Source organism: Vidua chalybeata, chromosome 1 (genome assembly GCF_026979565.1).
Source record: "Vidua chalybeata isolate OUT-0048 chromosome 1, bVidCha1 merged haplotype, whole genome shotgun sequence".
Taxonomy (NCBI): Eukaryota; Metazoa; Chordata; class Aves; order Passeriformes; family Viduidae; genus Vidua; species Vidua chalybeata.
Window position 1 is genome coordinate 141,616,995 of NC_071530.1, and position 288,358 is coordinate 141,905,352.

Below are 288,358 nucleotides of genomic sequence, written 5' to 3' on the forward strand. Positions count from 1 at the left end.
GATAATGCTCAGTGGTTGCATGGAGATAAACTTGGCCCACAAGAGAATCACAGAATACCTCGGGCTGGAAGGGACCCACAAGAGCAATTTCATGCCAAGCCCTGCAAGCTACTGAAGGTTTAAACTGCATTTCTCACATGTGTTCCAAGAAACTCATTCCAGGGAGATCAGACCCTGCAGCTGTTATACTTCCAGCTTTCTCAAAGCCAACCAACTTAGAAAACCAACACCTTTGGGAATAAACACACAAAAAAGGAGGTGAGCAAAAAATCAGATGCATTTAAAAAGCAATAGAGATCCTGGTCCTATTTACTGTTGGCAGGGAGGCACAGAAGCAGACAAGCTCTTCTAGAGTTCCCCCCAGCTGTGGTACATCACCCACCCTGTGCATGATACACTACTTGCAGGAGCTCCTCCTGCTAGGAAATTCAAAATCACTTTTTCCAAGCCAGGCTTCTACCACCAAAACGCTCTTAGTGTAATTCAAGACAAGTGCCCTTCATTCTCTTCCAAGGCCAGGCTGGATGAGGTCCTGAGCAACCTAACTTAGTAGGAGGCATCTTCTGCCATGGTGGAATTAGAGGATTTCTAACATTCCTTCCAACCCAAACCATTCTATGATTCTGTCAAGAACTGACAATCCTGTAAAAGGTAAAACATGGACTTGAACACAGCAATGTTTTCGAGTTTTAACTACCAATGAACTTTTAGCTACACAGTGCTTTTCACTCCTATTTTTTCTGAAACCATCTGAACAATTGCAGTTTCATTCCAGTGAAGATTTTTGTTTTCACATTATAACAAAAAGATATCCTACCCACAGAATCACATCATGACTGGGGTGGGAAGAAACCTCTACAGATGACTTAGTCCAGCTTCCTTCTCAAAACAGGGTCACCTACAGCATGTTGCTCAGTGCTATGTCCAGTCGGGTTTGCAGTATCTTCAAGGATGGAGACTCCACAATCTCTCTGGACAACCCAATCCAGTGTTCCATCAGTCTCACAATAAAATGTTGGGTGTTTTGTTATGCTTAAATAGAATTTCGTGTCCTAACACTGAGAACTAGATCTCTCTTTTTCACTCTCCCCCCGCAATCAAGTACTCACACATGGGTAAGGTCCCCTTGAACCTTCCCTTCTCCAGATTAAATAATTTCAGCTCTCTGAAGTCTTCTCATATGACATTTGCTCCATTCCTTAACATCTTTGTGGCCCTTTACTGGATTTGCTCCAGTATGTCCAAGTCTCTTCTGTAACAAGGAGCCCACTTATTGGCACAGGTCCCAGATGTGGGTGGTCACCTCTGCCTCAAGGGCAATTGATGAATTATGGTCATCTTGGGGTCCAGCAGGACCCCAAGGGCCTTTCTGGGGTCAGCCCCAGCCTGTAGCAGTGCATGGGGCTGCTCCTGCCCAGGGCCAGCACTTGCCATATCCCTTGACTGGGCATCATGAGGATCCTGTCACATTCCTCCACCCTGTCCAGGTCCCTCTGGATGGCAGCACAACTCTGGTGCAACAGCCACTCCTCCCAGTTTCACGTCATCTGCAAATGTGCTGACACAGCAGCACAATCAACCAGGTTCATTAACAATGAGGTTAAACAGCTCTGGCCCCAGTATCAACCCCTGGGCCACCAGTAGTGACTGTCCACTGGCTGGACATGGCTCTGTGCCCAGACATTCAGGCAGTTTTCAGTCCACCTCACTGTCCATGCGCTAAAGGCAGGATAAACAACATCCACCACTCTCTGCTTGACCACTCTGCCCATCATCCCTGTAGAAAGGTACCCAAATTCAGTTAGAACTAGAGAGAAGTGACACACAGGACACATTACATTTTTTAAAGTTTAAATAATGATGATCCTTGAACTGTGATTCAGTTTTATGCTTATTTAGAACAACACACATTCCTGCTTTGTTTAAAAATAACCAGTTTATAACATCAGAGTGAGGTTTGTATTACAGTCAGTCAGGTAAGGAGCTATTTCTTCCCATATATCCCCTGGAAAAGCACAGTTGCTAGAGCTCCAGCAGAGATGCCATCAAGATAAATGTGTTCTTGAGTGAAAAGAATATGCCACAGCCATTCATATGCTGACTTGTTCTTGCTGCCTCTTGACTTAAATTTATGATCTATATTAAGGTTAAGGATAAAGACTAAGTATGTGCTCTGAAATATATATGCTAATGAAGATGGCTTCCTTTGAAGCCAGTTGAGAGGGAAATATCTTGACTTCTACCTACTATTGAGTTACACAATTACCCCCCCCACCCCCACCAAATTTACTCAATTTCCATTTTGAAATGCAAAAAACTTTACATCTCTGCCGAATTGAAACAAAATGCCAAACGTTTCTAAAACAACCCCAAGATCACAGGGAAAACCACGCAGAGGCCAAACTTTTCAAGGAGATTAGTCAGAGCAACAAAATGCAGTCCCTCAAGCTCTTCAACCAAAGCATTTCTGATTTTCAACACCCACTATCTGAGCCCAAAGAATACCGGCAAGGTGTATTCCAGCTGCCTGCCTTAATTCCCTAACAGTCCACACATCCCCATGAGGTTTTAATATGTTGGTTAATCTGATAACATTTTGAAGCATTTTTTTCTAACAATTTCTTAGAAGTGAATTCTCATCCCTCTTTCTCTTATCTGTCCTCTGTCCTACTGACTCATCATTTCCCCCCGCCGTCAGCCCAGTTTTTAACACCCAAACACTGTTTTCTCTCACACCTCCCTATTTGACCCATCCATTCTATGCACTCTAAGTACAGCTCCACAGCAGCAGCAGGCATCCCTCACATATGTCACATCCCTGTTTGAAAAAGCTTACATCCCATTTTAACTACCATGACTCCAGTGCTACTTTTCCTCTTTTCCTCCTATCTCTCCTTCCTCACTGACTCCACATTGTTTTTTTCCCAGTTGTGAGCTTCTAACAATCTTTTAGGCCTCTCTTCCACAGCACCAAGTATTCAGTATGAGCAGCTGGACTTCGCACTGTGCTGCTACGACAGTTGGGTTTTGTGTCCAGTGCCAAATTGTCATTTAAATGCATTAACATCTCCCTGTTGCTGGTACAAACCCAATCTCTCCTGGTGCCAGACTTGGCTAGAACCCTTTGCTGTCACTGATGCTGTCTGCCAGCAGTTCCTCAATGAATGAGTTTCTTTAGCAGATTTCTTCACTCACATGAGTAGAGGCCAAACATCAGGTCAGCAAGGAGGCTGAAGCTATGACAGGATGAGTGAGTGTCTCAGGCAGAGGACACACTGAGGCAACAGGGATGGAAAACCTGTCTCAATGTCATGACAAAATCTGCCACACTTGTGACAAAAAAATCCTCATTTTTCCACATTCTAAAGAAAAACCTTTACTATCACCTGGTCAAAATAATTCTGTGCCCAGTTAGTCCTCATCTTCTAGACTGAAGGGACATTCACACCTTTCTCGCTATTGGTGCTGTACCTCAGACCCTTTTACCCAGAACAGTCTGCAGGGAGACATTGAACTGTAACTTTCCACACCTGAGTGACTCCAGCTTCACCAGACTGGATCCTTAGTGGTTACATATGTACTTTGGTGTTAAAAACCAAAGTAAATTGACAAATAATACACCAACAGCATTGCAGAGGGCAGGAATGCACCATATCTATGGTTAGATACACTGTACCTATGTACCTCTCTACCTGGACATTCCAGGCCCAACTAAACTTTAGTTAAACGGCTCATCACAAGAAGGAAACTGGACTGGCCTCAGCACGAGTTTACCCCCAGTCTTGTGCACACAACGGGTGCTCATCCTGTGGCAGCTGCTCAAATTTAACTGGAGCTCTTGGAAAAGGAGCTTCCCCAATTTCCCAGACACCTATCATGCACCTCATACAAACAAACAATGCCCACGGTGATCTGTGCATCTCACCCGGTGGAGAATCAGACCAGCAGCCACGGGACAGAGGCCCTGCTGTCTGTTCACTGAATTTCACAGAAGTCTTTGCACATTTTCCATTTACTATTGTGTTCTGGATACAGCCCGGTCAAATCTGCTTCAAACTGTCTAGAAGACCTGGTATACCATTGCCAGAATCTGCTCTGCCAAGTTTCCAGAGCTGAATAGGGAACTAGAGGCTGTGAATGCAGTTTAGCAAAGAATCTGAGCTGCTTTTCCAAAAGTCACTTAAGACATTAAGGCAAGTCTCCAATAGGGATGAGGCACTATTATTTCTTTCAGGCCAAGAACGTAACAACCTCCCTCTTTATCCAGTGAAGGACAGCAGCCCTTTTATTTTCTGCCAACAGAAATGCCACTCTGCCAATCCCACACCACAAACAAAACCAGTGTCTTTATTTTTAATTTAGTAGTGTTTAGTCCTGAAGGAGAAAGACTTTATTGTAGCTTTGTATTTACTCCAAGTCTGGAGTACAGTCATGTTAAAATGAATTCTCATCCACCACTATTATTCTTCTCTACACTTACACTGATTGCAAAAGTCACTCATCTTCTAGACTCTACAAGCCATGTATCAAAATCATCATACAGCCAAGAGTCCCAGGAGTCAGGGAAATTAATGTGGGACAGCCCCAGGAGGTATCCATCACATCTGCAAATGCTCATTTCACTGGCTGGGTGACCCCTGTGATTCAGATGCAAAAGACTTTGCTGGCTCATCTTCTCCCAGGATTCAGACTGGGCAGCAAATCTTCAAACTCAGCCCCACCGTCTGATATGCTGTGAGCAGAGGACTTGGTCCTGAGGAGCCAGAAACTGCACACAGCTCAAAAGCCACAAAGTGCTAACACTGGGTTTACCTCAGCTTACCCACAAGTCTAAAGTTTGGGACATAATTAAGAGTTAGTCAGCTATTCTTCCTCTCTGGAAGCAGGGGGATGCAACATTCTCCAAAGGTGCCTCTCTGACTCCCTGCATGGCTCAGAGGGATGTACAACTTCTAGACAGCCAGAGTTAAGTGAGACAAATACTACCCCCTGCAAACAGAATGACAAGCTGACATACTGTAGATTCCTCCAGCAGTACTATTAAATTACAAAACTGCCAGTTTCTATAAATTGATTCACTAAGATCAGCAAAACCAGAGTCTGCTCCTGTGGGTTGAACATTTAATAATTCTTCAAAATTATGGTGGGAAAAAAAAAAAGAGAGACACAGATTGTGGAGAAAACCAGAAAAAAAAATTGGTTTTGCATGGGTGGTATGTAATGCTGAGAATAAGCACAGTTTGACATAACTGGCATTTAGAAGACAGGAAGCAAAATATTAATGTTAATATATAACTAAATACACTTTCCCCTTAATTACTGCTTGCACTCTGCCAGTGGCAGGATGCTGTCAGAAGGATTCAAAGAGTTTGGGAGAAAATTCAAACATTTTAAATACAAAATAAAATCTAATTGCACAGGCAGAAATTGGGAATGACCAGTGTGTGTTTGGAGGCATCAGGGTTGGAAAGCCAAAGGCGAGTGAAAATGAGGACCTTTCTCTGTGCAGTCATAAAGGCTGACACGGTTTTGACTGCACAGACAAGAGTATCAGGAAGAATGGAAAGTAACTCAGAATTTCCTATTTGTTATAGCTATCTTGTGACAGTCTCTGAAGTACTTAATGCTGTGTTTTAAAGCACTAAAAAACGGAGGTTATTTACTTGCAGAAATAACAGTGCTACAGGGGATTAATGAGATATACAGAAAAGAGTGGTTATGTTCCAACGGTGACTAAGTGTAGTTAAAAGAATGGACATATTTTCAATGAATATTTTTCAATATGCATATACACTTACCATGGGGAGGAATTACTCAGTATGAAACACTGAGGAGTACTAATTCAAAGCAGCAACTGAGAACAGTTAAAAATGAAGGTTAGGAAGTTTCTTCCACACAATTGAAAGCAAAATATATCAAAGCTGTAGACCACAGTTTGTAAAAAAGCTACAGCATCACCATGCCTGCAACATCTGACACAACACTGCCAGGTGCAAGCAGAACAGTCATTTATGGATGGCAACAGCTATGGATGCTTATTTTTTTTCTAACATTCACACATCTCCAGAGCATCCATGCAAAGAAAAAAGTATATTTAGGAAATAGAGAAACCCCCTCACCTTTTATTCTAACCATCTGTGGCACTACCACTCCTTCTGCACTTTCTTACAACATGGAGTATATAAAAGAAATCACCACATCACCAACTAAAGGACACTACCTGCAAACTTTACCCAGAATAAGATTAGATGAGGATGTGAGAGAAAATCTGCAAAAACCACAGTTTATCAGAGGACAACCCTGGTATGTTAGAAGACACCTATGACTTGTCCTGCAGCAGACTGTTTCTTTCTTAAACAGGTGCTTCTGGCAGCAGGAGCTTTCCAGCCTCTAAGTTGCTGTCCTTGCCCTCTGGTCTCTGTGTGGGCACTGCCTCATGTATGCTTTAAGTTCCTTTTTTTTTTTGATTATCTGTTTAATTTAGCAGACTGCCTTTTTCATGCAAAGTAATCTACAACAGAGATCCCCACTGCTATGCAACACAGAACATTGGCATCACTTGTCACAGAAGCTAAAATGAAAACCAAAACAAAAAAAACATTGTAATTTGCTGCTGTCACGGAGTGTCAGAAAGAACAACCAGCAAGAAAGGAGCAGCTCTTCCCTGCTGGAAAGTTTTAAGGAAGTAATTTGTTTCCCTGTCACCCGCTTGCTACCAAACTGCTCCACTCACAAGGTCGGCTTGCTTTACAATAGTCAGCAGTTTCCATCCAATGAACCAGTTATTTCATGGGGAAATAAACTCTTCTGTTTCATGGAACAAGCTGTCTTGCAAAATTCATAGTTTCATTGACCAAAAGCAACATGGCACACGGCAGGTCAATCAAAACCTGTACAAACTCTGGACAAAAGGCAGGGCTGAAACTCCATTACACTCCAAATATTCACCATGGCTTAAAGAATATTAGAAGACTGTAGGAATTAACATCAGCATTGTATTTTTGCTGCAGAGGCTGTAAGCCAGTACCCTCCTGCCTGCAGCATGTGAGAAATTCCACCCTACATCAGACAAAATACACTCTGCAGGACTGGTTCTGCCATACACAAAGGGGTCATGAGATACGTAACACACATGGAGTAGCCCAGTTTTAGCATGGAAAACCTACATTTAGGTGGGGAATTCCCATCTTAAGAATTCTCCCAACATATGAAAACTGAGCCTTGAAGCCTGAAGGATATCCATATATGACTGAGTTCACAAGTACCCAAACCCCTCACAGGTCATCTTGATGACCTACAGAAAAATGACATGCAACAGCCTTTTGGTTTTCCTAGGACTTTATAATCTGCCAAATCATACAGCCAGGCCATTCATCTACTGCAGAGATTAGGAGAGGACTATCCTCTGTGATATTAAGGTTTCCAGTGGGGGTGAGAAGAAACCTCTTCTTTTTTTAATAGTCATATGAAGGACTGCCCTGCTCCTCAGCATGTCAGCACAATAACCCTTGCCACAAATTAATACAATCCAAGAAAAACATTTCTTTTCCCAGAGAAACTATCCCCGTGTCTGCTTCCCTTTACAATGCAAATGAGGAATACAAATGAAGATGAGACCACCTATCACAGCATGGGCTGTGATAGGGATGGGATGTTTTCCTATAAACACTGGCTCTGATTGAAGACTGACATTCCTTAGAACATTGTGGAGCTCTCAGGGAGCACAGTGTATAGAAGGAAAATGATACCCTCCAGTGTTCCTACATAAAAAGGGGCAAATAACTAATAGCAGAAACCATGCAGAAAAAGAAAAGTCACAGATCTTCATGAAAGCCTACCTGAAACTTCATCAAAAGAGGTTGTTCCCCTTTTAATATTCAACTGGCTTTTGGTGTGTTCTTTGGTAGCTTGCCACTTGTATTGGAAAGGTCAATCACCTGTAAACATTCTTCTCTTCCTGTGCAAGGACTCCTGTCCTTTTTTATCCCTTTTCCTTTCATGGTTTCTTCTATGATTCAATAGCTGAGATGAGCAGAGAAGCCAGTCTGGGGGAGGGAAACCTCACCAGCCCTTTGGAATCTTCCAATGTTCCGGCATGTCAAAAGCGCTCTCAAGGCACAGAGAACAGCAGGAATGTACCATGAATGAAAATCATTTCCCCCCCCCCTGTTTTAATAAGACCCCTATGCATTCCCATGTAGGGAAAATGACTGAGAAGAATCTCATTCTCCTCACTTTCCTTGTTATTAGCTGGAAGTAACAGACAAGTCATTTTTGCAGAACTATAAAGAAACACCACAGTGCAAACAGACCACCCTGCCAAACCCAAGCAGCACAGCTGTGCAAAGACAAGGTAGCACTCCCTGTTATTGTTCTACCAATCCATGGTATTGCTCAGTGGAAACATCTTCTCAACAGGAATGGCAGCAGTAGGTCCCACATGGCAAATCTCACCCTTTGGATCCAAGTTTTCTAAACAGTGAATGGTCCCACTCAGGACCCTTCATATTCCATAACAAGATACTCTATTTTCTAACAGATAAATCAATACTCACATGTTTGGAAGTACTTAAGCTCTTCAGGCAAAACCTTAAGGTCCTTTTCATATCAACAAGACACTCTGATAAGCACAGTATCAAGAACAGAACACAAAATGCCTTAATTTAAGGTCTCAAATACTTTTGGTATTTTACAGCAACTTAATCTTTGCACACATACACAGAAGGAGTAACTCATGACTGTGAAGCAGCATTTAGTTCTTCAAGCCATTGGCTCACATAGTGTCCACTTCTAAGTTGAAGACTGTTAAGTCAGAACTGTTTCCTGCCCAGAAAAGGCCTTACCTTGGCATCATCTACTTACAGAAGTACATCAGCACTCTAACACACACAGCTGTCTTCCAACACAAAATAAAAAAATTCCTTCTGCATTTATCTTGCCTGGCTTCAGAATCTCAAGTTTGCCCAAACCGTCAGCCCACAGCCCCCGCCCTGCCCCAACGTTATTTTGAAGCAACACTGGATGCCAAGGGTCCTGAACAATGAGACAAGGGAAAAGCTTTAACAAACATCTAACAAAGACTTTTAAATGGGACCTTGAGTTTGGGTTATTAAGACTGGCTATTTTCTTAATATTTTGGATTGAAAAATTCCAGAGGCATAAGACTCTTAGAGAAGGGTGATAATTCCTCCATACTCTATTAAGGCCTTCAGTTTATATACTGCTGCTCTGTCAGCTTGTCATAAGACCCTGTAAAACATCAGACCAAGAAGAGGGAAATGTAGAAGTGTAACAGACTCTCTGAACAGCAGGAATGAAGTTCAACTACACAACACAACCACAATGGAGTAAAACAACAGCCAGCCTGTACGGGTTCCCAAAATTAAATGAGAGCATCCTTACAGTACAGATGTTTTACTCACAGCACTTCTTGCACAAACATCCACAAAAAGGACTGACCAATAAGTAAAAAAAAAAAACTTGAGGAGCTCCGAAGTCCAGGAAAGTTCAAAAAGGTTTAGTTTACATACAAAAAAACCTCAGTTAATTCCAAAAGTTCAAGTGCAAGTGAACTTCTGATTAATATTAATCACAAACACCACAGTTTACCATGCAAATATTTTAATTATCTAAATTGCTCTCTTCTGAGCATGAAGAGACAGAAGTACCACTCCATACTGGTATTTCCTATGACAGCGAAAAAGGACCGTTTGCTTATAACTTAAATATAATAAATTCCTGTTTTGTATAACTGAGGCTGAATACCCACAGGATATTAGTAATATTTCCCCTCCAGCAATTGGTCTAATAAAGAAACACAGAACAGCTTTGCTGTAGTACAAAAGTTTACAGAAAGTTCAACAATTTAATTAAAGACAATACAAAATATGTTGTCTGAATTCAAATAATTTATGTAAAAGTACACGCATGAGAAAATACTGGCAAGAAGATTTGGGTAACCCTATTATCAGATGCATGTTCTTTGTTCCTAGAGATAACATACAGTCAAAAATACATTTATAATTTAAATTACAACAGAAGACAGTATTTCAAACGTAATTTTGGGTCTACCAGCCCTTCAAGGCAAAAGAAATCCCTGTTAACACAGGACAAACTGATAGAATTAAAAAAATAGAGCAATACTGAAGTCACTTAACAACCCTGCAGTGTTTTCTTTTTCCTTTTATCAAGGAGGGAGAAGATACCAGAAAATAAAGGGGACTTTGTCTTCTCAGTTAGGCTTTTAGTAAGTGTGATAAGAGCATCAGCAATTACTTTCATCCATATACCCCAGAAAAACCTAATGGAGAGACAGGGCACAGATCAGGCACAGATCTTCCCTTCCACACAAAGCAGTGCCATGTCCACACAAGTGTGGATCCTGCAGCCAAAGGAAACTACCTGGTTCTCAGGGGGGCAGCTTGGCCCCAACAAACACCTTCTCTGAGCCTCCAACAGCACCACTAATCCTCTCACATCACAAGTTCTTCTTCACCTTTATCAAATACTGAAACCCCAGAAGTCACCTTCTTCATTATGGTATCAGACTGAAATACCCAATATTTCTTACCATGTGTCACTTGCCCTCCACATTTTTGTGGTCAACTAAACAGTTTAACAAGACGACACATGATTAACTTCTTTCAAGATACTTTAGTTCATTGATTCTCAATAAAAGCACTGGTTGCAGTACAATAGTTTGACATACAGCAACAAAAGGTACTCAATTTACATGCACAAGCTATTTAACAATAGTACACAGTCTTTCCTATTGCCATTATTAAACAAATACTACTGTGTCAGCTGGCACAACCTTCCAATTGTTCTCATGAGCTGTAATAGAGTGATGAAAACAGTGTTCCAATGGTACAATGCCAAAAAACAGAGATTTGGCCACTGCTGGAAGATTCCAATCAAGATGCCAGTATCATAATGGGAAACAGTGCTGAAGTAATTGTAAAAACAGCAACAAAAGAAGCTATACAAAATTGCTTTGACTTGTACTTCAGTTTAAGAAAAACGTGAAAAATACATACAGCTTTGTATAGAAACAGAAGTGCATGCAGAGGCAGAAAAGTTAAAAGTTCAAGACAAGTTCAAGTTAAAAGACAAATGTGTGGATGAGTACAAAAACCTCTGAACACTGAAGTACTGTAAACCAGCAGCAATCTGTTGGTGAAGGAGTGCATAATTGCCTTTCTGGATTGTTTTTGTGGGTTGAGGTTTTAAATTTTTTTTTTGTTAGAGTTGTGGGGGTTATTGTTATTTGTTTTTTTATTTAATTTTATTTTAACAAAGCTTCCACCTTTGAAGCACAAGCCGAAACGCCTCTGCATAAGTGTCTGAAGCTTGGCTGAGCTTTCGCTCAATTTCAGTTCAGCTTGGTCCAGATTTTCATGGCTTAATGTGCAAAGTACAGCACATACTATTAGGACCGCTCACTCCAAGCTTTCAACATTTGCTTTTTAAGAAACAGATACAAGTGTCACCTTCATTAAAGTCAGTTTCAGTATTGCAGTTAAAGGGTTTCTAGAAATCAGAACAGAGAAGTCAGATTTGTAACAATGAGAAAAGCAATGAGCTTTGTAAAACACAAATGTTACAATAAGACTTTTCCTATAGCAAATAAAATTCATCAGGGGACTTGATTGTTTTTTTAACATTTCTTTCGAAGTTTCAGAAGTGCTCACAATTTCAGCAATAAAACTTTCAAAGTGCCTTGGCTGTGCCACTTTTTAGTGGCTTTTCCAAATGGTATTCAAACAAGTAAGAAACCTTCTCCTCTAAGGGACAATTAGCAGTTTAGCATTATGCTATTGGCAAGTAAGATCCTGAAATATTATGAATGTTCAACAGTTGTCATAATTTTATTCATAACCATATAAAAAAGCACAGTTACATGATACTGCACCATCAAGTCTATCATATGCCAAGTAAGACTACAAAAATAAAAGTAAAAAAAAGTAAAAAGGCCTCAATTCTCCTATTTTTGTTGTTTGGTTTTTTAAACTAATTGTCTCAGGGGAAAAAAAGTAGGAAAGGCTTAATCTTAAAAACAAAGGTATTATCATCAAATCAGGTCCTCTAATCCAGACTGATGGTATACTTTTCATTTAAACTGAACCACTCATTACAAACTTGCAATGTCAGCATTCATTCATACCCTGAACTGTTCCCTGGCCTCATCTACCCAATCAACTATTCACACCTTATATTCAGCAGAACAATACAAAAAGTTGTTTGTGGTTTTGAAACAGTTGGTCTGAATTCTTTAATACCACACTCAAACCAGAGGAAGACAATTTTAAGGATATTTCAACTCAATTCACAAAACACTGTTTAGAAAGGGAAAAAAAGAGACATGAATATGGAAGTACAGAAGGTATTAAAACACCACTTTAAAAATGGACTTGGTAGAGAGCCTACACTGGAAACACTTACCTTGTCAAAGCATCAACATGATCGTCTCAGAAGACAATTCAGAGACACTTAAGTCAGAATTGTGAAAAAAATGAAACTATACTGTCAAAGATCAATGAAATATGTAATCTAAGGCAGTGCAAAATGATGGCTGGTGAGGGGCAACCAGTCTCCTTGCAAAGTGAGGGACTTCAAATTACTCATCACTGACCTTCTTAATAATCTGCATTGAAGGACCTGATGAACACCAGAGATATTTCTGTCATGCAATTACAACTGTTAAGCAACCAATATGCAGCTCAAGAGTGATACTGTCATCCATGGTAGATTATTGACGTAATAATCCATTAAAGAGTAAGTTCAAAGGGGAAAGTGGTAAACATCTTGCCATAAGTGAGAACACTTCAAAAATTTACAATTAAATAAAAAGTTAGATGATATCTTATAAAAAGAAGTACTGAACACAACAAGGCCACAATAAATTAGTGTTTCCATAAAATGACATGCTGAAGGTTTTGATCCCAAGTCTATACATTTTTTACTGTCTGTTAATTCCTAAATATTGACGGCATAATTGAATAATTGAGGTACAGTAGTTTACATTTGTATGTGTCTTGTAAAAAGATTATTATTTTTCTTCCAGTTTTTCTTCCTCCTCGCCAAAGAACAACAAAGGAAACATTCCTAAAATGCAGCCAATGGTCACTCCAATAGCTTTACCCTAAAGAAAGAGGGGGAAAAAAATTAAGTTTTTCACTGATCAGTTATTACTCATTTCCCATGTACCACCACAACCAGGGACACAGAACCCTTGTTCTAGTTTTCAGCTGGGAATCACATTTTTCTTAGCATGCAGACTAGAAACCACAGTCTATGAGAGAGAGACAGATATGACAAGGTTAGAAACAGTGTTTGCTGTGATAAAAGACAACTCTGAAGAAGGAGGTGGGCAATGATCATGAAGAGCTGCACATGTGGTAAGGGAGGAAACAGACATTCAAAGGATTAGCAGAATGGCCAAGAAGATAGAAAAGAAAAGAAAAAAAAAAAAAAAAAAAAAAAAAAAAAAACAAAAACAAACCCAAAAAAACCAAACAAAGAAACAAAAAAAAAAAAACCAACAAAACACCAAACAACACCTACACACATTTTAGGTGCAATTATAAATACATCTGCTTATATCTGGTACTGCAAATCATCAAAGGAATGAGTGGCTCCTTGCAAACACAATGGCTTTCAAAGGCACAAGGCAAAACCAACAAAAAACTGGAAAACATTTCAGTTGACCTGAATGTGTAAGTCAAGAGGAGAGTAAATGAAGTAAGACAAGCACCCTCCAAACCACATCGATAGCAGCAGGTGGACAGTGTTGAAAAACTTGAGACACCAGGTAAAAAAGACAAAATGCTACCAATACAGAAAAAGGTGCAGAGAAGTATTTTCACAGAAAAGGAATATGAACAAACTGAGTGCAATGACAGGGTTTTGCCACAGGCTCAGCTTTTACTGAGAAGACTCTTAGACTATGGAGCAGCCCCCTGACAACCTGCCAGCTCTTCACTGCTCTGTGCTTTGATCTATCACTGCTAAAACCTGACTTTTTCTCCCCTAACTTTTCATCAGTAAGTGCTATTTCTTTTCCCTTGAATCTGCTAAAGTTTTTTTCCCAATGAAGGCTCATTCTGGCAAAGTGAAGTATCTGTTTCTTTACTCAGTTTCTGATAATCTGTTTCTTGAATCATTGCTCTCAATGCTGAAGTGGGACCACTTCAAATATTTAAATGTTAAGTAAGTAATCACCCTGAAAATGCATCTGCAAGGTGAGTGTCCTGTAACTGTAAACACAGGCAGTGACTATTACTCAAGTGCTAAAAGTTTGGCCAGAGAAAAGCTGCTTCTTATCCGAGCTAATTATAGAATATTTGAAATTAGTACAAACCAGCACAGGTACATGAATAGCAAGCACTTGGCAAAATGTATAGGAGTAAACTACTAAGTGGTCATAACTTCCAAGTAAATTATCTTATCACCATAGCCAGAGTTCAACCCAGGTATCTGCACAGCATACACAAAGTCATTGCAGAGACTATCCACAACACTTGGGGCTGGCTGCATACAAAAAACCCACTCAAGCTCAAAAAAATCCAATCTCTTGATTGTCCCTGACATGGGCTCAAGACTAAACCCTCTAGGGAACATGCACTAAGTTGGTGGTCATTAAGGAATAAATTGAAAAAGTGACATAAAAGCATTTATCAGCTAGTTTAAACACAAAAAGCTCCACACCAGCAGTGCTGCCCACAGGATACTCACCAAGTGTGCACTGAGACGGGTCTGCCACATGTCAGCTTGTTTGGGTGTCAGGTCAGGAATTGACAGACCCAGCCGGGAAGCCAAAGCTTCCACATAACCTGCAAGACTGGAAGAACAAGAAAACAAGAACAAACAGTTTTGAATCTCACAGTATCTTCTAGTGAGGGTTTTGAAATACATGAACTTAAAAACCCAGAGCTTTTCCTTCAGCATACCAATAAAGTGATTGAGAGAAAACTATGGGACAGAGTTCAGACTTCTAAAGGTCACATTTTTCAATGTAATTTAATTATCTCACTGATTTAATATACAGTATTTCCAAAAAACCTTATGCAGTACAACACATCTGGTGTGACTGTTAATGCATTTTTGCAGAGCTTTTTAAATAACCTTTACTGGAGGAAAGGTCACACACAGACTAGTTAGTGGCAAGTCTTGTAATTTGCAGAAAACAAAACAGAGGGAAAGTGGAAAAAATGGCATAACAAACAGCTTTACTTTCAGCAGTTATGTGAGAATTTCCTGTAAAAACTAAAATAAGCTGTATGTGTTTTTATCAGAAATAGGTATGCCTAGAGCTGAAGACATTGCAGAGCTATTGTTTTAGCTGCAGAGAAGGAAATCTCTTCAGATCATGTTGGGGATAACAACCTGAGAAGGTATATTAGGCAGAGCTATATTATATTACAAAAAATTATTTTTCCACTTTGCAATGAATGCACTTAATATTATTAACACAAGTTCATACATACCCCAGTCCAGCTAAATCTGAAACAAGGTTTCCCAGAGCTGCAGCTGGAGCAAGGAAGAGGGAAAAGAAAAAGGTATTATTTTAGCTACAAACAAAACCAACCAGCTCCCACCCTCCAGTGACCCTCACTTACTCTCAATTTATATAGAACTAAAGACTAGACCTAAGTTCCTTGTATTTTAGTGTTTTTATTCTGACCTTATTACAGTTTAATAAGAGCAGCAGACTAGAATTACTAAGAGGTGCGACTATTTTGCTCAATTTATATGGAGAAAACTTGACAAATACAAAAAGACAACACTAACACCTGGAAATCAACATAACTTTTGAGATCAGAGTTAAGAACAGCTGTGCATTACTGTCAGCTCCATGCAGCTAATGCTGGACACCAAACAAGGCCTTCCAGCGCCTGAAGAGGCACAGGAGCACTGGAAATAGAAGGAGCTGTCACTCAAGTATGCAGCTTTGATAAACATGTCAATATATCCATGAACTGTGTCAATTTAGGAAGAAATACTGTACACAAGTGAACAAAGCTACACACAAAATACAAGATTTCACAGCAGACCTTAGTAAGATAAGCTTCCCTGTGACTGTCTTACATTGAACCAAGGCCTGCAAATGTCCAAATCTTTAACTCACTCTGCTGTAACATTTTCAGTTAAGCTCTCCCTTCTTGTGCTTTTGAGCAATGCTGCACCTGCAGCTGGTGGATCCATGAGCACCCCCTGACACTGCAGAGGCACCAAAGCTGTTGAGCAAAGCTTATCAGTCTTGGCCCAGTGCAGGAGCAGGGTGGCTGCTTGGCCTTCCTGTGGTATCTCACTAAGGCAGAGGAGCCACCAAGAAGTGCAGTAAAAAGACACCAACACTGATCTCCCCTTAGCACTGCAAGCAAACAGCAAGGTACAAATACATATATCCACATACATTGACACTGGGCCCTGGGAACTTAGGGCAGCTCCATTACAGAAACATAAATACACTTTCCCAACTGACCCAGGATTTGAATTACTAGGTTGAAATCAACAACAAGCATTTCAAAAGCTATTTGAACTGAAATTCCATTTCTACAAATGGAATATGTCCTAGCTTTACCCAGAGATTGTTTCTTTATTAGGAAAGGCAGCTGAAAGACTGAGGAAGAGCCATTTCCAGCCCTGTGCACTACTTTCAGCCTAAAATATAGGAATGTGCCATATCAGTCTAAATGTGCTGCAATTTTAATACTTGCCTGCCATAGTTGAAATTCCTAAGACAACTCCAATTGACAATTCTATCTGGGTTCCCTGAAAAATAAACAGTTTTCTCATTATTTGAGGGATTTGGAGTTAAAATAAATTATATTGATACAACTGCCAAAAGTATTGTTTATTGCTTGTCTACGCTAAAAGTGAAAGGATAAATGGACATTTCTTCTATCAGATCATGGAGATCTTATCTTCCTGGCATATATTCCCCTGCTAAGGCAAGGGCCTACTTCTGAAAGTCTTTCAATATTTCATACTCTTGTACCAGGCAGCTGGTGGACAAACCTGCAACCCCTATCCCTGCATAGCATCTTCCCCACTGCAATTCTTAGCTGAATGTAGAGCTCTGACTGAAACTTCTACAAATACCAAGCAAACAAATAAAACACAGTATCACAGCTCCTTATGTTTTCAGCTGAAGAAACAAAGCCACATGGTCTACATTATGAAACACCAATACATGGTGGAAAGATGAGAGACAATGTGCATGAACTAAAACAAGATGTGTTCCAGTTGGATACAGCAAATCATTTTCCATCCTGAGGACAGCTGAGCATTGGAACAGGTTGCTCAGACAGGCTGCCCTTGGATTTCTCAAGTCCCTCAGGACAAAAACATGAACAACTTGATTTCATCTTACAGCTGGCTCTGCTTTGAGCAGGTTAGACTAGAGACCTTGAGAAGGTCCTGAGCAGGGGGACTTTCTAGATAGACCTCACAGGCCATTCTGTTCTGCTCTCCTGAAAAATATGAATCTTACAAACTTGTTCAAGGAATTAAATAGTGAACTTACCGCAGCAATCATAATTGCGTTATCCAAAAATCCAAACCCTACAAAAGGTAATGCATTGTGGAAGAACACTACAAGAAATAAATAACAAAGAAAAAATAAATATTTATAAGAGCATTCACTAGTGCACAGGAACAACTGAAATGTCTAATATTGGTTTTAAGAGAAACAAAGCCAAAATACACAAAATTCCTTTCCTACCGGCCACCTTTTTCTTGCTGGCAGGTGTGGTAAAACCCTTTGCTACACAGAAATGCTACTAATGGCTTGTGAAGAACCAGCTAAACAACCTACGTTAAAAATACTTTTACAGTTTCAGGTGGAAGCCATTTATACCTACTAGTGCATAAGAGAAATACTTAAAACTACACAAACTCTGGTATTATTTACAGACCTTACAGCGATGTTGCAGTTTCACTGAAGATCAAACTGTCTTACCAGACTTCTTGAAATAAAGGCACTTTCTCTGCAAGTCCCTTGCTATTTCTGTGCAAGAGCTCCATCTTCACACATTTCTAAAATTCCGTATTTTAAAAGCATTGTTTTGAGCTAAACAATTCTTGTCAAAACTCCTTCAGCCAAATCTGCAAATGCTAAGGTGGGTTTCACTAGGGTGTAATATAATGTTAATTATATCACAATTTAAATTGTGAATTGTAACTTGCTTTTGTTTGTGCACTATCTTCAGTGCAAGTCAGACTCGTTGCTGCTTCTTAATACATTGCTTAAGAAACCAAGCTCCATCTTTTGTTTCACATATTTTCTTCTTTTTTACTTCTAAAACCCATTAAACCCTTTCTGAAAATATTTTCTGTTGCAGAAGCTTGGAACATGCTGGTCTGAGTAATTTCTAAGAATGAGCACAGTGCTACTGTATCATTCCTTTTAGTCCTGCTTAATTTTTTCTCTCAGGTTTTTGCCTGTAAGCTTTTGAAGGGGTGGGATTGAATTTGCACAGTGTTATCTCCAGCTGAGTTTCAAGGTGCTCACTTCATAATACTAAATACAGCATGAGGACAGACTACATGACAATAATACAGCTGAAAGTTGAAATTTTTCATTTTTTTTAACATTTAAAATGCAGCATTCAGTTTGGATTTGGTTGGAGTTTTGGGGTATTTTTTTCACTTCATGCTGGACTATAACTTCTACATTTTATAAACTTAAAGAGATGCAAACCTAGGAAGAGGGACAAAAGAAGAGTGCATGAACCTCACAGTCATGTGAAAAGAAACTGGTACCCAGTACCTTTTGGGATTCCTTTCTGCAGGCAGTATGAATCCATGACCATACAAAAAATCCAAAGCTACATTCAAGATCTTTCATCATTAGGTACTAGAACATGAATGGTCATCTGTAACTATTTTGTGAGAATACACCTATTTTCTAAACTGCACAGGTGAAAGACTGCAGCACAAAACCTATGAAACTTTCAATTATTTTTAAACTATCACAGGGCAAACCCACCAAAACATAAATAACAAAACAAGCACACAGATATGCCCAGTATTTTCAAAATGTGTGTACTGGAGCTAAACTGACACCTCAAATTCTTGTTGAAATGCATGGAATTTTGGAATTCATGGAGCAAAACAGAACTCCAGTGACAAGGGGGGGAACAAATTAGAAAAAAAAGTAGATATTTAGAAAAGGAAAATATTTGCCTAAATAAATTTGCTCACTGCAGAGTACAAAACCACAAAAACACACTAATTTGGAAACTAAATGAGAATTTGAATCATGATATTATAAATGCATAATCTCTTTCCAATTTCTCTGCAATTCTGTATCACTTCTCAGTCCTTTTAAAACACAAAACCTCCACAAGGCACTGCAGCACCAACACTGCTTGGCTTAGAAAAACAATGTTTGCTGCTGGCTTTGAACAGTGTGCTCTCATTTGGGCTTTCTGTCCTACTTTCTCTAAGCGCTGCACATTCTCCAGCCGAGGTGTTATGAAACAAAGGCAGCAGGGTGAGTGTTGGTGCTTGCTTTGCTTTTTCTCTTACTCCATACAACAGGGATGAGGACAGACCAGCACTTGTGGAACAAAGATAAAGCCAATTCAAAGAGAGACTGCACAAATACTGAACCACATTCAACAAGCATTCTTCTTTTACCATGTCTCAGTTGTCCTGGAGATGGTGGTGCAACCTCCAACTTCTCTAGAGAAGTCAAAATGAAATGAGAAAGTTAGCTGCTTCATCACTAATTCAGTTTATTATCAAGTCTTTACAAAATTTCTAGCAGGCAAAAAAGCAGTTATGTTACTTTACAGCTTTCAAATGGGAAAGAAAAATATTTACACCTACATTTTTTTTTTTACAAAAGCTAACATGGTATTAAAATATTACGAGCTTACACTAGTATTGGTGATTATGCAAAGTAACAGCATACTTCAGAACCAGTCCAACAGCCATCTTAATTTGAAAATTACAAAGCCACACTAAAATTAGAAAAATCAAATCTTCTACAGACAACTGTATGTCATTTTTTTTAGAGGTCCTCTAAACATGCAGCAGAGAACCTTCTTTCCCCCAGAGAGTCTGCAAAACAAATTCTACCATTTATATTCTCACAAAAGGTACTTTTCACAGCAATATAAGAAGGAAAAATAGAGACCACTGATTTTGGTAACAGCAAAATAAGTTTGGTCATTGGAGCATGTTTCAGGTATCCTGGACTCAAATCAGTAAGAGTTTGCAAGGACCAGGACATCATTCCTGAAGCTGACAGAGTACTTTCTCTACAGGAAACCAACACAGTTGTGATCAGAGATGCTGGGCAGAATGCAGCAGCAAGTTACTCATTTAACAGCGGCGAGGGAAAAAAACCTAGCTACTTCTTTAGGTTTCTCTTGAGCATTTCTTAATGTAGATATTGAGCATAAAACCTCCTTTTTAAAACAGAAAAAAATAATTCCCCAAATATTTTCCAATATTATGAACCCTGAGATTAGTTGCTTCCATACTTCTGCTGAGGTAACTTCTACAGATAAAGGTTAAAAATGACAAAACATGGAACCTACAACACTCGAGTATTCAAACTGTACTTGGGAAGACAAGTACATGGAAAGACAGTGCTGCAAACACAGAGTGTGATTAATTTGAGCCTATGTGTCAGCACTGCAGACCAGAGTGAGAATTCTTGCATCCAAGTCTCTCTTATATTCAAAGCTATTTTAAGGAAGAAACAAAAATATTCACTTAAAGTACCTTTGAGGAAAAAACGTTAGATCATAATACCAGTATTCAGCCAACCAGGACACTGACTTCCAAAACAATTTCACTAATTGAAGGACTTTAACACTTCCAAGCTCTAGCAGTTACTGAAGAGGTGCTTCCTCCCTCTGCCCAATATAAACACTACCTAAGCTCTACAAACACCAGATGTACTTACCATGCAAATGGGACAAGTATAGCCCAAATACTACAGAAATAAAGATTACTTTGCTCTCCTCTAGAAAATGCCAAGGAATCCACAGATTCAAAGCTCAGGCTGGAAGAGGAACATGGTAAAGAGAAGGGGCCCCTGTGAGAGTCAATCTTCTGAAGCCTTGAGTATTGACAGCAAGAAAACTTCAGACCAAAATTTTCAGTGTGTTCAGGGTGAATGGGACTGGGGACGGGACCGACTTTCATATGGTCTCCTGTTCTCACAGCTTAAGCAGATCTTTTACAGAAGAGCGGACAGAGAAAGAACTATCTGTACACACCAGTACTGCCCTTTGGGCAGTCTCTTCTCAGAGACAGTAAATTTCCACAACACTGGGGAAAACCGGAGCCACCATGAAACAAAGAGATTAGCTGAGGCCAGTGTTTCCAAAAGCTCCAGATGCCCTGAGGGTGGCCAGGCAACCTGAGTCAACACTGCCACATTCCTGATGAAGCTTCCCTAAACTCATTTGCTCCATCCTGCTGAATGCCAGGGAGAGAATAAAAACCCCAAACCGAACACAAGCACAGGAGGTCACAGAGTGCTGCCCTCCATGGCTTTCTGCTCTGATAGGAAGCCCTCACACCAACCACTGTGGTTCCTGGGCTTCCTGTGGCACTGCCACTGAAACCACCCTTGCTGCAGTGCCCATCTAGTTTCTAGATCTAGGTCTCCATATAAAGGATTTTGTGATAAGAAACTGTAACAATATAAACACATTTCCAGGAAACACTCTACCTCTGAGAAAGACATCTTTTCATAGTTTTCCCTGATTATGACAGCCAGTTAGATTAGATAATTTCAATCTATTTTGGGTATCAATACAGAATACAAAAGACTATTCAGCTTGTCACAAAATATTACAAAGCTCTAGAACATCAGCTCCCTGGATTTAACTACAACTGAGTTTGATAGCACCTGTCAGTCTACACAATTACACTCTACTCAGTCTAGCTAGACTGCTATTAAAAAAAGCTAAAAACCCCAGTGAATATTTGATTTTCAGAAACTTAGCACCAAAAGGAAGAATTAAGGGTGTTTGGTAGAAGGAAAAAGAAATAAAAATGTCTTGCGTCTAGGCATAACGAGAGTTCCACGTTACAATAACTAGAAAGAACATCAGCTCCTCCTTCTAAACATACACCAAGGACTACCTTGGGATGTTTCTAAAAGAAGGGAGGCTGGGGGATGCTACTTCAAGGTTAGAGGAAAGACAAGTCAGTGAAAGATAGAGGGAAATACCAGGGGATCAAATATAAACAAAAATTACTTAATCATTGACATAATCTGTTTCAGTAGCATGGGATTCCTGCTAAATAGGCATTTTATCAAGCAGTCCTTCAACACTATCAGGACAGAAGTTGCAAGAGAGTCACTGGGGACAGCATGGTGGCACCATGCTCTGGAGACCAGACTGCTCCTGATCAGCCATAGGGAGCTCATGCCAGTAATGGCATCTTCCTACTGCACATGCAAGAACTTTATTTTATAAAAGAGAGTCTTGTAAACTCATGTGGAAGCATGTCTGGTTTACAGCTTCCCTCATCATCAAGATAAAAATTGATCTGTGAAAACAATCTGTGATTACACATATATTAATGAGACAGGGAGAAGTCAGCCAGATGAAGTGCTGGTGAGCCCTGCGCATGGTCTGGACAGGGCAGCTCCCTCTCTGCCTGAGCCAGGACAGAGCCTGAGAGAGCATCTCATTCCCCCAGTACAGAGCAGGGCCAAGTCAGACCAGGGGGCTCAGGAGCTTCTCACATGGTACCTGCAGGACCAGGCTCATGGGAAAAGCTGTCCCCTCTGGAGCACCAAAACAAAGCTTTAAAGAACAAAGGCAACTTCTCTGACAACTGATGCTCTGCCTCTGCCAGGTACAGAGCACTGCCCACTGCAGGAAAGCTCAGCTCTACTTGCAGAGGCCAAAGATTGGTCTAAAGCTGGGACATGAGAAAGGAAAAAAAAATTAAAGCAGAAAAAAACGCCCAACCACTGTGGCATGAAAGCCAAAAACCTTTTTACAGAATCACTTCCACTATCACCTTTTTAAAGCATAACATACGTTAAAATTCTGCAAGATATGAAAGCACTGAGAGCCAAAAAATTTCTTAAAACAAATTTTTTAAAACTCTAGATAGCAAAATGTATTTCAGCATAGGGTATCCATAGGAAGTTGTTCTGACTATTTGAATTTTTGAGACTCAGCAAAAAATGAGAATAAAAATATTCAGAGAGTACAGCAAAGGAAAAACAAAAATCTAAATTGCAAAACCCTCTTTAAAGAGCTCAATTCAGTCAAAATCAAATGATTCAGAGTTTAAATGTCTGGAGAAAAAAGAAACCAACTCTAAAGTACTCCAGAATTGCATTTCACAATGGCCATTCACCAGCTCATCCTGCATCACAGCACTCAGTAAAGACACAGAATTCATCTTATTGCAGAAGGAATAAAATGAAATGGTGCAGTGAGGAATTGCTACTTTCTAACTGACATTCATTACCATAAATGAGGTTATAAACCAAGGTTCAAGTGCAATACATGTCACGAGCCCTGAATTAGCAAAGTCTGGGAAGCAGAAAAACATTTACTGCTTCTTAAATCTGTTCTTGATATTTTTAAAATTTATACTACCATCTTTTTCTCAATTTAAAAAAAAAATTAGGTAAAACAATAAAAAATTTAAAAATTGTAATTTTAATATAAAATATTAAAAAAAATATTTTTAAAAATAGTTAGAAACCGGGGGGTGGGGAGAGCATGGGGGTGAAGAAGTAAAATATAAAACCCTCAACATAAATAATACCAACATCCACAACTTGGTCCAAAACCAGCAAGTTAAAGCCACTCTGCCAATTGTAGCCAAGTACTTGCAATTTAGTTTTAGAATTATTATTCTTAGCTGACAAACTCACCACAACTGACTAACAGGTAATGGGAGTGCATTTATTAAAAAAAAAAATAATCAAAACCCAGCAAGTTGTCATCACCAGTTTCTGAATAATCAATTTTTTAAGAACTGGCATTCTTTAGGCAAGCCTAAAGGCATGTATTATGTTTGATCTGAATTACAGCTAACACCACTATAAAATTTTATAGCTAAATCTGCTACTGTCACCCAGGGGCAGGAAACACTAACACTGAATGCAGGTACTACTGCCAGAGCTACCCTAGGAAAATACTTGCTTCGGCTGAGTATTGCCATATCTGAGAGAAAAATATGAGAAGTGTTTTATAGATTTTTAAATAGTGACTGAATTGCTTAAATTAATTATTAAACAATGAGTATCAAGAAGAGGAATACAATAAATATTAATAATCTAGATCTATTATAACATCATTTTAGGCTCCAAATGCATGCAATCTAGAAGTTACAGAGAGTTTTGTCTTGAATTCATCAATCTGTTTCCTCCAAAAAGCCTGTCCAGATCATTTCAGCTAATCCTTCAGACACATCACTGAAACTGCAAAAACATTACTTACACAGAACAAGAAATCAGAACAATTGTTGTGTCTACCAAAAAGATGTACTTTGCACATGAGTTCATGAGAGGATCTATACAACCAAAATTCTGGACTGGAGCCTAAAAATGAGCTGTGTTATTACTTTGTTCAGAGATGGATCCTCAAAAGCAATTTCTGACTCTGATGTATGAGCTCATTAATAGAATAAGCTCATAAGGCACCTCCTCATTATCCTTTTTTCTTCCTCTGCTCTTCCTCAATGTTTTCACCAAAACTGCAATCTAGCAAAATCGAAAAATCTTGTCCCATTGATCTTCGGTTGGGTTCCCTTAGTATTCCAGACGGGGAAACAATTCACGAGTTGACATGAAAAGAAAAATTCTGCATCATTTGTTATAACTTACAAGTGGTTTCCTGTTACTACAGCAATTAAGGCATGAAAGGAGGCTGACTTGTGCAGTGCTAAATATAAACCTGGCTGTCAGCCTCTTCAGTCACATGCCCAGCAGAGGGAAAGCTGGGCAAAGCTCTGGTACAAATAGACAGAGAGGGTGACAGAAAATTTCTCTACTACACTGGAGAATGTAACTGTGCAGAATATTTGTTTGGACATAAATAGAAATAGGACAGTTTTTTTTAATATTCCCTGTAACGAGAATTACACAGCAATCATGTTGCATCACCCTCCCTGAAAAACCTTGAAGTAGCAGGAGAGTATCACCTTTATTTGAAACTTTTGTTAGATCCACTGAACAAAGGGCTTGAACAAGCTTAGCAGGAATGCAGTGTGCTCCCTGGCCAATCAATTCCATTCAGAACAAACCCCAGTAGTGACTTCAGGCTTAGTTCACTCCTGTGATCCTCTATAGTGAGTATACAATACACTTATCCTATTATCCTTTCCAAAAATGAGGCTCAGCATTCATATCCTTTTAAAGATGCTTGACAAAACAGAGAGACCTAAGGTGGAAACCCCATCTGGAAATGTAGGAGAAAACATGAAATGCAAACAGGTACCCAGAGGCTCAAATCACTGTTCTCATCATTAAGAGGGTTTTATCCTTGATCTAATCCCCATCTCCATCAGTGCCTTATAAATTTGAAGGTCAGCATTTCCACTCAAGTAGGTTCATGACAAAATAGTATTTGCAGTGGTTTGCTTAAAAAAGGTCTCAAACCACAGCTGGAAAAAAAAAGTTAGACTTAAGATGATTGCCTCGAAATTCAAGGGGGTTAATCAGCTAAAGTGATGACAACACAGAAAGGACTTGCAGCTTGTAACAGAGATGCAGCATAAGGACAGAAATAGAGTTTGAGCTGTCTCCTTTAGAGAGAAATAGAAAATATCAGAAAAACAGCTGAAGTGTTTGCATAAAAGTGCCAGGAATGTAGTCAAACTGATAGGAGAGCAAACAGGAACAATAATGAGATCGGTGTTCCAGAAGTAAATGGTTATATTATAATAAAAAAAAAAAAAAAAAAAAAAAAAAAAAAAAAAAAAAAAGGTGGTACTTGAGAGCTGCCAATTCTCTGCCTCAAAAAATGAAATACTCATCCTGCCAAGAGGAGGCTGGCTCTGCCTTGCCTCCTCACCCTCTCTATTTCAATGCTTGAGGACTGCAAGGAGTTCTTGGGAGTCAAAGGACAGACATCTCCCAGTGGCATAGCATTTTGGATCAATGAGTCTTTGCCTGGGATTATTAACAACCTCTCCACTAGATTTGGAAAAAGACCAGATGAGTCCTTCTGACTAACCGAGTGGAATTAGTGTCATCCAAATATATTCATTTTACTGTTTCAGAAGGTGAGGTTTTGGCATTTCTCTGTCAGTAAGTTTTTTTCTTGGGCCCCTCTCATTCAAGGCAGGGATTTAGCCATCATTTCATGGGTCTGCAGTTGAGCAGAGCACCAGCACAGCAAGAGTGCTGAACTGGAAACAAGACCATGGTATCTGTGCATGGTTATCACAGTGCAATACATTCCTGTAAAAGGACAAGCAAAGCAATTCTATGGGACACCACATAAGATTTGTTAACAAAAATTATCAGCACTCTGTGCACAATCAGAGATCTGATCTACTAGAGAACTTTCATCACCTTTAAATAGAGTTGTGTTAGGCAGCATTGATGTCTAAACATGAGAGCTCATGAAATATCTAGGGAGTTATATGTACAATATCCTTTATTCATTTATGTTCCCCCCAGGCCCTGCTTTAACAAGAAATCTGAAAAGCTGGCAAGAGACAAGCTTGTTTATTCCTGCTCCTCCTCTCCCTTGTGCCCTTTCCCATCCTGCACAAAGCTGTATTCCTTTCCCCAGGAAAGAAAGCCAGTGGGAAAGCGGTTTTAAGAACAGGGAGCAGCTTTGGCTTTCAAGGCCAGGTCTGATACCTGCAGCCAGCAGCAGAACACCTTACAGGAGACAGCTCAGTGACAACAGCTTGTGCAGAACACAGGGGAACCAGAACACTCCCTCTTCTGCTGCCCTGGCACAAAACTGAGAGAGTGTAATAACACAAAGGGCTTGTGCCTCAGCCACAGCTGTGCTTCCCACAGCCCCTGGCACCAGCAGTACCTGCACTCAGACAGCAACAACCCTTCCCACAGCCACCACCACCTCAGGCAGCTGCAGCAGCACAGCAGCATCAGGCAGGGGGGTGTGCTGGCTCGTAGAATATGTTTGGTGGGATTAATCTTTTCCTTTGAGAAAACTCGACTACAATCTTTACAGAGAGTTGAAGACAAACTGCTATTAAATCACATACCACTCAGTACCAGCCCTCTTGTAAGCAGAAAGTTCCGTTCCCTGCCTGAGCGCGACCTTGGAAGCAAATACAACTGCAGACATAAGCTTCTGTCTGAAATAACTTTAAATGCATGTGGAGTTTATTGCTTTTCATCTGTCTCAGATTTAATAAAGCAACCCAAAATAAGAGAGAGAGGACTGATAAACTTAATGATTGTCAAACATTTTGTTACAGATTCATACTAAGTGTAATGACATTCCTCCTAATTTTTCATTGCATAGGGGCATTAAAGACAAAACTATGAGCTGCCTTGAAGTCCTTAAGAATCTAATCATTCCTGTCAGCAAAAGGAACACCATAGGAAACCACTGACAATTTAAGTTCCAGCCATAAATTACACTCAAGTAATTTGTGCCTCTCTATATATAAATGCCTAATGAATACAGAATGCAGTAGGAATTAAGTTATTCTGAACTCTTCACCTGCTGCTAGAGGTAGTGCAGTAAATTCATCACTTTGATACCCTCTTCCCTTCCCCATATAACTTAGCAAAACTTCATTTGAGAAAATAGTCTGACTCCCCCATCTGACTCCCTGCATAGTCAAAATCAAGCTGCAATGACTGCTGTCTCTGGCAAATAGCTGAAGGAATGATTATAATATAAAAACAGATCAAATCACATGAAACTTCACCTTAAAATATTTTCTTTTAGCTTTTATTTTATAAGATTATGAAATATCTACTGGGTTGTTATGCAGCTGCATTATGTAATAATTTATTCTGCACGTGAATTTTAAGTTCTAATAAAAAACTCACTTTGTTCACAAAAATTATCTGAAATATTTTGAAAGTTTTGCAAATAAAGTTACAGAAGGAAGAAGCAGAAGACAAAGGCTACTGTGTTCTACTCTTCCTAGAAGTGAACAGTTCTGATGAAGCTCACTTTTTATTCTTTCAATCAATTGCCTTTATTCTGCAAAACAAAAAAAGGAACAGCCTTCTCCTGGTCAGTGTTTCTCCAGCCTCTGGCAAGCATGAGGCCTCTCTCAGGAGGATTCAATCGCAAGTGCTTCAGCTGCAGAGCCAATGCAAGCTTCAGTTCCTGTCACACCCCTGCAAGTGCCAGCTGTGCACACACTCCCTCGAAAGCTGCTTCAGGACCTCTGCTCTATGAAGAGCTACACATCTGGTCCATCTATTTAATCCCAATGCTTCTTCACCTTCCCAGAACGTACCCAATGCCAGTTTATGAAACACACAGTTTTGTTACTTAGGACAGTTTTTATTTTTCAACAAAAAACAAAACATATTTCCCCTTTTCTGCTGACAGGTTTTTTTAACCTGTTCTTTCGTCACAACTTCACTGTAAGCAGGCAGCAGAATCCTGAGTGTTGAAATTACACCCTTCACCTCCAGTTCTCCTAATCAGCTTGAGAATTAGTGAAGTACAAATACAAATCCTCAGCTCAGAGTTTTCTGCATACAGAAGCCTGTTTTGTTTTCCACAGGAAAGGAAATATGGAATCTAATGTATTTAACACTTCTCCCCATAGCAATGGAAAGCATGCTGTGGCACTGCCCACCTCAGTGACATACTGCAATGCCACTGTTTACTGGAGATTTTAATGAAATATGCAACCCTGTAGCTTTTCACGCTGTGCAATGGAGACTGATCACAGTATGCCTCCAGCATCCTTCCCTCCCTCATTCTCTTCTCCCTCTGCTTCTCCAAAATATGTGCAATGTTTACACAGCCCCTTTTCCAGCAGCAAAGAAGGGGATGGATTCAGGCTGAGGTTGCTTTTTGCAGTGCTGAAGCAAAGTACTGTGTGATGTGGGGGGCAGCCACTCAGACTACCATGACTAATCCTGAATAGACAGCCAGAGGAAGGGAGAGGAGAGACAGCTCCCTTCCTAGGCACGAGACAAATGTTACAAAAATATAATTGCAAGTAGTTGCCAAAACTGCAAAGATAACCTGGGAGATGAAACCAGTATTGCTCACTAGTGCAAGTCATGCGTGCTGTTAGCGACACAGAGATCCCAGAACAGACTCCTGCCTGAGGCACAAAAACCCTCCTGGCCCTTCCCATGAGAAAACAGAAAGGCAGAACCTTAGGTCAAATACAAAACTGCACCCTGAACTGATCTGAAGTCACGTTGTTACTGCAAGGGTGATTTGATACTTTTCCTCCTGTTTCTAAATTCCCTCCTGATCACATATTTGGGACTTCTCCTTTATTCTGGCACTTGTTCTCAGTCAGGTACACAGCCAGGCCCAGAGAAGACCTCCAGAGGGACCATGGGAAGCAGAATTGAGACTTTCATACCCAGAGGTTTTTTGGGACAGGGAAAGAACACTCTTTACAACAACACAGGTGAAGCCAGCAGTAAATCCACACCCATATGGCCAAGTCACATCTACTACACATCACCTCATCCACAGCTCATCCAGGCCTGCTCTTACCCACTGTGGGAAACCCAGAGAATGCTTTTTCTCTATGGCTGGGAAAAGTAATTAAAGTGAGCTTTTTTTTTAAACTGAGCTTTTAACACAGGATCAGACATAAATCACAGTAAAATTCAGCCATAGTAATATGCAACTGCAAAAACTGATGTAAGCATGGAAAAGAGGTAGACACAATAGGTTCCTGAGATGTAATCCAACAGTGAAAACTTTACAAATCCAGACTTTTTTTTTTCTTTTTGTAAACCAGATCCAATAAAAAAGTAAAAAACTTATAAAAGGTCACATATAATTCCCAGTAAGAACAGTCTTTTTCAGCCTGGGCCATTTGTGATTTATCAGAACTCAACTGCACATTGGCTTATTTCTTCTGTTCAGGGAAAGGGACACTGAATCAGAAGAAGTCTGTTGAATATTTGCAAGAGGAAAAGGTCACCAGGCTGATTATTTGTAACAGGACTGTCACTTTTGCCGCTACCTATTTACTTGATTTACTTTACTCCATAAAATAATATAAATAGATAATGAAATTGTGGAAGGAGTGGTGGATTTCAAGCTGTTCTCCCATCTCTTCTTTATGGTGAAAACCTTTATCAGACAATATGGCTGGAAATTGTTAAATCTCATTAGTGAGCAAAACAGTTAATTTTACATTTGTAACATCAAAGCTTTACTTGCACTTTGTGAAAATCAGCCTGTTACCAGAACTGAAGCAAAGAAACAACTGGATCAAGAGGTTATCTGTAATCTGAAAATACAAGCTGATGGTATTTGAAAGGGCAGCTGGCTAAAGAAATTGGTTTGTTCCATGCACATTTTTCTCCAGTCTTCCACAAAATTAAATAAAGCAAAAAACCACAGTTTCTCCCAATTCAGATTATTATGAAAGATGGAATAATATCCTCATGGAGACTGATGATTCATACCCTTAGTGTAAGATAAGTTACAGCAAACTGGCCAGCACTAAGGGATAGATCACTGCACAAAATCAAACGCTATCAAGTGCAAATAATTTAAAAAGTTACAAATAACCAGTACAATAACCAGAAACTGATAATGTCTAAAAGAAAAATGTAGCAGGTCAAAGTGCAGCAATTGTTGGCTCCCAGTAAGCATTTGGACCTGAGCTTTGTGGCAATACAAGTTTACATACGACAACACAACCCAAAGCAGAGACAGCTGTCCATGGCACAGACAAGAATCACACACCAGGGACCTTCTCCTAACCCTCCCCCAAGGCTTCTAAGAATGTTTTGGGAAGCCCAGACAACAGCTCCCACACTATCTCCAAGAAGTGAGCTTCAGGAACCTAAGGCCAGGCCACTCTGGACACTGTATTTGGCTCCTCTCAGTTTAAGTTGGTCTCACTGTAGAAATCTTTTCATCTCAAACTTTTCCATTTTTCCTGAAATTAGAAACATTTTTCAAAGCTGTGCCCTTCCCCCAGGTCATGCAGGAGCCTTTCACCAGGATCACTGCCAAACAGTAAGGCATGTTTTAATTCTGGAAATGCCTAAAAGCCATGAAGTATTTTAACAGCATTAAGGAAAGGTTTTATCCCTACACACAAGCAGTAGGAGATAATAAAACAAACCACCTTCTTCTTATGGCTGCTTTAAGGACAGTTAATAGAGATAGGAGAGTTAATACAGAATATGATCCATCTCAAAATACAGGGTCTTAAATATGTTGCTATTTCCCTTTTCTATTATCTAAAGAAAATAATGTGATTTTAAAAAAATTACCTGTTAATATTTGCCAAAAGTATCTCAGTCTAAATAAAATTGAATAAGAACTCAAAAGATACCCAAAAATGAATGAATATTATGAGCCCACACATACAAAATGAAACTGGCAACTGATGCAGGAGAGAAGTATAGCAAGTATCACTATGTATTATGGCTGCTAGGGAAGGTATTTTATTAACAATTAGCATATAAATAGCTAAGAATCCTAAGTAAATGAACACTGGAAAAAAAACAGCTATGGTTTTATATTCCATAGTTTTGAATGAAACATGCACTCTGCTGGGTTGAAAAAAGTATTTTGTGGGCTTTGCCTTAAAATACTCCCCATGTTTCAGAGGAACCATGTGTTCAGGCATGAGTTAGTCACATCCCAAAAATTCTATGTTCATTCACTGTTAAAGGAAGTTCTCACACACAGCAACAAAACAGAAACAAAAAGGCATGCTTTCAGAATATCCGAAATATCACTGTGCTAATTTAAGGATAAAGTAGAAGGGAGGCACAAGGCAGCTCACGTATTCATGTCCAACTTTCCCCAAAATGAGACATTTTTGTAAAAAAATCTCAACAACAGCACAGGCACCCAAGACAGCTTCTTTAAGTACTCTGCTTGCATGATATATTTATTTTTCCATTTACTTGTTGTTTTTAGAAAGGATTTTTTTCTGGAGACAACAGATGCCTCTGTAGTTTCATATTTGGATTGATTAAATAATAAATGAGGCTGACTAAAGCTAAGAGCTTTCAGTTGAATGAGTCAGCTTTAAATAATTTCTTTCTTAGAGAAACGGCAGACTTCCTTTTCTTTTAATTGAGGTTACACACTAGAACCTCTGTGTTCACAGAATAAACATTATCTATTTCATTCGTGCCTGTTCTAGGGAGATCTAAATGTTTTGAATCTATCACTCTCAAGGGTTTAAGTTGCACTCTAAGTAAAAGCTGTATTTCAAGTGATCTTCGTAAAAAGCCCTGAATCAAAAGCAGCTTTTGTACTGGACAGGAGAGTTATTGGGAGACAGAGATTCCTTTTAGCTCTAAAATGTACTGTTTTACAAAAGACACAGCTGAAGAACAATGGCTTAAGAATCAGATTTTTTTTCTGATTCATTATATAAAAGATATTTGTGCATGATACATATTTTGTATTTATCAGGGGCTGAAACATATGCAAAAGAAAAAACAAATTTTAATTGGAGCAATCTTTTATTTTAATTGAAGCAATCTTATTTTACCTTTGGCAGGAAAGGGCAAAGGCAGCTAACTAAATAAATTTTTTTAGTAATCGTATCATTCCTGCATTATATTTGGACCTCATAATTTAATGCACATCACTTTCCAAGAAAAAAGCATAAGGTAGCTGATACTGACCTGCTTCAAAAAAATGAAGCTGCTGCATCATCTGAAATCTCTGGTCAAGTATTAACTTGACCAAGTATTAACTGCTGCACTATACTAGAGTATAGTGCAGCAGTTTCAAAAGACCTGTGCTTGCAACATCTTGGTCAAATTAAGCGTAAGTACCTGAAGATGAGAATTGCTGAAATTCTTGAGACTGAAGGCTTTATATGAACACGAACAAAAACTGTGTACTTCTATTTCTTGCAGCAATACATGCCAAATGCATCAAAACAAGCATGCAGGAAGTCTGTCAAACTAGCAGCCTGCTGGCCTTATGCAATGCACATGTCAGCAAACACACTTTTCCATTTAGGTTTTTTCTACTGTACCAAATTCACTGGTCGTCTCTGGTGACTCTACCTCCTCTGCTGGCTTCTCCAGTGGTACCAGTGGTTTAGGATACCTTAATGCTACAACGAGTTTTCAAAAGCAAAACAGCAATCAGTCATTATTTAAAATCTTCCAATCAATACTGGAGCATCCACCAGCAAGAAAAGATCCTTTAGAAATATTAAGACTGGATTTCTGTGGGTTTTACACCAATTCCACTTGATTGTTTGCAGGGTTTTCTCTGCAAAAAAAGTAAGAGAATGTTTCTGCATTTAAGCAGACTAGAACCTGCTTTAAGTTATGAGCAAGTAAAATTTCAGAATATGGAAGAAAACCAAACTACAACAGAAAAATCATGAACTTCAGAAAACATTACCTTGCTGCAGGTAGTTAAAAGGTAGACAGTTACAGTTGACATTTTCAGAGAGCAGTTTCAGAATAGTTTTACCATGAGCGACCATGCACCAATTTTCTTGTTTATGACATTAAAACTTCAGCCCCTAAATTACCTAACAGTCTGGGTTTGAAGGGATTTAATGATCATCTAGTTCCAACCCCATGGGACACCTTCCACTAGACCCAGTTGCTTCAAGCCCCATCTAACCTGCACTTGTAGGAAAGGGGCACTCACAGCTTCTTTGGACAGCTTATGCCAGTGTCTCACCACCCCCACAGTAAAGAATTTCTTCCTAACTGGAGAAAAGCTCTCCAGGCTGAACAGCCCAAACTTACTCAGCCCAGAGAAGCAGAGGGGCAGACACTGATCTCTTGTCTGTGGCAGACTCAAGGGAAAGGCCTGAAGTTGTGTCAGCAAAGGTTGAAGTTGGGTATTAGGAAAAAGTTTCACACCCAGAGGGTGGTTGGGCACTGGAACAGACTCTCTGGGGAAGTGGTCACAGCATCAATCCTCAAGAGCTCAAGAAGAGTTTGGGCAATGCTCTCAGGCACATGGTATGATCCTCGGGGGTGTGCTGTGCAAGACCAGGACCTGGACTTGATGAATCTTATGGGTTCCTTTAAACTCAGGATAGTCTATGATTCTGTGATTCATGAGGTTCAGATGTTAATGAAAATGATCAATAGAGCCTCAGTAGCACTTTTCCTTCTGCACTCTGCCTTCATGAGAGAGCGCCAAGACTCTGGGCAGGAGGTGGGGGGTATATTAAAAAAAAAAGTTTCAAAAGCAAAATGTAGCTCATCCTTCCATCTGAAACACAGTGTTTCTTTCACCACCTGGTATTTTTGACACAGCAGTGAGATTGGTAATAGTTCTGGCATAGACTGCAATGGTCCGAGAGCATAAAGGAACTCACAAAGGCAGGCTGGTAAGGGTTTGTCATTTTACCACCTTGACAGGGCACTTCAAACTTGTGAATTAGACACTCACCAGCAGTCTGCCAGAAGACCTTTTCCTAGAATAGCAATCAAACACTAGAGTTAAAAAAATGTATTGACCTAGGTCACAGCAAGGGAGAGAGAAGTAGATGACACTGCTCCACACACAGCATGGCATTCACCTGCATGTGCTGGGTCTGTGAAGGAGAGAGGAAGAGAGAACTGTCCCCACCAGGTGCCACGGTGCCTGTCAAAGCTCAACAGCATGAACAGTTCCTGTTCTCCCAGTTCAGGAGGCTGAGGGCAGTGCTTACCACAAACCTCACACCTGCACTGTGAAATCACTCTTCAAACAAGACAAGTACTTCCAGAAGGATGGAATTATGCTTTGTTGTGTTAGCAGAGATTCAGTTCTAACAAAAAGAGGTGCTAAAATCCAAGCAGTCCTAAACCACCATGGCAGTGGTGAACAAACCAAACCAGTTTGCTCATATCAGCAAGAAGCATCTGACTCATTAAACAAAAGGGAATCTTTTTCACAGACTTGTTTAGAGTGTCTAAAAACCTCAGTGAAATCCACTCATCTGATGACACTGCATCTTTTGAATTAACTTTTCTTTGTAAAGCTGTGGAACTAGAGGCACATAGGCTCAAACACTCCCTAAGCTATTCTAGTAAACTGGGGAGCTCATAAATTTAACACCAGAACATAAGCCAGTGAGGTTTCTTCTGACACCAAATGAGATTTCACCCAACAATAGCTAAAGCCTTGTGAATTCCCTGAGATTCTGCACCAGCTGTCAGCCCAACTGAATGCAAGGAGGTGGAGCCCTTTACCTGCACACTACAGTTTTGGTTTTTTTAAAACAAAAACAAGATAAAGTCACTACTACATATGAACAGTTTTCTATCAGAATGCCCCGTTTGGGTCATATTATTTATGTATCTCAGATTATCATGAATGGTATGACATCCCAGTGCCTTCAAACAGAATCTAGCTAGAAACTGCATTCTCCAAAACTTGCAAATTAAATTACAAAGCCAGTCAAGACTCACTGCTATGGTGTTTTTGCATGTTTTCCAGGTAATACACAACCTCACCAGGCAGAGGGAGAAGAAAATCTACTTCAAAAGACCTTTCATTTAGTGATCATTTCACAAAAGTCTTCTTCCACTTAAAATATAAAATGCAGCTGGGTGCTTTAAAGGAATTGTGATCAATGTACACACATTATATACTAAAACCATCTATTTTACGTATCATATATGCACATACATATGTATTTTATGTGTATGCATAGAAAGATAGGAAAACAGGAATTGTTTTCCCATCTTTGCAACAAAAGATGGGAAAATAAAGGATTCTCTCACTGTCAAGACTGAGATTTCTTAGAGGCCCTAGATAATCACTATGTTAATAATATTAATGAAAAGTAGTTAGATCTGGGCTCAAGAATATTGCAAAGCAGCCCATAAAAGACCAACAGTACCCTAGGAAGCAATAAAGACACAGCAAAATTGCCAAGTTTAGTATTTCTTACTTAAAGTCAAACCCTTTAATATTTTCCCCCCTCATTACCAGGCTTGCTGCACTGCTTATAAGTGCATCTTTCATGAATCATCTCATATCATACACTGGAAACTAAAGGTAGAAACTCTAAATATAAGCTCCTTAAGAAAGAAGTTCCATCTTCTTCCTAGTGCCACTTTTGTCAATGGACTATTGCTATAGAAGGTCAGAAGCATTAAATCATTCTGCATATTTTCTGAAAGATTTTACACTTTCATCTCCATCATGCAAGAAAGAAACAAGAGAAATATGATTATCTGAAGCCTTGTTTACAGGGCACCACTTCTAGAAAAAGAAAGCAGGACTATTATATTTGAAATCAACCAGCCTACTTGCTACTTCAGCGCTCCTGTAACCATGAAAATAGAAATATACAAATTACTTGTATTCGATTCCACATGTATCGTCGCTATCTAGTGTGGCTGTGTGCGACTGACATGCTTACAAGAAACACAAGCTAAAATTTAAAAACTTTGTTTCAAAGCTCTTCCTGGGAAAATGGGACACTATTCATCTTTCCAAGGGAAAAAAAAAAAAAAATACTTAAAGACTTCAATGCAGAAGGAAAACTAAATCCAGATGAGAAAGGATTTGCAGCTGCCTTCAGGAAGAACAGCTCAGTGATGTTTTGACTAAATTTTAAGATAGTAAGATACAGATTATAGTCTAAATCAAGACAGTTTTCAAAATATTTTCTGAGAACTATTCTATCAAGATTCAGTTTCACAGTCTTCCCCCCAGCTTCTACTATGCAAAACGCATCTAAACTCAGGCTTTCAGCTCTCAGCCATCACATTCTCACAGACAGAGTTCTAGTCTTCTGAAGCACTACAACAAACAGCAGAATTTCAGTCAGTGTTTATTCATAAGCTAGGCTGCTTAACCGACCTCCTGTGCCCGGTATCTGGCTTATCCATGAACCTGCAGGTAATACAGGTGACAAGGTGATGGCCAGCAGGAACATACTCACAAACCTCTCCCCACCTACAGTTTTCGTGACTACAGCACAAACAGATGTTTTAAGTTTCAAAAATTCTTCAGAGACTCACCTAACTTACAGGTAACAGCTACAGCTCACCTACCTGAGGACCGTCCTTCAGCGTAGCAGCCGCAGCAAAGGATGGGTTTCCCCGCAGCCTCTGCCATTAGCGGAGGCCACAGACAGTGTGTCCTGTCATATTTCGTGCTAGGGCAATTAGCTGGTGGAACTGCATCCTTCTGGTGGTAGGCCTGGGAATGGGCTGAGGAACTTGCCCCATTTGGTTCTTGATGTGCCCAGGTCTCCCCATATTGCTGACAGCCTCCCCTAGCTGATATGGGGTCTGTTAGGGCACAGAAGAGGTAGTGAAGGAAGAAGGTCAAAACTTAACCCAATAAGGACTGTGTTAAGAGGGGTATGGACTAACACCTCCCTTTCCATAAAGAATTATGAAAAGATCACAGGTACAAAACAAGCTTAAGCACAGCAGCAAAACTGCACAGGCATTTTCATGATCAAGGAGAGACTGATTTTTCAGATTCAAACAGAACATGGAAATTTACACAAGCAGTAAAGAAGAGAATTTGAAGGCTGCGTTTGGATCACTTTCATTGGAAATCAACACAAAACTACAACCGGGGACCTCAGCTAAAGAATCAGCTGCTGGGAGCTACAGCATGCTGCCAGCGAATAAGAGGATTGATAAGAAACCCAACATCTCTAAAACAGTTTTGTCTTGACCGAACTCACGATTTGTATAGATCAAAAGTGACACAAGTCAATCGGAGAAAGTACCTGGAAAGCAAGGCACAAATAGCTCTCCCCTCATCTGCTACTCACAACCTGCGTACCTATTCAGGTCATTGCTACACAGTCACCATTTCAACAGCAGGAAAGAGCAACCACACAAAATATTTCTAAATATAATAAAGCATTTTAAATACAGAATACAAACATCTAGCTCAGAAAAGTCTCTCATTTTCTTTCAAGTGTAGCCCTTCTATCCACCTTGTCGTCTTCTGGCACTCCACAGTGTTAAGAGTGATGATACATATCCAACACCTCTCTGCCCTTCTTCACACAAAATCTGAATTCTTTCAATACCAATCCTCTACAGAAAACAGCTATGGGTAATAAATTCGAGATAGGGTTTTTCTCCAATTTCTATTTAACAGACTTACTAGAAGCCCTTTTCAGTTATGATTTTTCTTTTTTCATAACACATGAAGAAACAGAATTTCTTGTAGGTAAAAGCTGACAGCTGTTACCATGCTCCAGTCTGATAAAAACATCCCATGAATAGAGCTGGCTAATGGAAAGGGTTATCTACAAAAAAAAGTCTTATCAAGCTAGGTGGGCAGATCAAGAATCTGACTCCAAGGATGAGGTCCGATGGCACTACAACACTTTATGCAGCCCTTACCTATGAGGCTACTAAGCCCACAGCTGAGATTTTGCTGAAATAATCTCTCCAGCAAGATTAACGATTACAGTTTCAGGCACAAATGAATTGCAATTTCCACTAGTGGAATAAACTTAAAACCAACTAATAATCTCCCATGCAGTAAAATGTCTAAATGCAAACTTAATGTCTAAATGCTTTTGTTACTTTGCTTCTAAATCCTGAATCATCAGAAAGTCACAGCATTTTACACAACAGACTTTCACATTACAACTAACAGCATCTGAGCAACAAGATATTAAATACGACCATCTGTTGATTTATATCTGTATAAAAGTTGAGATGCTATACTGAAATTTTGAAGTCTTATTTTGATATCCACCACACAATCCTCCAGGTACACAGTTCCATTGTTTAACCTGAGCAATAACTGATGAAACTCACACAAAAACCTCATGGCAAGAACCCTTCAGATGCTGAGAAGGAATTATTTGGGAAGAGTATTAGTTGTTAGTATTCAAAAGTTACTGTCAACTTACAGTTCAAAGCATTCTACCCTCTGCGTTGTAAAACAAATAAAACTGATTCAACTGTCTGCAAAACAGAAGTGCTGCTGCTCCCAAAATGAGGTGTTTAAATGAACTACTCTCACTCTGACTAGAAACACTAGTGCTGCTCATATGCAAGTGTGCTACAAACAAAATCAAAGGGATACCTGAAAGGGTTCTGTCTCTTCACAAAAGCCTTTTACGGGTGACCCTCAGATCTGGTCTCTGCCACCCTATTTTTTTTTTCCAGACATCTACAGAGGAGCCACAAGACACAGAAATGCCCTTTCCAAGGGCACGCTACTATCAAAGTCACAGAGGCCTAGATCAAATGCACACTGATCTCTTAAGTACCCGCTATCATCTTCGCTGCAATAGGGATTGTAAATTACAACTGAGGATCAGAACTAGAAGTAAGGAGGCTGTAATTAAGAGGATTTGGTTTTGTCAGCTTTTGATTTGTTTAAGGAACAGCATGAAGTTGGCAAGAACAGTTGGATCAGACTAGAAGGGTCACTGTGAATTACTTTAATTGGCGTTGCATAGCTTTTTGTTCAGAGATACATCTGTAAACCTTCCCAGCACATACACATCTTCCCGAATGAGAACCGACACTTCCAAGAAGCAGCGCCGGCAGGGCTCCGTGCGGGGAAGTGTAACTCATGAATGAGCTCCCAGCGCAGCAGCAGCCCGGCGTCTCTTAAGAGGTCTGAAATCAATTTACTGCTGCCCTGGTGTCAGGCGGATTTTATGAGACACACTTTCCTACTCCCATTCCGAAAAATGGCCACCCGTGGCTCTCTGACACACCCGGCGAGATGACAGACCCACCGAGGATTTGCCACACTGGGCAAATTTAAGTTCCAAAGGTGCTGCGGATGCTTCTGGAAAGTAAATTTCAGGTCGTGTATCTCATTTATACCAATTAGGCAAACACACAGGGGCGAGCGCTTCTCCATGCCTCCTCCTGCTGGAGTTTCCTAATCGCCCGAAGGAGTCGCTTGGCCGAGGGCGGGAGGACCCCCAAACTTCAGAGGCTCAGCCCCCGCTCCGGCCCGGCCCTCCCACCCCCAGCCGGGCTCGGGGTGGGTCGCGGCTCACCTTGGGCGATGGCGATGGACTCGAAGCGGTGGAGCTCCCGCAGCAGGCAGCTCCGCTCGGTGGAGTGCAGGCTATAGATGAAGTCGCGGGCCCCCTGCGCTGTGTTCAGCGCCTCCATCGGCTCCTTCCTGGGGTGGGTGCCGAGCGCCCGCGACCCCCGCGGGAGGAGCAGCCCCTCGGCGCCGCCCCGCAGGCTGCCCGGGCGGCGGCGGCAGCAGCACCGCGGGCCCCGCAGCGAGCCCAGGCAGGACGAGGGGACGGCGGCGGGGCCCCCCGGCCGCCCCAGCAGCAGCGCCGCCCGGCCGAGCCACGCCGACATGGAGCCGGGGAAGGGCGCGGCGCTCGGGCCGCCAGAACCGCCCGCGGCCGAGTCGCCCGGGCCGCGCTCCCGCGGCTGCTCCGCCGGTGGGGCCGGGCGGTCCGCGCCAGGCACCGCCCCGCCGAGCTCCCGCCAGCAGCGGCAGCGGCAGCGGCGGCGGCGCCAGCGCCGCCCCGCCCCGGACCGGCCCCAGCCCCAGCCCCGCTCCGCTCCGCTCGGGGAGCCTCGGCCGCAGGGAGGGGCCCGAGGGGCGGCCCCGCGCAGGCGCCCGCCCGGCCGCTCTGAGGGGAGCGGGCCGGCAGCACCCGCCGACCTCCGGGCGCCGGCCCCGGGCAGCGCTCCTTCCCAAAGCCTTCCCTTACACCCTCCGCTGTGGTGCCTGAGAGCTCACGGGGCTGCTCGCAGCGCCTGGCTCCAGCAGCTTAGCAGGGCAACAGAAATGAGGTTTCGCTTGTCTTTCCGTTTTCCAGGCCCTTGCCTTAGAGTATTGTGGTGTTGCATCATCCAGTTTTAGGTTAAGTACACTTCACTTGCATATAGCGGTTGTTTTCTTTTAAATTAATTGGCAGGTAGTCTACCTGGCACACCCGGAACAGTTATTAAAAAAAAAAAAAAAAAAAAACCAAAACCAAAAAAAAAACAAACCAAACACATTAAGGACAGAATTTATATCTTGAGGAAATAGAGGTTGCTCTAAAATCAGGTTTGGTTTTGAACCTCTCTTAGCTTCGCTGCTACAAAAACCATCCATTGTACAAATATCACAAATACCACCACAGTTGTTCACTGCTTTGTTAAAACACTATATTCAAATTGTGTTAGATACTGTAATTAGACTGCAAAGAACCTACACAACTACAAGGAACTCACATATTTTATGCCTCGTTCATTTAATACAAAGGTGACTTCAGAAGGCACTCAGAATTTACTGCTATATCTCTAGCTCTTTAACACCAAAGGTAGCAGACCTATTTGATGTCCATCCAGGTGGTTTCCTCAGCCAGGGGGATCTGCTGCCTTCTTGGAAGAAGGCAAACAGAAAGTTTTAACTTTGCTGGACAAAGCATTTTCTTTCCATTTCTGTGGCTGCAGAGTTACCATTTGGTATAAAGACAAAGATCTCATGATAAACAGAGGTGCCTTACCTAGACTATGCATTCAAACCTATGGGTGTTTACATATACTACATGTTCAGTACAGAAGGAGCAGAAAGTGAGTGCAGAAATATAGAAAATAAGTTGTAAAGGCCTGGACATATAATATTTTAATTCTCACCCTGTTAGTGAAATAGTGGAGATAGATAAGTATAGGCTACTATTTTCGTTTAAGTGTATTTTCCCCATGCATCTAATAGAGCCTGCCTCTGAGAGGAAAATTTTTATTCAATTTAGCTCTCTGTACACCCCTGACCCAAAGCCACTAAGCCTTTGATGGTGTTCACAATTGTACTTATCTTCCCAATTGTTTCATTGAAAAAGTGGAATCTTCTGCTACTCTTTGGGCGACATATGGAAATCAGTAATAGTTTTCAATCCCAGAGAACTGTAACAACAATATTCATAAGTCTGTTCAAAAATGCTGTTAAAATTTTGGTAGCCATATCACTTTTACAGTAAAAATGCATGATTCCACATGGAAAGGCAGGACATGCAATGGGGCTACAAACACCTAAAAAAAAGCCACATGAAAAATAAGGAAAAAACCAAACTTTCCAGAGGCCAAGCCTTTGATACTTCAATTAGATGTATTTCAGATTGCATTATATATTATATATGATTTTACATTCACACAGCTGGATTGCACCAGACTACAGAGACAGTGCAAGGAAGGAACACTGGCCTCTGGTAAGAAAAGAGACTTTATCCCTTTCCCACCACTGCAGCCTGCATCACACTGTTCAGATATTACAAAAGGTGACTGCATCTGGATTATTCTTCAGGTGTTTTAACAAGACTCAAAACATTGCAGGTCTTTTCAGACACTGAAGGACAATGAGCAGTAAGTTTCTAGCATAGCCTTTAGGTATTTGCTGTATAGGAATATTCACTCTATAGAGAGGTGCAAGGACATTATTTAAGTAGATAATATACAATACTGTTTTGAAAATAAAAGTAATTACTTGTGTGTCAGGATTGAGATCAGGGATTAGCAGACAGTAAATTCTTCTGTGGCCATCAGTTGTGGTTTACACCTTTCCAAGCCTTTAAACTGCATTGAACAAATTGGAATAAAAATAGCATTGGAGAGACTATTCTGCAAGGACAGGAAATTGCCTAAATAACCTAATAGTTTTTTTCCATATTTTTTGTTGGAGCTTTTATTTTGTGAAAAAGGGAAATTGAAACCATTGGCTGAACTGACACTTCAATTAATCAGACTGTCTACTTAACTCTGTTCAGTTGGTAGTGTACAGTAACTTTCATTAGTCCCTGCCTCTCCAGCAGAGCTTGAGAACCTGCTGAAATCCATATTTCTCACAATGTTCTGAAAAATGCAGAAGTTTCCCTGTATTCTTTAGGGTTTTTCCTGACAGCCTAATTTTTTCCTAATATGATTTATATTATGAGGGCCCAAACTAATAGAGATGGCTTATACACCAACTGACAGAACTAGAAGGAAATTGTTAAAAATATTACACAGAAAGTTAGGTAAGTTCAGTCTTAAAAACTGGAAGGCAGTTTATGTAGAAAGCAGCAGAAAAATGCCAACCTTATTTAAGAGAATTCGCAGGGCTTTCTAGGGACTACAGAGCTGAGAGACAAGTCTTTTTGTGGATATTGGCAGGAAATACTTTGCAGCCCTCATCCTATATAAATAATGGGTGTACATTTAATAATTATATTCTTATGTGGTCAAGTAATAGAATATTAATGATGGAACTTTCTATTAAGGATGATTTCTCTGCCCATTTTAAAAGTGAATATTGTTAGCTAAGGTGAGACCAAGATTTAAAGGTTGATAATCAATAACATAAATTGCAACTATGTACAGTTTGTGTTTTACTAGTTAAGTACTATATTTTTATATAAAGTAATATATTTTTACCTATGCAGGTCAAAATTTCTGGGTAACTTGCAGATAAATAGCCCCAGAGAGTACAAGATACTTTTATTTTGCCTCACATTTTTGAAAAACAAGTGGCTCCTCTGGTCCTGCTAGCCCAGTTAGGGGCTGACCCTATAGTCCTTTGTGTGCTGACAGGTGGAAGAATCCACAGAGTATGAAACACAACTGCTCACTCAAAAAAGGAGCCCTGAAATATACTGACCATTTGCTAAAATTAAAAATTGTATCTACAGTCTAAAATATTAATGTAAGACAAGTTTAGGAGGTTAAATTACCATTATTTATTGCAATAGTGCAAAAAATGAGTAAGATCTTATCATTTAGGAATAAAAGAAGATTTTGCAGCAGTCTTAGAATAATAATCATAGAATCACAGAATATCTTGGCTTGATGGGACCTGAAAGACATCTCATTCCAACTCCCGTGTCATGGGCAGGGATGTCATTCACTAGACCATGCTGCTCAAGGCCCTATCCAACCTGGCATTTAAAACATCCAGGGATGGGGCATCCATAATTTCTCTGGGCAACCTGTTCCAGTGCCCCACCACCCTCTGAGTAAAGAGCTCTTTCCTGACATCTAATCTAAATCTTTCCTCTTTTAAAAGTTTAAAACCATTGCCCCTTTTCCTATCATGATCTGCCTCTGTAAAAAGTTGCTGTCCCAGCTTAAGAACTTAAAGAAGATCAAGTGCAGCCAGAGGATCTTTCTCACCATCACCAATTCCCTCCTTGTAGAGCTTTGTACAATCATATGCATTATAATGTTGATAAACACTTATAAATTATTTGAAGACAATTTTTGGCTTAGACTCTACTGGCTTTATCTGGGACAGAGTTAAAGTTCTTCACAGTAACTGGTATGGGGCTGTGTTTGGGATTTGTGCTGAAAACTGTTGAAAACACAGGGATGCTTCAGTTACTGCTGAACAGTGCTTACACAGTGTCAAGATCCTTTCTGCTCTTCATCTTTCTTTTGTAAATAATTTCATGTCTTTAACATTCAGGAAGTGGAAGGCACAATGTGAAGTTTGAACAAACCTGAAGATCATGGTAGACAATCACTGAAGTAAGCTCCCTCTGGAACACTGTGCCTTGAAAGGGATAGTGAGTTTATTTGAATTATATGCATGGGGTTATCAAATACAAGATGTGAAGTTACACATATTCTGTCTAGTCTGCCTTTTAGGGTAAATGCTTTCAGAATATTGTATTCAGCTACAGTGTCCTCAGTCTAGGATAAATTGCACAGTTAAAAAAATATTGGGAAAATTAGTAAAGGTTTAGAAAAATGCTGGTTAATAAGAGACTTCAAAGATCAATTTATTCACTTTATTAATTGGAACATTGTGAGTTTAACATAAACATAGTCTCTAAAATACTTGCTTTATAAAAGAACATTTTCAGCACACAATAAAATTATACAGTACAGTCACTGCCATCCATGTATATTGAAGTATGGCAAATCTTTAAGCCAAAACCAGTCAGAATTAGAGTTTTATTTTAGCAGTGAAAATACTTTCTGAAGGGTACTTTCCTACAGGATGGGATCTGCTTCATATAATAATTAAGTGAAGTCTTATCTTAGTCAAACTCTTAGTTCTACTTAGACAATCTCTTAGTTCTTCTTTTGACTTTGAAGAGCCAAATATAGGTATTTACTGTAATTCCTCCCACAATTATAATATATGGTTCACGACATTTCTTCAAATGAGGCCTGGAGCTTTTCACACTAAACATAATGGAAAATTTTGCCCTTTATTCTCCAGTATTTGTGTTCTACTTCGAAAAGATAAAGATCAGTACATCCTTTGAGATAAAATAAAAAGATTGTGTTTGTAAATGGGGTAAGGTGAGAGCACAGAACTGTTTCAGTTAGTAAACTGCATTAAAATGTGTCAGGGGGAATGTATCAAACAAGAGAAATATTCCAAAAGAGGGTCAAAAATGCCAGAGGAAAGCAAGATATATAGCTTACATTTACTGAGCCAAATTAGCTGTTTTCTATTTTATCTCTCCCAAAAAAAAAGGAGAGGTGGTCCAAAATTTGCTCTGGTAATTTCTGCTGTACAGCAGGTCTCCAGCATCAGTGTAAAGCTGTGACTGTCATCAGGGGGTACTTAGACATACTTCCAGGTGTAAGATTGATTTTTGGGTCTACAAAAATGCTGAGCAGGGCGTGGGGTGGTTGATGCACTGTGAGGAGCGAGCGGCTCCTGCCCAGCTCTGCAGCCAGCTGAACACGAGGGTGCCGTAGAGCGCCTTTGCCCAGCACCTGCATCCGGCTGCTAAGTTCTGGGGTGCTGTATCACACCAAGGACATTATACCATTGCCTTCCTTTGAAACATGAAAGAAAGATAAATGTCTCAAAGCCTTACAACAAGCTGGGTTAGGGCCTTGGAGACATCCACCAGCTATTACTTTGCAGGGTGAAATGGATGAGATGACCTATAGTGACCCCATCTTGATAATGTTTCGCTGTGTCTGAGGCTGCTGCTCCCTCATGCTTTATAGAACATCACTGTCACCATTATCCACATTGCCCCTTGATCCTGTTTACTTCCAATGAGCAAAGCTAATTAGTCACAGGAGATGAGAATTAAATACCACCGAAAGGGCAGCCCAAGCTGTTGTTCAGCCTGTTTACACATTCAATGAAAGAGGTCATGAACAAAAGCTTTGTTACATCCCCCCAGAGGTTTTCAGGCAGTTTGACATCACAGATTTCTCTGTTTTCCTTGTTTTTCCTTTACATCAGCCTCTCACTTTCTTTGTCTCTCTCACTTTCTACTCTAGAAGTCTTCTACCCACACTACCCTGTTAACATACTCAGCCTGGCTGTGCCTGATCCATTACTTTAGAAGGGTCCATGGCTGCTTTTTGGAGGCTTTCCCCAGTCCAGTTGCTACTTGCTGGTCCCCTCTTTTTCCAGAAGTAACCATGACAATTTGTGTTGAAGCCTTCAGTGCAATTTTCAATCTTCATTCACTAATTTCTTGACAATTAGGTTGCTGTTTGAAACTGCCTTGTTATACAAAAGCAAATATGATTATACACCATGATAATATGATGGCTCCTGTCAATAACTTTAAAATTTCATAGCCTAAACTCTTTTATGGAAATTCAATTTTAAAAATCACATGAGTTCTATGAATACAAGTTAGGATGCCAATTAATTAACTGATTATATCACCTAGATAGTATTAAAGAAGGAAATAAACAGGTATGAGGTGCCAAAAAATCCAATGTCTTACTGTAAAATTATTTGTATCCTCCCTGTCTGGAAGCTTGAGGGTCTAAACCAGTGAATTAACACTTTCCTGAACAATGTCACATGTTCATATCCCCTCAAATTAAAAAAATTACTAATACTCAGAATAGATTAGAATCCACATTTAGATGTTTCCTGTTGAATAGCTGCTGTGCAGATTTAATAGCTGGATTAATTCATTCTGAGAGTGGCAATGAATATTTAATTACTGTCTGTTTATATTTCAGATGATTTCCACTGTTTCAGTGAGATGATCAAAAGTTCTATTGCTAATAAGATTTATTTAATTGTTTGTAGAGGACATATAAATCTTTGTAAAATAAGGAGATCTATGATCACAGAAAGATGAGAAAATGAGCAGAAACAGGTGGTGTGTAAGATCATGATGATAGTTTGCACTAATATTTCATTCAGAAATGGGAAGAAAAAGGTATACGCAGTTCATAATAACCAGAGAGATATAATAATCTCCAAATGTGCAAGTGACTGTGAGATGCTAAATCCACCATTAAATCAAATGGCGTTTTTAACATGTTTTAATGTCATGGTGGTTTTGTTTTTAATTAACCACTTTATTTCTGTATGGATTAATAAAGATCAAAATTTTGAAAGTCTTGATTTCTCTTTCCTTTAGCAAAAAGAAAATAACCTCCTAAGGATAAGAGTTACAAAGTAGAGAACTTGTATTGTAACTGGCCGCTCACAGCAAAGAATTGGAATATTCATGTTATGCCTGCATGACTGACTCCTGCAGGTAAATAATGATGAGTTACTCCAGCCAACTGTTTCTAGTATTGTATTCAACCTAATATCAAATTGGATATGAGAGGAGGCAAATAATGTGTTCATAAAGAGAAACTTCTTCACCCCTAGAAAACCAGATGGAAATGTGAAATAGATCAGTAATGACCAAAAGCCACTGCTTTGCAGTGTCTCGGGCAGTACAACACCCTGAGCTCCTTCCTGAACAGCAACATTTTGTGTCAAACTGGAAACAATCTGAATTGTCAGGGCAGCTGGCTGGGACAAGGCACAGCCTGATGTGCTGCTTCACTGTCACTGAGGGTTCACTGCTGGCAGCCCCTGAGAGTGCTTGCTGTACCAGGGGGTGAACACAGCAGTAGCACATGGAAAGAAGTCTTGCCTTGGCACTAAATTCCAAATGACCCAGTGAAGCTGATACCCAGCTGTTACAGGTAAGGAATGACCATTGCATGTATGTTCTAATATTAGCATGTATTCTGCTAAAGTTAGTATCTGTGATGTTTTAATACTTTAGATGATAATTGTAATAAATTTTAGTATATTTTTAAAGCATACTAAAGAAAGAACCTGGTTTCCTTCCTAAATTTTGGATACACAGCCTTATCCAGGAGACCTGGACAAGCAGCTGACAGAAGGAATTCTCCCAGTCTCACAGGCAGGGGCAGAAAATTGTCAATATTCATTGCAACAAAGTATGAGGTTCTGGGCACTGTATCTTGGCTCCATTCCCTGTGTTCTCTTGATGTCCTCACCCCTTTTTTTTTCTGAGCTGTTGGTGGGAGAATTGTTATAAAACAAGATGCAGGGTATGAAATTTGTCCTGTGCAAGCCCTTAAGAAATTCCTCTGAAGCTAAAGCAGAGTCAGATCAAGATGAGATATTTAGCAGAATGGTTATCAAAATTAAATGTGAAAAGGTTGGAAAAGAGAATGAACATTATGAGTCAGGAGTGAAGCCAAACTCTAGTTATGAGCCACTTTCTATGGAAAGCAGGTTATTCCATACCTACCTGCTGTTGGTTTCTTGCATTCCTGCAAAGGTCAGGTAGCAATCACTGTTCAGAGGTGAGATTTGTGAACTAGAGGGACAATGGGCCGCGTGAACAACGTCAGAACCAATGCTTCCAGATTCTCTCACACCCTTAGCCATTTGTTTGGAAGATGTTAAGAGTGGATACACAAGCAAACAGTCCTGTTCACAAAGGAGAATGCTTGCTGCCACTGAATCTCACTTGTGAAATCCAGGGATTTACCTTGCTTTTAAACTGCTTATATTTAACTTGAATTTTTCAGTGCTTTCATAACCCAGGGAGGAATGTTGTGCTGAAATACATTGGCCCATGTTCTCTCAGACAGGGCAGTGCCAAATTGGGAGTGGCTGAATTGTTCATTGCTCTGATCTTTTTAAATAAAACAAAGGACAGATGAGTCTTGCATCCATTCATTACCAACACAGTAGGCTACTATTGTACTCTTGTTTTTCTCTTTTGCTCTCAATCTACAGCAAAGTGTCACAGTCTTTACATATAGGGGATGAATGTGTATGAAATTTGCATTTGGGCTTAAAAGGTGCTACAACAACCAAGAATATATTTATTGATTTATTGACCTGTTTTCCTCAGGTACTTTAATGCTATACAGGAATTCTTTTCAAAATGATTTTTCTTCTGAAAGAAATAACAGATGGGGAAGGAATAAATTGCCTTTATGGGGATTTGTGTATTATGTAGTTATTTGTATTTGATAAACAAACAGAGGATTTTAAGCGCAACACCAAACTTTTAGGTGCCTGGAGGTAAAGAGGATCAGTGGAGCTATGACACATCTATCACTCAGTGTAACGCTCCATAACCATTCTGTTTATAGTCTAGTTTTAACAGCAAAATGAACTGCAAGTTCATATTTCTATTTTTATTTGTTTATTTGCCTTATTCCACTGTCTTTTTATATGCCTGCACAATTACAAGAAATAAAGATCTTACGTTAAAAAAACTTTTCCCCCAGCAATGCTCGTCAGTACCTAAGACTGCTTGCCTATAGGAAGGACAGAGTCTGTCCTGCCTGGTTTCTTCACAGCTGTGTAATCCAAGAAGTTATTGATTTTATTTTATTACTCTGCTTCAGTACTGCCTCACCTCAGTGATCTCTGCCAGGCACCTGTCTCTTGCATTTCAGCTCTGTGCTGCCTCACCTCTTAGTCCCTGCACCCTACGTGATCTGGAGCAGCAACACAAATTTTTACAGTTTTGACCCCATGTCACGCTTGTATATTTTCTATCAGTCTCCTTAGTCTAGCTCATCAGCAGTTTTCCTTCTGGGCTTTACTGCCTGAACTTAGGTTTCCATGGACTATAAAGAGAGAGTAGAGCAACCAGCTCAGATTTACACACCTAGCTTTGCAGATATCCATGGTAGCATCTAAGTGCAGGTGTCTGTGCATAGGTGTCTGGCCTCCCAGTATTGGCAGGGAGGGATGCAGACAACCTGTGGAAGACAATTCACTCAATTTAGCTTAGAGGTTTGTCCAGTGAGGAGCTTAACCACCCTCTACAGGTGCCTGGATATCTGCACAGACTGCAAAGGGAACTGCGAGTGACTATGACTTAAATGCTTAACTTCCAGATGCATAAGCTTTAGCAGGTAGGCTTACTCAAAAACACCTTTAAAGCACAGATACTACTTATCCTCAGATGCTACTTTACTTTTATTGACTCTGTTTTTTCTACTGCTAACTCTGGATAGGATTTTAAACTTGCTTAGCAGAGTGCTTGCTCTTCAGGAAATAAACCCAAAGGACAAGAGGACATGAGCTCAATGCATGGACTTTCAGCTGGTTGGCTGATTTGTGCAGAACAAGGGAACCTGCATCTTCTACAAGATGTGTCAGAAGGTAAGTCCCACAGTCTGAAATAACTTCATCCATATTTATCTAATTCTTTTACACCCCCTACTCTCAAATTATTCTGGAATATAAACTGGTCTTGCCAGTACAAATTATTATCTGAACAACAACTGGTATTTTCTCAAAACTATGTATTTTGGAGACAAAAATAAACAAATAGTCTTTGCACATGAACTACATCTGAGAGAGAAGCAACCACTTTTCTAGAAGTTTCTAATCATGATGCACCAGAGGAGCAATTTGTTGATACCGAGCATTGCTATTTTCTGTTGCACTGCCACTCACAAATGTGATTTTTAAGTGGTTTCCAAAATTATTGCTGTGGAGGGCTCCAAAGCACACATGTTTGAGAAATATAGGTGGTAATTAGACACAGTGTTAAGGACTGGAGGCAAATGTTCATCTGTAGATATACTGGGGATATGGTGTCCTCCAGAGAAGCAGCCTCCAAACTGGAGATTGCAATGCTACTTAAAAGTACAAGTGGAATCATGACCAAAAGTTTGCTCTTGGCATTGCTACAAGCCAAGTAAATGATCAGCAGTGGTTACACCACTCACTGCAACACAAATGTTCCTGATTTCTGTCCCTCCCAATGCGAGATAATTGTGTGATTATATGAAGAAAGAACAAACTCTTAAAAATATATGACAAAAAATGCACTGTGTCTTCACTTGTGTTCTTTGTGTATATTACCTCTTCCTCTTTGCAGTTCTATGAGCTTACTGTACTCACTTTTAAGTAAATACTTCCCAAGGCACAGAAACAAATAAGCTTCTGATTTGAATCTTTGCAGTTTAACATTGCACATAACCCATAGAACCAGGATATGAGATGATTTTTTTAGAATATGCAATCTGAGATCTAGTAATAGAAAAGGTCGTTTTTCATTAAATTGACACTGTATATCAGACACCACAAAATGCATGTGAAGAGTTTCAGAACAGAAGAATGTCAGTTTCCCAACAGTGGAAATTGCCTTTGGTTTTCCACAGCACAAAAAGTTGACGTTGTTGCTTCCATGGTTGTGTATTTTCATTACCAAAGTGTGGCTGGCCAGAGAGATTTATAAACACAGATACTTGATTTTGGCAGTAGAATACAAGAAAAACATTTTTAAACACATCTATAAACTGGGAATTGCTTCAGAGAATTAGCATCAAAATTGTTCTGTGGTTTTTTATTCCAGTCCTGTCTCATTTTCCGCTTACCTATAGCTCTTGCTTACATTCACTAAATGGAAGACACTGATCACTTTAAAATGAGACTACAGACTGCACCTAAGTCAGAAGTTCCCTTACAAAGTTGTACTGCTGCATCTTTACAAAACACCATTTAGGTTATGCTCCCACTTTTATAATTCTTGGGGAGCTTGAGGCTTTTAAAGTACATTCTGTCAATGTTCTAAAGGTTTTTATGATAGTCACAATGACAAGAAATTTACATGAAGAAACAACAATAAAAAAGGAACTATTGTGTAAACTTTAAACTTGAGCTCTCAAAAGCCCCACTTGTTATCATGAGAATCATTAAAACTATTAATGATTGCCCAGATCAGAGTTTTACTCTATGGAAGGGTGATTGAAACTGCTTGCACATAGTTTTTAGGTTTGCTTACCTCATCAAATTAAATGACATTAGGGGGATCCTCAGCACATCAAAGATCAGACAGCGAGACACTGGAAATTTAGGGCTATGTGTACTCTAATTTGAAGGTCAGAGGTACTTAGAGAGTAGATTGTGCCATGTGCCAATTTTGACTTTACATCTGTATTTATAAATATTGTTTATAGTCAAATGAATAAATTAAGATTTTAGGAGTGTTTTGAACAAAGTGTGCCAGACTTCTAAACTGTCTATATAATGAAACTTTCCATGTTAATGGATTTCTGGGTATGTTTAATCTAAAATACAGATTTAAGACAGAGCTAATGAAATCTCCATGAACTCTTACAAGAGCTCTGTGCAACTGAAGCACAAGCAGGCAAGATTATATAGAAAATTGCATTTCTCATCTAGAATATGAAATTATGCCCAAAGTATGTTACAGAACGTGTTTCAAATTCTACTTGTGCATGCACTTTACCTCTGGGCGTGTTCTGTCTTGTTTTGGAAAATCTGACTGAAACTTCTCTTTTTCCATCATGTTCTCAGCAAATCATCAGGAAGGGAATTGCTCAATAGAAGACTTAACAATCAAAAAAAAAAAATTACAGCCTATGTAGGATTCCTTTATAATAATAAAATGAAAAAGGGAAAACTTGGCTCAGTATATAGAAAGATGTTCTGTAAGTTCCAGTTACACAGAAGTATAGAATTAATGCCAAATAGGTAAAATTCTGTAGGCTGAAGTATGGGAGAATATACACATATGCATGAATATTTAATACATAATCATCTGTGTGGATTAAATTACAAGCCATGGGTTTTTGTTTGTTTTACTAGTTCAAAGTCTCCACAGAGGTCTCCTTGCTACAGCTGCTGCAAATATTATGAGGAAATAAGAGAATAGTGCCCTGACTTGGAGAGCTTTGTGCCAAAGGAGTCTGGCACTGACCATCCTATCGATAACCTTGATACCAAACCATTATGAAATGGCAGTGACAAGAATACACAGCAATCAAGGAGTCAGTCACAAATTTTCCTCCTGCTATTCTGGCAACATGTTTGTATAGCACTTTATACTTCTGAAGGGGCAGATAAACACCAGTGGATTCATTCTCTCTGGAAGAAGGTACTTCCACTTTATTTTACTTCCCACTTTATTTTATTTTTATTTTACACATCACAGTGAATCAGTGATTTTAGACCTGCCCAATTGCATCCACTGCATGTGAGGCTTGACTCATTGGATTCCCTCTCATCATCCTCTGCTGTGGCAGTGCCGAGTCAGGAGCTTGCTGTGCAGCGCCATTGCTGGCTCCTGCTCTGCCTGCTGGGTGCTGTGGTCTGTTTGCCAGCGGCATCCTAGAGCCCTTTCCCAGCTGCAGCTGCTGGAGGGGCAGGTGAGCTGCTCTCTGCAGCGGGGGGCTGTGCCCAGCAGTGCCCAAGGCCATCCAGCCCTTCCAGCAGCCAGAGCCCGCAGCTGTAGATTTGCACTGTGATCTGTGATGCAGGCTTACCTTGTGTGATCTGACACAGGCATACAGCCCGCACTGGGACAAGTTAATCTTGCTTTCAAAGCCATTGAAGTCCCATTGTAGGTCATGTGCCAAGCAGTCTGAATTGGCTTTAAAGCCTTCTAAAAATGGCTGTCAAAAAGTCAATAAAAAGAGTCCAAGGCACTAAAGCTTTGTCCATCCAATAGCCCCAACTGAGTTTAAAATTGACAAAGCACCTCCCTAGTGTGCAATTAGTTTTAAAAGTTAATAGTAGCAATTATATCTACCCTGAAGCCTCAGCTTTGTTCCAGTCTTATACAGAGTTCACTAGAGACCATCATCTCTCTGTAATAGCAAATAAAGATGTTGAGCACAAACATACAGTATCTTGTTTTGGGTAGATTTCAAAGTATTTCCATTATTTAAGTGTGCTTGAAACTATGTATCAATATAAATTATGTAGGTTAGTAAGGAATATTACTACACTATGCACATCTTTTATCTTATTTATATATATAAATATATATTTTATGTATTTACCAATTAAACTCCTTCCTAAGACAATGATCAACTCACATAAAGTCCTTTTTACCACCCTTAAAGAGCGTCAAATTGTTCTGGTCATGCAGACATTCTCTGTGCATGCTGAGAGTGGTCTTGTTAGCAATGTGATCTCTACCTCTTTGCTGAAATCACCCATCTCACCTGGTTACTCAGAATCCTGTAGCAAATTTAGTTCTAAAGCCCATCCTCAGGCAGCCACCCAACTACAGCTCAGTGGGGTTTTCCTCAGAAGTGAAACAGGTTACAGCACAGCTCTTTCTGGAGGCCATAAAGGACAGCTCTCATGCAGAGCCTAGCAGGGGAAAGCAGAGTTCAGGGGAAACGGTGACAGAGAAGAATGTGTTTTAGTGATTTCATTCATTTTTGGAGTCCTTATGGTTTCCATTGCGGAGTACACAAAATTAATCCCATGCAAGACGAATACAGACAAAGGAGAAGCACCTTCTGTGTTTTTCAGCACACAAAATCTGTCAGCCCTGTCCAAAGAAAACACGTCCTCACAAACCAAAAGGGTGCAGCATGCCTAACAGTGACATGCACAGCCAGGCCTTTTGATGAGTTTGGAAAATCCCCTCTTCTCTTCCCTTCCCCATTTACTTTAAAAATCTTTTTTTTTTTATCTGTCATATGTTATGCCTGTGATATTAATGAGGGAGATTTTGGGACAACAAACATGTGTTCTTAACTCTTAAACTATTTTCCACTGGGTTATTATTCTGTAGTCATGTGATATTATTTGTAGACCATAAAGCTTGGAAGATCATATCCTCAACAAATGAGGGAGAAATCTGTATTATTTTACAAGGAGCAAATGTTTCTACATGCTGATACTGGCATTTCACTACAGCTAAAGAAGCACAAGCTCAAAACTGTTTGTCAAATTTTGTTTCCCAAGTAGCCTGTCTCTGTATTCCTCTTTAATTTCAAATTAAAGCAACATTTGGCCATTAAACATCTAGACCTTTATGCAATCATTCAAAATAGCAAACTTGAAAGTTTGCATTACTTGACAAACTTGCAAAATTAGAAGTAATTTCAATGAAAAATCAGTTACATTAATTAAAAAAATTTCTTCTAGATCCCAAGAGAATTGTCATACCAAATTAGTCTATACCAGCCAGATACTTGATTATCTTGTCCAGCAAAAATATATTGATATTATATGATATACTATAATTGCAGTGCAATGGAAATGAACAAATCCAAATGCAAGATTCTGCACCTAGGGTGGAATAACACCAGGCACAAGCATAGACTGGGAGATCAGCTCTGAAGAAAGGGATCCAGGGGTGCTGTTCAGCAGCAGCTCAAAAGGAGCCAGCAGTGTGCCCTGGCTGCCAAGAGGGCAATCCCCATCCTGTCACAAACACAGCACGACCAGCCAGGAAAAAGAGGTGATTATCCTGCTGTGTTCAGCCTTGGTGCAGCCTTGGTTCAGCCTTGGTGCAGCCTCAGTGGTCAGTCCCTCACTGTGTGCAGTGCTGGGACTCACCAGTGAAGAAATATGTGAAGGTCCTTGGATGTATCCGAAAGAGAGCAACAAAGTTGGTGGAAGGGCTGGAGGGCATGTCCTGTGATGAGCGGCTGAGGGCTCTGGGTTTGTCTGGTTTGGAGAAGTGGAGGCTGAGGGCCAACCTCATTGCTCCATGACAGCTTCCTGAGGAGGGGAAGGGGTGAGGGAGGTGCTGAGCTCCTCCCCCTGGGATCCAGTGGTAGGGTGCATGGGAGTGGTTCAAAGCTGCCTCACGGTAGGAATAGATTGGATGTTAGAAGCACTTCTATACCAAGAAAGTGGTCAAACACTGGAACAGGCTTTCTGGGGAGGTAGCCAATGCCCCAAACCTGTCAGCATGCCTTAACTCCTGGTCTGCCCTGAAGTGGTCAGGCAGCTGGACTAGATGAACACTGTAGGTCCCTTCCAACCAAAACTGCCTACCCTATTTTACTCTGCTCTATTCTACTCTATTCTTCAGTACAATATAATATAATATTTACTCATACTCCCTTTTCTTTGACCTTATCCCAGATTCATCTGTTCCTGCTATATAACTCCATCTTGCATGTGTAAGCAATAGGGAAACTTTTTTCCAAAACCTCTGAAGTTTATGAATGAAGACAGTTATCTCTCCTTGACATTCAAGAAGATCCTTTCACTGACTGGTTTTTACACAACTGCATAGTCACAGTGCGGTAGTGTTTGAACTCAGCATCTTTCTTAACATTCCTGTCCCCTCACTTATTTTATCTGTGACTAATGGTGTCACTGTTCTTCCTGCCACCCACACTTGCTAAACTGGGTGTCATTTGTTTCTTCCTTTTTGAGCACTTCCTTTTCACCATCAACTTCATTAATATAATGTTTCTCATTCTCAGCTTCACAACCTTGCAGGAAGCCCCATTAGCTTCCTTTCCCCCTTCTTCCTGCATTCATTGACTTTGCCAATTATTTTGTTTTTTGCCATTTTATTTATCTTTTCATTCTCACAATTCAAGCCTCAGTATTGAATCTTAATGAAGCAACTCCACCAGCACACCAGGGCCTTTCTCTGATGATTCCCTCCACTCACACTTCTGGCCAGCAGCAATAAGAGAAACAGCTGGATTTAGGAATATGCTTTGGCTTGCATTCACAGTCAGCCAGACACATGTGCGGGCACTAATATGTAAATTGATGGTTTATGTGGCTACAAATGTTTTAGGAACAGCAAATCACCTTTGAATTATTTTGATGTTGTGCTTGACATTTCATGTTATTTCTGCTGGTTCTGGAGGAGGGAAAATGATGAGGGGGAGTGAAACCTACTGTCAATATTTTTCCTGTGAAGATACATGGTATCTTTACCATTAACTGTCTTAAAAGATTCTTAATTTTAAAATTATCACTTTACTGTGTATGGTGGGCTGAAAGGAATCATATACCTTTACGCATATTTGATTAGTTATTATGAATCTCTGAAATTTTTGTACTTTGTGGTGGATTCACACTTGCTACTTTCTAAATTTTCTTGCCCTGGAATATATTCTACCCTTGGACTGACACTGCCGATTTTTTTTTGTGTATGTGTTCTCTCATCAGAGTCAGAAAGATCCCACTAAAATGCAGTTGTTCAGACTTAATTTTTGATGTTATGGAGGAATTAGTTAGCACCTCAGCTGAATTCAATCCCAGAAGAGGAATTTTGGTTATATAAAAAAACGAGACTATTCCTTTTTATCATAGTTCTGTTAGTTTTTAGGACACCCTTAGGGGGAAAGGAGAAAGCAGTTTTCTCAGCCTTTGCTGTAGACATTCAGTTTTACAAATTATAAATTGGTGGAATGTTCTCCTGCTTGTTTACTGACAGAAATATCCCATACTAAATTAGTCCACTAAGAATTTCTTTTCTATTATCAGCAATGAAGTTTGTGTCCAAATCATGTCCACATCATATTAGCAACTCAGATGGTTTAAAAGCAATCTGAAAACGTGGGATTTTATACAAATTTATTCTTACTGATAAAGTGGTTTGTTTCTGGGAAAGCAACAGAGGAACTGAAATACATTACATTAAAGAGGATAATATACACAAAGAGGCACAGGTGAAGCTGTCAGGTGATTTTCTCTAATAATTTTATCCTCGGTGTTAAGGTCAGCCATGTGTTAGAGGGGAGAAAGACCAACCTCCTTGTTCAGCCATCTCAGGAGGCTGAGGCTGTTGTGTACAATTACTTCAGTTCTGATCCTGGATGGGCACTGGAGAAACAGGAGCAAGGAGCATTCCAGCTGGAGGTCTTTTAGATCCCAGTCCAAGCCTGCAGCAGCTGAGTCAGAGAGGCTGGACAAGGTCTAAGAAGATGCAGAAGCTTGTGTGGGACATACCTAAAGGAGACCAGTGCAGGCAGGTGACTCTGCTCTTCAGAAGCCATCCAACAGGCCAGTGAGGACACAGCTCATGACACAACTCTCACCTGTGTTTTCTCCCCAGCCTCCAAAGCCCACACAGTTGGTGCAGCTGCAGAGAGCTGTCCCTATACCTGCACCCATTAGCAGCTGGAGACAGCACCTTGCAGCCTCAGTATCCCCACTTGGGAGCCACTGGACATGTTCCCATGCCTTTGTTTTACTTTAAAAGCAAGTAAAACCTCAGTAGGAGCTTGGTTTTCTCCCATGTTAACAATTCTCAGCCATCACAGTTTTTGCAACACCTGACAAGTTGACAATGGATGAGAGGCATTAGAATCATAGATTATCCTGAGTTGGAAAGAACCCACAAGGATCACTGTGTCCAGCTCCTGGCCCTGCATAGGACAACCTGAGGAGTCCCACAATGTGCCTGAGGATATTGTCCAAAGGCTTCTTGAACTCAGACAAGCTTGATATTGTGACCAAAGGAGCCTGTTCCAGTACCCAGCCACCCTCTGGGTGAAGAGCCTTCCTGATATCCAACCTAAACATCCCCTGACAGAGATCTGTGTGCAACCATTATTCTGTGGAGAAGAGGAGCAGGGCTCTGAAGGCTCACATGCATCAGTTGACATGGAACCACATTGCACCAGCAAGAGTCAGAGCTGCAGGAGAACACCTTTCCAGAAAATACATACCATCCTGGAACTGGCTCCAGCAGGCAAAACAAGTGGTAGGAATGGAGGCATTAACACAAGAACCTGCCCCAGTGAATTCAGTTGTAAAGTTCTCATTATTTTAAGAGACTAAGATGTCATACATTGCACTAGGGTATGGGACCATGTCTTCTTAAAGTTATTAGGAGAGGATCAGCATTTACTTTGAACAGTCCATTATGGGATAAATTAATCCTAAAAATCTGCTGGCTCCCATATCTTGCTGTAACTGCTTGCTTAAGCTTTACATTGAAGACATGGTACAAAGCAGCTAATAGGAAAGGAAGGAAGGCTTTCTTTCTCTTCCCAGTTACAGTTCAGCTTATTTCATTCCTTATTTGCCATCTCTATTGATGTCTAAGCACATATGGAAGTGGGGAACATTTAGAAAACAGCAAATTGGTCCTTGCTCTAACCACCTCTCTGTGTACACGGCAGCAGAGGTGATAATGTGTCCCAAAATGGGGACTTAATGGGCTTGTCTGGTGGAATATTACATTTTGGGAACAGAGAAGTGAGAACAAGAGGTTTCATGTAGTTAATTGCTTAAGTAATGTGAGAACTACAGTTTGAAAACAGCCTGAATGAGAAAATGTGCAGCCAATGAAAGTAAATTACTCACATTGCTGCTCTCACATCATAGTGAAAAGCTGCCAGGCATTTGGTGCTAGCAAAAGTAACAGTATATTAACCTTTGTCACAGTGGTTGATTAGCACGAAAACCAGGTCTGTGTAACCCAGCATTTCCTGCTGTATTCTGAATTCTTGCAAACAAAGTGTTTGGCTGAGTAGAGAACAAATTCATACTTATCTTGTATTTATCATATAAAGCAGATATCCTTCTGGGAAATTAAGGGTGAAGTATCTCTACACATAAATCACTGGGAATTTTTCTTTCAACTTCAGTGAAGAAATCCAAAGACATTAGGAGATGAAGAAAATTAGCATAATCAGCTCATGTTGTTTAATCCCCCTAGTCCAACCCAGGAATGTTCTCTATGTGCTACTGGTTAACACTTTTATCCCAGCCAGGTTTAGATGACCTGTAATTCCCCACTCTGTTGCCTTTTGTAACTGTCAGAGAGCTCACAATGTGCATCTTGGATCTCACAGAAAGACATGCTGCACACAATATATTTTAAAAGTGTAGTTATGTTAAGAATAATGAGAAAGAGCACAGGGAAATATGGGAGCTGCAAAAGAAAATGCTTTCAAATCTGAGTATATTATATGGTATAATACATGTATATTTTGGATTCCTTCCTTTAAAAGAGCTGTTAAGATTTGATAGTGTCTGGAATGACAAACGCAACAAAAGAAGGAGGGCTTGTAGTAGGAGATTTTTCAGAAAACAAAGAACTCTACTGAAAGCTGTGGAGTTTCCATTGGACAGCACAAGCATTGAGAGCTCAAAACTGCTACAGGTAAGAAAACCAGCTTCTGTTATGCACATATTTGTATCTTGCTTAAGTAATGCTTGTCACCTGTCTCTATAATGTTTATATTAGAAACATAAAGTCCTGTCAGGCTTCATTTCAAATAAAAGAGCTTCAAATTCTATCCCTCAGATCAGTCAATTTTCATCAGCTAAGGTGAAATCACCTCCAGGTACATTTAATCTGAAATGAACTTAAAATGCACTGATTGCAGAGCATGCAGTGCATGCCACAGTATTGCTGGAATTTATACAAATCACTGTTATTAATGCAATGCCTGCTGTTAGTAGAAGAAACGAGGTAAACAGCTGTAGTTCTAATAATTTTTTCTTGAGAGTTAAAGAAAAACATTTCAATTTAGACACTTCTGGTTGATTTTTGTGTCATTAAACAGAACTAATGCCAAAAGTTTCTGGAGAAACTTTCCCCATTTGTCATAGACTCAGCTGGTTTCCTTCATTCCACTGAGCTTAACAATCTGAGAATAGCTGACAATTTGTCCTTATGGCTAAATGTTATTCCATTATGTAAATCTTGGCTGTAATTCCAATACACAAAATCTAAAAGAAGAAAAGGTAAAACTAGTGTATTAGGCTGGTTGCTGAGATAAAAACCTTGACAGAAATGAAATATTGATTAAATCTAGCAACATAACTTGGTGGGAACAGGAATGGGTGGTTCAAAATGTCTCTAAGAATGTTTATCAAAGATGGAATGATATCAGCATTATAGGTTGTCCCTGTATAACAGACTTTGGGCAACAGACACAATTATTTTGTATTTTCTAGAGATTAATTTGGCTTTGAAAAATGCGAAGTTCATAAACACACATACCTATGCATCATTTCCCAGTGGCACATTTGTAATTTGTTGTCTTCCAACACAAGAAGAAAAGCATTCCAGTTATGACAGTTTCTATTTTTAAAATGGCTTAGGGGAAAAAAAAAAAAAAAAAAAAAAAAAAAGACCAAAGTGCTACAAAAATCTGCAGCAAGAGACAGAATAATAATGGGGTGGTCCACTCAGCCCTGGATAGTCAGGAGCATTACTCTGAGGTCTAATGTACTAAGCTCTTTCCATGGCTTTCTCCTCCCTCCCACAATTATCACAGGCCTGTTTGGTTAGGAGTTTGAGCCAGTCTGACCATATGACACTTATTTTTTCCTGTGAAGAGCCTCACCAAAGAGAGTTTTCAGGGTTGTTTGTTTTTTGGTTTTGTTTTTTTGTTTTGGTTTTTTGTTTGTTGGTTTAAACTTATTTTGATAGTTTCTTTTTCTAAAAGGCCAATTCTGACTCCCAAGAGATATTCTATCCAGTCAAGGAAAGATAATGCTACTAAAGCTCTTAGTTCCTATAGTTACAATCTTTACCATATGTGAACTGCAAGGTTTTGGGACACTGATAATGAAAAAGTACAAACAGGTTTTCAAAGGATGTTCACCCATATTCAGTGAGGTAGATCTGGCACAGGTGGATCTGTCCTTATCCCTGCTTTTTGTGTGTGATCCCATCTGCTTCCTCAGGCCGGAATTGCAATCGTGTGTTCATGGGATAATGCAAATCAGGGAACCAATCTGGGGCTGGGAAAAAAGGATGCTTAGTCCATAGTCTGGTTCATTGTGAAGCCACATAAAGCTCCCTGCTGGGATGAAGGGAGGACAAGGATTAAACCAGGGACCACCCATTTCACCAGTGACACAGAAGTCCATTGGTTCAAACAGATCAAGAAAGTTTAGCCAGATGGCCTGATCCAAATCCTGCTAAAGCCACTGTGAGCCCTCCACTTTATCTCCTCTTGGAAGGATTTCAGAGATGAGTGAGCAGAGAGACAGTGACTCATAGTAGCACTGTGGACACCCTGACCAAAACATCTGGGGATCATCCACTGCAACTTTGCAAAGGTTTCTCACATCTCTGAGCTGTTTAATAAGATCCTGTGTAGAGACTAAGAATTTGTCTCTCAGAAAGGAGAATACACCAGATTTTTTTTCTGACAGTGCAAATAAATCCCTTTGTAAGAATTGTCATGCCAGACAAAACTAAAGGTGCAATTCCAGGAACATTTCTTCAAAAGCAGTCCTGGCACATGGCTTGTATGGAAACACTGAGCTGGACAGAGGAACTGCCAAGCCAGCAGAAGAGAAGTATTTTTTTCCTTCCAGATTTTTTTTCCCAGCAGGAGGCCTTTTAAAGTTCAATGCCCCTTGAAGAGATGCTGTGCAGCTAAACAGAATAGAATAGAATAGAATAGAATAGAATAGAATAGAATAGAATAGAATAGAATAGAGCACATCACAGTGACACAATACAAACGTTAGAAACACTCCATCATTTACTAAATAGAAATTAATTATGAATGTTCTGTGAATCAATACAATGATAGGAGGCATAAAAATAAATATTCATCGCCATTTCCCTGCCCTCCTGTTATAAAAACCATCAATAGTAGAATTTCCACAGCTCACTAGGAAGTTCATCACTGTGCTGAGCTGCCTTTGGAGATGGAAAGCTTTCTGTAATACTTAATTGAATAATCTTTTGGTGCATATTATGCCATGCACTTTTTCCTACCCTCAGAAGAAATGCAGAGAATGTTATCACCACTGGTCATTTTGTCCTCAAAAAATCAACTGGTGTATAGATATGTTTTCATTTGAAGGCTGCAATGCTTTTAACTAGAAGAAATACATCTTATCTTAAATGAAAAAAATGGAGATGAGAGGGTAACTCCTTCTTCCTCAGCCTCATATATAACATCATCCTTGTCAGGAGTATTTGAAATTTCTGGCAAAGCTGCAGTGTTTTCAACAAGCAGAAGAAATCTATCCTTCCTGTATCATTTCCACACACACTTTTGACTACTGAAACATCTAAAATTTCTGCTTCATTCCTTGTTCATGACATTCCTAGCTGCTCAAAATGTGCATATGAAAATCAGCTTAGCAAAAGTCAACCATAATGGAAATGCATGGGGAAAAAAGTATTTCTCCTCTTTGTGGTATGTTCTGTTTTGTTTGCATCAGCCTTCTTTCCCAAAAAATCTTTTCCACTCGTTAGCTCCACTGCAAGCAGTCACAGAATCCTAGAATCGTAAAGGTTGGATCATTGAATCCATCTGCGTTCAAAGTCACTGGAGTGTTTGGACAGCATTAGTGTTTGAGCCCACCCTGTGCAATGACAGAAAATGGAACATTTTACAGAGGATCCATTTTCTCTCTGGTCCATGAATGGATGCAGCCCCTCAGGCCTGGTCTGAGGAATCCACTTCAAGCATTATCAATACTCAAAACCCACCCATCTGAGTCATCATGTTCAGCCACTTCTGTGGCTAAAACATTGTCTGAGGTCCCCAATAGCTCCCCTAAAACAGTCCACAGCAGTGAGAAACATTCTGTGCCTTTGAATTAGCTGGATCACAGCGATACAGCATGTCTGGTGTTGTATCCTAAAACCTTTGACCAATATCTATGTAATATTGCCCTATCTCTTCACAACCCAATCTTTTGGTCCCTATGACAGTTCATATTACAAAGTGTAATTAAGTTCAAGACCTCTGTCCTGACCCTTAGGGGAAGCAGTGACCTGTGCCCAGGATATCTGATAGATAGCTAAAGGCTACAAATGAAAATCAGTGTCAGCAATTCAGCTCTTTACTAGAGCAGAGTATCTTACAACTACACCAAAGCTCCTTGGTCTAGAAAGTCACACTTCTTGCAGTCCTGATCCAAAACTCTGACATGATTTCCAGTAAGTTCAGAGGCATTATGAGCATCATGACATTTTGCCCTAAGTGGTAAATGTATCCCTTCAATTTAGTCTTCCCTACAGAGACTATTTCCACAGTGGGGAATGCCAAGTCAGTGAATAGGAGCTTTGCAGAATCTGAATGTTCAGCCCCTACTGCAAAGCAGGTATTTTGCTTTCTCCAATCTGCATTTCCAGCCAACTCAAAAATGAGTTGATAAACAAAGAGCCTTATCCAGTTACCAGTGCCTGAAACACTAGACAGAATTATTCTACTTCTAAGGAAGTAAAAGGACTGCATACCATTCTGGAAAGGATTCAGGAACTGCAAGTCTTTGATAGCTGAGAGAGAAATGACAGGCTGTAAAGCAGTATCTAAATTCACTGCATGTCTGTCCTTGCCCCTCCCATGCCAAAGGTATGGAAGGAAGGAAAGAAATAGCAGAACAAAGCAAATAATTAACTGAAGATTGTAATTCACTGTCACTTCATAAGGCAAGGAAAGACATCTCCTGCCCATTGTGAGGGCAGATGCTGGGTCAGAAAGCCCAGAGCTGGGAGGAGATGCTGGGTACTATTCATGACTTGTGTGGGGTTCTTCCTTGCCTGTTTCAGAACTGCTCTTACAGAGACAGACACTAAATGTGGGGCAGCAGAGGTGCAAGGCTAGCACCTGCTGCATCTCTCAGGAGCACATCCCATGTCAGTGGGGTCAGAGGGATTTTTCTCCCCGAGCGCTTCCTCCCTCCCCCTGTGCGTATGCAGCTGTAAATCAGCGCAGCTTTTGTCTCTTTTCTTATCTCATAGTTCAAGCATTACAGGAATCACATAAATAATGTTAACATTTCTAGTCTTGACTGTGAATTGTTTGATTCTTACACCACCAGTACACCTGTGTGCCCAGCACAGTTCTCTTCTCCCACAAAACACGCTTGCCATCTTCTGGCCAGGCCACCAAGCATCACGGCTGGCTGGAAATGCACTCTCAAGTGTCTACACCACACAGGCTTTCCCAGCTGTTAGCACAACCAGCCAAGCATGCAGTTTGAAGTGAAATTTTGCTTTGGAAAGTTCCCCTATCAAGAAGAATTTAGCTTTCAAGCTCTGCAAAATTTGTCTTTCTTGATTCATAAGGATTTGCATTTGGCTTCTGTCTTCATACCTGCAAATATCCTGAGCTTCATTTATTCAAAGCCTAAAGAAAACATTTGGCCTAAAGTCTCTATTATTATGCTACTTTTACATTTAAACCACAAGTTTCAGTGGCTTTTATAGGAAACTAGTGTTGATCAAAACTGGAATTACAGTTTTCATTAATAGTTATAATAACTATTACAGTGTTTAATAGTTATTAAACACTAAGCTTGCAGTGGAAGGTGAGGCTGAACAAAAATTCATATGGTGTCAGGTTCCAACATAAATATTTGATGTGGCTGTAGTTAAAGCCAGTGCTAGGGTTTGATATTCACCTTGATATCCTCCTCAGCCAGGGAGGATCTTTCAGGAAGATCACATCTTCTGCCATGGTAGATCTAGTTTCCTGTATAATTCTGCATTCTTTCTACTTTTGTCTCTCCCATGTTGTCTATGAACAAATATCTCCCAGATCAACTCTTCTGAAGACTGAAATCATCCTGAGAGGTATATAATTTCAGACAAAAGTGTAAAAATTATTCTTTCCAGTATGTAATAACAATAACAACATGAATAGTTATTAGTATTACTATTACTATTACTATTATTTTAATGCTCCTATAGAGAGCAGCTGAGAGTCAATTGTTTGCACCTAGTTTTATATCAGCTAGCTGGTGTTATCTGGCTACAGGTGCTGGTGACCAGCAGTACAATCCAGTGTGTGAGCTGTTTTCAGCTATCAAGAACCAGCTAAATTTAGCAGCCCACAGATTAGCAAACAGTTCCTGTTTGGGACTGCGTAGGCAGAGGACAGGGGAACTAGGGGCAGGGTTGTCCTGTATGTGACTTCAGAAAGTAGAGCAGAGGTTTTCCACTGTGATTTCTTCTGCCAAGGCTCTGTACTGACAGTGGAGTTCAGTGAGACTGGGAATGGCAGCGTGAAGCTCAAGGCAGAGGCAAGCCTGGCAGGCAAGGCTCAGCTCAGGGGTGACAAGGAGTCTGGTGTTTCACAGATGACATTTCCTCTACAAGGCAGGGTTTTTCAGGAACACCACATTTTCTGCTGTGGCATGGCCAGTTCCCAGTGAAATTCTGCTTCTCTCCACTTCTGTCTTCCACAAAACAAGTAGCACAAATGATAAAATGAATGTCGAGCCCCAAACTAAAGGAACTTGCCTTGCCTTCTGTTATTTCACTTTGTAAATCAGGAGTTCTATACCTGCATTCCAGATGTTGCGAAATATCTGAGCAGATATTGAATTAGAATAAGCAGATCTTGCCTTTCAGGGATACAAACTCCCCACATACAGCCACATATCACCTTGTAAGGAGAAAAAATGTTGAGTGTAATGCATAATTAATTTCCTTAGCTACAAAAAAACAACATAAAGTGCAAAGTTCTATATGTACAGCTGTTACTTAATTTGTTGTTTCAAAGGGAAAATTTTCATTAATATGTTTAAAAATTAACACTAGATCTGCATTTTCTTTCTTACATTTACAGCTGCCTAACACAAAGCATGGCTGAGGTCAGAAAAACTGCTATGATGGCAGCATGTGATTTTCCATGTGCTCCACACAATATCACAATCATTTCCATTTCTCCCTCTCAGGCATACCATTTTTGAGCTGCTGTCTGGCAATTGAAAAAATATGCTGCACCAGCTGTCAGGGTGTTCCAGCTTCCTGCCTGTTTTAGCAGATACATTTTTCTTTGAACAAATAGATATTGAACTTCTGTTACAAGAAGTAATAGTCAGGAACAGCTACAAAACAGAAACTAATATTAAAATACAGAAATATTAGAAATATAATTAATATTAATTCCTAGGACAAATTTCTAGCATCTGGTCTGAGATACTTTTAAAATATTTTACTACTTGAACATTCTAGACCTGTTTTTACTGAGTATGCAACTTGTAGGAAAGCATGCTGTCTTTTCTCCTATGGATTAATAACAGGATTAGAGGGCTGGGAAAACCACTAAGAAAGGGGATGATACACAACAGGCAAGCTCATAATACTGCCTGTCTCAAGCAAGATGCACTCAAACACTCGAAAACAATGGCAGGAGACAAAGGAATACATGGCAAAAATGGAAAAAAAAAAAAAAAAAAAAAAAAAGGATCTTGATTCTTTTGGTTTCTGCTTGCTTAGTTATGTCTTCAAACCAGGCCTGGAATACAGAGTCAGCAGCTCTGGGAAAGAAAGCAAATATCTGCAGCAGAAGCTGCAATGCGTGTGTGGAGATTTAGGAAAGACAGACATTTCTCCGTGTAGTGCTTGGAACACAAAAGAACAACAAGAAGAAGGATCAGAAGGGATCTGGGAGGAGCGATCCTAAGTGGTGCATTTCCCAGAGGCCAGGCAGAGAGGGGATGTGGAGCCGAGGAGCACGGTGCCTCGGGCAGGAGCTGGGCAGGGCCCTGGCTGGCAGCCAGTGGAGCTGTCCACCAGTACATCCCTTCCGGAGCAGGAGACACGCAGCAAGGGGGCTGCAGTCCTGAGGCATATTCCTTGCCTCTCTCTTTCTTGTCTCCTTGCTAAGTATGCTGGTCAGAGTTAGGAACTGAGACAAATGCCAGTGCCAACAAGCAACTGTTAATATACTTCGTTCTCTTAGCCCTTTTTTTATTTTCACAGAAGGCAAAGGCCAAAGGCTTTTTATCTGCACGGTTTTGTTCAGTAGAAAATTGTAAAGCCATAACCAGCAAGGTCACCACATTTCTTAGCAATCATTTACTTTAAAGGGAATGAAAAACTTGTCATTAAAGGACTATGAGAAAATTACAGAATTAAGAGGTTCTCCTCATGCAGATGATGCCCTTGTAGGTTATTCTTGTCTCCTGCCAGCAATGACCCAAGGCTTGTCCATATGCTTTGACTCTCCAGCACCTGCCTTGCTTTGTCAAGCCAGAAAAATCTTTGGGTGCTTCAGACTTTCCAAGTGAGCATTCTCTTCAAATAATAATGCATAATAACACCAAGCTCCACTAAGGGGAACAGAGTCACAGAGTCATGGGATCATAGAATGGTCTGAGTTGGAAGGGACCTTTAAGCTCATGCAAGTTCCAAACCCCCTGCTGCAAGCAGGGGTACCTTTCACTAGACCACGTTGCTCAGATCCCCAACCAACTTGGCCTTAAACACTTCCAGGGATGAGGCATCCACAATTTCTCTGGGCAACTTGTGTCAGTGCCTCACCACCCACACAGCAGAGAACTTCTTCCTACTATCTGATCTAAACCTACCTTCTTTCAGATTGAAGCCATTCCTCTTTGTCCTGTCACTGGATGCCCTTTCAAGAAGTCCCTCTCCATCTTTCTGGAATTTCCTTAAAGTACTGGAAAGCCACAATCAGGCCACCCCAAAGCCTTCTCTTTTCCAGACTGAACAAAACCAACTCCCTCAAGCTTTCCTCATAGGAGAGGTGCTCCATTCCTTAGATCATCTTGGTGGCCTCCTCTGGACTTGTTCCACCAGGTCCATGTCATTCCTGTGTTGCAGACCCCAGAGCCTGATGCAGTGCTCATGTAACAGATATTGTCACATGATGCAGATGAGAAATCAAAATCAATCCTTCACACAAACAAGTTATTACAATTTGGTTTGCTACATGTTAACTATAAGTAAATCTCTTTCTGCTTTATCTTTTAAGACATGCTATCTAAGCCCATAGCATTTAGATGTAGAGAAAGAGTAAAGCCGAAACTTAATAACTAATCTTAACCACATGAATTTTTGTAGGGAAATTCTTAATATATTCACAAGATCATTACGTCAATAACTATATTTACAGGTTTTATCTTAGCTTTTAAAATATTACTTTGATTTGCTTTTTTCTCTTCAGAAGAAGACACAGATATGAACTACTCTTGGGTAAAGACTAGTGTTGTCAATAATAATAGTATTAAAAATACTCACATGAGTGTAAATCATTTCTATTGAACTTTAAGCAGCAATATGTGTGCTCATCTTTCAATATTTTGCCATTACTGCATTGGCAGTACCCCATATGCAAGGCTGTCTACACTGAACACAAGAGATGTAGGAGAGCTGTGCATCTTTGTGCCAGGGAGGGCACTTTGCTGTCCCAGCAGTGCTCACACCAACAGCACCAGGACGTTGCAGCAGCTGGCAGAGCTGGGGTACAGGCTGTTCTCTGCAGGAGGCACAGAGCTGCTTCACCAAGGCACAGCTGCAGCTCAGTCCACCAAAGCCCACATTAACAAAACATTGATATTTGGCTTTTTAAAAATGCAGAGCAGTCTATTTAATGCAAGAATATCATCCCAGGAGAAGAAAATCCACATTAGGTTCCTTTCATGAATCTTTGGTTTTTGTTTCAGTCCAAAATACAGATATCCTTAGTGATCGCAATGAAAAACTTACAACAAAAAGAAGGGTAGATTGTACAGAGCTTTATTCTTGTACGAGGATTGCAATCCGATATCAGAGAATCCACTGCAAAAGGTCTCTGGAAAGGAGAAATGAAATTTGGGGATAGTTAATGGATTGCTACATACATTGCAAACTAAAACACAGTTTTGACATGCGCATTTGCACTGTTTTTCTTAGGAGACAACTGTTTTCATTCTTACAAAGATTACTGTTACCGAATCAGGCTAAATTTACACAGGGTGTTTCAAGGCAAAGGTATCATGTGCATTTAGTTTTTCAGGATCTCGTCATTAGGAAAAAAAAAAGCTAATCTTCTTAAAACCTTCCCTGCATTTTTATTATTTTAATTATAAAAATGTGATTTTTGCAAGACCATGTGATTTTTCACTATCTGATGTAAGCATTTATCCCATAAAGCCTTTGGCTCAAAGCGATCATGAGAGCATTTAAGCAAATGGGGGAGTTTTAATAAATCTAAAGTAGTTTTCCTAAAAAGTGGGTTTAGATTTGGTGATAATATATAGGCACAGCCCCTAAGCATGGTCTTGGCAGACTAAAATAGAAAATAGGCTGTTCCACCATTCCAGAAGATAATAAAAATTCCCTTATGTCCAGTTAATTCAAGGCATGTGAATTATACAGCTGATAATTTGCATTTAGGCAGTTCCTCTTTTTCTAAAAATCTCAGATGAAAAAATGCTAACAGTTTTTGAAAAACAATCATATGAATTTTGATCACTCCAAACTATCAAAAATACCTCAACAATCATTTTTACATGACAGAGTAAAACCCAAGCTTCTCCCACATACCATAAAGAACATCAAAGAATTCCAGTGACTTGTTATTGAAATAGACTGATCGGCGTCTGTCTGACTCAGCCTCGTACATGAGGTGTATTAATTATTCCAGAAATATTTTTGAATCTTACGTTCTTATTTATTACGAAACAGCTCCCTAGGGCTTGTTCTTTTGTGCTGCCGTGTCCTGGGTGTGGGCCTGACACCTGACACCAACTCAGGGCAGGTACACCCAGTCCCAGTGATACTCCGGGGAACAACCTTCATCTGGAGCCAGGACTATTCCCCCTTAACAATTCATCTATACAGACAAATAAAGCAGCTTTCTTCTTAACTTGTATGTTTGTTAGGAATGAGGAATTGAAGAATTCCTCAACCAAAGAAATTTTTTTGGTGTATTTATAGAAATGTACTGGGAATAGTGTTTAACCCCCAAATATACAAAGAAGTTGAGACTGCATTTATCTCTCGAAATTATATGCCAAATTTTCCTGCATTTGTGTCTATGACTGAAGTGATTTCAGCAGATGTTTGTGTGTGTAACCACGCTGAATTTGAAGCTAGGTAGTGCAAATTGCAAAATGAAATATATCCAGTAGATGTCATCATCCTGCATCCCATATGCCTGATAATCCAGTTTTGGATTTACCTTTTTTTAATAGAACTGAAATCAAAAGTAGGAGTCCTAACAGAAATAAGTTTTCTGAAAAACGAATGTAAAACATACTCATTTGATGTGATACACCTTACTAATACTAGGATTTCTGTAATGTTTACAACCTGGAAGTGTTCATGCACAAAGTAATTTGCAGATATCCATGACTGCACTCACATGCCCAAATAACATCTGCAAAATATGCCAGTAAATGCATGTATTTAAACCTGAAAATCCATTTAATGGGTTCCATTTAACCCACATGTCCTTAAAGCAATATAAGTATGTACTACAGCATCACCTCTGATCCTGAAGCCTGTACTGCAAAAATACATTTAAGATCCTCTTTACAGATGAAAATATTAAATGAAGTTGAAAGGGCTTTGGGAGGTCGGGGAGTTCCATTTCCATAAATAGTGCTTTGAGTTGTTCATTTCTTGAAATTACACCTCATATAAATGAGTATCTTCATATATATTACTGGGATTTATCAAGTACTCTGATGTGCTTGATTTACATTGTTTTTCATTTCAAATCAAATACTGTTATTTACATTCAACAGTTTTATACTTAGTTGAGGAGTGAAATGATTCAGACAAGTCCAAGTTACTGTGATTCAGCCATCTTCAAATGTTTTCACATTTTAAACCCTGACCTCTATTATTTGCTGTGGGGAGACTTACTAGGTCAGAGTAACACCTCTCAGTATGTGATTAAAACATGCACTTTGTCCATGTCCATGGATTTTGTAATACAATCCTTTAGCAATCTGGCAACATTTCTGGCTTTGTTAGCTGAGGCATTGCTTAGGAAGATTCCTGTGCAATACTGTTGTGGTCTGATCCAAATCCCTTCAGAAACAATAGAAAGGCTTCCAGGGGCTTAAGCCATGGACAAATGAGGTTCCCGCAAAGGCTGAGCCCCAGCAGCCCCAGCAGGAGGCAGACACTGGTGGGAAATTGCAGCGTGGCAGATGCCAACAGGCTCACAAGCTCATCTCAGTTCTGTCCTGGAACATGCATTTAATTCCCACAAGGGATGGGGTGGGAAATGTCCCAGTTTCAGAGGGGCTAACATTGCTTTCAATTTAGTAATAATTTCTTTATTTAGTAAAAATGGTACAATCACAGAATGTTAAGGGGTTGGAATGGACCTTAAAGATCATCTAGTGCCAACCTGCCCTGCCAGGGGCAAAGACACCTTCCACTAGACCAGGTTCCTCAGAGCCCCATCCAACCTGGCTTTGAACACTGACAGGATTAGGGCAGCCACAACCTCCCTGGGGAACCTGTTCCAGTGTCTCACCACCCTCACAGTTGAAAATTTCTTCTTAATGTTTACCCTAAATTTTTCCTCTTTTAATTCGACCCATTACTCCTTGTCCTATCACTACAGCTCTGGATGAAAAATCAAGGCAGCTTGAGGTTTCCAATTGTCCTTGTATCTCTGGCTTCTATGAAAATGCATGAGGAAGGAGAAAGGATTTGAAAGGAAAAAGCCTTTTTTCCTCTGACCCTTCTCTATGCTTATGCATTAGCTAAGACAGGTCTTTCGCATCCCACTCACAAGAAATGGAAATTCTGATCAAAGCCCATTTAATCAGGCTGCACAGCTCCCTGACAGCCCTGGACGGTACCGAGCGCTCCAACATCCCCGGACAGTGCAGGGCAAAGCTGTGAGAAGCTGCGGGATGGGGGACAGGGGCTGACCCCTCCCAAGGGGCTGCAGCATGAATGCACCTCTGCACGGCTGGCAGAGGATTCCTGTCATGAGGTTGGGCTTTAGGGGCACTTTAGGGACACAAGGGGTCAAAAGCACTAATGGGACCAGGCCCGCTGCCATCCCGCCATTTGAGGCAGCGCATGCTCAGATGGGCAAGGAGGCCAATGGCATTCTGGATTGTATCAGGAACAGTGTGACCAGCAGGACCACGGCAGTGGCTGTCCTTCGGTAGTCCATGGTGTGGTCACAACCTCACCACTGTGTCCAGTGCTGTGTCCAGTTCTGGGCCCCTCAGTTTCAGAAGGGTATTGAGGGGCTGGAATGTGTCCAGAGAAGGGCAACAGAGCTGGGGAAGGGACTGGAGCACCAGGAGCGGCTGAGGTTGCTGGGGGTGTTCAGCCCCCAGGGAGATCCAAAGGGAATCTTATAGCTTTCTACAACTCTCTGAAAGTAGGTTGTAGCCACTTGAGGGTCGGTCTTTTCTCCCACGAAACCAGGGACAGGATGAGAGGAAATGGCCTTAAGCTGCGCAAGGGGAGGTTTAGGTTGGACATCAGGAAGTTTTTCAGAGAAAGGCTGATTGGATGCTGGAATGGGCTGCCCCGGGAAGCGGTGGGGTCACGGTCCCTGGAGGTGTTTGAGGAAAGCCCGGGCGCGACCCTCAGCGCCGCAGCCCTCAGGCCGCTCTGCGGTCACGACCCGGCGCAATCGAGCCGGCTGTCCCGGGGGCGGGGCTGCGCATGCGCCCCCTCGGCGCGGCCCCGCCCCCGAGCCGGCGGGCGGCGCTGCCGCGGGCGCGCGCAGGAACATGGAGGCGGCGGCGCGGGAGAGCCGGGAGCGCCGGGCGGCGGGCGCGGGGCGGTAGCGGCTCCCGGCCGCCCTCCCTCCCTCCCTCCCTTCCTTCAGCCCTCCCTTCCTTCGCTCCCGCCCCCTCCGCTCCTCCAGCGGCGGGAGAGGCGGCCCGCCTGCCCCCCCGCGCAGGGCATGGCGGCCCCGGGCCCTCCGCGGCTGCCCCAGCTGCGGCTGGGCCCGCGGCTGCGGGCCGGGCTGGAGGTCGCGCTGCGGGTGCCGAGCCTGTTCCTCATCGACGCCATCTTCAACTCGGCCCCGCTGCCGGGCGGCTCCGTGAGCGCCGCGCTGCTGGGCGCGCTGCTGCGGCTGCTGGGTGAGACACCTTCCCTTCCTCCCCCTCCCAAGGGACACGGACCGTGCCCCGCCGGCCCCGCTCGCGGCCGCGGGCACGGCGCGGCCGCCGCTGCTCCCCGCCCCTCACCCGCCGCCTGGCTGCTGCTACTGCCGCGGCCCGTCTTTCCCCTTCCCCCGTCTCTGATTCCTGTCCCCACCGGCTCCTCTCTGCCACCGCCGAGCCCCTGCTTGGCCGCCCGGGCTGGATCATGACCTCGCCCCCTCGTGTTCCGCTCCGGGCCCGGTTCACCCCCCCACCCCGATCTATCTCCCCGGCTTCTTCCGCCTCCTCCTGCCCCCGAAGCCGTGCAAGGACCCGGCGAGGGCTCGGGGCTGTGACCCCCTCCTCCTACTGGGGGCTTCCAAGGGGGAAGACATGTGACTTAGTGGGTATAGGGTTTTCATGTGGTTTTTAAAAAACCCTTTGGATAGCGTGATGTCTTCCTGAAATACGCTGTTAAAGTCTTATTTTAGAAACAGCAGTTCAGAAGTGCCGGGAATTTGGTTCCCAGAGGAAAGAGAAGCCTTTTGAAACTTTCCAATGGTTATTTTCAAGCTTTTTTTTTCTTCCCATGATGGATGAAAATCAGTGGTATAACTAGGCGATACTGGTTCCAATATCGTTAACTTGGGTTCTTACATAGCGTCGGCTCGGTGGGAGTCCCGTCCAGTGAGTGAACTGCTGTACCGGTGATACTGTGCTGTGTATCACGTTTTGGAGCTGGTGATCCTAAGGCAGGGAGGAGAACACAAAACAAATCAAGTTGTTGTTTTGGTTTTATTTGGGTTTTTTTTTTTTGCAGGCCCGCGAGAGATGGATTTTATTTGACGTTTATAGTAGAGGAAAAACGGGAAGGAAATAGGCGGTACAGCTTTTGGGGCAGGAAGCAGAGAAGAGAGGATTAAAGGAAATGTGCATAGTGAAAAGTGTGTGACGGCATCAGACAAGTTGAGGAGCAGAGGGGGGAAAAGTGAAAAATAACCTAGAGCAAGACAGCAGGTGAGAGGAGAGCAAAGGGAGAAGGTAACAAAGTGCAGCAGGTGTTTTATTTTGATTTTTAACATTTATTATAATTTTTATGTTTATTATTATTACTTTGGTTAAAGGTTCCAGGGGAAGTCTGTGCTCACATGAGAAGTGATGCTGAGGAGGCCCAAAGTCGCCTCCTTTGCCTGCCGTGCCAGGGGTATGGGGTGCGCCAGGATGGGGAGCAGGGGTTCTTCCTCCTTGCTTCCCATTTTCATGACCTTTTGTTCAACACTTATGGAATTACTAAGAGTGATAATTCCTTTTTTAAAAAATTACATTGTAGTGCCTCACCAACTTAATTTTAGGAGTCTTTCATCATATGATCCAGATGCTGTCTAAATTAATCCCACCTTATAAATGAGTGGTGGATGTGTTGTTCAATGATGTCCCTTAAGTGTGTGGTACTGGGATTAACAGATTAAACCACTTTTGAGGTTTGCATTTATATGAACACTTTTCTGGAAGGGGTTGGGCAAAGAAGTGCCTTTTGCCTTCTGCAAAAAAGCTTTGGGAATGTTTTATTCCAAGAAACTTACCTTGAACATTTAGAAAAGGGGTTTGTGCTTCTTGGCTTTCCAAAATTGAAGATTAAAATGTACATACCTAAAGATGATCTTAAACACCTTCCATGTGGTTCAGACAATAGAGTGCTTTTGCATCTATTTTTTTCTCATCTGAATTTAAGGATTACAGGGTTGGGTTTTTGCTGCTGTTAGGAAAGTGATATCGTTATTTTGGATCATTTTGTATTTAAATAGCGGGCAAATATCCTTTTACTTACCATTTGCAGGCTTTGAAGTACTGATCCAAACTTTTCCTGTAGCACAATAGCACAGGATAAACGGACAATCTTTCCACCAGACACAAAGATCGAAGCTCTGGAGAGATTGATGATTTTTGGAGGTGATGTTAAACATTTCTGAAATATTCTGGGAGTACAGCTCTTCAGGAATGCTAATAGAGATCTGCGTGGGTGTTACAAAGTTTTACAGCAGGATTCCTTGGTCTGATTCTTCCATCACTTTCTATGCAAGTAAATAGAGTTATACATGGCACAGAACCAACTTCCACAGCTGGAGCACGTTTTCTTTCATGTTTTTGTTTAACCTTGCTTTGTCCCCAACACAATGTTTACCTTTCATATCTTTGCACTGGGTTTAAGTATCTCAATTCCAGCAGAACCACCACCCCCAGCAGTGTGTGACTGTCACCTCAGACAGCAGTCCCTCCTCAGTGAGGACACTGAGTTTTGAGAGGGGTACTATAAATACTTGAGTCTGCAGAAAGATGTGGAGCTAGAGAAAAAGAGTTTGGCAGTTCCACGTGAATGAAGTGCTGATGTGTAAAAGTTATTGTCCCCTGCACGTGACTGAAAGTCGAATCCTAAGTAGTGGGCTGCTATAAAGATACTTTGATAAAGACAAATTTCAGGATTTAAAGGAAAAAAAAATGAGACTGAGACATTCATTTTAACACAAGAAATTATTTTAAAAGTAAGTGCAGCGTAGTTTGGTTCAGTGCTGTGTTTGGAGGCCGTACTGGGACAGTTGGCAATGGGTGGCACAGGCAGAAACAGTAAAGATGAGTAGAGAGACAAACCTTATCAATGGACAAACTGCAGCATTTCCTAGTAGAGGCAAAATGGAAAAAGACTTGCTCTTTTTGAAGGGCAAACAGGGATGGGCACAGGGCAGGGCAAAGTCTACTTACGTTGAGATGGACTAAGTAACATAAATGGAGATGGGGGAAAGGAGTGCTCGCTGTCCCTTCTGAGATCTGTTAGCTCTTAGGGTCTTTTGAGTCTCCTTAAATGAGTCTTGATTTTCCTCATAGGTATTAACAGAGACATGCTGTACTTTTTGTTAGTGCCTCTTCAGAGGAACCAGTAGGACAAGCTCTATTGACTCACTGTGGTACTGTTTTTAGAGATGTGTCTTGCATGTGAAACGTCAGTGTTTTAAGATGACCTGCAGTATCTAAATACAGGTCTGTTACTGCCACTGCAAGGCACAAAAATAGGTTTTGTTAAGGCGTGTTTCAGAGCAGCCTGCTTACTGCAAAATCCATCTCCTTTGGCTCAAATGATCAGAATTACATAAATAATGACCTTGTACAGGCATGTGAGCCTCTTCTGTGACTTCTGAGAAAAGACAAAGGCTACAAACTTGTCAGCAGTATTGGCTTTTCTAAAGATGTTTGTGGTGGTTAAAATGACAAGGCAACTGTCAAGCTTATTTTGTATAAAGTGCTGCATGTAACCAATATTCAGCTTTTCCTGGAAGAACTGAGCTACAATGCAAGGGGCTTTCTGAAAACTGATAGAGGCTTTTCCTCAGTCCACTTCACAAGGTTACCACGTTAATGATTAATTAAAGAGAATGTGTTTATATCAGCCAGTGCTGCTGGCAAGGAATATTGTTCAGGCATATTCATAACTTTATTTGTAGTCTGCCTTTTGCAGTTGATTCATGTTGAGCCTCTCCCTTCTTCTCAATCCTCCAGGATCTGAAGGTAGTGGGGTTTTTTGGTTGGTTGGTTTTGGTTTTGTTTTTTTTTTTGGGTTTTTTTTTTTTTTTGTATATTTTTGTGTATTTGGTTGTTGTTGTTGTTTTTCTTTATACAAGCAGTGGTAGCACTGGAAGAATGAAATGCTATTTCAAAGATTTTATTCTTATGATCAAGAGGCTATGGCTTGATTTTGTTTTTAAACACTTGTTTATGGTGGATTTAGAACAGCCTAAACTACAATTGTCAGAAAAGACTGATGCTGTCCTCCAGCAGAAAGAGGATTACTCCTGATTTCATTGATTTTAGTACAGAGATTGAAGGCAACTTAGAATCAAATATCAATTGTAGAGATCGAAATCTCTCCAGACTGGTTTGGATGAGAAAGCAGTTGCATAGAATGGAACCTGATGTCCAAAAGAAAGGCAATGTGTTTCCTGAAAAAGAAACTGTTTAAGGAAATTAATCTAGTGCTAAGTGCCATTTAATTTAACACCTCTTAGGGCAGAGCCCTTACCTATGGAGTGCACAGTGATGGAATTAATAAATTACAGAAGTTTACTGCAGGGACATGTAACCCCGAACTCCCAATACTACAGTTGCTCTGATAGGATTTCTCACAGGAAGGTGCAGACTTCCAGGCATGGTCAAGATATGGTCATGGTCAATATGAGGGAGAGATTAACAAACAGGAATTTCAAGGCCTAAATCTGACTTCTAACAAGACATTCAGGTTTGCACTGGCATTGGCAAAGAGTCAATTGGTACAGTTCTGGATTCTGTGCACAAAAGCTGTATACTGTGGAAGTTCTTCCTCATGTGACCTTTGTCACCACTCTCACCAGAAATAAAAGCAAACTGAAGGGAAATAAAAGTGCCTTCCCCACAGCAAATAACAGCAATTTTTCACAATTTTCCCATTAAAGAGTTTAACTAAAGTGTTTTTGTTACTTCAGTACTCCAGCTTGGACAGCTGTAGTTGAGTGCCTTGCTCAAGTGAATTAGAGGACTTATTAAATCTTACTCATTTATTCTTTATTAGTTTTGCTTATAAAGGTGATGCTTTATCTGTTGAGGTTTTTTTTGTTTATTTTTAGAACTTGTCTACACTTGGATTTCAGGACTAAGGCTGAAAGGCTGGGAGTTGTCTCTATTCTAGTCTAAAACTGCAACAAACTTCATAGTAATTGTGATTTTAGGGCTTGCAGTGGTTTTGCATCACAGCTGTAGTGCACAGATGTTAAATACAGAGATTAACTTGTCCTCTTGCCTGTTCTCTGAAAAGGGCACCACTGGTTACAAGTGGTTAATGGGGAAGTGATACATTAAATAAATATAGCTCCAGAGCTAGTAAGTTAAAATCTGTTGTTGAACTTCTATTGAGAACTAAATGATTTCAATCTGGTTTTAGGTGTCTTTGTATCCAGCGTTGTTCTGGTCTTACAACAGCGAGCACTTTTCAAGTTCTACATGATCACATCAGCGTTTCTGCTGGCTGCAACTTCAGTGTTGGTGAATTACTATGCTGCTTTGCACATAAACTTCTACAGTGCCTACAACACAGCTGCATTTGGAATTCAGATTTTCCCACATAAAGGACCTTCGCTATGGATGGCACTTTCCATCCTTCAGCTTACCTTTGGAATTGGATATGTTACATTGCTAAACATGCAGTCCATATACTCTCAACTCATCATCCTGGATATACTGATTCCTGTAATTGGCTTGGTCGTTGAATTACCTTTAAATGTCCGGCAAGTACTTGTTTTTATTTCAGGCCTAGTTCTGACACTAAATACCACAGCCATTTTAGCTACAAAAATTAAGTGGTTCTATTATTCGGTACGATACGTTTATCTGCTGGTGAGGCACATGTATCGTATTTATGGATTACAGCTATTGATGGAAGATACGTGGAAAAGGATTCGGTTTCCAGCTGTACTGCGTGTCTTTTGGCTAACAAGACTTACAGCACAAGCTGTGGTATTAACTTATGTAGTAAAGATGGCTGAAAACAACACAGAAGAAAAATTCTTCTTGATATCTTGGGATAACTGTTGGGAACTGATTTGCAGCCTGATCATAAGTGGGTGTGACTCTACTTTAACTGTATTGGGCATGAGTGCCGTCATTTCCTCAATAGCGCATTATTTGGGACTTGGTATCCTGGCCTTCATTGGGTCAACTGATGAGGATGACAAAAAGCTTGGGTTTGTAGCACCCGTCTTGTTTTTCATTTTGGCTCTGCAGACTGGTTTAAGTGGACTGAAACCAGAGGAACGATTAGTTCGCCTGAGTCGAAACATGTGCCTTTTGTTGACCGCAGTCCTGCATTTTATCCATGGAATGACAGACCCTGTGCTGATGTCTCTCAGTGCCTCCCATGTGTCATCGTTCCGCAGACACTTTCCTGTACTGTTTGTCTCCGCTTGCCTTTTCATTCTTCCAGTTTTGCTCAGTTACATCCTCTGGCACCACTATGCACTAAATACTTGGCTTTTTGCAGTCACAGCGTTCTGTGTAGAGCTTTGCCTAAAAGTAATAGTTTCTATCACTGTTTATATATTGTTTATGATTGACGGCTACTATAATGTGCTATGGGAAAAACTTGATGATTATGTCTATTATGTTCGCTCAACTGGCAATATTATTGAGTTTATATTTGGAGTAGTCATGTTTGGAAATGGAGCTTACACAATGGTTTTTGAATCGGGAAGCAAGATTCGTGCTTGCATGATGTGTCTGCACGCGTACTTCAACATCTACCTGCAAGCCAAGAATGGCTGGAAGACTTTTATAAATCGCCGCACTGCTGTGAAGAAAATCAACTCGCTTCCAGAGGTAAAAGGAGCTCGGCTACGTGAAATTGATGATGTCTGTGCAATCTGCTACCACGAGTTCACCACCTCTGCACGCATTACTCCATGCAACCATTATTTCCATGCACTTTGTCTTCGGAAGTGGCTGTACATTCAGGACACATGCCCAATGTGCCATCAGAAAGTGTATATTGAGGACAAAGAAAATACCAGTATCTCTAACAACAACGGGTTTGTAGCACCAAATGAAAATCCTGTACGGGTTGCAGAAGAAGCTGCTGATGCTGAAAATGAATTAAATGATGATAATGACAGTTCTGATAGTGATGAGGAAGATGGCGACTGTGTGGCACAGCACTTGAATGAGACTCTTAATGTTGACTCTAACTCTCTTGGTGATTAGGATGTCCTTTACTAAGCCGTGAGGTATTTGTTCAAGATTGACTCCAACAGAATAAAAGTATCACTTTGTAGTTATTGTACTTAAGCACAACAGCAGTATCTCAATGTTGAGTCTGTGAATGGTGGTTGTTTACTGTGGTGTGTGCTACTGTAAATATACCTCTAATTTTTGCTGGTCTCTTTCATGACCACCTTAAAATTATGTACATTATTGTACATGGAATAAAATGTTTTCACGTTTTTAAGATGGTTGGAAAACACTCTTTAATTGATGTAGTGGTAATGCTGTGCCAAAGACTGTATACCAGTAATCCCCAATCAACGTCTTCTGGATGCAAATGAAAAATACTGGTGAAAATAGACTGTTCAGCCGGTCAACTCGGAAATGAAAGCCTGAGCCAAAGCAGCTTTACTTACAAATTCAGTATTAGCAGAGCTTTATTGCAAAAAACTAGTAGGTTGTGTTTTTTAAAAAATAACAAAAATGTAGGTTGGTAGACTTAATGCTATAGCATTTGCGTATGTGGAACAAAAGGCGACACTGCTCAGCTTTCTGGTGAAGCAGCAAAGTGCATGCCATGGATGTGTCCGACCCTCCTGAACTGCCAGCTGTAGCTTGAAGTGCTTTACATGTGAATGCAGCAGCCTGGTGCTCATCCTGTGCCTCCACTGCTAACTGGAGTGACAGGCATGGCCTGGCCTTGAAGTCGATCCTGAATCTTTAGGAAAGGGGAACAGGGCTGAGAAACTGCACAAAGGCAGACCACCTTTTCAAAAGCAGCTTTAATCTCGTACCATAAAAAACCCAAACCCACTACATATTGGCTTCAATTGATTAGAACTTGCAGGAATGATGATTTTTAAGCTTTTGCAATATATTTACTGAAGTTAAGTTGAATAAATGTAAGAAAAACAACTTTACATATTTGGAAAGAAGACTTTAATGGTGTTGTTATATAGAGTATTGGCCAACTCAAGTGGGTCATCTTCTCTTACTGCCGCCATTATTTCCAGTATTTGACTAAAAAAGAAAGATTTATATTAGAAGACTGAAACCCAGTACTTCAGAATGTACTTCAGATTGCTGCATGTGTATGTACAACTCACTAAGATTAAGCTGGAATAAAAACCTACACTAAGAGCAATAGGGCAGGGTGCTCAGATATGCAAATAGCTTCACTTTTAAGTTACTAACTGCCATTTCTTTTACACTGAACACTGGTTTGCTTACTGGTACAGATTCATCTTTGGTCTTTTGACTCTTGTTTGGAGGTAATTAAACAGCTTTCTGTTTTGAAGGAAGTGTCATTTTGTGGGTGTCTTTATCAATGATCTTCATTTTTCAAACAAAAATTCATTAGCCTGTCAAGGCTAAAGCTGTACCATGAATAGACTGGTCTATGGTAAATCTTAAATTCCAGATACAGCTTGATCAGAGCACAGTGCTGCCAAAGTAACTTACTCCTCCTTCCGCATTCTTTAGCTTAATTGTGATTAATGTGACCAGGTATTTGCAGTAAATATTAAATAAGCAATTACAAAAGGCTCAGGACCTTGATACAAGCCAAGAAGAGGAGGCAAAATAAATTGGATGAACATGCCAAAGCATAGCATTTGTGTAATGATCTTTAGAGCATTTGTGCACACTGCATCTATGCAGAATAGACTGTACATTTCGAGTTTGGGGGTTTCTGAAACATTTCTATAAACTACAACTAAGGCAGCAGACAAATATGTGTGGTTGTTTTTGACATACGAGCTGGTTGAAATAGTAACAGTAGAGGCCCTTCACTTGTGATCAGAAGAGTGTTTCCTATTGATCTCTTCCCCCACTCCAAAATTATGGACTGACCCTAGAAAATCTTACAATACTGAAGCAACCCTTCTGTGCTAATGTGTCCTCTTCACTTTTAAAATTAAAAAAAAAAAAAAATTCAACGAGTATTACTATTGACCTAATTACATTAAGTATATCTGAACACTAGGAGATGTCACCATGTAAGCTTAAACTGTGATTTTACATCATCAGCAGTTTTCCAAGTTCCTTCATGTCTCAAAAAGCATCAGAGTTCACTTCTCAAATTCTTGTTTAGACACCTTGCTGCATACCTGGATCTTTAGTACTATCCTGAGCAGTATTTCAAAATCTAGACACAGAATTCTGAAAATTCAGTATTTCATCTATTAATAGTATTTAATACAGATAACTAAACATTTTCACTAAACCAATTACACACTTTCCTGATTTTCACACTTCTGTGAGGAACTGTGTGGAAAGGAGGCAGAAAGCAGGGTCTGTGCTTATCAATTCTGTTCATAAGCCCCTGGAGTTTTCTTTTACTACTCTGTATCTTGGCTGCTGTCATTCATATCTAAATTTCACAGGATCAGATTCTTTGAAGCACAACAGCAGAAGGAAGAAACATCCCTGATAAAGTGCATGTTGTGGCAGTTCATGTCACAGGCCTGTGACAGCAGCAGCCTGTGCCTCAGCACTGTCCCACCTGTGGGACTGTCCCCTGATCCCCAGGGCTGGATCAGTTTTAAAAATTACCTGAACAACAAGTGAGTGAAATGAATATTCAAGTCAGGTTATTTCAGAGGGTTTAACCTCTTCTACAGTGCATCAAATGAAACAAAAACAGTACTGGTTTCACTTTTCAGGGAGCATTGTACATCCAGAATAGCTGAAGAAAGAAAATTAAGATTTCTAATTTTTTCCACAGCCTATAAAGCAAAACTTTGCACAAGGTTCAGTACATTTAGAATTAATTTCTATTTTCTACAGTACTAGTGAACTGGGATTTTTCTGGTTTTTTTCAAGTCAGAGTTAAGTATTTAGAACAAGAGTGCAGTGGTACACTTACATTATATGGCAGGGTTCATTTCTGTCCTTCAAGCAGTGCCCCTTTTCCCATTTCTTTTTTGTAGGAAATGTAGTTTTAATGTATTTTGATCCAGCATGAGTATTTTTCACTCCACACCAAGGTGCATCTAGTTTAATTTGAATAAAAGAATTAGGAGTGCAATTGTTTCAGAATAGCATGAGATAGTTTAATCAACTACTTCTACAGACAGAAGTTCCTGCAATCTCCTTCCAGCAACGACCTCCAGCTCTAAAGGAAATTTAAGACATCTGGGCAATTTAACATCTTGGATTTTTATACCATTATCTTCAAGATTTTACACTTGAAAAAATCAGCAGTAATAATACATAACGCTTATTTCCTCTGACATGAAAAAGAGAGCCAGATAGACTGCATGCATTCCACAGAAACTTCCTGCATAACAGGTCTGTACTTCATGTGCAAATATATTTAAGGATTTAGCAGTTTGCAATTTTCCTTTCTCAAGAGTCAGAAATTAAAATAAATACTGTATTTGTAACTGTCTGTTATTGATAACTGAATATGAAAAAAGAAATCATGACATCCCTAGTCAGTCCATTAAAATGACTGCTCAGTGGGCTAAGAGGGGAATTCAAGCATTCTTCCACTTATTCCATTTAAAGAGCAGTTGTTTCCAAATGCCATTACTGCTGCCAGTGGCTAACTCATAGCCATTGCCCTCTGCTTGGCACATCTCCAGCAAGCTACATTTTAAAAGATACTTAAGCAGGATTCTGGTACATTTGAAAATCCAAGTTGTCAATTTGTCCTTTTCATATTCCCCTGCAAAGTCAGGAACTGACACAGCAGCTTATTCCTTCCAGCAGAAGGCTGGAAAGGCGTAGTTCTATAAACTGCTTTCTGAAGTAAAGAAAACAGGCACTGTTCTGAATTCTTTAGGTCTTGATTCTGCTTTATGATTGCTACACCAGTATATCTCATTGCCCATTGTCACAAACTGACCAAGATATAAAATCTTACCAGTCTCTATCATTAATCGTTCACAAGGAATTGTTTTCAGTGTTTCCAAGTTGGCTTCTGTTTTCAGTGAACTAGAAAATTTAGAGTTTGGTTAAAAAAAAAAACCATAAAAAGCATATAAAAGTAATTACTGTGCCTATTAAAGTGTTTTGTAGCAAAGGCAGCTTCCTAAATAATTTTGTTCATGAATAAAATTTGCTTCCTTTTTAACAATACTGCCTGTAAATTAAAACTGCAGAAAACAGCAAATTTAAAGTTAGTGGGAGAAGCCATCTCACCTCAGTAAGCTGCAAAACCCCTTTGGCTGCCCTTGCTTGCCTGGTGACAGCCTCTACCTTACAAAGCGGTGCTGGCTGGCATTTGGCCAAGTGACTGCTGAGAATCCAAACTGCATAACCAGGAGATGAGGCACTCAGGTTACATTTGCATTACTCCAGCATTTGACAGGCAGCTTAAAGTCAGGCTGTTTTTTAAATGCTTCTCGGAATCTTTCCATGTTCAACAACCTCATTTAATTACAAACAAGGATTGTCCTGAGGGCAGTAGAGTGGACGTGGATTAGCTCACTGAGCTGCATGGCAAGAGCTTTGATGGCTAACAGACTAATGTGAGCAACTCTAAATCTGTCAGATGATTAAGGATCTAGTGAGCTTTGAAAACGTGACCTCACTGTTTAAAAGAAAGCAATGAGTTCACTGCAGCTGCCATTTTAAAGCAGTTGTATTTCTTGTAAAGAACTTACCAGCCATTTATTCCAATATAAAGATCCAAATCTATTAGAGCTGCTGCTTGTTCCTTTGTGCCATCAAAAGAATGTACCTGGAACACATATAAATATAGATACACAGACATATAAAAATACAAATGTACTTTTAGTAAAACTCCATTCCAAAGTATGTATTACCTTGTATTAGCATCAAATACGTTCAGTAGTATGCATTACACATCATTAAAAACATCAAGATAGGACATGGCTCAGTTGATTCTGAATTTGAGCAAAGTTCAGGCTGAAATCACCTGAATGCTGCACTAGAAGTGGTTACCACCTTCTAACAGTGATAAATGTGTATAAAGGCCTATCCAGCGATAGTCTTTTGGCCCTGGAACTCCCTGTAACTGGTAACTGGGAGATCATACTCAGGAAGTAATCTGTGCATGCTGAATTTTTAGATTCTTTCCTCAGTATTCCCTTCAGGGCACTGTCAGGGCCACCATAAGAGCAGCATTCTGTCCTCCACAGATGTTAGTCCACTGGAACTAGCAAGACAGTCCACTTGGCCATTCCAGGGACTTGGTCATTACAGTGTAATGCAGTTGGGAACTGCATCTTTTCAACCTGAGTGGAGTAAAGAGACTGTGTGCTCTGCTTCCCTGTGCTGTGATAGGGACAGGCAGCTGCAGAAGATGCCTGCTCATTTCTCCCCTCTTTCCTGGCTGTGCAGGAAAAAAGAAAGGGATAAAGGAAGGAGAGCCTTCATAGCATTACACAGGACATTACACATGCAAAGCACTGAGTGTGGAGAAGGGTTTTGTAGGAACAAAGGACAAACCTAGGGACTGCAATATTCTTGTAGGAGGTGTGGTCTTATGTTAGAATCATGAGCATCTATTACTTTTGAAAAATCCAGTCATAACAGAAACCTGAAAAAGCATTGCTGGACTTCCCGTTTCACCCAAAGCTTTTCCTGTTAGACTTCTGAATTAAAAAATGTGATCTGAATATCTAAAGACATAAAGTAATCAAAAGTTCCATCTGGATCCAATTTGAAAACGATGTCTAACGTCAGAAGCAAATGTCTGAGGTTATGGCTTCCACTGGGAACATGCATCTAAATTATCTGCGGTCTGAAAGCATTGCAGTTACAGACACTGAGGAATTGGGAAAAGGCCAACGTCAATTATGAGGTGCTTAAACTGTCCTGTGGCAGGCCAAGAAAAACTGTTCACATCAGCTGCAGAGCTTTTTCTCAGCCTATCTTCTTACCTTGCAAAAATCCTGTCAAATAAGCAATGAAATAAAAATAGTAAAAGGGACTGGAAAATTTATTAATTAGTAACAGCTTAAATGATGTAACAGGAAGCCTACGCAGATTCCATGACAAACAAAAAATTGCAAATTAAGCAACAATATTCACACACATGCATGCAAAAATGAATGCCACACTGAAGTCCATACTTACCACCCCTCCTACAACTCTATCTCTGTTTCTTCTCATTATGTCTAAGAAATGAAATAAAAATATAAAACAGCTTTATAACAGATGAATATAAAAGATTTTTATATTCACAATTTGCTCTAAATGTGAAATTCTCAAACAAAACCCACCTAAAAATTCAGCATGTGAGTTTCTACAGTGCAGAAACATGGGCAGTTGCATCTGTTCTGACAAGTCACATTGTTTTTCAAAATACCTGTAAAATAAAATTCACCTTTAAAGAGAAACTCAGTGTAAGAACAAATAAAGACAGTAAAAGATTTTTTACTGAAGCTTCTGTCCTCCAGAGCTAAAGACAGAATTAATGGATTTGCCAAGCAAAAGTTCTTATTTGTGCAAGGAAGCTACTTAGCACTGAACTAACCTGTGCTTGTCATTAGCAGCCAGCTCTGCAATTACCATTCCACATCTTTGCTGCCCCACTCCACCCAGGCAGGGAAATCACCCATGCTCAGGGAACACAGCAGAGGAACTTAAGCATGGCAGGAGGCCAGCAGGGCATGGTGACTCAGTGTCCTCACACCATTTTGGGTGAAGCAGGAGAACAACACTGCCCATCCCAGCAGACTGGGGCTCTATGCACGTACTGGATTTCTTGAGGTGTTGCTGTTAAAACACAGTCCAGGGCACTGGGAAATTCCCACCATCAGTTATCATACCCATTTCAGAGGGAATATGAGTCACTTATCAATCAGGGGAAAGTGGCAGCAAACCATTAGTTTGATTTACATTTTCCTAAAAAAACCAACCCAAAAAAAAACGACCCTAAACAAATATGCAACTGGTCATTTAATGTCATTTTCACTATTTTCTGTATATTACAAGTTGGTATTTCTCATATCAAAGTCACCTTCCCTGTTAATCAGTGCATATCTTTGAGATAAAACAGGTGAAACAAATCAGCTGTAACCTTGAAAACTGACATAAAAATTCAAGAGAATGCATTACACCTACTTTGAATCTTCTTTGTCTAGATATCGTGCTTAGTTAAGCTTGTTTGACTAAATATAAATTAATTGCAACTTATGATTGCTCTTGTGGTTAAATAGCTAAAATTGCTTGATTTTTCGTGTCAGCTTCTTTTAACAGAATACTTGTTTCATATGGGAAAGAGGTTTTAGAGACAGAACTGCAAGTAAGCTCCCTAAGTAACATACTGGCCAATTTCAATCTAATTTTGAGAAGGGTAGAGACCTTGAAAGTACAAAGTTTAGCACCCCTGCAAATGGAAATGTAACTCAAGCTTCTTCCATTCCTAGCAACAAAGCCCAACACATGTTGTTCCTTGGTCTGTCAAAGAGAAAGGGGAGGTGGATGGGGAGGTTATTGAAGAGACAAAAACGATAATTTAAAAAAAAATTTAATTTTAAAAATTAAAAAAAATTGAAAACCTCAAACCCTGGAAAAGTATGAAGAAACCAGACATACAGTGACTGTAATGATAAGAAAATAACTCAGTAGCAAATTAACCCTGATGAGTTCCAGTACTTAAGGAACAACCTGTTCCTTTGAGCAAGCTTAGTTTTGACCATCACGTTCAAATGCTACAGGATCAAGACACTAAAGGAGCTAAAGTAAACTGGCCTTGCTGAGGTACATCTCCAGACAAACAATTCTGAATTAATTTGAATAATGGTGCATATGATATTGTGATTATACAGACCCCTCCCAGAAGTACAGCAGATGTGAAACTTCTGTATCCTTACCAGGGCATTTATAATACAGCTTTCACTATAATATGAAGGTAATACCTTCATTTTACTACCATTCACATCACTGCTTCCTGTTGGAAAAGTTCTGAGAATGGGGAAGATTTTTGAAATAAAAAGTTCTTAGGAACACTACAGCAAAGAAATTTCATCTTTATTAGATTCTTATTAACTTTTAAACTGAAAAAAAAGCATAAAAAATAATGTACAGGTGAAAATTATCTAAAAGAAAACACAGCATAACTAACCAGAAAAATGTTGATTAAATACTAAAGGAAATAGAGGTCATGCTCTGATATTTGCTAGGAAACAAACATACAGCTCTTCTGTGGAGGAACTGTGCAGCTGTGTGCCAGCCCTCCTCGTGACTGCTGCACCTGAACTCCTGAGCAGCTGAAAACCAGTGAACTGTCTCCATGTATTTCACACTCTGTCTTCCTCTGCTTAGTTCACTGATCAGGCCTGTCATCTCTTTCCTTACAACTCAATTTCAGTGCACCCAATTAGAAGTCACTACAGCTCTTCAGTTGCAGTCCACTGGACAAGGAAATGAGATATATATATTTTCTCTCTCTAACATCAAGGCAGTTAAGGATCTTAAAATCTGATACTCCATCAGTATTTTAGTTTCCCACAGAAAAGAAACAGATTATGCTCCAAGGTGTGATTTACTGAACCTCATGTACACTGAATTCTACCAGGAAAAAAAGTCCTGTCACCTTTGCTGAGTATTTCATTGTAGGTCTGTAGCATTATTAAGAATCCTCCTACTGCTAACATGCAGCAATTAGAAAAAACACAACCAACCACTGCCCCCCAGTGACTAATTTACTCAAAACAGTAACATGGAAATGTAATTCATTAATCACTCATGTGAATTTATCACCTGTATCTTTCAATCAGTTCCCTCTGCAGAGAGAAGTTCTTAATAGAAGAATGCAAGCTGATTGTAGGGGCTGTGGTAGCTTCTTTCCATTCAGCATCTATGCTGCATGTGTTACTTCTCCACCTCCTGAGATCACCTTTGCCATCAGCTCTCCAATATCTTCTCCCAGCTAACACCTTCCTTAGTAAAAACTCTTTTTTACCCACTGCTGACTTATGTTTGATAGTTCTGCTCTTTTCCTCATGCCTTTCACTCAACAGCCCAATTCTTTCACGCACTACATTTATGGTTTTTTATTCCTGTAAGTCTCTTAGAGCTCTAACTATTAACAAGAATTAACATCTCTCACACCCATAAATTCACAATTTCTGGTCAGTTTTACAGAAAAAGACATGCTGACATAAAACATGTTGACATAAGTCAACACCAGGGAGGTAGCAAAATTTAGCACATTGCACTACTTGAATGTAGGCATATTTCTTTAAATTCCCATTTCTGCCAAAAAAACTCTGGGCCGAACCCTGCAAATTTAAGGGCTAGATATGACAGTATGTTATGTGGCAGAACACAAGATAGAAAACATTACTGTAAATTGCTACAAATTAATTCACAGTCATCAAAAGTTTCTTACTTGAGTTGGATGTCCTTTGGGCAAAATTCTAATCTATCGAAATCTACAAACAGAAAGAACAAAAACCTCATTTAGTATTTTAGGATTTTTTTTAGTATATGTCTAGAAAAAAATAAATATTGAAGTAGTAAGAGAACACTTACCTAAGCCACATTCTCCAACTGCTATTACCTTTGTCCTATTTTTTTCAATCAGGTTTTTTAATTCAGATAAATACTGTTCAGGGCTACTCTGCTCAAATTCTCCACAGCGAGTAGGATGACAGCCGACTGTACTGAAAAACATATCTAAAGCAAGAGAATATTAGGAGGTTTTAAGAAAAAAAAAAAAGAAAATTTATTTAAGGTATAGACAAGATCTGCCTCTGAAGGTTTTTTTTACTGGTCACAATTTTAAAAGAAAACTCCCTTTGACCATATTTATCTTAGTGATAATTTCATTAGACAGACATTTTCTGCCTTAGAAATGTCAGACAGTATCTCCAGTGGGGGCATGTGCACGTGTCTTCTTTTAGTACACATTATTTAGTGTATTCCAAAACTGCAGCTTAGAGCTGAACTGTTCTGGTGGAGAAGCCCCCAGTAAATCACACAACTGTTGAGGCTGGATGAGACCTCTTGAGATCATTCAGAAATACATCTTGTTCACAGTGCATCAGTTATCCCAGCTGTAAGAACTGCAGAGAGCATTTCCTTCATGTCCCCTGCATAAGCTGTTAGAGAATTTCAGAGCTCGCATCTGCCTGATTTACCCAAGTATCTGATCTAGATTACCATGCCAAAACCAACATTTCTGCTAAGTGTAAAAGCACTGGGGAAGGGAAAAAACAGGTAAGGCCCTGAGCAACTTGCCCTAATGTGCAAGCCAGCCCTGCCTGAGTGGGGAGGTGGAGTAGGTTGGACCAAATTATCTCCTCGAGTTCATTCAAACCAAAATTATTTTAGGTTTCTGTTAGTAAGCAGTACTTTATCATGTGTTTTAGTTAAAATAGATATTTAAGTAATTAGTGGAATGAAATCTTCCTTAAGAAAAAAGAAGAGCCATTCTCCTTGCACAAAAAGAAAGGAAAAACCAGAGGAATGATCAAAAGAAAGATACCTCTCTTGATCAAGCTGGTCATAACAGATTGGTAAATAAAAAACAAACAAAAAAACCAACAAACCCCATATATTTCACAACATGTAAGCATGTTACCTTATTTCTAGAACAGAAACTTGTATCAGTATTTTTATTCTAGAAATTTTCTATAATTTCTATTTTTATTTAGAAATAGAACATGCAGGAAAAGAGTGATTCCTTCCAACATCAGGGATCTAAAGAGCAACACACAACTTATACACAATGCATTCATCCCACTCTGAAATGTAATTTCTCATTTTAATTTGAGATTCTGTAAACACCTCAGAGGCAGGTCCTTTTCAACTCAGAATTCTGAGAGCAGAGAAGGTTGTATTTTTGTATGTTCTATTTTTATAATGTAAATTTAAAGTGAAAATACCGTTTGTCTGTGCCAGCTGCAATGCATCTTTACTATCTTCTAGACTCCCACCTGTAATCAAAAACTTGAAACAAGAAAAGTACTGTCAGTGTGCATGTTCTTTGAACATCAAACAGTATGTTTAAGAAAACAGTCAGATACAAGGAAGGATCTCAACAAAGAACATCAGAATACAATTATTAATATACATATAACAAGATTTCATAAATCAGCAATAAACCTCAATGGTCCTCAGGAGCTAGTAAATACAGTAGGCAGCAAAATATGATTTTTTTCCCTTAATCAAGTATCTTGTATGCTAAGCATTTAAATCACTAAAGGAATAAAATACTTCAATTTGCAACAGTATTAGCTTCCTCACACAATGCCTGAAGATTGTATCTGCACTCAAGAACTGATACTTAGAAATACTCTCCCTGTCTTACAGCTGGGGAAAGTATAGACTCCCAAAGACCCGAAACAAGACATGAGTAAGTAGTTAAACCAAAAAATTAGTCTGTATCAGAGCTGGGATTACAAATTTAAGAATTTCCATCTCTGATCTTTTATTTTTACCTTGAAGTTATCACATGAGAATTGTTGCCTACAGTGTATTTTCTTAACCCCCACTTGCAAAATATTTCACCCTAGGTTTTTAACAACCATGTCTACAGTGGTTTTGGACAACTCTTCTCCCTGCAGGTGTTATCCAGCAGGCTCTGTCAACACCAGCTCAGACATTCCCACATTCCCAGGGCACTCATGACAGACAGACACATCCCAACGACACCACCGACAAATGTTAAGCTGAAAATGGCTCAGTGCATATACAACACAGAGCAAAACTTCACAAAAAATTACCATAAAGCAGCAGCTATACAGAAAAATAAAGTACTTTCTAATAAGCAGATTAAGGTTCTAGGCAAGCAGGAAAAATCTGTGATTGAATAGGTTTCTGACACGGTACAGGCCTGTAGCAAGACTGAGAACAGCTAAGGGCAGGAACTCCTAAATAACATTTCTCAATCCACTGTGCATCTTGAGAAAGTTATGCAGCTAATCTATTTTTGATGATAATTTTTTTAAAATGACACTTATTTTCAGAGGGTGGTATAAAAATTAAATAGCACTTATACAGCACAAATAAATGTGACCTCACTCCTGTATTTGCTGCAGTGAGGTAAGTTCTCCATCACTAGTTTTCTTTTTTTGTCTCCCAGAGCATTTCTCAATCTTTTCAGATGAGAGTTTTCCAACAAACTCCCAAGATGCCTGTTCCTCTGCTATAGGAGTGTTTACTTCTTTATTTCTAATCTGGTAGCCTTAGTAGTGCAATAGAACAGTTTGTGATATTGTATTCTGTGGTAATTCATATTTTTGTCAAAAACTTGTTCAGTTTAGAGAGAAAGAGAGACGGGCTAAACTATGAAACGTGATGCACTGCTGGAAATAGCAATTTCAAGTTCAGAATTACAAATTCTCTCATAATGATGTTGTTTTAATACATGTAAGCCAGTATTTACCAGCAAACATGCAAACTAAGAGTTTGTGGGCACTCCCAGCTCTTCTGCAGTTACCAGTTTCCTTTACATATAGAAATATCTGAAAACCTCACAGGAGTTTGATCTTCAGCAGTAATTGTTGATTAAGAATCACAGAATCATTAAGGTTGGAAAAGACTTCCAAGATGACCGAGTTCAACCTCTTGACTGATCACTGCCAACTAAACCATAGCACCAAGTGCCACATCCAGTCGCTTCTTGAACACTTCTATGGGACGATGACCACCACTTCCCTGAGCAGCCTGTTCCAGCGCCTGACCACCCTTTCCATGAAGAAATTCTTTGTAGATGTCCAACCTGAACCTCCCCTGGCAGAGCCTGAGGTAATTTCCTCTTGTCCTGTCACTTCTTGCCTGGGAAAAGAGACTGACCTCCACCTGGCTACAGCCTCCTTTCACAAGTTTTAAGTGATAAGTCTCCTCTGAGCCTCCTTTTCTCCAGGTGAAACAACTCCCAGCTGCCATAGCTGCTCCTCATAGGATTTACTCTCTAAGAGCCACACAGGATACAAGAAAAAAGGAATGGCTGCCTATAATACAACATGGAAAATTATGTACCACTTCATTGCAGCAGGCCAGAGGAGAATATCTTTCTGTTGAAACTGTACAAAATAACTTCTACATCCACATCACCTACAATATCACTGAACTCCAATAATCAGCTTCAATAATGATCTGTGCAAACGGAAATGCTCTGCACAGAACACTTTTGTTTTGTGCTACTGAAGGAAGTTACTGCAATTTCCATTTGAGTCCCAGAAACATTGTTTTAGTGGGAGAGCACTAAAAAAACAAATATTAGAAAGCAGCTTAAAATTTTAACGCCATTTCATTATAAGAAATTACCTTTTTAATGCCAACTTTGACTGCTCTCTCTATTACATCCAGAAAGTCATCTGCAAAAGTTCATAAAAATATCATAAATTGAACTTGAGGTTTTACAGCATACCTTAAATACTTTTCAATTTTCATGCAGTCAAAATTCTTATCATTAAATCTTTAAGCCATACTTAATTAATCTTTATAAGACAATAACAAAGTGTAATAACTGGAGATCCAATTTAAATTCAACAAGTCAGTGGAAGTTTTTCCACATACTTTAGAAGGCTCTCCACTTTTACATCTGTATCTAAAAGCCACAAGAGCAAAAAGCCCCACATTATAATTAGTAACTGTGATTCAGCAATGCAATACTTTGACAGATCACTGTTCATAACTCTTGTATCAGTTTTTCAATGCAATCCTAAGTAGATTAGCAATTATCCATTTTGCTCCAGAAGAAGAGTTACCTGCATGTAAAAAGCAATTAAGACAATACATTTTGGTGAGGGCATCCAATTTACTTAGTCAGGCTTTCTTTTTTAAGCCCAAGTGCATAAGGAGGAGAAGAAAGAAACCCTAACATCATGTTCTGACATGCAAGAGGTTTCTAATTCAGCAAAAGGGATGCTATCTTCCAGCAGATACAAAGAAACATTTACCTTGATGTTTCTGTGTTCCCCTGTAGATTCCTCTGAACATAGGATCTGTTAGGTTAATACCAATATCTATGGAAAACCAAAGACAAAAATTAGAAGTTATAGTTGTTCTGTATTTTACTCTGAGCATTAATCAGCTGGGGAAGACAACAGAAACCTTATCTAAACTCTGAGCCAGCACATTGCTAAGTCATAAAATGTTTAAGCATAAGCTTACTTGCATAACTTGAAAACTAACTCCTTACTAGAAGTGACAGAAAAGTTAAACTTTTGCCTCCATGCAACTTCAGACTTTTTGTGAGTGTATTATGCGCACCCTCATAACCACCAAAGTGAATACACATATGCTTTGTACTGCAAACAAATCCCCTTCTCACATGAAAACACAAATTTATGCAAACAAGCATTAAGGAAGGGAAAATGTAGCATCTCCCATGCAGCCTTCCACGGGTGGGAGCAGCAGCAGCAGCAGAATGCTTCCTAAGAGCTGCCTGTTCTCCCTCCTAGTGCCATCCCTGGGCCATCCCAGCCACTCGGCAGCACTAACAGGGCACTGACAGGGCACTGACTGCAATGCAGGTACCGGCTGGAGCTGCCCTGCCCAGCCCAGCCCAGCCCAGCCCAGCCCGGCCCAGCCCAGCCCAGCCCGGCCCGCCCCGGCCCAGCCCAGCCCGGCCCGCCCCGGCCCAGCCCGCCTCGCTCGGCTCCCAGGGCTGCCCTGCGCTGCAGCCACGGCCGGAAGCACCGGCTCCAGGACCAGGCACCTCTGCAGCGCTTCCAGCGGGGGTTCTAGCGGGAAGGGAAATTTTCCAGGGAAATACTGAGCTGCTCTGCAACACGTAGGGCTTCCACATGAACCCGACCTTTTGAAGTAATTTACACGCTTTCCGTCGAATTTCCTAAAAATACTTATATTTTCACCCAAGCCAGTTCCATACAATCAGAAACAACCACGACTAATCTGCCAATGCAGGAACGAAAGGGGAACCGAGGAGCAGCAGCCCCAGTGCCCAGGCACAGCACAAACATTCCCAAACGCTTCCCAGGGGCTCCAAGGCCGCCGAACCTCGGGACACCGGGACACCGAGAGGAACCGCAGGAGGCGACAAGCAGGGTCTGGGGCGGGAAGGGACAAGCCTAAGAGATTGTAATAAGCCTGAGGGACTGGGACAAACCCTGGATAAGGCACTGGAGCAGGAGGCGACAAGCCCTGCCACAGCACAGCCCAAAGCCCCGTCCGCTGCGCACGGCCTCTCACGGAGTGGGGTAGCGGCGGCCGCCTCGGCCCGGCACCGGGCGAGGAGACGTGGGTCGAAGACACGGGGACAGAAGCCCCCCACCCTCCCCGCCGCCCCCTCACCGATGAACTTGGCGCGGCTCATGGCGGCTCCGGGCGCGCTCGGCGGCAGCGCGGGCGGGGCCGCGCCGCCCTCCCGGCATCCCCCGCGCGGAGGGGAGGGGCCGCGGAGCCCGGCGCCATGGCCGCGTACTTGACGCACCAGCAGAAGGTGCTGCGGCTGTACAAGAAGTCCCTGCGGCACCTCGAGTCCTGGTGCATCCATCGGTGAGGGCGAGGGGAGCCGGCAGCGGGCAGCGCTGGCCGCCCTCACATCGGGGCGCTCAGCCCCGCGCTTGGCTGGGCCCAGGGTGGGGGGGGTGGTTGTTTTCCTCCTCACTGTGCATGACCTCTGTCCGTAGAGACAAGTACCGCTACTTCGCCTGCCTCCTGAGGGACCGGTTCGATAAGAACAAGAATGTGAAGGATATGGTGAAAGCCACCGAGCTGCTGAAGGCCGGCGAGGAGGAGTTCTGGGCCAACCAGCACCCGCAGCCGTACGTGTTCGCCGACTCCCCCGGCGGCGTTGCCTACGAGAGATACGAAATGTACAAGGTAAGGTGCCGGCAGTGCTGCGGCTCCTGCGCTTGCTTTGTGTAACTTGACTTGGACAGGGCCGCAGCTTGGCCCAGCGGTGTCACTTCATTGCTCCCTGAACATCTTGCTGCTTGTGTGGGAGGAGCTGCTCTGGTCCTTGAAAATGGAGTCTCTTGATCAGTTTGAACACCGCTGCTTGTTCTTTTGGGATTTTTTCTCGGGGATAATCAACTGCTCCTTTGCCAAGCGCAGTCCGTCCCGTGGCGGGTCAGGCCGGCACAGGAAGGGGCTGGAGCTGAGCTGGGGGAGTGAGCAGCGCCGAGGGAGCTCTGCTGCCTCCCGAGCACCGCCTGGCTTCCTCTGGTGAGGTCAGGTGTCACCTTGGCTGTCGGGGACTTGCCTTCACTCAGTCATATGGTTCTTCCAGCATTTGAGTAATGGTACAAGTTACCATTTCCCTTCGTATGCTGCAGTGCCAGATGATGCAGTTTGTGTGCTACTGTGTGAGAGCAGCACTGGCTGGAAATAAAAGCCTTATGTTTAGGCTCTTTAAGGCACTTCTACAGGTATTGACCATCAAGATTGTTTTATTTAAGAGCAAAAGTTCTGTAGAAAAACACAGGGACTTTGCTTCATTGGCATCATCTTTTTAAATACATTAGAAGTTAATACTGACCTAGAGACTGCCTGCACCTGTTTCTTCATGAATTTGGAAAAAGTCCTGGCACAAGACTGGATCTGGTCAGATCATTTGCATATGAAGCCAGAGAAAAAGAAAAATATGACACAGATTTATCAGGGACAGAATAAAGAATATAAGAGTGAAAAGAGAAGGACTTGCTTAAATTTCTGCCAAGGTCAAGGGCCTGAGCAGTAGTAGAGATAATAGTGACAGAGAATCTGGAGAGATAATAAAAGGCAGCTGAGCAATAAATGGTCAATATTAGTCTTCATACAGAAACACAGACTGGGTTATGCTTTCTTTTCCCAGTTTGATGGGCTAAAACTGTCTTAACAAAATGACTGTCACAAGGTTTTGGTTGGTGTGCGTATCAGTGACTGTCTGTTGTGGATGCTGCTCCAAATTGTCATTTTTAGAACTCAGGCTGATTGAATGGAAATAGCACAGCTGCTGAAGTAAATATCCACACACCGAGAACTCCAATTAAAACCACCAATCAGCCTGAATAAAAGGTTTGTTCAGTGGTGAGAATCACAGCAGGAAAAGTGTGAATATCACTGAATCTATGATGGTACTGGAGCAACTTTTTTTTTTTTTCTCCAATTGGGAGTTTTGGTGGGATTTTGTATTATTTTCAATGTTCCTCTTTTTTAAAATGTAAACAATTAGTTTTTTTTAAATCACTGCAAAATTTAAAGTTTTGGGTTTTTTTCTCTTGTCAGAAGGTCTTAGAGGTCAGACCATTCTCAAGATCTTAAATGCCTAAGAAACTGCTTATTTCTTAGTAGTTGTAGATAAGCAGAAATGAGCTGTAATGTTCTGTCTTTATCAAGTAAAATAAATCAGTAGTTGGAGAGAAGGATTCCTCTAACCTGCTGCCTTCGAGAGAAGGAAGGGAAGAAATCAGATATTCTCCTCTACCAGATGGAATTATTTTGAGAAGTTTAGAGTAAACTGAGATGACCTGGGACTTGTTTTGGGATGCTGTGATTTAAACAAGTCACTGTGATGTCTTCCTGTGGGTCAGGATAATGTGTGAAAAGTTCTGACCTCTGCCACGTGCCTTGAGATAGTCAGGCAGCTCTTAAATGGTGTTTTTATGTAGTGCTTCAAAATGGAAAAAAAACCTAGGGAGTAAGACTGGCTTCAGCCTTTGTGTTTCATTCTTCTGCATGTGTGTACAAATGTGATTTCATAGATAAAAATAGTATTTTAAATCATATTTTTCTTCAACAGATTCCTGAATGGTCCTTGGATTTCTGGCACCCTTCTGAGAAGGCAATGTATCCCGATTACTTTGCCAAACGAGAGCAGTGGAAGAAACTGCAACGGGAGAGCTGGGAAAGAGAGGTCAGTGCTTGCTCTATGCAAAGGAAAGTCTCTTTAGCACACAAGTATCCTGTGGCACAGATGTGTTCTTGGAAAAATTACTGAATGTCTACTGCAGTCTCAGTTAGACTCTTCCCTTTTCAGTGTGAATCAACCTAAAATGCGTACACATTTGTTACAGCTTCTGGAGGGTTGTGAAGGGAATTTGAAGTTAAAGCTGAACCTGCAGTCTTGTGTCAGTTAGTAAGAGCTGCTATAGCAGTTTTGTGGGGGAAAAAAAATCCAAAGTGGGATGAAAGGAGACTAAAAACCAGAGAATTTCTCTGCTGCTGCTGTGGAGCTCTGACACTTTCTGGTTATACCTTTGAAAGTGATTTGCTGCAGTGGTCATCAGTTGGGCATTGAGACTAATTTCTGGCCATCCTAAACTGAGAGTTGGTTGGAAGTTCTTGTTCTTAGAACAGTTCTTGGATTCAGTTGGATTGTATGGAACATGGCACTTGTGCTGCTTCAAGAAATGGGTAGTGAAAGCATGCAAGGGGCTGCTGGTGACGTGCAGGAACAGAAGTCTCCTATTTACTGACTGCAGGGAAACTTGGTCCAGACTTAGAATTATCTCTCAGCTTCCAAAGCAGCACAATTCAGCCTGTTTGATAGAGTAATGGTAGACATGAATTACATGGAAATAATGACCTTTTAAGTCAAATTTCTCTTGTAAATTACTTCTTTCTAGTAGAAATTCCTTCTTAATGAGGTAGTATGAGCCTACAGTGACTACTGAGGGGAAGTTAAAGTTGGGAGATGTGAAACCTGTCAGCCAAAGGTGTTACCACTGGTTCTTCTCTGTGGAAATAGAGAAGAACCAGTGGTTCTTTGTTTTGCTCATTGCCTGGGCACTGAAAATGGGAATGTGTGTTAATGTGCTAAAGCAGTTCTGTGTGTTGTCTTCTAGATTAAGCAGCTACAAGAAGAAACTCCAGCTGATGGTCCAAAAACCGAAGCTTTGCCTCCAGCTCGTAAGGAAGGGCATCTGCCCCCCATGTGGTGGCATCATGTCACTCGACCTCGTGAACAGCCCATGTGAGAGCACCTTGGGTGTGAACGGCAGCAGTCTGTGCTGCAGGCAGGTGGCACCTCAGTGACCACTTGCTCCTCAAGATAATATAATAAAGCCAAATAAAGTAACAGAAAAGGTGTTTTTCTAGCACACTGCTCTTCTCTAGCACACTGACACCTCACTGCCAGCTTGTGCAGGCAGTTCATATCACCCCGTAACTTGGAATGTGGTACTAAATACAGGCAGAGTGTTAAAACTGGAGTTAAAAGATACAGACAGCAGCAGACATGGGCTTTAGATGGTCTTGTAACGAGGGTATTTCTGACCTTGCTACAGGACAAGGACATCCTTCCCTCCTCTTTAGGCTCTTTGCTGCATTTTTCACTTCCGTATCAAATCTCACAAGACACAAACTTTCCTTACATCATGGTGTTTTCCTCAGGGCATGGATAGCAGTGTTGTAGAGCACCAGAGGAAAGTTGATCCCCATATAAACTGAATCCGAGATAACCACTGAGCTGTATCAGTTAACACGCGTGGGCTGCTGAGGATTGCGGCTGTTGTGTGCTCATTCACGGGTCACAAATGGTTCTGGCAGTGTGACACACTGAACTGGGGACAAAAAGCTGTTTGCTTCTGGCTGTGTTCCCAGAGCATTGGTACAAGACAGGGGAAATTCTGCTAACACTTTCACTAACTGCCCCGTGAGAGAACAGATGCAATACAGCCACTAAGCAAAAGGTCAGGTAAACCTGGCCCTTCAACTGTTTTCCTGTTTTTAGGGCTAGGAGATTTAGGTTGCCTAATCTGACTTCCAAGAAGTTACTTGACTGTGCCCATGTTTAAGCCTAAGGCTAAATATTTTTGTGAACCCCAACTGAACAGAAGATGGCAAAGCATGAACTTCAGCTCTTCTAAGAACTAAACCTGTGTAGCTCAGGAATAAGGCTTTAATCTGGTTGATTTTTAGAAATTTCAAATCTGCTCCTTTACAGTAAGTCTGCATGCTAAAATAAGTGTGGATTTTGAAAAAACTCCAGAAAAACAGCTTTACATATTCCACAGCTGAAATTTTCATTCCTGCCAGGAAGCAGGATCTGTTCTCTGTGCTCAGTTAGTCCAAAAGTAGTGATGGAATTGAGGTGTGCCCTCTTCCAGCACAGTTGTTCAGCACATGCCATACCTCAGGCTGGAGCTGTCACTTGGAATAAGTGCCTTCAGTATTGAAGCAGCCGAGCAAAGCACTGACACCCGAGTGAGGCAAGATGCTCAGCAGTACTTCAAATACAGCCACAGAGAGAAGGAGGAATGAAACCATGATCCTTTTGGAGACAAGACATGTTCAGCCAAAGCACATTGGTTTTTCTTTTGACATCTTCCTGGCTGTATTGGGATGGGATGGGTTAACTTTATACAGAGCAGCCCTCATAGTCCTGGGAAGGTGTTAAGAGCACACCAGTGTTCTGGCTACTGCTAAGCAGTGCTCCACAGCATCCAGGGTATCCACTTGGCATCCCCCTCACCAGTGGACTGGGTGTGGGAAAGATCTGGGGAGGGGACAGTCAGAACTCAGGATAGGTGACTCAAACTGACTTAAGGACATGGGCTCCTCTGCAGGGCTCCAGAGGCTCTGCCAGGAGCCTACTCCAGCACAGGCTTCCTGGGCTCCCAGCCTCCTTTGAGCATCCACCTGTTCCAGCATGGGCTGCAGGTGGATCTCTGCTCCCCCTTGGACCTCCGTGGCTGCAGGGGCACTGCTGCATCACCTGCAGGGGAATCTCTGCTCTAGCACCTGGAACACCTCCTGCCCCTCCTTCCTCACAGACCTGGGTGTATGTAGGGCTGTTTCCCTCACATACTCTCGCTCTTCTCCCCACCTGCTATTGCTGTGCCACAGCAACTTTTTTGTCCTTAAATCTTTTATCCGAGAGGCATTACCACTGTCACTGTTGGGCTCAGCCATGGCTAATGGTGGGTCCATCCTGGAGCTGGCTGGCATTGGCTCTTTCAGACATGGGGGAAGCTTCTAGCAGCTTCTCACAGAAGCCACTCCTGTAGCCCCCTGCTACCTAAACCTGGCCTCATAAGCCCAGTGCAGTAACAAATGGATACCTTTCGATAAAAACGACATCATTGCAGTGGCAAAGAAACCAGGCTATTGTGTGACAGCTCCAAGAGGGAGCAACATCCTCCCCCTTATGCCTTCAATGCTGAGAAAGCTGTACAAAAGAAAGTCTTCAGTCCTTCGGGGAGCTGTGGGAAATGGTGCTAGTGTTGTGCTTGATAAATTCTGCCTGTAGCACAGGCAGTGTTGACAGCAGCAATTTTCCTCCTCTGGCCTAAGAACTGCTGTCCAGCACTGAGATGGACGCACAAAAATGCAAAGTCATCTGTGCTTCCTTGCCAGGTAAAAACAGTGAGGTGCACGGAAATGTCATCTGTTATGGTTTAATGGGAATTTCCATTTAGCACTGCACTTTTGCTCCACTGCTACCCTGCTGGTGCCCATCAGTAAAACACAGCTATATGCAATGTTATTTACTTGGTTTTAATTCTCTCTTGCTTGTATTACACGCAGATGGAACCTGCATGATCTTGAAGGCCACCACTGATATCCAGTGCTCTGGAAGCAAAAAGTCTTTAAGAAGCAAAATACGGGAGTTTTTTAGAGTTCTTTATTTATAATGTAGGCTTAAGCAATCATTACAATGTAGAAGGGAGACACACTTACAGCAATTATTTATACCAGTTTAGAACAAAAAACTGCACAGGGAGAGGTCAACTCTCAGTACAAACTAGCAACTAAACCACAATAATTTACCATTAGAAACAATTTATTTTTCAGCTGTGACACTGCTTTTACAATATGCAAAAACACAAACAATAGAACTATCCAAAGTGTTTTGTCACATTCTTTCTACATTGAATTTGGCAACATTTTATATTAAATTTTACTGATTATACTAACGTTTAAGAACTAAACAAGTGAAAAGCTGTACTTGGGTACAGTTACATCCATTTATTTCAAAGGTTTAAATAACACTTTTAACTACTGAGATTATCTCCTAACAGTTTTTGTTTATGCAAAAACCATCTGAAAGCCTCATTTGCACAATGCATCAGCTACTGTATCAAGATTGGTGGGCTACACCACAGGCACTACTGTTTATTATATTCTGTAATAAGGAGCTTGTTTTTCAAAGAAAGGAAGGTTTAATATTTTCTAAGAATCATGCTTTTTTTTTCTTTTTGCTTTTAAGCCATAACAAAAAAAAAGTTTAGCAAGCACAGCAGTGTAAAATGTCATATAGAACACAGTGACTACACAGTTACTAGAAGTTTCACATCCAATGCAGTTATGTATTAAAGCATAAGAGGTCATGTAGGCAAGTCTAGAGCCAACAGAAATCTGCAGTGTGTGGTGGAAACCAGCCCCTTACGTGTGTTATTTGGTGCTTTTTTAAACAATCCTGGATCCGCAAGTCTGGTGTCCCTCCACACATGGGTCTCCTGTGGTGGGCAGACAGCATCCTTCTGGACTGTCTTCACTGGAACACGTGTCATGCCTAGGGGTCTGCACATTTCTGTCAGCTTTAGGAGACGGGTATTGCAGCAATAACTTACTTTTATTTTAAGGAAAAAATCCAACTCTTAATGATTCTATCAACAGCGTTCCAAAAAACATTACTTAGAAGTACAAAAAAAGAGATTATAGTGGTCAGACTCCCGGTATTATCAAAAAACCAGTATCACCCCCCACCCCCACCCCTCAACCCTTTCTTTTCGGTATTTAAGAAAAGCCAATCAACTGCCATTTAAAAGAAGTTAAGAAAAACAAGCCCCTGTATTGGAAAGAAACATTCGCAGTTTATTAGATCACAAGCTGGTTTCACCTGTCAAATTTTTAAGTGTTTTCTCAAAATAGTTGGGCTTTCTAAGGTGCCCAGCCTGCTGGGCACAGTCAGAAAAAGGCATTTTGATAACATCTAAGAACTCCCTGCTTGCATTTTAAAAATGTTTTCACATTTATAACTGCCTTAAGCCTGTAGTCCTTGTTTGTATTCAGAAGGATGAGTGGAACAAAACGTGAAGGTGGAAGAACCAAGTCTACACAGTTAAGGCTGCATGCATGTGACTGAGAGTTGCTGCTGTGCAGTCAAAAAAGAAATGTGGAAAAACCCAGTTTTTAAAACACCCTACAGAAACAAAACACTGCAATCCAATATGGCTTATTCTGATGCATTTACCATGAAGCTACTAGTAATTCATCCTACTAGGCTACTTTTGTGCAACAGCATCTGCTATTTTGATGGCATCTCCCTCCCCCACTACCCCCCAATAACTCTACCAACTGCAGGTTTCTTCCTTGCATTATATATTGCTTTATTGTCAATTTTTATTCCTGCTTTTCAAACTTTTTTAAATACTTAAATGAGGATCCGTTCCATATAGCTTGACTTAAACTGTAATAAGTCCCATTGCTCTATTTTTTAACCTCACTATTACAAGGCGCTCTACAAAAGCTTGCAAAAAAGCCAAATTTTCATTAAATCCCTTTGCTGAAGTTAACTACTCGACAATTTTTTTTTTCTTCTATGATTTAAAACTTTACAAAGAGAGTTATAAAAAAGGTAAATGGGATTTGGCACCTTCAGAAAAAATTAAAAGTGTAACTTAGATCAAAAAAATGCAGAAACAAAATCACTGATATTTACAAATTAAAACACCACAGAAGATTATGTCTTACTATGCTCTTTCGTTTGTTTTCTCTTTTAGAGTACTTTCAGACTGTCTGTTACCGAGTATCTTAAAAAAATCATTGATTACAGATCGGAATGGATAAAGACAAATTAGTTTTCTCACAGTTCCTTCTCGGCGTTCAGTAGTCTGGCAGCTTCTCCACTCCTAGGAAATACGAGGTGCTGAGCGATCATTCGTGGTCGTCTTCTTCAGCTTGACCCCGCGCCGAATGGCGTTGAGCATATCCTCCCCCTGCGGGACATCGCCGGGGCTCAGCTCGCCGGGCTCCGGCTCCGCCTGCCCCGCGGGCGCCAGGCTGCCGACCCCATCCCGCTCGCTCTCCTCGCCCTCGCTCTCGGGGACCGCCTGCCTCTGCTCCTCGGCAGCGCCCAGTTTCTGGCCTGACGCCGGAGGGTTGACAGCTGCTTGCCCGCTCCACGAGGGCATGCTGGTGACAGCTTGCCCACCATCTCCCGCTGCTGGAGACTCCGGACTTTGCTCGGGGCTCTCTTCTGTCCCAGCGAGGGCCCCAGGCAGCCCCCCCGGGATATCGGGGACAGTTGGTGTTTTGACGGGAATCACCGGCGTCTTGATGGGAATCGGGCCTCCGCCGATGGTCCCGCGCCTGACCGAAGGCTTGGTGGAAGGGGTCCGGCGGATGGTGGCGACGCCGGGGGTGACGATGACCGGTCCCAGCGTGGTTGGCAGACCTGCGGTGGAAGCAGGACGCTTGGTTTGAAACATTCTGCGATAGGACTGGCTAATGTCACTGTTTCGTGGGATGGTGGAAGATTTGTCAAACTCCTGTTGTTCTGCCTCCTGGTCACCACTCACAGAGAAATAATCATAATCTGAAACTGATGCCAAAAGACAGAGTTAGGATCAAGCTGGAGCAGACAGCTGGCGCACGTCAGCAAGTCTGAAGTACAGATAGATAACCAAAAAAGCGTGGAGTCAGTAAGAATGAAGGGAGTTTCCACCTTCAGAAGGAAGAAAGTCCAAGGTTTTGTGACCAAGATTTGATGCCTGAAGGCATCACAGCAGACCAATTCTACAGCTGCAGGGGCCCCTTGTGAAAGAGAACGAGCTCCATATTTGTCACCAACATGGAGATACCAAAACCTCCAAGCCACGTGCCACCACTTGTAGATAGAAATACTTGAAAAATGTACTTCAGATTAGGCAAGTGGGTTCAGGGGACCGTGTACCAGTGATTTCAGCAGCAAATTTGTTTATTTTGCAAACAAAGTAAATCCCAGCTGTCAACTCTGAAAACTCAGCCTCAGCTTTAATAATTGCACTGGGTTCTTTCCTCTCCACGTAAGCGCTGAGCCAAGTTTGGCCCTCCACAAGCCCTGCTGCCTCCTCTGACTGCACAGCACTATCGCCCCATCTGAGGAAACAAGGCTTGAACTGCAAGCACCAAGCTTGGTCTCTCTCTTGCTGTTGGTTCTGAAACAGGGTACAAAACCCAACACCTTACTGCAGCTTCCTCGCTATGCCTAAGTTAAGGTCTCCAAAGGATTCTTTTTCCAATTACCACATTTCTACTTACACAGGAAAATAAAAGGTCACCAAGGGAAACCAAGAGCAGATTGACAGTGCTGATGGAAGACAACAAAGTTCATGAGGTGTGTATTTGCTGAGACAATAGCTCAGAAAGGGCACAAGAAGTATTGGATGCAATACCAGTGCCATTTATAATTCCAGGATCCTCTTTAAAATGGCAGCATCCTTAGGCTGAAACTCACTGAAGTAGTGCACAAATACAATTGTTCAGTACACTATGCAGCAGTGTGGGTCTCTATGTAGTTAATAAATCCAGACTGCATTCCAAGCTGGAAAAATCCTCCTAACAGCAATGCCAGCCTTCCTCCCTAGCTGACTACAAAGCCAGGAAGCAATAGCTGCTCCTTGGCACCATGGGGTGAGTGTGGGATGGCCAGGGTGGGAATGCTCTAAAAAGGAACATCTCCTGAATGGGTACCTTGAGATGGGATCGTGTCCTCTGAACAGCATGGAGTTGTTGTCTGGGTGCTGTAGCCACTGGAGCACTGCAAGGAATCCCGACTGCTCCTCTGGGTGTCCAACTGCAGCCCTCTGGACAGAGCGAGTGCCAGCTCCTCACAGGCCTCCATCTCCTCACCCTGCTGCTTACACACAGGAGAGAGACTCGTTACACCTGGAAGGGTCAGTCACCTTCACCCGCTTTTAGCTATCTCTCCTCCCCATCAGAGCTTGTCACCATTATAATCCAACAGGACTGAGCCCAGTCATTTGCTTGGGCATAGAACAGATGCTTCTTTGGAGTACACTGCTCTATGAAAATCAGTACCCACCGGTGCATTCCCTCCAGCCTGCATGATTCCCACTGACCACACCAGCACCACTTCCCAGATAAACACAACATGAAGTGCATCCCAAGTACTGGCAGGAGCCAGCACGGCCATTTCCTTTGCACCAAACAGGGTATCTGAAATGAGAGCTTCACCCTTGTGGCAGCTGACACCGTCATGCTCCGAGGTCTCTGGGCCTCCTCAGGGGGCGCAGGGGCTCCGCTCTGAGCTGCTCCATTGACATCTGGCTCACGCTTTTCTTTGCGACGCTGCAACGTGTTCACCATGGGCTGATCATACGGGCCCGGCTTGGCCCAGTCCTAAGGAAACGAGCTCGTTAGGGACAGCCTTCATCAGGAACTGTGCTTTAATTACAGGCAAGACTATGCAAAAGGACAATTTTAATGCAACAGATTGTGTATTAAATTGGATATGCCTTTCTGAATAAGGTGAGAAATAAATTTTGAAGATATTAAAAATCTTCATTTATTAAACCTGTTTCCTTTATTAAAAGGAATGTAAATTTCCCATTCTACCTAAATGTTCTTGTATGAAGGTATTTAACATTTTGATAAATAGTTTTATCTAAATGAAATTCCATGGTGTCAAAGCCTACATTTTCAGAATTTCGAGCTCAAAAATCACTGTCACACAGAAGATACAGATAAATATCCAATCAGTGATGTAACTGTTCCAGATGTACACGTTCTAGTATTACATGCTGTTACAGATGTCTTCAGTTCTGAAAAATTAGGCTTGAACAGATTTTTCATACACATTAGTGGAGCAAGTTACTGTGTGTTACTCTCTGTTTACTTACTAACTGAAATCTAGTTTACAATGATAGTCCATACTGAAGAAAGGCTAACATCACTCTGAATTACTGGTGCTAAATTTGAATCAGAAATTCCTTAGGCCGTGAGGGCTGTATTCACTCAGGGCTCTATTAAGCAAAGTCCTGAGGGTGTCCAGAACCCACACGCTGCACACAAAGAGCTTGACTGATCCAGGCTCTGTGCTGGGATGCAGAACCAGCAGCAGCTCCCCCAACACCAGCTGCTGCAGGGGCAATCCCAATCCTGAAAGTTTTCCTTCATTGAGACAAAGGCTGCTTTAAAAATCAAAGAACAACTAGTGCATGAGAATGGGCCCCACATCCTCCCAGCTGCCTGCTGGGCAGCCTCCCACAGCCTTCTGATGGACATCTAATGATGGACCAAGACCACACTGTGGGTTTCTTGAGGTGTCTCAGTCCAAGAAATGAGAAGTGCAAGGCCACTGAACTGACAGACCCCCTTGGACAGACAGGTATTGGTTTTGTTAACCTCATGTGAAACTGCTCTGCCTTGACAGCTGTGTCTCTGCTCTAAGTGTTTTGTTGTGAAATATATTGGCAAAGTGCTTCTAGCAGAGACACAACAAATGACCCTGAAACCCCAGGACCACTGTGGCCACCCTGTATGTATCCCAACAGTCTCCAGCTGCTGGATAGAGTGTAGGGGCATCTGTAATAAGTTATCTCAATTTAGATGTATATACATGGGTCCTGTGGTACATATGCAGTATTATATAACCATCCACAGGCACTTAAAATCTGCACAGCTACTGTTGACTGCACATCAGCCTTGCTGAGGATCCAGAGCAACAGACAAGAGACCTTTTCCCTTTGCTCTAGGGCAGAGTCTCCCACGGGAACCACCTGGCAGGGATGAACTTTAAGGCTCTAGGAGAGCAGACATGTTTTGATGCCAAGATCCCTGCAGATCCAGCTGGAGCAACTAAGAGAAGTTACTGCACTCTTGGTGGTCTACCCAAGAGAGCAAAATGAGCTGGGTGAGCACGTCCTTTCTGTGGCAGTAAAGCTTCAGTCACCACTTGGGTTTACCTGGTGCTGAGCACCTTCTTAAACCACTCCAGCTGGATCTAGGAGAGTGTGCCTGCCTACAGCCACGGGCCCAGCCACAGGGAGAACATCAGGCTGTCCAGTGTATGGTCCCACTGAAACAACTGGATGCCCTTCCCTGCCCAGGTGAGCACTTTGACAGTGCTAAATAATCTCTTTTCCCCCTGCATAGAGCCCAGAGTGTTTTCACCAATGTTTCAGAGCTGAATTATTCCTTCCTACCTAGATTTTGTCAGCTTTGGTATGTTTCAGTTGGTACCAGAATGCACAAGGTCATTCAGAAATACCCACAACCAGATTTTAGGTCTGATTTTCACCATGCAATGACCATTCAGAGTGATACCAAACAGAGCAAATCAACCAGGAATTACATGGACCGAAAGAGAGCAACAACTGCCGTGGGCATGCTGTTGGTATGAGGAGGTGAGGACTGCCACAACAAAAGGAACACAAACCTTCCAGCTAGGGATCTTAGATGATGGTAACATGCCTGGCCCAATGGTGTAATAATGAACGTAGTCTGGAAGGAGGGCTGAGGGAGCCCGAGTCCACGCGCGGGAGACAGGCGGGAAATGAGGGAAAGGACCTGCACCAACTGAAGCTACGGATGGGTCACTTGATAAACTACAGTGATAAAACCCATTAGACAACTGGAAATGAAACAAATAAAAAAACAAAAACAGAGAAATTAATATAAACAGAATGAATACGAAAATACACTGTGACTGATGTTCTAGGGAGAAAAACTCTGTATCTTAAAACAAAAGAAAGGAAATTCTTCAATTTGCTGCAAATAAAAAACAGAAAATTGATACGATGCTTGGTTCATAAGTGAGAGAGCCTGAAAATTGTTATCTATAACAAATTTCAGGCATCAATCTAGCAGTCATTGTCTCCAGGCTGAGCAGCTTTTCCTTCTGTCCATGAAAGCAGCACACTGTGAAAAAGCCTTTGCAATTTAGGTACCCTGCAGACTCTGGACATAGAAACAGAACTTTTCCAACCCTGAAGGCATTTGCATTGGTGGCATTTATTCTGTGTAGCTGGACAGAGAGGAAAAGCATAAAGCCTTCAAACATGACATGTTCTGGCTGTGTGATGATATGGAAGAACAAAACAACAAAAACCAACAGCAAGGATTTACCAGATGAGAAAGGAGACTGCTACCACTTCCTCCCCCAATTTAGAGTGTATCCCATGTAATTTATTCCAACCATGTGTATTTTGCTTTCCTTTTTGGTCAAAAAACAACCCCCATTACTCAGTGTAATGTATGCTTCCTAATGGGAGAGATGGGAGAAGCCACAAAGAGCACAATCTGGGCAAGGTGCTTTTTGTCAGGCAATCAGCTGGCTTTGGGCAGCATTCCACAATCTCTTTGAGTAGAAAAGCTGGAAAATGACCTTTTCTTAGAAAATTACCTCTGTAAAATGCCCAATTTGTAGCTTCTCCTAGTAGCTAGTTCGAAAGCAATTGCGGTTTTTATTCAAACATATTGACTTCTAAGGGAGCATGCAGCAGTTCCTAGTCTCATCCTCACAAAGAGGAATCCTGGCTGCATCCCATGCATGGAGGTTTTGTCCAAATGTTGCAGGGTTTGGATAACGAGCTAGTAGGCTTGTACATCTTGGAGATGAAGTTTTTCACCTTATCTGTGGAGGCCCAAGCCCCCATGGTGGAGCCTGAGCTGACTGAGGTGGGGGAACTGCACTCGCTCACTGACTGGCAGGTTTCAGAGGCTTCTGAAGAGGCAGAGCTGGACGAATTCTGCAGCATAAAACAGCACCGCAATGCAGGGAAAGGATACACAAGCCACCAGAAAAGAAAAAAAATCACAAACAAAAAGACAAAAAGCACATACACGGAGACACACAGGAGAGGGAAGGATGAGAGAAGCAAAGGGTTAGGATTTTAAAGATCAATTAGAAACTGCTCAAAACTATTGCTAATGTTCATGAAATCTATGAAAAAAAAAGCCACTTGCTTAATGCGAGAACTTGCCACACTGCTTAGGAATGAGGGAATTGAGGCAGCAATCTCAACTCCTCATTGCAATTTCAGCGTCTCAATTCTGCTGCTGTCTCAGAGCAAGAAGCTGAGGGACCTGAGGGCACCTGTGGTCCAAACATGCAATATACTGAGACAACTGATTTATACAGAAAAGCAGATCATCAGTACTTCAAAGACACAAAATTTAGATTTAAAACATGGAGTAGCAAACATCACTTACATACACAAGTTCTCGTACATTCTGATCTGCAAAAGTGCTTGTGAAAAACTCATCTGAGTTCAAGTATTATGGAAAAGAGTAAGAAGTGATACTTACCAAAACTGGAGGCTTCCAAAGTGCATGACCTGTATGCATGCACCTCTGCAGGAAGGATGCATACACCAAAAGCACTCTGACTCAAACCCTCCTGTCCAGCAGCCAGCAGGAAGGTACATGCCCTCCACTGAATGCAGAAGTGGTGGCATCTGCTTGCCACCTGCCTTCTCCTAACAGCAGAGGCAGAAAATACCAGACTTGGATGGAGAGTAGAAGAAAATGAAGGACACAAAATGTCCACTGAACACATCAAACATTTTGCTCCTACCTAGGGACTTCTCCAATTTTCGGTGCACACCTTTATGTACCTTTGCTGCTGTCAGACCTCTACAACACATCTAATTCAATTACACAAAAGCCAAGGGAAATAACCACACAAACCATTTTACCAACTACAATGCTCTTCCACATCTTCCCCTTGGAAGTGGCATCCTGCTCTGTAGGGATGTGTGTCCAGGTCCAACTGAGAGCTTAGACACAGTCATGAACACTGGCAGAGATGCCAGGGCATTACTGAGCTCTATTCAGGGTTTCAGAAATTCAACACTAGCAAGACCAATTCACCTTTTAGTAGCCAAGAACCTGTGAAACAAGTCTACATAAAGTGTTTATGACAGCAGAAAGTGCTGTTGTATCCAGTTTTTGTAGCAAAGACAGCAATTTCAAGGAATGACATGTTGAAGAGGAAGGGAAATCTCACCTGAAGTAAAATTCCCCAGTTAACCTTAGGTAAGATCTGGGATGAGTTTGCAATAGAAGGACGGCTGGGTATGGCAGTGTAGGGGAGCAATTACTCCTAAAACCCACAAGTTGTCTCACTGCTCACCAGGAGCTACAGTTGGGTAATGTACAGCCAGCTGCCTGGGTAGAAGGAAATGTAGGTCTCCCAGGACGGAACACTGTCACCATAAGGATTTTGGTGAAGACTGCTGGGGCAGCTGAGAAGTCAACACAGTATCAGCATCTTCAGCTTACTGGTAAACTGTGATTTAAGTGAAATTTTGGAAAGGCTGCTAAAATTTTAAAAAGCATGTAGAGTCGATGGAGTATTTTATAGAAATAACACTCATGCCACTCTATGCTGACATGAGATGATCTGAAGGTGCCCTGTCAAATGTGCTTAGGGTACAAGTACGGTCAGTTAACAAGGCTTGTATTCAAAGTGCAGTAAGAGTTGAGGTGAAGGTACAATCAGAGGGAACAGCAACAAATGACACATAGGTGTTAAGGACAGCAGTGAAAGTGGCATACCTGATGATGCAGTGGCATGATATTTAGTGGAACTTGTCACATTCTTGATTTAATGCAACTCCTTTTACTGGAGAAAAACCTCTAAAATAAAAATACTAACAAAGATGAGCTGCAGTTGATTCTGCCATCAGTCATAGCCATGGTGCACTAAATGGAGATGAGACTATTGCCTCTATCCCTTGAGAAAAATACATTATAGAAAACTAGCTTTTACACTAAACTCCAGAGTTCTGCCTGACATTCCAGGTACCTCAGCAAAAGCAGCCTTGTGAGAATACTCACACTACTGTTATGGTTTAGCCAGGAAAAAAAAAACAAGACAGAAAAATGCAACTACAGAAAATACTTTCTGAAACCTCCTACTTACGGCCTGAATGACCCTCCAGGGTCTGCATGCTCTGCACATGGCAGGAGAGACAGTGAAGGGTCCTAGTGCCAAGCATGGCATCTCCCATGCTATCTTGTTTTCTACAGATGCCCCAGAGGTGACAAGTAAGAACTTGGAATTTACATTTAATACACTATTTGTGTCTACAAGACAGAAATTTCACAAGGTTTTGTCAAGTAATGGTAGAGAGAGCTCACAGATGAGGTTTATTACCAACAAAGACACATTAAAAAGATCAAAAATGCAGATTCTGAACATGCAAAGTATGGGCAGAAAAAAAAGACTGGATGTGGTGAACTTATTTTTGCAATAAAATCACTTCTCCAAAGTGAAAAAAAGATGACAAAAAGGACTCTCCCACTAATTCAATGTGTCAGTTTTCAGCAAGAAAAGCTAGACAGAGGCTGAACAAGATGCCATAGGGAAAACATTCTGGAGCTGATGGAAATGCAAGAGGTGGTGGTACAGAAACAGGGTCTCCTCATCTTCAGAAACTTGCAAGGCACAGAGAAAGGGAATCTCTGGTCTTGCTAAAAAGTATTCCAACAATGGAGGGGGAGGCAGAAGAATACTGAACTCCTGAAGGAAAAGCATAAGGAAAACATAACTGGCAGCAGGACAAAGGATGTTTGGATCTGACTGGAGAGCCAGTCCTGAATGGCTGCACCCAGGTGTGGGAAGCACAGACTTCCCTTCTTACCATAGGGTACACGAGGGACTGAAAACAGAAACTGCACAACTACTGCTTGGGCAAAGAGTCTCCAGACTTTGCAGTGCTTGCTCTAGATGCACAAGCCTTGGCACACCCTCTCCAGGGAGTACACACACTGGGCAGACCAATTTCTCCTCCCCAGCCCATGGTGTGAGAAGTTTGACAATCAGATTTTTTCACCTTGTTTTAGTAGATTCCTTTTTTTAAATGACTGTTTTGTTTGAATAATTTTTAAAATCAGTTCTTCCATTTTAGCTATTTTTTTCCCACAGCTGCGATAATGGCAGTTCTGCTCTCTTCTAAAATTATCTCTTCTGAGAAAAAGCTTAAAATTAACAGTATAAAGCTAAAGCTATTCTCTGCAGTGACAAACGGTGCCCCAAATGTACATTTGTACAAGTGTAGCTTGGGCTCTGGTCTCTCAGATGAGACATGGATAGTGTCCCACTGCTTGGTGTGGTATGTATGAGTTCCAGCAGGAATATAAAAAAAAAAGATTTTCTGAGCTATCCAACTGTACAATTATATTTTCCATCTGCTATCCTACTAACCTATAAAAGGACCATGGTTATCTTGGATTACTTGCATCCTTTGTTTGCTATGTTTTCCACTAAAACATGGCATTGCTTTCTTAACCCTCTCCCATTCTCAAATAGGAGACAGAGCTTCCTGGACAAGGGTTTCCCAGGAGACCAAATCCTAATGATGAGCGTGCTCCAATGTCCCTCTGGAGTCAGTGGAAGATGGGCTCAGCTACTTTTAGAAAAGCTCTGCATGCTGACTCAAGGGTCACCTCCTCAATTTGTCTAATTTCCTGGAATCTGCCTCTACCGACCCTTCTTTCTAGTCAGGGACAAACCATCACGAAGAAGGAAGAAAAGGAATTTTAGAAGAAACACTAGAAAAGGATTTTTAGAAGAAACAAGTATCTGTATAATTTACAAAAGTGTTTCAGTTTGAACTCGATTTTTGGTTTTTGTTTTGTTTGCTTGCTTTTGGTGGGGCTTTTTTGTCCTTTTTTGGGGTTTCTTTTAAGGTCTGATTTGGAAGCATTTATTAATTTAAATGGAAAATGGAACAGCTGTAACAATACATATCCCCTATTCTAACTTGCAGCTATTTCAAGCAATGGAATCTACTCAAAAGCAGCCTCTTTGAAGCTTTATAACCTGAACATGCAGAAGCAACTTCACATTCAGTTTCCCTCCATTTGACTGTTTAGGGAAAGTGCTTTCCAGATCATTCTAACAATAAAGACTTATCTCTCTATTGTCTGACAGTGCATCAACATTTTTATCTTCATTTGCTTCTTTCTCTCCCTTTGCTTTCATCTCTAAGAAGTCACAAACAGCCTGTAAAGTCCAACCGTGTAAGTGCTTCCCCCAGCATGTTCACTTCAAATCCAGTGGATCCTACTATTATCATGCCCTGAATCAAACATCACTATAGTACTATCACATCATGTGATCACAGATACTCCCAGGCCTCAGTTTTTCTACCACACAGGGCAAGGTGTGGCTTTAGCAGCAGCAGCCACATCCAATGTCCATCCAAGAGCCACTCTGTGCTTCCAGCAGGTCTGTCAGAAGGGCTTTGTAAGAGGTCACTGTGTCATGGGCAATGCTGGCCATGCCTGACCTTACGCCTGGCATTTAAAGAAACTGTTCCACTCCAGAAAGAGACCTGTGATGCTTTTCCAGCTGTTCAGCTACACCCAAATGTACCCCTTTAATTATGATTAAAACCTTTTACAGTGACCTTCCCACGTGTACAGCCACGTGCTACAGGCTAACACTTTTTACTCCCAGCAATTGCAGAAAGGTGATCCTCACACACCAGTGAAAGAGCAGTCTGTTTTTAGAATTGCTCTTTTTCCTATCTTCTATGCTAACCGTGATAATGGTAAAGACTTACTTACTACTCTTACTAACAACTACAGGCTGGAAAGCAATCTTCATTTTGTCAGACATCTCTCCTCCGGTATAGTCTGTATCTTGTTTCAATCTCCAGTTACTCTTTCTTTGAGATTCCCACCAACTCCCCATCCCCCATCTGTGATTTTGTGGAAATTCAATTTACTTTTCAGTGACGCTTGCCTAAAATATAGGTGAGCATATATACACAATAGCTTCACAGAAATCATATATTCACATTCCTATAATATGGGAATTATATATGGCCCCCTCCTACTTTTTTTTCTAAAACTCATTATTAAATGAAAAAGGGCTTTGTTGATCCAACATGTGCCACAGCATGTAGCTAGCAAACATCATCAAAGTGTCCACCTGTACAAGATATAAAGCTTTTAATCTCCTTTGTTGGTTCCAGAGCTTGCTTTTCTGCCTTCTCAGTGTCACTACTAGAAACAATGTCATCAGTGTTTGAGACAGAGCAGCAGCCTCCTCCCACCCAGCACCGATGCTCCAAGCACAGCCCCACGGGGAGATCTGCCAGTTGGTTAGAGACACACAACACGGGTAACGCTGCCCACTGAACAGCTTCTGCTCAGCTCACAGTCACAGTCACCTGTCAGCACAACACATACAACTTACTTAGTGCTGAACATACAAAGCAAGACACTTAAGCAAAGATGAAGCAGCCAGGCAATGATCTGTTACCTTTTCCTCTGCGTAAAGGTAAACAGAACCGGAGACATACAGAGCACATACCTATTTGTTGTACCAACACACTACACTTGTCATACTGCTGCAGCCTTCTACAGCTCATGAAAAGGTTAAGTGATGCTTGGATCAGTTTGCAACCTTATGGACAGTTTCTAAAATGAAGTAAAAGCATATGAACTTTGCTGGTGTAAATCAGTGTGACTCCCATCGACTTTCAGGATGTTCTGCCACCTGATACCAGCCTAAGTTCTCTCCTCTGCTTAACAGGGGAATTTGCAAAGAGAGGTGTTGGTTTTTTTCATGCTAAGAGCAATTGCAAATTTACATCCTTGTCTGCAAACACAGCATCATCATGTGGATTACTGCCCTTTTATGCAGGTGCAGTGGATACTATGAAAACCAAAGATGATGCTAGCATGTGTAACTGATGTATGTATCTTAAAAGTCAACTTCCTTACCTTGTTACTATTCCAGTTTACTTTATTATTGCTCATTTACTTTTTTGCATTTCACTTAGGTTAGCCATAGCCAATCTAAACAAAACATTCATTTTATTAGTGTGCACAAAGTTCTTCAGGATGTCATCTATTAAAAAAAAGCTGCTGTGTCCAGACTGGGGACAGAAGAGGTATCATTTGAAAAGAAAGCATTTCTATTAAAATGAAAGAAGGAAATAAAATTTAAAAACCATTGAGCTTCCCCTGAGAGCGTGTTCTAAGCCTAAATGAACCAGTGTTGTTTTGGATGATACTTTAAAAATTTCTCTAAGGGTACTACTTACAAAATGTTCTGCAAAAGGCAAGGGTCTGTATGCTACCAAAGGTGGTCTAGGGTAGTTTCCATGGGCAGGTGACACTTGATAACCACTAACACTTGCTGACTATTAGGATTAACACTCCCCAACATGTAAAAAGGAGTGCAACTACATTTTTGAAGTAAAAGACAGTTTTTCTCCAGTGACCTCAGGGTGTTTTTAAGTAATACTCAACAACAGGATACTAGATCCTTTTCAGTTTGTAGGTAAGATTTTCAATGGGATTTATAATGTGAGAAAAGCAATTCAGCCTTGTTTAAAAATATTATAGTTGCCGTGTGATTTCTTAAAAAAAAAAAAAAACAAAAAAACCAGCAAAGAGAATTCAGGTACTGAAAGATACAGGCCACAGAGCATTGCAAATCTCTGCCTGCAGATGGCCAGTGAATTTTTAGAGGAAGGATGCCATGGACAAATAGAGTAGCAGCTTCCTTCTGCAGACCCAAAAATGCTCAGGGAAAGTTTGCTTATATTTCTGGTGAAATCCTCTCCATCTGACTGGCTTCAGGATGTTATTATATATGACTACACAAAAACTCATTTCTTATGAGCTCCATAAAGAATTAATAATACCTCCCATTTTCATGCAGAAACCTTATTTCTGCAAGGTCCTCAACTAAGAGTCCAAAATTCAAGTCTATCCACAGAAATGGGTGTCATAAAAAATGGCAGAACTAATTCCGTATGATAATGCTGGCAGCATTTAGAGTATCCCAGACCCATTGCAGAGGAAGAATTAAAGAAGCCTCTCTAATGCCAAAGCCACCAGTATCAGTACTATGGCTGTCAAAAGGATGTTCTGGCATCAATATTTGCCCATTAAACAGCAAAGAGCCACCAGATATTAACCGCTTGCAACCTGTGCAGGATATTAACTGGTAACCTCAGTGGGTAAAGTGAATATTATTCCCTCTATAAGGTGGGTCTTCTTGCTCTTGGTTGTCTGTATTTATCTCAAAGTTAGGCATCTAGGCTCCCTCCATGACCAGAGGGAAAAATGTATAGCCCAGGAGTGACTCATCCCTTTTATGCCAAAGCAGCATTAATCATTCCAGCTAGAGGCCCAACTTTTGGATAAATGAAATGCACTGAGACAACCCTTACCCTCAATGTTTAATCTGACTCCAGGTACCCCAAAACCACACCAGATCCTTTTTCTGAAAGGTGAGCCAAGTTAGAGAGTCCAGCTCAGACTCAGGTTTTTGTTCTCATGCTTGCACGTACCTGGTTAGGTGCTTCTGGTGGCATGGGGGATGGCGATTTGGACTGGAAAGCATCCTGGGACATGAATCCAGAATCATGGGAGGACACACTGGACAGCCTCATGGGTGCCTGCTGAGGCAGATTGGAGCTGCGATAGCGATAGTGTGAACTAGGTGAGTGCGAGTGCGAGCCACTGGACCGGGAATCACTACTGTTAACGCTGTTCAGACTGCTGTGAGAGACAAAAGGAACAGAGAAAGGAAAGGGGAGAGGAAAAGACACAAGGGCGGGGTGGGGAGAGACCCATATACAGTACAATTAACATTCCACATGTCTCTAGCAACAGGCAGCATAAACCAGGGAAAAAAATGTTGACAAATTAAATATATATATATATATATATATGCACATATATATCAGTAAAGAACCATAAGCAGCTGCAGTATCCCTGGTGACCAGAGAGAAAATGGCATTTTATCTTGAGTGTCAGTTAAATGATCAAATCTTAACCATTCAGACTTTAAACTCAGGTTAGGGATGAAGGAATTGCTACATGCCCTCCCTGAGCACAGCACTTGCTCAGAAAGTGTCTGCTGATGGTTCTCTCCTATTTCTGACTTACACTTGGCCCAGATTGTCAATGGGATTTCTAGCAGGGGGACCAAAGACACTGAAGTTCATCTAAAAGTCTGCCTCTAGGCATGCTGCTGCAGACAGCCAGCAGGACAGTGTGTGAGACTTCTGAAAGCATCACCAAACTCCCACACTTCAGAGTACCTGGGACACGTTTTGCTCACTTGAAGGCTTCCTACCAGATAAAAACACATGACAGCACATGGAGTGAAGCCAAGCCACTGGGTATGGAGCTTTAGTCAGTAACAAGGACAACCAGAGAATTAAACCCCAAAATTAATATCCATTAAAACAAACCAAAGTGATTTTTAGAAGGAAGAGACTGATTTTTAATCCTCAGAATCCATGCATGACAGTACAGACGTGCCAGTCACAATGTGGGAGCCTTCGGAATTTCCTGCTGGGGTGGCTGAGCAGGACTAGCAGGATGCACCAATCTGATGGCAGCTCCCTGCTGCACTGGCAGGAGCCTGGCCTAAAGATGGCTTGAAAGGATGCACAGGTGAGGCTGCACCTTCTGTGCACCAAGGCCACGTACAACAAGATGTGCAAGTCAGCAGGGAGCAGAGCAAGGGGAGCTCTGCTTTGTTTCACCCACATGTCAGTCTGTGCCATACCCGTTTTACCGTACAAGAAAATGAAATTGATTAGGAAGAAATGATGAATTTTTGGGGTTTTTTTGCCATTTTCTTTTATAGCTTCAGGATATTGCATCTTTAAGCCTGTGCTCATTGCTCTAAATATGCACATTTTCACATATATATATATAAAAGTACTGACTTTTTTTTATATATATCTGCATGCAGAGACAAGTAGGTACATAGAAGTTGTGTTCACTTGCTCTGACATGCTATAGGTAACTTTGCTCATACACAGGGAACCTGTAGTACGTAGTTCATAAAGCAAACTGAAAGGTAGCCATTTGAGAGCAGCTAGAGAAGTGTTGAGCAGAATACACAACAGGGTTATCTTCCTTTTCAGTAAAAGGAAAGAGTAAATGTAGACACCAGGATATGGGGGCAACATGCTAATAAACTGTTTTATGAAAGAAAACAGTTTTTACAGAGAAAGCATAGACAGAATCCAGTGTTTCAACATATTTCAGGACAGCATTAGACAGCATTAAACAGTCAAAAAAACTTGTATCAAAAAAGCATTTCCATCTACCAGACTGATAGGGCAATTGTCAAGGATGTTTTTCCCCTTTTCAAATAGTTTAACTTACTGATTAGTAACAGCTACTTAGAATAATCTAAAAAGTCATCACACGAAAAACAGAAAAGGAAATTATGAATGGACAATCTCAAGAGTTTATATCAGTACAGTCTGCTCTTTGATCCAAAATGGATTCAAGAGAACTGAATCAAAAGCATCTTCAAGTTGTACTGAGTTCCAAAGTTGTTCAGTCACGCCCATCCCTTTTTAATATCCCCAGCACACACTTAAATGAGTAAAGACCATGAGGGGCTGTTTCAGTAAGACCTGCTATTTAAGATTTAAGAATGTATACAAATCCATTTCACAGTCTGAACTTGCCTCCCTTTGCCTCCAACAGGTTAAAAATAAATATTACCAATTGACTTACCTGCAAACACTAGATTTTCTGGACATGGTAGTACTGGGAGAGGATGGAGGAGTCTGGTAAGACCAGCTGTAATCAGAACCTTTCAAATCTAAAATTACCTGATGAAAGATAATCAATAGCATCAAGGATGTGGAAAAAAATCTCACCCTGTTAAAAGAAAGCATCTGCTTGTCATACAACATTCATCCCTGCCACAAACTTTCAGTGCCACTTCAGTCTCAGTTCTCTTCCAAAATTACACTGTATCACACAGGTGAGTCAGTTTCATCCTTGGCTTTCCCAATATCAGCATACTTCAACACTAAGGCTGCCACAATAGAAAGAAAGTTCAGATCTAAATGGAAAAAAAAACCTTTTAGAAAGTAAATTGGAGATTTGTTTTTTTGCATTAAGGAAGCTTTTCTGGTTTTTGTTTCTTTTGTTTTGTTTGTTTTGACTTAAAAAAATTAATACAGCCTTTGAGCTGAAGTACTGTAACATATTAAGCAATTAACTGAATTTTAGTATTCAACCACAACAGAGCTTTACACTTCTAGGTCAATGATAAGGCGATTATAAAGTATGACAAAAAACAAAAGTTCACACAGCAGGGTTGCAGAAAAATGTCCTATTTGGATTCATTTAATGACACATGTTTTCCTATGCATTTTAAGGACAGCATGGAAAAATGCTCAAATGTTAGACTCTATCAAGCTACACAACCCCAGCAACAACTTTGTGACTACCGAAAGACAGGGAGCTCAAACCTAGGGAAAGGAGATGATTCTCATTTCTCAAACACACTCCACAGAAATTGGGCATCTTCATACACTTCGAAGTGTTACTGCTACCACTTCACTCTGGTCTCACCAAATATTTTAGGGGCACTCAGCCCCTGAAAAAAAATTTTCACAACAAAACAGGTTGTTTTTCAAAAATTGCTTATGTTAAAAATGGCCTTGCTGCCAAAAAGCTATTACAAAACATCACATTAAAGCACTAAACACTAGTAGTCAATATTCCTCACAACACAACAGAAAAAGCCATGCAACCCACAAATAAAATGTTTTCCAGGAGCTAACCTGTTCACTTGAGGATGGCAATTTGTGTGGATCCATGGTGAGACTTTTCAGGTCATCTGATATGGTTTGTAAATGGGTTATTTCTCCTAGCATTGATATTTCTTCTTCCTGAAAAGAAAAACAAGCCAGGCTAACCACAGGCTTGGTTTTAAAAATCAGACCTCTAACATAATATATGACCTTTATCATTTTGCTGATGACTGTGGGGATGCCCAGTGGAGCTGCATTTTCTTTCCACATTAAGTAATTATGAAAGGTTGAAAATATTAATTTAGAGTTTTGTAACTACTTTAAGACTGCTATAAATTCTAAGGCCCAGAAATCTTTTCTCTCATCAACAAGATAAGTAAGTCTCAGCCTTCTTTTTGTGACATCTTCAGAAAAAGTGTCAGTTTTGCTGCACTTGACAAATACCTAACTGTTCTATGTACACTCACTAACGTGCCCTAACAATTTTAAGCTTGACTGTAAACAGGGGTTAAATTAATAGTTTTTGATAGTTAAGTTAAATGCATTATACAAGTACAGAGCATTAATACATCTATGATTGATTCTGGCTCAAATTACACTGACGGCTAACTCAGATGACGATTCCTGCACTGTAAACTACCACAGTAATTCTTTAGCTACCATTTCTTCCAGGTCCTCTGAATCTGGAATTCACCTCCTCCTGCTCAGCCATGACTTTTCTAATTCTCTAACTATGGTTTTCTGTTGAGACTGATGCTCTTTGTAAACAAGCACTGGGAACATTTTCCCAGTAGGCTGGTGACCCTTCAGAAATGCACCTCACTTGAGGTGCTTACAAAGCCATGAACCTTGTCAGGCTTCAGACTACCTGAGATGATGAAAATTTACTTAAACCTTTCCCATTAACTGAAAAACTGTCATGTAGAAGGAAAGGAGTTATCAGAAAACTGCACGGAAGCAGCCTATAATTTGTCAGATAATGTCATTATATACTCAGGGGAGGTCTTGAAACATTTATCAGTCCTAGCACTGGAGTAGGAGTAAGGAGGATTTATATTAAAATGTAATGTTAAGAAGGAAAGCAGTGGAAAAAACTGCATTTGCAATGTCTCGGGCTGGAATGCATAAAGAACACAAACTGACTTCAGTCTTCGTGCTCATTGTTTACCCATCAGTCAACTTGAAGGTATTCAGTGTTTTCCATTGCTGAATTACTCCAAGTGCCTACAAGAAAGGTCCCAACTCCCACCACTTGCTAGACAGAGAGAAACATAGGCTGTATTCTGACTCCAAAAATTAATTCCTAAGACATAACGAGATACTCTCTTCAGAGGCTTCTGGCCACTTATCTAATCTGTGAATTGTACTGACTGAAAACGAAGAGCTCTTACGATCACAGGGCGCAGCATCGAGATGAAAGCACAGAATCGACCGCGCTCCTCGATCAGAGCTTTTCTGACAGCTTGCTTCTCAGTTTCTTCAAGCAGGAGGTACTTATCATTGACATCTTGTAAAGCACTATCCAGCTGGGGCTGAATGTCACCCCGTCCTGTATGCAGGAAACAATCAAGAGCACATATTGTCAAAACTGTGCCTCTCCAGAGAAGATGACATGATTTTCAGCCAGCACTGCTGCTGGATTGTGCTTTTGCAATTTGAGTCTCAACCAGCATTTTCCCTTCATTCAAATCAGTAAGGATGTTTCTCCCCTCAATTAAATCAAGCATTTCAAAGCATTTATTTTTCCCCCTTTTGCACAGAATAGAAATCCAGCTCAATTCAAAAGGTTTCAACAAGCCAAAGACAGCATTTTAAATAAGGACTTTATCAGAGCATTAGCTGTAGAAACTCTTCACATCATCCTTGCCAAAAGCCAACACCTTACTAACTGGGAGATGAAAGAACAACTTTCATAAATAAATAAACTAGCCCAGGTAAATCACTAGCCCAGGTGTACTCCTCCGCCTTCTTACATTTGTGCTTAACAAGGTTCTAGTGAGAATTTTGTGGAGCCACTAAATGAATGGATCAATCTCCTATACAAAATGCTACTGTGGACATGTTACTGATCATTGGACCACTGGGTTCGAGTACTCTGCACAAACCAACTGCTGAAACCATTTTCTTCATTCCAAAGTCTAAACTAAACCAAACCTCTCTACATAGTGGTTTCCTTTTTTTTGTTGTTTTTTTTTTTTTTTTTAATATATATATATATATATTTTGGACATATATATCTATATATGTCCAATATATGTCAATGGATACAATTAAATTACAATGTTTTGCAATAAAAAGCTTCACTATATTAATTACAGTCAACTCATAATACCAAAACTTTCTGTGACAGCTAAGTATTCTGCGCTGACTGCTTATGCTGCATCGTGCCAAAAAAATGTTCCTCTAGGAATTAAGAGCTGCTGCTTAGATATATAACCAATAACAGTTGCAAGATGTTTTCATGCAGCGGACCTCAGCTGTATAAATTTGTTGCAAATCTCCCAGAAATGCCATCACATGCAATTTAACTACCAGGAAGATAACACTGAAAAAATGGTGGGTGAGTTACAAGCAGCTACCCAAAATCATTTTTTGGATGATAACCTTTCTGCACAGAGGATTTAAAGCTATGAGCAAGAGGAAAGAAGTCTCTTTATGTGTGTAGGATAAAATGCAGATGACTAAATGTCAGGCTTAAAAAGGAAAAACCTTTGCCTTACTATTATATGTATTTCCTTAATACTCCAGAGCAAGGCAAAGCCATCAGCCTCCCTGCACTAATACACAGCCAGAGCTACAGGAAAAGAGAGCAGCGATGGAAGCAAAGAGAATTGTGCTGGCTTAGCAGAATTACTGGATATATCCAAATCTCCTCTGTAGAGAGTTAGACATAGTCCAGTTAAAATGCACTGACACCCACAGAGCTCTGCAATGGATCCTGGAAGAATTACATGCAGTGCAACATGGACACGGCCACTGCCGAGGCCACCTGGTACCAAACTTCCAGCAGTGTCTGATCCTGCAAATCAGTCTGGCTGCTCTAATGTGGTCATAAAACTTACTTAGAAGTAAATAAACTTTAAGAAGAACAGAGTCTGAAGGTCCTCTGCTTCCTCCATCAAAATCAGTATCTACCAGAAGTAAGTTATAGCAGAGCTTTGGGTACCTCCCTGAAGGTCCTGTGCCTTTTTGTCTGTCAGCCTCAGGAGACCCTTGGGGCTTCCTGCTCCAAGACCATTCTGTACATTTCAGGCCCTCCCCATACTCTTGCCATCAGATGCAGTGGTTAAACATTTCATACTTCTCTGGAGTTGTTCTTTCAAATTCTTTAGGAAACAGAAACTTGCATCATTGCTCAGGCCCTTTTTGAGTGCTGCCTGGAATTACAATGGGTAAAATAACTACCTGCTGTTCAAGCCTAGATACTGGCTCACTACCATGGATGTACCAAGTGCAAAATATATTAGCTGCAAACTAAATCAAACACACATTAGTTCAGCCCTGGAGAACTGCTATAAACATTCAGCTGCTCCACCATAACCATGCACATAATGCAGTAAATCCTTGTTAAATGCATTTGCCTATGCAGTGAGAACACACACACTTAAAAAGCAACTGGACACCATTGACAAAGTGGTTTCAATTATAGTGAACTTTGGTACTTCCTGTGGACCTTAGAGCAGGACATCTTGGACCAGGGAAACAAGAACAGCCAAAACCTGGGGCAAGACTAACCCTCATTTCCACCTGTGTAATTCACTCAATTCAACAAAGTTATGAGGATAATGTTCAGGCTGGTATTTTAACCCTTTGGCCAAAGCACGTGTAAAACTAAACCACTCTCCAACTTCCTCTGTACCTCTACAAAATTCCCATTTTATTTCTTCCAGTGAGTCAGTATAGTAACAGACACTCACCAGTATTTATGGTCTCACCAGTATTTTCACAGACCTGTTCTTATGCTCAGGGGCATTTGGGCAGTCTGTGAAAACACAGAAGCTGTCTCAGGTGTAATTCAGAGCAGAAACAAGCTTAGGTGAATCATTCAGATGAGGCTCTGAAGTCAGATGTTTACAAATGAATACAGCTCTTTCCTGGTGACTTCTCATAACTCATCTTTTAGGAGGAGGAAAGATTTATCAACATCCTTTGAAAGCTCCACAATGCAGACATCAATCTAGCAAGTCTTTTGAAAGCAGGCATAGCTCTTCCCACTCCCTGAATCACCAGCTGCACTCAGCTCAGGAAATTTGAGGGATGAGATGTCTGCCTAATTGAACCAGTTTCCTTTGCTAAGCAGAGCAAAGCACATGCCTATAGCAGCACTCCCACACCCAGAGAACACCACAGGTGTGAGGGCCAACTGCTGACCACCTCTGCTCCTCAGACACCTTGGGTCTCCACTGATTTGAATCTGCTACTTATCTCAGAAGGGAATATCGACCACTGGAGAGCAATGCAATTCTTTTCCCCCTTGAACGACAAGGAGAAGGTTAATTGGCCAAAGCAGTATTTTTGATTGCAGTATTTTTACTGTGGTCACAAGGCACACTTTCATGAGGAACATCAGCAAGTGATTATTCCCTCCAGCACACATTCTCTGGCCTTTAGGTTATGCATCCCAAAACACTTCCAAACCAACAAAACTACCACAATGACGTAAGATAGTTCCAGATGAGTCTTATCATGCAGCAGCTGTGGAAGTGCACCTGGAAGGACACTCTGAGCCCAGCTGCAGGCAGGTTTGAGTGACCTACCACAGCAACCAGCAACAGCAATGGTCAAAAGCATCCAATGTAGTCACAGGTCACTGATCTGCAACCAGTAGGGTAGGGATGGCTCTGCAGAGCATGTCCAGCTGCACACAGGAGAACAAGTCAACAACCTGAACACTGAGGAGGAATTCAAATCCAGCCTTTCTCAAAGAGGAGCTCTGGTGATGCAGAGAAGAGCACAAATGCAAGACCAGAACTTGTGGACGGAATTCTCCAACCATGCTCCAACAGCCTGGTGACCGGCAGCTGGACACAGGCAAGTGACAGCTAACCATGTGCAGGGAGCTGAACTGCTTCTCATCAAAAGTAACATGGATCTGCTGCTACTTCAAGGACAGTCTCAATGTTATCCTCACAGCAGGTGCTTTACATCACTACCATGACATGCAAGGGCTTTAGAGGACCAACATGCAATAGAACTTGCATTTTACTTGTGTTTTGTGTGAATCCTGGCTGAAAGCCTCATGCAATTTTTAAACAGCTATTGTTCAAAAAAACCTTTAGTAAATGAAAAATATTAGGGAAAAAGGAAAACCAAACCTAACTTTCAACCCAATTTCATGCCTATATTTTATAAGACATACTAGCAAAACTCTCAGCAACACCAAATAATTTTAAAATTCTCTCTGTGCAAGTTGGACTGCTAAAGTTGATGCTGTTACTGACAATGCAATGCAGCAAATATTGGTAAAATTACTGTTTTCCATGTCCTCACAGAAAGACAGTTCCCTTCCACTTTTTAAAGCATCTGCACAGAACTTGAATATTCAATATTGGTCACTTGACAGAGTGGCAGAATTGACACAGTACGAGACAATGCTGAGTACACCTCTACTTGAACAAATCAAAGCAGGCTCCAAGTCAGTCATTCCCAAACCACCTTCTTCACAAGAGCACACCTGCTCCAGCTGCCAGAATGAACCACATCCTTTAAGTTCTGCACAGTAAAGCCAACAAATGAACTAATATGGATCTGTGCTGAGAACAGAAGAATTCTGCCACCAAAAACCTCTTAACTGGGATTAACCTCAGACTCCTTCAGAAACCAAATCTGAGTCTTTCTTTTGGCTACTGGAGATCTGAGTCACCTGCTCATGTTCAAAAGTGCAAAGTTTTGCCTTAGCAGAAAAGCTACAAGTTTCCAAATGACATTTCTAGATTGAATTACAAACCAGGAAAACCACAATGTGTGGTTTCAAAAAATGGGGACAAACAGCAGCCTCAACAAGGCCCAACTTCAGGAGCCCAGTGGAGGTGCCCTGTTTGAGATCTTGCTGATTTATCATTTCAGGCTTCTCCCAAAGGCAACATTTACATCACCACAATTACAAGTGCAGGTATGAGTACTTTGCTCAGATTCAGAAACACCATGCTTCATTCACAATGGGATCTCAAGGCAGCTACTTTAAATTTGCAAAATAGATGAAACAGCACCCCAATTTAAACATATTTGAGATGTGATCAGGCAACAGGAGACAATTGTGATGCTGAATTCCAACCCTTTCCACCAGCATGAAGTAAATATAGTGCTTTCTTATCTACCAGGTAAGAAAGATGCATGCGATTTTCATAAAAAAGGGAATTTGGATCACAGCTTACAAAGACCAACATTAAGGACTTTAGGCTCTAGACTTTAAAAGTCATATTAACAATAAGATACTCAATTATTTGAACATCACCTTGATGACATGTCTATTCCATTTAACTTCTCTCCCAGCTGTGACAAGATTTATCTGTCCATGTTATCCCTTTCTAAAATAAACCAGAGGTTTATCCACAATACTGGTTTTCTTCTTTTACAGTGTTCCAATTAGATGCCAAAAGAAAATAAATCAAAAGATGGTTTGTTCATCAAGATTACGCAGTATTTTAGTTGCATTAGAAATTAAAGTCTAGGCAGTTAGTGGAGACCAGACACCATAAAGAGGCCACAGCAAGGGCTACAATAAACCAGCCACCAGGGTCACAGCATGGCACAGACTTACCCAGAGCCTCAGCTGTCAGGCAGGTGCGCATGGTGAGAAATTGCAGGACACAAAATTGACACAGAAAGGAAAATAAAAAAAGTCAAACTGGTGTTCCAGCATTCCTAGAATTTAGACATTTATCATCAGCGCCAAGACAAGAGAGGGAGCAGTTTGGACTAGACTGTTTTGACTTCCGTTGCTGATAAAGACAAACGCATTAGTTTTGCATCCTGGTGAGCTGTTGCAAATTAAAACTCTGGTTATGTACCACACAGTTTAGACTCCTCAGTGAGAAGATGTAAACCTGTGCTTCAGAGAAAGTGCACAACACAGATAACCAGACCCTGGTCAAGTGGCACAAATCATCCCCTCGCAGGGAAGAGGGAACTCAAACCTGCAGAACTCTATACTGGTGCTGTTTGAGTAACCACAGCACTTCTTGATGTTCTCTACTGCAATTACATTAACAGATTGTCAATTAAATGAAAACCTAATTGCTGATGCAATGTGGAAGAACATCAAAAAGATTAACTATGGTATATGTATTTTAATTAAAAAACTTTATATAATAAAATTCTGCAATAAAACTGGCCTGCTGTCAAAAAGAGGGGAATTACCAAGAGGCCTTCAAAACTCAAGGAACAAAAGTAAATCAAAGAAATGTCTTCAGTAACTGATTTAGCAACATGTCTTTACTGCATTTTTGTAAAGGAGAGCACACATTATAAGCTTGCAGGGAAAAAAAAAACCTAAAACAACGAAACACCCCAAAAAGCCCTGCAGGCGCCATGGCCTCATCCACACAGGATTTTTTTCCAGCAAAAGATAAGGATAATTTGCTCATTAGCTTCCCTCCTTCTGAGCTGCATCTTATTGACTCCATGGTTTTGGCTCTCACTTCAGTCATGGTGCCACACTTGATCAATTTAGAGGAATAGAGGCTCCCTCCTGGGGAGGAAGGCTCTGGCCAGGGATTCTCCCTCTCCAGCCTGCTACTCCAGATGGGGCAAGTGCCACGTACAGAAAGAGTGCAAAGTGCTTGAATGAGAAGGTCAACACTTGCTTTAAGAACTGAGACATTTTTCAGTTATAATTGCATTGAAGAGCTTTATGCTTTTTAGTTTAGAGTCATGGGCTTTGCACAACCATCCTTGAGAGCAGTCTAACAATATTACAAAGACCAGAGGATAACACAAAAAAAAAAAAACCCTAAAAAGGCTCTAAAACACAAAGACGTCATCTTTGCTAACCAGGAGGAGGAAGAAAATGCACTTTTGGCAGTATTACAGTAAATTAATAAGCACGTTCTACAGTAAATTAAAAATCATGTTCTATTCTCTGAAGTTCATTAGAATCACAGAGTACTTTCCAAAACTGCTGCATACTCAAAAGGAGAGACTGCCAGTTTGGATACTCAGCATTGATGGGGACACAAGAAGAAATGCTGTACTGAATGTTAAGGGAACTCTGCAGAAACTTCTACAAGTCTTACAGATAAAACTCAGTTTTCTTATTAACATGTGTTACATTATTGGGAGTGTTACATCCAACAATTTCTTACATATACACTTGGATTTAAACATTTTCCTCAAAGCTCAAACAGTGTCACATGAAGAACCTGAAAATGAAACCTACCAGTCATGTTATGGGTAGGAGAGAAACCTGTTTATTTATTCATTAATAGCCAAGCTGAAATACAGAAAATAGACCCAACATGCACTCCAGATTTTAAACATACATTCAGATATATTTTAATTTAATCACTTGATCATTTTTTCCTTCAAGAATCGTGCGTTTTGTTAACTTTCCCAAATGGTTACATGCAGAGCCACAGGGGCTGACTCTCTCCTGATTCAATATAGCATCAACAGCTCCTTGCAACTATGGATCCACTTGTGAGGCCCTGAATCAGCAAAAACCTAAACGTGGAATTTATTTTAAGTATATGCATAATTATTCTGCTGACTCAGGTTAGCTGGGCTGACTTCTGATGGCCAATGTTTGTCTGAAAACAAAGCAATTTAGAAGATGTCTGCAATTCCATGCACTACACAAATTTATCTGTTCAGACAAGAGCTGAGTGTCAACGCTAGGGTGGGCAACAAGCCCTAGGGGCCTGTTCCCTGTGGGAACAAGGGTGTAAGGAAGCCTTGAACAAGAACCTTGAAGATCACCATGAAACCTTCAGGGACTACATGGATCAGAGAGGTGCACCAGGATCCTATTTAAGACTACAAAGATTTAGCTTCAGGTGGATTTTTTTTTTTAATAGTTAAAGACAATAAATAGGGTGAAAACTTTCTCCGTGAGGTCTTTTGAAATGCAAGACCTTCATTTCACCTTGTGTCGCTTTACTAAAAATACCCTAACAAACTTCCAGAAAGGACCCTGGACTTTCTTTTGTTTTATTTGGAAAGCTTGGTGTTTTCCCTATCACTTCAAGCTTTGGAAACACCCTCATTGCAATGAACATACTTACTCTGCAAACATAATTTCTAATACGTGATCTTAAATGCCCAGCCTGAACTTTGACCTTGGCCACATGGAACAGGACCAGACAGACCATGCAGAAGCCATGGAACAGGCAAACCCCCGTGGATTCGGCCCCCCAGAGCTAAGGCAGGGAGCCCAACCTGCAGCACTCCTGCCAGGACAAGCCACACAGCCCATGACCCTCCTTCCTAAATGTCCTTGGGCTGCAGACAAGGAGCAAGGAGCTGCTGTGCATGCTGCAGCATCAGCTGTGAGAGACAGCCCTGCAGCCCGACGCGTCAGGGCCGGGGGACACCACTGCCAGCATGTGAAAGAGGAAAGGAGAGGCTTATATTTGAGCTCCTCCACCTGGAGCTGCCCAAAGCAGAAGAGAAACCCTTTCCCATAAGGTCAGATGGGAAATAGCAGAATAAGCTTAAAGGACCTTTACAGTAGCATGCACAGTGTTGAAGCAAATCCAGAATTCAGCAAACATCCCGCTTGCCCACAGGTGATCATAAAGTTAATTCAAAAGTATTCTTACAAGTGCTAGGAAGGGAATGAATTGGTTGTTTTAGAGTTCCCATAGGTGAGTCAGTAACTTTACATAAAAATCAAAGGGACAGGTCCTGCTTGAGCAAGAACAGAACAAAAAAAGTCTGTAAAACAGAGAAACAGGAGAGTTGAAGGCACAGGAAGACATTCATGCACTCAGCCACATGCCTGCCAGTCTAGTTTTCCCATAGTTTGAACCTCATTTGTGTCCTAAAGCAGAATCACTTCTGCAGCTTTATCATGTTACAAAATAAACCCCTTCTTGATTTTTTTTTATCCCTCAGTAGAAGCAAGAGCAACATACTTCACCACACATGACATTGAACAGATCTGTCAAGATGGGTACATACAAAAACATTTTCACAACAACATTTGACATTGCAGTCAGACCAAAGCTTTATTTCCTCAGGATAGAGATCAAAACAACAAAGAGGAGAAAAGGCATCTGCTCCTGTTTTCTCCTTCTAACTTAAGTATTGTTGATAACTTGCAAGAAGGCAGGGAGAACTTCCTCCCATCCCCTGACTACTCCTGCTGGGGCCAACAGCTTTGGGCATTCATACTCACAGCCTTACGAGCCAAGGCCTCCCCACATCTCTCCTCCCCAGGGGTCATGAGAACAATTCTCAGCTCCTCAGAAATATTGCAGCTCTTTCTTTTCCCTCTACTGGCTACCTGTGAGTCCTCAGCTCTTCCACCTGCTCCATACACTCAACCCCCACAACTCCCTTTGGTTTTGTGCTCTGCAGCAAACGCCATGAGTCTGACAGCAGCTCCAAGAGGGACAGCACAGAAATACAGCACCTTCACCACAACTCCAAAAGAACATCATAATGGTAAAATTAAGCAAGGGAATTAGATTAAAAAAAAAAAGGAAAAAAAAAAGGAACAAAACTTCAATCACATCATGACTGCTACAACAATGATGGCAAAACGAGGCCAGTTCCACTCCTCATTAAAAGATGTTTAATCCTGAAGGAGGTCAAAACACCAGTTTCCTGACTCTCATCATGAGACTTGGCTCACATTTGAGGAGGGGGATATGAAAGCAGAAAATCCAAGGACCAAGTCTGCTTGCTTTAACCACTGCTAACAGATGCAAGTGGTATCTGTAGTATGAGAACAGTGGGTTGTTTTTTTTCCAGCAGCTTTTAATTACTTCTCTTTCCTCTTCACATTTCACAGAAAATGATGTCTCCTCCTTCAATATTGCAGAGTGATTTACTGAACACTCAGAAGCAGGATTAAGGGGAGATGGAGCCAGACAGCTGTCAATCCATAGAAAAAGGCTCAAAAAAATGGCTCCCTCCTCACAGATCCCAGACATCCACCCAAACCATTCCATGCTTTTATGTTTTCCTCAGTGCTTACCTACCATGCACTGATGGGTTGTTTGTATCACACAAGGACAAGAAGAAATAAGACTAGAAAAGGTGGGGGAGAGACAGGAGGAGACATGGAAGGAATACCACAATCTCTATAAAGCTGTTGGTCTGCAGTTGGACATTTCATCACACAAAATGAGAAACATGTTTATGCATCACCCAAAAATACGATCCTAACTCAAAAAGTCACATTCCCCTAACAATCACCATTCTGATTTAGAACACTGAACTGACAGACAAACAGAATCTACTGAGCTAAGCTCCCTCGTGGTCGCTTTCATGTCTCCTTTCCTCATTTCTTATCTAAAGTCAGCTAACATTCAAGAGCAGTTTTCCAGTCATCTGGCTTTCTACCACTGGGATTATTGATTCACCTATATGGAAGAACAGTTAGAGACAGCTCACCTCTTCTAGGTAACACTTACACAATTTGAAAATTTCAAGAAACTCCCCACTCCAGCATTTATTTTGCTTGTCTCTGGGTTCATAGTTTTTAGGCAGGAAGGAAAGGACAAGTTTCAACCTGCAGACTGAGAGGTGCTCGAAGCACACTTCTGACCCAGCTGGGAAGAGCCCAGTGCAGGAAAGGGAACCAGGAAGTCTTCTGTACAAACTCCCTATCATTGTTCCAAAGCCTGATGGGGTTTGCACTTGGCCAAGTAAAACCCTTAGTGATGGCAGTGTTGCAGCTAGCAGTGCTGCATGTTTCCATCAAAACAGTGATGAAACCCCTATGACAAAGTGGAGGTGGGAGAGCAACACGAGCATGAGATACAGCTGCTAAAAAAGGCAAATTGTCTTTCAGGAAAATTCCCTTTTTCTTCTAAAAATTCCCTTTTAGTTTTCTATGATTGCCAAGAGCCCTTCCCCCCAAAAACAACCCATGCAACTGTCTCAGTCTCAAAAAGTAAGGTTTAGGAGATTACAGGCTGTTAAAAAAAAGAAAAAAGAGGAAAAGTGGCAGAAAGGAAGAACAGTGAGAAATGTTAATAGTAAGGGAACATTTACATAATGGCTTTTTTTATATGATTCCAAAAGATTCTAGAAAATTTTACAGGTATCTGCACAAGTCATGTTAAGACTGTCAGTGTTCCTAAAAAGAAAAAGTTAGCAGTAAGGGTTCTATTTTAAAACATGATTGACTTTGCACAAACAGTTCTAAGGCTTTTGTGCAAGAACAGTAGACAGCAGCTTCAGAACATGATTTAAATGACACATAGTAATTGTATCCTGGTGACCAAGTAGGTACCAGGAATACATTAGAGGAGCAGGATTATTACAGTATAAAGTTCTATCACTGTTCAATCTTAGTCAAAGCACAACTCAGAAGGCTGTTAACAGTACAGTATGAAGCAAGTTACCTTTCTTTGCTTTCTTCTGTAGCTTCAGTGTATCAGACGATTTCTTTTTTATCTCTTGGCGAGCTTTTTTGTATTCTAAAAAACACACACAACCTCTATTATCAATATAATCAATGTCAAAATGAATGTTTTGCACAGAAAAGGCTACATTTAAAGACGTTGGACTACAAACTTTTAGGGAACAGCTACTGTTAAACAAAGCGGCTTAGAACTCACATTTTGTAAAGCCTATACATTTGGCTTAATATAACATTTTAGGGTGTGAGCACATTCACATACCAAAATCTTTCCCAAATAAACAAAGCCTTTACAGAAATAACAACTGAGAACATAGTACAAAATTAGAGAGCTTTTCATTTCATCCACTCTCAGGAATGGAAAACAGAGATGACAGGTTTCTCAAAACATCTGTGTGCAAAGAACAGCTATCCTGAAATGGCAAGGCAGAGAATATCCTGTGATCCCTCTCCAGCATGAGAGTCAGGCAGAGGAAGAGGGTGATAAAACTCTGCCTAAGGAAGGGTCACATTGCCAGCTCCTTCTGATGAAGTGGAGCACATTGCACTTGTCCTCATTTTCAGATGAGCTGCACATCCTAGGAGAATTAAAATCCCAGAACAAAATATTCAGCCTCTAGTGCAGGAACACTAAAGGTACTACATATGAAAACTGATAGTAAAACAAAAAAAAAAGAAACAAAAAAAAAAAAAAAAAGAAGCTACAAGGCATGTATGCATGTATATATATGTACACATATATTTTAACAAAGAAGTTCAGCATTACTACCCTTCTGTAGATGAAAAACAGAAGCAGATTCATAGCAGGCACAAGAACTGTACTGAGGCCAACTGCATTCCCAACACCAAAGTCTGCCCAGTAAACTCTAAATCTCACTGCCACCTTGGCTTGGGTCACCCCTACTGCCAATGACCCCATGTGATTCCTCTCTCCTGCTCACTACATGCTTAACACTCTGCAGCACAAGGCAGGAAGTTTTTCAGGAGCTGCTGATTCAACTGCTTCTATTTGACCACAGCAATGACGGGGCAAGAAGAAAATCCTCTTTTAGAGGCCAAGCCCACTCCTTCCTATCAGTTCCCATGGTGCTGCTACTTCTTCCAGACATAACAAAAGTCTTAAATTTTCAAGGGTCAGTCCGTGGTGAACTGCAACCTGTTTTCAGCACCGGAGGGCCACCACTAGAGGGCCACCATTCCCAGTACAAAGGCATCTACCAACATGTGCTTGCTGTGCGAGGCTTGGCTGCCTGCTGCTCACTCCCCCAGGAAATCCTCTGGAGCCATCGTCACCCCTGCAGCCCAGGGCATCCCATGTCCCATAGCAGAGCTCTCCTGCTCCACAGGTGCACTTTCCATATGGCATCAGGTACAAAATAACAATGCTCAGTGTTTTACAGGGCTGTGTGCTCTCTAGAGGACATTCTGGCTGAGGCATAACATGATCTTACAAGCTGCTTTTAACAACACCCCAGGGCTTTGCGGGGATAGATGTGCCATCTCCAACCCTCAGCTCATACAGGGAGAGTGGGCTAACAGAGTTAAACCCAGTCACTGCTTATCAGTCTAGAAAAACAACCCAGCCCCAGGGTCCAGCAAACTAAACCTTCAAAATGCATACAGCAAGGGTTAAATTTTTGTTAGGAACTTTGGGACAGGAGTGTTTCAGAAGAGAAAAACTGCTATACATATTTAAGCATGTTATTCAGTTCTCCAGTACAAACATGAAAAGAGGAAGCAAAACTGGTATTACAATCTTACTCCTATTAAAGAATTCTTCCTCTGTAACTACCTTTTGCATGGTCTTTATCCAGCTGATTGGCCACTTTCTTCCACTCTTCCATCTGTTCTTGAAGTGGGTTTATCAGACAGTCAATTAAAGCACTAATTTTGTTGAAAAAACACAAAGAGCAATCAAATCCTGCAGATGCCCTTATTCTTACAGAGAGAGCCAAGGTCAATACTGGAGTATTTTTACTTTTTGCTGTGACAGCTACCAGTGTCACAATGTAAATATCAGAACATAAAAATGTTTACACTAGAGAAAGCAAAAGAAGAAAGTAGATTATAAAAAATCAAAAATCCACATCACAAAATAACCAGAATTACAAAAGCTCTGGACAGTGAGGAACAGAGAGCAAAGCAGAGGAGTGACCCGAAACAGTTCAGAGTAAACAGATCCTACACAACTGTCACACAATTTAAATGGAAACTCTGGAGACTAGAAAGGTTCATGCAGCCATGGAAATTATAAACTTAAATAGCACATATGTATACACAAGAGAACAGAGCAGCTGAACAAGAGAACAATATCCTGCCTACTGATGTGCCTCACCTCACACTGGTATAGTCCTTGATACAGCACCTGTAATGCTCCACTAATTAATGAGACTGGGATCAAACCATTTAAACAGCTAACTCTGTGGTAACTGGAGACTAAAATTGTCTCCTCATGGCCAATTTCATAAATAGCTTTATTTTAAAGTAATCACAGAATAATCATAGAATGTTTTGGATTGGAATGGACAAGGTCATCTGCTTCCAACCACCTTGCCATGGTCAAGGACACTTTCCACTAGACCAGGTTGTTTATACAACCTGGCTTTGAACACTTTCAAGGATGGGGGGAAAAGGGAAAAAAACATAGCAGGTCATCAAGCAAATGGTGAAGCATCATTTTTGTTCAACTAAGGTCACATATAACTTTTAAGTCTGGTTCAAAAAGGCACACATGCAAACTACTACTAACTATTGAAGTAGGTTGTTCTTGTACAGCCCAGGTTGCACATGAGTTAATGCTCTCTCATTACGTCTGCAGTCTAACTTCAACTGCAAAAACAGGATGAGAGAATTTGCATTTTCTATACTGCTCTGCTGAAGGTTTTTCTCTTGGCCTCAAGCTATTTGGGCTCTGCAGTAAGCTGAGGAAGCAGCACAACGCTGCTGCTGCTCGTTTAAAACCTAGTGACAAAGCTTAAAGTGCTGAAACAAAGACAGGTTAGTTGGTCACATCAGCAGCCGCCTGCTCAGCACTGAGCAACAGGGACTGACAGTGCGAATTTGCAGCATTTAGAGGTGATTTGAGGTGAACTGGCCCAGCCCCATAAATGTGCAGTGGAACCCAGCATGTTCACAGCACCTAATGTGCTGCAGGGAGAAAACAACTGCTGCTCTCAGTGACATGGGCAGAGATCAGCTGAGAAGCCAATGCTGATGAACAGCTTTAGATGTTCCCCAGCAGAACATGGAAGAGGAACCTCCAGTGCTGGGCCAGGTACGGAGCCACTCACCTTGAGAACTGCCTGAGTTTGGACTCTATACTTCTGTGCCTCATACACATCCTGGTGAGAGCAGACCCAATCTCTCTGGTACCACCTGAAAAACAAAAACCAAAAGGCAGGTGAGACCCCTGATGAGATTCCTGCCTGTGGTGTAGAGGCGTAACAACCAAGAGGGGAGTGCCAAGTCTTCCAGAGCGATTGTAAAACAGATTAATAACAAGTATATAATCAACTAGGCTATTAACAGGGCAGATCTCAGTGGTAACTGCCACCCCAGGAAGAGATTAATTCCTGTTCACCTAGACACCAGAACCGAGCAACCAAACACAATTACAACAGACTTCTTCCAGGCACCTTCTGTGCCACGAGGCTCAACCCCACAGCAGAAGACTTGAAAGAAAAGGGTTTGAGATATCAAAAGCCAAGCAGCACAGCTGTCAAGTGAGTGGGCATCTGTGAACAAATTATTTCCATATGTTAGAAACAGACCTATGGGATTCGATGCAATTTTCCCGACCCTGGATTCTTTAGAGCCAAAGCCTCAAAGGGTTTGGCCGCGGCAGAGCCCGGCCCGGGTCCCGGCGCGCTCCCGGCATCGCCAGCAGGTGGCGCCGTTGGCCGGCGCCCCGGGCCAGGCGGGCCGAAACCCCCGCTCGCCAAGGGCCGGGTCCGCAGCTCCCGAGCCTGCCCTGCTCCCGCTGCTCCCGAGCCTGCCCAGCTCCCGCTGCTCCCCTGCCCTGCTCCCGCTGCTCCCGAGCCTGCCCTGCTCCCGCTGCTCCCCTGCCCTGCTCCCGCTGCTCCCCTGCCCTGCTCCCGCTGCTCCCGAGCCTGCCCTGCTCCCGCTGCTCCCGAGCCTGCCCTGCTCCCGCAGCTCCCCTGCCCTGCTCCCGCAGCTCCCGAGCCTGCCCAGTTCCCGCAGCTCCCCTGCCCTGCTCCCGCTGCTCCCGAGCCTGCCCTGCTCCCGCTGCTCCCCTGCCCAGCTCCCGCTGCTCCCGAGCCTGCCCTGCTCCCGCAGCTCCCCTGCCCTGCTCCCGCTGCTCCCGAGCCTGCCCTGCTCCCGCTGCTCCCCTGCCCTGCTCCCGCTGCTCCCCGCAACACCAGCTCCGATCAGCCTATTCAATCGCGACATAACTTTGTTTCCATTAGTGTTAAGTGTTGGTACTCGCTTAGTTACCATTTGCACGTCGATTCTACTATTTCAGGATGCAAACATCAACCTTCTTACGAACTGTTTCCCAGCTCTAGTGCACTCAAGAACAGTGAATATATCAGCATCTATTTAAAAGTCTTATTTGATTATTAAAATAACCTTAGATTTGTATCATAGAGTATAATCTTCCCTAGGCTTTAAAAATAGTATTGGCTCAAGTTAAAAAAAAAATCTTCCTAAGAAACGTTAACATTTTTGATCATTTTGATTTTTTTAAACATGAAATCAAGTCACCATCTTCCTGCATTTTTGCAGAATTAAATCCTGTGCCCACGAAATGGCTCTGAACAAAGTCACTAAATAACTGGAACAAATTGTGGTTATTTGATATTGTTCAAAATGATAAACACAAAGTCCTTTGTCATTTGCCTGATTAATCATGTTTTTATAAGGAGCTTTTGAAATAATATTATTTGGTAACATCAAAGAGCTGTAGCCTCGTTGCATACAGGTGGGAAAAGCACACGGACTCCATGCTGGATTTGTACCCATCTCTTCCAGTGATGCAGCACTTGCACAAGCTGAGACACTTCAGTAACTCAAAAAAGCAATATAGAAGATGGGGAGACATGTAACAGAGAGAAAGCAAGTGGAGAAAGGGGACAGCATCCACAGAGAGTGGCTTTCTGCCCCCAAACATGGGCATTTTTCTCTGGATCCATTGCCAAATAAAAGTAATTTTATTTCAGAGGCTAATGTGGTACACAAGTGCAATGGCAGAGAAGAAGAAATGAACCAAAAATTTCCCTGGCTACCAGCAGTGAGTTTAAGCAATAAGTAGGTTTTTAAGGTTGAAAACTCACTGAAATACTGGAATATTAAGGACCATCAATGGCTAAGTGACACTGCTTTCCTAAGTCTCTTGTACAAAAAAAAAAAAAAAAGAAGGGTCGTAACAGAACAATAAAAAGGAAATTGTGTGTTTGGGGAGGCTAGGAAACAAGGGTCAGTTATTATTAACATTAAATTCCAAGGTAACAGAATTCTAAGTGAAACACAATCCACCGAAGTATAAATATATCCCCTCAACACATAGTACAGATGGATGGGCAACATCAGCAGAACAGCCAAACAAAGTTCAGAGTAAAAAAAAAAATTCAAAAACCACAACAAAATAAATTAAGCCTGGAATAAAGAGGTTTGTCCATGGAAAAAAAGCCAAACACAACTGGCTGGTGATGAGTGGGCTTCCCACATTTTGAAACTTCATGTTATCCATACGTGTTTACAAGAACATCAAAGAATGAGGTGTTAATTTTATTCTGTGAATGAAGACTAATCTAATGAACTGAGAGTAAAAGGAGAAGAAATGGTTTTGAGAAATCTTTGATGTCCCTTCTGGAAACAAGGTGTTACTGAAGATGGGTTGAGGATTCTGCTTGGGAAGAAGAATGAGGGATGCTGCTGAAAAGTTTGTGAGAGCTGAGCCAGCTCTGCTTGGTCAGCATGGACCCAGAGAGGGGTGCAGGGAGTGGGTCAGAGCTGGCAAGAGTCACCAGACTAAATGAAGGACAGTACCAGCCCATTTTGTCCCACACCTGAATCCCACTGCTTCTCTTCAACGTATGATTGACTGACTCCAACAGCACTGGAGTTAAACACAGCTTTACTTCCCTGTTCCCAATTATATTAGCTGTCAAGGATACAAATCCTTCCTGAGAAAGTAAAAAAAAAAGTTAAACAGAAGCCTTTCACCACCCCTTGATTTATTGAGCTGGAGGACCATGGCCATCACCAATGCATTCAGCTGTTCTTCCAGGAACACCTGCAGTGCAAAGGGCTCATCTCAGCTTTCAGCAGGTTGTAGGGCTGGTTCCCACCAGTAGAACTGCACTGATGCTCCTGTCTCCAAAGGTCTGGGATGAGCTGGCTACACAAACTGGCAGAAGGGAACCATTTTGTACCACTGCAGTGGTTTGAAAATATCCAAATGTAACGAGGGATGGTAATTTGGATTTGTTTCTTTTATCCAGTATCAGCTGCAGTGAACAAGGCTCACCTATGCTTTATACAAATTACAGTTTGATGAATAGTTTACTCACAGCCAGAGCAGGCAGCCAATATGTGCACTCTGCACACAGGGATGGACCTTACAAGCAGCATTAACGTGTGTGCAAGTCCTGGTACTGGCTATGCACCCGAGCAATCAAAATCTAGGAATGAGGTTATTGCAGTGGGCAATGCCACAGTCACACAAGACCTGCTTCAGGTTCCAAATTAATTTATGGTTTACCTTTTCAAAACCTGCTCCATAAGTGACCAATTGCCTACTGACTCAAGGATGGAACCATGAGCCAGGCAGACAGAAGACCAGTGGAGATAACTTTTTCAGTGCTATCAACCCACAGATGTGATGGCAAAAAGAGCATCTGACAGAAGTGTGTCAGGAATACACCAAATGCAGTATCCATCTCCACTCATAAGCAGGTCCCTGAAGAAAGTCATGACATCCTCCAGCAGCTGTGATTTCCCAAAGAGAAATGCTGAGGCTACACTAGCAAACCTTTCACCAAAGCACGAGTATGTTGGGTGGGTAACATGGGCTCCATTCACTGCCCTACAGCTCGGCAAGTCAAACTGCTGTGCTCTGACCTCTCAGTTTATAAAATGAGGCCATGAATCATCTGCTTCTCTGACATACTATAATAATTCATCCAGTAAGGCAAACAATGCCTGGGAACACTGTAAAGTAATACTTCGAAACCGGAGATGAGAGCTGTGTTCATCAGAATTCCCACTCAGAGAAAGTGGCTTAACAAAATGCTCCTGTCAAATTTGATTAGAAAGTGGGTGATAACATCAGCCTTACTTCTCATAAGTAAAAGGCAACTCTGCAAGGCAAAACGCGCCTTCACTCTCACCTTCCCCGCTTTCTCCTTTCCATCATAAGCCTGTAAAAGACCACAAATTTTTTTCATGTGAGATAATTAAACAGAAGTCTGTGGACCACAACACCACAACAAGTCCACTATAAAGGGCATAAATGATTTCTTTCGATGCTTGATTGTCATTCAATATCACAGAGAGACAACAGGGAGAGATTGTAGGAAAGAGACTCAATTGTTTTATGGGAGTCATTATGTTTGTATTTCATCATGATCATTTATCAAGGAGATTATTATTTGATGAAATGTGCAGCTGTACAACTGCATGGCCTCTATATACTCCAAACAACTCGCTACAATCAACCTTTTATCTTCCTCTTCTCACTTCACTCCTGAGCAATTCCAGCAGCCTCAGAAGATGCTGCCTTTCAGGAAGTGCCTTTAAGGTTCCAACTTACTAACAAGCTCACCTTTAGCTTCAAGACCATAGTACAAATGTGTCAGCCACTTCCCTCTTTCCCAAAAGGGAGAGAATGATGAAAAATGGCTGCAATATTTTTGTAATTTCGAAGTTATCAAAATCCATTTCTGAGTAAAGATTAAAGCAGGAGCAGAATGGAGGCTGGATTATTAAATGCAGTTCTGAACATGGAGGCTATGACAAATGACTAACAGTAGGACATTTTAAGCTAATGGCCATTTACTCAACCCTTATCCAAACTCATGCTGCTAGAAGAGCAAGCAGTTCCCATCACTGATTACATGAGGCACAGACCTTGATCTTGCTGAATTTTTATACAGATGCCTCCATGAAACTCAAGGATGATGGGATCAGTTCCAGGGTGTTAGAGCAAACAGAGAAAAAAGGACAGCTTTTGCTTAAAACTGACTAGCACAGGTATTACTACTGGGACAGAAACCTGAAAGCAAAGCTATGGCATCTCTCTATGTTCAGGATGTCAACAGTCTCCAGGTAAGGCTTGCAAGTTGGAAAAACACATCAAAAATTGCTGACAGACAGATGTTGTTCAGCATCCACAAGGCAGGAAAAGAAAACACGACACCCTTATTCCTACAGCTGTGAGCCTTTCTGAGCAGCACTTGGTAAAGTCTCTGATAGCTGCTGCTCAAAATTAGAAAAAAAAAATTCCTGATGCTTTTTTACAAAATTTAATTTAGACATCTCTCAGTGAAGACTGGATCAACAAATGCAGATTCAAGGTCAAATTCACCTATGAATTTTACATTAACCAAATTTAATAAAACAGCTCTGGCAGGCTGTTGTCATATACTGCACCTCTGCAGTTGTCATTGCAAAGGAACAGATTGCTTGCAATGTTTGGTTGAGTGCCCTTTCGGGCAAATTACTTGGAAAACATATTTACAGAGGCCTGCTATGAAGTTCTCCATCACATTTGCCAGAGCCCCACACAGTCCAGCTGAGAGGAAAATGCAGGGGATGGCTTATTTTCTCATTTGCAGAAGAAACCAGCCTTTGTTCATGGATGGGACTAGCAGGATTGCTAATTGTATTGTCATTGATCTTAGATGACAAAGGAGTTGAGAAGAGTGGCAGTGGCAGTTAGTTAAAACAGCAAAGAAGCCAAAGGAACAGGAAACCTGAGCCACCCCTAGCCCACAGTCTGCCCTGGTAATCACCAGCTTTCGGAAATCCTTGTAACAGACTGTGACCAGACTGTGACCATGTTCTGGTCACTTTGTTAAATAATATGCAAGAAAGCTCTTGTGATTTCTTCTGAGCTTGCTTATTCCTTCAGTGAGCAACATTTTTGCTTACTTTAGCAGTTCTTCTAGCTTAGCACTACGCAAAATCATTGCCCCATGGGAGTCAACACAAGCACTGCCATTAAAGAAGCAGGGTCAGAAGTTCACCCACGTACACAGAGGTCACTATACAGTCCGTCCAACACATAAACATGGTCATGAACCAGCCCTGCTATGATCTCTGGACACTTTGGGTTTAGTCAGCCTTCAGTGCATGCGAAGCTCACCCGCGGCCCTCTACTTTGAAATAGGATGTCACACACACAGGTGGATAGAAGCGCTTTGGCAAGGTTTAAGTTATCGTAGGATGCATCAGTTCAATTTCTGAGAAGCTAAGTCTGTCATTGATTCATGAATTTGTAAGGAGACACAAAATGCATCACTGAACCATGACATCTTGTCAGAGAACAGCAAAAGTCCAGGCAGAAATGTTTCCCAGGAACAAAATGCTCAAGTTTGAGGTGTTTGTGTCAGGAGTGCAAGCTGGCTTGCTCCCTCCTCCTCTCCCTTTCAGAAATGGTGTTGCCAGCATAGACAGAATTTTGCTTCTGGTGATTTCTTGCAAGATTAATATCCGTCCCTCCTCACAGGTGCCTTTTGTTCATTTTTTCATTTTTATGAACCTAGAATTCTGCATCAAGTTTTTAATGCCACAAAACCAAAGCATGAATAAAACCGTATTTGTTTAAAAGAGCAAATGCCACAATAGTGTTTTCCATTATTTGCATTTTATTCTTTAGAATACAAATAGTTTCAGTACTGAAAACATACCAGGTCTGCTAAATATCCGTACTCACAATCAAGCTGTCCGCTAATATTGCCCATACCTCTTCCCCATTTCTTTTCAGATCTATAACAAAATGTATTTCCAGAAACAGTCTATGCACAGCTCAGTAAACCTTACAGTCTTAATCTGAGCAGATCCAACTGCTTTGCTCCAGCTGCTGCACCCATCAGTGGCTCAAGGAAAGCAGGTGACACGAGTTACCAAACTGGTGCTCTCAACAAAAACCAGAACAGGCTAATAAAAAGAACTCTGTAAAGAAAACAATTCCTGAAGCTGAAGAACACCAAACCAAGCCTGTGCACTTAGCTGGAGTAACCCCTCACACCTGTGCAGAACTCTGGAGCTGAGCTGCCAGCCACAGGGCACATAAAGGCCAGCTCCAGCAGCCAGGGACACTCGCTACACTAAGGACAACACTCCACTGCATGCTCCGGACAGTGGAAAGATGGAGATCTGGTTCAGGCCTATTTGGATAGCCAGACTCATTGATCTCCATACCTCCATGAATCTGGCTCTAAATGAACACTTAATGTCAGCCCAATGTGAGAAGAAGGCAGTAACTCAAGATACTTATGTTCTTTTGAAGTACAGCTCTTCACTGTGCCGGGGCCCAGCGATGAACTGCGATGTAATCTGATTAGATTACAGCAATATTCAATGAGGGGAAGGGATAATACACTTAGAGCAAATGGCTTGGAACACCAACTGCAATTCCACTGCACGCTTGGCAAAACACATACTGCTTATTTTGAACTGACAACTCCCACAGAGGTTCTAAAAAGCCTACAAGGTCTTTCCCCTCTTTATGTTTAGTTACTGGCCTCACAAACACCTCTGGCCTCAAAAGCCCCTTAACTTAGGTCTCCCAACCACCTGTGCTGCTGATCCCAATCCAGCAAGGATTCCAGCTACCACCAAATGGCTGCTGCCTCTGAAGCACAAGATCAAGCACCGCCAGGACAAGCAGGTGCAAAAAGCAGAAGAAAAATTTATTTTTAAATCCATGTCAGCAGATCTAACTGAAACCCCACAGCAAGCAGATCTGCAAAATAAGGCAGTGCTATTTTTACTTGCTGTCACTTCTTCCAGCAGAACACACTTCCTTAGTGAACTGAGGGAAAGATCATGAGGGCACAAAGGGAGGTAAAAATCATTCAAACCACCTTAAGAAATTATCAGTTCAAGACAGTCTGGAGAATGTCTATTATTTTTCAGTTAGTTACACAGAGATAAATCACCATCAACCCATTAAAAGGCTCAATGCACACCTAAGCATTGAGTGCAACATCTCAGACTCTGGGTGCAAGGGAAAGCTCTGTCCCTGCCCCAGGTATTCAGGGACATGGTTTCCTCTCCTGGGGCAACCTCATGCCTTTGCTCACGGTTAATATTCTCTAACTGCAACTCATCCATATGTGGGGTATGGTGGTGCTTCAAAAGGCCATACATTCTCTTTTTGGTACTTTCTCAAGGCAGCTGCTCTGTGTGCTCCAAAGGCCATTAAAAATCATCTCAAATATGTACTGAAATACCCATTATTCAACTTCATCCCCACTGATTTATTTATTATGACTCCAAGCTCATTTCAACATGGCTTGATAGAAGAGATTAAGAACACACTGACTTTGCAGACTTCTCCTCTAAACCCCAGGAGACTCTGCAGCAGGCACACAGAGAACCTGTACACCTCTTTAATCAAGTGGCAGATAGCAAGAGGGTAGCAGGAATCCAGGGCACTAATGTTTAGTTATCCAAATCGCCTCAAAACTCATATTGCCTGGTATAAAGACAGTTGTGCTGTTTATCAGGTCAGCTCTCAAACAGTTAACCAGTTTTGACCTCACTTATAGGCTGCTTTTACTTTAAATTTGGCTGCATCCCACTTCAGCTTCCTCAGCCTTACTAAAATATAATGAATTTTCACAAAGGCAAAGGAGAATGTCACTGCATGGGTTTGACACCAGCTGGCTGTTTGAGCCTGCAGTACAAAGGAATTTGATACACAACAGTTATTCTGGCTTTAAAAAAAGATATATTCCACCTGTTACAGAAAGTGAAATGAGGACAGCCATCTTCAAGCACAGAAACTGGAGGTCTTTGTGCTTTTGGCCTGAAACTCAGTAAACACATGTTCTTAAAAACATAGCAAACTCTGAACTTTTGAATTTAGAAAAAGTACATTTTCTCCTTGTAAGCAGCAAGTGAAGTTCACAGAAGGCTGCATGTAGAGGTGAGACATCTTACAAGCACAAGGCTGGGCTCACCAGATCCTTGGCTGCTTTGAATGCACAGATTCACATGCTCTGCAGGCAAACTCCTGTTTATCCCCTGAATCCTTCCAAATAATCTATGCTGTCAGGCTGCATTTAAAGTGTGCCTGCTTAAATCATGAAGAGTGCAGCAGGAGAAAAGCTTCGATTCTCTGAGTCACAAAAAGACACATTTTGCAGAAAAGCTCAAATGAAGCTGCCTTGGTGTACAGCATGAGCAGCACAGTGTACAGCAGACACTCAGCAGCGCTGACTGGCACGCCAACACCGAGGACGTGCTTATCCCTTGCTGTGAGGGCACAATAACTGCTTTTCCTCTTGCAAACAAGCTCTGTTGTACTGTAGTGAACACACCTCGGCCCCTGGAACAGCAGATGCACCTGATCTGGCTGGACTTGCCGGCTGTGACCCACACACCAGGTCTGTAAGAGCTGGGCAGGAAGGCCAAGCTTTGAAATATCACTCCATCACCCTTAGTAGTGAGAACAACCACAAGAAGCTTCAGAAAACCAGGACCTGAATCAATGAGAAAGACTAGAAATCAAAAGGCAGAAGAAAAGCAAAGATTAATTAAGAAGATGGCTTTACAAATCCTGAAATTTAAACCTTGAAAGAGGAGCAGAAGCTATCCTTCTCCAAAACTTTGTCCATTCTCTCACTGCAGTGCAGAACACCTTTAAAACCCCCTCACACTGAACACCCCCCAGGGAGAGGAGCAGGAGGTGTAAGGTGTTCACACCTTACACTCCACACAGGACAAACATTTAGAGTATTACTGTTAGACTATTACTGTTCTAGCCAAGTCCTGCTCATCTTACAGTCCTTGATGACTGGACCAACTGGGGCTGGGCAGCTTTAAACAAGGCTGCAATCCACATACAGAGTGCTGCTAAGGCTTTAGCAGTATCATCTAAACCTATACCAACACTCTTGCTAGGGGATGCCCATCTTTCCAGAGGAGGGAAGTCCCTGTTCCCCTCCAAACACTGATGAAACACCTTTGGTTATTAGTCCTTCCTTTCAGTATCTCACTCAGCAAAAAACAGAGAGACAAGACTGGGAGTGACCTTGGGAGGGTGTATGGTGTGCTCATTGCCCACTAAAAGCAGGGCCAACTTTCATTAAGTTCCTGGGGGTCTGTCCAGTCCAGCTTTTGAGTGTCTCCAAGGGTGGAGATTCCTGGGCTTCTCTTCCAGTTGCTGATTAGTGCCTCTGTGAAAATTATTTTCCTTACCTAAAATCCAGAGTCCACTGTCCCAGCAGTTCAAACATACAGTTTTCCAAGCACCCCTGGCACTGTTTTGTCAACATAACACAGCAAATATATGTGGAAAGTGTTTATTTGTTTTATGCAAGTAAAAGCTTTGATATCAAAGGAATGTGAACACCCACTATAAGTACACAAACCAGGATTGTCACAACCCAGCCTATGAAAAAATTAAGTCTGTGGCATTTTGAAAATTATACAAAACCAATTAAAGTTTACCTACAAAAAGCAGCCAGCCCAATTGCTAACTTGCTTCATTTCTTCAGGTTTCTCAAAAAAAAAAAAAAAAAACAACAAAAAAAAAAAACAAAAACAAAAAACAAAAAAAAAACCACAAAAAACAGTGCTTTACAATTAAGTTGATTTCAGCAGAGAAACATTTATCTGGTCATTTGACATTTCTGGTAATGCAGGAAATCCATCTAAACCTCACAACTCCTCACACGCTCTGATGCTCCCTTGTTCTTCTAACAGACCTCATCAGCCTGCACCTACAAAACAGCTGGCTGTGCCCTACAGCTATTAATTTAGCCATTAAAGACAAGAGTAGGTGCCAAATTTGCATGGAGGATTTCTGACCTAGGCTTTAAGCACTGTAATGCACAGGACTAGCATATAAATTACAAGTGTAGAGAAAGTGCTCAGAAAGGGTCACCTCCTATTTAGAATTTATTAACTGTGTTCCCCCAGAGACTACCCTGATTTAGCACCATGTAATCCGCATTCCAATATTTCACTATGATATTGCTACATGAAAGGTTTCCCCTTACTTGCATCCTGCTCAGCCATGTGAAGTAGGATCAATTCCACCAGCTCTTCTCCCAGAGACAGTCAGCTGAGGACAGGTCATTCAGAAATTACACACACAAACGTGCACACAGTCACAGCGTGTCTGAGGAAATCCACATTTGTATTACTGTGCTGGACATGCTGAGAAAAGTCTTGGATCACTCAACTCCTGCCATGTGGTCTCAAATGCAGTTTGTAACACCAAGAGCCAACAGAGATGATGACATTTTAGTCTGCTGACCAAAGTGAGAACCCCCAGGTTTTGGAAGCTTTCACTCTTGGGCTTTAGTCCGAAATCACCAAGTGTAAACTTGACTCAAATCTACCTGCTGCTACCAGTGTGGTCAGCTCAGTCCTAAACCAAAAGGTTGAAATCTTGCAAGACAATGGAAAATACAGGCTGCAGTGTAAGAATGCAGCTGCTCTGAAAAGGTGTGCAGGAGAGAGGGAGTTACTGAACTGCCTGCCTTCCCTTCATGGGTAGGCAGTAATGCTTTAAGGCACTGACTCATGAGCTTTTTTTTACAAGACAATGGTGTGTACCCTACCACAAGTCCACAGGCTGTGCAAAGCCCAGGCTGCAACACAACTATGTTGAAATCCTTGAAACCAAATGCTCTACAGAGCAAAGCATTTGTCACTTTGTACCCAGCAACCTCCATGTGAGCTGCTCAACAACACTCCTGTGCCTGTATTTAGCATGTGCACTGAGAAGTAATTTATGGTTTTATTTAAGGAGAGCTTCTTCAAGAGGGCAAAGGTGCCTCAAATTGTTTTCCCCAGAATAAAGTGCATCAGCAGACAGTTCCTGAGGAGCAGCTAACACCCAGTGTTTAATAACACAATGCTGTTCTGGTTTCTTGACAGTCTCCTGGGCATTGCAGGTCAACGCAGGCCAAAACTTTTGCAAATGTAAAGTTGCAGTTAAAAAGAAAAACACGTATACTTTTCACATTATTTATAGACTAGACACAACTTGTTCCAGAAAGAATCAATCTGTTTCTTCTGCTTTTACAAATAACCACCAACCAACTTAACCATGCTGGACAGTCAAACACTTGGTAACTGGTAACTAGTTTTTTTACCACAACATGCCAAAGTGAAAAGGAACCTTAATAATGTGACAGAAGCAAGATTTAAAATATATATATTTTTAATGTGCTCATTTTTCATGTGGTCAACTTCTGCAGTTACACTCTGGTAAGCATGTCGTATCATCAGTCTTAATAGGCTTCCAATGCAACAGCAGTTTCTGATTTATTCCTCCCCACCCCACATCCTTTTCAGAGTCCATTTCTATTTCAAGCATCAGTACCCAATGCCTGCAACATCTGCAGGTTGCCAAGCCAGTTTAGCTATGGAAAAATGGATACAAACTACTTGCCAACTGAAGAAAATACACTCTGCACTGCAAACTGGCCAGCTTGTGTTTTTTCCATCTATCTATAAATAGGGCAATGCCAACTGCTAATTAAAACAGACAGGTTCAAATGGTGCAATGCTGCAATCACAGTATGACATGTGTAAGTCTCTAAACATATATTAAAAAATGAGGCTAAAAAGCCCTCCAACCCAACTGCTGTAAATGGATAAGCACTCACAGCTTTTTACACTGCATTAAGGAGAACAGAGAGCTGTTGATAGAGGCATCCCTGCACAGAAGGCACAAGATATGCACCAAGAAGCACAGAAAACACAGACCATGAGATCTGTTGTTACATGGTACCAAAACCACGCTCTCCTCAGGCTCCCGACGAGCCCTTGGGCTGCTGGAGTGTCTGCTTGTGACGTAAGCTGGCAGTAACTGCAATGCAGCACTTGCACAGGCCACGAGCATCTCTGAATTCCTCTTCCGCAGCAGCCCTGCCACTCATCCTGAGTGAACTCAAGGGCATGCCTCCCACAGAAATAATTGCCACATTTCATCTGTCCAGCTGCAGTCCATTTCAGATACAATAGCTTGCAATAGGCATTAGCCTAGATGTTTTGAACAGTTTGTTTAAAGTAGGTAAAATAAATGATTCAATTAAAAAGGCAGCCCCCAAAAAACTGTTTTTTGAAACAGGAGTAAGGACAGTATAACTGGGTATTGATGTAAGGAGTATTTCTCTGCTTAAGAAAAAAATCTGTCCAAAGTAAGTAGTTAGTCTGATTAATCTGGCATTCCCAACAGGATCAAAAGGCTATAAAATTAATGGCTTGCAGGTCAGATGATAATAAAGAAGAAAAAGGTACCTCAGTTGTCAACCCAGGATAAACCACCAGTACTCACAAGGCATGCATTATTTTCCTGTATGGAAGATATGGCAAAACCCTATGGCAGTAGAGGTGGGAAGCACTAAAAAAATCCTGTGGCAGCCTCCTGCATAAGATTAGTAAGAACAGAATCACACTAAAGGAGCTCCAGTTTATCTGTTAACAAAGCTTTATACCAAGACTGCTAAAATGTAGGTCAGCTTAGGGGAGATTTAGGCATGAAGCAACTAAAAAATGTATTGAGCTACAAAGAAAGACATGGCAAGTTGTCTGCTATGAAAACAAAAGTAAACCTAATACTATTTTAAAGCACTTAAGACTGTGACTTAAGAGAAAACAGGTACAAATCAGCATCAGCAATTACCCATCCAATGACTGCCCCTTACTAGAGGCAGCTCTTGCAAGTCCAATCAGCAGTAACAATGGGCAGGAAGAGGGAGCAGATCCCCGTGGACACTTTTTTCTACCTATAACCAAATGTGTGAAGACTCCACTTTAAACCTGAAGTGCATGGAGAACATGGTATGATACAGCTTCCTTTGAAGTTTGACTGCCTTTTGCAAAAGAAAGAATAAACAACATCTAAAGAAATCAGCTTGCAAGAAAATGGTGAAGAGACTTTTCAGCAGAAGCTGTTTTCCAAGAGGGCACCCCCTTCCTTCAGCCTGTTCCCTGTCTGGAATCACCTCCACAGAGTAACATGGACAGGTGCTCCTTAGCCAAATGTAGCCGATGACTATTGAAAATACACCTTGGCTTTAAGGCGCTAACAGAGTTGCATTGGACACGTTTAAAAGAACTTCAAAGATATCAGGCTTTGTTATTGTGAAACACTGACCTGTTTCTAAATTGGGTGTACCTCAAATGCTTGAGGCAGGATAAGCACCTACCTCAGTAATCTCTCTGCCAAGGCACACCTCAAGAAAAAATACTCTGAGACAAGCATACAAAGATGGAAAGTACAATCTCCTCATTTAAAAATACATCTGCCATCAATTTATTCTGCCACCTGATAGTGAGGTCAAAGGTCAATCCAAAATCTTCACAAGCCAGCAGCCCTCACAAGTGAGGGGTCCTTTTCCCTACAGCCAGCAGCACACATTTGAGGGGCTCAGGATTCAAGCCAGCTCTTTGACCAAAGTGATGTGATGCGCTTTGAGCAAGGCTGGCCAGGGACATCCCCAGGCACACTGCAAAGCCAGGCACAAATGGGGATCTCTGGATGTCCACCCTATTCCTTTAGAAGTTTTGGGCCCTTTTGTCTCAATGTTACATCAATGTCTCCCAACAGCAGTTCTGCAACTCTGGAAAAGCCACTAGGGCATCCAAGGATCCCTCCTAAAAATATGAGCCACTACAGATGAGGACACCCACTAGAAAAATGGGCATAGAGACAGAAACCAACACAGAGCATCTCCCCACACCTCATCACACATCTGACCAAGGTCCATCTTCCCTCATTTCACAAGACTGCTTCACATGGTTGTTGACCACCAAGGTATCATAGAAACTTAGGTTGGAAAAGACCTCCAAGGTCACCAAGTCCAACCTTTGATAAAACATAAACTTGTCAACTAAACCACAGTACTAAATGCCATGTCCAGTCGTTTCTTGAACATTTCCAGGGATGGAAACTCCTCCACCTTCCTGAGCAGCCTGTACCAATGCTTAACCAACCTTTCAGTGAATAAAATCTTCCTGATATCCAACCTCAACCTTCCTTGGTACAGTCTAAGGTAATTCCCTCTTGGTCCTTTCACTTGTTTGCTGGGAGAAGAAACCAAACCCCACCTGGCTACAGCCACCTATTAAGTCTCCCTGAGCCTCCTTTTCTCCAGACTAAATACCCCCAGCTCCCTCAGCCTCTCCTCTTAGGACTTGTGCTCCACCTCATTCCTCAGCTCCGCTGCCCTTCTCTGGACATGTTCCAGGCACCTCAATGTCCTTCTTGTTAGTGAGGGGCCCAAAATTGGATACAGGACTTGAGGTGTGGTCTCGGAAGTGCTGAGTACAAGGAGACAATCACTGCCCTGGTCCATAAACCCCACATCTGTTTCTGCTGGGCAGCTTTCCAGCCACTCTTCCCCAAACCTGTAAGATTGCAGGGGGTTGTTGTGACCAAAGTACAAGACCCAGAACCTCACCCTGTTGAACCTCATACCTGGCTTTGGCCCATTGATTCAGCTTGTCCAGATCGTTCTACAAGAACAAGAACTTGGCAGCTGATAGGAAACATGCTGTTCTAACACCATGCTCTCTCCATCCCAGTCCAAAGTAAGGCAATGGTCAAGCTTAAAACATGCCAGTGGTCTATCAGTTTAGCACAGCCAACACTTCCAAAAGGAGAAACTTCCAGGCTTAAGTCACACACAGCCTTTAATGCAGCCTCTCAGAGTGATTTATAGCAGGATACGTTTCCTGCCATAAAACATACATATGCAGAAAAAATTATAAACTTCCTTCAAAATCTATATTTAAATTTGAGTGCTAACACTCTGCTTATATCGCTGGTCATATCCACTGCACCCATTGAAGTGACCTAGAGGTTTCGATGTTTTAGCATGGCTTGCTGTTATTTTACCTGCAAGTTTTGCTCCACCACCATCTGAATGCTTCTCCAGGAGAGCCACCAAGGCAGACACCATCTGTCCTAGTGACTCACAGCAGTGAACTGGACATAAGGAGCATGAATGACTTAAAAGAGCTAGACCAGCATTTTGATAGAAAAGTGTATCACCTTCATCAACCTGGAAGGCTCTTTTGCAGCAGAGTATGGGAAGATCCACCAGGCAAAGAGCCATGTCCTCTCTCTACAGAACCTTCCTGACAATGGCTGCTGCAACTGGGGACAACTGCAGGGACAGTAATGATTGTTCCATCAAGGTGACACAGTTCCTTTGCTCATCCACACAGACAAGTTAATGGCAGAAAGAAAGTCTGTTCTTATACCAGTCAACTAGGGAGGTCTATAGCCCCTTTAGGCAGGACCAAGAAAACTCTGTCTCTTTTAAGATGCTCTTGGCCTAATGAACAAAGTACTATTAATTGAAAATACTGAACTTGCTTGGCTATGGGAATAGGGACCTGAGCTCCAGTTTCACTCCTGTAATTCCCTGTGGACAAAATGAACCCCCAAATATCTAGGACTTCAAATTTGACTCTGCACAGAACACCAAGGTCATACTGGTGATGTTTTGGGGAAATTTGTGCAGAGCCAATGCAATGTTTTTCAGCATGATCTCTCTCATAAATGAAAACATAGAAGTCTGCAGTGTGTCTGAAAGATAAACATACTGAGTCTCACCTTCAGAACACAGACCTGCAGAGTATCTGCTTGATTTCCCCTAGTAACTCCAGGCATAATGGGGTTGGAAGAGGAAAGGAGGAAAGCAACACTAATACAACTAGGATTATGACCTTTAAATGTTTAACTAGCAATCTATTCTTTGTAGTCAAGATAAAGCAGCAGGTGATTAGCTTCACTATGAGTCACTCCACTCCTCTAGCACCATAATTCAATGAGACATTTTAACAGCCTTCAATTTTGTTTGGGATCTGCCTACTAGAGCCGTAGTCCCCTAGCTACAATTTTGTTTTGTCTCATGAGCTACACAGGGTCAGTGCTGGATTGAAGGAGATGCCTTGCAAAAAATCCCAGACGCTCCAAAGAAATGGGCCTGTTTCCGGAGCAGGCACTGTGATCTGGGAGAAGGTCTGGAGCTTGTGTCTGGATACAAGCTGCAAACTTTCAGCAAGCTGCAACGGAGAGCCTGACCTCTCTTTCTCACTGATCTCAGGATGCAGTACTTCACTTGCTCAGGCTATCCACTATTCTTCAGCTACATTTGACACACTGTTCTTCACTTTCTGCTGTAGCTCCTGCAAATATACTCTTAAGGAACTCTCTCACATATCCAGAAATGGCTTCAATGTGATGGCGTATGAACACCTACCCACTGTTGCCTTCTGCCTGATCCATTACTGAGCTGCTGTTATGGTATCAAGAAAATGCTGGAGAAACTGAATAAAAGTTTCCCATGTAAAATGTAACACATAACTTCATTGTCTTTCAACCACACCTGGATTTCATTAGCTATACAGGAAAGGATCTGCAAGCTCTAACTGCCTTCTTGACAAAGCTTCTTCCACTTCTCCAGTGTAGTTTCTTTTTCCCCAACAGCTTGACAAGCAATTCTGAAAATGAAAAACATACATCCCTCCTCCCTGTAGCTGAGTCAGCAACAGCAAACTCCTGAAGCATGCGTGTACCCTGCTGGCCTCTGGACTCCTAGAATTGCTTCACTTTCCCTCAGCACTTGAATTCACCAGGCCCAGGCATAGCACAATGTACTCAAGTTGCACTCATGCTTGCAGGACCAGCCCCTATTTCTGCTCACAGTCCAGAGGGTTACCAAAACACAAATATAAATTAGTGGAAGAGTACAGGTTTCTTTCATCAACCCATTGTTGAACATGCTTACTGAGAACTGAACTACACACAGTGTCTCCTGTTCCAAGCCTGCATCATTGGGCACACAGGTCAAGTTTTTATTTAAAAATTACCTTTGGTCACCTGTTACTTACCATTTCATAAGGCTTAGGAATCTCTTACTGGCTGCAAGCTAATAGGTAAGTGCTTAACCTTACAAAACATTTGCTCATGGGTTTTGATCCAGAGATCCTGGGTTCAAACTCCACTGCTGTGGTCTGTTCATTTGGGTTGTACAATTGTAACAACTAGGAAAAAACAAATTACAAGCTTTCCCAGAGAGGAATGAAACATTTTTGTTCCACAGCAGGCAGTTCAACCATAGCCTGTTATTAAATATTCCTCCACTTCTTACACCAAGTGTTCTGCATTATGGAAAAGCTTATTTTTACCTCATACCTATCCTGGTTGTATTTTAAGGCCACACCAAATATGATGTATTTTTAAATCCAGATTAGACTCACCAAGACTCTTATCAGCATCACTCAGGGGTTTGCAAGGAAGATATCTATGCCATAAGCTCCAGCATGTATGCACATAGCTTCATTAACATAAACACTTTCATGCCAGTAAAACTTCATTTTCATTAGGCATTGCACTGCTATTCACAGAGGTGTCAAAGCAGAGTTACTGCTTAATGGGCATAATATTACTGTGACACAGGAAAGCCCTAATGAGAGTTTTGCAACACACTGTTGCAAAAGGGCTCCAGAACCAGTTATGACAGGATGATTTATATCTGAGACATCTATACCTATTTGAATGGGAGATACTTTGTTTTACAGGGGTAAAAAACTAACACTTTGTCCCTGTAAAAGAAAGTGAATCAAGAGAAAAAAAAATCATCTCACACAGCAAGAAAAAGGTGGATTAAATAAAAGCAGGTGAAGAGTGAAGTCATGTATCAACCTCATTATTAAAAAGCAAGAAAGATGCAATCTGTTTGGCTGATACTTAAATCCAAATCCTCATATTTCTTTCTAAGAAGGCCTTGAACCATGTCTCTCATGTGCCATTATAATCTTGTACCTTGGTTTGCACAGTAACTGTAAAGGTGCAGTATGTAGGCACCACAACCTTTGCTTTCAACTAAAATTACCTTCAGTGCTTCAACCCCTCAACACTCTACAAGCAACCGAAATGCCCAAAAACCTGTCACCTGTACAGAGCTGTGAGGCTCTTACACCTACAAGACTTCATCTCCCCACCAGACGATGGTCAATTCTGAGGTGGCATAAATGCCTTCAAAACTTGAACTGGTGCCTTAGGGAGCTTTCTGCTGAAACAAGGCATGCCACAGGCATCACAAGTGGAGGTTTAAGGGGGAAAAAGTCTGAATAAAGCATATGTTTGACAGCTAGGCTAGAAGAGGCCCTAAACCTTTCCATTTTAAGAGCAGTGCAATCTCTACACCACATCCTGTGTCCTAGGAGCAGATATATCCATGGCCTGGCACGTCTGGGCTCCACATACTGTAACCTCAGCAGCTCCTGTTTCTAGTGGAGAAAACATAAAAATCACCATCAGCCTGAGAACAGGCACAGGTTGTGCCCACGTATGGTCAGCACAGGGGAGATGGTCCTTCCCTTCAAGGAGCACAAGCGATTGACATTTGTCCAATTAGTTCTCTATTAACATGCAGCCAGGGACCTGGAAACATGAACATTTTTTTTCCCCCCTGATTTGATAGAAAAGACATTGAAACATGTTTTAATCTGCAACACAGACTGATAAAACCAGCTGCCCAACACACAGGTTTAATTCTCCTTGGAGGGCTTGAGAGCAGATTTACTGCCTGTCGGATAAGTCATGTTTACAGCAGATCCTCCGAGCTGCTCAGCCTTCTGGATGAATTTAGAAATCAGTCCAGAGAGTAGATTTGCAGAGCAGTAATTAGTACAGGAGACAGTGGAGAAGCGACTGAGAAGAATCATTTAGTCTGTGTCAACATGGGGGGGGGCTTGTCCAAACTTCTGGGTGGCTCATGGAAGAAAGGCAGAGAAGGATGAAACAAGGGGGGGGGTTCTGCACTCCAAAACTACTTTCCACAGACCACCTTGAGGAGCCTTCGTCAGCTTTGCAACATTTCCTCCTTCCCTTTCAGGGCTTTTTAATTTTTTTTTTTTAATATATATTTTTTCAATGTTAAAAAAAAACAAAATAGGGCAGGCCATGGGTATCCCTGACAGGCAGCACCATTGTGTTGCCACAGTGACTGTAATAGTACATGGCCAGTTGGCAGGCAGAGGATTTCCTCACCACTGTATTTCTGCTAATGAGTCAGCAAGTGCCTTAACTTAAACATGCCACCAGCTTGATCAGGCTTGTTACTGTGCAACTGCACACCAGAGCAGAGCAGATGGAAGAGCTCCTGTAGTACCAGCTGGATTTAACCCCGCTGCCCTCTAAACCACTTCCACAAAAAGCCAGCATAGGGAATGCCAGCTCCCATTTTCACAGAACTCAGCATCACTGTTTCCATCTCAGATGGATTGCATCAGCATCAAAACAAAATACAGATCATTAGAAGAAGTCAAAAAGATACAACTATGAGCTCAAAAAAACCCCTCAGGTCAGAGGAGGACCAGGAATCACCAGGGAGTGCAGCTCCTTCTGGGTTCTCCTGACAATGAAACTGAGCAACAGCAGCAAAACTCATATGGTGCCTCTAATGTGAAAAGAGAGTAGAGAACATGCCAAACAAGTTTCTGTAGGAAGGGTTGGTTTATTTGTACTTCTCTCCGTTCTCAGGAGCCATGCATCTTTTTTTCAAGTCAGTAACAACCTGTTACTGACATTTCAGTGACAGTCAAAAAGCAGCACTAACAGTGTCCATTCCAACACATACTCCTCCAGTTACCCCTAATATGTTCCTACTCCTGGATTTAAATTTGTGAACACAGGTCCCAGAGTACAAACCGCCATTGCAAAGTCAAAAGTATAGAAACTAAGAAAAACATTAATTTACCTTATGTAAATGGTTTAAATACTCATATTCCTTAGACTTCAATATGTAAAACAGCTCAAGCAGACTCATACAAGAGTTAAATATGGAGTTATGGGCAGATCAAGTAGGAGGTGGACCAGTCTTCTTGCCAGGAGTATTTATTGGCTTTCTGAAAACGGCAAATGGCTATTAACTCAAAGTAAAAAGTGGTTCAAGAAGAGAAATAACACCACAAGTAAAAGGAGATCAGATCTGGCCCTTCCCATCTTCCAAACTGACTCTGCCCTTTCTCTCATTTTCCAAGGCATTTCCCATCTCTATCTGTGCCTAGTTGAGAAAATTGAGTCTGACACAGCAGACAGTCTGCTCCCATTTGATGAAGGAACAGCAATTCCTGAGAAAAACCAGGGCTAAGAATAAATCCCAGTGGTCAGAATAACTACATGAAGTAAGTATAAGGCACACTTAAGATTTATTAGGTCTCACACTGTAACAGCACCATGAATCCTAATGGTGCCCTATTTGCTATCTGTGTCTGCCTTTAAATCAATGCTAGAAGTTCACTTGGCATAGTAACATATCATGAGGAGTTTCACCTGCAGTGGTTTACTTCTAGCCCTCCCCAATTCACTAGTGTTAAGCCAAAAACTGGTAGGAAAAAATGGAGAAGTCCTACAGTGTCTACAAGCTGGTGAGCATGTAAGGTTGCCAACCAATTCACCAGGCTGGGACTGCTGTACTACGACCAGTAAGCTCAGAATGCACACCAAGCACGTGAGTTACTCAATGACCATGGGAACACTAACAGCAGGTAATTTTACCTCCAAGGACAGACTCCTTTTTATTTGGAACCTGTGATCCGAACCCTGAAAAATAGAGGTATTACAGAAATTATGCTGGTGTTGCTGTTACAGCCAGCCTGCAAATGCTGCTGGTCAAGGCACCTTGGAGGGGAACATGGACTCTTCCAGGCAGTCCTGTCTGCAGGTGTGCCAAAAGTGCCATCAAAGAAGCCCACAGAGATGATGCCATGAAAGGCAGGACTGTTACCACCAGTGATAAATGACCACAGGAAACAACACAGAGCAAAAGGGGAAGTGAAAGAGGGGAATGAAGAGCCTTCGGAGCACAGAACTACCAATGGCAGGTCTGTTCTTCCTCCTGTTTTCCACATAAAATGACTACACATCTGCCATCACAACCAGACTCCTCTGCATGGCAGGATCACCACCTCTCGAGGCTACAGATTTTCGTTTCTTACAGAGCACATACAAGCCTCTGGTGCTCTGGATATTCAGTACAGGGAGGGGACAGTGACCTTCTAAGGAGGTCCCATACCCACTGCCTCACATCCTGCTGTACCTGGCCTTCAAGGCTAAACATAGGCAGTAGCCCAAGCTTGTTTGCTGTGGTCCACAAGCCTCTGTACTGCTCATCTGAATCAACACCTCCACATCATTTGACCTAAAATGATACTAGCACCTTCAGTTCACAAGCAGACACTTCCATCTAACACTAACTTTGGTGCTGGCTTCTCTGCTGGGAGCATGTCTCCAGTGCACAAAAGGATAGTAAACAAATTTATTTGCACAAGCCTTTGGAGAGCTTTGAAGGTGAAGCAATATTCAGTCACAACCAGTGTGCTTCAAGATAAAGTACAGCTAAATGGCCCTGCAGCCACGTATCATCTCTTAAATCACTATTTTCCTGATTCATCACGAATGTGAATAAAACAAAAGAAAATCTATGAAATCATAATAATCATGTCCTTTTAAACACACCTGGTATTTGCTGGTCCTGCATCCCAGTTGCAGGAACTTGCCTGGGATCACTGGGGAAACAAATAGATGGAAATGTTAGCTCCAAGGTCTACATATTTTTTCCATGATGAAAAGGGTCCCCCCAGGGCTGGTTCAGACACAAACTACAGGAGATGAGGAACGTCCTGGCTAATGCCCAGGGGTCTGTTCACATTCACTGCATGTTCCTTAGTAGGGATGCCTACAGTATCTCTTATTTCACAACAGGTTCTTCTATTTGTACAAGCCTCACTCAACCTCCGTTGGCCGAGGACAAACAAAACTTAATGGAACCCCACAGTGTTCCCAACAAGCTATGGCTCAGCTCTTCATTTCTCTTGTTCTGCATGAGACTTAAGGTGACCGGCTCACATGAGCTGTCTGGAAAAACAGTGGTCTCTTCTGGCAGGCAGTGCAGGCTGAAGGTCTTGGAGAGACCATTTTTGCTAGAAATCTCACAATGCTCAGCAGGGAGAGAGGCCTCATAGCCTGAGGCTGGAAGGCAGAGACAGGATTTTGCAGCAGCTCTGAGCCCTCACCACCAACAGTGGCTCTGCTGTGCATTTAGGATTATTGATTATCCTCTCCTAATCCCATGACTGAATACCCAGGGCAAAAGAAAAAAAAATTGTATTATATACAGATAGATAGCTATTTAAAATCATTAACAGAGATTTATATCTCTGAGCTAGTCTTCTGTTCTCTGAGGAAACCAGACAGCTACACAGTAAGAGACTGAAAGCTACAATAAAATGAAAAAATGAGTTTCAATAAATCATTAAGCTAAAGCTTATAATGTTTATTTGCAATGTCATGTCCTCACAATCTAAAAAAGCAGATGCATAACTCTTTGTTTTTCTTCTATTAACTGTTAAACTGTCATGTAACTATTACAAAAGATTGAAGCTTTTTTTTTTATGCATTGAGCATCAGGGACTGCAGTTTCTTGTCATGGAAGGGATGGGTACTTGAATGACAATCTGTATTTAGAAAAAAGAATGGGAGATAAAATATATGCAAATAAAGTTTTGAGGGTGAGGCTGTTCACCTTCTGCTGATGATCCAGCAGCCTGATGTGCCCAAAACTTCATTAACAAGGCAGCTCTGTGAGATTATTTTTACCAGTTCTGCTCCATCTTCCCTCATTTAGTGTTCTGGTACACTCCATCCCTACAATTCCAAGTATATGATACACACAACAAGGTAAAGGCAGCAGCAGAGCCAGTTTGAGGCTCCTCAGCAATGAAGGAAAAGTCCTGTGAGCTGTGGCACTCCTGCCATGGGAGGGGAGGGGAGGACAGGCAGAAAGCCTGGAAGAAGGCAGACTCATTTCAAGAGCCGGAGTTTTTCAGGGTCAGCAGTTGCTTTCCTACCCCTCCCTTGCACACAGCACTGGTCCTCCCCCAGCCAGCTTTGCTCTCCCTCCCCAGCCCCAGCATAGCTGGAAGATGGAGAGCCCAGGGCTGGACACTACTACAAAGGGTGGAGGAGGAGAAGGATGGCCCTGCAAACATCCCTCTGGGACACCAGCTGATGGCAGATGCAGACAGCTGTGCCCCAATGTCCTCCCCGACAGGCTGGGGCAGGTGCACAGGGAGGGGCAGCTGCAGCCCGAGGGGACATGTGGCCATGTCCCCAAGATTCAGCAATGGCCAAAACCAGGGACAGCCAAGTGTTGCATCAAGAGCAACGTGTCTGCATGATCTGTTAAAAGCTCAGCTCCTCCCACTCTGGGTACCTCCATTTTCCAGCCTTGCACTCTAACAATCTATAGGCACAGACCCTTCAACTCTCCCTCTGAAGTTCTACCTACAGCCACCAGCACAGAGGAAGGAGGAATTAGCCTCAGGTATTTTAAGGATCCAAATAATTATACTAAACGTTGTTTCCATTTTTTAGAAAAAGAATAGGGCAGTAAAGCTCTGTGCTCCCTCAGGCTTGACATCCAAAAATTAGCATTTGTTTGTTTTACAGAACAGGACTTGCTCTATTCAATTTCGACCCAATCTGTTAATCTAGAAACAAAAGCATAAAAAATACTGAAATTATGACTAAGGGGGATTTCAAGAAGCCTACACTTTACTCTGCTTTTCTGAGATATTAAGAATAGACTCTTACATTTATTCTACTCTATCTCCTACTGGCACAAATGCAAAATTCAAAGCTGCTGTGCTGCTTTTGTTTGCTGCTGCTGATGTGCAGTGTAACTATGTGTTCAATCCTGGGAAGGCTGCTCTTTAAAAGCTAAACTGAAGCATGATTTTCAAAATCTTGGTCATACAAATCTGTGAGCAAATCTCTCAACTGCTCTATGCAAACCCTCAAATTACTGCTATGCTCAAGTCCTTGAAGACCACCAAATTAACAAGCTCTGGCCCACATGACTAAGGTTCACAGAAGCTCAACCCCAGCTTATGTAAGAGACAGAACTTGTGTGTTTGCCTTTAAAAAAACCCCACCAAGATAAATCCTAGGGTCAGCAAACATGCTGTGCAATATTTAACAAGAAAAACCTGTGACCTTAACAGGATTTGCAGCCTAAAACTGCTCCTGAAGGCAACAAACATGACATGATCATTCTGACAGCTGTGACAAATTAGGTTTCATTTGCCTGAGAGCCAGCCATGTTCATTTAACTGCAATTACGGGCACATCATGATCCCCATGCTGGGGAAAGCACCCAGCCATCGAGCCAGACAGCAGAACAAAGCATCTTCTACAGATCAACCTCTTCAAATGCTGCTTCTGTAACACCACCAAGTCTTCAAAAACAAACACTTGTTAACATGCACCAGTTGCTTCCCCAGGTGTTTATCGTGGTCCCTCAGCTCTTTTTCAACCAGTGGAACAATGAAACCTGGTTCAGATGCTTTAAATTCTGCATCCCTTCCCTGCATGCCTGGCTGTAAAACACATTGCTTGCAGGGGAACATGCTATTTATAGGTATTTACTGTTGGGTCCAATCCAGGAGATTTGAAAATTGTTTCATCCAGCCTGAAATACTATTTTGAAAGACTAAACACATAAATTAATTGGTTTGGGGTTTTTTTGTAACTTGTCTTTAAGCCTGAGGACATATCTGGACTTTGTGATCTTTAGAGCAAAATTCTGCATGCTTACTCATAATTTCATAAGAACTCTTTCCTTATCTGCTTATACTTCAGACCCACCAAAGAAAGCTTTGATCAATTATACATTCATCATTTCAACATTATTTAGTTGGCGAGTTAATTTAAAGGAAAAAAAACCTACCTCTGGGATGTGTCCATCAGCTTCCCTGAAAATTCCTAGATAACAGATCCACAGCGAGTCTAATCCATTTAGACTCAAAAAACACCACTCGTTTTTTCTTTAAGACATCATTTCTTTATTGCCAAGCAGGACTTTCTAAGCCTACGCATTCGGTAGGCAGGAATGCAGGAGCCCTGGTCCGTCTGTCTGTCTGTTTGCTGTTGAGGCACCAGCTGCCAACAGTAACAGGTGTTTTCTGGTTTTCTTCTCAAGAGAAAGTCCTAGGCGCTATCTCCAGTGGAATGCAAACCACCAGCGTGGCACGTCGGGCCCAGCACGGAGCCGCATTCCTCTTGGAGCACGCAGGCAACACAACCTCCACTGCAGCACCACTATCTCGGATGCTTTCCTGGGGAGGGAGCTGGGTTTGGGTATATGCACTCAAAACATTCAGCCAAATCACCACCTCATGACCACTTTTTTTTGCAAGGAAAAGCTTGCTTATCAACAGGTGTGGAGCAGTGTACATTTGCGTAGCACAGCATTAATTAACAGGACACAGTCAGCTGTTAGTTCACCGAGGCTGAAGGCTCTGTCCTGGCAGTACCTAGCTTCTAGTCAATGTTTCTGTGCAGGGAAAATATTCAGAATTTATTTCCAGTTACAATTTTTTTTTTCTTTTCAAAGTCTTCAGTGAGCCAACTGAGCTAAAATTTCTGAAAATAACATATACAGGAGAAAAATGAAAACAGCAGAATTAAGAAAAACAAGTGGTGAAGATGAGGAAAAATGTGGAAATATATTTGTGAGAAAAAAACTGCAAAATAACCCATGACCAAAGCAAACAGCCATGTAACATGCCACCAGCATCTTCTGAGAAATACTTAGCTGTGAGGCATCAAGCAATGTAACACAAATTTGAAATTAAATCAAGTTTTCTTCTGATCTTTAAAGCCTTATAAATGCATTAACCTTTACTCACTCTGTCTAGTCCTACATATCTACAGTGAATTAAGCTTAAATAACTGTAAGATTCCATCATAGACTCTCCGTAGGAGTGATTTTCTCATTCTGTTGTACACTGGGAATTTTTAGACAGCAGTTTTCTCATGGTGGAGACAGATGACAGCACCTAACATACTCCAAATGGGACTGTGATACAAGCAATAAAGCAGTCACCCAAAACCTAGTTGTGCTGTTCATGTTTATGATATAAAAAGTTATGTTTATACTGATAAACACAGCTTTTGAAAAGGTTATTTCCCTCCTCCTCTGCGAACAGAAAAGGTTAACTTCATCATCTGTTGCACACACATCAAACTATCAAACTAGCAAAGGAAGGAGCTGCAGAGCGCAGCCCTGTATTCCTCTGCACCAAAGGACCTCTCAGATGATCCCAGCAAAATGCCCAGAAAACCATCCCAGTGCTAGACTAAGCTGCCTCAAATTCCTCTGACACAGCCTGCTTCTTTACAAGACTCAATTTTAACAGCAAGCCTCCAAGTTACAGTTTATGGACAAGTCCTCAGACCAGTAAATTCAGAGGTAAAACCCAGCTTACCTTTTTGTTTAGTGTAGTCATCAACAGTGTAGTGACAGGAGAGTTCCTTCTCTGCTTGCTTTCAGATTAACCCCACTGACATAGGTAAATCACAAAAATGTACTTTTTCAGTGTTAAATGAGTGCTCTTCTGCTAAGAGCTGTAGCCACCTCAGCTTATTTTTCTTTTTTTTCATAGGGCAGGGACAAGCACTGTAGGACAGCACTGTAACAATATATACAGGAGCACTCACTCAAGCTCAACTGCTGCCTGTGAGGTGTATCAGCAAAGTTCAGAACAATCATTTCATCCACAGGCAGGCAAGATGCTCAAAATGTAAGAGGTCATTTCAGCAAAGCCCAGAGATGCAGGAGCCACAGCTCCTTTGACAGTTGCCTAGCAACACTCTGCTATCTTTTATTCATTTGTATTATTTTTAATACACTTTTACTTATCCCCAGGTCTCACCCAGGGTTCACTCCAAAGAGAGTTCAGCATTTTCAGTCAGAGGGGGTGTCTCTTCACTACAGATTTACTGGAAAGAACTGATTCCTGCCAAGAAGAGCACAGAACAGGAGGGCTTTCCAAGGACAGATTCTGGAATGGGCTGTTTGCTCCTTCCAGCCTCAGTTTTGCGTCACATCACACACTTTGTCAGGATGTTTCCCAACAAGTACCTCTTATGACTGTTACCTTTCGTCAGCATCCAGCCAGCCACTCAGTGCATGCCACGAAGACATGAGCTGCACAGATTCTGTGAGCTAAAAATATCAGTTAATAGGAAGCTACTGCACTATTAAACACATTTTTATTCTGAAAAAAACATCAAGTTTATTCCCTTGTCAATAAAAACAAGGCAAACTTAGAATTCAAGAGGACCTTGATTTGCCACTAGGTTTTCCAAATGAAAGAAAAGATATTCAATTATTTATTTCTGGAGAGAGAAATCTCCCCTTATCCCACATCCTCACTTAAAGAAAAAGAAAACATAACCATTGCCCACAGAGAAAACACCCTAAAGCCCTTTGGGCATGTTTTGAAAAAGCTATTTAGAGTAAGGAACATGGGCATTCTCTGTCCTTCTATTTATAATGAGGCTCCACCATCCCCAGGAGCTAAAACAGAATGAAAATGGGTCACATATCTAATTAGCACTACTGAAGCATGAAGCCCAAACATCCCTGAAATGTAATAGATTTCTTTTTTTTTTTTTTAATAACTTCAGCTTCACTAGAATATTCCACAGTCACCTATGTCAGAAGCCAGAAGTTTAAAAAAAGGGTACCATGAAGCAGGCACATAGCCAGCATCATGCTGCTTTACTACTGGGGAAGGGGAGACAGTGCTTTAGACAAAATCTAATCTATTAACTAAAAAAATGAAGCAGTCAGTCAGTCTAGCACAGCCCTGTCCTTTAATAACTTTTTTTTGTACAAAAAAAAAAAAACCAAACCAAACCAAAAAAAAAAAAAAAAAAAACCCAAAAAAAAACCCCAAAAAAACCCAAAAAACCCCACAATCCTCTTGACTACAAAAATGCTGCAGATCCACTAGCATGGATGTGGATGAAGCACATTCAAGGAGGGCAGCTCCTAAAGCAGACAAATGGGCAGAAACTGGTGGCTTCCCACTTTCATCCAAGATGCCACACTGCCCCATGCTCTGCCCCCTCCTGCATGTTTATTCAGAAGCTCTGCAGCAAGAACCCCCAGCTCTGCTCCTCATCCACTCCTGTCTCGCACACAGCACCAGGCACGGGGCTGGCACAGACACTGTGTCTGAATTACAGGTGAGCACACTGGCAGGGAGCACTGGGGCTCCTCCTGCACACCCAGAGCAGGCATAGGGGATTGCAGGGGTGGGTGGAGGAGAGGAGAGGCAGCTGCCAGCTCAAATGAGCAACACATGGCTCAAACCTGCACACTGGGCTGCCATACTTTACTTTCCCCTCTGCTTCCATAGCCAGCTCCTTGCTTTTGCCTCCCAGGGCTCACTTTAACTCCAGGCGGGCTCAGCCTCCTGCGCCCAGCACCCAAATTCCATTTGCTTTGGGCAAGAGGGATGCCAGTGAAGCTGTGGGCACTCAGCAGTTCAGGCCATCCACCTGTAAAGACATCCAGTGAAGACTTTCACATGCAAACTCACTCTCCTTGTGAACAGCACTCTGCATTGCACTTCAATCAAAGTCAACAAGCCATAAACACCACTCACCCGTGAGGGTTTGGAAGTCACTACAGCCTCCTGGGAAAAAAATACTATGAAAAAAATCAGAGGGGTGAATTAATTGAGCCTGCAGCTGTCTGCTCTACATATGACATGTCACGAAGTTCATGTTGCTGCACAGGATTTTTTTTCTTTTTTACAAGGGATGAGCAGGCGAAAGCAGTACAAAAAACAGAACAAAGTGTTTACTCTGCTCATCTATGACCACGCTTTCACCCTACAGGCAACTATGTCTTTTCCAGGACTTGGCACATGAACACTGTGATGCATCTTTTGCAAAAATTCTGCAGTTCTGCTTATTACAATGAAAAGATTTTTTCTTTTATTCTTTTTGTTTAACTTCTTTTGCCACAGTTGAAAACAAGGGACACTGGTGCATAGGAGTGAAACACACAGTATATTATTACTCAGTTATATCTAGCAACTTCTTGATCTGCAAATGGAAACAAAACAGACTCTCAGATAGAGAGACAGATATACAAATGCATATATTTTTCAATTGCATGATGTGGTCATTCACAAATCACCAAGTTCTCCAAAAGTGCTTGGGTGTAACAGAAGTTATAGGTAAAGCAGAGCAAACAATAATGCTCAATAGCAAAGCAACAATGCTCCATTATCAATATCAATGGTGGAGATCAGCAAAGGCTGGAGATTACTGGTCCAGTGTCAAGACAAGATCAGACCAGACCAGACATTACCACATCTGGGGTAATAATCACCATTTTTATCACTTGTTATTGGGAGAATTTCAACTACATTAGTAAAAATACAGCTTATACCAAAAGTTATTCTTCACAATTTCTTCTGTAACCAGAACTTGCTTGGCTTGCAAGGATACTCAGCCACTAGAAATCTCTAAATTATTCAAATGGTATAATGCTTGCTGTACCTACTTTTTTCCCCCTCAAGCAAATTGTTCAGCCATTTCTTAAAGTGGCTCCAGAAGTCCTGACACCATTTCCCGAGAAGCTCAGCTTCCACTGAGGCTCTCCCTCAGCAGTCTCAGCAGCTCACTTCACACACACTTCTCAGAACGGGGCCTCCTGGTTAAATATCCAGCTGGAAGATGACTGTGATGTGCTTCCCACCTGTTTGATACTGGGACCCCTCCAGGCTGTTAGAAGTGCCTTTCAGGGGATGAAGCCCATGCACCAAACCAGCCTCCTTGCTGCCTGAATCACAGGTTTGAGGCTTCCCAAACACAGCACTGGACACAGCCTGTGAGAAGCCAGGAACTCCATCCAGAGCCTCCACCACCAGAAAGCCCCATTTACTATGGAACTGGAAATAGCAGAGGGAAGGCTTTCAGTGGAAAATGTGATAAGAATAGAAAGCAAGAAAGTAAAAGCCCTGTCAGCACATTTCATAGACAGTCTTTTTAATGAGGAGATAAATAGATAAAGCTTTCAATCCATGTATGGAGGGTTTTTTTAAATTTGAAAAGAAGCTAACCAAGCACAGAGGATTCAATATAAAACAAAGGCAGAACAAAACATTTTTAACAAGGTCTAAACAATATGAAAACTGTCAATTCTAGTGCCACAGGAAAAAAAACAGAGGTTTTCTTCACTCCCTACCCACCCTATTTATTTTTCTTTAATTATCTTTTCCTTTCAAGTAGGTGACTGTGCAGTGAAGTTAACAAACACACACAAAAGCCATGCTCCAGTCCTGTGTGGGCCCCCCAGCTTTGCTGCAGCAGCACTGCAAGTCAGGGCAAAGACTGGGAGGAAGCTAAGCTTCCCTGCTGGAGTCAGCTCCATACCACACAGCATGGATCCAGACCTCCCCAGATGTCAGAGCTCAGTGTGACAAGACTTTGTTCCTATTACACAGTTCCCAACTACAGTATCTGCCAACTTCTACAACCATTTGATATGCAAAGAGGCTGCCCTGTCAATAAGATGCTAACTGTTTCTTAATCTGATGCAACACACCTAAATCTGGTGTAAGTAGAAATTCAATGTTCAAAAAACTGCCTGAAGCTACTAAGGAACAAGAGAGATTTCTTCACATGAAGATGATTTTAAACACGGAATTTAGAAAACATGAGACGGGACCCAGAAAAATAACTTTGCAAAGAGAAGTCCTCTTTTCATATGCCACGCAGCAAAAGCAGAATTCTCTCCCACCATGGTTTCTTCCATCATAACCTGGAATAGTAACCTCAGACTGGGAAGTGGGGGGAGCGTGGTGGCAGCTTATCTCCAGCGGCCCCTTGAATGTGCCCTCCCCTTGCTGCTGACACTCATCCTTTGGGTGGAGTCTTCAAAATGAGCCCTCTCCCATGCACAAAGACATTAAAAGCCAGCAGCCTCCAGTGAAAGGTTTTATATCCTCTTTTTATTTTCTATGCTGTGCTCTCCTGGGTAGCTTCCAACACCTTCACATTTCATATGTGGCACCTTCAAAGATAAATGACTTAGAGAGGCTTTCTGCACAGCCTGCAAGTACCACCACAGCTTTATCCCTGCTCTTCTAAGAAACTCCATGCAAACATATAGCTAAGGACTTTTCCCTAGACAAGGTTATATAAACATATCCAAACCCCAAACTTAAAAATGGAAACAAACCAGTTTAATATACAAAATCCAACTGACAGTCATACTTGACAGAAGATAAATAGATAAATATTGTTGGGGGGGGGTATGTTTCAGATGCTGTATTTTCAGGTTAGCAGAAGATGACTGTCTCCTAAAGAATCAACCACAGAAATACACTACAAATACACAGACTCTTAAATATGAGACACTGCTCCCAGGTATTTTCAACAAACTGCAAATCTACTGTATATTCAGACATCCCTAATAGTCCCCCAGGAACCATTTTCTGTGTTAATATTCAGGATTTGGAAGTGTCACCCTGTAGGAAGCTGCACAATCCTGTAACCTGTTACCCAGGTTTAAACTGCAACATGCAATTTAAAGCATGTAGGTTTTTATTTTGAAGCAGTAAAGTAGGGTTAAAAACTGCCTCCTGCAGGTAGTCTTTAACATAGAAAAGTAAAATTTAATCACTGACTACATGACAGATGAAATAAAGTCTAATGTGGTTTCTAATTTATAACAGCTGGTCCAAAATTATCTCCAGACATTAAGGGTCATGATCAGAGCAGCGACTACACTACCACAGCCCTCCAGAGGGGTATTTCAGACTTCTGCACTGCAGGGCTGGCAGTCCCAGTCTCCCTGTACAGCAGAGCCTGTGATCAGAGCTGCAGGTACAGCAGCCTAACACAGGTGCTGTCCCTGCAGCCTTGGTGTGCAGGAAGCCTGGGCTGCTCCTTGTTCTCCTGAACGATGCTGCCATGGTGTGTGACTGTGTGTGTCCTCATCACTGTGCAGTGCAGTCTGAAGACGTCCACCCCAACTCTCCCCCTCTCATCTGAGTTTGTTCAAATAGTTTGTTAGAATGGTGTTCTTCCCAAATGACAGTGTAAATAAATATCTGAGTTTGTCTTGCCAATTCTTGCTTCTCTTCAGCAGAAGCCAGTTGGGTCAGATTAACCACTGTACCAAGGAAAGAAATAAATTCATCCCCACTCAGGCTTCCAAATCTGAGATTTGAACAGCCTGCCCAAATGTTCTGGGCACAAAAGCTTCCCAGTCAAATCAGGGAGATCTCATTACAGGAATTTCTATCTGAAATTCTGGTCTGAATTGAGTAAGAGATGAGGTAAGATAAAGAGACAGGGTGTTTTCAAAAATCTCCTCAAAATACACATGCTCTTTGAATAGAAGCAAAAGTTAATATATCTACTTAAGACTACAGATGGATACATCCAGTGATTGCTCTTGAGATCATGGAGTAAGCCCAGATGAAGGCAAAATTGCAAAACTAAATACTCACAGCAAGGTCAATCATCCTAATTCATTATAATAGTAGGCCAATCCAACATCAAGTATGATTGCTCTTTTTCTTGCATCTAAACACTAACTTTCAAAATGCACCCTGTATTGCCTTCCTCCAACACCTTTTTTTAATTTGTACACTGACTTTGGTATTGAAAAATCAGCATATGTTACTTAGTTTTTTAGGAAAGGAATTCAGCAGTTAAGCACTTTTTTTAACTGGGTATTTCAACTGGTCTAGAGCATTCACCTCTTACTCCCATAAAAAGAGGAATTTTTTAATGGATTTTGCTTCAGTCCCACTCATTTTCATGGAATACAACCACAGCAAAGAAGTTTCTCCACAGATGGAAAATTTCCAGCATTTGCTTTCAGGCTGCTTATCATGAAAAATATAGATGTTTTCCTTAAATATTATATGAATGAGAGCCAGAACTCAAAGCCAGAAATAATTACCTTCTCTGGACAACATTCAGCAAACCATTCCCTTCTTCCCCAGTCTGCCAGCTGTCTTCAGAACAAGCAACCATCCTCCTTCTTTTAATTACCCGTTCATTTTTTTCTTGTGGTTTAGTCTTCTCCCATTTTTCTCCTCATCCTTCCCGCTCCAGCTGTTTCCAGGAGTCATACATGGCTCCATCCCTCAGGCTTTTTGCTCTCTGCACTCTGCTCAGCTTCCTCCTGGGGGACCAAACTCCCACTGAAATACTTTTGTTGTGATCAGCTGGAGTGAAGCATCCTCAACCACTGAATAAAGTATCTGTGTTTTCAGTATTCTCAAATTTAAACATAAAATAAACAACTTCATGTGGATTACTCAAATTAGCTATTCAGTCTTGTTCCCTAACATCTTGGATCACTTCCATTTTTTAATGAGGTTCAGGCATTACTTTAAGAGAACCACTGCTGAAAAAAGGTCACAAAGTCCCCTCTAGCCCCATTTCCTGATCGCTGGAGACTCAGCCACCCAACTGACAGACCCAGCCATGGCGGGGGGGAGGGGGGTGGGCTGCTTTCTGCTTCTCAACTCTTTCTCTTGATCCTTACTTTCCTTCTGAAAGCAGCAAAGACGGCTCTTCCCATCTGTCCGAGCACTAACACTCATAACTAAATTTGGGTTTTGGTAATGTTAATATCTCCTTATTTGATACATGTGTCCTGTTGCTTTGTTCAGACTTGGCTTTCCTTCCACTAGTCTGGTATGACCAACAACTCTTAAAATCATTGCTTGCATTCTAGTTTTCGACCTTTCCTTTCATCAGGCTCATGCTATTTCAACCTTCACAGACTGACTACACTGAGCTATTGAAATGTCAGCTACAGTCTCAGATTGGCCAACCAGTCCAGCTGTCACAGCTAACCTGGTAAGCCACAACATACACCGTGATGATTTTTCTCTAATGAACTCACTGTTCATCTGTCATGTACAAACACGTCTGTCTGTCCTCAAAGCTTTTGCTGTGCTCAAGTCAGCTGTAGCCTATCATATCCATACTGTTATCATGATTATATATATATTTTTATATATGGATTATTTCCAGCATATACTTTGCAAGTCTGTGGAGGGAAAAAAAAACTTTAACTGGGTTCAGCTCTGTACAATCTTGACTAAATACCAGCCACAAAGTAACCCTACATTTATTAAAAACTAGCCACAAAGTAGCTCAAAAATATTCCCAAATATTATTATAACTGAGAATACTCCCAAGTATTTCATAAAAAACATTCCCTGTCTAATTGCTGCTTTTTTTCCTTTGGAAAGCAGTCACTAATAGCAACACTGATACTAGCATATGGAGCAGACTGCAGCATTTCAAAGTTGCCAACAAGTTTAAACAAACAAATTGCAGGAATTAAAGTTTAAGCAAAACTTTCTTCCCAGAAACAAATACTGACACTGGATACAAAATATGGCAATGCCAAGCCAATACAAACACCAAAGGAGACAAAACAAAACTAGGCAGGAATTCTGTTTTTGCGTAAGTGACAGCAGTTTTGTGTCTGGATCACAAAGGAACAGTTTCACTTCTTAAAAATTGTCTGTACCCTCAGGTAGGCAGTGAAGCACCTGGCAAGGCTGGGGAGGATGATGCAGAGCCCTGCTTCCCTCTGCCCAGTGACTCACCAGGGAGACACTCGCCAGATCTTTTCAGTTTTTTAATTGTTTCACACCAGGCAGACTAACAGTTCCTGGAGGTAGCTTTTCCTAGTAAATATGCTGCCAGGAGATCTCAGACTCCGTGAGCGGACAAGCCTTGGAGGCAAAAACTTGGGTATGCAACTTCAATGATAGAGGTGTCTTTTGATGTGACCTACAGGATTAACCATAATCCTGGTGTGACTAAATATGTTATTTGCCATCTTTATTACCCATGAAGGAAAATTTAAGGACACCCCTACTTCTTTCGCTATTCCAGGCCAGTAAAAGACTGGACTGGAGATAATATGCAATACATTTAAGCCCTATTTAAAAATAGCCAGTTACTTTTTTCTCTTGTTTGGACAGATGCTTAAGTAAGTAACTGTCAAGACATTAATAAAAACAGTAATCCAATTATAAAAAAATTAACAAAAAGCAAACCAGGCATCCTTAGTATTCTCCTCCCAACATTCTGTAGTCCTCAGTTCCCACTGAACTGCTGCCACGAACTTAAAAAGCATCTCCATTTGCTGATGCAGGCACAGGCAGAAGGGAGCCCTCTCTGCAGGGAGCCCTTTGAGTTACCCAACATGAGCCAACAGAACTAAAGCACCCATAATAAAAGCACCTCAATCTCGAAGCATTGTCATTAAAGTTTAAAAAAACCACCTAAAACAGCAAGCTCAGGCTGAAGTAAACCATTGCTAGAAAGGGCTGCTTTAAGGGCATGCAGAATAGAACAGCTAATTTTTTGAAGTTATTTTGATACAGAACACAATCACCTCAGACTAACATTAAATCTGACCATTGCAAATAGAGAAGCAAGCAGTAATGCAGATCACAAATAACCAAATCTTATTCTGTGACCTTTTCAATCAGATGCTACAGAGCAACTTATCTCTGCTGCAGATCATTGGTATCATCAGCGTTGCTCCATCAGATACTTTCTACAGTCCAGTCTAATATTACATCAGCAAGTCAAGTGAGGACACAGACATTTGACTTTCTCCTTTAATTGAGACTTTGCAAAAGAGGAGCAATTCCTTAGGGCTTTTTTTCCCTGCTCAAAGGAGGCCATCATATTCACACTTAACTATCTGAAGCACTTAGAGCCCTAAGTGGTCCGGGACATCTCAAAGACCTTCCCTGTGGGCAGTCCTGCGCAGAGAAGGGTCTGGGTATTCAGTGGGGAACCAGCAGCACCTCACCCAGATGTTTTCATTCTAACAGTCAGTACACAACAGACTGGCATCAGCTCCTTCTCACCTTATTTTCTAGAACTAACTTTCAGAACTTTATACATACCCTGGCTTTGCCTCAGCCCGAATGCTACCGGCTGAGAAGCCCTGGTTGCACACAGCTACGTGGTGGAGGTGGATGTGAAGCTGATCGCTTCAGGCAGCACTGCACCATCACTGAGAAGCCATCCAGATAGCAGTGAAAACCCAGGCTGTAAGAATACACAGGCAGACACTTTTCAACTTAATTGCCTTCCCTGTTCTTCAGATTGCCCCAAAGCCATCTGTCCCAGCCTGCATTCCTTCAACTGCTTGCTCATGTTAAGTACCTGCTTACTTAGCTGTCCTCAGTCACGTACACAGCTTGCACAGCTCCCTGCCCACGCTCCTCCTTGCCTGGAAATAAAACAGCTCCTTCTCGAGCTGAGGTTGAGAAACATTACACTTCACCTCACAGCTGAAAACAAACTCAAGTGGGTCTGACAGGCCACAAGACAGTTTAGTGGAGGGGAAAAGAGCATGCAGGGTAAAAAGGCTAAACTGCCCTATAAAACCACTTTGCAAACTCGTAGGAGGAAACTTTTGTTAAGTATTAGAGGATTTAAGCAATGAGAAGTCACATGCCTAAATAACCCTGTGGAGTTTTACCCTCATGCCGAGGCTTGATGGTTTTAGCTTTATTGCAGCATAGTTGTCTTCTTGCACAACAGCAGGCTGAACCTGAGAAGGAAAATCAGCTGTGCTCTACCCTACCTAAAAAGAGGAGGTGCTGTGTTTACTCACTCAGGTCCAAACAGCTTCACAGAAGTCCACATTGGTAGGCCTATCAGAAGTCACAGGATTTCCTCAGTACACACTGGTTTGTTATCTGCTATAATCAATAACATGAAATCGGGCACTGCACTTACAGGACAGACACCAGCTGCACAGCAAGCTGCTCTCCAGTGTTCCCAGCATTCTGTGCAAGGTATAAAATATCAACTGCTACCCATTTCTGCCCCTGATAAAGCTCCCAAGATAAGAAATCACAGCATCTCTAACTCTGCACTTGAGGATGGTGGAGGAATGAATCATTCAAACACACACAAAAACTTTTTTTCATTATAAGCCTCACATGGCCATTTCTGCCAGAGAGACTGGAATAATCCAGATGCAGGAATTAAATTCAGTTTCACTTCTCCCTTGCTGTTACTCAACATTAAGTCCTGCTATTAGTGCTATGTAGAAATGTCATTTTTCATAGAAATGCCTGGATCTTCATTCCCATTCATAGCACCCCAGTGGCCACAGCAGCTAAACAAAGGACCACCAAAGCAGAGATCATAAAACTTTCGTACTGCTAACATAGACCACATCAGGCATTTTAACAAGACTAAACAACAATAGCTACAGCAAAACCCAGTCTCATGCCCATTTATCACTGCCTGCATTTAAGTCTGTTGCAGCTTGTCAAGTATCTGGAAGCTCTTCCTGCCATCTGTTTCCTTCCTCCAAGGGTGGTGCAGTTTTCCATGACTACTCTCTCTCTCTCACACACATACACACACACAAAAGTCTTTATTTCTGTGACTCGTAAGAATTATTTTTGAAGAGGACTATGGATTTTGAACCTGCCTGTGCAGCATGTCATTTGCTTGGATTGGCAAAATTCACGGTTGCCTGTTTCCACCTTCTCAGAGTAACACCAAAATCTATTTTCCCCACCCTGTCTTTGTGGACTGGTAATATTAAAGCCAGCCAGTTAAAATGACAAGAACTTACCAAGCTGTTTCCAGAATGCAGTGGCTTGCTGCTTCCACAGAAAGCTGTCACAACAATTACCAAACCAATTAACAACAACTAAGCAAAGGGACAGATTTGTATAAAGACTTGCTTGAGCTTCAGTGCTGAGTGGGAGTCTTATTGCTGCCCTTTGAACACCAGAGTTTACAACAGATTGTAAATGGTACCTTTTCTGCAGTGCTTCCAGAGATTCCAGCAGATGAGCATCTGCCTCCTTTCTGTATGTAAATATTGCCCTTTTCCTCACTTTCCAAAGAAGGCACCTATGGATTTTACTGTCTCAGGAAAAAGGCTGCCCTAAATATTTACTGATCCTTTCAGAGTTTTACAGCAAATAGCCCTAAATGTTCATAAACATCTATTTGTACTTTTAACACAGCCTAATCTTCCCATAACATGGAAGTTGTATTACATAGTTATCTGTCCTTACACTAACAAAAAAAACTCAGGACTTTAAATTGTAACTAATGCTGTAGCAGAATTAAAAATCTTTCAAACAATTTACTTTCTGCAGCTATGAGCTTTGATAACCAAAACCCAGGGATGAACTGGCCACCTAGCATTCATTTTATTTTTCATTTTATACAGCAGCCCTCTTGCAGAAGGAGGGTGAAAACATTTTCATTTTTAACCTGAGCCTAAACTTGTAGTGGAACATTTACATTAATACCATTGTGAAAGAGTCAGCAGAAATACTCTGGTGTTAATATCAAGTTTGAAAATAAAGACAAAAAATCTCCTTAGAGTATACTTTGCAATAGAACCTCAGGAAGCAAGGAGGGATACACAGAAAAAACTTCCTGCTCTAGGTGCATCTCCTGCATTTGAGCATTTTGATAGTAATAATAATGTGTTTACATAATCTCACTGAAAAACAGCAGACCAATCTCACCTACATCTTTTAAATAACCTGTTTCTTCTACTTTATGGAGAAGCTAGTATTAAACCATTAAGCTAACAGTCAGAGCTGGCTACTGTTTGGGTTTTAATAAGATCTGGTGCAGCTGATAAAACAAGTACAAAAGAGTTTTGCAAATGGAAGCTTTGCATGAAAGCCTGGTCATGGTAACACTAACTCAATTTCCCCTCTCAAAAGAACAGCCATAAAGCCAGCACACTAAGCTGACTTGCTCCATCAATAAAAAGGTATCAATATCCACCCATATTCTAACAGGTTGTGGGGGCAAAGGCATTTACAGAACAAAGATGTTGCTCAGAAGGGTGTATGCTTTGCTGTTCATATAAAGAGAGCTGAGCCTGATCCCAGTTCCCCATGTTTTGAATACTGAAGACCTATTCAGCATGAAGGACCATGGGCCATGCTGAAGCAAAAAACAGCAACAGAATTCAGCACATCTGCCTCCAGAAACTGCAGAAGTGCATAAAGAAGCTAGTGCTAAAATGTTTTTAATTGTGAAATTGTGTGGGAAAACTCGGAGGAGGCAGTGTTGTCAGACAAAAGGGAAAAACATTCTTTGAATTAACTCCCAACTGCCAAGCACCGCTTGCCTCCCTTTTTCCACCCTTACAACCTCCCCACTATGAAAGGCAGTACCATGCATCCATCCCTCTGCACCTCCCCTCATAGCAGTACCAAGGGTGTTTGTATCCTTCAGGTCATCAGCCCAGCATCACTTCTTTCCCAAGAACAGAAAATAGCAGCAATTCACAGGATCATTAAATAGAACACTGGGATATGCCGGACAAATGAGCTCTGTGAGACTGGGAGTGCTACAGAGTTCAAGATGACCCTCACAATTTCATCTGTGACCATGGGTCTGGCTGAAGCTGCTGCCTCTGCTTATTAGAGCAAAGGCTTCTGTCTGCTCTGTTCTCAAATTCCCTTCCATCTTCTAGCTCATCTTTCTGCAAAGCCAACAGGATTCTTTTTGGACAGCAATACCTAAGACAATACCCAAGGGATTTGTTCCATGGCATTTCCTGCATGCTGCATCTGCCCAAAGAGAGAGCACTGAACTGAAGGCTCAGCCTTGCTTAAATCCATCATTTTTACAGCAAAGGCTTACCTGTCTACCCTGACAGCAGCACAGCCAACATCAACAGTAAAAAGGTACTGCAAGTAAAGAAACTGAGCCATCTTCTAGCTTTTCAGTGTTTACAGCACATTCAGTTCATGTTTTCACATTCTCCTGTACTGGAATTCTTTTAATCAGGTCTGTAGTAAGATTCACAAAAAAACCTGAAAAAATCTTGGAAAACATGATTTGAATACAAGCCCAGTAACACCCCATATTTGCTGCATCCCACAAAGGCCACCTTAAAAAAGGGGCTTTCTAAAATAAAAAGCAAGTAGCATAGCACTTTTCACTCCTAAATGGTACATCTGCTTTGGGTTCAGATGTTTGGTGTGAACTATGCTGTCTGCACAACCCTAACCATTGCCTGCTGTCTGCAGTTCCCTTGAGCAATGTAATTAACATCAAGTTAAAACCCCACCTCCAGCATCAGGGAGATAATTGAAATCTAGGCAGTCCCAAGACTCTTCTCAAATTGAGAAGTTACTAAACCAAAATGTAAAGCTGCAGCAAGATGCTTATATTAATTATACTAACCAACTACCAAGGGGCTCCTGTCTAAGGGCTGTTTTCCATGGATAATTCATGGCAGCTTTTGAGTGATGGTCCATTCCTCAACAACACAAACAAGCTGTTATAGCTACTTCAGGCTTCCAGCATGAAAGTGCAGTGGCTGCTGAACTCCCCAGAGGAACCAATCTTTAAAAATACTATCTTTCAGTGACTCCTTTGTCAAAAGAGAGGGGCATTTCATGGGTTAGTTTCCAGCCTTGTCACACCCTCGAACTTCCACCATTCAATGAAGACACCCATGAACTACTGACAGTCTGAAATTTCAGGCCAAAACATCTTTGAACTTGTTTTTAAAAGACACTTCAGTGTTCAACTGCTTTTTGCAATGCCTTCCCTATTAGGTTTTCAGTTTTCCTCTTGAGGTTCTGTCCAGCAAAGCTTTTCACAACTCCTCTATACAAAACTACATAGTGAGTTACACCAATAGAGTGGGTAACTATGCCCCCATATATGAGTAAATCAATTTAATTGACTACCTACAGAGTTAATCAATTAGATTAATGGTTGACCTACTTAAAGATAGGGAAAAGTATTTGATAGCTTTTTCTGGAAAACAGAATGCAATAGAGCATCATCATATAAATACCCAGGCAGTCCAGATAAAGCACACTGAAGGTGAAGGACATGCACAATACTGGAAGAACACTGGGCTCAGTGGGAGGCAAAGGACTCCATTTTATTTTTATTGGTGCATTTACTTGATATCTGCAGTCTTGGGGGAGAAGCAGCAGGACAAAGGTTCTCTGTGATATATGAAAAGCTGTCTGCTCAACACACTGAGATTTTCCCAATAGGAGCAGCTCAATGATCAGGACATCCCCTTTTGGATTTTTGAGCCCTCTTCAAAGTTTGTGGCTTAACAAGTAGAGGAGACAGGAAGAAATTGCTACAACTTCCTTTTCCATAGTACCTTTCTCAGACAACCACATGACCTCCACAAGCCCACATTTCATACTGTTGCATCTATGCCCTAATAAGCCATTTATCCTGCAGCAAGCTACAGCAGGAAAGGTTTATCTGCATTCACCCTCAACTGCAGTCAGCAGTTATCTCACTGCCTATGTTTTTAAGAGCCCCTACTTCTGTCTAGAGATCAATTTACTGGACATCTAATTCTCTAACCCACTTTTTCCTGTTCAACTGACAGGGAATATACTTTATGAAAGCTAATTCACACCACTACTACAAACTGTTTGTTACTGTGGGGGAAAGGAGTGGGACTTTCGTTGTTGCCTTTTTTGGGTTTGGAATAAAAAGCCTCACTGGGAGAAACAGTGCCCAGATAAAGGTTACAAGTTCATGCTCCACAACTGAGCAAGCAACAACAGCTTAGCACCATCACCCTCCTCACAACACTACAGCTCCTCAGTCTGCAGTGTGATTTCACACCTGCATCACTGGATTAAGGCAGTGACTACAGAGCAGAAAGCCCATTCAAATTGTTTGATGAAAGGCTCCTGTGGCAGTGCCATGCTACTAAAAAAGACCTATTTGTACTGAATGCTGGAGCCAGAGCAATCCTAATAAGTCATTCCTTCAGATATTTGTCAATCAACAAACTAGTACAATTGATGAAGGCTGCACTGTCTCCTAGTGAAATGTGCTTTCCTTCTGTGCAGTCGATCTGAAAGTTGTAATTCTAGCTCATATCAGACTATGTGTAACATCACTTATAATTAACAAACCTGAAAAGCAGCAAGTAATTCTGAAAGACAACTGAACAAATGATGTCAGGTTTTATGACAAGACAGTTGCACCAGAGGCAATGCATCAAACAGCTACATGACATTAAACTTTCTTCTGAAGAAACATTCACCTGCTCTCTATTAATTCACTTACTTGATATTTAAGGACTGACAGTGCTGAAAAATGTGTCATTCCATTAGATAGATAGCTGTCCTGCCTCAGGGGAAATGCTGATAGTGTAATGGAAAGCGTTCCAAGGCTGGTGTGTTGTCAGCCTGGGTCTGTCCTGAGCAGCTGTTCAGAAACCCCCACACAACCATTCCTCAGGAAACCACAGACACAACAGCACAGCCAGCAGTTTCCAAAAAATGAAAGGCATCTCTCATCCCCTCAAGAGAACCTGGGTAAATGGAGAGGAGAAGCGGAGGGAATAGCTGTGAGTCAAGACCTGCTTCTGCTGAATGTCCCTTGAATGAGGCAATTCCAGACAGAGGATATAGGGAAAACAACTCTGCTTTGCAAGGTAAATTAGAGCAATTCACTTATGGTTCTTGCTTCGAAGGTAGTCCAACATATTTTCAGTCAATATCTAATACACACAGAAAAAAAACATTTATTATTTGTATTCTTATTTGCTCCCAAATAAGAATTCCTTCCAGTTATGCTGTGCTTTGCACTGGTAGCTAGAAAGGAGTTGATAACGCATCACTGTGTTATTTTGGTGACTTATTTTATTGATTTCTTCTGCACTTTTCACAGAGGTTTTTCCTGAGAGACAGTCTTAGATGGCTTCAGCTGCATACTTTCCCTTCAGTCCTGATCTCCTTCTTGAGTTTTAGGGTCTCTTCACGAGATGTTGCCAGACAATTAAGTTCCCAGTCACCTGAACAGCAGCATTGTGTAAGGACAGCAGCAGTCCTTGGGATGGATTAATTTCACCCTCCACCAAGAGCAATTTTAATACCCACAATGCAAGATGAAAGGTAAGAAGTAGAAAAACAAGCACTTGGGGGAACCTGATTACAGGAGACTCCAGCAGTAAAGGGAGTCTCCTGCCATTTCCCTTTGTCAATATATTCAGTGATAGCAGATTCCCTCCCCTCCACAGCGTGTACTGCTACTCCCTGCTGAATGGGAAGTATGCAAGATAAGAGATCCTGACTATTGGGTTGCAGGCTGTACATTACTTCCTAATCCTTTCAGGCAAACTGACCAGGTCACTGTTTTTCTGATGCCTGGATTTGTTTCCTGGCACATACCTATTTCCTATCTTAGAGGTGTGAAGAAAGCTGGGTTTGATATCTTGAAAGCAGCATGCCAGTACTTCTCAGCCCTTCCCGATCCCTCTATCTCAAAAGCAGAGCTGTGCTGGTGGAGTGCCATCCCGACCAGCTGGCCCTCTTAGCACTCTTTACAACTGTCTTTTATCTTTGTGTGACCTTCACAGCACTAACCAAGTGCAGAGAGGACCAGGCAAACAACTCAAGGAAGAACACTAAAAATATCCCAAACTTGTGTTAGTCACAGGACTGTGGCCCTGCTGAGAGCACCAATCACTGCTCACTTGAGCTGCAGCCCTGCTCTCCTGCCTCAAAGGGATCTGCACATCAAGTAAGCTCAAACTCTTTCATTTGGGTTATTTTAAAATGGCAGTGAAGAAACACAGATCTCGACTGCTGAGTTTTGTCCCATGACCAAACCAGAGTATTAAGAGGTGGCTCACTGATCCCAAACAGCAATGGCATAATTTAATGTTCAATAGCTTCCTTGTGCCAGTGCACCACCACATCAAAGCTCTGCCACTGTGGGTCATTCTCCTGTGATTTAGTGAAACCAGGCTTCCTATCACCCGTTTGTCAGAAGACTCTGAAGAGGAAAGTATTTGTTCAGTCTCTAATACAGAAAGAAACAGGAGCCAAGCCATACAACCTCAACACTGAGCTAGGGAATACCAGGAGCAATTTGGAACAGCCCTCAAACTGGATTCAGCTACTTAATTCTCATCTGGTTAACATAAAATGCAGTGTTTCAGATGGCTGGGGGCTAAAAGGAACTAAAAAAAAAAAAAAAAGCTATTGTAAGTTCCTGGGCCAAGCAGGGTTCCAGGGATTAAAGGGCAAGCAAAGCATCTAAGACATGGAGAATTTCACGAATGGGTATGAAACACAGAGTGAAAACCAACTTTTCCACTACTGTGAATGGTCACCTGCAAATGACACCCTTTCCTCACTCACAGAAAAGCTGACTATAATAAATAAAGCATATGTATTTTCCCCTCAATTTTAAAGCAACCACTCACAGAAACACTGGTGCATTTCTCAGGCACACCAGACTTGGGTGCTCTTTTAATAACCTGCAACGAAGACTCCCAGCCAGCCAGCAATCCACAGGCAGTTCAGAGGAACAGGAATGTGTGGGTGCAGAGGCTTTTCTCTGTGGCTTCCCCACCAGTTGGTGCTGTGGAAGGGAAGGCTGAGGGCAGCTGCTGTAGGATGTAAATAGGCAGTAGCTGTTTGGCCATGTGCTCAATGGGTTTCAAAGGGTTAAACTCTGTCACCATGCAGAAGCACATAGGCCCAAAGCAATAGCTCTGCCTCTGTCTGCAGGATCATTGCTTCCACCCTTTGGGGTATGGGTGGGGGAATGAGAGGGAAAAACACTGTCTCTCAATTTCTTAATATTTTATTTTGAAGACAAAGGCAAACCTCTGAGGGAAGTCAAAACTATTAGCTATGATTGCTCCATGCCACTTGTCATGTGAAGGCACTGATGCAATGCTGCTCACATCAGTACTATTTCAGACCAACAAATTCAAGTGCATTTCAGTGCATGGTAACAGTCATCTTCAAATACAAGAGACACTTCTTGCTGCCTATCACTGCACAGCTGGGAGCAGCTCCAAACCCCACAGCAGCTTGCTGCTCCATTCTATGTTTACAGCACACAACTGAGCCTTGCAGGCTCAGCTACCAGTCCCCTAGAGAGGTTTGAGTTTTGCTTGGCACTCTTCTCCTTTTGGGGGGCTGGCAGTGACCTTCCTCTGCCTCCCACCACCATCCACAACACTCCAGTTTTGGAGGAAACAACCTCCTGACTGGGGCACACAAAGGCAGCAGCTCTTTTTGGAAACAAGCTCCTCAAGAGGAGTTGTAAGCAACCACAAACTGCAGCTTTACAACAAGATCTAAAACAGTCTCAGCCTGGCCTTCCTGCCAGCCACAAGGATAAGGAAAGAAGGCTTGGGGGGAATCCTCTCAGACTGGGGTGAGACAGACCGACCCACTGGGTACACAATTATAGCACTGTATGGGGTGCTACCCAGGGGCAGAATGGAGCCTGAAGTGGTTTTTAAATTGTGAACTTTAATAATTCTCAAATCCTTCCAACCCTGTTGCAAAGACAGCTTATGTGCTGTTGTTTGTTGAAGGAACTTCCTGAGCTTCGCTGTTCCATTGGGCTGGAATGGGGCAGACTGAGCTGCTGCCACAGCACCCCACATCCAGCTGTAGTCACTTACCATCCCAAATAGTTTGCATTCTGCCTCTAATGCCAGGAACTCATTTCTCTCATCACAGCACTCATGCAAGATTTAATGAAAACACATACCACACCTGAAAAGAAGTGACTGAAAGAAAGGGATGAATTATTTAAACTCCCAGTGTCGCTCTTTTCCCCATCAAGAGCAATCATACAAATGCCCTCCTCTGATACAAACCCTTACCAGTTAACCAAGTACCCAACCTTCCCTGGAGCACAGACCAGGAGTGAACTCTCCTTCTTCCAAAACCAGTTCTGATACACATATTAAAAAAAAAAAAGCAATATAACCAGCTGCCTCCCAGAGTCCTGGAGCAGGACACACGGACAACACAAACCACTGTACATTAACAAGAGCTTCTATTTCTGGTACAAGCCCGGGCCCCTTGTTTCCTTTGGCCAATTATGATAATAGTATTTGGCAACATTACCAGGACTAGTACAAAAACAAGACCAAAATGTTTATATAGAGAATCCACAGCACATTTGTAACCTCTGCAGATACTGATCTCACCCAGCCAGTGGCATCCCCACCAGGGCTGAGAAATGGACAGCACAGAAGAAACCCAGGGAAGCAGAGAAAGGGGCTTGCAGGGCAATGGGCATCACACCACAGATTTACACCCAAGTAAAGCAACTCCATCCTGACATTCCCTTACATGCCAACATCAGCTGCAGTGAAAACGTTAAGGATAAAACATCATGCAAAGAAGCACCCTGAATGACCAGGAGGAAAGCCTGTTTTCCCTGTTGATCCCCCCACCTTAACATAAATTCTGGTATATGAGCCAAAACTTCTATTAAAAAATAAGGATGGTAAATAGTAATGCAATGGTCCTGTGAAAGAGGCCATGGGAAAACAGCACATGTAATGGTTAGGATTTGGCTAGGATTTCCCATTATTCCAATGACTTCCCCTCTGTGAAGAAATCCCATTTATTTTTTTTGGGCTATATTAGGAACATCCTATCTTGTCACTTCTTATGACAAGCTGTAGTCATAATGTAGAAGACCACAGAAGCCAAAATGGTGATTCCCCAGGAAGAAGATAAGCAAGCTCCTATTTTTTGGGTACTGTATGGGAGATTTTAAACAGAAAACCATTTGCTAAATCTGGTCAAGACAAACAACATCATTCATAAGTGTGACTACAACACAACTTTCAGTCCCAAAATTCATGCCCGAAGTAAATAAATAAATGAATCAATGAATGAAAGAAAACACACAGTATAGCATGAGGTGAGGTTCTCACACAGCAAGTACAGTAGCTGGAGAAGAACAAGGATAGTATTGTAGAAATCACCTAATTACATAAATACTCACTTCCCTGTCACTACTATTTCACACTACTTGCTGTGTTAGCACAACAAATAGAACACAAAGTTCTGCAATAAACACTGGTGCTATTTATTCTGGCACTTTCTCTATTTTGGATGTAAATACACCCATGATAATATAATCACATGAGAACTGTCAGCTTTCTAAGCCTTTTCCCTGTCCCTCTGAGGTTACAGGTATCTAGCACAAATTATTTTCATGAAACTGGCTTGTCAATAAAGCCATGACACCAAATCTGTTTATCTATAATCAGGTACTCCACAGGTATTTTTCACAGATATTTAATCAGGTACTCACAGATATTTTAGCCATGTCCTTAACCAAGTGCAGCTCCTTTTTTTATCTTTTTGAAAGTTAAAGGTAATGAAATTAACTACTCTAAGTGCATGCACCAGGCATGCTCACCACCCCCTACAGAGAAGACAATTATCTTCAGCAAGCAAGTTAGGCAGTGCAAGAAAGAATACTGGGATACATTAATCCATGTAAATCAAACACTGCCAGTCTGTAGGAAGCAAATAAGATGGTTAGATATCAAAGCTTTACTCTTGCTAAAATACTGTGAGTTCATACTCTCTCCAGTTTCACTACTCATGGTGTGGCCATATTTAAAGGAACTGGAACTATTTCACCAGCTAAGAGCCTCACAGGAGGGGAGAAGTCAGGCTGCAAACAGCTGGCATCAACCCCTTGGCAACTGCACTTATGCATTTGGGGCAACCAAAGCTGAGCTTCTTGGAGAGAGGCAAGGATTTTCTATGGATTCTTCATGAAGTGGTCAGTCTCAGCAAATCAAGGATGATACACTTTCATGGAAGCCATACAGCCTATTTTCATGCTATTTTAAGAATCCAACAATTTCCTTACGGTTGGTTGACATCAACAGGATGCAGCTTTCTGCTAGCAAGTGCAGGTTACCTCTATCCAAGGCATATCCTCCAGAACACGTTTTATGCCATTTATGCACTCACATTTAGATTAATGTATTCTGTGTGTCCTATTGTTTCTCCACAGCTTCCTTCCCAGGAGTTCATTTTCCTCTTGGAAATAGTCACAGGAAAACAAATTGCTCTCTCAGGACTGAAGGGATATTCAGCAATTAATTCATAAAACAGGGGACCTATCTGAACCCTCCCTTTTCGGTTTCTGAAAATAGTTCTTTTCCTTTCACAAATTAACTAACTGGGCAGTAAAAAAAGGGGGGCGGGGGTGTTTTGTTTTGTTTTTTTTTTTTGTAAACTTCTATTGGAATAGTTACAACTGTATCAATGGTTATCAACTGTACCTTTTTATGGCAGTGAAAAAACAGTTCCAAATTCCAGAATTAATGCTGTTAGTATATACTTGTTTGGCTTGAGAATTAAATAAGAAAATGTAAGCTTCCAAGTGGCTTTCTATTTGAGGTTTAGGTGACTAATTACATATTCAGATGCTGCTTGTTTTAATATCTACTCGATTCCCATTCTCTTTCTGTGGGAAAGAAATTCAAAATACTTTGGAAGAAAGTTTTCCTGACTGTGAAACAGAAATTTCTGATGCACTATTTAAAATGGAAAATATAATTCCACAATTGAAGCAACATAAACCAATCTGCTTCTTGGCAGAGAAAGCAAAACCATTTCTGGTTGCAACATGTGAAAATGGATAATGATAGTGAAATCTCAACTGCACCCTAATCTCCCCCTTCTTAACACTAACTGGGCCATCTCAGCATTACCTTAATTCTGATAAAATGTATATGGAGAACAGAAACTAAAAATCAGCTACCTCAAATGCCAACATCCCTCTTCACTGAAGTATCAAAGATTTCTGATACAACAAAATATTGAGGGGGAGGCTGGGAAGAGACCAAGTTCCATTGGAACATGTAAATTAATTTGAGTTTACATCAAAGTAGAAGGATTGAACATTCCTTTTACATGTCTGGGAAGCCTCCAAAGTAATCTCTCAAATTTTAATTCTTTGTTATACAATATGGTAACAAATACACTACCGTGCATGACTGATGTGAACCTTGGCCTCCCGTTCAAGCTCTGGTTTTCAGAAACCTATTTTTGGTTGTTCAACAAGTATTCCAAACTAAAAGCAGACACCTATTATACCTACGTGGGTGTGAAAATATAGCAAATACACTTTTTTGCAGGGACTTGTCTCTGGAAAAAATGTAACCTAAACATGTCTGTTACTGGTTATGTCACTGCAAATAAGAAGTTTAATACACTGCTGTAATTAAATGAGTAAGGCAGAACAAACAAGCCATTTAATTCTTTAAAAAACTTGTTACCACTAAATTCATATATCTGTTTAACTCTTACTTTTTCCATCCCCACATGAGGCTATGTGAAACTTTTCAATCCCTCTTTCCCTCCTATTTAAAATGTTGATAGTTTTGAGCTTTCACTGTTGTGTGGATGTAGGGAATAAGAAGTCAAAAAAATTTTTGTAGCTTTAGTTACACAGTTACAGATTTACATTTTACTTCCACAAAGACTAAATTACAGCATTTCCTCCAAAGACTGAAGATACAGGATGTTATACCAGGCATTCATGCCGCTTTATGGATTGTCATTTATTGCTAAAAATGGCACCAGCAAACACAGGTGCAGCACCAAGGCATGCTCTCAAAGAGGGACTTAATAAGGCCACATGTCATGTGCAGTGAACTACATCCACTGGCAACAGCTCGTGTTTAAACCAGGAAAAGGCATGTCAAGGCTTCAATTTTAAATCCTTATTTATAAACTTTTTAAAAACATATGTGAACCAATTGAGCCAGACTTGATTTTCACAGAATCAAAGTTAGAGAGACCTTCAAGATCATGTGCTCTAACCAACAACCAGCACCACCACAGTCACCCCCTAAACCAATCCCAAGTGTCACACCCAGATGGCTCTTGAGCACTTCCAGAGATGATGACTCCACATCCTCCCTGGGTAATTTATTTCAATATCTGAGCACTCTTACAGAGAAACAACTTTTTCTAATATGGAATCTGAACCTTTCCTGGCACAATTTAAGGCCATTTCCCCATATCCTTTCTCCTGAGACATGACAGAAGAGAACGACCTCCATCTCACTACAATCTCCTTTCAGCTGTAGAGACGGTGAGGTCTTCTGAGCCTCCTTTTGTCCAGACTAAACACCGCCAGCTCTTCTCATAAGATTTGTTCTCCAGACTCTTCAGACTCTTCACCAGCTCCACTGCCCTTCTGGGCACACTGCAGCACCTTCATATCCTTTCTGAGCTGAGGGGCCCAGAACTGGACACAGCACTCCAGATATGGCCTCACCACTGCCAAGTACAGGGAGACAATCCCTGCCCTGGTCCTGCTGCTGACACTATTCCTGATCCAGGCCAGGATGCCACTGGCCTTCCTGGCCACCTGAGCACACACTGGCTCATGTTCAGCTGCACCCCCAAGTCATGCTCTGCTGAGCAGCTCTCAAGCCTCCCTTCCTCAAGCCTGTAGCGATGCACATGAACTTCCATGACGTTATGAATTTACTGTCAAACTCGCCTGTTTTCAGTGCTGATGGGACTGTGATGTTAAATACCTCAGCCCATTATAAGCATTGCCTATTCCAGTGCTTCCTCTCTTGCAATGAAAAAAAGACAAAAATAAAACCCCAACCCCACAACTCTAGAAGTGTAAAACATTCAAATCCAACTAGCTTTTTTTTTTCTTCTTTCTTCTTTTCTTCTTCTCACCCAGGATGAGCTTCACGCTATGGCAAGTCAGTGTTGAGACCCGCAGTGAGGTTGCTGTCACCTTGAATTATTTCAACTTTCATTCAAAAGTCCACTTGAATCTTGTTTCCTATTCTGTTCAAACACTGGAAATCCTGAGGTCCTCTCCCAGCCCCTCCCCACCCCCTCAGCCACTGCAGAGACCACTGCACCATCTGCATGAATTCGAGAGGCTCAAGTCATCCCTTGGCACACGTTCCCAGGTCAGCTGTGCGATGCTGCCTTCTCTCAGAAGAATGAGGAAACGTTGCCAATCTCTTTTCCTCCTCTCATTTTTAGACACTATTTCACAACAAAGCACAACCCTCATGACATTTGAAAATAAAAATGCCCAACCATCAATTTTCTCTTCCTCCCACCCAAAATGTGTTTGATATGTTTACTCAAATATTTAAATTATGAGGTTTTCCTGTGCCTGACATAGTAATATTTAAGGTATTGCTGGTATTTTTACAAGATGCAGGTGTATTCAGAGTAATTAGCAGTTGAAAACAGATTGATCTTTTACCAGTTATTAAGAAACACTGAACAGCGCTATTTAAATAGATAACATCCTACTTCCAAGAAAATATGATTAAAAATGTATGCTAGTGAAAAGGACCTATGCTATTACAAAAAAGGAAACAATGGAAACAATAAGCTCTGCAAAATGCCCTTTTTAAAAGAGACCCTGTGCTGAATACAATGCAGATAATCTGTGAGAATATGCAGATATCACAAAAGAAAGATGAGACAGGAATTTTCACTGTGACAGGCAGGATTTATCGAGAAGTTAAAAAATAAATTCTTTGTCAATTGAGAGAAAATTCCTTTTGCAACTCTGGCATCTGATACCAGTTCAACACTATTTGGATGCTCTGCATTCTCCTTTCTGTCTTAACTTGGTCTGCTTTAGAGACCACACAAACATTCTTCTGCTAGAAGCATTTGTTTCTTCAAGTTATTATTAGCCATGAAGATCTAAAGCAGATCTGTTCTCAGCTACATTCATAGCCCAGATGTGGATATTCTGAAGACTCTGCATGAAGAATCAAAGCCAAGATTCCAGAGTCCTGTACTAGAGACCCACAAGAGATGAAAAGAAGGCTGTCTTCAGCATTTTCATCCTACAAGCTATTTATGGGACTATGACTTCATACTATTTTGTTCTCAAGTAGCACAGATGTTCTGTATCAATTCATAGATTTGGAAAAAGACGTGTAGAATGAGTGTAAAGAAAAAAAAATCACTATTTGCACCTGAAGTTGCAGCAATACAAACACAGAACTGATAAGATGTGCTGGGGCAGATTGTTTATTCACTTAAATACTTACATTATATTTTGTCTGACCATCATTTGTCTGAAAATATTCTGAAGCCAACAACAATAAAAAACCTATTTTTAGTAAAAAAGCTGTAAAAAAAGTTATTTTGTCCCTGTTCTCAACTTTTTTAATATGCAGGAACAAATCCTGTCAGAATTAGCAGAGTGCCTTGCTTTTGATTTGTATGTTAGCTGCATGGTAGTAATTTTGTTGAAGGTTTGTTTTATATTTAAATCAAGCATCATTACTTTTAAACAACACACCCTGTCTTCAGAACTCAAGAGAGATAAAAATTTAAACAAAACCTGAACATTATGGTTAGACTAGATTATCCTGGGTCTTTTCCTGCTTAAATGATTGTATGATTCTGTCCTCTATAAGAATGAAGGTATTAGTAGGTCCAGGAAACTGACTTGCTGTGCCATAAAACAACTTCCAAGTATGCTTAAGAGGGTGTAGTAAAATTCCTTGTTGTAGCTGTAGATTTGAAATACCTTCTGCCAATAATGTTTATGGGGAAAATACTTTATAAAGCAACCAATAAAGTTTCCCTTCTTATGATTTTTCATTTACATACCACATTACTATTTCCTTTGCATAGATGAAAATTCTATTTGCAACCAACTGAAAAACACACAACATCCAAGGACAAAGATCAAAATGTATGATAAATTCAGGAATTTGCATTGGGATGTCCCTGAACACCAGGATGCTGCCCCAGAAACCCTTCTGATTCACTTGAGTCTTCTACAGACTATCATACAGCATCACAGAGTCACAAACAGAGCTGCAAAATTTTAAGGAATACATTTTCAATGCACAGCCCTTATTCCACTCAGTGGTACAAATTAGCAAAGGAGGTTCCTTAATTAGGAAGCGCTAAATTTAGGATTGCAATATTCATCTCAAAGGGTCACAGCCATCTGTGTTTATTCCAGCAACTACAGAAAGGCACCTTATATATGTGCATTATAGTGTATCATTTATTGCACATAACTTTAAGGTTTTTGAAAAATATTTGTCCAACAAATGTGAACACCCTCCCATTTCTTTTTCCTCTCCCAATCTCCCACTTCCACTCAAATAAGGTTAGCAAAGAAAAACCCTATTCATAGGAATAAAGAGAAAATTACTAGTCCACTCTCGCAATCAACAAGTAGCCTCAGTCAGTGTCTGTGCCATAAAACTGGCTCTGGAGGTTTATAAACAGGACTCTGTATATTTTAATTTGAATTAAATATGTCTGAGCTATTAGAGATGCTCATACTCAAAACTACTCAAAAACTGCAAGTCACATGTTTTGCATTGCATTAATAGAAACAAAACAGTGATGCCTTAAAAGTCATGGATTAAAGGAAATCATGCTCTGGACTAAATTTGTATGCTTTTGATTACTTATGTGGAGTAAATGTCTCAGGAATTGGAGGAGTGAAATGTTCTCAAGCTGTTATTCTGATGATACCAGGCACATAAATTTTCCTTCCTTCAAGACAAGCCCAGCCACTCACCATGCTGAGGATGCAATCACAATGTTTCATAGGTCTTGCAATCAGAAGTTCATTAAACATACTGTTAACTATTAACTTGCAGCTCATGACCTGCAATTGCATTGTCACTCATCTTCCATGCCCCTCATCCAGCTCTGAATACAGTCTAAGCCTCATCTTATTTTTCAGGACATTTAGCAATTGACAAAAATCAGTGCCTTGACAAAGCTCAAAGCAGGGCAGATGCATGGGTCCAGCACTAACACTTTCTGCAGAGCATCCCACTTAAAGTAAAACACTGAGCCTCAGTCCTGAGACATAAACCTCTGTAGACATGTGCAACTCCATCTTTGACCAACCAGCTCCCCTAACCACTAGGATGACCACAGTTTACTGACAAACAGGTCCCTGCATGCCAGAAGCAGCTTATTATGGGAGAAGGATCATACTTCCTCCTTGTGTCCTCAAGCCTTGTACACAGAGAAAGGCAATAGTTGGATAATGGATATGCTGCAATCCTCCCCATTTTGCATACTGGCTTGGTCCACCATTTTTTCCTGCTTATTACAGTAACTAATCCAGCAGACCCATGAAGGCACCACACTGGTCATTTCCATCAGCTACCTTGCAGGAGCTATACATCCTTTCAACGAAGCCTTGGAAGAGCTCATTTTCAGTCCCTCTACAGCAGATGCCAGGTCATACCACCTGTAGATTTATGATCCATTGGGAATGTATGATGGAAGACACTTGAAGGCTGCAGCCTGTGGTACAGACTAACTGTCCCAGTCACAGGAACTGGATACAAAACAGAGATCCACTGTTGAAGCTGTTATCGCTTTAACACCAGAAATATGATGCTTACCACCCAAAGACAGGCTCTAAATAGAGTAACTATGAGACTGTATGCTGGAGGAACAAGCAACCTTAAGATGCTATTGCAAATAACAGAAGTATTCCCTGCCAGTCTGGCAGCTGCGTAGAAGCACTAGCAAATCTGAAAATGCTAAGACTGTTTACTCCAAATATAGTGGATACATCCAATTGAAATGGTCTAGAGTGCGAATCAAAATTTCAAGTAACAAGAAGTTGCAAAATCATCTGTTAATTCTTTCAAGTTTTGTCAAATAGAAGATCTTTGCTGGGTTAGGAACTGGCTGGATGGCCGGGCCCAGAGAGTGATGGTGAATGGTGCAGCATCCAGCTGGCGACCAATCACCAGTGGTGTCCCTCAGGAGTCTGTACTGGGACCAGTTCTATTTAATATTTTTATAGATGACATGGATGAGGGCATTGAGTCCTTCATTAGTAAATTTGCAGACGACACTAAGCTGGGAACTTGTGTTGATCTATTGGAAGGGAGGAGGGCTCTGCAGAGAGACTTAGATCGGTTGGATGGATGGGCAGAGTCCAACAGCATGAAGTTTAATAAGTCTAAGTGTCGAGTTCTACATTTTGGCCACAAAAATCCCCTACAACGTTACAGGCTGGGGACAGTGTGGCTGGACAGTGTTCAGGCGGAAAGGGACCTGGGGGTGCTGGTCGACAGCTGGTTGGATATGAGCCAGCAATGTGCCTTGGTGGCCAAGAAGGCCAATGGCATCCTGGCCTGCATTAGGAATTGTGTGACCAGCAGGAGCAGGGAGGTCATTCTTCCCCTGTACTCGGCACTGGTGAGACCACATCTTGAGTGCTATGTCCAGTTCTGGGCCCCTCAGTTTAGGAAGGATACTGAGATGCTTGAGCGTGTCCAGAGGAGGGCAACGAGGCTGGTGAGGGGCTTGGAACACAAGCCCTGTGAGGAACATTTGAAGGAGCTGGGGTTGTTTAGCTCGGAGAAGAGGAGGCTTAGAGGTTATTGCTCTCTACAACTTCCTGAAGGGAGGTTGTAGACAGGTGGGGGTCGGTCTATTCCACCAGGCAGCAACTGACAGAACAAGGGGACACAGTCTCAAGCTACGTCAGGGAAGGTACAGGTTAGATATTAGGAAAAAAAATTTCACTGAAAGAATAATAAAGCACTGGAATAGTCTTCCCAGGGAGGTGGTGGAGTCACCATCTCTGGATGTGTTTAAAAAAAGACTGGACATGGCACTTGGTGCTATAGTCTAGTTGAGGTGTTAAGGCATACGTTGGACTCGATGATCTTAGAGGTCTCTTCCAACCTCATTATTCTGTGATTCTGTGATCTCTCAGCCTCTATCAAAAGAAAAAAATCATCTAGCAGTAGTTGATATAATTAAATTTGATGCAATAAAAAATTACCCAAACTCTAAGACCAGCTTATAAATATGTAAATTTCATTGTTATGAAAAGACTAGTCAATCAACTCTATGAAGAGATGGTGAGATATTAACTTCTTTATAGTGTTAAGTACCCATCACTTTTGCCCAGATAGTTGAAATTGCAATTTGCAAATACACAAAGCTAGCTGAATAAAGACCAGCATCTCATTTCTCTCCAGCTAAAAAAAGAAATGAACGTAATCAGCACATTTTCTCTCTAGATGAGAATGACAAATACAATCGCTAATGCATTGTGCGCATTTCTGGTCTTACAGCTGCTTAAAGCTTCTACTTCCAAAAAAAGAGTTTCAAAAGTAGACAGCTGTGAATTTAACTTGCCCTATGCAAATGTTTTCAACTTTAAAAGAAAACCACTTTCCTCACTGCCTAACTCCTTCTTGTAGTGCAAATCAGGAGGAAAAAGGAGGAGAGGCAGCACGCTTAGATTCCTTCTTTCTGTTATTCCAGGAAGCTGTTTGGGAAAATAACTGCTCAGGCTCTGCATTTCAGAATAGCATCAGCTCCCCCAGCCACCAGCAAAGGGCTTTCCCCTCAGCCAAAGATCATGCTGCACCCACGCACTCTTCAAAGCTCCTCCTACTGATCCTCATGACCATTCCTGGAAACTGTTATTTATGCAATCCAAAGCACAGCTCCAAGTACATCTCCCTGGTCAGAACAACACATGCCTAACTGCTATAAAACACTCTGCACACAGTGAGAGAGAATCCATGCAGCTCCAAGGCATTTTGTAAACAAGCAGACATGCTGCATAACAGACAAAAAAGTTTAACAGCACAGGGGGACTAGGAATTTAAAATGCATGCAGGACACCACTGAATTAATCATGGAAACCATTACATTTTATTTTTCTTTTTCTTTTTTTAATGCTTATGGTTATTTACTGTACTTATCTAGCTTTAAAATGTCAGAGCACAGGCAAAAAAATGGGTATTAACTACATAAGCAAGCAATGCAATATGCTGCTACTTTTCCTCTCTTTATATATTCTATGCAAGTAACACCTGCAACTTTTCTTCTATTTTTCCACATCTTCTAGACAGCAGAGGAAAATCCTGCTTAAAGCAGCATGGGAAGAAAGTACCTAAAAGATTGAACATGCTGGCAGGGAACCACCTACATTCATCCCTTGAGCCTGATGCAATTTCAACTCTTATACTTTCACAGACTGCTGGCTAACCAGCAAGGTGACAGAAATTGGAGGAGAGCTATCCCCAGTTACTCCTGTTATTTTGTATTCTTGCTCTCATTTCGAGGCAAATAGCCTGCAAAAAAATCTCCACAAAGCCTCACCACAGATGGCAGTTTGGCATTCTCCAGCCAAGCTCACACCTGCAGCTTCCATGACCACTGCTGCAGCTGGGCTTTTTGTCTTCTCTCACTGACAAAAACTGCAAAAAACACAAGTGTTAAGTGACCCACTACCACCATCCATTTCATTAATGAACTAAGTCCACAGGAAATCAAGATGCAAGCCTCTACTCTTGGCTCTGCTCCCACCAACACAGCTCTGCTTATTTCACAGGAAGGGGTAACGTTCGGGCAGTTTGGGCATAGAATCAATCATTTGCCATGGGGAAATTCCCATCCCCAAGAGGAAGAGGAAAAAAAAGCATACAAAACTGACAGCTCTAAAGAGGACTTCAGTCACCAACACCAGGGTGAGCCACGGGACCCCTGTGCTGAACAGGTCACAAGCCCTGCGAGGGCAAAGGCAGATCTTTACACAGCAGTTTCACTTGAACTCTTGCAGCTAACCACCCCAAACAGGAGCCACCAGAATCTCCACAGCACTTTACTCTCTCCTGGCCATGACATTTCACTCCAGGCCATGGCTTGGAGCAGTCCATGAGCACCAGGACAGTCATGTTATAGAAGGTGGTATGTTTTCTTGCACACTCTAAGTTGTGGCAAGACAATCTCTCCCCGTCTGTGAATTTTATGCAAAACCCATAGATGATAGACACAACCAAACCCAAAGTCTGCATTTCCTTCAGAAATCCAAGCAAGACTTCTTCTGGGCACTAGTTTGAGTGATTTTTTTTTTTTTTCTACATGTGTATTTATACAAAGAAGATGCACCTAGAGCGTTTTCCAGCACACCTGCACTGCAGAAACGCTGCCTGTTCCCACGCCTCAGTGCTGGAGGGCCCCAGCACTGCTGTGTCCAGCACAAGGCTTGCAGCAGACTAAGCCCTGACTCCCCCTCCAGAGATAATCAAGTTAGATGATCTAATGGTCCTCCTAGTCCTTAAAGAGAAAATTAGGTGTGAATCACTTCGATGCTTTGAAGCCCTGGTCCAGTTTCTCCCACAGACAGAGACCAGCCACTGCAAGATGAAACTCAAATCAAAGCCAAGTTTTACTTCTGTGGTCAGTGGCACAGACATATTTCAAAACCAAGGTGAAGCAGATGACCAGAGAAGAGAGCTGAAGCCAGACAGGCTTCTCTCTGTCTGTAGGACAGGGAGGCATTCAGCTGGCTAAGAAACAAATGGTAGGGTGACAAAGAGCCTGAGAGGCTTCCTGGCCAGATGCTTTCCATAAATAAATCCTAAAATGGCAGCCACTGGTCCCCACTACTTATTCATTCAGTCATTCTTACCAAAGAACACTCTTCACATCAGCTGGACATAACTTTGTCTCTTGTACAGGTAACTGAATAATCCTCTGATCTTGCTTCACCCTAATATTTTATACAAGATCTTTTAATAAAACTCTGAATTATGCAGTAGATGGCTATTAACAAGGATAATCCAAGAGGCTTGTTTCTAAGCTTAGAAGCTACTTTTTCTCCAAGACTGACCTGTCCAGTTGTCCATACTAAAGCGGCTCACAGATATTTAAATCATGCAAGGCCATCACTGTTTAGTGCTTTCACAGAAAGCTTCCCAAACAGAATTAATTAGCTGATAAATTATATTGAGAACATATCCATCAAACCTAAGGATGCTGTTCCTCATGTTTGTGCCAAAGCAGCTCTACTCCTACTCTTCCATCAGCATAAATGAGTTTAAAAATAGCCTTATAAGAATATTAAAATGGGTTTCATTATAGCTTAAACTAGTGAGAAGACTTTGACAACTATTCCCACAAAGCAAACTCCCTGTAGAACCTTTTTAAATATTCTAAAAGGAGTTGCAGCTCTACCTACAGAATTGAAATCAAAAACAAGTTAAGAGAAAACAAAAGAGAAGGTAATTTATTTCAAACAAAATGTTCATTGCTGCATGGAAAAGTCTTTGTTCAAATGTACTGCACTTAAAAAATCTTATTATTGTGTAATTAAACCCTGAACTAATATGGCCAGGGAAGTGGAGCCTTAAAAACAAGGCTTTCAGGATTGTCTAGTTTGACACCTTCTTTACATGGCAGAAACTAGTTTGTCTGCCTTAATCCTTCCTCTACAACCACTGAGAAAGGTCTTTATGTGCTACAAGAAGAGAACTTGAAGTTTTCAGGAATCAAGAAAAGAATAACATAACTTCAGTTAGGCCCAATCCCATTCAATCAGTCAATACTGCATCTTGCTCATCTCTTGTTATTACCAATCCTCTTGCAAAATGAGGCTGTTCTACACACATATTTCCAAATCATCCATCTTAATACAAATATGCTGAAAATGTTGCAGGAAACATGCAGGGCCACAGTTAGAAAGGAAAAAGCACAGAAACCCACAAAAGTTGAAAACAAAAAACCACAGGTAAGCCTCTTTCCAAGAAAAACAAACAATGCCCTCTGCAAAGCAGAACTAAGTGTACCAGAGAGGAAAATCCAGATAGAGCCACCAAACACCAAAAAACAAGTTACTCCAGACTTCTTCTTCAAGGAAAAGAAAAAGAAAGTGAGGGGAGTGTGAAACTCTAGGTGCCCCTTGGATCCTGTGAACAGTTATCCACATATATCCACCTGTCCAGTCCCAGTAATGCTCTGGGACGGTTCTGGGCATGCAAAGCAGCATATCTAGGATCCTAAATAACATTACTGAAGGAATTAGGTACCAGGAAATACAGACCCTCCATTTTTAATGTAGTCGCTTTGCAGGAATTACATGGCATCTCACACTGATCTCCAAAGCAGCATCTCGCCCTCCAAATAACTTGAACAAACTTTGCAGATCAAAAGAAATTCTCATTGCTATAGACTGGTCATACAAAATAGATGTGCCTGACATCCAAGTCTTGGGGTCAAACTACCACTTCACACCTCCATCCTGGGGGATGTTAAAACCTCTACAATCCAGGATTATTCTTGGAAATCTTTATTTTATTCTCCCTTTAAACAGAACTAGATCTCCCTTTAACTAGAAATCATTGCAATTACACAAATTGCTGTTATCACATTGCTTGCTTTTAAAAAACAAAAAAAAATATAAATTTTATAAATTATATTTTTTTTGCAATTTTAGTTACTGAAACTATTGTTTGAGGCAATATACCTCATTACAAGAAAAAGCTAAAGGAAGAGACTCCTGCTTGCCTTGTGTCCCTTCAACCTTTCCTAACGGCTGGAAGCAGTGAATCAAAGGTAAAATGAACTGACTTGCCCCAGTTTGTTTCCATGCAACTTAAAGCTGCATCATCAATGTTTAATGTTTACTCCCATTGGTCACAAGAAGCTTTTTATATGCTGAATATGTTTCATCTAAGAGACCTCTTCTCTTAAAGAAAGCTATTCATACATCTTTCACCTTATGGGTATACCTAGAAGGCACAAATTTTGAGTTAACCTTCTTTTTTTGACAAAAAAAAACCACGTGTGAAAATAAATTGAAACCAAACTGACTAACTTGAAGTAAACAGAAGTTAAGCATTAACAAGAAAACATACATTGCTTTATCCACAATGATCACGACCTGAAAAACTGAACTCTAGAGAGGCTGAAATTTGGACCAATTTAAACAGATTAGGCAACAGTTAAAACACTGGAGACAAGGAGCTTTGGAAATTATATCGAACAGATGAATTTCTTAAACTGACCAAGCATTAGCCTTCATTAACCAGCCTAAGAGGACAGGACAGACTTCTTGCCTCTTAGGCTCAAAAATCCTTTAGCAATATTCATGATGGTCACATGGGTGGTTGTATGCTCTTCTGAAGGCATTAGCTTTTTTCCTGTGAGAGACCCCATTAACCCTAACATAAAGCCTTTAACAAGAAAGCTTCATTCCAACAACTACATTTGCTTTAAAATACTCAGATCTAAACTTTAACCTTAATTACACCATGCATATAGTCACTCTAAAGTAACACCTCAACCACCTTCTTCATTGTCTCTAGATATGCACACCACAAGTTTATTACTTTCACCCCAGCTGGGAACACACATGAACAAAGCTATTTCTCCCACTCCTAATTTTGAAAGCCATGTTAAATTAGTAAGGTTGCCAACAAAGAAAACATGTTGTGAAGAACAAAGTCTCTGAAAACAGGCAGCCACTTCAGACAGAAGAGCTAAAACAGTTGTGAAAGTGCAGCTTGAGAAAAATGGAGTTTATAGCTCTGAGTGAAGCCGGCCTCAAGCTTACAATGGAAGATTAAAATCTGTTCATCTAAATCAATTATCCATCCTGAGCACACATTGTGCACTTGAACCCAACAGTCTGGGGAGGGCTTTGCATCACAGTACACACAGTGACAACACTCATTTCCCCAGCAGCAAGCTACATTTCTGCTTAACAGCTAAAACATTCCCTTGACTATATTCATAACCAAGGCTTCTGCCTCTGCAGCAGCTCCATAAGAGCTACGCATGAACTCTGTGCCTTTGAACCAAAGTGGCTAACGCTCACACAGAGCTGCTATTCTCCATGCAAGACAACCTAGATTTAAAATGGATACACAGTCACAACAGCATCCAACAGAAATGTGCTCCACTGGACTCCAGTGATTTTGCAAACTAGCAGAAAATGAACAAGCATTAAAAACAGGGATAATCCATCACAATATGCACTTTAAGTATTTACTAAATTTACTTGGGATTTAATTTATTTATAACAACTCAATATTCTGGACTTTCATCACTATATTGTGTAAATGTAACCAAGTCTTACTCTAAAATTCTCATTTCAGCACTCTGCTTAGTACCTGCTTGAAAGAAAGGGAGAATTTTTACTCCTACACAAGAACAAAGGTGAATATGGCTTCTCAGCAAAATGAGTCATTATAGTCTTAAATGATAGTTTCCAATCCTAGTTCTCAAACTGTAATCTGGTCGTATCTCAGTGCCAAATTATCTCAGATTATTCAAATGCATCACTACTCTCCTGACGCAAACAGTTTAATCCAGTTTAAAATCACTGTAATACTTTTACTATGGACTTGCATACGCAAACAGTGAATATAAAAGATGACCTGTCTGAACAGATTTTTTTGAAAAAAATAAAATCCCTTGCTTCTTGTACTGGATGTCCCCTAAATATTCTCAGCACAACACACCCAGCTCCTCTTCGTCCACCATACATTTCTTCCTGTCTACACTCACTTTCCTCAGCCTGCTCCAGCATCCCTAAATACCAAATGAGTAAGAGGCTGCTCTGAGGGTGGTCAAGTCAAGGCTCCCCTTGAGCTGGCTGAGCAAGTGGCACTCCTTTTGTGTACACATGGGTCCACGTCTACAGGTACACAGGACATACAACTTCACCCTCTCCTCAAGAGATGCTTGGCTTCTGGGGGAAGAGGGCTTGGAAGACAAGCATATCTGATATACATCTCCTTTTCTAGCACAGCAGGAAAAGCAACCCTCAATCATACAAAATGACATCTTCACACTTCAGACTATTTCAGCAATGCCCCAAGTTTACTTTAGAGATTAGGCTTGATCTCATCACAATTTGGGGAACTTCTGGGGTTGGGAAAAAAACGACCAAACCATTGCTGCCTGCCTAAGTCCAGTTTCTTTACTTAGAGGACTTGTCTGGACAGCAAGCACTGTTCTGTATTCCTTTCTCACCCCATCACATTATTCAAACTTTAAAAGTGAAGATAGAATAAATAGAAGAATCAGTTTCATTTTCATGCACCTGACCTCACTATGTCTTTCTGGACCAATTGCAAATGGTGCAAATCAGGCTTTGCATATTGCCTGACACCCTGAAAGCCTACAGTCTCTACAAGCCAAGCTTCAACACTCCCACCGCTGCTTAACCCTGCAAACCCAAATACATTAACCAGGTGTGTCTGGGACTAAGTAAGGGAAGAAGCTGGTCCCGCAGACAAAAACACATTAACAATGCTATTTATCATGCTCAGCAGAACAAACACCAGCTCTGCTTCAAAACAGAGTAATGGCAATACCAATGGCTGTTACTCTTGGGAGAAAATGGACCCAGTTCCCAGGCATATCTTTCACTTTGGGGTGGGCTGAAGTGACTCCAGGACAAACACTCATTTATGCATTCTTCAGTGTTTCCATCTGGCAGCTCAGCCAAGGGAGGGGAGTGGTGTCAGAGAAAAAGACATCTCCCCCTGCTCACCTCCTACTCCATTTTTCAAAATGCCTATTTTTAGCCCTCAGTGTACACACGGAGGTGCACAGCACCACTACTGTAGTAATGGCAGCCACAAACCTGACTGCTTGTTTGTCATCCATCAAGTACTCACACGGGGTTGCATCGAACTGCAAAACAGGCTCAAATACTGCTCCAAACTGAAGTCCCAGCCAGCTCCTTGATATTAGTTACTATAGAAACCAGTCCCTCGGCACAGGCGCTCACAGCAGGAAATCATGCAGATTTCAATTTTACATAGTAATAAATGCTGCGGGAGAGGAGAATTTCACAACAATTGCAGGGGCTGATTGTACAAACCCAGACCTCTTCTACCCCATGACACTGCAGATGAATGTGCCCACACACACAATAGCCACTGCTCCTAGTTTTGAAGTGGTTTCCACAAAGCTTGTGTTGGGATGGATGCTGGAAAGGTGGTAGCATTTTTCAGTGGCTTCATTAGACTGGAAAACATACTCATTTTTATATGCAAGAAGCCCATGTGAAAACAACAAAACAAGCACCAACTGCAAAGCAGTAGGAAGATTTAAGCATGTATGTAAGTACAGACATTTATAGGAAGTACTGTCAGGTCACAACCCTGGGCTTCTTTGGAAACAGCCCATCTTCCTTTCCTTCTCCACCCTGTCCAAAAACACAACCTGAATGGAGGGCAGGTCACAGATTAATTTGTAGAAAAAAACTGTTGTAGAAAGCAGAAAGACAAGAGGGAGGACTCTGAGTCCTGAAATGAAACAGTGAAGTAATATTATTTTAACCTTCCAGAAGTAGTTCTACAGGTTGGACTCCATCATGCGTGGGAGTGGAAGAGGAAGACAAGCAGCACAATGCACTTCTTGTCCCAGGCAGACCTTAATTTTCTACTGAAATTCAAGAACCAGTGAGGACTCTTCCCCACCTTTCTAAATGAGCCTGTAAGCCTGAACAGGGCAGGTTTTACATCAACCAGGGAAGAAAAGAACAGGGAACTGCTTCACTGAAGAAAACTAACATGAAGGGAGGAGGGAAGGGGTGAACAGCTTGCACAGCAACAGGGACAAACATTTGTGCTGGCAATACCCGACAAATCATCAAGCAAACAGAAGGACAAGAAAATGAAGGAAGCTGGTCTATTTTTAAGCAAGACCTCATTATTACCATGAACATGCACTGCTTCCCAAGAAGCAGCAGGTATGCAAACATGAGATGAATCATATCGCCAAGTGCATCACCTGGCAGTAGAACACTAGTTTGCATGGACACACACAGAGTGAACACATAACAATCTATGGTCCTGACACCTACGAAAATGTGTGGAAGAGCATCCTTCTGGGAGGCAGCCTGAATTATGAAGAGCAAAAAAAACCTGTTAGACAATGCAAATGTCACTGCTGTTTCTGAAAATTACTTTTGTTACTGCTTTTGTTAATGAAGAGATGGAGTCCACTGCTATGGACACTCCATTCGCAATTAGTCTGCTGCACCTTGTAATTTCACTTTTTGTATAGCTCTCTCATGTCACTAGAAACAAACACAGTTTTTGTATAGCCAGGGTAGGAACACACTGAGGGAACTGGAGAAGACACCCCAAGTGCAAGCACACATTTTATATCACAGCCTTTGCACAAATTGCCTTGCTGATACAAAGGAACTTCCCAAGTGGTTCAAGGGCTTGTGGACTGGGGTACAATGAGGTTAACTGCAGGACTCTGGTCAGGTCCACACTCACACCCCTAGAGGTCTGGTGAGTTTGCAAGAAGCCAGCTGACAGCACCCAATCTGATACTTCACCAACACATGTCTTCTAGAAAGCCACCACTGAGATGACCAACAAAAGGACAACCCCCAAACCTGCAGCTGTGAGGCACAAAGCACGAGGCCACAGAAGCTCAGCAACTGCTCTGCAGCCTCCACAGGTTGTTATGGGCAAGGTCCATGAGGCAAGAAGCACTACCCTACTTCAGAAAAGCCTTTTTTTGTCTGAATTGATTTTATAATTCTCTTCCCATGACACAGGACTTCCCTTTCTCTCCTATGGCAAATAAAAAGAGATACTAAATAAAACTCAATGTGAACAGATCTTCAGCTACCTTTGTTACCCAGCTGGTGACAGATTAAAAATAAGTAAGAGCTGCAACAACTCTCTTGTTGTGATTACTACAGGATTGTAACTATGTGCCAACTAGTAATTTATCACTTCAAAAGGCTGCTTGAATTAGCCTGAAAGGGGATCTCCCACCACAGAAACACATGCTACACTGGGAAAACCAACCACCAACCAAAACCTCAGCCTCCACTTTCAAATCCACATCCTATCATCAAAAGGATGCTTTTGCATCTTTGATTCTAAACTAATAAATCATCTGAAGGAAATCCTAGAGCCACTTACAATTTATCCTCATTACTTCCCAAACTGGATGATTAAGACATTAGACGTTTCATTCTGTTGCCAAGACTGAGAAAATTCTCTACAGCTACAAAACCAGTCTTTAGTTACTGAAGTGTAGATGCTCTGCATGAAGATGCCCACAGAGATATAAATTCATAATGTAGCTGGAAACAACAATCAATCCATCCATCCCAAGCCTGCAGAAAAACCAGGATCTGATATTCTACCCTCCTAAAAGCAACACAGCTGTATAAGTAAGGAGAGAGAAAGAACCACAACCAATTGTATGAAAAATTAACTCTGAGCTGTTCCCCCTCCCCACACTCCCAAAGATTTCCAATTCATACGACAGTGAGCAGACTTACATTCAGTCATGTGAAAGAAGCCCAGCCATTCCCATCTTAACACACCAGCCCACTTTTTGGACAAGGTACTAAAGAAGTTTGTTTGCTTCTTCCTCCCTCACCCCTTCTTTTTTCCCCTCATAGAAGCTGGCCTTGCATACAAATTTTCTAGTTAGCACACACAATCACCTGGTGGCTTTACTTCCTTTCCTAACAACATTTCATTCTCTTAGTAAGCACCTCAGCAAGCTCAAAAAAATACTGGGTTGTAGGGCAAATGCAAACTCCACTCCTGAGTCACTCTCTGCACTGTACAAAGGGACATCTGACTATACAAGTTATTATAGCAATTATTTTTGTCTATTGCCCTGAATATTACTCCTTAGGTAGGGACGAATCAGCACAAATGCTGTCAATGACCCTGAGCTAGATTTAGTCTTGACCTCAAGAAAAAAATAAGGCATAAATAAATAATATTTTTTATGCTGCAATGCCTGCATTCATCCAAAGAAAAGACAATGGCCATGTGCAGTGCAGCCCTTTCAAGCCCCTAACTATAAAATCTAGTCATTAACAACCAAACCACTTCTCTTGTGTTTGAACATTTTAGATGTTCACCCCATTTTGACTGCTCCAGCCAAACGGGCTCACATCAGAAGCGGAGTTCTCAGGGCAACACACTTGTTGACAAACATGGACTGACATTTGCTACTGGTCTAGAGTGAGATGGGAACACAGAAACAGCAAGTAACACAACATGGCCTTTGTGATTTGTAGTTTTAGCTGTTGTAAGCAGAATATCCAAGTCCCACGTCTCCAAATGCAACAGATATGTAATATGCATCCAGCTTCAAAATTATCTGCCAGTGATTCTGATTTTGGTCCTGCATTTTGCATCATCTTCATGAAAACATAATGGAAGACTGAATGGTTCATTTAAATAATTTTCTTCCTGATTATTTTATATATGAAAATCCACAAAGAAAAAGTCTGGACTGTGTTATTTTTCTTCAAAGACTCCACAGGAGGAGTAAGTACTTATGACAAAGTCTTATCTTAACTGACAGGAAGCTCAAACAAAGGTTTTGCTATTTGAGTATGAACATCTGAAATTAAAGAGGACTCAAACAAAGGAACTGGACAATGAGAATGCCTTTCCTCTTGTGACCAGCTTTGTTTTCACTCTGAAATTAGGCACAAATCACTATCACATCTCCCCAGTCCATAGCCAGGAGCAAAGCAGTGTATTTCAAAAATGTTATACAGCTGTATGTCTACTGCTGTAGATTGTGATATCTTTCTCCTCCCCAAGCTTCACTTCTGTTCCATCTTTTTCTCCCTCCATGAAAATAAATCAATAAAAAACACCTTTCAGTATTGTCCCATTACATTTTGCTGTAGCACCAAGACCCTACCATACCTTGGGTCACACTCTGCTGTATTTGCAGTGAGTGAGATCCTCGTTCAGGAGGCCTAAGCACACTTACTTGGGAGACCACAGATAATTCCAGCCCTGCAACACTTTGTGCAGCTTGGCACCTTGGAAAACCACTTCAATACATACAATATAGATCCTGGCCAAAATAAAAAGGATCACCCAGACTAAGGACTGTCTGAAGGGGTACTTACACACTACCTGGAACAACATGGATACAGAGTCTGTCCAGGAACACCAATCTGCAGCAAAGGTACTATTTTAAGCAGCCTTATTAAACATGAAGAGCAGTTACTGAGTAGCGCCACAGAAGAACTACCTGATGTAGACACTCACAAATATTAATCAAATTTAAATTTGTAAGTAAAAGTGTTAAACCATATTTACATTTTTGTGTGCTGTTGAAATTTAATGAGGCACTTCTTCCACACTGATATATCCAGCCCCTCAAAAGGGTAACATTAAAATTACTATGCTGATTTTGGTCCCTGCTGCTGCTGCATGCCATGCAGCCACAGTGTCCCAGATTGAGAAGCAAGATGTATTCCATTTCCCATATGTGTGGCAGCTGTCTTCTGTTAAGTGAGCAGTTTTCCTTATCTCTTTCACAACCAATCCTCTCTCAGGGGAGACATCTGCTGATAATGGGCTATTGAATGTCACTGCATGATTGATAAGAACTATAACATTCCAGTGTAAATGCTCCGCCCAGAGGGAGGAGCCAAGCATTCCTAACTGGATATAATCTGGGTTTTGGGGACATTGGAGGCAGCCTTTCCACTGGTTCCCAAAAGGAACAGCTGGGGTTTTCCTCTGGACCTTCAGAGGAAGACTACAGCCTTCTACAGGATCACTGCTCCAACAGAACCACATCTGCCACTCCAGGACAACTGCAGCCACTCCAATTTGGACTACTACCAACACCCTGACCGAAAGGGTGTCAGGTTGTATTCTGACTCTGTCCGTGGTTTTCCTTTTGTATTATTGCATGTATTTTGTTTCTTTTCCTTTTTCCTAATAAACTGTATTTCTGACTTGGAGTTTCTCACTGGTTCTGATTTCAAACCAGAACACACAGACTGAGTTTTGCTTCCAAATCTACTCGGTGCCCTTTGGTAGCTGGCTGACTACCCACAGTATCCTCCCTGATCTCAAAACCATCAATCAAGCAGAAAGGGCCTCCTACTCAAGTGGAATTTCCTGCAACTCTGCACTGTCTTAAAATCCTCTCAGACATCTGTAAAATGAAAGAGATGGAAAACACACTAGATGTCAGAATTACCAAAAGCAGGGAAAACATACCTCTAGTAGCACTTGCCAAGAGGGAACTTCAAACAGCATTACAATCCATGGAATCCAACTGTCCAGAGAAAGCTGTGTGATATACTGACACCCTCTTGAACTGATTTAACTAATCTGCTAATATCAAGCACACCTATGTAAATGCAAAACCCTTCAATATGAATGAAAAATAAAAACCCACAAGACTTGAGTATCAGCTGCCTCATTAACAATCTCGCTTTGAAGATCAATTTTAAGCTTGGGTAAATCAAAGCTTTTAGATCATCTTTCCATAAATTTTAATTTACACCTGTGCAGATGCAGGTAGGCAAGATTGGGGCAGGGTTTTATCCACGGAAGCTGCTGATGGTGTAATAAGTGGATACAGAAGAAGTGTGCATATCTTCACATTAATCTCCCTCATAACACAAGGAGGATAGTTAATTTTCACACCTACTTTTTCAAGTTCCTGAGCTCTAGTACTTATCTACAAAGGACATTCAAATGCAGCAGAGGCAGAAGTAGACTAGCATACAAAAAGCAAAGCAATTTACACATGCCATTTTACATACTGTTGAAAGCCAACTTAAAGATGTATCACATATAAACACACAATATTTGGGATGCACAGTTCTTGCCTTCATAGGGGAATACCTTTTTATTGCACAAACAATAAGGTACACAGAAATAAAATGAAATTAGATGTATATTTCTTCCATGCTTCAGCTAGAACTAGTGGAGGTAAAAACATTCAGAATCTCAAATATTGACAGAAATAAGCCATGTAAGAAAAGCCTGAACTAAAACTCATGAACACACATCTCCCCAAAAGGAAATGTCACTTTTAAGATATTCAAGAGTTATTATTATACTATTTAAGGCATATTAAGGATTTAAAGGTACTCTGAAGTACCTCATTCATTTAATATTTTGTAAGCATTCTCTTTAATAATCACAGTGAGAGATAATACAGATTCCACCGTATACTACCAAGTTCTTCTGGGCTGTATGCCAAACAGATGCAGCTTGAATAACAAAAACTGCCACATAGATGTGTCTATTTTGTCAGAGCTGAAAAATCAAAACATCTGAAGAAATTTTGTTTTCAAAAATCTCTGATACCAGCAAAAACAGCACACACTGCTATATAGCTAGCATTACTTTAAATTAGCAGCATAACTTAACAATTTCCCCCATTCAAATGATGATTCTTAGATGACTAGACCCACAGAAATCTAAAATTTTGGTGATACATGCATCAGAACTGATTTCCCTGTGTTTTCCCTTGTCATTCTAAAATCAAAGCATTGAACTGAGGGAACTAAACTGAGGAAAAAAAGACAACTTTGGGTTGATGCACATCTAAATGGAGAGACAGCAAAGGAGGAAGCAAAAGCTGAAATGAGCTGGTTGGGAATTAATTTGTGTACTGAGTCACCACAAAACATCAGGTACTTCATGTTCAGGGCTTTTCCTACTTTAGAAGCTACAAAGGGAAGAAAATACACCAAAGTACAGGTTATTTGACTCATCCAATCCTAGGTTTTACCACAGACAGAGCTCCAATTATGCCTTCTATCTGTGCTCCAGATGGGAATGTGAAGATTAACATCACTACCACTGCAGGATTAGAAGGAAGTAAATGTCACGGAGAGAACGATGCACCAAAAGAGCAAAGTCAGTGCTTGGGAACAGCAGTAATGGCACACAAGGTGAGGCTACCAGTTGGAACACGGACTGGCAATGATGGAAATAGGCTCTCATTCTTGAACACTTGGTGACTGAAAGGAGATTGTCTCCCCTTGCATATGTGTGGATATGTATATCCAGGCAAACATTTTTTCTTCTTTCAAAGTTAATGCTGCTGCGCACAGATTAAAGAGTAGCCAGAGTTGTTCTGTTGACTGATAAAACACTTTCATCAGCTAGATCAGTAAGTCTTAAAATAACAGGCCACTTTCTGTAGAACTACAAGCAATTACAAATTAAAGGCAGCACCAGCTTCACAACACTTCAGTCATCCTACAAGGAACTAACGCTGTCCCTCCAGAGCAGGCACCTGCTTCAGCATTTTCATATACAGTTAGCTCCCAGAAGAAGCATTTGGCTCATGCAATGATAAAAGAGCCTCATGATGTAAAATACACCAACCTCCCTGCCTTTGTCATGGGAAGTGCTATTCAAGTCTCATATATCCCCAGCAACTGACCATGACTTTGTCTGACTTTGGTTAATCTGTTAACTCTAAACTTTGGTTTATCTGTTAACCCTCTAAACAGTGTGAAACACAGCCAGATGTTTGATTACACAATCGGATACCTAATTCTATAAACTGGGTAAGTAACAGGCAAAATTTAGGAGAGAATTTTTCACTTTAGGTAACCACTCCAAGGGAAAACTGAGAGCCTGTTAAAATTCCCACATCAGAGAAAAAAAAATATGAAGTCTGTTCTGTTTCAGTTTTGGAATAGAATTCCTTAAACTGATGGCAAAACACATATTTACTGAATTGTGCCCTCAGTCACAATTGGATTTTTGCCATCACCTTCCCTGGGGCAGGTGTTTATCCCTGTACACAGCAAGGCAGAATGATCAGTATTTGTTAAAGGACCAAGGTGCAACCTCTGAGATAAACTTGAATGGGCACAAATGGAAGTTGGGGTGGGTGGTAGATCAGAACCACCAGCTAACTTTGAGTTTTGATTCATTGCCCAGAACATCACTTTCTAAAAATAGAAGCAAAATTCTCTTCTGTCCTTTCAGTCAGAGAAGGCAGAAGACAGAACAGAGGAGCTATACAAATTTGGCATGCCTGGATTCACAGAGCTCCTTTTGTAAAGGATGTGTTCGGAGAGATAAGAGACAAGACACAACACAGCAGAAAGTGTAAAATACCCTTCAAAAACCCACACAAGCCATTTTTTGTTTGAGAGTGGGAAAAGTTTCATTCATTCTGGTATCTCAATGCAAGTCCTATAAGCCTGCCAGTATAGCTAGAAGACAAGTCGCAAGGATTTCCGTAGTTTACTTTGTTTCCCCTTGGGGAAGGCAGAAGAAAGAGAAGAGAATATGCTTGAAGGAAGGACATGTTAGAAATCCAAGTTAAGTTCTTCCCGGGTCTCATCCTCACTTTATTCCACCTTCTGTCATGTTTATTATTTTATGTGAGTAGATTACCTATAATTTATAGTAGGTGTGCATATAATGAGGAACTTCTTATCAGAATGTAAATATTAGCTATAGACAGGAAAAAGAAGTATTCTTCCCTCTTGTCATTCTATGACTTGGAATTCACTCCAGCCACTGCTACTCCTCCTGTTAGCCAGAGGTAAGGGAAGTCTGACTGAGCTTGAACACCCTTCATGTCAGCAATGCTACTTTCTTACTCTCCAAGTCAAATGCCAACAGCACATTAGGACTTTAAAAAATGCAACAAAATCTTTAGGGCTAGAGCTGCTCCCTCAGTAGTGATTTATCTGCACACTGGATTTACTCTTCAGCAGCAGTCCAAGGACAGTGACCACAGGGAATGCCCTACACCACTGCAGGGACATCTGCACACAATGCCTTGGTCACTGGGCATCCAGCCTTTTGTCTCCTTCCAACTCAGCAGTCTGGAAAGAATGCCAGCTGCACTATTTTGGCTCTCCAAACTCACCAATAAGCTGAGACTGCTACCCAGAGAAGCCCACAGCCAGGAAAATTGAGTTTGACCAAGAATGTCAGACTTAAGGGGGAAGCACAAGCGAAGTCTTTGCTCAAAGATATAAGTACAGGTCACTGTCATCATTACTGCTATTACACAGCATCAGCTAGTATCTGCTCTGTCTCCAGCAGCCCTACAGTTATTTATTCCAGCTGAGTATCAAGCCTTTTACATTTACACAAGGTACAGAGGCGTCAGTGAACACAGATTTCTGTAAATCTTACTTTCTAAAATATTATTCATCAACGTATAATTCAAATGGTAATTAAGAAGTGTTCATATGATTGATGACACATTTAAATTACAGGTTTCCAGCATTTTTTTTCAGTAAAGACAACTTCCTTTTCCACATGCCACTTTTTCAAAGTGCAAGTCCACCTAACAGATGTCTCACAGATCTGCTTGTCAATGTAACAAGACTTCTTTTTATTACGACAAATGGTATAAACCACACAGCATTCTGTTAAACTCAATATTGACACATCTGCTTACCACGTGTATTAGTAGCCATGTCAGCCACTTTCTGAAAGGCATCCAAAAAGGCAGCAGCTGCTACTACTGTAGTCCTGAAATGCATACAGATAACAAAACATTAGCAGTGTCTCATTGATGCCTATTTAATTACTGCCAAAAACATTTAGGCTTATAAAGAATAACACTGTGAACTTGCAGAGGCCACAAAAAGTATTCTCTTTTATATCTGAACTTAGCCTTTTCCCTCCTTCATTTCTTAATCCCTTCCTTGCTTTGTGTTAGCACTATGGACTTGGAGGCAGCCACGCTAATTCCATGCTGAGAATTGCACAGGACAGGTGCTGTTTCAAAAGAGCACAGCCACTCTCCTTCTAGCTGATTTCCTCTGATGAACTAATATTAAGCAGTCAAACATGAAAAACAAATCTAACACACATTATACTTCACCCATTAGTGAACAAATTATAGCCACTGCTATTTTCAGGGAATATGCATATTTTAAGAATAAACATGCAAAAACTTCCTTTTATCTAGGATCCTAGCCAAACAGTTTCCTGCATTTTTCATGTGGGGAGCATGAGCATCCCTTGAAACAGAAATTTTTTTTTAAATCAGACTGGCCTGGAGTTCTTGGACAAATGGAAAAGTGGGAAAAAAAGGAAAAAAACCCTCAATTTCAAGAAAAAAACCAAAACAACTCAAACCCACAAAAACCATCAACCCCCAAACCCCCAAAATTACCAAAACCCCTTTCTGATCTAGTGCTCCTCCAAGCAGGACCTTTCCTGAGAGGTGCACCAGCAACCTCAGACTTCACAATCCAAAGTGTCAACCTCACTAGCCCAATCTCCTTCCACGTTTGGAAAGCACCCACAGACCACACATCTCTTCAAGTGGACAGCAAACGTGAGTTACAGTTTTTCCAGACACGTTTGTTCTACATAAGCACACCCCAGAGTTCTGAACACCTCAGGTCAGTCCCAGTTTCTGAAGGTTTATAGTCTGGTTGACCCAATTAAAGAGAAAGTAGGCCAGGGCTCTACAATTGTGCCCTCTCCACAGTTACCTCATGGTTCTGTTCCTGCACATCTTTTCTAATAGTAATTCTGATTTTCTCCCCTGATGGTGTCAGTCAGCCTTCTCAAGCAAAATCCAGAACTGGGACTATCACATTCACTTTGTTTCAAGAGCTCCTTTGTAGCCTCAAAAAACCCAGTAGACCTGCAGGGAAGCTGATCCTTGGCCAGAAAGACCACAGGACTGCTTAATTAGGTCAGATTTTATGCAAGTCTCACTCCAAATATGCTCAAGATACAGAGGACATAACTGGCAGTGTAGTAAATGGCCTACTGACAAGCACAAAAGATTTGAACACACACAGAAAAAAACACCCTAGGCGTGAGAGGACCCAGCAAATGCATAAGGACTCTCTACATGCCCCGGAGATTAAAGGGAAGGCAAATCCCCCACCCTGACAGCTAGCTAGCAATATTGGGCCCTGGAACCAGAAAATTTTTTCTAAAATTTTCCTTAACACTCTTTGTGATGCTCATCTTCCAAACTTGTGGGTCACACTGCTATTCATGTACTGTGTTGTTAATTATTAATTATATTGCTAATAACAAAGTTCCATTTCCCCAGTAACAAGATCCAGAAAGACCTGGCTCTAGCTCAAATGACATCTGCTGTCCTTTATCAGAGCACACAGAAATGAAACAGCAGCAAAAGGCTCACATTTGCTAGAAACAAACAGCAAATCCTCGAACACAGGCTTTCAAGCTGCCTGCTTGCATGTTCCTGTAGCACTGCACTGACTGAATGCAACACCACAGGACTGGGAAATAAACAAAACTATGCCTCATGCCATCCCAGAAGCCCTGTGTTTGAAGAGTACATAAGGCTAGGAAAGTTCTCCATTTCTCTTCTTTCTCTACTTCTTCTACATCTTCCATATTCACTGTGACATCATTGCTAGAGAAGGAAAAAAACCACATGCAAGTGTGGCATGTTAGGCACAGTGTAGTAGACAGCATATTCCAGCTGTTAAGGGCAAATGAAGCAAACCTCCAGCTTCTTTGGGAATGGTTCATAATGCAACACAGAACCACAAACCAGACTGCCAATAACCTGTTACCATTACAGCTGCTGCAGACAAAAACTGGTGCTTTGTAGAGCAGAGAGGAGACTGATTTAGGGAGAGTTGTGAGGAAATGGAGCTTTTATTTGTATCAGCAGAAACAAATTTTACAAATTAATTAATTCTAGAGGTAGAATTGGTCTGAGCATGATACTTCCGCCATATACTAAAAATCCAGAATACCATTTTCAAAGTATGCCTCAAAACTTTACGTTTTAATAATCACCAATGCAAAGCAATCCAGGAAAGCAATTCCCTTCATTTTTAAGTCAGAAGAAAATGCTGTTAAGGCTACCAAAAACTTTTTATTATTTTGAGCCCTCTTCCAACATAACCCCTTTGTATTCTACACTAATAAAAAGGGCATCATAGACCTAGCTCCAAATGTGTGTTCACTAAACAACAATAAACTCTTTCCAGTTTTTCATCAATATCCATGAAATTTAGCTAATTTTATATTTATTATGTATAGCTGGTGGCATATTGTGAATTTTCCTAAATACATTAAGACACCAGTAGTAGTATTTAAAAAATTACATGCAGGTATTGACTAAGAAATATGCACAATTTTACTAGAATGTGCTTAGAAAATTATCCTTGCAAAAGCTGCATTTAATCTTAATGTTTGCACATCCAGGGAACTGTAGGGGATCTTGACTGTGTAATGTAAAACTTACCGAAGCTGAGACTGCAGTTTCCCAGCTTTATTTATAAAATCTTCCCACACTGGATAACTTCCCTGCAAGAAAAAACAAAATACAACAATGAACACTTAATTGGAGCATTTTGATTTTAATACTATAGATCAAATTAAACTAGATATAAAACAATAACTAAAACTGTAGTAAATCCTAATCCATGAACATCAAAATTGACTGCTTCTGAATCCAGATGAAATAGTAGTCCTCTGATGAGGCTTTACAGTTTTTCTGAATAGAAACACTGGGCAAAAGGGATTTGAACTGAAGCAGCAAAAAGAAATGCCTTCCTTTGGATGGATACAGCAAAAACCAAGCCCATTCAAAGCAGGGTAGTAGTATATTGCAACAGCATGTACAGAGAAGCTCCCAAAACCAAAGGCAGCAGAGTTATTCTTCTTTACCAACTGATCCATCTGTGTTTTTTCCAGGTTCAAAACCTGTACAATAAAAGTGTGACTTGACCAAGACACCACCTACCTCAAGCACTGCCTCAATATAACTCTGTAATTGCACACAGAAAAGCACAGTGACAGCTCAAGACAACCAGCTCTCTCAACAGCCACCTTTGCACTACAAGACCTGTTTCCAAAACAGTCAAAAGCCTTGGAGACAATTTCTGAATTGAAGCTGATAAAACAGCATGGCATTGAGTGCATACAAAGTGCTTAAGAAGGTTTAATTCTTCCCGACTTCAAGTTTCCTGTAGAATTTTCCCCATTTTTTTAAGACTGGATTAAAACCCAAAGTTATACTTAGAATATGGACACAAAGTCCTGATCTTTATTTGCCAAAGTTAAAACAAAAAATTGCTCTCTGCTCTGAAATTGCTCTCTGCAGAGCAAGTACAAATTTTCTGCTAAGATCAAAAATGTGGTAGAAACAAACCTCAAAATTTCTCTTTGATTGGAGTCTAGAGAGTAAAATAAAATATCCCTGCTTCCTTTAATAAAGGTATAAGACTTGCTGTTACCAGAGCAACAACACAATAAAACCCAGATAAGGCAGATCCTCAAGGCTAACATTACCCCAGCTCTGACTGGAAGAGGTTTCTATCAAGAGTAGTTGCTTGTAGCAAACTCAGTCCGCCCTTATAAACTGATCTGATTTTTGTAAGCAAACCAAAATCCACAGCCCACATTGCCGTGAGAGACAGTCTTTTGTTTTCAGGGCAAAGACAGGCCCTTCCCCAAAAGCTGTCAGACAAATTCCAGCTCCTCAATACACCCTGGCAAGGCAGCTCCCAGATACCTGCATGGAAGCCTACTGGTACTCTACCCGCTCTTCTTCAGCAAGGCTTGTGGGGTTTTTACTAAAAGAAAAAAAAAAAAAAAAAAAAAAAGAGAAAAGGCCCCAAACAATGCAAAGCAGGTGTTCATAAAACCTTGTTATACCCTACACATGACAGAACCAGTGGCAAATTGCAGAAGGGAAAAGAGAAAATAGCAGTTATCTGGGTGGCAAGACCTAGAATATAAAGTGCTTTGTGCTAAGCAAGAAACTGTCAGACATTTTAAAAATCAAAGAAACCCAATTATTTAAAAGAGGCAAAAAATGCTATTTCCTTAAACCTATTAGTCTTACTGCAATCCCTACTCTGAACCCCGTCTCTCATTGTCACCTGCACGCCATGCATGCATTATGCATGTGCATGCCAGGAGCCCTGAAAGCCCTGACAATCACCAGCACAGCCCAAGGCTTTACGGGATTCTCCAGCAAAATGCAAGCCGGCAAGCAGAGGATACCAAAGGAGCCTGATTATGTTTCCATCTCACTGGTGTATTACCCAGCTAAACACACCTGATGGCACGCAGCAGATTGACACCAGCCCTGTGTTTAGCCGCTTCCCAGGCAAGCTTAAGGCACTCCTATCAAAACACAGCTCAAGAAGAAACCCCCTTTTTTATTTAGCTTGTGGTCAGCCTGGAAAGCAAAACTGGGAAAGTCAAACATCTCCACAACTATTTAGTTCTTGTCTATAAAAATACTGTTTTCCTCAAACCAAGCCTGCTCAAGTAAGAGTTGACTTTATTAATTGTTTGCTGTATTTGTTTGGTTGAAATCAATGCAGTTTGTTTACCTGGGCTCCCTATATAGTGGCAAAGAGCATCTGTTCTCATTTCAGACAGTAGAAAACTTGAGCTTTTGGGTTTTTTTTATGTCACTGAATTAATACTTTCGCTGGTGGATTTTGTTGGAGTTCTTTTTTTTGCTTGTTTTTGCATTTTTAAAGAAAACCTTCCAGCAGTTTTACATTAGTGATATGAAGTCCTATATTATTTGCTCACCTTGCCATATCTTGATCTCGCACTCAGCTGAAAGTAAGAGGCATGTACTTCATCTGGGTTCCAGAATAATTTGCTCTCACTTCTCCCTGCTGAAGCCACATCCACAAGCTCACCTCTCCCTCAGATCATGAAGTCACACACTGAATTATATTATTCCTTTCAGCTTTTCCAAAGAACATTTCCATCACCACATCCCTGCTGAAACTGAAACCCCCTTCATTCCTACCTACAGCAAAAGTGCTCAACACCTACCACCACTTCAGAAGACCAAACAACCAGGGGTTTATTCCAACTCCAGCACCTAGGAAGCAAGGAAGCCATCTAAGTGATGTCTGTGGGGACAAACCAAGGAGATGGCAGGAATCAAACCGGTGCTGTAAATCCTCACAGCACTAGTGCCCTGGGCAGCAACTCCTTCCCCAAGACCTCTTCCCTGTGCCACCTGGAGCACGGCAGCCCTGCTGTGTCTCACCTCCAGCAACTGTTCTTGCTGTTGTCAAAGCAGTGTCAAGAGAAATGTTAACAGTGGTGAAAAATATACATGCTTGATTCAACATGTATTACTTTCTCAACTTAAACACAAAGAAACAGCAGATGGAATTTGATGTCTTTGTCCGAGACATGCTTTTGTGACATAAAGCCTCTTCTGAAGAATAGTAACACAGTATTTTTAATGCTGCCTCTCCCAGAGCTTCCCCTGCTCCCTCTGCAATTTCCAATTTCAGCTGGCTGATAAAGAAACTAATTTTTCCCCTTTTAAATGTCAGGGTTATTTAGGCCTGGTGTTATCTCTGAAAGCAGGAGGCCTCCCCCAGGTGCAGCCACACTTAGGGAAGAGCCACGGCAGGATCCTGGGTCACAAATTCCCATTTAGCTCCTCATGGATTAATCCAGGGATCAATTACAGTGAGGGTTTGTTTAAATAATTTTCTTTTAAATTGTTAAAGGATTAATCCAAGGACTATTTCCCCCGAAATAACTTTGTGCCCAATCATTTCTTAGTCATCGAAGGAAGAAATTTGACCTGTCCTGCACGGAATGGGTGTTTCCCCCATGACACTCCATGGCATCAAGGCCCCTGGAGCTCCTCAGGGGAGCTCAGCATGTCACCAGTAAGCCGCAGCATGCCATTATCCTACCCCATTGCTTAATTAGTGGCCTTATAGGTGATTAGTCACCTGATCTCACAGCCCAGCTCCAGCTAATCCGTGCCAAACACCGGCAGGGAAAACACGGAAAACACCTTTCTGCCTCAGGGCTGAGAAACAAACTGGTGCCTCGTGCCTGTCACGCAGGTAGCCGGTCCGCATTAGGGACATGAAACAACTTCCCCTCAGGGACAGCAAGTGCGTCTGAAGTGCCAGACACCAACACCCAGAGCTGGGCGGAGTCCTCCAAAGCCACAGCTCCTGGACTGCCACGGGGAAAAGGGTGAGCCATCATCATTCAGTGAAATCCCATCCGACACCCAGACTCATGGACATGGGCAGATTTTTGTCCACTTTCCTCACCATTCACATCTATTTCAACTAGCAGTAAATTTCATCTTCTCCAGTCAGGTCTGATTTGCTCGTGACGATAACTAGTAAGTGATTTCTGTGTCTCTGTCTTAATCGTTTAGCTTTTTCTTACCATTTTCTTACCATCCCACTGAGGAAGAAGAGATAAAAAGCAGCTAGCTAAGGTCAGCCCACCACACCAGGGAAGAGCAGGAAAGTATCACCAAGATGCAGTTAAGTCTTGGGGGGAGATTTTTTTATTTTGGTGAACCAGCACAATCCCCCTACATAAACACAACTCTACAGAAGATTTATGGAAGATAGTTTTCCCCTTCCTTTCAGGCCAGTGATCCCACACCAGGAGTGAGAAGAGACACACACACAAGAAAGTCAATGATTGCTCAAAAAAGGAAGGGTAGACTTGCAGCAAAGGATATTTATTGAAACTGTTATTGATGACATCTAATGGCAAGAATAGGAACCCAGATTGTTGTATCTAAGATTATAACTTAAGTATCAGCAGCCCTGACAGTTTTAAAATGTTCTCTCACTCTCTGTTCTCTCACTCTTTTTTTTTTCCAAAAGAAGTTATGAGTCTTCTTTTCCCATTAAGCAAAAAGATGGTTACTTTATCAATTTATTTCCATGCACCCCAATTCCCACAGACAAGACTCATTCCATCTTCAAAAAACCCTCGACAGTGTTGTTTTAAGTGCTTTCATTTATCAGAAAGGCTTTGCAGCCCTATTACCAGTGCTTGCTGGGACATCGAGTACAAAGGCAGCGTAACAGTCTGGAATCTTGTTCACAGCAACAACCCATCTACACTTCTGGGGCAGGGGGAAAGAGACAGGGAGCTGCTCTTCAGTAAAGCAAATCCAGAATCTAATTTTGGCTGTTTCAGCTAGAGAGGTAACAGAGAGAGGAACCAGGCGAGAGCAGTGCCTTGGTTTTATCTCAGAGGTTATCAAACCAAGAGCTGAATGCCTTCCAGGAAAGTACTAACAATGACTAACTGCAAGACTTCAATGAAATGGAAAAGAAAACAATTACATAGGCTACAGGAGCTAGAACTTCTCCACCTCAGTGTTGTTCAGCTATGATAAGCTAAAAAGCTGAGTCCCCAAACACACAACAGTGTTACAGAGCTCCACGCCCTAGTAACACATCCAAATGCCATAGATCTGGTTTTGGAACAAAAATTGTAAATTGGCTTCTGCATGTGTCCTCCTACCCCTCCAAAGTAAATTATGCTAGAAACAAAAGATTTCTTTTTATATTTTTACCAGATAACAGAATCACAAGGATTATTATGAATGTCTCATTTCTATGGCATTCACTACACTACCTCCAAGTAGCAAAGAGACTTTATTGTGTAAAACACCACACAAGGTCACAGATGTTACACATAACAAATGGCAATCAGCAAGTATGGTTTGCACATAGAAGCTACCACTTCTCCAGAGTTATTTAACAAACAAAACCAGGAAAGAGTGGAGGGGAAGAGTACAGGAAAACAATAAGAGTCTGACAGAAAAAGGAGCGAGGAAATAAAGGGAAAAAAAAAAAAAACAACAGATTCCAGCCACAGATGTCTTGACACAGTGGAAGACACAACAGTTTACAGGCAGTTTCCCTTCTCAGGTAACATTTGGCACTGGAAGTTTGTCCTCTTTTCCAGAAGAATCAATAGTCAATTGGGTGAAAGAGCACTTGGCCAGCCATAACTGCAAGAGCTACAAAGTGCTACCAAACACTAACACATCCTCCTTTGTACAATCCACACATTTAACAAGTCCATGACTCATGGACAGGGCTGCCTAGACCCTTAACAAGTCACAAAAGGTCTTGTAACATAAAGGTGAGAACAGAATCAGCATTGTCTTGCCTGAAGTTCATAATTGCTCTTCTCCATCCAAAAAACTCTGCTTTGCTTTGCCTCTTTCTACTCTGAAAAGCATCAAGAGCCTGTCTCATGAATGTTTCTAAGCTGCATCTAAAGTCTCAAATCTTTCAACACACTGAAACAGGAATTTTGCTGGCAAGAGAAACTTCATTCTTGATAATGCCACAAAGGTGTACACAAAATCTATTCCATTACTCCTTTGATTTTCAAATACACAGAATCACAGAACAGCTTAAGTTAGAAGGGACATTTAACAATCATCTAGTCCAAGACCCCTGCCATGAGAAGGAATATCTTTTACTAAATCAGGTTGTTCCCAGCCCCATCCAAACTGAGCATGAACGCTTCCAATGATGGAGAATCCACTTTTCTGGGCAACCTTCTTCACTGTCTCACCCCCTTCACTGTAAAATAAATCAATTTGTGTCCAATCTAAAACTACCCTATCTACTCCCTATTTCTTATGTTCAGAATGAGAACTCAGCCAAGTCCCAATACTGATTTCAGGAGCATCCTGTAGCCTGATGCTGTCCATCGTCTCTTTTCCAGTGGTGCAGGACAAGAGACAATCAGTTTGGCTTCAGCAGAGAAGTTTCAGATTGCACAACCCATTCAACTATAAGACCAGGTAACAGGCTATTCTGAAAGGTCAGGGAGCTTCCTTTCACCAGAACTCCTTCAGGAAGAGTAACACATTTGCATAGAGGTCTCGCAGAAAAACTCCCACAAGACAAAGGAAAACTCCCACAAGGCAAGGAAAGGGACCAGCTGAATTCAAAGTCCCATCTCTCTTTCTAAGCTAAAGGTATTGCTGTGCATAGGGGAAGTTTGAACTTAGCTCCATCAGCAAAAGGGACTCAACTTGTGCTGGGCCAGGAGTGAAAAGGCATCAACAGCAAAATACATGAATTTCATGGGATTTCACAGCAAGAGCTGAACATACACATTACTGAACAGAGGAGCAGACAGATACAGACTCAGGGTCTGAGCGACAACAGTGCATGCAGGTGAAAGGAAAAGCACATCAAAGATCAGAGTAAGATGTCATTTAAGCAGTAACTACCCTTCAGGAAAGAAAGCAGGCGTAATTAAAATCATAGTCTTGTACCCATACGATTACTTCCCTTATTTCTACCTCTTGTTTAGGGAATGGCAGGATTAGAAACTAGTTTCCCTCAGCATGCATAGTATAAACAGGCATGCCAAGCTTTGCTTTTCAAGGACATACATTATCAGACTATTGAAAATTATGCAACAAAACACTGCTGAAGACATCTCATATGCTATTAAAAAAACTGTGAACTGGGTATTTATGTATCACAGAACCACATGTTTAGTATTTTCAAAACAGTTTAGTTTTTTGTTTAAATAGTACATTAGAACAATATAGAAAACAGATAATAATATGACAAAAATCAATAATAAAATCCAGTCAAGAAAGTCCAGAAAAGGTATTCACGCCACTGGGGTAAAAAACCCAAAACAACACCACCGCCACAGACAGATACCCATTTTTTCTAAATTCTCAAATCACCTGAAGAACTCTAAGGAATGCCCAATTCCCTTAGCAGCAGCATTGAAATGCAGCACTACTTCGCAAGAACACACATTTTTATTAGATCTCACTAACCATTTAAAGGGGGAGGGAATCTAAGTCTGGTACTAGTCTGTTGTCAGAGCTCTGGAGTCTTCAATTTGTATTGTAATAATGCCTGCAGTGTGTTAGCCCATGCTTAAACACCCCCAGTGAAGGATACCAGTTGCTCTATGGTTGTGACTCCAATATGTAGTACAGAAAGGACCTGTGAAAACTCATCCTGGCTTACAAATCCAACTCATGAGCCTCCTTCTATGTCAACAGGGACCACGTCGAATCAGTGCTGTCCACAGCTCAGTTTCATGGTTTATAAGATGAAGAAACTCAGCTCCAAAGCAGCCACTTCATGGTTTAAATCCAAGATTGGGTAATTAGCAAACAAAAGTCAGACTCATACTGTGAGAAAATACATCATGCATAAACATACAGTCTCTCATTCTCTAAACATAGGAAGTTATTCAAAAGACATGGGGGGCGGTGGGAAACAACTAGCCACAGCATCTAGAGACCTTTTATCCCATGCCACATTAAAAAAAGCTGGACATTAAGTAGTCTTCCAGAGGAAGCATTTAGTTCCACATTCTTCACTGCAAGTCAGAACAAGTTTGCAAGCCTGAATAGCAGACTTCTCCTTAGAGACTCATCAATACCACCTTTCATCCACTCAATCATTAAGTGGCCACTGTACATACTCAGCAGCTATTTTCTAAACCCACAATATTTCAGCTGGATCAAAACGAAGATAATTAAAATACCAGGAGGCAGTCAGTCAAGTTAATACCTACATAGGACAGCCTCAAGCCAACAGCCCTGTGTTGGTAATGTCACCAACACCACTGGGGTCTCCCACTTCTTTTTAAGCAAGCAGAAACCCTAATTTCTGACCATCCACTCAACACAATCTTCATCCCACAAGCAGTCATAACAGTTTCCAGGACTCAAACTACTAACAAGCACTTGATTTGACCAGAAAAGTACCTACTGGGAGAAAGGCAGCAGCCAGGTACCCAAGTTTTTAATGCTTATTGACCTTTGCCTCATGACAGACAGTGAAGTGCAAGTATGCTTATTTCCATTTTACTCATGGGAAGATAAATAATCCCTTTCAAGCTCCAAATTAAACCCTTGGTTTACTCATGGGCAATGAGCATCCATGTGGTTTGCTCATGGATGGTATTGATAGGAGACATCCCAAATATAGCTTTATTAACAAAAAGTTCTAAATTATGCCTCCATACAGGGGGCTTCAGAGACATTACAAGGCATACATGTGACTTTTGCGGCAAAAAACCAAAAGATACATCTCATGCTCGGATGAGAAGCATGGTGACAGTTTACGTGGAAGAAAAAATGAGAACAAATGTGAACCTCTCTGTACCATGAGCCAAGTGTCTCTAGTTACACACTCATCAGCAGCATTTTACACACCAACACAAGCTCATTCCTGCAAGAATGGTTTGTTAAAGGATGACTGTACTCCAGCTAGCATCCTAGAATTCAAATCAACTACATATCACTTATGGCTGTTGACCAGAAGAGTGAAAAGTACAGAGCTCACACAAAATCCCACAAGACACAAATGCCTCATGATCAACCAGCTTATGGTTAAGATGTTCCAATAAGGCTTCTCCACTAAAAACTGAGAGAGGTCCTGTAGCTTCAGTTACAGGAGAGAAGTTCAGGACACTTCTGTTGAGAATTTATCAGTCATTTTTAGATGTCATCTCTTCTGCCTGCCAACACCGGGTTACCGCAGGGGTGAACAGCAACACATCTTAATCAGTAAAAAGTAGTGCGCATGTGAAAATAGAAACCTATTATACTGGGGGCTTAAACAACATTCCCTCATTAACTCCATGTTGTAGATGCACCCAATTTCTTCTTGTCCTGGGGGGAGGGAGTAGAAGTCACTAAACCTGCAGCCATAGCTTGCCTTTCTGTAAAATGGAAGCCATTCTTTGGAGCCAAGTCACACAGAGAGCACTTTGAAGATGAAAGCTGCTATGGTCTTAGCCACAAAGCTACCAGACATTTTGTCTCCAATCCTTCCGAACATGTTGGCATTCAAGCTATCTCAGCCCAGCAGGAAGAAGTCAATCAATGTCCTGAAAGGTCAGCATAGATCCCAGCAAACAAAGCAATGCTTGGCACCTTACAGTATCAAGGCAGACATAATTTTCAAATTGAAAATGTATCCTTGAAAAGGAAAATACATTTCTATATATGAAGCCTGAAGAGACTACTTTATTCTGAAGAGTAGCCTCTTTATGATACTAACTCAAACTTCTCTGTACTCATCTTTGCACACTCTGAAGTAGACCAAAAAGCCTTTTTAGATATAGTTCCTATTTTGCTCCCTGCTTATCTTCAAGACCACACTGTCTTTGGGTAGACCATGAACCTTAAAAATGTTCTTGAGAAGTTGAAAACACATAGACTGCTATGCTACAGAAGATGCTGTTTACAGATCCACAAGTATACCACATCAACTCTTGCAACTTCTGTACTTAAAAAAAATTAGCTTCTCAGGTATTTTATCACAAAGATTTGGGTTCTGTTCATGCACACTCAGAACTCAGGAAGTAAGCAGCAACCTCCACTGAATATCACCCTCTGTTAGGTATTAACCAGCACTAAGCCCGTAATTACACAGACTTCTTGTTCTCCAACATTTGTTCAGTCAATTGTGTTTCATGCAGCACTGCACAACTCCTTCCACATTTAGAACCTCACAAACCTTATTGTGCAGCTCTTGGCATCCTGCCAGGTCCAAAAGGAGTACTCTTAAGAGATATCAAAAATCCTTGTTCTGGGTATGTCACAGGATAAGCCGGCCCAATACACACTTAGGTAGGAAATGTTCAGTAGTTGTATAAATTGTTAACACTCACACACGAGTATATGGATCAAGAAAGCATGTGTCCCTAAAAAATAAATTACTTGTGACTAAGTATGTTCCCAGCTATGCCCTGTTGCTTGAACCTCAGTGTCTAGGCAGGCATGCAGAAGCTCTCTTCCTGCACCATCTTTCAGCCTCTGCTGCATGTCAATCCCTCCCCCTTGGAGATGTTTACAGAAAGATACTGCAGCTGCTTGGAAAAGGCAAGAATTTCAGTGTACACAAACCAACTGCCTGAGCAAGCAGGTTGTTGGGAGGCAGAGGGATAAGAAACCAGAGCAGCCCTAAATGCCTTGATGGTAAAACCTTTGAGGAACAAAATAAATGGGAAGAAAAGCTCCAAATTAACTCATTTCAGACTTTTTGTGAAGGGGAAGAAACACCTGTTTGCTAGGTTTGAAATATATAGTTAGTTGTCCTAAAGACTGTTGTGTAATGGACAGGCCAGTGTAATATGGCAGGTGTGCCTCCTCTCCAAGCCTGGACCTACCTGTCTCTTGCACAGAAAATCACAGAATGCTTTGGGTTGGAAGTGCCCTTACAGATCATCTGCTCTAACCCCCCTGCCATGGGCAGGGACACCACCCACTAGACCAGGTTGCTCAGGGCTCCATCCAACCTGCCCTAGAACTGATCCAGAGAGGGGCAACCACAACTTCTCTGGAAAATCTGTTCTCAACACACAGTAAAAAAAATTTCTTACCTGCATCTAATCTAACCCTGCCCTCTTTATTGAAGCAATTTTCCCTTGCCCTGTCACTACATGCCCTTGTCAGAAGTTCTTCTCCAACTCTCTTGCAGACCCCTTTTGGTACTCAAGGCGCAATAAGGTCTCCCTGGTTCACACAGTCCCACCTCCCAAATCTGTCAAAGTCCCTCTGGATGGCATTGCTCCCCTCCAGCATGGTGACTGCACCACCCAGCTGGGTGACATCATCAAACCTGCTGCAGGAACACTCAATCCCACTGTCAATCTCATCAACAAAGATATGTCTCATCAACAGTGCTGGTCACAGTACATGACACATTTGTTTTTCCTTACAGTAGTTACCATCCTTAACAGCTGGATTGAAACTAACCCTTAAAATCGTCCAACTGAACATTCCTAATCTCCACAGAGATCTCAAGCTTCAAATAAAGCACAGCTGGGGAAGAGCTGTTGCACTACAACATGTCACAGTAAAATAAATTTGCCCAGGTTCTCTGGTACATGTGCTGTTCCTTGGATTAACATACATGCTGAGGACTTGCAGCTGTACTTGCTGTAGTAACTGTCTCAGCAGTTCTATTTGTTCCATCAAATATTTTTTCCTCAGTTTATATTATTTGTGTGAATATCACAAGGCCATCCCTTGTAAGCAAACAGGGCTACTTAACAAACAACTTTCAATCCTTGATGTGGCTACCCCTGGTCCCAACTTCTATAAAAGCAAGTTAAAATGCTGCCTCTCACGGGTCACTTTCTAAAAGCACGTAAGAGGATGCAAAAACATAAATGTTTCTTATGCCCATATGTTCATGTCTCTCTCTCCTCTTTTAACCAAGAGTTCTGCATGGCTGAAAGAAAAGGTGCACCACTGACTAGTCCAGGAGTCCCAGCACCTCCTCTAGTGTATTATAGTAGAGGTTACTGCCAGAAGCAAAAAGTTGATTTTATTGCGCTTTCAGCCAAACAAATATAAATAACACACATAATAAAATTTTTCTGAATTTTTCCAAAAACTCACACATCTGTTGGGAATCCTGTTTCAGGACAATAGCTGCACATCCCTCACATGCAAGGAGATGAATGAGACTAACTGGCAATACACACCTGACCCATAAAAATCCTCTGACTGGTATAAATGAAGTCACAGACAACCTGTGTTCATCCAACTGCTCATTGCTCATCTTCCTCCTGAGCCCACACCACAGGTGTCAGGTGCTGTACATGCACAGAAAGCCCCTGCTCTGTCAAAACACATGCTGGCAGAAGAGGCAATACAAATAAAGAGAATGCTAAAAGCCAAAGAAACACCATCAAGCAAGTGATGAACTACAAACACAGCCAATTTCCATGTTTTCAGAGGTGCTGTTTTTTTTTCTTCAGGATAGCAGAGAACAATGTGATTAAAAGGAATGTAAAATCAACTCAGAAGGAAAAGAAGCATTAAAGAAACTCTGCTCTGCATGAGGAGACAAGTTCTTTTGAAATCCATCTGCACCAGGCCCTCCCAAAAATTAACTGCAGTGATTTGCTTTGCACTAAAAGATATATTGAAATTAACAGCACATTGCAGCATCTCGTTTCTCAATTGCAAGAAATGAGTTACAAACCATTCAGATCAAATACTCCCTTCCCACAGGGAGCTACAGAAAATTCGCCGCATTCAAAAACAAGTTGCACAGCGTCTGCACGTAGCACACAGGACTAATCCTCTAAGGGGACAGACACATTTTATTTTTGTTTTTATAAACTTTGATTGCTTTGAAAAAGATCTTGCATAAGGGTGTAACAAATCGTAATGCCACATGCTCAGTGATGTATCATAGGAAACATCAGGGCTGTGACAATGGATCAAAATAAGGATGGGATGGGCACACACACTCCCACCTTTATGATTCTTTAATCAGGTCCTGAAATCTCAAAGCGCAGAAATCCAATTCTAGAGTACAACGGCCAAGTACAGTTCCCATTGTGGACTTCACACCAACAACCCTGTCATCATGTACACCACCATATTACTCAACAAATCTAACCGTTGTTTGGCATGGAAAAAATGGACTTCCCTTGTCAGGGAAATGAAGTTCCAAATTTTCTGTTTAGCCTAGAGGAGACTGAGAGGCAGCCTCATTGCAGTCTACAGCTTCCTCACAAGAGGAAGTAGACGGGCATCTCTTCCCTCTGGTGACCAGTGCCAGGACCCAAGGGAACAGCACAAAGCTGTGTTAAGAGAGGTTTAGGATAGATATCAGGAAAAGTTTCTTCACCCAGGGGGTGTTTGGGTACTGGAAAAGGCTCTCCACAGAAGTGGTCACAGCATCAAACCTGACAGATTTTAAGAAGCATTTGGACAAAGCACTCAGGCGCATGGTGAGGTTGTTGAGGTGTCCTGTGCAGTGCTAAGAGCTGGATTCAATGAGCCTTGTGAGTCCCTTCCAATTCAGAATATTCTGTGATGTACAACAATGTGCAGTACAAATGGGATGTTTATTAACTGTTCTTACATTTACTAAGTAACATCATTTCTCCAAATCACTTAGCTTTATGCTGAGTTGTTTTGGAGCAGGTTTTGTTGAGTATTAGACACAAAAAAATTTTTGATGAGGGTGGAGAGAAATTTGGGGTTTATGAAGAAAACATTAAGTGCCATTCAAGAGACCTCAGGCAGCAAGACACAATCTTGCTGTCAAAAAATGGGATATGTTAGTCACACTGACATATATTGTCCATATGAAGTTTCAAATCTAACACAGTATATGGAGACAAATGGAAATAATCACATTGGTCAGAATTGTAATTCCAGTTCCTGTAACCTTGTCAAAACCAGGCAGAGCTCAAAATTAACAGGTACACCTGAGCCAGTTCTGCGTTACTGTGAACAAAGAGAAAAATCAGTCCACATGTACTATATCTTCATCACCTCAGCTGCAGCACCCATCTGCATCCACTGGCAAGACTTCAGAGTAATTGAAGCTGTTGATTAACCCTACCATCTTTATAACAAAGTTTAAGGTAGAGCAATACATATGATAAAAGAACCTGTGAACCATTTGGTTAAAAAAAAGGCAGATGCTGCATCAAATCCCTCAGCACTGCAGGGCATGTGGGGCCTTGATCACAGCCTGCGATGAGAAACAGGCACGGATAGAGCACTTGGGTATGCGTGGGCAGACCCCTACGCAACATCTCCAAGATCCTGCCAGAAGCCTGCCCACACAGATCTGACTACGTGAAACAGCACTTAAAATGCTAATTTTCACTTTACTACTAAAGGTATGATTAGTTGAAAGGTTCTGGTTAACTATCAAAAAATATCTACTTTTCCTCAGAAATTGTTGTGCTCCTTTGTGCACAATTCACAAAAAATCCTAGTGCATCTCAGTAGTACAGCATCAGCTGCATCAAATCGAACTAGAGGTAAAAATTCTTTGTTCTACTCATGCTAAATAATGAGCAGATTTTTTTTTAATCATAACAACCACCATGCTGCTAAAGATCTGCAGTGATTCCTTCCAAACCTCCCCCTTCAGTAATTGCCACTTCACAAAACAGGTTCCACTACTATGGAGCATTAAGAAAAAAATATTCACACCTGTGCCCATCTCCATACGCTCATGTCAACATGTTTTCCGATGAGCAGCATTCCCATGTAGAATGAATCCACACAGAGGCCCACTGGCTTAAGAGCAAGAAAAACCAAATGCATCACTTATGAAAAGAAGGAAAGAATAAACATACTCGGTGTACCTCTGTGATGAAACCCAAAACCACATTTCATCTGGAACAGAACATCTCCTGCCTGTTCCCTGCACTGACCACTAAAATTATTCCAGGATTTGTGATCGTTTCCTGCTTTTTGGCGGGGGGGGTTCTTTTATTTTAAAGTGCAGTCATTACTAAAAATCCAAGGAGGTTTGAGAGCTTGAGGACCACCACTGCCAGGTCTGCAGCATTATCTTGACAGATATACACAGACTCCCCCCTCCTCTCTGCAACCTGCCTGCTCTTGACAAGCCACGTTTTTAATTAAATGTCTCCTAAGATATGTTGAGAGGAAAGTGCATATGAACATTTGCCAAAAAATAACTTCTAGTGCTAACAGCTTCTCCACCCTCCCAAAAAAAATACACTAGAAGCCATTCACCTCTGCCAGGCTCCCTCTTAGAGCAGACCCTGTCCTCCAATACTACCTGGCAGCTCTTTCTCCTGCAGTCCTCGCTGCTCACCAGCCCTGCCTGAATTAAAACACCCAGAGAAATCCCATGCCCTGGCTGGGAAAAGCACAGCGTGCACGCTTGCCGCCTTTAAATTACGGCAGTCCCCATTATCTGACACGTCCCTCAACATCCCCTGACAACTGCATCCTTCCCAGTCGGCCCTGGCAGGAAGACAAGCTGCCCTTGTCCAGGGGAACACTGCAGTATTCTGCAGTACGGCCGTGTGCCGGAGGCTGGGCGCCTCCAGCCCTGGGGTTTGGGGGAGACATGACGGGCAGAACACAGCAACGCTTTTACGCTATTTACTTCCACGAGAGAAGGGTGGGAGGCACCCGCTCACCCAAAGAAAACCCTGCAGAAGTGCCCTTGGCTGCCAAGGATAGAGTGGGAGCGCCTCTCTCAAAGGGACCCTTTGGCAGAGACGGGATCAGCACAGTCAGGTTTCTGGTGGCTGGTGGAGAGACCCCTGGATCTGAAACCTTTGCATCCATTCATAGAAATAAGGAAATGCCACCTCCACGAGCACATACAGCGTGAAAATAATACCACACAACCGACTGAGCCGCAATTTTAATTCAGGCACACATCAACTTTTGAGCATCTCCAGGCAAAGATTTTTTTCCATCGCGCCCATCAGCTTGGCACCGAAATGCTCACACTGCCCTTCTGAGCCCCACCCCACGGCTGACATGCTCCGTGCCCGGCTCCTCCGCACCACGCTCCCGCCCCGCTGCATTCATTCTGCTACCGATCTGACAGCCCACACCAGGGGAGAAAAGAGGAGAATAAAAATATTTGTAAAATAAAGAGGCAAATCGCTGACCCTGGTGCAAGGTAACAGCTTGCATGTTTGAGCAGGACAAATAGAGAAAAGACAGAAGGAGGAGGGAGGGAGGGGTGGTATCCTACAACCAACTCGCAAGCCCCAAGCCCTGGGTGTGAAGCCAGGGAGCCTCTCTGCCAGGCTGGTCCCGCGGCGGGGACGCCGACCCAGCCGCGGGGCAGCGTCCCCCCAGCGCCGCGGGGAGGCCGCGCCGCCACCAGCCCCCGATGCGGCTGCACCGCCCGGGGCGAAGTTTCGCCGGGCCAGGTGGGAAGACGCTTCGTCTGTGCTTCCCCACACCCTTCAGCCTCTTACCTTCATGTCGCTTATGATGGTCTGGAAGAGCCCTCCGAGCGCACTACATTCCTTCTCTATCACAGCCTCCATTTTCCTGGCTCGAGCTCACAGGAGGAGCAGGATTTCACCGCTACCGCTGCAACTGCACTGCTCAGCTGGAGGAAAATCAGACACCCCGGGCTCCCACCTCACCCCCAAAAAAAAAAAAAAAAAAAAAAAAAAAGGAGGAGAAGGGGCAAACAAGCTGATATAGGCAACGAGAGGAAAAATAAAATACACCCCAACAACACACCTGAACCCCTGTCTGCCTGCACCTCTACAACGGGATAAAATCGAGCGCTACTGGCGCCTCTCTCCTACACGCACCTCCCCGGCAGCCGGGCACTCAGCGCCGAGCGGGCACTACGAGCCCTTGCGGGAGCAGCCACAGGCCCCATCTCTGCGCATCGCGGCCCCGGCCCCCCGCGCCTCCCGGCACGGCAGCGCCCAGGGCAGCGGGCGCCCGCGGCGCTGGGCGAAGCGCACCCCGAAAAAACAAGGGGGCAAAAGATCAGTGTCTATAAAAAGGGATCGAGTGTCAAGCGGGTGTTCGTGGAGCAGCCTGGAGTGGGTCTCTGGCAACCCCCGCGAACCAGACTACAGCCAAAGCACCCGAGCCGCTGCCCGCCCTCCCCGGGAACAGCCCGCTCCGCCCGCCCGTGCCGCTCCCGCGGCGGCAGCGCCCGCCCCCGCCCGGCCCCGCGCCCCGCCCGCCCCGCCGCGTCACCAGCGCGGCCGCCGATTGGCCCCGCGCGGGCAATGGGCCCGGGGTCGTGGGTTCGCGCCCCGCTGCCGACGGGGCGGCCTCGGCTGGACCCGATCCCGTCCCGTTCTTCAGTGCAGAAGCTGACTTGCATGTTTAGCATTCGGCAAAGAAACTGTTTTATTCTGGTGACATTCGCCGAAATGGCCGAAGTTCGGCTGTTTCTGGTGACAAGCGTCTGCCTGAGCCCCCCGATACCGAGCCGAGAGGCCTCGCAAAGCTGCAGCCTGGGGAGTGCAGCCGGCAGCAGCTGTGAGGCTGCTCATTCATCCTCTCCCACAAATGCCAGACGACAGGCAAGACTGTGAGAGTGGGTTGTATAAAACGTGGGGTTTTAAAGTCATTCACTTTGCACGTTAACTCTGCCAGATTTTATGAAACATTGTGGTCAAAATCCCGTGTTTCCGCACGCAGACATGCGGTGGCCACACCCTGCACGTGTGTGACACCGGCACATGGCAGCTCAACCAAGCACACCGAGGGTCCGAACCCTCCGCTGGTGTAAATGCAGCGCTGCCCGCACGGTTTGGGGTGCAGAGCTCCAAAGGTCCAGCTGCTGCTCACCCCGGGAAAATCGCACACCGAGGGAACAGCACGGGCTGTGCTGCTACGTGTTTTAGTATGAAACTGCTGTAGAACCAGGAACGTGGATGTACAGAAGAATAAGCCTTAGACCTTGAAAGAGGTGCAAGGGTTTTCCATTCATAAGCACAGTGCTGCATGAACAGCCACTGTTGAGACAGAAATTTAGGAATTCAAGCTATTAAAATTTGTTTTACAAGCTCTGCCCAAGAAGAGCCAGTGTCTGTGCCAGTGCCTTTTGCTTCATTTCAGCCAGTACCTGGGTAGGTGCACATGAGGGATTGCATCCTCTGTGTTACTTATCTCTGAGGGAAAGGGCTGGACAGGTGCCCTGTCTCCAGCAGGGCTATGGCAGCACAGCCTGTGGCAGCAATTTCCCTCTGCTTTGACCCGCATGGGTCTGAGCAGGCGATTCATTTGGAGCTCTGCATGACCCTCACTCCCAAAGACGAGCCAGCAAATGTCCCCAGCGGCTTGTGATAATGACACTGCTCATCTCAGGCCGAGCTCCAGGTGCTGTCGCATAACCAGCGTGACCGCGTTCCTGTGGGACACAGGCACAGCCAGCAATCCGGCAGGGAAAGTTGGTGGCCTACTTTGCTTTCTTCAGCCACCCCATTTCTGGGATCATCCTTGTTTTAGTGCAAACACTGGCTTGGCTAACCTCATTTCTAGAAAGGTTTCAGAGTGCAACGGTGCACATGGGAGAGGAGGGTGAAAAATCTCCTTCTGCTAATAAAGCTGTTGTTTAAGGAGTGCATTGATACTTTAGTAAATAAATCAGGTCTGCCTGCTCTGTGGCATGCAACAAGTCTTCATACAGTGATGAAAGAATATGCAGGTATAAACAGAAAATTAATAATTTTAAATCTCAATCAGTTATAACAAGTAATTTAGGCATACAATTGGTATGGGTTACATTGATAATGGTATGGCATACATTGATAATGGGTTATACCTTGCAAATAAGAAAGTGCACCTCATGATGAGTAACTTTTAAAACCATTGTAACTTGAGTGTACCCAGTCACAACCTAGAGAGACCTAATCAAAACTGTTCAGGTGGAATATTTTTTCTGTCAGAAGGTTCTAGGGCATGAAAAATGGAGACATGATGGTTTCAACAAACTTTTATATTCATAGGACAAAAAATCAAAATGCAATCAGGAAGATGTGTGTTCTTTCCAACATTTTCAAATTTATTTTGTTAAATTTTCTTTGTATATATCACTTAGAACAAAGATTGCGTTAATTTTATATTTAAAATTTGTATTTGTTTGTAGCCTAACATAGCTAAAAATAAAGAAAGGGCATATAGCCTGAAGGCGTCAAAATAGAGTCTCGATAACTGAATATTTTTTTCTTTTGCATTGAAGGATATTTCAGACTTTTAATTTTATCCTGCCTTTTACTGACTTCTAAGGATAGAATTTTCCGTGGGGTGACAATTCAGCTTCAACCAGCTGTAGAGTGAGAGTGAACATTTTTCTTTAAAGACCTGAGTCCAAATGGTTGTTTAAAGTGCGAGTAAGAAGTAGTTTGGTGATGTTGCAGTAATGTCGGGTTACCATCTGCCACATTATTTCTGGGATCTGCTTGATTGATTCGTAGCAAATCACTTCCTGCAAGCATTATTTGCAAAACTTTATTATGGGCAAAGGCTATTTCTGTGTTTGTGAGCCATCGTTACCAGGGAGCATTTCATTACCAAGTGATGACATTCTGTAAAATATCCTGGTGCATGGACAAATGCCAGCACCACTTCTTGACAATGGGTCGGCTGAGTGCATCTTGCTCAGCAGCCCCCAACAGATGTCAGCCCTAAATTTGTCAGTGGTACAATAGTAGCCCATGTTCTGACATCCTTCAACACGTTGGGTGCTCTGCTGACAAAAATTTCACTGAAACCCCAAGAAGACTGATGGTTAGGAAAGAATTTCTCCAGACGTAAGTGGGCAGGTTGAGCAATGACTTGGTCACTTTGCCTGGCCTGGATGGTTCCTGCTGCTTCTCCCATGCTAAGCACCAAGGCACAAAGTAGAGCTGGACACAAATGCATGAAGGTCAGGAGTCCACAGTGTGTTCCCAGGTGTTCCAGCAGACTTGTCTTGTGACCAGAATGTATCCATTCGCATTCCTGTTCCTTCCTTCCTCCTTCTGTAAAATGAAAAGCCCAATTTTAAAAAGCATTCCTATTGTTTATGCACCAAGCACAAGTGTGAAATGTCATTGCAATCAGAACAAATACATTCTCTGTCAATGTGCCATAAAAGGTTTAACTGTGGTGCTTATTTAGGTCCTGATCTTAGGAGGATTTAAACCCACTTATGAATGAGAGTAGCCCTGTGGAAGACTAGATTACACATGCACTTAAGTGTTATCAGATTGAAGTCTTAGAACAATAATCACAAAAGGTACTTAATCACCTTTAAATTACAGTGTTCCTAATTTAGCTAATGTTATTCCCCAAGGAAAAATTGCCTCATCTAGCTTACAATCAAGAAAGAATCAAGGGCTGTTCCTTCAAGTGGTTGACAGTTCAAAAAGAGATATGATTTTAAAAGAATAGGTTGCTAAAGGCTGAACTATATAATTGAATTATCTCTTTAAGAAATTGATGCAAATTAATATTATAATACTCCATTATATTACCTCAGAATCTTTCATCCTTGAGCCTTCATAAAATATATCAATAAACTTGAGAAGCAAATGAATACTTTCTTTTTTTCTGAAACCAGTGTATTCTGTCCCCATTTGAGACTTTCTAATAATGATTTATATTTTGAAGGATGATGGTGTTTTCCTATTTATAGATTAAGAAAAAAGTGCCCAAGAGCTTCCAAGAAATGGAGTATCTCACATCCCTCCAGTCCTCAAGGTGTTCACAGGGTACAATCCTGCTCTGTCCATGGAAGCAGATGAGCTCGCTTTGCAGTGCCTTATTGGACAGAGAGGTAGGATAGCAGGCAGCACAGCCAGAAGGATGACAAAAGGAATTGATGAAAAATAGAGCAAACCAAACAGAATCCATTTCACACAGCTGTCCCAACAGCATTATAAAAATTATATTATTCACTGCCCATACATAGAGGTGAAGGATAATTCCCTTTTTTTCATGAGTGTGTGTTTACAGTCTGCTGTGGTTCCCCAGCTTTATCTGGGTTATTTTATGTCATGCATTGTTTTCAAATTACCAAGTAGCATTGCTGTAGTGGGGTACCTCTGCAATTGTCTCTGTTTGCTGTGTGCTGGCAAAATAACAGCTGTTATTGCTTTACCAGGATTGATTTCCATAGAACAGCTCCATCTAAAGCCTACCTACAGGCAACAACTCTGCAGCAAAATATCAATGCGGTCTCATTTTCAGCTTTTCTCAGAAGGAAAAAAAAAACATTTTCAGCAAGGTTCAATGTGGGATGCCATTTATTCAGGGCACATAGAGGACAAGATGCTTATTTTTAAGGGACTAAACTTGTCTTCCATATCCCCCTCACCAACAAATAGGGGGAAAACGTCCTGCCCCCAGGTATCTCCGTGCAAGGCACAACATCTGGAAATTGGGTTTTGTGTATTATATCAAGGGCTTTACAGAGAGGCCACATTTTGCAGTAGTGGGAACGTGGGATATCTTTGCTCACATGTGCCATCTGAGGTTGGCAGATTCAGAAAAGGAGCTCAGGTCTGTCACGTCCTTCCAAGCAATGTTCCCGTCATTGCTTTTAAATCTCCTCCATGATCAACCTCAGTAAAAGGCCAGGGGGGTCCCATGGCCAAGGTTATGTGAGTGCTTTCATCCCGTGCAAGTCTGCAGTAGCACAGACAGTGTATTTCCACAGTCACCTCCCATCCATGGCCTCCTTCCTGCTCCATCCATGTCACCAGCACCTGCTCAGGCACCCATGGCACCTGATTAGGCTGAAAACTAAGCCTACAAGGAAAGATAATTTTGGCCCAGAGGAGCACCCTGCCTCTTTGTGTTTCACAAAGAAGAGGCAGCTTGTATAACCCTTCCTGTGCTCATTCCCCAGTAGATACCTTCTTGTTTCTCATCTGCAGCCAACACAGGTTTAGGAACTGTTGATCTGAACACTTGTTCAAACTGGCTTCATCACCTTATATCAAGTTCTGGCATGGACACACTCACTCCACAAAACCAGGCCTCCCTTTTACAGTTTAAAGCCTTTCAGCTGACACATCTTGAAGTCATGCCCTAAATTAACTTGGATACAATTTCCTGAGTGCACCTGTGTAGTCAAGCAGTAAGTTAAAAAAAAAAAAAAAATCAGGTTATACTTGCAGTTACACACATGCTTAAATGCTCTGAAGAAATAAAGCCTATAATAGGTGTCACTTTTGCAAATGTCTCATGTCCTCATCTTCAGAATAACATCAACTTTGACTTCAGGATAATTACACATATGTATCGAGTTGCCTGTTGGACTCTATCTCCAGCACATATATTAGTCCAAGCCTTTGTTGGCCATTTCTCTTTTCAGGTGTTATATAAATGAATTTGAGCTCTTCTGTACTTCCCATCAAGCAATAATTTTTAGTAAATCACTACTCCTGAAATCTCTGAGATCTGTGTTTATTGGTATGCACAGAAGTCAGTACATTGAACCACCTCAGGACACGGTCATGTGAAACATAATGCAACACTTTCTCCTACAAAAGAAAATATTATTTTTTGCCAGTTCATATATCCAGCTTTTAAAACAAGCACTACATTCACAAAGTAATGGCTTAGGAAAAAAAAAAAAGTAAACTTATTTCAATGGGCAGACTCCCAACTCTGTGTAACTGGGGAATAGTCAGGCTTTCTTCCTCCTGTCTCTGTAGTTCTGTTTAATTTTTGAAATTCTGAGGAAAAGAGCACTAATCCTCTTTTCCAGACCTAGACACCTGGGATGTCAGTAAGAAGAAATTGTTAGGCAGAGGTCTCTGCTGTGAGACCAGGTTAAAGTTCTACTGCAAACTCTGTGGCCAGAAAGCATTTTGGGGACATCAGATCATGCTGACAGCCTGCTAGTGTACACTTTCTTAAAAGAAAAAAAAGAAACAGAGGGATTAGAAACAAGAGGAGCTCTTCCAATGAATCAGAGAAGATGGACAAAAGATGGACAAAAAGAAAAATCTAGTCTACTGATCCAGATAATACAGGCAGACTAGTATGTACTGGGACTAAAACCAATGAGAGCTGACATGAGGACATACTGCAAGGAAGGACAAGCACAGCCATGAATGGTGCCATTGTGTGACTATTTTAATGAATTTTTGTAATTAAGCCAAAGCTCTAATTTACCACATCCCAAAAGTAAATAGAAAAGGTTATGACCTTAATTGCAGAGGTGGGGAGGGAAAACCTAATTGCTGAGTGTGAGCTATCACTCATTACTGCAATTGGATAGATACAGTTGGTGTGTTACTATGAATAGTGCAGATTCAACAATCAAAATAGTGGGTAGTCACAGCTTCATTGCCTCTTCCCTTCATCTTCTTTCCAAGCCTTTGATTAGCACCATTTTGTACCAGTTTTACCACATGGATTGCAATACTCCTGACTCCAGAAGACTCTAACTTAATGTGTCTGGGAACATAATAGCCTTTATTTTCCTAGTAAGCAGATGTGTGAAGCCTCAACAGGATGCAGAGATTACAGGAGGTCCTCCCTGCCTTCTTATTTTCTGCTAACCCCTCATGGGTATATACCTATGCAGGAGCTAGTGATGGACAGACAGTTTTTCAATGTAACATGTCTACAATGTGAAAAAAGTACAAAAGTCACATGACTGTAACCATGGGCACTAAATAAATACAATTAAATGTGCATTATATGCTCATGCATCATATTATTATATGCATTATATGTCTCTGTATCACTCAGGCTGTGAACAACCATCCCTGCACTTAATTTATGAGGTCATCTCTACGGACCAAGGCAAAAGTGCATGGACAGGTCTGAGATTGGTGTGAATCCTTATGCCTTGTCAAACGCTGTACCTCTATGTGTCCATATAAAAAGAATACAATACTATTTACTCACTAAATAAGTGTTTTCTGTTCCAGATCCTTTTGTCTTTTGCCCTATATTGTCAGTTTGAAGAGGAAAGTATCCAACATCAGAACATGAAGGATTTAAGCAGAAATGTTCATAATAAAAAATGCTATTCTAGCAAGTTCTGCTATGGTAGAAACAAAGGAGTGATCTGCATTAGGCTGACTAGTTCAGACAAAGCATACCAGTATTAGGGTGAATATTATTAGATAAACACCTATAATGTGGCAGCTGTCATCCAAAATTCCAGTAGTAAATAGCTACTTCCTGAAAATCCTTGTGTTAATATCCACCCTACTTTCAAGCATATGCAGAAGCAGTTGCTGTTATTCTAGAAACACAGACATTTCTTGGCCTTGACCTTTCCTCAATATTACTGCTGAAAATCAGGCACTTCTATATTGTGTCTTTAAACACTGAGTGGCAAGGCAGGTTAGTTAGCTGGCTGGCATCACATTTTACCAGTTTATGTCCTGAGCACAAAACTTGATGTATTCTGCCAGGAATCAAGATCATCAGAAAAATAACAACAACAAAATCAACATCTGGGGGGAAAAAAAATCTCCTGAATGACTTCCTAAACTTTGGTTAGTACAAGGGAAAAACAGATCTTCCCTCTTCTGTGGTATCAAATCAAGAGTGAACTACCCTTTTTTGAAGGACATGTTTTAACAAAATACAAATCAGCACAAATCCTGATGGCCTCTGCTACCTGACAGGATGATCTAACAGTGCCATTTGACTTTGAAGGCTGTGGCTGTGTGAATCAACCTCTAACAAAGGGTTTAGCACAAATCTTGAGAGACAGCTGCCAGTCTTACTGATGATCAGGGATGATATATAAGGAAAGCAGTGATCCTTTCATGCTCCTGTCCCGGTGGGTTGAGGCACAGAAGCAGAAAGAAGAAAGATCCCATGATGCATGATCTGTGTAAGCCCAGTGGGCAGTGTGCTGGTCTTCAAAGCTGTATCTCTTCTGAGGGCACTACGGCTGTCAGCAAAGGTAATGTCTCTCATTAGGCCAAGCAGGATATTTGGAAAAAGTAGCCAAATGTTTGAATGCATGAATGAGCTTTTCCTAAAACCTGCCTGAAGCACAAAGATCTTCAAAGCTAAGTGAGGACATTAAAAATACAAAAAATTGTCTCCAGGTAACCTGTGGCATTGCTCTCTTGAGTGAAAACACAAAATGTTGTTTCTTAGAGAAGAGCTTCCACATGAGGTTTAGTTAGAGTGGCAAATACCCTCCTTGTATATCTGGATACTTGGTTGACATCCACATCTTTTGGCCTTTTGTAGCCGAATCCCATGGCAACGCTGATTTCCCAGCCTGTGCTCCGCTGAGCAGGGATGGGTGAGCAGAGCCGATGGGCGTTAGTTCCAGATGACAGAGGCTGCAGCATGGGGTTCCCTCCTGCAAATGCTGCTTGAAAAGGGGAGCAGATTTTACATCCCCTCACTTACAAAAGGAGCTCTTGGCTCTACTGCCAAGGCTGGCCTTCGGCTCTGTCAGTCTCAGTCATCTGCAAAGAATTGCTGCATGCTGACCCAGATACTCCATCAGCTCTGCTGCAGCGCTGGCTCAGCAACAGGGCTGCCATTTCCCTGGTCTCTGTTCTGCCCTATATCCTGCCTTGGAGATTAAATTAAAAAAAAAAGAAAAAGAGGGACAAATTAATGTTAATCAGAATAGCATTTTCCTCCAATGATTTTTCTGCAAAACAGAGTTTCCCAGGGAAATCTGTTGCCTTAATTTTCCCCTTCTGTTTGCCTTCCCTGACATCTCACTATGCTTCTTTAACTCAGGAATCCTGACACATTTCTAACATACGCTGTCCTTAAGAGAAGAGAAATGTGCCATCTCCACTCTGTGCTTTCCTTGCATCCCCTCCATGTGTGCCATAGTATGTCAACAGAGAGTAAGGAGAGCAATTTATGAGCTAAAGAGTGGAGCCTGGAGCGAGGGCAAGCCTAGGCCTCTGACAGCAGCCACCTGAGATGTTCCCGTTGCACTCCAGGGGTGTTTGTTAACAGGGCACTCAGTCCAGCATGTGAGGATGCACCTTGAGTCCTGAGTCCAGTTCTGGGCCACTCACTTCAAGACATTGAGGTGCTGGAGTGTGTCCAGAGAAGGGTAACAGAGCTGTGAGGGGTCTGGAGAGCAAGTCACACCAGGAGCAGCTGAGGGAGCTGGGGGTGTTTAGCCTGGATCAAAGGAGCCCAGGGGAGACCTTATTGCTACAACGACCTCTAGGAGTGGCCAGGTGGAGGTTGGGCTCTTCTCCCAGGCAATGAGTGGCACGATAAGAGGACACAGTGTGAAGATGTGCCAGGGGAGATACAGGTTGGACAGCAGGAAGAACTTCATGGAAAGGGTTGTTAAGTATTGGATTGGGCTGTCAAGGGAAGCAGTGGAGGCACCATTGCTGGAAGTGTTCAAGAAATGACTGGATGTGGCAGTGCTATGATTTATTTGACAAGGTGGTGATTGGTCAAAGGTTGGACTTGATGACCTTGGAGGTCTTTTCCAACCTTAATGCTTCTGACATTATGAGCAGTATAGTGGATAATTTTAAAGTGTCTTTATAGCTGCTAGTGTCTACTAGAGAGGAATTGAAAAGAAGCTAAAGCCTTTAATTGCCTCTGAAATTTCACTAGAATCAAATTACATTGTCAAATCCAATTTTTTTCTCTAAAAAAATTATCAGGTATAAAGTTATATGTGGGAACACCAGTAAAGGTGAATGTTCATCTTTGTAGTCTTCCTGTAGAGGACTACAGGGCAACACCAGCAGAAGATCCCAGAAGGCAAACTTCCTCCTCCTGGTTTGCTTCGTGTGACAGCACGAGGCCTTGAGAAGACTCAGCATCCTGCAGCAGGATGAAGCACGGTGTTGTACTCCCTTGCCACCTTGTACTCCCTTGCCACCTTCTCACCTAGGAGAAGAGCTGCCTGGGCCTGGAGACTCCTTGGTTGAACCTGGTGCACTACTGACTGCTCTGGATAAAATCCCTGCGCTCCCTTCTGCTCTGAACCATGTGGGGCCACAGGCTTGGTTCTCTGCTCCTCCACGCCACTTCTGCGTGTCCTGAAATGAATCATTTGGACCAGAGTGCTCACACTCCATCCCTTGGTTTCCTATCTTCATTAGAATGCTGCTGCAGCCTCAGCTGCCCCTGTGTGCTGCACCAGAGCTGTGGTGGTGTCTATCCAGCAGGATGGATGGTGTGGTTTTGGCTTTGTGTTTGGTGGCATGAAACGATTGTTCAGCCACATATGATGGAAGAGACCACTACTGACAGGTTATCTTGCAGACAAGGTTGTTCAGATAAGTGGGAAGAAAATACTGCAAGGCAGAGCAATAAATACTGTAATCCACTCAGCAGGATTTGTAGGGCAGTAAGTGAATAATGCAGAAGCCAAGGGAAACAATGCAGCCTTATTCAAGATATATAAAAATACAACTCTGGAGCCTAACAGTTTCTTAGAATTTAAAAAACCCAGTGCTGTAAAGATGACCATCTCGAGAAGTAAAGGATTCCCTGACTGCAGGAGACATCTTTTTCTAAAAAAGGGGGAAGCCAAAAGGAGATGAGTTCTGAGAACCCTGGCCTACGATCTTTGTCTGCTGCTTTTCTTCTTGAGATAATAAAAATAGCAGTGTTTCCTGAAGGGCTCTTGCCAATGGAGGGACTGTGACAAGGACTGGTCTGGGGAAATGTCAGCCTCAGTTTTAACTCAAGGCACTTATTTTTCCTCCCTCACTGACCTCTGATTAACCTCTGATCTTTCTTCTACATCCACAGTCTTGCCAGGGCCAAATCCTCTAACACAGAATGAAGTCAGAGTAACAAAGCTGTGTGGCAACAGGATTGGTTTTTGAGAATAGATCCCCAAGAAACAAGTGTATACAGGATATTTTCTTGCTCCCTGAAGACTTCAGAGCACTTGTGTGGTTAGGGACAGAGGCTGGACTCCCCCAAAGGAAGACTGACAGCCTTGAAAGCCAGTGCTCAGCTGACTTCTGTGGAGATTTTCAGAGGACACAAAGCCCTAAAGTTCGGTGCCCCGCTACTCTGGGGAAAGGCTTCATGTTGCCCATTGCCAAACAACTTTATTTCAGCTGAGCAGAACCAAACTGAGGTGAAGCTTGCCCCAGGACAAACAAGCTGAATCTTTTGTTTCCCTCTTTCCCACAAAGGGCTCCTAAAGCTGGGAATTGACTTGCCTTGCCCACCTCTCCATACACATTGCAGGGCCCATCTTCCCCAGGCTGCAGAGGCAGACAGTGTAATGTGATCAGAGATGTAGGTCTGGAGGCTGTTTTAAGCAGACATATATGATTTGGCAGTATAGACTATATTTGGATTTTGTGGTTGGTTTTTGGTTTTGTTTTTGTATTTGTTTTTTGGTTGTGTTTTTTTTTTTTTTTTGGGTTTTTGTTTTTTTTTTTGGGGTTTTTTTTTTGGCTTTTTTTTTTGAGGGGCAGGGTGTTATTAGAAGCTGTTCTATTCAAATTGTTGATTTGAGTACCTCATTGAAAAGTGTACATGGTTTACTTCTGCATACAAAATCCACTGCATAGCATTGCAGAGGCACCAGTGGATTAAAAATAAGGTAATATGAGAAGTCAGTGAACTGATTTGTCTGTCACCTGCCATGAGTTTAACTTTCAGTTGAATTCAGCAACTTTATTCTTAAAGGTACTGAGCTTTCCAAGTAATAAGTAAATGCAAAGATGGCAAGCATTGCACTTGAAATATTTATCAGGGCTAGCACAATAGATATGTTCCATTCCCCCATTTTTATTTATGAATTTAATGCAGCTAGATGAAGTAATTTTAAAAGGAGCACAGTAATATTCCCTTGCATTAATCACTCATTGATTGCCAATGCAATCTGAGTTAGTGGTACCAAACAGGAAATATACTTCCAGGTTTTGTTATCTCTCTCCCACTGTGATCACTCATTGTGCTTGCTTTCCTTCTCCATCCCATGCCTCCATCACAGGCAAGAAGCTGAGTGTGCCAAGGAGGAACAATGGTTTGTGCCTGTGTTGTGAAATCTGGTCCTCCTGCTCCTCCGTGGACCAAACACAGAGGGCACAGTATGTGCACAGCTGCTGCAGCATAAGCTCTTTGAAACACTGTGTCAGTTGTCTCTCTGATATCCCAATAAAACAGCTTTTGGAGCATTATTTTTTCAAGATGTGAGTGTTTATTTATACCATTGCAGTCTATGTAATGCCTGAGCCATATTTTGCCAGGTTGATATTTTATTTCTTCAGTATTCAATGCACTTTCTATTGGTGCTGATGGCAAGTCTCCCACTTACAAATGATGGGAGGAGGAACTGTCTATTGTGATAACAACATATTGTATGTGAAATCTGATAATGAGGATTTTGTAGATACGGCACTGCATTATTTAATTGATTTTAAGTCCATGCCTTGATCTGCAGTAAGGCTCTGAACTTAGTGTAGTCCTTGAAATGAAAGCAGACTTTTATAAAATTATTTTCTGCAATGGCCAAAACAGAGAAATAAAAAAGGAAAAGGGATGTTTTATATGCTAGGGCTCCTGCATTTCACAAGTGACAGGAGAATTTCTGTCTCTAGAGACACTGAGGGTTTTATCTCCAGGTGGGAGCTGGGAGGCAGGAGCAGGTGTCTCTCCCATTGGCAAGCTCTGTGAAAGCTTGCATCCACCTCTGAGCACAGAGCTCAGCAGGCGTTGCTGTGCTCCACAAATCGTTGCCAGCTGTCAAAGTGAAATGGTTCAGCAGTGAGTCTCCCGGGCTGCATTCTGGCCAAAATTCAATTGGATTACAAACCAATTGCTCCAGCCCGTCCCAGAAGCAGGAAATCACCATCAGCTGGCTGGTGGGATCTGCTCACAGAGACAGACAGTGCTGCTGCTGCTCACCTGCTGCAGTGTGTCTGCAGGAGCTCACTGGGAGCAGTGGCTCTCTTTGCTGCTCTCATGAATGCAGCACTCCCTCCTTCCCCAGGCTGGACGAATGATGACTTCCTGGGAAAAAAAATAGATTAAAACCAGATAAAATGGGAGGAGAGGCAAGGTGTACTGCTCCAAGCAGCTTTCTCCGATGGGTGATTTCTTGGCAAAACATTCTCTGAAACTCCTGCCACCACATTCTCTCAAAGCACTATCACTCTGACTGAAATAGCAAATAGCTTTCACCAAAATAGGAAAATTGCTTTTATTTCACATACAGTTTGGCTGTGAACAGCTTGGCTGTAGGTTGACTCTGGAATCAAATCAGAGACCTTGCCAGTTCTACAGTAGCAAAGCCATCTAATCACAGTTTGTAATCAATAACATTTTGAAAAGGAGAAAGAAGTTACCTGTTTGGGGACTAAGTCAGGCTCTGATTATTTGTAATTAAAGGTAAGGCATTAATGAGAAACAGACAGTCAGAGATACAGCTTGTCAGGTTTCTTCCCTCTTCAGCACTGACTGCCTACAACATACTGAGGGATTTGGTGATGAGTCTTAGGTACCTCAGCTAAAGCCCCACTTCAGCCCATTTGTAAGCTGGCCCTTCAGCAGGACTCACTTGAAAGAAGAAGTCATTGCCTTTTCTTCACCTGTGGATGCAGTGAAGCCATCACATTTCTGTCTTGTCAAACTTTTGTGACTAAGTATAAAGGTGGACAAGAAAGCAAGATGCTGTTAAGCTGTTGGCTGATCCCACGGAGCAAGAAGTGGAATATTACCAGGCTCAGGCTGCCCATGGGCTCCTCTGCTTTGAAGGGATGAGACTTGTAGGAGCAAAAGGAAGAGGAGAGCAGAGAGACTTCTGAGGGTAATCAGGAGCATCTTCCTATGAAAGAGATGGGGGAAAGAAGCTTTGATTCCTCTTTCTCCAACATGACTTCACTTCCCTTTTTTTCCTCTCTAGTTCCATGGGGAAAACATTGCTATTAAAGTAAAGCTCCAGCAACTTAAAATATTCATAGGGATTCTTTTGGGGAAAGCTTGGATCTGGTGAAGTCAACAGGAGTTTTGGAATCAGCTTCAATGGTGCCTGAATTTCACCTTGTTTTAATACTGTCCTAAAACATTTCCAGGGCTGTAGAAAAACCACTGCCTGCTCAATGCTGACCTTTCTATCACAGCTGAACGGAGCCTGGTACCCTCCTGTGAAATTCACCATTCTTTTGTGATAAAGCACATCCTTCTTTCAAGGGGTAGCAACAAATAAATGCCCCCTACTCATCCTGAAAATGGGATCAACAGTGTCATATATCACTGGGCACCATGAACAGACCTTTTTTAGCTTCAGTGGGAACTTGTTGGAAATCACAGGTTGCTACAGAGGTTGTTTATTTGAGGGACAACTGGAATATTCCAGTGATCCAGATTTAGTTATTTTTGGTGTCCCTTTCCATAGGGAGTTGGCAACATCTTTAAATTTGGGGGATCATTTACTAGTTATTCAAGTTTTGCTCTGCTGTATTTGGGCTGTGTATATTTTGGAAACAGTGTCTGCTCTGAGCAGCAGATAGCATGATGCCACAGCCCACATCAGTGAAAAGCTCTTGTGATAATTAATTTTTTTGTTTTCCATGTTCAGAGAAGCTGTGCTCTTTTCTCCCTCTCTCTCCAATTTATTGCCAATATGAAATGCTTTAAAAATGCCATTAAGGAATGTGTTACCCAGTGGGATGTATGCTATATTTCATTTTATATGCCCTTTCCAACAGCAGTGTAGCTCTGAATCTACGTTATAATTCTGATGATTGAGAAAGTACAAGCATTTTCTTTTTGGTAAGTGTAAGTTTGAGTCTACTGACAACAGGCTTCTACTATAATGTGCAGAGCCCATGTTTCCATAAAGGCACAGCAATTTTGATCCAATTGGCCCGATTTTCCAAGGTACTTGAATATCTGAGGATCTTAAGCTGGTGGTTTTCAACTTCTCAGCAAATGAGACCAGACACTGGTGATTCAAAAGCTAGATCCAAAGAAGGAATCACCCAAATTTGTGAAGTGCAATGGCTTTATCTTTTTCCATACCCCCCTCTTTGCCTTTCCCATCCTGAGACGAACTCAGACTTTATTTCTTCACTTCTACTCTACCTTTCAAAAGCACTTCTGGAACGTTTGTTTCACCATCCTCGAAGGGGCCTGGGATCGGGGAGCGCATCAGCAGCAAGGGGTGACTCAGCAGTGAGAAGTGGTTTTCAGCCAAACCAGCCTCCCACGGCGGCTCTGAGAGGGAGTAACCAGCCCGTGTGTGCAAACACGTCGGCAGCCGCTCCTCACACAGTTTCTGCCTGCTCTGTCAGTCTCTCGTGTGTGCCCACGTAGCACCATCCTCAGCAGCCAGGCACCCGGAGTGCATCTCCCCCTGCAATCCTTTCCCAGCCTGCAGCAGAGGATCCCTCGCCTGCCTCTTTCCCATCTCACAGCTTGCCTGGCACCTGCGTCTCTCTGCGGACCTCAGTTCTAGTAGGGGACAGTAGCACTTCGGGAAGCCCCTGAGAGAAGATGGGAATGTAGCTTTTATACATTTTATACTCAAAGATGATGTGATGAAGTGAGGTTGCCCTCTGTACTGGTTTGTTACCCCCAAGCCCAGCCTCAGGTTGGTTTGGCTGTGTGTTGTGGGACAAGACCACAGAGGGACTGGGAACAGACTGGCTGTACAGGAGCAGGATGCTCAGAGACATCCCCACCTCTGCTGTGGACTCACTGCATGAGGCTATAGGGGCAAGTATCTTTTCTGTTCTCTGTATTTAAAGGCTAAAAAAGCAACTCTGACCTTCCAAGATTAAAATAATTCAAGAGCCTGGTATGTGTCTTATTAACTGATCATTGCCTGAAAGGAAGAAACTGGGAAATAAATGCTTTCACTTATTTCATCCCACTGCTGTCTAATTCCCACAACCTCTGCCTCCCTGGGCCCCTGTGTATCTCTTAGCACAAGCAACAAATTTGGTTGTTCTACTGAGAGACAGAATTCTGGTGCAATGCATAGGGAACCCTATAATGTAGCTGATAGTTAAGTGCAAATTTCATTTTTGAAAGACAGAGAAGGTGGATGGTGAACCAAAGGCTGGAACAGAGGGGCTCCTGCTGACATCACTAAAACTACTTTGGTGTTTTCAATAGGAGTCACACTGGGTATGGAGTCTGAGACATTTTGTAGAACTCAGCCCTCCACTGTTGTGACCAATACTGGAGGAGGATGGTTTTGAAGTCCCTTTCAGGCAGTTTTAGACCAGAGAAATGTATGCATCCAAGATGCTAGAGATTATTAGAGTCATTTTTGCTAGCACAGTTCATTAAAAAACGTCCTTGGTGACACAGTTACTTTGTTCTGTGAGTTATAACATGAGAATAAACATTTCCCTGCATGGGGAAAGGCTGATTACTCTCTACTAAATTCACAATGAGTAGCACCAAAATTGTGACCCTGAGGAGCTACAAAGCTCCTGTCAAATAAGGGTAAAATGTTCCAAGTCCTAAAGCCTGTCTTCCACTCCTGGGAGAAGCACCAGTAGTGTGCTGTATGCTTCAGGATTCTGCTATGTGCCTTCCAGGTGCTGGCTTGCTCCAGCTGATCTCCAGCAGATGATGTCCTGAGTTTAGTATCTGGAGTCTGTGGAGTTGGCAAGGCAAGCAGAGCACTCAGAAATTGTTGGCTAGGGAAGAGATCCTTTAGCAGACCCTCTTCCTCTGATTTCCATCACAACCACTCACTTCTCACATGCTGGTCCTGCTTGTACTGGCCCATTGCCGCAAAGACAGTGTCTGGTGATGAAACATTTTTTAGCTGTGAGAAACAGAATCCCTTGCCACTTGCATCAAGAAATTCCTACAGCATAAGTCCATGTGCTGTGTTTTTCCTCTGTTTACATAACCTATAACTATTTTTAGCTAGGCAAGGACTTTTCATTGTTATCTCTGCTTATTTTAAAAAAAACTTTAACATGTAGTATCAATTAGTCCCAATTATTTTGTGTTGCTTTTGTTCCCTATTCCCTTCATTCCTTGCCCCCTCTCCTCAATGAATCCTAGCCCTTGATCTCCTTCCCAACAGGCATAGGCTGGTTTCAGCATGTCTGCTCCACTCTGATTTAGCCTAGCCCCTTACCCAACACAAAACCAAGAAATCCTTCTCACAATACTCAGTCACTATTGCTGGTGGCTTATTTCCAGCTCTTAAACTTACAAACCTATTTATAGATGGAAACGCTTGAAAAGAAATCATTAAGGGAATACATTTGTGAATGTAGAACAAAGATCTGATTCTGGGATTTTCTTTATGCAATTACTTAGTGTAAATAACAGTGTTTGACACCTGCTTTTTTATCCCATTGAAATCTCAAAGCAGTTTACATCTATGAATCCATTGAGCCTGAGTGCTGTAGAGAGAGGAACCGTTCATGAGGATCTAACCACATGTTCTGATCTATTGATCTTATTTTTCTTTTAAATTCACTGACTTGCTCTTACTCTGTCTGTGACCCCACTCACGCTCCTCCTCACTTCAGGGGCTGAAGCATGGGTGAATTAGACCTTCACAGATTCGAATTACATCAAAAATACAGCACTACAGCCCTAAATGTTGACATTCAGTGGGAACCCTGAGCTCCTTGCTTTATTCTAAGCCATTAAGCATCATCATTCATCTATAAAATACAGCACAGTTACACACTGATGCAGAGATTATTTTTTCCCTATTTTTTCATTTCCCTTCACTATTAATGTAATGTGAATATCATTCACATAGTGAGTGTGGGGCTAAGGAGCTCCATCCTATTGTGCTCTGCTGCGACAGCCTTAATACACTTTTTGTGCAAATTATGTTTTGCTTTTTTCCTTTGGTTCTGATGAAAAACTGCAAACTTGCAGTTAGTGTTTGAAAACCAGTGCTAAGTTGAAAAGTTCATGCATTACTCATGGGACTGAACTTCAAAACCAGAATTTCTCTTCTGGATCATATTTCTACACAGAGAAATCAGGACTCAAGTTAACAAGGACAAACCCCAAACAGGACTCAGACTAAGAACATGTGAGCCTACCATGACTTTTTAATCCTCTAATTCATATTTTTCCATTTCCCTGTCCCCTTTCAGACCTAAGTGTCACTTGGCTGCAGTTCATAAAAGCTCAGCTCTGTTGTGAGCCTGTTCACAATTTCTTTCCATGGAGGCCAGCGTTACAAAGACAACCATGTTGATTTAACCAAGCAAAACCATCCACCTGCACCTGATATGGTCTAACAATTGGTGAAAGTACAGCAAGGCCAGCTATTTCAAGCACTAGATGAGTTCTTTCATAACTGTTTTTAACAAGGTATTTTGTTTCAACTTCAATCCCATGTTCCCAAAAAGTGTCTTTTGGTGGAAGGGTTGATTTGCTTGAGAAAATTTATTTTTGCTGCAAATCATCCTTTTGCTTGAATCTTTACTGTGAACCTTGACAAATGTTTCAAAGTCCATTCAATTTTCCCTGGGCAATCATCAACATGCAGATCAGAGGCCTCATTCGGAAGATTTCTGGCCATGCTTGGGCAGAGCTGTGAGTTCAGAACTGCTCTATTACACAGATTATTACATAGATCCCTTGTACCTAGAGGTGTGCCTAAAAGATACAACTCAGCAATATTTCTGCTGGAAAATAAGGCAAAAATTAGTCTCTTTATGAAGGATATTTTAATCTAAGTCAAAGTATTAGACCTCATCTATGACAATTCAAGTGTACTGCTGTTTTTAGGTACCCTCTGGGTGAGGGATGTAACAGTGATAAAGGGGGAACACAGGGAGTGAGGTAAAGGGTGGGGAGAGGACCTAGAACCACAGTTCTTTACTGCATCAGGAGGTGTGACTTGGGGTGAGATCAGAAATGCCTGTGTAGACATCAAGCACTAAACCTCGTCAGATTCCACAGAGGTTTTCTCCTACTCGTGTGCAAAGCTAGCTTCACCTGGTTGGTCTTCTCACAGCTCATGTAAGAGATGGATTAAAAACCCTCTTATCTGTTACTCCTTCAGTCTGTGCAAGGCACAGTCACTTTGAAACCATGATGCACTTGGCAAAAAGACTTACTGAGATTCTTTAATATTCTCCCTTGTTATGTTCACTGGGCTGTGTTTACATGTTTTTGCCCACAGCTTGTGCACCATAACTTTTTATACACCTGAAATATGCCTACACTTAGACTGAGCATTCAGAGCTTTTTGGTATCCTTCAGTGTCTCATCCTCCATCCTTGGCCCAGATACATCTCCTTTACACCTTAACAGATATTCGCTGGAGCAGAAACCTGTTGGCACCTGTGGAGGTGCCAGCTGCTCTTTAGGCCGTAAAAAAATTATGGCCCAGAACGGGGCCAAGGAGCTGATGAACAGCACTGGTGGGTGCCAAATCACTGATGGCTGTGGCGCCTGTTGGCCTCTTCTGGCTACACCTGTGCTGAGGAGCTGGCACCAGTGCTCACCCTTGGGTCCTGGGGCCAGCTGGCATCATCTGGCCATCTCCCTACTTTTAGCTTTGCTTCCCAAACAACTTTGCAGACCTCCTACTATTACTATTAGTCCCTGGTCGAGGCTAACTCCTGAACCTCTGCTGAGGAGACTTCTGGTTACCCTGGGCTATGGTCATAGCCAAGACCGCTCTGGAGTTTCACACTGTTGATGTTCCAGTATTTGACCTTCTCCCCGGTACTCTCTATGCCAAATGGGTGCTGATTTGCTTTGTGGTGTAGCAATATCTTATTTCCAGACATTCCAGGATTTTTATTTCACTGTTTGGTTGGTGCTAATTTCTGTGAATCCCCTCATTGAATCCCAGTTTTCAGTGCATGTGTCCCTTGGCATATCTGCAACAACACTATGTGTGTATCTTCGCTACAATTAAAAAGTGGCAGCAGTATTGTAGAGATAAAACAGAAATCTCTCGTTTAAAGTAATCATAAACCATAGTTCACTAATTTCCCTTATTTATTTACAGCAAGATAAACCAATCCCTGCTGAATCACTGCTGAATCCCAGGGTGCACATCCATCTGGTATTTCTGCAAGATAGCCACATCCTGTGCCCCAGGCCTTCTGAAGTTTTAAGAGCCTGGAGGATCAGACCCTAAAGGTCAAGAGGAAAATCTGAACAGGGTGTGGAAACAGCTCTTCCAAGAGACAAGCCACCCCAGCAGCCCCTGGAGCACATTGTTCTCAAATTGAATAGGTGATGGGACCTCATGAGGTGATGGCCTCATGAGATCCCACCTGGTATACTGCATCCAGCTCTGGGTCTCTCAGCACAAGAAGGATATGGACCTGTTGCAATGACTTCAGATGAGGGTCATGAAGATGATCAGTGGGCTTGAGCTCCTCTTGTATCTCAGGCTGAGAGAGCTGGGGTTGTACAGCCTGGAGAAGTGAAGGCCCCAGGGAGACCTTACAGCATCTTCCAGTATGTAAAGGGGCTGCAAGAGGGCTGGAGAGGGACGTTTTAACAAAGGCATAGGACAAGAGGGAATGGCTTTAAACTGCAAGAGGGTAGATCCAGATTAGGTGTTAGTAAGAAATTCTTTACTGTGAGAGTGGTGAGGCACTGGTCCAGGCTGCCCAGAGAAGCTGTTGATATTCCCCATCTGTGGCAGTGCTCAAGGCCAGGTTGGATGGGACTCAGAGCAACCTGGTCTAGCAGAAGGTGTCTCTGCCCGTATTTGGAGGAGTTGGAACTAGATGATCTTTGAGGTCCTTTCCAACCCATGTTTATGTCCCTTAAATTCTTCTCCCTCTGTAAAAATACATGCAATTGTATGGAGGAGGAGGATTATGAATGAATTCATAATTAAGGAGCAACCTTAATTCATACAAGCCAGAGTCGTAGCTCCAAAAATAGGCAGAAAACAAATCCCAAGGGAAAAGAAGGAGCCCCATAGGGCAGAAGAATGCTAATTCAATGGTCCAAAGGTCTTGGTTGTATGTGTATTCATATATTACAACTCAAAGGTGAGTAAAACAACTCCGATGACAGTGATATACTGGAGAAGGCTGAAAAAAAATAAAAACACTATAAAACAGAAAGAATGAATGGAAAAGAGCAAGGAAGGCCAGCTGTGCACCCTGTTGTCTGCAAAGAGCTGCTACAAAGGGAAGTCCAACTAATGTTTGCTGACTCTAGTGCGGTAGGCATGCAGGTACTCCATGTGAAGATGAGAAGTAGCACACATAGCTGCAGACACAGGAGCACCCCTGCACCAACTGTGGGTGGCTCTCCAGCATCCACAGAGGACAGACACACTCAAGGGCAAATCAGGTCTCTTTAGGGACAATCCTAGTAAGTGCTGGAGCGGATGCTTATCACATTCAGGATGTGGTGGTTCAATCTGCCTGTATTAGAACTGGGGAAAAATTAAGGTAAGGTAATGGTAAGGCAATCACCTTCTTAATAACAGAGGGCTCACCCCTCACTTCCCCACTTAGTAAAATAATATAAAATAATGTTTCTATTTTCTACCATGCTTGGATCCTGGGATCTTTTTAATATTTTAAAAGAACCTTTTTATTTTCCACCATGCTTGGATCCTGGGCTCTTATTTCTGCTGTCACATCCAGTTTGCTGAGAGAGGTAGGTTCTGTATCTTAGTCTGAGGTATGATTTTCTGTTTGTTCTTTTGAATGACTTTGCCCAAAGGGGTGATAATAAAAAAATGTGAGAGCTGGTGTCAAAATAATTTTTCTGAGCCTGGAACAAACATTTTTTTTCATTATTCTTGATATTCTCTTTTATTTGTATTTTTTCCCTTCTCCACTTACATCCAGTATTAAAGCAAAGTAAAACACACAGCGCAGATAATTCTCCTTTGCTAGCATTGGCCCATTCTCATGTGAATATGTGGGAGTTCTGAACATCACATCTGGTCTTTATATGCCTGTGATTTATGAAGACACATGATTTTCCATTCACAAGTGCACAAGAGCATGGTCATATGACTCCTGCTATTGGGACCTCTACTGTTATTTAGCCAGAGCCAAAAGCTACAGAAGCATCCCAGAAGCAATCTCATGCAGCACCAAACTGAAAAAAAAAAAAAAAAGAAAGAAAGAAAAAGAAAAAAATGCTTAATATTGTCACAAAGATCAACCAGAATAGATCTTATTGTGTCCTCCCATTCTGCTGGCCAAGTGGGATGATGCTTCCAAGAGGAGGGGGGCTAACCCAGTGCTTCATGTTTGTTATTCATTTGGTTGGAAAGCTGGAATCTGGAAATGCTTTAGGAACAGACCCTCCCTCCATGCTATTTAGAAGGGTGTCAGGGATGTCTGGTGTTTTCTTGGTACATGGAGCTGGAGAACTGAGAGGAAGAGGCCCATGCAGGCCTTGACTGCCTCTATAGCATGGTCCATAAGGAGGTGCCAGTGTTAGTGCTCCCACTCCATCTGCGTGGCTCCCAGATGCCCTTAGCACAGAGAGAGCAGGAGCCAAATGGCAGCTAAGCCAGGCTGGAAAGGATCGAGAACAGATGATCCTGTTCCAGAGCTAATCCTCAAATAAGGCTGCTTTAGGAAGAGAGTTCATCTCATGCTGATACCATATTGGCACACAGTCACTGGCACAGCTGGCAGGGCCCTTCTCCCTGTCTCAGTCCTCTTCACCTCTTTCTAAATTGCTTCCTCCCTACCCCAGATTTTCTGGTTTACAGCCTGCTGTAAGGGACCTGGTCTGCTTCTAAACACATTCACAAATATTTCATAGAGTCAACAAAAGCAGGAGGTTGATTTTTGAACGAGTGCCACCCTTTTGACATTTGTATTTGGGAAATAGCATCTCCAAACCTGTATGTCAGGGGTGACATCTCAGGATCACCAGAGGTTTGGGTGGCACCATGGCTTCGATCCTGGGCATGGCCACTTCTCCCAAAGGCAGTGCAGGGTAAACCTTCATGCTCTCAGTCTAAATAAAACATAAGCTGACATGTTTTCAGTCTTTAGTATAGACATTTTAGCAACCCTTTAAACAATGTATTAGGTAATGTAGTGACATGGAGGGCACAGTGGTGCAGCTCCCACATCAAAGACAATGAAAAAGGTGGAAAAATGACAGATGCTCCATGTAGAGTTATTTCCATTCACCTATGACTTTAATATTCACAGGTGAAAAATGGTTCAAGTGAAAATTATTGTTCACTCTGGATTTCTTGGCAAACCATAGTGCCACAAAGCTTGTAGAAATGAATTGGATGCTACAGTCAGTAGGTGTTAGTGAGCTATTGATGTCACTGCAGAAACAGGATTTGCCTCGTGGCTGAAACAAGGGACTGGGAATCGCCTGGTATTTGTTAGTTTCCACCACTGATTTGAAATGGTGGCTTAGGGCAAGGCTTTTCTTTTCTTGCTGTTCTCCTGCCTGCACCAAACAGTATTTCCTGCCTTGGAGAAATGCTGGTGCTGGAAAATTAGCAAGGTGTACCCCAGAGCCTGACATGATGTGGCCACTGCTGAAAATTCCAGGGACTGTTCTCTGCGAAGACATGGATTAAGTAAAAGTGCTATTTTTGTTTCCTGGTGCTTGTTGCTGTCTGTCAGCACTAAGAACACAGCAGTGAACACATCATCACTGTCCTCTGCCATAATGGAGGAGCTGGGGCCATAGGCTGAGCATGGGAAGTTTACAAAGGTAGGTGCATGGTTGGTTTTTACATGGAGACACACAGTGTGAACAGTTCAGAGAATTGCTTTAAGCAGACACACTTTGCAAACAATGTTTTGTTTCAAAACAAACAGGGAGTGATTGAAAAGCACACAGGTCTTGGCAGTGCCACAATGAGAAAATTATAAAGGCAGTCACACGTGACGTGTTGACTGGGTTCACATACCAGGACACCTTTGGAGCTCAAATTTGCAAAAGAACAGAAGAGAGCATATCCTACAGTTTTTCAGTGGGGTTTGAGTGACCAGCACCTTTCAGCATTTAAAATAACAAACAATTCATACTTGAATTTAATATAAAAATGGGCAACCATGCTCTTTCCTCAATTCAGACCCACGATTCCTGGCTTGGACTGCAGCATTGAGAAGATGCTGTCACTGACAGTCAAAGGTTGATGTTGGTAGATGCAGAGTGGCCAGTCTGGCTCCCAGGTGGTGGGGCTGGCAGGAGTGGCCAGGGATGGATTACACCAGAGCAAGGGACCAGGAGTGCTCCAGGGGAGAATAAATCAGCCACTGTAATTATCCACAGGCAATCAAGCAAGGACAGAGACTGTTTCCCCATTGCACAGCACACCATTTTTACAGTGTTTTTGTTGGTTAGATTCTTTCTCAATATACAGAATTTCCTTCTTTTTTTTTTTTTTTTTTTTTTCCCAGTCCTGTAGTTCAGCAGACAATTCCTCCCAGCAGGTATTTCAGAGTAATAGAAAGTGCTGCGAGGTCTCTTCAGGACACAAGGATGACTAACCCTGCAGCAAGTATCTCCAGCATAGATCAAGCAATGAGATGCAACCGAAGGACCTAGGAGCAGGTTCTAACCTCCTTTACACCAGCTGGATTCTCAAGTAACTCCAGGAGCATCAAAGGCTTTATGTATCTTGTTTTAATATAAATAATCCAAAATCTGAGCTGACCTCCTGCTGTCAGCAGCAGCAATGACTTCATATGGGCAAGGGTGGATCCTACCCCAGCTGGTTTTGGAATGATCTCTGTTTTTTATACCACTCTGGCAAGTGAGGTCTAACCTGGGGTAACCTGACCCACTTTGAGTTGTGCTTTACCATAACATCTGTTTCTTGAGCATGAGGTATGAGGTTCTCCTTGGTGGGCTGCCATCCCACCTTTCTCTCAATATAGTGAGTCAGAAATAAGACCTTCTCTGTCCCTTGGTGGCACACAGGTGGAGGGACTAGTAACTGAGATCATCAGATAGAATGGCTTGAATTCTGCCCTTCATTGCCTCTTCACCAAAATAGAGACTTGGATAAAGGAGGAAGAGGAGGAGAGCAAGTGGGGGGAAGATTTAAGGAATAGATTTAAGTAATTTCAATATGTAAGTTAGAGTTTTCTGTTATATGTATTTTGGATTGGAGATATCCTACTTGGATCCCTCACTACTGCAGTCTGGACACGTGGGGTGCTATCTTGGCACTTTAGAGAGGGACACTGTGATATTCTTGCATTATTTTTTTAGAACAAACATGACCTTTTCTCTTTTCCTCCAGCACTGCCTGCAGGAAGACTTTGGCCATCCTTGGGTTTTATATTGCCTGCAAAATGAGTCTTATTTTCCACCCCAAGCCTTACATGGCAGGATGTGATTGTCAGACACTGCTCTACTTGCTCCATGCACATGCTCTGACAGCACTGACATGTTTATTATGATTAATAAACATTATTATTCATAGCACAGTGGCAGCTAGAGATTCTAATGATACATTAGGGCCCTGTTACTCTAAGCCCAGTAGAAACTCATAGGAAGAACAAGTAATTTAAATAGACAAAGAATGTTATTACTGTTTTACAGGTGAGACCCAGAGAGATTTGAAAATTCATCCTCTGCCTCACAGGAAGCTGTGGAGGATCAAAAGCTGAGGTCACATTCTAATTTTACTGAGATGAAAATGCAGGAGGAAAGCCACTTGTATAAAACCAAGTGCATCACAAGATACACATTCATTCCCTCAGCCCCATAGAGCTAAAGAACTTCTGGGGTTTGTTTTTGTGTTTCCCTTCCCTTGTGATTAATTTTTCTTTTCTTCTTGACTTGCAGCTTGTGAGTCATTGTTGTAGAGACGAAATTTTCATTCAAAACAAATAGAGCTCAGTTTTAATCAGGAAATCAAACACTGTTCCTTCTTTTTTTTTCATTACCTCCCTTTTTTATATTAAACAGTATGAGATCAGGCCCTACAAAAAGAAACTCAAGTTCCACTTGGATTAACATTTGATTGCATTTTACTGCACCAAATACTAGTTCACTTCCACAGAGGGTGATGTGGAGCATTTTAACATCCCTTTACTGCTGGATTTCCTCATTCTGCTGGCAGTGGGGATGTTCTTGTCCTGTCCAGGACATTTGGCATGATCACATAGAAATAACTCAGTTCTCTCTAGTTCACTTGGAGCATGAAATGATGTCTCCATGATCTCTGCCACAAAAACTTAGCTGAGATTCGAACCCATCTTGAAATCTTAGCCCTGTCCTCTTGTTCCTGAGAATTTGCTGACCACTGTGTCCTGCCTGGGCAGCAGCTTGAGAGACACCTGTATATGCTGGTCTATATCTGAGTATGACTGTGCCATCCTAGTTTTCCCCATTCCCCCACTGTTTCAATTTATATTTTCAGCCCACTCATTGCAGGTGGTTTGTTTTCTACCAGAAATCCTTTTGGTGTTGTAATTTGGGTGAGGAAGGGGGTGGTGAAGGGTTATTTCCACATTGGCATTTGCTTTCCTCTTTTTCGTGCTTCCATGCTTCATTTCATGTCATGCTCAGCCAAAAGGATATGGTTATGACTTGCCAGTCTACACCATGCTGTGGGTCCTGTCCCAAATACCACTAAGCTCCAGCCTCTTTAAAACCTGTGGGCCAGATGGGGACATCCAGGCATTCAGCACATAACCTGGGACTGTTCCTGGTGGGATTTCCATGGCTGGAGAGAAGTCATCCCTTCTTCCTCTTTAGGAAGGGGCAGCAGCTTTAGGATGCCAAATGCAAGTACAGGCAATGGCTTGAGATATAACATTGTGTGGTTATTAATGCTCCAACACTACAAGCTGCACAGTACCAACTCCCTGAAGAGAGATGACCCTTCAGCACAGAGAGGTGGCTTTCTGGCACTGCTGCTCCAGCCCACTTATGACTTGGTGTGGATACCTTTTAGAGGTTATAGATACATCCATGCAAAGATATTGCAAATTTGGCCAAGGATATGGACTTGGGGGTCATTTTGTCTCCTGGTGTGCTGCAATCCAGTGCAGCAAAGTGCATTCCTCTTTACGATGTTAATTTTTAAAGGGAGATAAATTAAGCAGATTTTCCTTGAGGAAACAGAGCAGATAGCAAGATCTCAAGGCATGCTGCATTTTGAGTAAAAAGAAGGCATAATGAATGGCTGGATTTGAAGGCAAAGACCAGATATGATTTAGTCTGTTCTCTCCTTTTTATATAAGGACTACAGATGACTGCCTTTCCACTGTGTTTCAAAGGACTGTCTCAAATGGTGTGTTTCAACTCCAGGCATCTGCTTTTTCCCAAACACTGAACCACCATGGTGCTTCATATCACTTCTTGTAGCTGTGAAGTTCAGGGGCACTAAGCATCTGACCAAAAAAAACCTTCTGAGTTGATATTCAAGTAGGGAGGCACTGGAAACTATGTGATGCCTTGAAGATAAGGGACTTCTTGTTTTCTTTGGAGAAATGAGACTGTATAACTCTCGCTGATCAGTTCTGAGCATATCAAACATCCAGAGATATAACCACAGATGCCTGTGGCGTCTGTCTTGGTCTTGGCAGCAGGAGGGCACAGTGGCTGTGAGGAAGCACATTCGTTAAGACTGTTAGAAGTCTTCAAGCCTGCTCATCTGTCCCCTGTGGACCTGCTTGACAGAGAGCTTGACATTGTTCCTGCAACTTCCATCTCTCTTGGGCAAGATAGACTCATCTCCTCCTGAGAGCAAGAGACATGGCTCTTGGTGACCCATTCACTGGGTACACACAAGGAAGGGAATTCTTGTGCCATTTCCCCTCTGGCATCCTCATGAATACATGTTGTGATAGACTGTAAGGAAAAATCGAGTTTGCAAACCCCATGCTTTTGATTTACCTTGACAACAGTTGCATTGCAGTTCCCCTATCTTTGTGGGTTTGCTTTCTCTGTGCTTTGGCATTTTAAACAAACAGCTGATGTCAAAACAAAGTTGGGCTTCCCCGAACTTTCCACTTTTGATGGCAGACTTGTCAGACCTCTCAAACCACAAAGACGTATGGGTGGTGAGGGAGTTCTCTGAAAGCCAGACAGCGGGGAGCGGTGCTGACTGTTCATTGCGTGTCACTCTGAGTCACCACTGAACCCATCACAGGGATGGGAAAACACAGTGCTTCTCAAGGTACCATGTTCTGAATGAAACAGAAAAAACACCTTGGATTGTGGATACCAAGACTTCTGTGGAGAAAACATTGCTATTTGAAATGAAAAATAATAAAGAGCAAGCTCAACAGGATCAAGGAGTCCTCTGGGGAGTAAGGCTGAAACATTACATGGTGCCAGAACCCTTAAAAGACTAAATGAGGAGTTCACCAATTAGCAGTGTATGTGAGCAGCTCTCTGACCTAAGTTCACTTTACTCAACACACATTATCTGATGGCTTGGAAGTGAGAGGGAAGTTGTTCCCAGGAGGCAGACGGTCACTGTGATCTAATGTCTGCATTTGCAAAGCCAAGACTTGTTACTCATCCTTTAAATAGCTATTTTAAATAGTATTATTTTTAAAAGTAGCCACAAGACAGACTTGTAAAGCAATTCCTTGTACAAAACCACAGGTTCAAAGACCAGTACTCAAGTAGCTTTTTCATATTGTAAATATGTTCTGTGCATTTCAGATTCTCCCTGCAGTAAATAATGGATTAAGTAATGAAAATCCCATTATAATGAGAATGACATGAGGCTTAAATGAGACCAGAGCTAGAAAAACTAAGCCAATTTTCTGTTTTCCTCAGAAATCAGGCTGAGGTTTATCATTAACATATCATGTCTGGCTTTAATTAGGTAATTAATGAGAGCAACAAGGTAATAATAAGGTGTTTGGCAGTGGTATTCTAGCTGATTTATAGACACATCACAAAAAATCTGAGCATTGTCTAGAAAAATTTACAACTGAAGAGTGAAGACTATAATGGAAAGTCCAACGCTGCCAATTTTGGGAGCACCCTAACAATAAGGTGGACTCTTCCTTACCCTTTCCTGTTGGAGCTGAACCCTGCACAAAGAAAGACCAAGACAGACAATAGGCCGGCTACAATTAGGGATGTGGATGTACAGAACATTTCCTTCTCTCATTGACATTTAGGAAATCTGTGAAGATGCTCAAGTGGAAAGGGAAGCAGAGGCACTGAAATCTCTCAGGCTGAGGGTGAAGCCCAGGTCTTGCAATTTCTGGGCAAGTGCTTGAATTAACTGGGTTTTTCACAAAAACACAGATTTACCTGCTTCAGGCATATTCAGGAAGAAAAAAATTTAAAGAAGAGCTACTTGGTAATCTCCAGCCAAGGGAGGATTATGGTGATCTATGGGAGTGCTCAGCCCTTGCCACATCCTAACTGTGCCATGGGGACACCAAGGTGTGTAGCAACTTTCCATTCTCTTCCACTCTTTGGATTTCATGGGAAGAAGACGTGGGTGTGTGTGTTGGAAGTCATGGCCTACCCCAGCCAGTTCCTGGCTTCTCTGTATGGAGGTCTAGGGGGTGAACTGTGCATCATCAGAGTTCTGCAGCCACACAGGGGCATGGCCCAAGCTGACACCTGATCTGAGCTTTCAGAGAAATACCTAAGTCAAAGATGGCATTTTCAGGATTGACTTCTTCACATTTTAATCTCTCTTAGCAATGTCCTGCTCAGAACCATCAATGTGTGGCCCCATTCTGGCCTGCCAGGCCCCTCATTGTGGCAGTGCTGTAGGTGCCTTAGCCCATGTCATCCTCAGGGCCTTCTGCCTGCCATTCCACAGCCTGCCTTTCACCTGCAGCTTTGTACCCTTTCTCCTAAGATGCCACAGGAATGTTTCCCAGCACTTCTGGAGTGGTTATTTCCTCTGATGTCAGTTGTTCTCACTATTGTTGCTCCCATGCTGCTACTCTTGTGGAAACCTTATACTTTTCTTTATGTGTGTTCCCAAGGGGAGCAAGTACCACTGGGGTGAGACTCATGGCCACCCTTTCTCTTCCTCTTGGGGGTATCTTGCAATGAGATACCCAAAAATAATCAGATTAACAACTAGGAGGCCTGCAGTACCCACCCTGGTCAAACTGTTCTTCCAATGGCATGGTGAGCAGGAATAAAGTACAAATTCCCCCAAACAGCTCCTGATTAAAACTGTTTGGTAATTATGGGGCATTATGATGGGGGGACCCTCCTACACAGAGAGAACACCCAGCTATGGGGACCCATTATTTGTCTTGCCAGCTGGCTGCTCAGAGAATTTTCCTTTCTCCTTATCTGTCTCTCTACTTCAACACTCGTGCCTTGCTGTTACTGATAGGGTGATAACAGCAAGGGCTGCTTGATAAGATGACTGCAAGCATGGTGCCCTAACTCAGGATGCGGTTATGCCTGTATCTTAGAAAATTCATACATCCAAACCCTTGTCTTCATAGTACATCGTTCTTTCAACCAGCTGATACAGAAATGTACTGTGCTCTTTCCTGGAAAGGACTCATGAGATGTTCAGGTCAACTTCAGATCAGATCTTTAAAAGAATTCTTGTTCCCTATTTATTATAAGAAAGGCCATCAGCATCACCAATTCTACAGTTATGGCTCATGTTAAGGTTTCATAATGTTACAGAAATGTGGACCTACTTCTTTGGTAGAAAGAAGTATGTCAGCTCATGACTGATGAATTTTTCAAATCACCTTTATCTTTAGATCCACCTAGTCATTAAGACTCAGAAAGGGACTATACAAATATGTTTATATGCAAAAGATGGTGCTCTGTGTGGAGCAACTGATTATATTAGCAGCTTCAATACTGACTGAAAAGTTCCTTAGTCCTCCCAAAACTCAGGAGTCACTCCAGCTAAGAAAGATATGATTTCTTTGTATCTTTTCCAAATGCTGTTGGAGATTCATTTCAGTCAGAGTCCTAACTAGCACAAATACAGACAAAGCACAGGGAACACACAGAGATTGTGAAGGCTCAAACTGAGAAAGCCCAACCTCCCAGCATCCTGAACAGCAGCTGTGAGAGGGTTATTACTGTGATGATACATGAGATAGAAGGAAAGATGACTAACAAGCCTTTCACTTAAGTTGTGGCTGAGTCTCTCAAAACTAGGAACACTCAACTGCCTCTAGGCAAAAATCTCCATCAGTCCCAAGGAGTAGACTGTGCACTGAATGAGTAAACTGAAGCCAGGACACAGCAATTGCTCCAATCACTTGCCACTGGTGATTTCCACCCCTGGTGCTTTGAGCTCTAGTACGCAGCTTGCAATGCCCTGGCTCCAGATCACTGTTGGCTCGACAATGTCTAACATAACTCACCCATTACACATTGTCTAGGGTTCAGCTCTCATGGCTATAAACAGCAAAGTAAGAAGAGATAAGAGATTACCCAGATTACTGGCAGCAGTAGAAGCTGTAGAACAACCTTGGCAAAGCTGCTTTTGCTATCTAGAAGAAAGCTGAGTAGAGAGGAAAACAAGGCTCTGCCACTATTGGGGCACAGTCCTTGGCATCCTGCTAGGAGAGCGTGACACAGGCTGCCATCACCCTGTCAGCCCAGCAAGGCTCTGTACAGCCTTAGGACATCTCCCCAAGAGGAATATTTGCCAACAGCACGGCCCTGCTAAAGGCTCAAACATGGAAGGGAGTTTTTAAGGAGCCCCACATGGTATCAGGGACTATTTCTCCATCATATGCTTACCCTGAGCAGGCAGCAGAAAGGGTTTATGCTAACGTGCTCCATAGCCCCTATTTGCAGCAGGCTAAGCCTCATTAGAAAGGGATTGGAGCCATGGATGGGAGCCATGGATGGAAGCCATGGATGCTCAGTGCAGTGTTGGGTGCCCAAGTTAGCTGAACTGCAGGAACAGCTCATGGCCGTGCTCTCACTCCTTTACAAGAATCAAGGAGAGCACGTTCATCTGACCCTCTTCCACTGAGGCTTAACATAATGTGTTTCATCTCCTGGCTGCTGTAGGCCAAGTGTATGAATCAGTCAGTTCTTGCAGCAGAGCTGACAAGTAGGAACTCAGCCATGTGTCTCAGCCTTCCGGGCTAACTATTGTCACAGTGTCCTTCCTCCTGTATTTATCTCAGCTTGTTTATGGCCCTGCGTGGTTGGGTCACAACAGATTTACTTCATGCCTTCCCCTGGCAAGGGACAGGTTCCCATTCCATTTTTGCCATGCAATTTTCCCTTTTCTGGGCTGCTGTGGCTTAGGCTCTTTTCCCTCTATGCAGGGGGGTGGGTTGCTGAGCTTCAGAAGTATTTTTTATGATTTTACTTAAACCCACCATTTCTGACCCTCTCTATTCATATTCAGACATGTTCCTCTATTGCTCTCCATGTAAGTAATAAAGCTCTCTTCATAAGAAAGCAAACAAACAAACAAAAAGCTTAGCACCAAAAGCTGTTTAAAACAGATAAAGTTTAAAGCCTTATATAAAAAGTGGGGCTGATTTTTGCAGTCCTTATTGTACTCAACAGAGCATTTTGTCATTATAACTTTGCACTACAGAAAAAGAACCTTGCAATAAAAGGCTGCCAGAAATTGACCTTTTGTTGCAAATTCTGCCATTCAAGCATAAAGCAGCAAGAAAGGCTACATAAGCTGTGTTAAAAGTAGGTCACTGTACATCCGCTGTTACCACGGCTGGGCCTGGCTGTGTGTTGCTAACAGGGTTTCCTGGTTTGAGCAGCAATACACACACAGGAGAGATGTGAACTCACACCACTTCATACAGTGCAGAAAGGCCAGAGTGGTGTCAGGAGGGATTGAAAGCCTTGTTCCTAGGTAGGGCAGGTCTCCTGCAGACCATCTATACAGCAGCTTTCTGAGAAGCAGGGCATCCTGATAGCAGGGATGGTGTTTCTGCAAAGAGCCTGGTGCCTGGCACTGCCACCCCTTGGGTAGGTTCTAGGCCTCTAGCCCCGGGTATTCCCTTTCGTCAGCAAAGATCTTGCTCTGTTATGCTCTGACAACTACAGGGAAACAGGAGTGAAGAAATGACTGTTCTGGGGGTCTCATCTCTTCCAGTCTCATTGGTTTAGTCTCCACAGTCACATAAAGTCACCCAGACCACTGTAATATTAGGTCTCTCTCAGCTAGAGGGCAGAGAGAAAGAGAGCCTCCACAAGTGTCTGAACTGTCATTGACTCTTCACTGTTGGTCCTTTGAAACATTCAGATGGTCTCATCCCTGCAGCTCCAGGACAGTCCAAGTTAAAACAACAGCAGTGGCTTAACTCAGCCTGTCCCCTTCTAGGGCTACATACTATGGATGATCCCTGGGTTTTTTTAGCATTGTCAACATTACTGAAGACAAAGCTGATTCCAAGAGTCAATAGTATCTTTCTCCATTAGCTCCACTGGGATGGCTACAGATATTACCTCAGAAAGCCACCACAGTCCAGAAAAATGTTTAAGTGCACAAAGCTCCAAAATGCCCTTCTGAATTTGAGTGAACAAAGCTCAGGGTCATACGCTTCCTTGACTCAGACCCTAACTAGCATACTACACATAATAGGAACTCCTCAAGAGGACAATTATAACATCCATGTTTCCCCTGACTGACCAAGCTTATCTGGCTCAGCTGCACTAACTGGTTCAAAACAAGACTGGATTCAAGATCCAAGCTCCTCCTGGAGATTGACTCTGTCAGGTGATGGAGAGTAAGAGCACTTCCCCAGAACTGTTCTGCCTTGTCCTCGGCTTAAGGATTTCCTGTTAAATCGTTTAGTCAGCATCAGGGAAAAGCCTTCATTTACTATCCTTGACATACAGTGACATGATAGACCGAAGGGGAAAAATTGTTTTCCTTTCTATCTCCATTATAGACTTACACAATGTAATAATATGCAGCCTTTGATCTTGCTTTGTGTTCTGCATCATCTTTGCAGCTGATTGGAAAATAAAATATAGAATGGTTGATTTAAAGATGTTCAAAGTAACAGACTAACTAGACTTTATGATTTGTGCTGAATTATTTACTGCACAATAAATAACTTACCTGTTTTAGTAGACAATCTGCCCACCCATGGGCTGCTATTGAAAAGGGCCTAAACACTGTCAGAGGAGAGAAGTGATGGAAGCAAGATGCTGGTGCTGGTCACCTGAGGAAAGAACAAATTATGGAAGTTGTTTGGGTGTTTTTAATTATAGCATTAGATAGATATTAAGCAGGAAGGTCCTTCCCAATATTTCTGTGGCAGTTGTGGGTGGTCCCAAATTGATGTATGGTGCCCTAACCTGAATAAACACAGGGTAGGCAGACTGGGCAGCCCAGGACTCCACAGAGCTAGAACACCATGACTTGGTGATGGACATTGTAAGGCAACCAAAACCTGGACCAACATGCTTAGTTGACACACAAGGTGTTGCATTTAACCCAAACCTAAATACAGACTGATTAAAACGGTGCTCTGCATATGAGCGCCAAACTCGTTAACTCCCCCTGAAACAAACCTCACAGAATTTCTGTTATCTTTGTAAGCCTGGTTTTCTGAAGAGTTTTTGTAGTCATGCTGTGTGTTCACACATGTGTAAATGTACAGATGTGCCCATCCCATGGAATCACAAAATAGTTCAGCATTTTTGGGAACCATCTGGTCTGATCCCTGGTCAAAGCAGGGGCAATTAAAACAGCTTGCTCAAGGCTGCCTCCAGTCAGGCTTTTAATATCTCCAAGAATGGAGTTTCCATAAGCTCTTTGGGCAACTGAGTCTAGTGTTTGACCATTGTACAGTAAAAATTTATTTCTTTGGTTTACACAGAATTTCTTGTATTTCTCTATGTACATTGCCTCTCTGGTGGTGTCACTGGGCGCCACCATGGGAAGCGTCTGGCTCATCTTCCTTACTCCCCTCTCCTCTCCAGTCAGATATTCAAAAACATTGATAAAGTCCCCTGCAGCCTTTTCTTCCCCAGGCTGCATAATCACAACTCAACCTCTGCTTATATGGCCCTGAACCATCTTTGTGACCTTTTTCTTGGACTCCTTCCAGCAGGTCCATGTCTGTCTTGCACTGGGCAGCCCAGAGCTGAGCACAGCACTCCAGGGGTGTGTCACCAGGGCTGAACAGAGGGACAGTCACCTGCCCTGACCTGCTGGTAACACTCAGCCTGATGCAGCCCGGAAGGCTGCTGGCCACCTTTGCCACGAGGACACTTTGGCTCTTGCACCACTCCTTCCGGTTCTTTATCATCTGCAAACATGCTGAGGGTGCATCTGGCCCCATTTTCCAGGTGACTAATGAAGAGAATTAACAGTACTGGCCCAGTATCGACCCCTGGGGTACTTCAGTGGTAACTGGCCTCCAGCTGGACTTTGAGCTGCAAAGTCCACCCTCTGAGCCCAGCAGTTCAGCCAGTTTTCAGTCCACCTCACTGTCCATTTATCTAGTCTGTACTTCAACATTTTGTCTTGAGGGTGTTACAGGAGACAATGTCAAGAGCCTTGCAAAACAAACAGCATCCACTGCTCTCCTTTCATCCACTGAGCCAGTCATCACATTGTGAAGAGCTGTTGGGTTAGTGAAGTATGATTTGACTTTTGTAAATTTCTGCAATTGGGATTATTTCCTCCATTTCTGAGGGATCATGGTGAGGCTAATCAGCCCGTAGTTCTTCAAATTCTCCTTGCCTGTGTTGAAGACAGAACTAACATTTACAATCTACCAGACCTCAGGAACTTCCTCAAGTTAACACAATCTTTCAAAGATAACTGAGAGTGGCCTTGCAATCACACTGACCAGGTCCCTCAGTACTAATGGGTGCATCCCATCAGATTCCAGGGACTTGTATATATCTAGACTGGCTTAAATTAATCCTTATCCATTAAGAGCAAGTCTTCCTTGCTTCAAACTTTCCTACTGGTTTCAGGCATCTGGGATTCCTGTAGGCAAATATTAAATCAAAAAAGCAAGGGAAAGAAGGCACTGAGTTTGACCTTTTCCGTGTCCTTTGTCACCAATTTCCCTGCCTCATTCTCATCGCATCATCACTGCAACCAAGGCTACCCCTGACTTTTCTACTGCTGACCAGTTTTTCCACATTGTTAAGTATCAGGCAGAGCAGATTCTTTTCGCTGCCTTCTCTGTCACCTGTGTCTGGAAGAGAGTTATCATCAGCCTTGGTTGCTTGTGCCCTGCTGTGTTGCTCTCCCAGCAGCTTGAACCAGGGTGGTTCAAGAACCAGACCTGTAAACATGACACTTCTCCCAGTTGCCTGCTGCTTCTTCCCAATCAGATGATCTGCAGCTGACACCCACCACAGCTGCTCACACTGGTCTGCCCTTTAATCCCCACCCATAAGCTCCCAGCTTGCTCATCACCCCTCCCTAGGCAAAGCTACAGGCACTACCACTTTCTCATGAAGCTCTCTTCTGAATCTTCTAGTTGATTTCACAGAAATATCTATCTCAAGCATGCAAAGTTCCTACTCCATTTTTCATGGAAAAATGGCTCCATGAGGGGAGCAGAGTGAATGGACAGACACATGACAGGACAATGGGATGCTTCTTAGACAATGGAAATACATTTATAGGACTTAATAAAGGGGAAATCAGACTACATTATTTCTACTGTGTATGAGCAATTCTGTATTTTTATAGAGGCATTGCAAGGCTTTGGACCTTCTAAAATAGGAAAAAAACCGTTAATGTTATTCTGAGAAAAATGGAACAGCTACATCACAGGACATCCTATGTGAGATCTCCTTACACAGCAGGAGTCCAGATCACAAAGTCATTATCCAGTCCTATCATTGCCTGTACTTTCCTCAAGAATTTTAACTTAGCTACAGCCTCTTAAAAATAATGTATGAACTTAAGGATTTTGTACTACCAGGGAAAATATTAAATATCTTTCCTTGGGTCATTCACATTGGGGCTCACATTTCTAAATATCTCACAAGCACTGGAAGCTCCCACTAATGTCAGTTGTTTTATAGTTTTGGCACCACACAAGCTATTGCTGCTTATTTGTTCTTTACTGAAGGCCAGTGACAGGCTTACACAAAGCTCATGGAGAAGAATGAAATGAAAATCCCTAAAACTCCAAATGCAGACACAGGTCTCACTTGCTTTTTCAGAGCCTTTTGTTTCTCAGATTTACACAGAAGGGAGAGGGAATGAAGCCAGTCACTCAATGAACAAACTGCCCTTCAAATCCTAAAGAATTAATCTGATGGCTCTTGTTGACACTATGTTTATTAGTTTCCTGGTGTAAAAAAATGTATGTTCTGTGGAAAAACAAAAAATTTGATTTAAATCAGAGTTCCCACAGCTTGTTTGTGATACAAAGTTCTTGGAATTGTTTTAAAGCTTTATCACTATTTGCCTGCTTTCTAAATAAGCAGGAATGAGGAACAAAAACATCAGTTGTTACCTCAGGCAGGTATATCCTTCAACAGGGCTACTCTAGTGCCAAAGTACAACCTTAATTCAGCATCCTGCTGAATGGAGCTTGGTGCTGCTCCCAGCAAAGCAAGAGCAGGGAATTCATCATTCACCCCAGGGAATGATGGCACAGCTGGCCTCATGCTATGGAATTAGAAGCTTCTCTTTTGAAAGGGTTCTTTGTTTCCATAAATAATAGGTAAAATTCTTAAAAGTGCAAATCTTCTTCTCAGAAGTGATAGGAAGCCCTTGAGCTCGAGTCTCCAAGGCAGCTGCAGCCGAGTTACCTGATCACAGGAATCCGTAGGATTCAACGTGCCCAAATACTTCTGGGACTCTGCGCCAAGAGCTTGAGTTTCACAAACAAGAAATTGAACAAAGACTCCAAAGTGCTGGGTTTTTGGAGTCCTTAGCTGTCCTAATATGGCCTTGTGAAACACCCCAGCAGGACCAAAGAACAATTAAAAACTTTTTTTTTTTTGTCTGGCTTTTGCTGCTTTTGAAAAGTTTACCCTGACCACAAAGCTACTTGCCCACCTGTCAAAAGCCCAACCATTCTTGAGAAAGATTCGCTGTCAGTTCCACCCTGCAGATGATCTGGACATCACTGTGGTGGCTGGATGCCCCCCTCAGGCCAGAAGGGCAGGGCGTGAAGGGAGGTTGCACTGGGACAGTCCTGCATAAAACCGTGTGGGCTCACCCCTCTCTGTTACTGTGTGACCAGCACTAAATATCATTGCAGGCAGAAATAAGAGTATGTCAGATGGACGATGAAAAACAGCCTTCTAGGTTATGTAAATCTGTCTTGTAGATGAAAGGTGGTGTCCCAAAAGAGTTTTATATTACCTGCAAGGGAATCACTCCAGTGTCAAGGTCAGGAGATTTTGGTCGTCACAGGCTGTCCTCCTTAGGTGATTTTCTGCAGCTCTCAATTGTTTGTAATGAATTATTGCCACCACAGTCACAGGATGTCTGAAGCACAGATGTCCTTTCTCTTCTTACTGCTGACATTCAGGATATCAGTTTGTGTTTCTATAAAGCTGTTTTTCTCTCACATACAAACAAACATTTCAGGTAATAACCTTGTCTGCAGTAGAATATTCCATTTTGTCCTTCAAAGAGTTCTTTTGATATGAAATCCCAGAAACATCCCAAAAGGCATTGACTATAAAACCAGAAGTTCTTGAATTGGTTATAAATACAAATGGCAGGCAATATTAAAAAAGATAAATTAGGAAAACCCCCTGGAGCTGTTATTTCATTCACTTGCACCTGCCCATGCTGCTTCCAGATGACGAGACTCTAGAATTAAATATAGAAGTGATATAAAAAAATGTCATCACATTGGACCATTTTTAGTAGATGCAAAGCTGACCTGGCCTTTGTGGTTTCTTTTGCTAAATCAGGGGTGTTATTTTTATTGCTGCTATGTCCATGTCCAGCAGAAACTTATGGCATCTGCATTCCATCCCTCCACAGTGACAAGCTGGAGACTGTTCTGTGGGAATGCCTTATGTTAGCATTACTGCAAATGACATGATGTGCTAGTGCAGATGTCAGGTGAGAATTTCACAGCTATGATAAAAATCACTACAAAGCCTGGCCAGCATACCAGGAAACCTCTGCAGACTTATGCAATCCTGTTTGTTCCAGTTACATCAATCAAAGTTGCCCTGGCTCAGGAAAAATAAAGCAACTGCAAACAATTATTTTCAAATAACAAAACTCCCAAAATGTAATTGCAGAAACTCTGAACTCTGCTTTATTCCCATGTAAAAAAAACATTCCATGCATATCAGGGATTTGTTAGAATTCCCCTTCCTCTGTCTTGCCTTCTTGTAAAACTTATTTTTAATAACTGTCAGCTTCCTGAACCACAAAGCTCTCTCTTCTGTTTTGCAGTTTTTCACTGGGGCAAAATAAAATGCTAAGGCAAAAAGAGAATGCAGGTATGTTTATCCTGGGTCACGGCAAAAGGAATTTGGACTCCTGCATTAGCAAGAGGCTAATGGGTTGTTTCCAGCCTTTGCCTGCTGCAGTGGGAGGTCTCCTAGTGGGACTAGCTAAGGGACACCAGCCAAAACTACACCTCCTACTCCCACGTGCTGCCCACTGTGATGGTTGACCTTGGAGGGAATGTGATCATCGTCTTCTTACTGTAGGAAGTCCCAAACTTTTAGAGAGCAGAGGAGCTGGAGGCTTCTTACTGTAGGAAGTCCCAAACTTTTAGAGAGCAGAGGAGCTGGAGGCACAATCAGCACGGCAGTTTCCCCCTGTGAAAGCTTCCCACTTCCCTCGCAACCTGAAACCTTATCATCGCAATCAGGGAGTGAGCGCCAGGGATAGGCTTCAGTGCTTTTCATCCCGCCGGTGCCTCCTAGCTGGAAGCTTGGAAATAACATAATCCAGTGCAGCTCCCTCTTACTGCAGTGCTTTTCTGATGTGGCCAGAAACCTGCCCTGTGCCCAAACTAAAATACCCTTACAGAGGAATAGGACAGCCCTGAGCAGAGGTGACTGGCCAAGTTTTACAAAGCACCAAGCTCATTGCATAGGTAGACAGATTTTGGGGAGAGATTTTCCAGTTAGTTAAATCCCACTGATTTCCATGGCAATGCTGTGTTAGTCACCTTTCAAAAGTCCTACTAAGCACCACTGCCTCATACCCTGGCTCTTAGTTACTGAAGGACAGTGTCTATAAAACCATGTTTCCTGTCAATGGGAGAAGAGTGTTGAGGCAATTAATTTGCTGAGACAGTACAGGGAGAAATAAAGCTTAAGAAACTGAAGCAAAAACAATTACACTTTGAACCTACCATATAAAATTCTCTATAAAACATATGAAAATACTGTTAATATAGTTCAAATTATTAGTGCCTTTTTTCCTGCTATACTTTAAAGACCTTACTATAAAATTCTTGTACCATTTCATTTAATATCCAACAGAAATATTTCCCAGATGCAGCTCTCTCTTTCTTCAGCAGACACAGCATGTCAGCGCAGTAACAGGAATTCCTGCTGCAGGATGATGAGAAGATACATCACTGGTACATACCTAGTGTTATATTGACTTGGAGTATTGATTACAGCTCCACGTCCCATCATGCCAGGACCTGCATGAAGAGTAGAAAGAACTGCAACTTACTTGCTAAGGATATTCTTGCTCATAGATTTGTTTATCAGGAAGGTGCACAAAAAGTTTTCTGCATATATTGCAGAATACTACAAAACCAAAAGCCAGCATCCTGCCCAAGCCAACACCAGAAAACATCGTTCTCTGCATATACATGGGGATAGTTAAAATACTCTTTGAGGAAGTGGAAACAATGGTCTCACCATAACCTCTGAGGTTGCCATTAGGCTAAAGGGGAGAATCTTCCTCCTCTCTCTAGATTTCACTGCTACCCAGGTCCATGAGACATAGATTTGAATGTATTTGGCTTCCTATCAATACCTCTGGGAATTGAACAAGAGCACTGACCTAGGCTCCCAGGCAACTTAATGCTTCTATTTTGAACCATCCATTGATTTTAAGGTTTGCTTAAACTTCTTAGGTCACATGATCAGGCTTAATCAAGAGTAAAATCAAGTCTCTCAAGTCATGACTAGGTGAAATTTAAATCTCATGTATCTCTATATATTCAGTAGGAGCAGCTCAAATGTTAACTGCTAAATGTTTGTAATCAATCTTTCACAAACATCAAGGAGAGAATTGGCAGAAAATACACAAACCAAAATGTAAAAAAAACCCCAGCAAAATAACCCCAAGCCCCCAGAAAACAAACGATAAATCAACTGCATAAAAATGTAGTCTACTCATGAACAACTTACAAGAAGTGAAGTTGCTCTGCAAAATCTTTAGTAGGAGTCATAGCTTGAATTATGCCAAACATGCCCTCAAATGCTTAATTTTTTATCCCAGCTACAGCAAAGCCCTCCCTGGTCCTTTAATGCAAAGAGACATGGCACTGCTGTGTATGTAGAAGTGACCTGTGCCATCAAGAAAATTAGAGCCTGCAAGAGAAGCAAAGAATTCAAAGTCTTGGTTCATTTCCTCCCTGTCCATCTGCAAGCTGCTGGGCTCAAAGGGACATGCAGCAGCCACTGAACTGCAGACCCATGAGTTGTCCTCCCCTGAAAGCCAGGATGCAGAGGGCTTCTGCCTGCTGGAGAAGGTCCAGGCACTTCTTCCTCCTCCTTCCATGTCAGCAGGAAGACCCATGCAATCTTTTTTCCTGTCCCCTTTGTGAGGCAGGAAAGGCCTGAAGAAAGCCAAGCCTCAACCTCCTGACTATAAAACAGAGACCGAGGCATCCAGCACACCTGAGCAGGTGTATGTGTGACAGGAGAAGGCAGCTTGGACACAGGGGAGGGGAGGACTGGAACAAAGGCCAGGTGAGGAGGCTGGCAGCAGCAAGACAGGCCAGGCCTTGCTGCAGTAGGGATGTGAAGTTCAAATATGATGATGAACAGAGAGATGCAGGTTCTGGTCTCCTATATACACTGTGGTGGCACCAGGAAATACAAAGGCCTCCTGAGATACAGCAGAGGGAGAAAAGCCAAATCAAACGAGAGCAAATACATTGTAAAAGTTTGTGCTTTGACAAGAAGAAAGCGATCTGGCAGCTCTGGTGGTTGATAGGGAACAAAGTAGACTAGAGGTCTTTTTTTTATGTCTTGCTATAAAAGTATCAGCAGTTAAACTACAGACCATGTCTCAGATGCCTCTTCCCAGGCATTATCATTTATAGACATTTTAAAAATACCCTCAGGTTCCATTACATTATCTATTAGACTATAGGGAAGCACAGAGAGGGATCCATCATTTCCCTGCCTACACAAGGATTGTCTGTGAGCAGAAGTATTAACTCAATCTGTCTAAATGATCCTTGAGTCTCCAAAGAATATTTTCCCTCCATTAAAAGAGTTAAGTCGTGAAATGGTAAACCCCTGAAATCCATTAATATAGCAGCAAGCTTTTCAGGGGGTGCCTTGACCCTCAGCTGTTTTGCTAAATTAAACATTAATATGAGAGAGAAATGTGCAAAACTGTAACTGCCCACACAATGGTAAGATGGCTGTCTCCTTCTCTGCCTCACACCTGTGCTGACCAGCAGCAGCAACCCCCTGCCAGCAGGACAGCACAGCCACTTCTGTGACCCCTGCAGCCTGCACCTGCCAACGCACTGCATTCTGCTTCCAGCTCCCAAGCAGTGAGGCCACGGGAGAGCCTTCCCTACTTCATACCCCATGCAACAAGGCAACTGCTGGCTCATGTTGTTTTCTCTATTTCCTGCATTTTCAGCAGTTTGCAAAGTTAAAACATACTCATTTGCTTAACCAGGGCCATCACCTGGAACACGATCAAGATTACGAAATTTGCATTTTGAGTCTTTCTGAACAAAGTGCCTCTAGGTGAGATAACACACTCATTTCCCGCTCTGTGCTCTGTGTCAGCAACAATTTTGTCTCACTTCACTTTTTTTTTTTGTTTTTTTTTTTTGTTTTGTTTTGTTTTGTTTTTTGTTTTAATATGAAATGCATTGAAACAGAACCCAAATCTTTCCAAAGCTAACAAGGAAAGGATTTCTTCCTCTGATTGAAGCTGAGTTAGTAATATTGTCATGAAACACAGCGTGCTGAGACCTGTACGATGCCGGCAATGAACACGTATCGAGATGAGAGGAGTCACTGTAAAACTCTGGGCAAAGGGGTTGGGCCCATTTCTCTACCTCATTGTTTCAACAGCAGGCAAACAGCAAGACCAGATTGTTTACAAGAGTGTGGAGGTCAATCTTGACAGTATTTTGTTTTTTCTGTAGTTAGTGATGACAGAAAGGTGATTATGAAAAGCAATTGAAGTATTTCTTCTCAGATTGTATGAGTCATAATAACTTGTTGAAGCTGTTGTCAACCAAAGGTTGAGCATGGTGAGAGGAGGAAGAATGACACAAAGAAGTAATACAGTGCACTTAGAGCAATCTCTTTGCAATCCTCAAGTTGCACACACAAATGAGCACACAGTCCAACACACAGGCAGGAACAGAAGAAAAACATTAAACAATGTACAAAAGTAATGCCTACATGGGAGGCAGAAGATTAAGTGCCAGCAATAGTCTAGACACTGGGTCATGCACTTAAATCTCATTCATAATTTCTAACATCAAACCATCACTCAGAGTACCCAAAAATGAATAAGCCTGAGTAAAGCTCAGAAAAGTCTTTGTCAGAGCACCGGGAACAAGAAGGGCATGGTTAACATGTGCTATGTCCCCACCTGCCTTAGTCAGGATAACTAGAACAAAGCCAGTGCAGCTGTGCCAGTTTACACCAGCTTAAGCTATGACCTGTTTAAACATTTTTGGATGGCGTCCAGCAATAGTGTCTAGACATTGTTATTCAGAAATAACTTGATCTTCATCTTTTGCTTTTGTACAGAAAGGAAGAGGAAATGTATGTCACAAAGCAACATTTCATGCAGAACTGCAGGGAAAGACAGGATGGTAACCCAATTAAAGGCAGATCAGAAATCTTTCAAAGCTGTTTATAAAGAAACATGCTATCTCCAACCTCTAGTGACTGAATGAAAAGAGATTGCATGGAGCAAGGAATCAGGTGATCTGCCTTGCAAAATTTTCTTTGCCTCAGAGAACAAAATCCAAAAGCCCGTTTCATCAGCCTTGCCCCTTTGGTCACTGTTGAAATCTGCTTTTATATTCCTCAGTTCCTGATCTGGCAGACCCAATACCCAAGAAAAAAGCCTTGCTATGTCATGCTAGCAAGGAAAAATCTAAGGAGCTTGTAAGGTCTTCTATGTTTAGAGGCTACATCAAAGAGCATTACTTTTTTTGTCCCTAGCTGCTTACTAGAAAGATTGTCTGAAGCAAATTGCCTTCTTTAATTCTAATACTTTGTATCTTTCTGTTCTTCATTGCCTCTAGGTCTCCTGGTCAAAAAATGTTATTTTCAGATTGCTTCTTTTTATGTAACTTTCATGGAAGAATTCAACATGCTCCTTCCACATGAATATCTGCACTAAGAGCAGGCAGATGAGGGATAATTTGAAGGGAACTTCTGTGGAGTCTTTGTGCTACAGTTTCCCAAAGGCTCTGACTCTCTGTCTTTTCCTTTGCTTCTGCATCAGCATCTTGTCTCCTCACATGCAGCTTTTAAGTATATTTTTAGACAGTTGAACAATTCAAACAGTTTGCCTGGAGCCAGCATTTAAACTTAGACCTGTATTTTCAGAAAAAAATAGATTAAAAGTTAGAATGGCTATTTAGAAGTTTCAAAAAGGTCAATCTCCTGCTGACATTTCTACATACCTTATTTTTGTAGCTGCCTATATTTAAGATTAAAAAAAACCCTGTATGTTATAAAGAAACATATATTTCAAGAGAAAGAAAAAGAGGTCACTAAATTCTGTCATAAAATGTAGGCTTTTATTTATTCACCTTTACTTCTCAGGTTAGCTCAGTGGGACTGCTCTAGTACAACCCAGACAACAATTTGATGAGATGCTAAAGTCTGTGTTCGAGGCCCTTGTACTGCATCTCACACATCATGCACACAAGGACTGGTTCAATTAATACCTTCTACATTTGCTAGTTCTTTTTTACCAAAACAATTTTTTGTAGATGAGGCAGGGTAACCTGTATTGTACTGCTGTGTTGTTGCATGCTGTCTGTTCTCCTGTAGCTGGCCAAAACCAGCATAAACCTCTTCTCAAGAGTCTCTTGAGCTGAACAAAAGCACACTCACAGCCCACCCACTAATTTCATCCAAGACACAGGTTCTGCTTGCAAGTGGGGAAGCACAGCCTTAGGAGGTACATGGAGATTGAAACCAACTGATCTCAGCAGCTGTCAGAGAGTATACAGTGCTCAGATATTCAGGAGTAGAAATGCTAAGATGGCCCCTCATCTCACAGGTCCCAGACCACAGGATTCATTGGAACACATCAATCAAGCTTTACACACAGATCAGCTCTCCTTTAAGAGATCTCCAGCACAGCCTCTCTTCCAGTTGAGGTATCTCTTGGGAAATTGTCTCCAGCAAGAGTATGAAGATGCTGCAGAGAGATGACTGATGGCAAACTCCAACAGATTTTGCCAGGAAAATAAATCAGTGATTCCAAGGATGTAATTCTTTCTGTGCCAGTAAAACCTGTCTTAGGTATCCAGCTGGCCTCCAGATGATCTGATGAAACCAACCTTGAGAGCTGAAGACTTGCTTGATCCCACGGGGGAAGTCTGACCACAGAAAGGCTGTGCAGGCCCGAGATGCTGTGGAACAGGAGTTACAGAGGAACTGCTGAAAATCCATGTGTGGCTCCCAGGTGTCAACACAGTTCCTGATGGCTTAGCCATATCTGCTTATCTTTGGGATTGCTGCTATCACCTGCCTGCCTGCCTGTGCTCCTCCATTGCTGCTATGTCATTAGTATAAAACCAAATATTGCAGTTCTTTCTTCCTTCCAATGCCACTCCTGGTCTGACCCATCCACCAGTCACCTCTTCATTTTATATTTGCTATTTCTGCTGGAACTGCATGTCCCTCTCATGCCTCCCATACAAATGACACTAGCAACCATGAAAACATCAGGATCTTCAAAGACTGGCACAAGTACAGGCTTGATAGATACTTCCCTTTGCCACCCTTAGCAGCATAGTTTTTCCTGGCAATTACATTGAACATATCCTGGGATGTTGAATTAGAGGAGACTGAGCAGAAGGAAGATCAGAACACTAGTGGCATGACTTGACTTTGGCAGTCAAGGAAAATTGTATTCAGGTGACTAGGACAGTGGATGGAAGGGTTCCAACAGAATGGGACTGTACAAAGAAAAGCAATTGTGATGGGGCTGTACTGGATGGACAATTTACTGCTTTTCAGCTCATCTGTGTTTTCTCTCTGTGGTAATAATATGTTGTTATTTAAAGCACATGTAAAGTATTCCAAATAAACTCAGTATTCTCATAACCCCAAAATGGAAATCCAAAACAACTGGATATCTTTGATATTTGCTTAACTGGACTTCAGTTCTGCCTTAGTAAAACAAGGAATTATATTCATCTCCAGAAAGGTATGAAAATCAATATTGATGATAGTTCCAAGAACCACAATGGAGGCTATGAGGAAATTAACATTGTGACTTGAGTGTAGTATTAAACAGGACACATTTGAACATGGTCTGAATCTGCACAGTGAAACTGTTGAAGCTGATCATTCAACAGAAATCACCCCTCCTTAGCACTAAGCAAAGCAAGCATCATATGGAACACAAGGCACAGGGTGATGCAATGAAAACCTGTATCATAACACATGGCCAGGTAATAAACTAAGGAATGTGGCAAATGTTAATTTTAGCACTTATCATCAGAGTTGCTGTATTTGTAACTCATTTTATTCCTAATACAGCTTCTTGGATAAAATATTGGTATTTGCTAGCAAAAAAGAAATTCAAACACGACAGCTGGATGTCATTTTTCCCCTCTAAGGAATGTCACGTTTGGAATGGCCCAATGGGCAAAGGCGAATACATAATGGTTATTCAGAAAGCAATTAGATTCTGACCGCAGGGAAATGTTTTCTGAATGGAGTGAGCTTTAATAGAATAGACCAAACAGTCTTTTTTGTTCCTCTATTTCTTATATAAGACTATTTTTTTCCCTTAGAGTTAAGATGTAGGTTAAGGATGAACACATAATTATACTCTTCACATAGTTTTTCATTGTGAACTCAAATATATCTTAATACTTAAAACAGTTGCATTTTAAGATAGGTGTAAATTTTTTTAAAAAAAGGTTTTTTGAGCTAAATGACTTAATACGTTACCTTCACTGTAAGCATAGTTATGCTAGTAAATTTTTTTCCCTTTTCATTTACAGAGACAAGGTATCATAGGAGTAGTCAGTATTTTGGGCTGATATAAAAAGCAGAAGTAATAATCCAAGCCAAATGCAAGTCAAAATTAAATTAAATTTGGCTTTTGAGTGAATTCTAATGATTTAGAAATCTCATATCTTCTTGTGCTGTTTCTTTCAGTTCTAAGAGAAGAGAAGCTACACAGGCCTAACTCTTCTGTCAACAAACAGGCAAATCTCAAAGCAAAAGCAAGAGGGTTCAGGTAGGTTATGTAAGCCAGCATTGCTACCAGACCTCATCAAAGCCTAATCAGCAATGGAAAGCAATAAGGCTGCTACAAATCAGTATTCAATAATATAAGAAAAGTTAAGTCTTTACAATATCTAATCCTATACCTCTGTAATGACAAACTGTAAATGTCTACATTACCCAAATTACCAGCAGTAGGCAAGATTATGCAGAAACACAGCACAGGCAGAACAAACACTGAAAGAAGGTGGAGGGAATGAAAAAAAATTTTTTCTTTGCTTTTCTTAAAGGTACTTCTTCGTTGTATGAAGGGCAAGCTGACAATTTGCCCCAACTTAAGTACAAGGCATAGAGAAATAGATTGGCTGAGTAGCTGCTGAGCAAAACATGCCCTTCTAAGCAATGAAGCCTCATCAGAGTAGCAGCTATGGTTATTTTCTGCATAAATTACTATTACTCTTTTTTTACTCTTCCCAGTAATAGTCAGAGGCTCTCCTAAATCTCCCCTAAAACAGCACAACACCACATCAGTTCAGAAAGAACTAACACCTAAAGACTCATTTTTCTATGGGGGGTTGACAGTTCTCAGTTGCAGTAGTTAGTACACCAGAGCGGCTTCTGCCAATTTGAATGTACCAGCTGTTGCTGGCCCTCAGAAAGAATCAATTTCAAGTGTTTCTAATTAGCCAGTGAGATTAGGTGCTGCAATGTTAGATCATCTTCTTACTGTATTAAAGCCAGTCTTCTTGTTTAATAGTGATCAACAGCTGAGGTGTGAGTGAAAATGCCTGAGGTTACATCATCTGCTTTTCTGACACCAGGTATAACATAAGGTGGACAAATTGCTTCATGTCCCATTTGATTATTTTGATTTTTTATGGTTGTGGTGAAGATTTTGTCATTCAATACATTTCTATGTCTGAGCAGATACAATACTTGTTGTACAACTCACTGCTGATGTCTGTGATGATTTAAAAGAAAAATAAAACTTCTTTGATTTGGTAATGATATCTATAATATTCACTCTCCAGTGAACAGTATCCAGCTATTAAGTAGAAGGGGCTTTTTTTTAGTATTACTGACATGCAAATACAGCATGAATTCTAATCATGAAAGCTGTTCATAAGAAAGATAAAACACCTGCTTGGATAGACACCAAAGTAAAAACACATTAATGATATCACAAGTCATCAAGTGATAAGATCTTGCTCTTATGAAGTGTTTTTAGCTTGTAGGTTTAGGTTGTAAAGCATACTTAAAGGGAAATCAATACTACAGGAAAATATATTGGGAAGCCAGCAGAGTGAATGAGGGACAAATTCTGCCAGCCAAAAGGATAGTGGGAGCAGTGCGAAAAAAGTCCTTGTCTCTCTACTCCATGATCAGGCTCATTTCCTTGCAGATTGTTGTGTTATTTTAAGATTGCATCATAAAGATGTGTGCAAAAAGACCAAGAGAAAAATAGTCTTTGTGAACCATTGTTCTCATTTAACCCCAGCTGGCAACTCAGCCCTACACAGCCACTCTCACTCACTCACTCTCCTGTGGTGGGATGGTGAGAACTGAAATGGTAAAAGTGAGAAAACTTGTGGGCTGAGATAGAGACAGTTTAATAGGCAAAGCAAAAGCTGTGTACACAGGCAAAGTGAAACAAGGAATTCATTCACCACTTCCCATGGGCAAGCAGGTGTTCAGCCGCCCCCAGGAAAGCAGGGCTCCATCACAAATAACAGCAACTTTGGAAAACAAATGCCATCACTTGGAATGTCCTCCCTTCCTCCTTCTTCCCAGCTTTATGAGCTGAGCACACCGATGTGGTGTGGGATGTCCCCTGGGTCAGCTGGGGTCAGCTGTCCTGGCTGTGTCCCCTCCCAGCTCCTTGTGCACCCCCAGCCTCCCGCTGGTGGGGTGAGGAGCAGAAAAGGCCTTGACTCTGTGTCAGCCCTGCTCAGGACTAATGAAACATCCCAGTATTACCACACTGTTTCCAGCACAAATCCAAAACACAGCCCCATGCAGTTACTATGAAGAAGATTAACTCTATCCCAGCCAAAACCACCTTAACTGTTCATTCAAAAAATTACAATACTGTAATGGGAGTTTGTCCACTGAAACCCAACACCCTCCATATCACCAGTTCAGACTCCCAGAACACATGTGACAACAGTGTTTTATGATGTTCAAATAATATGTGAAAAAGAAAAGTATACTTTAAATGTTTTTACAGTCACTTCTGACCATATAACCCCTTAAAATAATTATCAGAATTCTGTTCTGCTGTTTTTGAGAAGTATAAAATATGTATCTTGTCTTCTTCTATACAAGTAATTTTTAAGAAATATTGGAATAACTGTTTTCATTTATTTTCTATCTATGAAACTCTCTTCCTTTGTCTATAATGGATGTTTTAAACAGAAGCTGATAGTTTAGTGGATGAAAATGTATAAAAGTCCATAGTCAGTCACTTGCCTTTTGTAAGCCACAATAAAATCAGTTGTGAAGATGTGAGAGAGCTGATCTGGAATTGGAAAGATTGAGTTTCTTGAATACTTTTACATACATAATATCTGTTTATTACAGATGTTGAAGTTTACTTGGTTTATGATCTTTATATCTCTCTGAGCCCACTGGGTTGGATCTGTAAAGGGCCATGAATGACTGAGGTTAGGCTTTGGTGGTGTCTAGTTATTCACTTTAAAATATGCAAATGTCAAAAATTTCACTTTGCACTACATGGTGTCTGTAGAGATCTAAACTTTCCCTCATAAATTCTTCCAGCAACCTACAATTCTGCTTTTAGGACTACTCAGAAGCACCAGTCAAGCTCCACAGTCAGGTCACCCCCCACCCACATTGGCTAAAAGTCCTGATCCCATTGTTGTGCTCAGTGAACACCTATAACATCTTTTCTTCCTATGACAACTGCCACTTTTGGACACTTGGCTAGGAGAAACCTCCCAGAGATCATAGAGCTTGTCTTGTAGCTTAGGTACTCTCATGGTAGGACAGCAAGGACTTGCTAACACACATGAAGAAGGGGTCAACCATTTCCTGTCTCCCCTAAAGTACATCCCTCCCTCCCTCCCTCCCTCCCTTCCTTCCTTCCTTCCTTCCTTCCTTCCTTCCTTCCTTCCTTCCTTCCTTCCTTCCTTCCTTCCTTCCTTCCTTCCTTCCTTCCTTCCTTCCTTCCTTCCTTCCTTCCTTCCTTCCTTCCTTCCTTCCTTCCTTCCTTCCTTCCTTCCTTCCTTCCTTCCTTCCTTCCTTCCTTCCTTCCTTCCTTCCTTCCTTCCTTCCTTCCTTCCTTCCTTCCTTCCTTCCTTCCTTCCTTCCTTCCTTCCTTCCTTCCTTCCTTCCTTCCTTCCTTCCTTCCTTCCTTCCTTCCTTCCTTCCTTCCTTCCTTCCTTCCTTCCTTCCTTCCTTCCTTCCTTCCTTCCTTCCTTCCTTCCTTCCTTCCTTCCTTCCTTCCTTCCTTCCTTCCTTCCTTCCTTCCTTCCTTCCTTCCTTCCTTCCAACTTCCTTCCTTCCAACTTCCTAACTTCCTTCCTAACTTCCTTCCTTCCTAACTTCCTTCCTAACTTCCTAACTTCCTTCCGCAACTTCCGTCTGCAACTTCCTCCCTCCATTATTTTTTTCATATTTCCTGGGCACAATAGGGATTATCAACCAAGTTACAAAACCTGGGGTCATCCAAACTTCACAGAGCTGCTTACTAAATAGAGAAAATAGCAGAGAAGGCAATTGCATATTATCCATAGGACATAGCTACACAGCAGATTTTTTTAAGTGCTCTATTTTTGATAAAACAGTACTTTTAAAATCAGTCTGTAAGTACATGAAGTTCCTAAACCAGCACCCTCTCTTTGTCCCTTTTCCAACCTCTGTCTCAGTTCTTCTTAGATGTCCCAGGATATGAGTCAAGAATAACACTTGAAGACAAGGGAAATCTGTAGCAACCAACAAGCCTATTGTTCCATGATATGTAAATGCATTACCTGGATACACAGTCATCCTTGGCATAAAACCTGCTGGTTGATCCTGGCTCTTCTTTACTTTAATATTCTTTACTTTTACTGTATTTTATTCTTAGATAAAATCTGAAAATTCCTCGATTCTTTTAGTATACTCATGTGTCCAAATTCAATGCTAGAGTTTGTGAGTAGGTCCTTAGCAGATTATAAGGTGCCTTTCACCATTTTACACATGGTAAAATATTAAATTGATTTATTGTAAGAATATATTGCTACAAGAGTTAGTCTTGAAATCATGGATCATCAACCAGGGGACAAATTAGCCATCTAATGTACTCTGGACTTTATCTTCTGTGACAACCCTGGAAAATATTTTATGGTGAATTTTAATGCCCTCCTTAGGTCAATTTTGAGCTGCAATTTGTCATGCATCATTAATTTAAAAGTCTAAACAAGACCTGATATTAATTATTGCTTCGTAGTAGCTGAACATTTTATGAAGCTGCAGTAATATTCCTGTTCTTAATCTCTACCTACAAGCATCTGGCTGCTCAGTATTTGGTACCCAGTGCTTATTTTGTTTCATGCATTGAATTTGCACCTACTAGGAAAAATACTACAATATAAAGCATGAGATTACAGTATTAATTTTTAAACCTTCTGTGTGGTATTTCACATGCACAGAGATTTTCTCAGCTCTAGAAATCAAGTCACCATTGTCTCATACCAGCAACCACAGCTAAATGTTTTCAAAGCTGTTAGAAGCTGCACTCTTTTTTATACCCTTAGATGAAAGTGATCCGATTTTTAGAAACATAAAAACTCCAATAAAATCCCAGATGAAATCAATGAAGTGTAATTATTAGTATTTCTAATTAGCAATAGCCTATATTGACTCTCGTGTTTGTGCCTAGTCACACCTCTTTTACCTCTTTAGCCCAGAGACTCCCAATAAACAGCCGGTTATATTAGAAAAGTAGTTCTTAAATTTGATATTAATGTTTCAAAGCAGCGGCTGTGGCACAAAGAAACACAGGTATAGATGGTACCAATACATTAATTGCAACCAGTGTTTCAGAGAACAGATTTCTAACAGTTTTGAAATTACTGTGAGTGGATAAAAATAACAAAATGTAACTTGGGTCTAAAAGCTTGTCTTTACATACTTAAAGAATTTCAGAATGTTTTAATTCCACAGCTAATCATTAGCTTTGCAACGGCTGATAAACAAAAGAAGGAAGGGGAGGACTATTGTCAAAGAATTTTCCCTTAGAGAATTGTCTTGAGGGCACGGTGGGAGAGGTGAAGATTCCTTCCCGTCAGGCAACTAAAAGGCAGAGGTTTCTTCCTTCAATCCAGTGACTCCTTTACCTTTCCTGCCACCCTGCCCCTCCTTCCTGAAGGGGCACTGAAATGAAAGCTGCAAATGCAGTCCTGGGCTCCCAGCCCTGAGCAGGGGTGGCTCAGGCCACTGCTGATACTGCAGGGGAAGAGGAGGGGAGGAGGAGCAGGAAATCCCCCGATGTCATGGAAGAGATAACCTTCCTCGCCCTTCATCCGAGAGGCAGTTTGGAGGAGCTACCTCCATCCTGCCCTGGAATGAGGGCTGTGATTTAGCCTGCCCCACCTTTCGGAGCCGCCGGGCTTTGTTTCCTTGGCAGCACAAATGCAGCCGGGCCAGTCTGGCTGAGCCCAGCAGGCAGCCCCGCAGCTGGGAGCAGCGCTGCGGCTCGCCGTCATACGCTGGACTTTCATATCCAGAGCTGAAATAACAAACGCGGTTCATGCAGGGGGCAGAGCTTTACACTCATCTCTGCTTGAGAGGCCTGGTTATTTATTAATTATATTTAAAGTTTTATAACAGCTTAAAAGGAATGCAAGCCAGAGGCAACACTTGCAGTGAAGCCTCCCTTGTGCAATGCTTGTGTAATTCTCTTGCTTTAGTGCTTGGTTTTGTGCAGCTACGATAGGCTCCAGACTGTTCCCTTCTCTGATGCCTCCACTGGCCCTGGTGATTTCTTCATCCTTTGACATGGGAATGTTCTGACAGACTGACCCCCCAAAAGCACTACTGTGTTTTGAAATCCCAGAACAGGGGAGTCCAGCAGGAAGACCAATACAAAATCTTTCCCAATCTCTTTCTAAGGAAAATCTGAAAGATTCTTGCCTTTTGATACCCTCTTGGTGATATTAGAGAGAATATTTTGCAAGCCGCTTTCCTTTTTTCTTAAAGTCCCACTTGCCATAATGAGATGAGTGTGGTTGATAGACTGCCGGATCCAAATTCCCGATAAAGAGCCTGGCAAAATTAGAGTATCAAGGAGTGATGTCAGTGAACGTGTTCAGGTGAATTCAGAATTGAGGTATACTGGCTTGTCGAGTTGGGAAATGCTTTGATAAACATATTTATGATTTGCCACTACCTTTTACATAGTGCAAAGCAACCATTTATTCAGTAGTAGGCACTTCTGAAGTACAAATTCCCTGGTGTGAGTAGTTTGACATCAAAAAACTCGGAATGGGAGAAATTGATTTTGGCTGAGCCTGTTTGGGGCATGGATAACTAAGGACCGGACTCTGCCGAAAGACTCCTTGTAAAGGTACCTGGTGTTAATCACTCCGGTGAGCCTGCTCCGGGTTTCCTCTGGCATCCTGGGACCTGCCCCATTCCAGGCAGCCGCTGCCATCTACAGCCACCTGCTGGCTCATCCCTGCATTCTGAATGTTCTGCACAAGCTCCTGCAAGGCACAAGGAGAAGATATTTCAGTATATCAGTGTCAGTATTTCATACCACCAATGTATTTTTAAACACCTATTTAAGCACCTATTTAATCTAAGCATACCTTCTCATTCTGAAGAGACCTGTTGAGAACTTTTACTGCCTTTGTCTTCTCTTTTAATAATTTTATGTGAGCCAAGTTTCTTCCAGATGCTTAGCACATCTTAGCTAATGAAAACGTTGCAGTTTTGCATGGCAGATGAGTATAATTATACCCATTTTGCAGCAGAGAGTACTGAGAATTAAGCCAGGTGAAGCTCCAAGGTCTCTCAGAAGCATCATTGGTAGGGGCCCTCGTCTGACCATTCCTGCCTGCACAGTTTGACACTTGCTGGTGTTTCTTGAGATGCTGGCCCCAAGGAAGGAGAGACTGGGAAATAAGATCTGCTGCACATTGTTAGAAGTTATGTGAGGAGTCCTTGGAAATCTTTTCACCCTCTGTCCTTCCCTACTGCTGAGTTTAGCTTTGCAGAGTGCAAGCAGGAAAAGGCAAGCCTGAAAAACACAATGCAAATTCAATGTATTGCAGATGAGCTGCAGGTTGTACTTTAATTTACCAAATTTGCATAGCCAGTATTAACTATATCCTAATGTACTTAAAAATATGTTAATCAATTAAGAAGTGCTTAGAAAATGATATGCAAACTAAACAAAATAAGTCAGCTGAAGGTATGCTTAAAAGTGGTTCCAGAGAGGTTTCTTCAGCTCAATGTCTGTGGAGAAGATGCCACCCGATTTCAGTGAGGCCTTATCAAGATAAGCTACTGACTACTTTGATTTTAGCAATAAACAATATTATCTGTGTTTCTTGATTTCTTTTAAATTAATGTGCAACTTTCAGTACTAGTTGCAGGTTTCATAAACAAACACAGCAAAGGTAACAAATGTTAATTGGACCCACTAACCGCAATGTAATATGATAATCAACAGCTTTTGTTATTTCCATTCTTGTTTTGCTGACTGTGCCATTTCTTCCCCATTCCCCTGTTCACTGCATTAGTCCTTCAGTTACCCTTAATTTATTTTTGATTGTTGATTTATTTTTTTCCTGGGAAACAAAATCTTCCTGGCTCATTATGTATCTCTTCAGACCTTTGGTGCTGTCCACATGACTAGAGACAGAATACTTGGTTCTACAGCTCTTGATGTTTACAACTGTTACAAAAAACAAAGCAGATGAACAAAGTGACTGTGGTGGCATTAAGGAAATAGCTGTGATCTGAGTCTTAGACCAGTTTCAATCTGGTCCTCATGACTCCTCTTCGTAGACATCCTCTGTGTACAATCACTGAATGTCTACTTCTTACCAAGGTTCAAGCCTGCACATCTTGGATGATCCTTATCCTCTCTGATATATTTGTTGCCCTTGACACCAATATAAAATGTCTGTCCTTTGCTACCTTCTAGCATTGGGCATAAGGACTTTTCTATGCTCTTTTTGTTTCAGTCTAGACTTTCCCTCAAGTGTCTTTCCCCAAAGCTTTTCCTCCCACTTCAAGGTGTCGCCTTCTCAAAAGGTATTGCTTCCCCCCCATCCTCAGTCCTCTGTCCTTGGGTGACTTCTCCTGCTGATGTATATGTAATTATTACCTCTATCCAACTACCTTTAAAATACGTATCTACTGTTGATCTTCCACACATCAGTTTCGCTTCTCACTACCTCTGCCGTAGTGCTACATCCTGACAGACAGCTTGCTACCAAGCTCCCTGGGATCCAAAAAAGGAACTAATTAAAAAACAAGCCCAACAACACAGCTTTCCTTAGGTCTCTGGCCAGCAGCCAGTGTGTGTGTCAATTTAAATGTCTTTGATATTTAGATTTAGCTCCCTCTTGCTGCTGACACCATTTGGCAGAAGGTATGCTTACAATATTATTCCCAAAGCTATTCACCAGACATCACTGTGCTACACTCAAAACTTCCCAAGAATTAACATTTTTTAATAACAAATATATAGGAATGAGTAAATTATCAATATTATCCTAATCGGCTAACAGGATGATTTTCTTGTTTTCACTCTCTTCTTTCTGCTCTCTATGTTTGTATGCTGTACCAAATCTTCTAGTCAAGGAATGTCTTTAATTGTTCATGACATACCTTTAGGTTTCTTGGAAAATTAATATGTGTTTTTACAAGTTTGGTTTGTTTTGTTTTTTTTTTTTTTAATAGAATTGCAAGGCAATAAAAAAGTAGTTTAGTAATGGTACAGTATGACTATAGAGCTGCAATGCTGATATGGGGTATCAGAGGCAAATGTATTACCTGACTGAGAATGTTGTACTTCTAGGTCCCAGATTCAACATAGTTGTGCAAGGTAGTGCAGATCAGACTAGAGCTTTTCACACATTGAATGTCTTGTTTTAACAAGAGAAAGGAAATAAGTTGCCTGGCAGCTAGACTCAGAAGGATCCTTCAACTATATTAGCTCATGGCTTTTCTCAGAACACTTCAACACTTCAAAGCTGTGCAAGAATTACCTTCATGTATTTCTGAACTTATGAACCTTCTTCACTGAGGTTCGTAGTTCCTCTATTGAGAGGGACTGCTGAGTACTCTGTGTTTATTAATACTCAAATCTGTAAATTTTTGAAGCATTACAGAATTAAGTTACAAAACTAGGATTCAAATGATTCTATGTAATTTTAGGTGGTTTTGAGCAAAATATTGGTGCTATTAGTTGTAATAAATTAATAAATACATTTTTTAAAAGAGAAAATTAGTGAGAGTTACTTAGATGTTGGCATAACGTGACGATACTAACATCTATATCTTTACAGGACCCAGATACTTTGAATTTAGACAGAAATCCCAGATTCAGGGGACAATTTTTTTTCCCTCTTACTTCAGCTGCAGGATTTGATACAATGTATATGCTGATATATTATTCTATACAGTCATGGCTGGAGGTGTCTGCTTTTTATCCATAATAGCTTAAAAGTGAAGCATTCACCTAGACCTAAAACACCTCCAGTTTTTATCCTGGGACATTGGAATTGGCTAGGTGAGTGCTATAGTCACCCAGCTGTTCAGGGGAGAAGTTCTAAACTGCATATTCCATAAAATTATTAAATACCAAGAAGAGTTGGGTAAAGCACCCACTTCTTCAATGCTTTAACAACCATATTGTACTATACTTATTTGCTTTCTTTGTCCCACTGAATATTCAGGTGTGTCATATAAAGCAGAATTTTCCAGAATATCCTGCAGCAGATGGATAAAGTGACAGCAAAGAGGAGGGAGCTCTGGACTAACACCTTCTCCAAGGTAGTGGCACTTTGTTTTCCCACATCCTGGGTGCCTTGCCTGGGCAGCCAGATAATTAATTGCCTTGAGCACTGAGATAAATGGTCAAATCCTGGCTATCCTTTGAAAGGGCTGTTGACCTTCATCCTACTTTTCTTCCTAAGAGGACAATTACAACTCAGTAACTGCAGAATCAGAATCCCAAATGCAAATAGTTAGAAAGAAGGAAATATAGTAAAGCTCCAGAGGATAAAACCTTGTAAATAGGTAATAATCTTTCATGGATAATGGCAAAAACCTCTCCTTCTGTCTTGCCTCTTAGCCCTTTTTTGTTCATGAAACCCTTATCATTAAGCTGCACAGAAGACCTGCTCCTTTTAGCTCCTTAGAACTATCCAGCTAGGACTTTAGGGGGGATACTTAAACATGCAAGTTATGCTGATTTTAGTAGTAAATTTGGCAGATTTAAAAATTCATTGGTTCTTCCAGCATCAGCCTGAGTGTAGTTTTTATCTGTGAAGTTACCTATGCCTTGTTCTCTATTGCATCTTTTTGTTATACAGTTTTTGTTCACAATATAATAAAAAGCCTATTAAATTGAGTGGGATCTGTGTTGTTGCCTCTGTCACTCAGCTGGAGAGTTTTTCTCATGGTGCTTTAAAAGCTCTGCAAAAATACAAGCAGGAGAGTTTCGGTGTGAGAAAACTGATTGACATTAATTATTAATACATATTAATATTCATAAGGAACCTAATTAGCTGGGAAAGTCATAGTGATATTATTTGCTGATTAGCAGAGAAAACACTGACATATTTTTCCTAAGTTAACCTTGTTGACTAAAATTTGTGTCAATGAGCAAGTGCAAGGTTAAGAACAAGAGGATAATCATCCTGGTGAGATAATAACTGCTGAAATAAAACTGATGTAACAGTGATTTTTCAGCATTTAAGAAATCTAAAGTCATAGATAATTCAGTTTGGAAGGACCTCTGAAGGTAGGTTGGTCCAACTCCCCCAGCAAACCTGGGCCAAATTCAAAGTTACCTTCCCCGGTGACTGGAGGGGACACTGCAGTGTTTACAAAATGCCAAATGGGAAATGCTTGAGCAAAGGAGGTAGATGTAATTAGGTATAAAAGACAAAGTTAAGGGTGGTTCTTTGCAGTTTCATCCAGGGAAAAATGTTTTTTGAACTCATCAAGCTGTTCTGTTTGGCCAGGCAGTGTTAAAAGTAACCAAGATAAAATGCTGAAACCCTATTTAAAATGAGTGGTTC

At 41.7% G+C, this 288,358-nt stretch overlaps 5 protein-coding genes and 1 long non-coding RNA gene across 26 annotated transcripts; 2 read left to right on the forward strand and 4 right to left on the reverse strand.

Moving 5' to 3' along the window:
* Positions 1 to 9,604: 9,604 nt before the first annotated feature.
* On the reverse strand, positions 9,605 to 40,484 carry TMEM65 (transmembrane protein 65). 2 transcript variants are annotated; one of them, XM_053953356.1, is made up of 8 exons: positions 40,054 to 40,484; positions 37,106 to 37,345; positions 19,645 to 19,689; positions 17,528 to 17,595; positions 16,719 to 16,773; positions 15,486 to 15,528; positions 14,734 to 14,839; positions 9,605 to 13,141 (listed from the first exon to the last, which is right to left on the reverse strand). In XM_053953356.1, the coding sequence occupies exons 1-8, from the start codon at positions 40,370 to 40,372 to the stop codon at positions 13,049 to 13,051; spliced, it is 969 nt and encodes a 322-aa protein (XP_053809331.1). In that variant the 5' UTR covers positions 40,373 to 40,484; the 3' UTR covers positions 9,605 to 13,048. The 2 variants fall into 2 exon arrangements, with proteins under 2 accessions (XP_053809331.1, XP_053809341.1); XM_053953366.1 differs by lacking the exon at positions 37,106 to 37,345 and having other exon boundaries at positions 40,054 to 40,471.
* Positions 40,485 to 73,396: 32,912 nt separating this feature from the next.
* RNF139 (ring finger protein 139) lies at positions 73,397 to 81,768 on the forward strand. Of its 6 annotated transcripts, none has more exons than XM_053954702.1 (3): positions 73,604 to 73,694; positions 74,518 to 75,647; positions 78,661 to 81,768. In XM_053954702.1, the coding sequence occupies exons 2-3, from the start codon at positions 75,635 to 75,637 to the stop codon at positions 80,469 to 80,471; spliced, it is 1,824 nt and encodes a 607-aa protein (XP_053810677.1). In that variant the 5' UTR covers positions 73,604 to 73,694; positions 74,518 to 75,634; the 3' UTR covers positions 80,472 to 81,768. The 6 variants fall into 6 exon arrangements, with proteins under 6 accessions (XP_053810913.1, XP_053810677.1, XP_053810755.1 ...); XM_053954780.1 differs by lacking the exon at positions 73,604 to 73,694 and having other exon boundaries at positions 73,953 to 74,714; positions 75,535 to 75,647; XM_053954938.1 differs by lacking the exon at positions 74,518 to 75,647 and having other exon boundaries at positions 73,397 to 73,694.
* On the reverse strand, positions 80,879 to 95,750 carry TATDN1 (TatD DNase domain containing 1). Of its 4 annotated transcripts, none has more exons than XM_053955046.1 (12): positions 95,658 to 95,750; positions 94,301 to 94,366; positions 93,666 to 93,715; positions 91,280 to 91,343; positions 89,925 to 90,068; positions 89,782 to 89,824; positions 86,666 to 86,751; positions 86,520 to 86,560; positions 85,082 to 85,158; positions 84,340 to 84,410; positions 83,338 to 83,464; positions 80,879 to 81,189 (listed from the first exon to the last, which is right to left on the reverse strand). In XM_053955046.1, exons 1-12 carry the CDS (start codon positions 95,677 to 95,679, stop codon positions 80,922 to 80,924), a joined length of 1,059 nt encoding a protein of 352 aa, XP_053811021.1. In that variant the 5' UTR covers positions 95,680 to 95,750; the 3' UTR covers positions 80,879 to 80,921. The 4 variants fall into 4 exon arrangements, with proteins under 4 accessions (XP_053811021.1, XP_053811189.1, XP_053811107.1 ...); XM_053955214.1 differs by lacking the exon at positions 95,658 to 95,750 and adding an exon at positions 95,473 to 95,627; XM_053955132.1 differs by lacking the exon at positions 80,879 to 81,189 and adding an exon at positions 81,236 to 81,491.
* A 25-nt stretch (positions 95,751 to 95,775) lies between these two features.
* On the forward strand, positions 95,776 to 99,265 carry NDUFB9 (NADH:ubiquinone oxidoreductase subunit B9). The gene is made up of 4 exons (XM_053944235.1): positions 95,776 to 95,861; positions 95,996 to 96,188; positions 98,089 to 98,202; positions 99,134 to 99,265. Exons 1-4 carry the CDS (start codon positions 95,776 to 95,778, stop codon positions 99,263 to 99,265), a joined length of 525 nt encoding a protein of 174 aa, XP_053800210.1.
* A 2,626-nt stretch (positions 99,266 to 101,891) lies between these two features.
* On the reverse strand, positions 101,892 to 229,869 carry MTSS1 (MTSS I-BAR domain containing 1). 12 transcript variants are annotated; one of them, XM_053942293.1, is made up of 16 exons: positions 229,595 to 229,869; positions 229,247 to 229,383; positions 212,979 to 213,040; positions 210,183 to 210,256; positions 136,607 to 136,691; positions 135,109 to 135,200; positions 133,300 to 133,374; positions 122,176 to 122,333; positions 120,815 to 120,922; positions 119,754 to 119,851; positions 117,557 to 117,767; positions 109,865 to 109,984; positions 108,673 to 108,867; positions 106,470 to 106,634; positions 105,966 to 106,128; positions 101,892 to 104,835 (listed from the first exon to the last, which is right to left on the reverse strand). In XM_053942293.1, the coding sequence occupies exons 2-16, from the start codon at positions 229,316 to 229,318 to the stop codon at positions 104,144 to 104,146; spliced, it is 2,370 nt and encodes a 789-aa protein (XP_053798268.1). In that variant the 5' UTR covers positions 229,319 to 229,383; positions 229,595 to 229,869; the 3' UTR covers positions 101,892 to 104,143. The 12 variants fall into 12 exon arrangements, with proteins under 12 accessions (XP_053798268.1, XP_053798257.1, XP_053798275.1 ...); XM_053942282.1 differs by having other exon boundaries at positions 229,521 to 229,869; XM_053942300.1 differs by having other exon boundaries at positions 117,557 to 117,764; positions 229,247 to 229,869.
* Positions 229,870 to 251,467: 21,598 nt separating this feature from the next.
* On the reverse strand, positions 251,468 to 268,353 carry LOC128795788 (uncharacterized). The gene is made up of 4 exons (XR_008433635.1): positions 267,826 to 268,353; positions 263,593 to 263,695; positions 252,479 to 252,596; positions 251,468 to 251,720 (listed from the first exon to the last, which is right to left on the reverse strand). It is a non-coding gene; the product is annotated as an uncharacterized LOC128795788 (long non-coding RNA).
* Positions 268,354 to 288,358: the final 20,005 nt, after the last annotated feature.

What these genes read in the sequence shown, in the direction of transcription:
- TMEM65 (XM_053953356.1), bottom strand. Translation starts at nt 40,372, where the DNA reads ATGTCGGCGTGGCTCGGCCGGGCGGCGCTGCTGCTGGGGCGGCCGGGG. An exon ending in TCAGATTTAGCTGGACTGGG is followed by an intron (nt 14,840 to 15,485) that starts GTATGTATGAAC and finishes TTGTTCTTCCAG; the next exon opens with TCTTGCAGGTTATGTGGAAG. An exon ending in CCCGTCTCAGTGCACACTTG is followed by an intron (nt 13,142 to 14,733) that starts GTGAGTATCCTG and finishes CTCTTTCTTTAG; the next exon opens with GGTAAAGCTATTGGAGTGAC.
- RNF139 (XM_053954938.1), top strand. Translation starts at nt 73,514, where the DNA reads ATGGCGGCCCCGGGCCCTCCGCGGCTGCCCCAGCTGCGGCTGGGCCCG. An exon ending in CGCGCTGCTGCGGCTGCTGG is followed by an intron (nt 73,695 to 78,660) that starts GTGAGACACCTT and finishes ATCTGGTTTTAG; the next exon opens with GTGTCTTTGTATCCAGCGTT.
- TATDN1 (XM_053955046.1), bottom strand. Translation starts at nt 95,679, where the DNA reads ATGAGCCGCGCCAAGTTCATCG. An exon ending in CCAAAGGACATCCAACTCAA is followed by an intron (nt 86,752 to 89,781) that starts GTAAGAAACTTT and finishes TTTATTTTACAG; the next exon opens with GTATTTTGAAAAACAATGTG. An exon ending in TATATTGGAATAAATGGCTG is followed by an intron (nt 84,411 to 85,081) that starts GTAAGTTCTTTA and finishes TAAATTTTCTAG; the next exon opens with TTCACTGAAAACAGAAGCCA.
- NDUFB9 (XM_053944235.1), top strand. Translation starts at nt 95,776, where the DNA reads ATGGCCGCGTACTTGACGCACCAGCAGAAGGTGCTGCGGCTGTACAAG. An exon ending in GAGTCCTGGTGCATCCATCG is followed by an intron (nt 95,862 to 95,995) that starts GTGAGGGCGAGG and finishes CTCTGTCCGTAG; the next exon opens with AGACAAGTACCGCTACTTCG. An exon ending in GGGAGAGCTGGGAAAGAGAG is followed by an intron (nt 98,203 to 99,133) that starts GTCAGTGCTTGC and finishes GTTGTCTTCTAG; the next exon opens with ATTAAGCAGCTACAAGAAGA.
- MTSS1 (XM_053942293.1), bottom strand. Translation starts at nt 229,318, where the DNA reads ATGGAGGCTGTGATAGAGAAGGAATGTAGTGCGCTCGGAGGGCTCTTC. An exon ending in CGGTGTCAGCTGCCACAAGG is followed by an intron (nt 106,129 to 106,469) that starts GTGAAGCTCTCA and finishes GTGTGTAAGCAG; the next exon opens with CAGGGTGAGGAGATGGAGGC. An exon ending in GGACACGATCCCATCTCAAG is followed by an intron (nt 104,836 to 105,965) that starts GTACCCATTCAG and finishes TTTTGGCATCAG; the next exon opens with TTTCAGATTATGATTATTTC.